Here is a 236,215-nt window from a genome sequence, read left to right as displayed (position 1 = left end):
TTGGTGAGCGAGTGATGTAATGCTAAATTTCTCCAAATCTGTTCTGATGCAGAAACAAACTATGGCCGGAGGGTGCTATTAAAGAGAATTCAAATAAATGCAGTACATGTAAAATAAAGTGACACCTTACCACACATTTTTCTTGTTAAACTTGTTTCACTCAAAAATGCATTGCATTATGCAAATAAAAATGTCAAAATTATAATTCACCACTTTGCTCTGATGTGTGGCAGTACATTTAAAAAAAAAAGAAAAAAAGTAGAGTGTTTTATGCTGCATTTTGTGAAAACCATAGCAGAATTTTCTCAGACTGTGGTGCCTTCATGGACGTGCGAGGCTGTTCTATAACAGCCCGCGTTATGAAACTTGCGACTCATGCGAAGAGAGCGAAAACAGGAGGTGACGGTGGGGGTAAACCGGAGGAGGTGCTATAATTTGAAAAGGCAGTTGTTTATTGTTGAAGAGCATGTATTTATTTCATGGCACCGCAAATTGTGGCTAAGGGCAGAGCCGGGTCTCGGTGGGTAATTACAGAGCTTGAGGCAGCGCCCCACCACAGCAGCGTCTCTTAAGAGCTTGTGCCTTGCCTTCACACACACACATACACAGTCAGTGAAGACTTTCAATCCACATCCATTAGACTTACTCCACACATCTGCTGAGGAACCACCATCTTGCTGAAGACGCCACCTGTGTTCTCAGCTAATGATGCTACTGGACTGTTAGCACTGAATTATCAGTTATAGGTGAATTAAGAATGATACCAGTCACAAGTTTGGATGCCCTTGTTTGAACTTGTTTCTAGTGTTCTAAGAAACATTTTGAAGTTTCCTGCTAAAATGCTCACGGCCAGTTCCTATATTTTACAATGTGGCTAATTCGGACGACCTTTGTTCGATTTCTGTTTAGGGGAAGTCAGTACGAATTTGCCGCCACCTAAAATACGTATGTTTTTTCACAAATCACGCATTATCAATCAGCTGGCGGTACTGAATGTAAACAATGCTACTGAACCAAACGAAACTTGCATATTTGGCTGATTATTACTGCTGAAAATGGTCAATTATTGTCATGTTTTGGGTTGTACTAATCGGTCGCAACGGCAAAAACATTTACTATAAACTATAGAGTACTATAGACTGCCAAAAGTTATAACAAATTAAGGGGAAGAGTGCAAAAAACAAAAAACAAAACTGAGGAACAAAAAGGCGTTTGTGGTTGGCCAAACTGAACCAGGATTTCCAGGGCAAGAATCTTGACAAAATTTGCTTGTTCTATTCATTTCTAGTCAGGTAGGTGAAATGTTAGGCTAATATCTTAATTAATACTGCTCTTTACCACCTATTAACTTTAGTTTGTCAAAATATTGCACATTTTCCTGCTTATTAAGTCTTTTTCTATATGATATATAGCAGCTTCCACATGTTTTCCCATAATTTAGACAGCATAACTTAAATTAGCATATTCAGTAGCACATGCAATTTATGCTGTTGTTTACATCTGAGTATCGCCATTTGCCAGTATGGCTGCGCTTTCCGGTAATGGCCTAATCATGACGTAAGTGCAAACCATCTGTTCGTAGGAATTAAGGTCATTGCACACAGAGCCTGAAATTTTCGTATGCATTTTTTTTTTTTTTTTGTATTTGTCATCCTTTCCTATCAAAATTCTTGCTACGGATGCAAAAATGCAGAAAATCGAACCTGATCTGACCTGATCAAACGTGACTGACAACGTGTGAAAAAGAATTTCGGACTCAAGTGCAAAGATCTTTAGCGACCTTGTCAAAAATGTACAAATTGCCGTGATCGGTTTGAAAATACTTAGCAGACAAATGTACACTACCGTTCAAAAGTTTGGGAATCATACTATTTAATTTAATTTAATTTTTTTTTTAAAGAATGTTCACCAATATTGTTACAGTTCAAAATAACAGCATAATAGTTTTCATAATTTTTTAGATTCTTTGTATAAAGATCAACATTTTTAAATAGAAATCTGTTGTCACTTTTGGTCAATTTAATGCGTACTTGCTGAATACTGACTTGCTGAATACTGACACTAAACTAAATAAATCGTGCTTATATGTTATTTTCTTAATAAAAGTAGGCCTAATTTTGCTGTTTTTATTATTATTATTATTATTATTATTAGCCACCTTGTCAAAAATGTACGAACTGCCGTAGTTTCTCCAGTCTGTCAGTTTGAAAATACTTAGCAGACAAATGTACACTACCGTTCAAAGGTTTGGGACTCATAAGATTTGTTTATTTAATTTATTTTTGAAAGAATGTTCACCAAGGCTGCATTTATTTGATCAAAAATACAGTAAAAATAGTATTGTTGTGAAATATTTTTACAGTTTAAAAAAACTGCATAATAGCATAATATATATGTTTTGTTTTTTTTTAATCATTTTATAGATTCATTGATGTATAAAGATCAACATTTTTAAATAGAAACCTTTTGGCCAATTAAATGCGTACTTGCTGAATGCTGACCCTAAACTTAAAAATTGTGCCTGTATGTTATTTTCTTAATAAAAGTAGGCCTAATTTTGCAATTATTATTATTATTATTATTATTATTATTAGCCACCTTGTCAAAAATGTATGATTTGCCATGGGATCAGTTTGAAAACACTTAACAGACAAATATACACTACCGTTTAAAAGTTTGGGAATCATACAATTTTATTTTATTTATTTATTTAGAATGTTCACCAAGGCTGCATTTATTCAATCAAAAATACACTAAAAACAATAATGTTGTGAAATATAGCATACTATTTTTCATGATTTTTTAGATTCTCTGATGTGTAAAGATCAACGTTTTTAAACAGAAATATTTTGTCACTTTTGCTCAATTCAGCGTGTATACTTGCTAAATACTGACCCTAAACTGATAAATTGTGTCTGTATGTTGTTTTTTTTAAATAAAAGTGGGCCTAATTTTGTTATTATTGTTATTATCATTATTATTAATGGTTAGATCACAACAACTTCATATCTCACAGTTGGTACTTTATTCTCTGTAAAACCATGTCTACACCAGATGCTAAAAGCCAATCGAACCCATTATAGTCAGTGATGCTGTCTACCGTGGATGCGGTGCTACTTGACAAATCCCAGACAGAAATGCCTCCTTCTATTTATGGCATTCTGACACAAACAACTGTCAAATGATTTGCAACGGTCACTTTGTTACATCCAGTGTAGACAGCCATTAGATGATGCAGGGCAACGACTGTCGTTTCTGGTGTAGACATGGTGTAACTGTGACTTTATATCTCCAAATTCTGACTTTGTACTTCCTAACCTGTTTTTATATATCACAACTGCATCTTTTCTCTCCCAACTGCACCTCTCTGTCTCAAAATGTAACTAAAATTACAGCTGCGATTTCATAACTCACATCGTGACTCGTAAATTCAGTTAGTGCTATTTCAGTAATAATAAGGAATGAGTAGGTGTGTCTAAATTTTTTGGCTGGTAGTGTGTGTCACGTATGCCACCCGTGAGTCACATAATGTATATGTATATAGGTAGTAATAGCAGTCTTGTTGATTTGAGGTGCTGTACGTATATTTTTGGCACTTTTTCCCTCTCCCTTTCAGTCATTTTGCAAGATTTCTCTTTGATTAACTGTTCTAACAGGATCCCCCTTCCTGTCTTGGTTTACCCAGTGGGAGGGACCTGCATTCAAGCACACAGTCACACCAACTTTTGGCACAAAAACAACTTAATTGCTAGTTTTCAATTGACAGCGAATACATGAACAGAGGTTAGGTAATTGAGGAAACTGTTAAATATTTTCCCCCTAAAGTTTTATCATTTTTCACTTGTTTGTTTCTAAATCTGTACGTGGATGTTACGGTAATTGTTGGTGAGGTGCAGCCCACCTTGCACACAGTTATGGATGTGATTTTCTAGAAATATGCCTGTGAAACTAAAATGGGCCTTCTGAGGTTTGTTAAAACTGAAATGCAATCAACAGAACGTGCTAATTCGGTCACAAACTCACAGACATGCAAACATTTAAAGTATGTACAAATAAAAACAAGTTTTATCTATGGACAGACTATGGATGGAGGTGAAAATGAGTCTTGAGATATTTAAGACAATCCTTGCTGTGGTTTAAAGAGAAGGATGTCTTGCTTTTTTGGGAGTGAGGTTTGTGGTCACCTTACTGAAGAAACATCTACTATGTGGTTATGGAGCTTCTTTTAGTTACTTGGAATTGTGACATATGGAGTTATTCAGGACTTGAGATCTTCCTGTGGCTTTGTGTTACAAAGCTGGCCATAAGACGTTTACGTGTGTGTGAGCAAATCAAAAATCGAGATCCACTGTCAAATGATAATAGCAACTTTGTGTTACAATATGTTACTTATCTGTTTTATATGTAGGTATAATAGACTGAACTTCAGATGAGTCTCCTTTCTGTCATGACCTCTCTCTGAGAGTTTAGCATGGTAATGTACATGATAATGTTAATGAGTTCGGTCTTGGTGAAATAGATCTGCTATGCTGCTGCTGTTGCAAGGGAGACTTGCTGCTGTTAGCATGTAAGAAATACTGCTGCTGCACATACAATATATATGAAATAATAACCCCAATATACTAGAGTATAACTAGTGGAGGGTTTTTGAAGTGCGCAGCAACTGCTAGAGCAAGCACTAACTGATTATTTGAATATTGAGCAGCAAGCTCACTGGCTGCTGATGAGAAGTGAACTAATCAGCTACGTCATGTGAGTAATGATGTGATTATGTCAGATTTAGATCAGCCTGCACCATGTAGAGTTTCTTGACAGAACTTTGTATACACAAACATTTAAAAAAAATTAAGCATTCAGTAAAAACATTCTAAAATCAAAAGAAATTTACAAAAGTGATTTTATGTCCATAGAAAGCACACTAAATGTAAGTGAAGTGTCCACTTTTAAGTTTTTGGAGAATAAAATGTCAAAATTTGGTTGAAATAATGTCACACTGTCATTCAGCGTAACACAATATTTATGTAAAAATTCAAACAACATGCTTATTTGGACTTGTACATATTAAAATATATAAAAGAATAAGGGAGCATATTAAATTTTGTTTTAAATTAGTAAAAAATTCTTGCTGACAAATGGGCTAAACCTAGGATAATGGCACATTTGAACAATGTAGAATTACAACTAATTAGTATTTGGGGGGAAAGTAATTTGTTTTAATATGTCATAAATTGATTTTTGTTGTAAATACACCTTACAAGATTGTTACACTGAATGACATTTTAGTTGATGTCTGCTTAAACCCTTTTTCATCTTTGACACACACACACACACACACACACACATATACACATATGTATGTATGTATATATATATATATACAAATCAAAACTGTTTATAAAAAACCTTAAAAAAATAAACATTTAGTAAAAAATATACTAGAAAACAAACAAATAGAAAAAAACTCAGTTCTGTTGGAATGGCAATGATGTGAAAGACGCTGAGATAAAGATGGAGACCTCTGTGGGAGGGATGTAGAAGTGATGGAGGGAGAGAGAGGGAGGGGGAGAAGAGGGACTGAGTGCATGTTCAACTCTCTCCTTCATTCATTTTTCTCCAGTCTGTGACTGACGTGACTTACGTGTGGCTGCCAGGTGAGTGAAATTTGACTTTTGAACTTTTTGGTGCATTTGCTTGGGTTCCTAATGATGTTCTTAAAAATATGCTCTCCTCTCTTCCAGTGCATGCTTTATGTCATAGTGGGGTTTATTTATTGATTTATGAATACATACTGGGATGAGGTGAAATATGTTATGTATCTACATTGATATCTGTGTTATGGATCTCCATATAGAGGTGGTGAAATAATAGCCTATTATTCCTGGATACTTATATAATCATGTTGCTATTTGTACACACAAACAGTAGACACTTGTTTTTCTTATTTTTAGGTTTTGTTCTATTATAAGTTTCCTGTTATCATACTTCTACTAAACTTTTCTTTCATCCATCACATGTCTAATGCGCATTATGCAAAAATCTGTTGGGTGAACCTCACAAAAAGTTGTTAAGACCATGTCTGGGTCATATAAATTAAACCAGAAATTACATTTTGGATAATATTTTTTATATTTTTATTTTATTGTATTTTATTATTTTATTTCATTATTATTATTATTATTATTTTATTTTATTTTAGGTGAAGTTATAATGCAAAAAAACCCAATGATCTTCAAATGTGACCCTGGACCATAAAATCTGTCTTAAGTTGCTTGGGTATATTTGTAGCAATAGCCAAAAATACATTGTATGGGTCAAAATTATCGAATTTTTCTTTTATGCCAAAATTCGTTAGGATATCAAGTAAAGATCATGTTCTATTAAGCTATTTTGTAAATTTCCTACCGTAAACATATTAAAACGTAATTTTTGATGAGTAATATGAATTGCTAAGAACTTCATTTGGACAAATTTAAAAGTGATTTTCTCAATATTTAGTTTTTTGTTTTTTTTTGCACCCTCAGATTCCAGATCATCAAACAGTTGTATCTCGACCAAAATAATTTCCTATCCTAACAAACCATGCATCAATGGACATCTTATTTATTTAGCTTGCAGTAATGTATAAATCTCAGTTTAATAAAAATGATCCTTATGACTGGTTTTGTGGTCCAGGGTCACAAATAGACAATTGCCTGTATACAAAATATTATATTATATTGATATTATGAATATTGTGTAATATTTGTTGCATTTTTTTCTTTTGATTTCAAAGTGAAATGTGACCTGGACCCTGTTAGACTTTAAAAAATGTATTTACCACTATCTTTATAACGTATATATTTAATGTTCTGCTCATTTAAATAAAAACAATGTCCTAAATATGTTCAGATAAAGACTCCAATCATATCAGTAGCTTAATAAAAGCTGTTTTATTTCACATGTAGTGGGTCACCTCATGGAGGCTGCCATTTTATGGTCACGTGACCAGCTGAATATCACTTAATTTATCTCTGTAACCCACTCAGTGCTACTTAAAAATGCTGTTAATTTCATTTCGAAGTTCGTTTAGTAACAATGACATGTTTTGTTTTGTATTTCAGAAGCCTCACCACTGTGCAGTCATGATTCGGGCCATCTCTCCCATTTGTGTTCTGCTTTTTGCACTTCTTTTTGCATGCACGGATGCACGTCCCGAATCGCAAGGCCGATCGAGGCGTGCTCCCGCTGCCAAAGTGCGACTGGCAGGTATCGGCCACAGAGAAAACGAGGGACGAGTTGAAGTCCTGCACGACGGGACGTGGGGCACCGTATGCGACGACGAAGTCGACATCAAACTCGCTAATGTGGTTTGCAGGGAACTGGGTTTCCAAAGTGGCATAACATGGGCTCACAGTGCCAAGTATGGAGAAGGAGAGGGTGAGTGAATTTACTCATTTACTCACCTTCATGTTGTTCCAAACCTGTACTGCTTACTTTGTTTGGAAGATGTTTAGCAGAATGTCCATGCTGCTCTTTTCCATATATGAAAGTGAATGGTAACCAAGGGCCATCAAGCTCCAAAAATTAATTGTTGGGTGATCTATCCGTTTAAGTATTTTAAACAGTTGCTGTCTGAATAGCTGAGGTTTATGAGTTTTAATCTCTGTTATTTTCGCATTTTACGGTGGATTACTTAAGCACAATTGTGTATGAAAGCTGTTTTAAATAGCTGTTTCTCACTAGTGCAAGTGCACAGAGCTACTGTTCTTTACATCGGCCAAGTGGCTCCCTGTAATTTCACTTTAAGGCAGCTATAAAGACAGCCACTAACCCAAAGCATGTATAACACTTAGTTGGCAAGACAACACTGTCATTAAAACTAAAACAAACCCTTCAGACAGCTTCACCAGAGCTCTTTTGTAATGCTTTTGATGGTGATGCTTCTGTCCCTTTTAAAAGTGTGTTGTGTACATGAAGTCTGCAGAATTCAGCTTTATACCTATGTATTATGTACCATTTCTTAAAAAATGTGCTATTATAACATTTATGGAACAATTGGTAATGGCTTGTTCCAGATTTGTATGACTTCTATAGAAAACAAAAGACATTTTAATACTAATTTGTTTTGTAAAATTCAGTTACAATGATTTGTGTTGCATTCCAAGTCTTCATAATAAACAGACTAAATGTAGGTTATTGTTAATTGAAAACCTTTTTCTTGAATGTTCAGAATAGTTCACCCAAAAACGAAAGTTTCCTGCATGTTTATTCTCCCTCAGGCCACCCAAGATGTAGATGAGTTTGTTTCTACATCAGTAAAGATTTGGAGAAATTTAGCATTGCATCACTTGCTCTCTAATGGGTCCTCTGTAGTGAATGGGTGCCATCAAAATGAGAGTCCAAACAGCTGATAAAAACATCACCGTGATCCACAAGTAATCCATATGACTCCAGTCCATCAGTTAATGTCTTGTGAAGTGAAAATGTTTGTAATAAACAAATCAGTCATTAAGACATTCCAACTTCAAAACCATTGCTTCCTCTATCCACAACATTGCTTTATCTAGTGAAAAAATGACTTATCTGAATCAGGAGAAAATATGCAAGCACCGTTTACAAGGAAAAACAGTTCTAAACAAATATGTCTGGTATTTTGGCCATAAGTGGCGATTTACAGTTAAAATGACTTAAAGGTAGCTTTGTTTCTTACTAACCCGCAGATTTTTACTTCACACGACTTTAATTGATGGACTGGAGTAATGTGGATTACTTGTGGATTATTGTAATGTTTTTATCAGCTGTTTGGACTCTCATTCTGACAGCACCCATTCACTCCAGAGGATCCATTGGTGTGAAAGTGATGTAATGCTAAATTTCTCCAAATCTGTTTCAATGAGCAAACAAATTCATCTACATCTTGGATGGAATTTTCTTATTTTTTGGTTGAACTATCCTTTTTAAGACACATAGCTGATGTTATTATTGTTCCACCGCTTTTGTAACCTGTAACATCTGTCATAGGCCCCATTTGGATGGATAATGTGAGGTGTGAAGGAACGGAGAAAACTCTGAAAGACTGCAAGTCGAACGGATGGGGTGTTCATGACTGCAAACATTCTGAGGATCTCGGGGTGGTCTGTAGTCCAGAGAGAAGGCTGGATCAAGTGCATCCTGGAGTCACCAGAAGAGGGCACACCATCGCTCTCAGACCAAACCCAATCACCTCAAACCGTTGGCAGGACATTTACTCCAATTCAAGGACACCTGCGCATCTCAGACAAGGCAACAGACATTCCCAGGACCATACCGGATGGGATCAGTTCTCCAGACAGCAGTTTCATAATCCGGTAAATAGAGATTGCAGTAGATCTGGAATGATTTTAATACATACCTAATACATCTGCGTTTTCTTGAAAACTTAATTTCAGTTGAAAATGTGACCCTGGACTACAAAACCAGTCATAAGTCACTTTGTAGTTGTAACCAAAAATACATTGTATGGGTCAAAATGATCGACTTTTCTTTTATGCCAAAAATCATTAGGATATTAAGTAAAGATCAAGTTCCATGATGATATTTTGTAAACTTCCTACCGTAAATATATCAAAACTTAATTTTTGATTAGTAATATGCATTGCTAAGAACTTTAACATCATTAAAGGTGATTTTCTCAATGTTTTGATTTTTTTGCACCCTCAGATTCCAGATTTTTTTAAAATATTGTCATATCCTAACAAACCATACATAAATTAAAAGTTTATTTATTCTGCTTATAAATCTTTACATTTAAAAAAATGGACCCTTATGACTGGTTTTGTGGTCCAGGTTCACAAATGTAAATAAATAATTTACTTATATTGTTCCAAACAGTTTCCAGTTCTGTGGAACACAAAATGATAATTTTAAAGAATGTCCTTTGAAAACACTTTTTTGACATTTTTGCTAGGGTTGGGAATCTTTTTGTACTCATGATTTGATTCAAATCGATTCTTGAGGTCACAATTTGATTAAAAATCATTTCACAATGTTTCAATTTTTAATCACAATTCACAATTTTTCTGAATTTTTTGTGCACACTGGACACTAAACCCACCAGTTTAATACAAAAACACACCAATCTATAGTATGGTTAGTCCTGACTCAAGAAATCAGTGTTTCCTATCAACTATTAACTTCCTAATAAATCTAAAATACTTTACACTTTTCATTAGGGATGTGTCCGAATGTGATCACACCTTGTTCAGGAAAAAAATAGGCTACATGAACTACGAAACCCCTAAATAAGTGATGGGAGGAAAATCATATTTCAATGCTTTCTCTCACAATTATATCATTGGGTAATTATACTGTATATACATTGCGGGCATCAGGGAGCCGTTATTAAAAAAACGCTGAATACACGTTTTACTTTCACTTTCGAGATTCGCAATCACAGGGAGCGAAAGTAGGCCTACTTACCACATATTTTACAAGATTAGATGTTTGTCAGTGGTGCTCAGGATCTGCAAATCATTCACCATCATCCTGTCAGTCATCTCTGCTTACTCTGTTTATGTGGTAAGTGAAATATAATTATGTAGGCTACTCTAATGTGACAGGCTACTGCTAGCTTGGCTAACCATGTCCCTTTAGCGTTGTTCGTTTTCCGTCTCTTTCCAAATACTTCCCATAACAACAAAAGATTGATAATTAATATAAATTTTTTTTTTAAACACTTGCCCTTGCTGAAAATGGGGCAGGATGTATTTGTTATTTCTCCTCCATTGCTGTTGCTGTTCTGTTCTGACCCGACAACATTATTATATTAACTAGAAAATCGATTTTTGAAATTTGTGAATCGATGCGAATTGCTAGAAGACGATTCGATTTTTTTCCCCCACCCCTAATTTTTTGCCATTTTAAACATGATACAGAGAACTGGAACAATGGCAGAATTTTCATTTTTGCTTGAACTATTCCCATTGCAGTCAGGGATGCTCATGAAAATTGTTGTGTTTCCAATCTTCCTCTAGTCTGCCAGTAGAGTGAGAATCGAAGAAGTCCGCCTCAAGCCAATCTTGATGGTTACAAAGAGGAGCGTTCTTGTTACGGAGGGTGTGGTGGAAGTAAAGCATGCTGGAAGATGGAGACAGGTGTGTGATAAAGGCTGGAGTCTGAACAGCAGCAGAGTTGTATGTGGGATGCTTGGCTTTCCTGACGCGGAGCTGCCCAATATGAACACCTACAAGTGAGTCCTGCGCTTCTAATGAAGAATACAACATGAGCACTGGCATGAGCCTCTGAGGTTTTGGAGAGAATTTGTATCATATTAAAACCCAACATTTTGCACTAATTCACTGTTATTGGCATGTTAGTTTTGTTTAATTTCACTGTGTTAGTACAGGGCCTCCCAGAGTTTTAACTAACAACATAAAATGCAGTCCAGACTGCAGCTGATTCTGGCCAAAAACTGCCCACTTGGACAGGAAATGACTGTCTGGCTGACATGTAGCAGAACTGTATCAGCCAGCTGCAGTTTTATTTTTACGTGCTATTTGTGTAAGGGAAAACCCGGGTAAAATTATGTTTAAATGCTACTGTTAATAAATATGTAAAAAATATAAAAATATATATATTTTCGAAAAACATGTTCAAATGTCTTACTAAAGTTCTATTTATTTAATAAAAAGTACAGTAAAAACAGCAGTATTCTAAAATATTATTACAATTTAAAATAGCTATTTTCCATTTTAATATTTTTGAAATGTAATTTATTACTGTGATGGCAAAGTTGAATTTTCAGCAGACATTTACTCTGGTCTGGTTTCATGATCGCTCTGAATCTTTTTTGAACTTTTCTTCTTTTTGTTTGGATTTGCTGTTTGTTGGACCACACAGGGTGTAGTGATAATCATATTCTACAGTATGTAGACAAAGTTCATGTCTAAGCACTGGAAGATGTTTGTCTCTGCATATAGTGGAAAGTGAAAGATTCACCAGCTCTTTTGGCTGGAATAGCACATCTGTTTTCCTTATCGTTGTTCCCCAGGTACCTTTCACAAACCTAAACACTTAACCAATGATTAAAAGATCTTTCAAACCTACTGATGCTATCTGGATCTCAGCGTTACTGAAACGAACAGTCTGTTCAGAGCGCTTCGGTCTAAGTGAGAAGTCTAATATCCCTGCTGATTGTTATTGGAAAGGGACATCAGTTTAAAGCCTTCAAAGTGTCTGTTGTTGGAGAAAGAGTTTCAGGTTGGTTTAATGATTTTATTGACATTGCCACCCTTGACTTTCTCCTGCCTGCTCACAGAATGTTTCTTTGAACAGTGTTCCCAACCGAGCGGTACTGTCACAGTGTTGTCTCACTTGGTCAGCTCTTTTAATTATGTAACGGGCAGTTTATTGTTGGGAGTTGCTGGACTTTGGCCATTATTATGCAGATTGTGTTCTGTGTTTTCAGAGCTCTGTCTTTGTAATGGGTTTATGCATAAAAGTGACAGTACTGTGAAAGCAAGTTTACTGGAGCTCGAAGCCTACAGATTCTTCTTGCAGTGTGGCTTAGACTGGACACAGGATATGTGTATTTAAAAATCTATTCTGGAGCATAAATACAGGATCAGAGATGACATGGTCTGGTCTTGCTCTTTTTTTAGAAATGTTCATTTCTTAGAGCAATTCTGTGCTTATGTTTGTCATCTTTACCTACCTGTCTACAATATCTGCCCATCTACGTACCTACAATTTCTTTTTATCTACCTACTTATTCACCTATCCACCTACCTATTTACTACCCATATGTAATAGTCACCTAGCTCCCTATTAGCTCCCTATCTACCATTATTTTTACCCACATATCTTCCTACCTAAATACTTATTCACCTACTGTACCCACTTACCTACCCAGAATCTGCCTATCTCCCTAGTTATTTTCTTCCCCTTATACCTACCTGCCCATCTAGGTAAATACTTATCTATCTACCTACACTGTAAAAAATAAAAAACACAATTTGTTGAGTCAGCTTAAAATAATTTGTTACTCTGCTGCCTTAAAAGTTCAGTCAACTAAAATAAGGATAGTCAACTTGAAATGTTAAGTTGTACTAAGTAACAACTTAGATATTTGTGTATGCTAAACAGATGGGTAAGTAACCCAGCTGCCTTAAAATTTTAAGTTGTCAACTCAAATATCTAAGTTGTCACTTAGTATAATTTAACATTTCAAGTTGAATAAACTTTTTTTGAGTTGATTAAACTTAAACATTTAAGGCAGCCAGGTTACAAATTATTTTAAGTTGACTCAACAAATTTTTTTTTTTTTTTTATCTTCCCACTTATCTACTTACCTACCCACCTACCTATCTTTTTGTTTCTACTTACTTAGCTACCTATCTTTTTACCATTATGCATTTACTTTACCTACCTAGCAACCTACCTTTTGTACCTTTGTACTTGCCTACCTTTTTTTCCTTCCTACCTACTTACACACTTACCTACTTACCTACCTACCTACCATTTACAATCCTACTTATCTACCTACCCACTTACTTAGTTAACTACCTGTCTACCCATTTTTACCTACTGGCCTACTGTTTTTTGTCTTCCTACCTACTTACTTACCTACCTACCATTTACAATTCTACTTATCTACCTACCCACTTACTTAGTTAACTACCTGTCTACACATTTACCTATGTGCCTACCTATTTAACCTTCTTACCTACTTACATGCCTACCTAAATTTTTGTGTACATATTTATATTTATCTGTCTACCTGCTAGTTAGTTTTACCTTCTACCTTGCTACCAAGCTGCTTATCTATATACAGTACCTACCTGTCTTTTTAATTACATATCTATTTACTTGCTTACCTGTCTATGTTTATTTCTACCTACCTACCTACTGATCTGTCTACTTGCTTATAAACTAATCGATCTATCTACAGTACCTGCCTGTCTGTAGCACATTTTTATTTCATGAACATGCAAAGTAGTGAAATCAACTCTGAGCAGATTCTCTTAGGTTAGTTAAGAATGTGCTTTGAAATTGGTTGCCTGATGGAATAGGTTTACATTGTTGCCTCATTTTTTACTTCTCTTATAGAAGGCCACTGTGGTTCAGCTACATTTTTTGAATAACCACACTCACAGCATAACTATTTAATTCTCATCGTCTGAATGGTCTTTGGCCATGCTGGCATGTTGACCCATGTGCTCATTATAAAAAAGCACCACCTTAATCTTATGGGTCTGCGGTCCCCAGCTTTTTTAGTCATAGGTTTGTGCTGGGGCGTTGTAAGTGTTGCAGAACAATATGTCCATATAAATACGCTTGAGCGAGTTTCACTTTTGTGCACTTAAAAAAAGAAGATAAGACCGTTGACAGGTTAATGTTATCTTTTTTTAGGCTTAGTGCCCTTTTCCTTGAGAATCCTAATCTTGAGGTCACAGGAACACCTAAGCGAGCTTTTGTTTATGCATGACTCAAAGACATGCCACAAAACAGCAGCTCAAAGATGCTGTTTGAACTTAAATTAAAGCTTATAAAGCTAGCTGCGGTTTTTGTGGCTTACATCCTAGGGAATCTCCATTTGGCTCCTTCTCGTCTATGAGCATGCCCAGTACCTGACCTCACCATGTCGTACGTGCATTTTGTTAAGTCTCGACTGAGCAGCAGATTTGGCACTAGCGATCCCTCACGCACCCACTTAGCGTCTCAAAGATCACGAGCCGCCCCGCCCTGACACTGCCTCTTCTGGATCCTCCGCTGAAGATGCTATAATTAAATGTTGGGCCACTCAGAAGATTTCCACGTTTCTGGCGAGCAAGGGAATGGTAGATTACAATTATAGCTGCGCCCTTTGGCTGCTGTGTCAGCAGGACACACTCTGTCTGTGTCACCGAGGAAAATGAAAGACCACAATTAAGACTGAGATGAACATCTAAAGAAAAATGAAATTTTAACAAGTCTGATTCTGTCCTTTCACTCCAAACCACTGTCTAGTCAGTCTGTGTACAGAGAGATAAATCACCTTATCTCTTTTTAGAGTTTGCACTGTGATATTTGGCTCAGTGTCATTTAATGCCAGGCTTTAAAATGTCTATTTTCAGTCTATTGAGTATCATCTTCTGGGGTCAAACACTATAATCAGCAAAATATGATCAAATTTAGGGTGCTGGCATACAGAGATGTGATGTGAGAGATTTTACATCATTTTCGAGATTTGTATAACATCCCATATATTGTACAGGATGGGACATAAAAATGCATGAAACCCTTTCATAAAAAACTTGCATCCTCAGAGTCTGTATTGTGTAATGACTACAAAGCTTTTTCAAAGGTATATTTAAGATTTATGCACACTATATCACAGATCAGAGTGCCCTAATGCTTAATAAATGCTTTAACAGCATGTTTTGTAAGACGTAGTGAGAGAGGAAGATTTGTGTATGTGCATAGACTAATGCTTAAAACAGTGGCATGATTGTTGTCTCCAAACAGACCAGCCCTCTCTATCATTAAGTTTTCTTGGTTCAGCAGTAAACTAAGGGTGGAACTCTTGGACTAATTACATGAGCAGGTGGGTATTTCAGTGCAACTTTAAGAACAAATGAAAAAACAGACTGTTATTGTCTAAAGAATCTCTTCACGTTCAGAGCGGCATGTTTGATATATAAAAAAGTTGCTTGATATATAAAATGAGAATAAAAATAAACTTAAATTATATGCATTTAATATGTTTATTCATTAACTTTATTTACAGCATGACAGCTGTAAATGATCATTTCTAGGCTTTGTAGGTTTTCTAACTTTAGACTTACTATAATGTTACTGTGCTACAAAGTGTCATATGGTAGAAATATCCAGAGTATTTTATGAGGTCATTAAACTGGAGATTCCACACAGCGTTTGAATTTGGTTTCTTTTCTGTTGGCTGATATTCTCATTTGAAATTTGCTCGCTAAGACAGGTCCATCAAGAGAATGAATGTATTAAATTTGCATTTAATTTTCCTATTTGGAAAGTCTATATAAGTAGACATTTGATACACTGTTTGGAAAGTGCAGTCTAAAAAACAAAATCAGTAGACTCCGCAAAATCAGTAGTCTGTTAAATATAAATTCAGTGGGTTACCAGGCTAAATCCTCCATAACTACCACATTCAGCTGGACAGACGGTGATGATGACAGTGATGATATCATGTGTCACTGTGATGACAAGTGCATTATAAGCAGGTATTCTTGGGTGGATCTCTCTCCCTTTTTGTCTTTCTCTCTGTCATTCTGAGTATGTCTCGGTTTGTTTTTTGGGAAGTCTTGCTGTGCCCATTCCGGGATACCAAAATGCCAGCGGAAATATCTGTTTATAGAATGTACATATTTGAAAGCCAGTTTAGTGGTAGATTAAGTTAAAACATATGCGTATGTTCTTTGATGTCTTAGTCTGTGGGCCATACATTTTTATTATAATAAACCAGCTATGTAAATGGATAAAACTTTAGTTTGGAGTGCTGACTGGTGCATTATCTTGAGTAAAGACACAAATGGTAATGAAGATCTGGAACAGTGAGTTTTTATTGTAACTGCCTGCTAATGACAAAACCTCATGTGGCCTATGGCTTGCTGTACATTTATATTGTTTTATTACTTCTTTCCCAGCTTTATTCAACTTTATTTAACTTTTTTTGTGTTAACAGAAAAATATGGGACAGAAAAGTCAAGGATTCAACAACCACGTGAGTTGACTATCTGTGGCAATTATCTACATGCAGAGCATCACAGCATCTTAATTTAACTCAATGTACTACTGGTTTTGTGACTTATGTTGTTTCCTAGATTAAGTCAGATGACCAGAAAGAAGGGATTCTGGGTTGAGAAAGTACATTGTCTGGGCACAGAGCCCAGTCTGGCAGAGTGCCACGCCCAGCTGTCAATCCCTCGAAGCCCCACCCCTTGTAAAAACGGTCGCCATGCAGTAGCCCGCTGTGTCCCAGGACCGCAGTTCGCTCGTATGTCCTCTGGCAGACCCCAGGCACCTCATCCTGCAGTGGTAATCCTGAAAACATTTTGGTTATTCGGTTAACAACTGGCTATTTTATTGACCAGCAAATATTAAATATTTATAGTTTTTAATGAAAAAAAATAAAATTTTTAAATGTTCGTATTTGATCAGAATGACTAATTTGTCCCCAATCATCATAATTACGTTTTAATAGGTTGTACCAAGTAAACCACTTTAAATAAAAAAACTAAAATAAGTTACAAAAAAAAAAAAAAAAAAAAGAATCACTAAATACCCCCTCAAATAATTACTATAATCAAATTTGACCCTCATTATGCTGTTATTGAAATCAAAATATCATACTTTTAAAAAAGCTTTAAAGAAAAATGTGGTCTCACTTTATATTAGGTGGCCTTCACTACTATGTACTTACATTTAAATTAATAATTTGGTACAATGCACTTATTCTGTACATACATGTTTTTACATTGTACTTATGTTTTTAAAAATACCTGTATGTAATTACATCTGTAATTAATTTCTGTAATTACATTTATAATTACACCTTAACCCACCCTTAAACCTACCCGTATCACCAAACCTATCCCTAACCTAACTTGTATCCCACCTCAGTTGCAGCAAAAGTGTTTTATAATACAATATGAAAACAATAAGCACACTGTACTTATTTTGTGATGTAAGTACATAGTAGTTAAGGCTACTTTATATAAAGTGCCACCCAACAGTGTTCTTGACATAAAACATAGGTGTACAAAATGTAAATAATATGGTGAGGTGTAATGATTTGTACCTTTTTTCACTGATCTTCAACTCTGTTAAAACCTGATGTTTTGAATTTAGTAGAACTGGCATATACACCATTGTTCAAAAGTTTGGAGTCAGATGTTTTTTTTGTTCCGAAATAAATTAATACTAATATTCAGTAAAAATGCATTAATTTTACAGTAAAGACTTTTACATTGTTACACGGTTTCCACAAAGTTCAGCATTGATAATGATTAGAAATGTTTAATTAGCACCAGATCAGCATATTAGAATGATTTCTGAATGATTGTGTAACACAAATTATTTTAAATTTTATTAATACTTCATAATATTTAGTTTTTTCCTGTATTTGTGAACAAATAGTTTGCATGGGTTACATTTCAGTCAGACTTTTTTTTAACAGGAGACACTTAAATTGAGTGATGCTACCAGGAAGTTTTTAATTTCATGTATAGGAAACTGTTAGGGGGTTTTAATAACATAGTGCTTTAAAGTTAGGTTTAGTACTTTCCAAAGCTATAATCACATATTTAAGGTTGGTGCTAATATTACGTTAGAATTAGTCTATGAAAAACCCACATTTGTCGACCACTAATCTGAAGATTAGGAAGGTATGTACCCCACTGGTGCTCCCCAAATGTCTGTTGTGGTTAAAATCTTGGTACTTTGAGCCTGAGATGGAAAAATGTGATTTATTTTAAGTAACCATATCAATCTTTTTTCCCTTCTAATAGCTGTCAGTGCGTCTGAAGGCGGGACCACGTCTGGGAGAAGGAAGAGTCGAGGTTCTGCGTGAGGGAAAATGGGGAACTGTGGTTGACCACCGTTGGGACCGGATCTCAGCCAGCGTGGTGTGCAGAGAGCTGGGCTTCGGCACTGCCAAAGAGGCTCTTACCGGAGCTTACATGGGTCAAGGTAAGAATTAGTTAAAAAGGAATAATTCACACAGAAATAAAGTTACCCCATGATTTACTCACTCTCAAGCCATCTTAGATGTAAATGACTTTCTTCTTTCAGATGAATATAATCAGAGTTATATTAATAAATGTCCTGGGTCTTCGAAGATTTATAATGGCAGTGAATGGCTGTTGAGATTTTGAAATGGCAGTGAATGGCTGTTGAGATTTTGAAGATCAAGAAAGTGCATCCATCCACCATAAAAAGTGCTCCACACAGCTCTGGAGAGTTAATAAAGGCCTTCTGAAGTGAACTGATATGTTTGTGTGAGAAAAATATCCATATTTAAAACTATAAACCATAATCTCTAGCTTTTTTCAAACAACAGAGATATTAATCAAATGAAATCAGTATTAACAAAATTAATTTGTACTACAGAGGACACAAAAGTGGCTTGTAGGTGTATTTTCATGTTTAATGAGGCTCAGAGGTGGAATGAGTGCAATCAAATTCACAAATTCATGTTGAGATTAATGTTTTAAATAAAAAAGTTTGAATATAAAAATATTAAGTGATTTAAATAACTGAAAAGATACTTTAAAAATGAAACTAAAACTGCCAGTAGGTGGCGGCAAGTCACTGATTTAATTATTGAATCATTCATTCATTTGATTCGTTCGAACTGCGAATTCATTCAGGAATAAAGTGACTGTCTTTATGAATAGGTAACTGAATCATTGACTCACTAGATTCATTTAAAAACGCACGTTCTTTCATAAACGCAGAGATGCGCAGAGGCTCAGTTGTGACTTGTTTCAAACTATTTTTGATGACAAAATAGAGCAAAGTCAGGCAATAGTGTTTTAGTCAGATAATGTAAGTCACTTAATATTACCTTCTTGTTTATTTAACATTGTTTAACTCATTTACCAACTTAAAAATCATTAAAGCTGTCACTCATCTTAGTTCATTGCAATCTCACAAAGTTCCATTATAATCAATGAAGCTCCCTACACTGCACAATGAATCTTTTATTTACACTCTCTCTACACTTTATGAAAGAATTTGTGAGATATGTCTGTGATACATTTCTCAACGTTGCAAAAAAAAAAATGCATTTTATTGGACTTCAAAATCTCAGCTGCCATTATATAGCTTGGAAGAGCCAGGACATTTTTAAATATAAATACCTATTATATACCTATTTATATTTTTAAATATAAATACCTATTGTATTTGTCTGAAAGAAGAAAGTCATATACATCTAGGATGGCTTGAGGGTGAGTAAATCATGGGGTAATTTTCATTTTTGGGTGAACTATCCTTTTAAGCTTGAAGGATCCCAGTTGGATCAACATGTGGGCGAGTAAAAGATAGAATTTTCATTTTTTGATGACCTGTTTTTATAATCTGCTCTGTGTCAGAATGGTGTTTATGGGTGATTCATAACTACGAATGTGATTATGATCATGCTGAGTTTGCCACATGATTCCACAGTCTGAGTCTGAACTTAATTTGTAAGCTCAGCTTATCTGTGGGATACGCCTGTCTGCTCTTGAGTATGAAAGCTTTTAGAGATAATGTTTTATATTATGCGATATCACATTCTCCAGGTGCAAAACATGAATTCCATGTCAGGGATGATGCTTTAAAGCGAAGAACTTTCCCTGAACTTTCTGTGGGCTCAGATCCACACTGCATGTGAGTTTACTTTGGCTGAGTGAGACACCGCTGTATTCCAAGCGGCATCAGTCCACTCTGACAAGATGATTTTGGATAATTGCTCTGCCAAAGAGAAGCAATGACAGTGGCTATGTATTGAAGACTACCCAATGTCGCTCTGAAGAAAAACACAGCTGCAATACTGTGTAGTTTTGATTTAAAGAAAGGATGTGAAAAGAGTTTTGATTTCATAACTGATGTTTTATCAGGTGCCACCTTTCAAAGAATTTAAAGTGTGAAATGTTGATTTATGGATAATGATGATTTTATGGGTATGTTATTTTGAAATATAAGATGTACTGCACCGGTAGTGACACATATGATAGTCCAGACACTTGAAATGAACCTACGTAAGGTTGAGTCTTTCATCTTCTGAAAATAGTCCAGTCAAGGTCTCAGTTTAACTTGGCAAGTGCCAAATACTGTAAGTACAAACAGTCTTTGATGTGTTACTTGCCTGTTGACTGATAATTTTAGTACCTGTTAGTTTGAACAACTTTTAAGTTTATTTCTTGGAGTAACCAAGCCAATACACACTACTATTCAAAAGATTAAAATGAAAAGTAAAACTTTTATTCAGCAGGGATGCATTAAATTGATCAAAAGTGAAACATACATTTGTACAACAATTGACAGATAATGTACTCACCCCCTTGTCATCCAAGATGTTCATGTCTTTTTCTTCAGTCGTACAGAAATTATGTTTTTTGAAGAAAACACTTCAGGATTTTTCTCCATATAATAGACTGATATGGTGCCCCGAGTTTGAACTTCCAAAATGCAGTTTAAATGCGGCTTCAAACGATCCCAAATGCGGTTGTAAACGATCCCAGCCGAGGAAGAAGGGTCTTATCTAGCAAAATGATCAGTTATTTTCATAAAAATAATACAATTTATATACTTTTTAATGTCAAGCGCTAGTCTTGTCTTGCTCTTCCTGAACTCTGTGTATTCTGGCTCAAGGCAGTTAGGGTTTGTCGAAAAACTCAGATCGTATTTTCTCCCTCAACTTCAAAATCGTTCTATATCGCTGTTTTACCTTTTTTGTTAAGGGTGTTTGATCTTCTTTGCATGTTCACTTTGCAAAGACTGGGTCGGTACTTCTGCAGCGATGTAGGATCATTTTGAAATGATTTTTGAAGTTGAAAGAGAAAATACGATGGGAGTTTCTTTATGACTGAAGAAAGAAATACATGAACATCTTGGATGACAAGGGGGTAAGTACGTTATCTGTAAATTGTTGTTCTGGAAGTGAACTTCTCCTTTAAGCAGCATAACTGCTTTCAATACTGATAATAATAAGAAATGTTTCTTGAGCAGCAAATCAGCATATTAGAATGATTTCTGAAGGATCATGTGACACTGAAGACTGGAGTAATGATGCTGAAAATTCAGCTTTGTCACTGCAGAAATTATGTTTTAAAACAGTTCTTTTAAACTGTAAAAATATTTCACATTTTTACTCTTTTTACTGTTTTTGGTCAAATAAATGCAGCCTTGGTGAGCATATAAGACTACTTTAAGAAACATAAAAAATATTACAGACCCCAATTTTTTGAATATGCAAAAGACTAACAAATTATAATCAAAATCACGAAGGGTCTTTACGCTTTTTCCGACTAGATCATTTTGTATATAAGGTAGATCATTTGAGTGCTGGATAATTGTAACTGAGACAAAAATATACATTTTAAATAAAACAAACAATAGTGATTAAGAAATATTTCTGGTTGGAACAAATTTTCCATTCAACCAACATTGGCAAGTGTGATGGAAAACTGTTTTATGAAGTGACTCCACTTGCTGATTTTTGAATTTGGATGTAGAAGTAACAGGAATAGAGATCAAAGCTTATGATTTCTGCACGTTCATAGCGTTGAGGTCTTTAGACATATTTATTGTCGTGTATAATTTTCCTAGCGCAGCCGAGGCCACAAAAACATATAGTAAGTGAAGAGAGACACAAATTAGTGTTTCAATGACAGAACAGAGCTGGACTGTTTGGGACAGGCGGTAAAAATAGGAAATCTGTTGAGATGGGCTAAACGTACCAGACTGTGGTTACCACATTTAGAAATGATCCTGAATAATGGTGTTGGTACAGTGTTCATTGCAGTGACTGATTTTCCAGACATTTAATATAACATAAAAATATAATTCATTTGAAAGTGTAAAATCTGGTATTTACTCAACCTCATGTCCTTCCAAACCTTTCTTCCTTTCTTCTGTGGAACATAAAGGAAGATATTTTGATAAAAGTTGGGGTCCAAATATCTTATTTTATGTTCCACAAAAAATTCTGAGAAATTCTGTCATTATTTTCTCTTAATTATGGGTGAACTATCCTTGTATTGCACTTAGTAGTGTAAAAAAGCTTAAAGATGCTTGCCATGGTGGCTGTTTTGTGGAGCAGACTGTTCAAAAATGGTTTTATCCAGTTTGATCGTGAAGTTAGCATGAACTCTGTTTAAGGCCAATGCAGCGTAAAGCAAGATATTCAGCCCGACCTCCCAGTAAGATGAAAGTAAACCTATCTTTCCTGAAGTAGATGGCTTCATGTCTTGAGATTTGTTTGATTGCTGCATCAGCCGGTTTTACTTCAGTTAGACACTATAGGAAAGGAATTTCATGTCACATTCAAACCTCAAACGCGCATAAGCTTATATATATTTGCATGCAGCACACACTGAGTTTTTCCTCTGGCTTTGAACTGATGCTGACATTACATTTGGCTGAGAGAAATATTTCTTATATAGCCATTTAATCTGCTCCTAAAATAGGGATTATAGTCATTCCATGAAAGGAAAACACCATTAATGTGGAATATATATGTTGTTTTATTTTAGGGAAAAGAAAATGTCTATTTTCCGTAAACCACACTCTAGTGAAACTGTTCAGTCGCTCACAGAACCACTCCCTTTCCATCAGCCACTTCTGGACTACTATTTTTTTTTCTATTATTTACTTGCCTTTTTTGTGCATACACTGTTTTATGTTTTTACTGAGATTTAGTTTTAGTTTTTTTTTTTTTAATAAATTAATATGAATACTTTTTTCAGGATGCATTTAGGATTATTTAAGTGACAAATAAAAACATTTATAATGCTAAAAACATGTACATTTCTTTCTTTACAGAATCCTGAAACAAAATGTTAGTTTCCACAAAAAATAAGAAGTTATTATTTTCAACATTGATAGTAATAAGAAAGGTTTCTTGAGCAACAAATCAAATGATTTTCTGAAGGATCATGTGACTCTGAAGACGGAAGGGAGAAAAATACATTTTAACATATATTAAAATAGACAACAGTTATTTTATTTACAGTTACAATTGGTATTTTAAATTGCTGTTGTAGTTTTTATCGTATTTTAATCAAAAGTAGCCTTAGTGAGCGTAAATTTATATTTTGTGTAGTACACACAATGAGGAAATGTTATGATTGAGTCATTTAAGTAAATATCATGATGTCCATAATGTCAACTAATTAAGTATGAACAATATTTAGAAATCTCTTTATTTTTATAGTCATTCCATGTTTTTCAAAGACTTTTAGCTTTTATGTTCGGTCCCTAATCTTTGATTACATTCTTGATTATATGTAATATTCTCTGTGGGATCATTGTCATATTAACCCTGAGGGTTTTAGCCAATCTCTAACAATTTGCTTCCCAGAAGTGAGGTCAAATAAGGTGCACTGTTTGCTTTTGAGGCATTTCATTTTTGTTTTCAAAACTAAACAGTTGGTCAGTTGGCAGAAATAGGACTTTTTGAACTTAGCCGAGCGCAGAGCAGTAGCGCATAATCACTGTTTTTTCCACAGCAGTTCATGCAGCTTTCTACTTCATTTACTTAGAATTTCCCCAGCATGTATTTCTGCGATGGAGAAAAACTATATAATTACTCTTTCACTAATGCTGCTGTGGGTATTTGCTGTGCAGACGATTATTTATGCTGTGTAGTCACATCTGTGTGAGATCCATATCTGAAATTTTAACATAATGCTCACGTTAGGATCTGATTTAGCAGTCAGCTTGGGCTGAAACGACCAATGTTTTCACGTCAGAGGAAACATGGGAAATGAACTGCAACATCTGATATGCAGTCAAGAATGTGATGATAATGATTTTACATAATAAACACACACCTCTGAATCTGATCAGACTCATGTGTGGCCTTCTGGTGTATAATGAGGAATTCTGCTTTAGGAATACACTCCCATAAAAAAAGTTACAAAGCATTCACTGGGGCGGTACCTTGGTATACCTTGGTATACAAAAGCTAAAAGGTACATCTTTGTACCATGTTTACCCCAAATAGTATATTTCAGTATTTAAAAGTATTTTAAAAGTACATATTAGCAGTGGTGAGTAGTAGGCGATTACATGTAATCCGGATTACATAATCATATTCCAAAAATTAAATATTATTAATTGGATTATAATACATTTTAATATGCTCCGAATCAGATTGCAGTTACTTTTTTCTAATGTTTAATACACTTCATGATGTTGATAACAAAGAATGGAATATATTTAAGGTCAAAAGTAATCTAAAAGTAATCCAAAAGTAGTCAGAATACATTACTTAATGTGTAATCCAATAGATTACAATTCGAATGCTAATTTCCGTCATGTAATTTGTAATCAGTAATGGACTTCAATTTGTAAGTAATTTAAATCTTTAAATTACATTTTTAAATTTTCATTTCTTAAATTTCACTGCTTTTATGTGTTTGCAAGGTCTTTCAGCACACCCCATCTTAATATAATGTTTAATACACTTCAAGATAACAAAGAATGGAATATATTTAAGGTCAAAAGTAATCTAAAAGTAATCCAAAAGTAGTCTGAATACATTGCCTAATATGTGTAATCCAATAGATTGTTTCAAATTATAATTTCCGTCATGTAATTTGTAATCAATAATGGACTACAATTTGTAATTTCCTATTTAAATGTAATTTTTTTTTTTTTTTTTTTTTAATTTTATGCATTTGTAAAGTCTTACAACTTTTCATCAACTCACAAACCCCCTGAAATTCTTTCATGAACCCCAGTTTGAGAAACCCTGGCCAGGGTTGCCAGGTTTTCACAACAAAACCAGCCCAACTGCATTTTGGAGGGGGTCCCCTGGTAAATAAAATCGCATTCCGAGGGTTAAAATACATGGTGTTTGGCCTGGTAAAATTCGCATTCCAGCGACTGAATATCACATTATTGGTGGTGGCTTGAAAAACAACCCACGGCAACAGTGTTAAAATAGCCCAAATAGCCCAAAAGTAAATTAAAAGTAATCCAAAAGTAGTCTGATTACATTGTCTAATATGTGTAATCCAAGAGATTACATTTGAAATGATAATTTCTGTCATGTAATTTGTAATCAGTACTGGAATACAATTTGTAAGTAATTTAGTTTAATTAAATTTAGTTTTAAAATGTCTAAATTTTACTGCTTTTATGCATTTGTAAAGTATTCCAACTACATTACCTAATATGCACAATTATATGTGTAATCCAATAAATTATGTTTCAAATTATAATTTCCATTTGTAATTAGTAATCAGTAACAGACTACAATTTGTAACTAATCTAGTAGTCCCTGAAGTGTACATATTAGTACTTTTTAGAAGCTGCCGCCACAGCAACAGAGGTATGGAGTGAAAACACACAGATCTTCTATAGATTTACCTCAGTAAAGAACAATATTTAGTCTGCGAAAATGGCAGACAGCATTTTTTTAGGCAATGTTTAGAAAAGGGTCGGTTAGAAAGTATTTAGTGTTCTCTGTGGCTGAAAGTACTCAAACAGGCTGAGTGTTTGTTATTTTGTTTTATATTTGAGACTTTTAACTTGTGAAGCGCCACTGACATTTACTGTTTGTTTGTTTGCTCTACAGGGACGGGGCCCATCCACATGAACTCAGTGCAGTGCACTGGCACAGAGCGCTCCATTTTGGATTGTTACTTCCAGGAAGTTCAACCCTGGACATTCAAACACACCCAGGATGCTTCTGTCAAATGTTATGTTCCTAAGACTGGCCTGGAGAGCACGGTGAGCAAAACTTTTACAGGATACTCTGATGTGATTCTACATGCTATGAAAAATACGTCATGCTACTACACAGCCTCCAAAGATACTTGGATGTTTAAGACTTTGGATTATATAATGCATTATATTCAGTTTATTTAGAATTAATATACACAATTAAAATGTTTTTGTATTATATAGCATTTGTGTTTTGTTAAATATATATTGACTAAATATGTAAAAATGCATTATAGAGTAATTATTTAAAAAATACACAATGGCATTTATTTTAAATACCAATACAGATTATATGATGCCTTTTGACATTTGACACAAAATAAATTTACAGACTTTAAAATGTATTTGCATTGTATAATGCATTATGTAGCCATTATTATATTTTATATATTATATTAAAATTGAAATATACACAATAAAATGCTTTACATTAAATAAGTTTGTTTAATTTATTACAGACTTTAAATATCTTTGCATTATACAGTGATTTATATGGCAATTATTCATTTTTGCATTAAATTACATTCATTTTAAATAAATACCCAAACTTAAATTATTTAAAATAACTTATATTTTATATTTAAAAATTTACACTTAATGTCTTTGTATAATATAATGCATGATATGTCATTTATTTAAAATAAATGTATTGACTTAAAATGCATTTGCATTCTATAATGTATTTTATGTCAGGGGCATTGTACAGTGGTAAGGCATTTTAACATTATTTGCACTGTATAATGTATTATTCATTCCTGTAACTCAAACGGTAGAACATGGCGCTAGCAACGCCAAGGTCATGGGCTCAATTCCCAGAGAATGCATGAACTGATAAAATGTATACCTTGATCCACTAAACCTCCTTTTTAAAGTAGTTTGTTAAACTTAATGACAAAGTTAGTTCTGAGAAAAGCTCTAGCATCATTCGTTTACAGACTATCCAATGCCGTGACATTTCGACATTTTTAAATGTGACTTAAGTGTCCAAAAGTATTCAAATACTTCTTGAGGCCACTGTATGTGTAGTTTTGATGTCTGTGAGCATGTTTGCGCTTCAGGTGCGGTTGGCGGGTGGCAGGGACCCGGCTGAAGGTCGTGTGGAGGTGCTCATGGAGGTGGGGGGCAGAAAGCGCTGGGGGACGATTTGCAGTGAGAACTGGGGCATAAATGAAGCCATGGTGGTATGCAGGCAGCTGGGCTATGGTTTCGCCGCACGTGCCCATCAGGTGAGACTGCTGAAGAATGTTGTGTTTTCCAGTAATATTGCTCTGAATATGTTTTTTGTCTTGTTTGCTTTGGTTGCCTCAGTCTGTGTGCCTTTGAGAGCTTCCTGTGCATGTTTAGGGGGCAGGATATTTCTGGGCAACATTAGTGTTATACAGTAGTTGTTTTGTGGAGGTGAAGAGGTGGGACAGGTTAACGGTAAACTGTGTATTTTCAGACAGAATGGCAGGTACATTTGCTATGCGTCCCGCACGTACATGAAGTGCTTTGAGAAAAATGAGAACAGGAATCAAGACAATTAGACTGATGATACACAGGGCAACTTTTTGAGCAATGTTGCTGGGAAATGTTGCCATCAATAGGCAACGAGGTGTGACACAGGGCCCACAACCAATCTAAAGTAAGTCTAAAGTATCCAGATAAAAAATTTGTTGTTCATTCTCAATGGAAAAAAGTGCCAAAGTAACATTGCTCGGCCACATTTCCAAGCAACACTGCTAAAGTTGCCCTGTGTATCATCAGCCTTACTCTATTAGGGCAAACTGTCTCTCTACCACATGTGCAGTACTGTACTGCTTATGAAGTAAATCTCATAAAGAAATAATAAATTATAGTTTTCATAGACAAAATAAAAACTATTTTGAGAATTTAATTTTATTCCAATTTTCATTAAACTTAATGTGGAAAATGTAATGTTTAATGTTTTGCATAAAAAAAGAATGAAAATTTCTCTTTCTCTCGCTGTGTTTTTTTTTTTTATCTGCATTTAATGTAAATTCTGTATAATTTAAATATTATTGTTTTTCACATTTTGATAATAAAACTAAAAATTTTTCCCCAATATGTGATGAGAATTGAAAAAAAAAAGTAGTACTTTATTGTCATAAAAATAGTGTTACAATGCCCCCCAAAAAATCTGGTTATATTTAGTCTGGCTTATTTATAAGCTCTGGACCTGTGAATTAGATTATTTATAACATATGAAACTAGAGGGATAATTAAGGATTTAATGTTAACTACCCTGTTCATAAAATCTGTACATGCCGTAGCATCTTATATGCATAAAATAAAATAAAATAAAATAAAATAAAATACAATAAATAAATAAATAATGCTTTTCATTAAGAAAAAAAGTCTGTTTATTTTCATTACAACCAAAGAAATTATTTAAAAAAATTACCCTTAGATTTACTTACTTTCAATTCATCCTAGGTGTATATGACTTTCTTTTTTTATTTTTAAAAATGTCCTGGCTCTTCCAGGCTTTATAATGGAAGTGAATGGCTGTTGAGATTTTGAAGCCCAATAAAGTGCATCCATCTATCATAAAAAGTACTCCACATGGCTCCGGGGTGTTAATAATGGCCTTCTGATATTATTTGATGCGATAGGGAAGAAAAATCTCCATATTTAACTTTATAAACCTGAAAATGTTGTATCCGCGTTCACGGGTGAGAGGCGTTTCAGCGGATGGATGGATGCACTTTATTGGGCTTCAAAATCCCCCATTCACTACCATTTGAACAAATACAGCTGAAGTCAAAAGTAGAATCTGCAAAATGTTAATTATTTTACCAAAATAAGAGAGATGATACAAAATTCATGTTATTTTTTATTTAGTACTGACTGAAGATATTTCACATAAAATACGTTTACATATAGTCCACAAGAGAAAATAATAGTTACATTTATAAAAATAACACCATTCCAAAAGTTTACACACACTTGATTCTTAATACTGTGTTGTTACCTGAATGATCCACAGCTGTTTTTTTGTTCATGAGTCCCTTGCTTGTCCTGAACAGTTAAACTACCTGCTGTTCTTCAGAAAAATCCTTCAGGTCCCACAAATTCTTTGGTTTTTCAGCATTTTTGTGTATTTGAACCCTTTCCAATAATTACTGTATGATTTTGAGATCCATCTTTTCACTCAAATGCAACTATTACAGTAGGTTCAAACACTCACTGATGCTCCAGAAGGAAACACAATGCATTAAGAGCCGGGGGTGAAAACTTTTGAACAGAATGAAGATGTGTAAATTTTTCTTATTTTGCCTAAATATCATATTTTTTTCATTTAGTACTGACCTTCAGAAGCTACAGACGATACTTACATGTTTCCCAGAAGCCAAAAAAAGTTAAATTTACCCTGATTTAAATTGAAAAAGTTTTCACCCCCCAGCTCTTAATGCATCGTGTTTCCTTCTGAAGCATCAGAGAGCGTCATACATTCATTGTTGGAAAGGGTTCAAATACACAAAAATGCTGAAAAACCAACAAATTTGTGGGACCTGAAGGATTTTTCAGCAGGCAGTTTAACTGTTCAGGACAAACAAGGGACTCATGAACAACCATCACTAATATAATCAATATGATCCACTAAAAATGTGGATCATTCAGGTAACAACACAGTATTAAGAATTTTTATCAATTCAGCTATTATTTTCTCTTGTGGACTATATGTAAACGTCTTTTATGTGAAATATCTTATACAGGTTAGTACCAAATCAAAAACAACATGCATTTTGTATGATTCCTCTTATTTTGGTAAAATAATTAACATTTTGCAGATTCTGCAAGATGTATGTAAACCTTTGACTTCAACTGTATATATGTATTATATTATTAAATACATATTCAGTTCAAATTCAATACAGATTTTAGCGTTGATGTACCACTAGAAACTAGAGGGCCAGTAAACTCTTCAAAAGTATTTTATGTCAAATGCTCTATTTTTAAGATCTACACATTATAACTCATGCTTAGCTTTTCATATACAGACAAATAAAAGACAAATAACGTGTCTGTGTTTAGGACACATATTATTGGCAAGGAGACCCTGCGGCAGAAGAAGTGCTGTTGAGTGGGACTCACTGTGTGGGAACAGAATTGTCCATCCAGCAGTGCCGTCGTAACAGCCACATCCACTGTCCTCGAGGAGGTGGAGCTAGAGCAGCAGGCGTCACCTGTTCTGAAAGTAAGTGATTGGAGTTAAAGAAGGTGTGTCCAAATTGCACACTTTTATGCACTATTCTATGCCACTTCTTTTGCATAAATAGTGTGACTGGTTCAGTACATATTGCATAGTGTGTAATCTGATGCATATCATAATTCTGTCTGCACTAAATGATCCAAATAAATAAATAAACATCTTGTTTTAGCCGCACCTGATCTGGTTTTGGATGCACAGCTTGTGCAGGAGAGCGCTTACCTGGAAGACAGGCCTCTGCACCTGCTCACCTGTGCACACGAGGAAAACTGTCTCTCCTCCTCTGCCGCCCGTATGCATTGGCCGTACGGGCACCGCCGTCTTCTGCGTTTTTCCTCCCGCATCATGAACTTGGGGAGAGCTGACTTCCGCCCACGTGCCTCAAGAGAGTCCTGGACCTGGCACCAGTGCCACAGGTGAGGGTTGTACTTCATTCTACTGTTTAACAGTAGTCTGAGTGCTGCTAGAAATATATTGTATAGTTAGCATATATTAAATAATGCAGACAGCACATGGCACTGAATAATGCAGGAATACGAAAAGTATTAGTGGTTACATTTCCTTTCAGTTCAGTCATTTCAACTTGCAATGAACAGAACGTACACTCCTGTTTCTAAAACAGGTCATGGGTGGTCAGCAAGCTTGCTGTCATCTTTTAAATTAATTAGCTGTGTTGAGAACCTCCACTCCCTTTACATGTGTTCTGAAAATAATTGGGAACCCATTCTGTGGGAACAAGGCGCTCTGTTGTGGAGGAGTTGTGGGCTTTGCGTGTTTGCAGGCCAAACCTGTTTTATTAATCTTTTAAAACAACACCAGCGAAGTTGGTGTTTCAAAGCAGTCTATTCAGACGAGCTGAATAAACAGCTCAGCAAGCGTACTCCCGTCAGCATAACAACAACTTCCTGTAAAGGGTGTTGCCGTAGCAGCCAACACCTTCATGTAGGAGCAGTGAGGTCATTAGGCAGTGGTCCATAGTGAACCTTTGTACTTCCCATGTTCACTAGCCAACATGAAATATAAGTCAGATTGATTTTAACATATTCTGGAAGAAAGTACTGCTGCCATGACTCTAGGGTATTGCGGGTGGTTTTTAGATTACGTACAAATTGTGATTAATTTCTGATTACAAATTAGGTGATGAAAATTGTAGTCAGTAACGTAATCTAGATTACTCAATTTAGGTAATGTATGCTGACTACTTTTGGCTTAACTTGTTTATAGATTTAAATGGGATAATTGTTGTTAAAAAAAATCTATGAAGAATAGTAGTAATGATTCTTACTTTTGTAATCATCACTAAATAAGGATTGTTTAGACATTCATTGATGTGAATATTTTTGATTCAGGCATTACCACAGCATTGAAGTGTTCACGCATTATGACCTCCTCACACTCAATGGAAGCCGAGTGGCCGAAGGACACAAAGCCAGTTTCTGTCTAGAAGACACCTACTGCCCTGAAGGTAAAATAATAGTCATGTTAAATCTTACATGAGTGTCATTTGGTTTATATGGAAGCCCATTTCTGCTATTTAATAGAAGATAAAGAGGGTAACTGTGACTTTTTATTTCGCAATTCTAACTTTTTTCTTAGACTTGCACTATATAAATTTGAAATTCTACAATTCTTACTTTATATGTCACTAAAACAAGTCAGAATTGCGAGATATAAACCTCGCAGCTGCAAGAACAATGTCTGATTTGTGAGCTCATATTTTGCATTTCTGACTTTATTTCATGCAACTGTGGTTTAATATCTCACTATTCTGAGAAAATAATTTAGAATTGCGAAATATAAACTTGCAGTTGCAAGAAAAAAATCAGATTTGTGATAGTTTTTATCTTGCAATTCTCTCTGTTTCTCTCAATTGTGACTATATATCTTACAATATCTCACAATTCTGAGAAAAGCTGGAACTGCAAGATGTAAACTCACAACTACAAGAAAAAAGTCTGATTTGCGAGTTCATATCTCGCAATTCTGACTTTATTTCTCACAGCTGTGACTATATCCTACAATTCTCAGAAAAGAAGCCAGAATTGCGAGATATAAACTTGCAATTGTGTGAGAAAAGGTCAGATTTACAAGTTTTTATCTTGCAATTCTGACTTTATTTCTCACAGTTGTGACTTTATATCTTACAATTCTGAGAAAAGAAGGTAGAATTGCAAGATATGAACATGGAATTGTGAAAAAAAAGTCAGATTTGTGAGTTTATATCTTGCAATTCTGACTTTATTTTTTGCAATTTTAAATTCGTTTCACATATCTGAGAAAAGAAGTCAGAATTGCAAGATATAAACTCACAATTGGGAGAAAAAGAAAAAGAAGTCAGATTTGCAAGGTTATATCCAGTAGTTTTGACTTTGCAAATCACAATTGCAAGTTTATATCTTGCAATTCTGAGAAAAAAGTCAGAACTTTGAGTTTATATCATGCATTTCTGAGAAAACAAGTCAGAACTGTGAGATATAAATTGCAATAGCAAGAAAAAAAAGTCACAATTGCGAGGTTAGAAAGTTGCAATTTTTTTATTCAGTGGCAGAAACAGGCTTCCATAGTTTTCTGAGTGCAACTACAAATATATATATATATATTTTTCAGGTCTTCACAAACGCTTTTCATGTTACAATTACGGAGATCAAGGCATTTCGGTGGGTTGCTGGGACACGTACCGCCACGATATCGACTGCCAGTGGATAGACATCACTGATGTCAGACCTGGTGACTACATCATGCAGGTGAACTGATTCAGAACATCTGAAATGTGGAAAATGACAGTCACAGCACAAAACTTTTTCACTATTCCTTAAAGAGTAGATTCTCTTTCCAGGATGCATTTCAGCCACTTTCTCTCTGTCATTAACTTTGAAACGTGTTAATCATCCAAATCACTGTGGGCACTGTGAGTACTTCCACAGCTGAGCTTCACATGCAAATCCAGCCAATCAAAGAGCCGCTTTAGGGGCCAATCAAGAAGCCTTTTATGCATCCCAGTCATAAAATATAGGTTGATGTGAAGCTTTGTTTTAATTACAGTGTACCTTCATGACTTGACCATTTTGAAGATTTATTTACTTGAAATGTCGCCATGATAGATTTGCATGTATTTTAAGCACGTTTGGCAGATGCTAATTACAAACCGGCATCGGGCTGCTGCTATGTATGGCACAGCAATCAGCCGTGGTGATACTCAAAGGTCAGCGCTTCCATGTCCATGTAGAGTGATGCCTGCCATCCCGTGCCAACCTGTCCAAGCAAAGACGTTGCATAAATGAAGCATCTATACTTGATGATCTAGGCAAACCTGTTGCTTTTCTTTAAACTGCTTGTCTTTAATTCTACACCCAAAATAACCCAATGCTAAGCATTCCCTGCTGGAGGAGCAAGGCGTGCTATATTCCCCTCTATTAGACATGGTCAATTAGATTCAGAGGAATTTACGCCCGCCTGTTTTACAGGCACTTTCTCGCTCAAACATATGGTCAGACAGACCCAGAGCTCCACAGACTAGATTTAAAGTTGCACACTGTCATTAAAAGCGCAAAGAAAAAAAGATAAGCGAGACTCACATTTGAATGTGCTCACAACGTAATTGCCTTCGGCAAGAAAAATATTTCCAAAATAAAATAAAAGAACTGTTGTTTCAGCATTTAAAAAGTTCTTAAGCCTTGTAGGCATAATCGCATTAAATTTCCATAAAATGACGTAGCTCAGAGATGCTCATTTGACCCTATACCCTGCTTAAACAGCATGTTTTCGTACTAATAAATTATTATATTGTGACTATATAACAGTATTTTGGGAGCCTGATTTGGTGGAACCAATTTGTAAAGTGGTTTGATGAGCAATCAGATTGCATAACATTTCCTTACAAGCTCCACATCCTTGTTGGTTCTGTATGTCTGCAACTTTTACAGTGCTATATGATTAATTGACACCAAATATTATTTGAGGCAGACATAATAAAACCACCTGTATTTAATAATTGTAATACTGTATAATATGTGTGTGTACATATATAGTGCACAGCATAAATGAGTACACCCCCTCTGAATAAATATAAAAGATGTATTTTCTTAATGATCACTAATATAATTCATGGAAAGATGGCAAAATTGAAAAGTATTAAACATATATTTAATGAAAAAACAAAACAAAATATATGCCATTATTTTCTGTAAGATAAGTAAATTAACCAATTTTGTTTAAATGAACGATTGCAGGAAGGATTGCATTGTTTTTGTATTACATCACACAGTGGTGTGTGAATTCATGACAGCATTGATAAAGCACAACTTCCTCACACCTTCAGTACTTATACATCCCTATAGAAGAGCTTTACTACCACTGAACTTCACTGTGGGAACCAGGCACTTCTCACTGTACTCCTCCTCTAGCAACACCAGAACATTTTCGATGCTTTTGGATCCTAAATGATTGACTTGGTCTCTTGAGACCAGAGCATGGATTCCCAGAAGTCTATATTTTGTAAATATGGGCCTAAATGACTAAATGAAAAGTTAAAGTGAAGACCTGATTATTGTCACAAGTGCCACATGTTTTTGAATTTTGCTACTTCTGCTATATTTTCACACTTAAACAAATAATTTGGTATTCCTCTTGTACCATTGTCCTCTTTTTGGCTAAGTAATAAGTCACCTAGCAGTTTTCTCCCAAGTGGTTCCATTGCTGCCAGCATTAAGTCTGAGTATGATTCAGTGGGCTATATAACTTTTAATTGTCAGGAAATTATTAGTCTTTAAAAGTTTTGGTTCAATATACTTACCTATTGACTTGTGACAAGGCTCCTGAAATAACCAGGTCTTCACTTTAAGTTTTCATTTAGTGATGAGTGAATTTTTGCAAGAAAAAGTTCAGGAGAAATTGCAAAGGCTATGAAAAGAGTGACACTTCGTCTCACAGAGTACAACACAGCCTGCAGAAGTGACATGCATGATTGTTGTCAACACTAGAATTACCTACTGTAAACAAAACACAATAAACTCATTTAAGGCCCATATTTACAAAATGTAGACTTCTGGGAATCCATACTCTGGTCTCAAGAGACAAAGTCAATCATTTCCCATCCAAAAGCATCCAAAATGTTCTTGTGTTGCTAGAGGAGGAGTACAGTGAGAAGTTCCTGGAACCCACAGTAACGTTCATGGGTAGTAAAGCTCTTCTATAGGGATTTATGAGTACTGAAGGTGTGAGGGAGTTGTGCTTTATCAGTGCTGTCATGAATTCACACACCACTGGGTGATGTAATACAAAAACCTGAAACAGATGATCTCCTCATTCCCTGCATTTTTGGGCATTTTTTCAATATGACAATGAAGATATTCATTCAAGGTGAAAATCCTTAAATGGACGTATTGCACTCAGTCTTAACACTCTTGAGCAGCTGTGGTGGATTCTGTAGAGACGAGCTGAGCAAAACTCCCTATTAAAGACCAGGGCATTTAAGGAGGTCGTCCTCCAGGAGTTAAACAGGACAAATGTGGCATTTTGTTATGAACCTGTACTCTCAGTGCCAAGAAGAGTCAGAACAGTGTACTTGGAGTTATGGAGGACATGTTAAGTACTAGAATATTATACATTTGCTGAATTAAATCTAGGGTGTACTCATTTCAGCAATCCTTCATTTTAACAAAACTGGCAAATTTACTTATTTTACAGAAAATATTGGCATGTTTTTTTTTTGTTTTTATTAAGTATGTGTTTAATACATTTCAAGTTTGCTATCTTTACATGATTTATAGTTAGTGATCATTAAAAAAATATATCTTTTATATTTATTCAGAGGGGGGGAGTACTCATTTAGGTTGTGCACTGTATATATAGTGGCCTAATTTTATTATTATTAATGCTATAATAATTATTATTATCATTTCTAATATAACATTTAATTTAGATGGTCCTTATGTAGCAAATTGTTTGCAAATCTGTATAAAAATAAAAATAAAGAAGCTGCTTCAGATTTTTTTATTTTTCTTCTTTTTAACCAATTAGTAATTCCTGAGGGAACCCTTGGCAAATTATCCATCTGGGTTGCCATACAAATTGACCTCATTACTGAACAGCTCTCTTTATTCTGGTGGGTTTTTTTTTGTCAGGTTGAGGTAAATCCATCCCTGGACATGGCTGAATCAGACTTTATGAACAACGTCATGCGTTGTCGATGTAGATACGACGGGCACAGAGTGTTTATGTATGGCTGCCATGCAGGTATGCTCCCCATAACAATGAATGAACCACGACATATATTCATGTACGCTCAAGCACGCTCATATCTAAATTCTGATAAACTGTTCTTTCACAGGTGATGCCTACAGCGCTGAAATTGAGGATTTATTCGAACATCAGCGTCAGATCAGCAATAACTTCATTTGAGCCTGGTAAAGAGAGGTGAGAGGAAAATGCGGCTAACAATCCCGGAAATGCGGCTAACAAACTGGATGAAAGAGACGGAGATCTTCTCCGCTGATCTCAGAACAATCTACCAGAAGCCTTCCATATTTGGACGAGATATGATACATTGCTAAACCGTTTTCTCTATGGAATTTAATTAATTCTAACAGATGTTTGGAAATCAACAGAGGGTTACTTCACGTGAAAATTAGATTCTGTCATGATTTTTTTTAGTGTATTAAACATTCGTTTTTGAATACACACATAAAATATCGTAAATCATATGAGTTTCGGAGTGTCTCTTAAGGCCAATTTACACTGCATCGACAAATGCAGATAAACAGCAACAGACACCTTGGAATAGTTGAAAAGTGACGTACTGTTTGGCTGTCAGCGCTGTCTGATGGTGCAGTGTAAATTGGCCTTTAGTGGTCACTGTTTTCTTAGTAGACTTTCTTATCTGATTAGTGCCCAGAGTTTTGGAATGAGGTGGTTTGCTTAGAAATTCTTTTCATGCCCTGCCAAACTTTCACTGGCTCAGTTAGTTTGACATCCAGTGAAGCCCTGGGCAGCAGAGGCCCTTGTTCAAAGCCACTGGAGCCAGTAAATAAAACCAGAATCTGTATTTTTGGATGAACTGTTCCTTTAAATATTTTTTATTGAGTAAATAAGACATTGTTTTCAGAGACTAAGTTAGCTGCAGTTGTTGATCATCTGGTTAAAAATGAAACATCATGAAAAACCTGTAGTTCTTGGGACCATGAGACTAGCATTAGAAAATAACTAATTTTTATTGTCTACATGTACCCATATATTTACTTCCTGACGTTATGGAGTAATTATAGAGTACATGTGTTATAGAATAAATGCATTTGTACAATGGTTTTTTTTTTGTTTTGTTTTTTTCATTTTTAACTAATTTGAACAACATTTAAAAAAAAGGGGAAAAAGTTCCTAGCAAGTAATTTTCTGATCTACTTTATATGATGTCAAAATGCAGTTTGTTCACTTTTTCTGTTTTCTGTTCATTTATTTTATATCTGATTTCAATTCTCCTGTTTGAGTTATGCACTTTATTGATGGATGTCAGTATTCTGGAAGAAATGGGTCATTCACTACCATCTTTCAACACAAGCTTCTGTTTGTTTATTAACATGTTAAAGTGTTTATGCCTTCTTTCCATTTTTTAATATACTTTTTTCATTTTTTTTTTTTTTGGTGACTTTCCTGAATCCTAAAGGGTAACAAAGGCTATTGTATATGCTAAAGATTAATTTATTTAATACATTTTTAAACAAATTTTCTGGATGACAGTTTTATTTAGTAATGATAATGAAAATTATTTGTATTAATAAGCGCTTGCTAAAGGGTTGCTTTAATATTCATTTAACATGTTTGATTTTTGGATGAATGGAGTTTGTTGTCTTAGTTTAGTATGTACTTGAAGCTTTTTTTGTTAAACATCTATGAGTATAAAGGTGTACCATGTTACAATTTTGCCTGAAAAGCATTAATAGTGTAAAGCAGTAATGCTGGGAATGAATATTTATGGGCCAGAGCATTAAATATATTCTTACAGTAGTGAACCCTTTGTCTCTAAATAGTGAAGAAAACACTTTTTAAACTGTACTGTATCAGTTTTTACTTTTGTAATTTTTGCACAGTACAGGACACTGTTTAACAACAGTTATTGTGCATGTGATGAACTGATTTATAATTTATTCCTACTGTTTATCACAAATTTTTGTGTTATTTATCTTAAAGTATAATCCATAACGGTTGATTTCATAAACACATGCGTGAATGATCTGTGCTCATTTTTATTACATAGATATCACTTACATCAACTTATGTACTTTACATTTTCACAGTTTAGTGTTTTTTTTTAACATTTGTAAGATCATAAATATGACTTATTCTGTCCATGTATTGTGTACTTAACTTTTACAATGTTACTCCTGATTTATTTTACCTCTGCTTTTATTTATGATTCGCATGTTACTGTATGCTTTTAGTACTAGTGGTGCATAAATTGATTTCAGTCCATAATTCACAGCAAATTTTAAAAAAATCTTCTGGTGTTAATTCTGCACTTTTCTGGGAGTTTTTCATGGAGTAGTTGAGAGTTTTAGCTCTCAATGTAAATTGCAATACTCTCAGGGATAAAATATGTGTCTTTTCCAGTTTGTTCAAAAATAATTTTAAGATCACAAGAGATATAAATGGAAAAGTAATACCAAAATAATCCCAGAACCTGCAACATGATGTAAACTCTTGTTACTGTTTTGTGATGGGTATTACAGTAGTAAGTCGCCGCAAACAACTGATCTCAAATGTGAATAAATATCACTCATCAGGTCTGTACTCTGTTTTTTTATGATCCATTGCACAGGGGCTCCATTAACAATAAATGTGTGTTTGTGAAAGACTTGTCTCTGGATTCCTGTTTTTGTACCAAATACATTTAAATGGCTGCTTCAGACGTGGAAAATAAAACAACTGAAGCAAAATATATATGTATCCAAGTACTGAGTTAAGGGTATGAATACTTATGCAATGTGCTTATTTCAGTTTTTTTTTTGCATGTAGATTGACATGGGGGAAAAAAGTAATTAAAGCAGTTTTAAATGAAGGAGTATGAATACTTTTGCAAAGCAATATACGTATATATATATGTACACATATACACACACACAACTGATCATCATGTTATAATAAATTACAATTATAGTATATATGTTGTTCAAATTAATTATATAATGCCTTTAAGTATTAAATAATTAATTTTTGAGTACTGAATATAAACCCCTTTTAAATAGTTTCACTCAAAATTTTCCCTGAAAGGTCAACTAATTCCTACTGTGTTGTAAGAGCCCTGGAGAAATCTTTAACTGGCAGTCTGAAGACATTGTGCACATTCAGCAAGTCTGTCTAGCTGAAATCACTTCACATTTCTGAGACAGATCACAGTTCAACCCTCATATCAATGTATTTGTCAATTTTGCATGTGGCACAACTAGGTGACACATTATATTTGATCAAGAGAAATGTGACACTTTTATGAGAGTATATGGCAGTTCTACAGTCATTTTTGTACGGCTTTGTTATGTTCACTGGGAAGGAACTGCTGTATTGCAGAGCAAAGCAATAAAACAAGTGAAGCTTGGGTCAAGAATACATTACAAGCTGTTATATATTCACTTTCAGACTTGTTTATGTAGCCCAAGTTATTTCGTTAAATCTTTACTCAGTCATTATAAAAGTGTGTCAGGAAAAGCTTAAAAACAGGCCTTACACAAACAATTCTAATTATATCATTATACAATTAGAATTATAGCTCTAATTTAGAAAAAATACACATTTAAATACATCTTTATAAAAGAAATGGGACATCTGCCATTATTTTTGAAAATAGCAACTACTCCACTTTAAAATTAATCAGTCATCACTAGAAATGTACCATTTTCCCACTTCATCTTATCAAAATTAATATTATATAATCACACACTGCCCATGAAACCATCTATCTTCCGACCACATCATATTTATGAAAACTTCTTAAAAAATGAGGCAGTATCAATGCAGTTTTAAGAAAATATATGTTTGTAAAAGTCTAGGTTAATTTTAGGTTAAGTTTAGGTTAAGTTTAGGTTAATTTTATATTCTTTATTCATATGCACTTTTTGGCATTTAGAACTGCATAACTGTATATCTTTTTGAATTATATTTACTCACTTCTATTTCATGAAAATAAATGTTGGTTTTTGTGATATTCCTTAGCTAACCCATTCAAATGACATGATTTAGTCATCCTGTATGCGGGTTTTGTGTTTTATGCGTTTGAGTAAATTTCTCTGGCTCCTCACAGTTCTGCTCTGACATTTACTGCGAGCGGCAGAACATATGCATTGCCATGGGAGTATTGCCTGACAATTACAGTTATATATACAGCAGAAAATGAGAGCTGTTAAAAGAGCTGATTATAGGGTGGAATCGGTACAGAGCCGTGTTTCTGCCCATGCCACAGAAACGAGCCATGAGGCTTCCTTTGGGACCTCCAAAAACCGACGGGACAGAGGGATTATGGGATAGTACAAGGACTGAATACTCTCAAAATGTGTTAACATTGTTAGCATAGTGAGGTGAATTTGTGTTCACACTATTTGGGATCCAGCAGGGGGCATGAGAGAGTAGTAAAGCTTTGTTTGAAAGCAGTCTGTTCGCATTCCCTTTCATATCAAAAGGCTGCATCCTGCTATGCAGTTGGCGAAAAAGAGTATGTGAACAGTATTATGTCAAAATTCATAGCGTAGTAGGCAAAAAGTCCTCAGATGACTTACTATTTCCCATGAGATTCTGAGGTGCTCATCTGATGAGGGCTTTATTATCCCATGATGCCACGGGAGAGGATTTGTGAATCAGTGTTGCCAAGTCTGTGGTTTTCCTGCAGAATTGGGCTACTTTAACACCGTTGCCGTGGGTTGTTTTCATGTCCACGGGTTGAAGGACTCCAATAATGTAATATTCAGCCCCTGGAATGCAAATTTTACCAGGGGAACGCCCCACCAAAAACTTGTATTTTACACGCAATTCCCTGCTGAAAATAAACCCCAAAAAGGAACCGAACCATCATCACAGAAATGAATGGTTTCCACTACAAATACATTTACAAACATTACAAACCATTAGGATTTAGTGGGTTTAACAAGCCACCAATAGAAGGTATCCAATTACCAGTAGAAAACCACAGGGTCCATTACAGTTTCCATTAAAACCAATATTGTTAAACAAGTCTCATTATAACCAGTAAAACCACTACAAATTTAGTTTGTAATGGTTTTACTGGTTTTCCAGCAGGGTTTTTACTGAGGGACCCCCTCCGAAATGGACTGTGCTAGTTTTGAGTAGGAATTAGGCAGGTTTGGTTGTGAAAAGCTGAACCCTGTTGTGAACAGCAGTAAAGCAACGCAACTGACATTGGTAGGCAACATGACAATTATGGTGAATGTAGTAGGTTTGCATTATAGTCATACTACTCACATTCATACTATCCATCTTTTTCCTGAACGCTAGGGCTGGGAGTCGATTCCAAAAAGAATCGATTCTTCGATTCCGAGGCGTTGGAATCGATCCTATCAAGGGGAATCGACTCCCCATTCAGAGCCGCTTTCAGTTTAACAAAGCTTATCTATGGGTGCCTCTTAAACGAACGGCTGCATCATACAAAGACGAAAAGGTTCTTTCGGATAGATCGTTTTAATGAACCAGTTTAAAACGATTCAGAAGTTATTTTACGGTGGAACGGCCTTATATTGCTTATTTTGGTTATTTTGTTTCAGTGTACAGTTTGTTAATTTTGCGCAAAGCATACCGTCGAAGTACATATCATTCAGCTGAACTGCGCTGTGGGCTATGACTAATTTCATGTGCAATGCAAACAAAATAACAATTTAAATACAGAAAAGTATCATAGTTTTAAAAAATAAAGCTTCATATTAAAAAAACAAGAATCGAAAACAACAGTGAGGAATCGATTCTTGGAATCGAATCTCATCGATTCCAGAACCATGAATCGGAATCGGACTCGATTCCAAAATTTTCGGAATCGAACAGCCCTACTGAACGCGGAAGTCTCGCCTGACTGAAACGTTTCTTTACATTTCCAGGCTCTGTTATGATAGTCAAATTAACGTGTTTTCCGAGCTGATAATAAAATGTTAAACCTATGAAAATGGTTTTAAACATGGCATCGTAGTTCTATCAGTTTTACAGCGTCGCAATGACCGTCTTTTTCAGTAACTCATCTGTGAGTGGGAAGATGACATGAAGGGACGCGAGGTTAGCTGCACTGAACGCCTACTACATACAGCTCCCTACGAATTTCGAGGGACTTTTTCCACAAAATAATAAAAGCACACATTACTTTATTATTGGACACACTGTACTTTAACTTTGTTGGTACACAAAACAGCTGTTACTATTACTAACAACAACACAGCATAACCCTGCAAACATATTTTTTTAGATTTAGCTATACTGAAAAAGTATAACTAATCACATGTATAAAATCTTTTTTTTTTTTTTTTTTTTTTTTTTTACCCCGTTTTAACATGGATTTCTCTGGAAACTGGAACATGAAAGCACCCAAATGGAAAGATCCATTATGGCGGCGCTCATCAGTTACTCAGGAAAAAGCGTTACTTTAACGTTACTTTGGCTGTGTTTGAAATGCCATACTATCATACTACTCTTACTATTTCTGCAGTACCCAGTATGTATACTGTGCACAGTGTGCAAATTTTCTGTATGCACAGAATACTGGATGACCTACTATCCCTGCTGAAAAACCCCAGCTAAAACCAGCCTAGGCTGGTTGGCTGGTCTTAGCTGGTTTAAGATGGAAGTTTTAACTGGTTTTAGCTGGTTGTTCCAGCTGATCTCCCAGCTAAGACCAGCCTGAAAGTGGCCAAAACCCCTATAAAACCAGCCTGCTGACCAGCTAAGACCAGCCTGGATGACCAGATAAAACCAGCCATCCAGCTTAGGCTGGTTTTCGTGGGTTTTTTTAGCAGGGATATTTGCCAGAATCTTCTAAATATAACTCAAGTACACTGAAATCACTATAGAAGCTGTGTTCGGAATGGCATACTACCATACAACTCCTCCTATATTGCAGTATGCTATGTGTAAACTGTGAATAGTATGTGAATTTTCTGTATGAATGTAATGCCCGGATTACCTGATACATTTGCGGAAATTTGATGTATGCATCTGAAGACAAGTATAAATGTAACACATGTATATGTACATATATACATATATAGGTAAACTACAAACTGTCGCTGTGTATCTAAAAACAATATCGTCAGTAGGACAGAAATTGTACTTTAATCTCTATGGCACATTTCCAATCAAGTAAAATGATGACACCTTTATTTCTAAAGATTTGTACAGTACTGATTGTTTCAAAGATATTAAATAATAATAACACTGCAGAAATATAAAAATATAAATAACATAAATAAAAAGTATTTCAATTATGCAAACAGAATTTATTTTCCCTTTAAAGCAGCTCTAAAAAGAAACAGTGTATTTACTCTAAGGACAAATAGACCAATTTGTTGGCAGAGGCTATTTACAATAACTCCGCCCACCAATGCCATAAACAGCCATGCAAAAGACAAATGTATTTTCACAATATCAGTGGCGCAGTGAGTAAAAGACGTGATGTGTGCTTTTGATGTGATCGACCCATGTGCAAATCCGACTCTTGACAAAGTTGTGCTTCTCCTTTTCCCAGCTCAGAAAGGCATTTATTTTCAATTAAAATAAAGTAAATATTTGAAAAATGATTAGGTATGCTTAGCTGTTGGTTTAGGAAGGTTTTTGTCTGGATAAAGAAAATGCTGCTATTTTAGTGTAAACAGAATTGATTATTGTTTGCACTTAGTATAACTAGAATATATCGCTTTTTCCACTTTGTGTAACTGCCAAAAATATCATTGTTCAGTTAAAGACAGCTCAGTGTTGATTCAGTTCTGTCTAATATGTAAAGTTCATCAATTATGAAATGAGTTCGACTGGCCAATATAGCATTGTTTACTAGTATGAAGCCTTATTAACAAGCCTTTGTAAACAGAACTGTTAGCACATTTGTTTGTAAGGTAACAACCTCGACAGCTGTGCTGAATTAATGTTCAGTGTTTGTCATGTGACAAGCATATTACTCTGAAAAAAATATTGCTTATTGTATACCATTTCACACACTATTTTTCAAAAAATAGTAGGCAGTATGCACTGTGTACTGTGCAGTAAGCAGTAAGCAAGTATGCCATTTCGAACACATCCTTTGTCTGCATCCAAAAAATGGAAAATCCTGCCTTTGGACGACACATTTCAAGGTAAGGAGGCATCAATGCATGTTCAAATCCAATGTTAGCTTCACTTCCTGCCTCCTGAGACATTTTCATCTTAATTTCATGTATCCTTCGCTTTGATATTTTTTTAATTTTTGACAGTCCTGTGTTCTATTCCATCATGGTTGAGTAAAAATGTAAAGATGGTGTCTAAAAGTTGCTCTTGGTAGTCAGTTTGTGTGTAAATGTATGTTTCTGACAAACGTTTGCACTTTTGATGTTATTTCTAGCGAGAGATCTGTTACGCTGCCTCAGAAGTACATCCAAAATCAGTTTCGTGAGGTGCCTTCGTGCACAAATGCTACCTGCGATGTCATTCCTGGATAAGGCAGTGAGGCAACTAGTCAGGTTTTCAGATGCAGCCTTTTTTAAGGATCGCAAAATAATTACTTATTCAGTATAAGTACATACTCAGAGAGTAAGCTATTTCGCATGTGGGCAATGAATGGTTGTTTACAATATTGCAAACTCATACCTGCATTGAATACAGTGAATTCAGATACAAATACTTTTCACATACTCTTTTTAGCCTACTTTGTAGTTGGGTAGTATGCAATTTTGGAATCAACCATTTATTTTATTTATTTATTTATTTTTGTCTACTGTAGAGTAGATAAGTATGTTTTTACCTAATACATAGTAGGCAAATATACATATTCAGATGCAACCATGATATTTTGACATAGGTGTTGTTGAGCCAATCACATGAGCCATAAATGTCATGTGACTAATCACTGGAAGAAAAATGGCGGCCTAACAGTGTTGATTGCCTGATGGCACCAAATGAACGTGCATTGTCTCAAGCCCTTCACTAGAGACTGTCTATTTCAAGCTTTTGTTAAAAGTGATGTGATTTACATGTAGTTTACAAAATGTTTATTTTGTTAGAATGCATTTTGGTTTTATCACACAGGTTTTTGTTTTTGGTTTATTCCATTCACAGGCATATTAATTGATTTCAATATGTTTCACTTTCTTTCTTTAGTGCAACACAAAAGAAGATGTTTTGAAGAATGTTGGTAGCCAAACAGTTTTGGTTCCCATTGACTTCCATTATATTTTTTAACCATACAGTTCAATCGGAACCAAAACTATTTTTGTGTTTCACAGAAGAAAGAAGGCGGAACAGGTTTGGGACGACATGAGCATGTGTAAATAATAACAGATTTTTTTATTTTTCGGTGGAATTTAATTTTAAGTCTTTGTTACTGTACTTGATTTGCATCTTGAGTGTCAATACTTTATAAAGCAATGCCATTAGACAATTTCTGCACTCCAGATGTGGCTGTTGATAACCTGACAGTGAGGGATAAACTCAATTTAAGATTATTATTAATGTGTGTCTCCACCTAGTGGTCATTGATTTTAATATTCAAGCTTTACAGCACCTGAGGGCAAGCAGAGATGTGATGTATTGGATGCACATGCCACGTACATAAACAGCGAGTGATTCTAATAAATTTGACATTTTATGAAGAAATGTGCCACCATAATACTATGGTATTTGCTGGAGCATTGCTTTGCATTTTCTAGGATGTTCTGCTTGGTTGCTTGAGATTTCTAAACAAAAGATTTCCAAACATGTACATATTTTACCACCGTCATTCATTTTGAGATATTTTTGAAAAAAAAAAAGAAAAAAGATAAAATCTCCCCCAAAATACCTAAATACACAAACATAAAGAGAACAGTAGGTGGTCTTTCCTTTAGTCATGGTCTGTCACCTCAGATGTGTCACTACAACAATACGAAATGACATATTCTCTCCTGTAGGCCTCCAAAAGTCCCGTCTCATAACTCTGCTTCATCTCCGAACCTCACTCAGTGAAAGTTAATGGAAACGGCAGCAGTGAAGAGATTTCCCCTTTAACCATCTCTCATGTGTGAAACTGTTCCCTCTAGGGTCCTGTAGGAACACGTTTTGTATAGGCTGGGCTTAAACTTTGGAAACGTCACACTCTGTCTCCCTCCACTGGCCTGCATAATTGAAAGTGCCTATGCATGAAGATATAGCCAAGATGGCATATCAATGGCAAATTATTTCAAGGGCAGATTTCTTAGAAAAGGGCTTTTCGAACTTAACACTTGATGTTAAAGGTGAAGTGTGCATTTCTTGATTTTTGATTAAAACACCTTTCCGTATCACAGTTTAAACGAAGAAACAACTTTAAAGAAGCCATTTATAAACATCCTGATCAGCCCAACAAATTAATTTGCGTGAGTATTACTTTATCTTGCAATTGTAGGTTTAAATCTCACAATTCAATTTTTTTCTTGTAATTTTGAGAACAAAGTGTGAATTGCGAGATATAGAGGAAGTCAGAATAGTTTTTCGTGTTTACACCAGAAAATAAAAAATAAAAAAGCAATATAATATAATATACTATTTTTATATTTTAATTTTTGTGACTGATTATACCTTTTTCATAAAGAACGGCAACAACAGTCCGAGTATTATTTTTTTAATAATATAATATAATATAAACATTTTTTATTGTTTAGGCTTTTGTGACTAATTATACTTTTTTCATGATGAGTGGCAGCAGCAATCCATGCAATTTTTTTTTAATAGAATAGAATAGAATAATTTGTATTTTTTTATTTTTGCGATTAATTATACCTTTTTTATGAAGAATGGCAGCAACAGTCTGAGTATTAATTTTTTTTGTATAATATAATATAATATAATATAATATAATATAATATAATATAAAAACGTAATATAATATAATATAATAATTTGTATTATTTTTATTTTTGTGACTAATTATACTTTTTTCATGATGAGTGGCAGCAGCAGTCCATGCAGTTTATTTTTTGTAATATAATATAATATAATATAATAATTTTTATTATTTTTATTTTTGTGACTAATTATACCTTTTTCATTTTTCATCATTTTTATGTTTTTATACTATAATATAACATAATATAATGTAATGTAATATAATATAATATTTTTATTATAAAATTGAAATTGAAAAAAATTATTTTACTGATGCAACCAACTATTATTTTATTTTCATAAAATTACTTTAAGGTTATGTCTCAGGTTATATATATGTGTGTGTGTGTGTATGTGTATGTGTACTGAAAAGGGTCAAAACTAAGAGATAAATATGACTTTTTCTTTGAAATGTGAGGGAAAAACATTGAATTATGAGATATGAACTTAAAATTGCAAAGAAAAGTCAGAACTAGGAGTTAAAAATATTATTAGAATTATTTAAGTTTGTGGTGGAAATAAACTTCCATATGAAGAAAGTGTTTTGAGAAACATGTTAGAAAAAAAGACTTTTTGCAGTTCTATTTGGTGATGCATATGGAGCAAAACACACTTTTAAGTGTTGCTTTACAAGGGCTTAATACATCCTAAATGTCTCATAGTAAATCAAAGGTAATAATTTATAAGGAAACAACAAACAAGGATGCCAGCTGAGGCCGGGAAATTAATTCAGGAAGTTTCTTAACTACAGTTTACACAGTCGCCAGACATCTGAAGTATATGATTTATCGTTATTGCCTCGTAATTTCCAGCTGTGATTTTATGTTTCAGAGTGATGGCGCTGTCACTTAAACCACGAGAGGGCGGGGTCTTCTTAGCTCCTCCTCTGCTCTTTGCAGGGGTTGTGAGATCCAGTTGTGTTCTGCCCTGCTGCTGTACTGACCTCTCCCACGCAAAAATAAAACCCTCTACCGTACAGCTTTAAAACCCTCCATCCTTATCAAATGACTTATATCAATATTTTATTGGTGGGACCCTGTCACTTCCCCCACCTGCCTTGGTTCACTCCTGCTGTTCCCTCTTTCTTTCAATTAACTTGTGATGGGCCCACCAGCCCAAACATATTACAATAACTACACTTAGTACAAACATTATTGTACAGTAACTCACAATACCAAAGGTCATTCAGGCCTGATAAAATTTAGACTTTCATTATTATAGTCTCAGCCTCACATGGCCTGTCCACGGACCATCCACAATCTGTTCACTGACCGTCTAAAGAATATTGCACACAAAAATAGCAGGAGGTGCTAATCACCACATTTTACCAGGGTTTTTCAATGGCATTACATCTTTAAAAATATTTTGTGTCTGAATAATTTCTCAAGAATACTTAACTTAATATAATCATAAAAAATGGCAATTAATATAATATAATATAATATATGATAATTAGTATAATATTTTTTTCTTTTTATTTTTGTAATTATACTTTTTTCATAAAGAATGTCAACAGCAGTCTGAGCATTTTTTTTTTTTTTGTAATATAATATAATATATATTCTAGCACTTTTAAGAATTGCAAATTTATAAAGGGCATCCTAAAAAAAAGTGTAAAATGGATTTTACTATGGATGCAACCAACTATTATTTTATTTTCATAGAATGACTTTACCTGACTAAAAATAGCCATTGCTCAGGCAGTCATCATCATTGGTTTAAGGACACTAGGAACCTGCTCTTGAAACCTAAATGTTTTAAGATGAGGATGATGTCTTCCAAGGATACCCGTGCCCTCCTGACCAAGATAAAGCACCGTAGCCCTGTGTCTCAATTCATCTTAAGCACTGATAAGCTTAACTGTATGCAAACACTGAGTAAAGTGACACATGGCTTCTTTCAGCCGGTATTTACTGCATACTAACTAAACAGTGAGCAGAAACCCTCTGTGAGCAGAGAGTGGAAAATAGATTGACCAAGCTACTCTTCAGAACGCTGCCCTTCAGTTTAGTAGCGAGTGTTATACAAGTATGAAGCTGCAGATGATCTCTGACATTTTCTACAATGAATTAGTTGTCTCTGCCTATGAATTTGGGATTGGAGAATGTCTGTCTGCAAAGAGAAAGGCTGCAGAAAAAAAATAACCAATCCCTTTTGTTCTGAAGTTTTATATTTAAATATAAAATAGAGAAAGAAATGATCACTTATTTTATCATTAAATCACTAAGGACAAATTTATGAATTTACATCTGTATTTTTGGCACAATAGCTTGCACTGATTTACGCATTTTAACCGTGACTTGATGAATAATTATGTTAATGATATCAACCATAATTAACAAGCAGTCATCTGATTAATTTAAACCGTGGCAAATCTCCACACTCTAATGTGTTCTTAAACAAACAGATATCATGCAGGAAAAAGGCAAATTTATGGCTGATGGAGTGGAATCCATCAAGATCAGGGAAATGTGTAATTAAAGCGAGGTTATGAGAGATGGACTCGAGTTCCCCTCCCTCGCTCCCCCCTTCCTTCCTTCTGCTGTCTTATTAATCTCCTCTGTCGGTCTGTTGTTCTGATTATGGATGTCATACAGCAATAAAGCGAGTCGAGATCAATAATCCTGAAATTAAAAACGAAAGTGAATTTCCCCGGCAGGCCACACTGCTGCCGTTATGGTGCATGAATATTCACATAGAGCGAAGCGAAGCAAAATCCGCATCTAAAGCTGATAATTCCCTGCAGGCAGGTGGAACCTGGAGGCATCCTTAGCAAAGCATTGCATGCTTGTAAACATTTTAGTGGAACAAAATTATCACAGCCATAACAATGTTCTGTCTGGCACTGCTTACAAGTGGTGGTGATGCTTTTGGTTTTTTATGATGTTGCTGATGTTTTGCAACTTTATTCTGTTCTGTTCTATTCTAAGAAATACACATATGTTTACCACAGAGGTTGCGCTAACCGAAAATTCTCTGTCATTGACGGAAATGTTTTATCAGTGACGGAAAAATCTGAAGGCCGTCCGTCATTTTGACAGATTACACTGAGGGTGATCTATTGTACATTTTAGCTGTAATTCCCACCCCTGTCTAGTTGGTGGAGAGTGCGCTCAAGTGTGGCAGCAGAGCATGGGATCCAGAACAAAAACAAAACTGTCACGAATGTTTTCCTATGCATTTGATTACGCACAGGCAAGTACACAGAAGCTACAATGATCTGTCATGCCACATTAAAGAGCGCCAAAACGGTATTTATTGCTTGAATTTCCTAAGGCAATTTTGACAGAATTTGAAATCTGAGACTTTGTTTCATATCAATAGTAACACAAAACCTAGTCTATTGCTATTTATTGGAAGGAATATGCATTATGTACTGTCCATTCATCAACTGAAAACAGCATAGACCAAGAGATCGATTGTGATTTAAGAATCGATATTGGTTTATTAAAATGAGAATCTATTATTATTATTATTATTATTTTTTACCCAGCCCTAGCGTATTTTTTAAACACTGCGCTGTCGTCCTGTAGGTTCATGATTAAAAACCGAAAATGTGAACAAAAATAAAAGCAATTAAATGTGTTATTCTAATTAAAATATGAAAATTAAATTGACTGGTAATAATAGATTATGACAGAATTTTTACGACCCTGTCCGTCAAAATGATGGACAATGTTGAAGTCTAGCGCAAGCTTTGGTTTACTATTTTAAAACTGTTCATTTTTAAAGTTAAGCAGTAAGAATTAAAACTTTCAGCAAGTTTGTTCAATACACTGAACATTGAAAGCAAAGCTTTTACTCCATTTTGACCAGTACATTTTCAGATACATTTAATGTAAGATTTTAATTACATACAAAGTATTGCATGATGTGACTTCAAAATACAGAGCAAAAAAAAAAAACAAGAATAAATTTTCATGAACAGTTGACTGTTTCTCTGAGTTTCTCTAAATCTAAGGGAATACTCTTTTACAGTACTCTTGTTTTGAAATGTGGCAGCCTTGTTAAACAGCTTTAAATTACATTTTTTCCCCACATCAGTTTACACTCCATACACCATAATGACAAAGCAAAAACAGATTTGCATAAGTATTCTCATTGCATAAGTATTTTCAGTACTTAGTTGAAGCACTTTTACAGCCTTTTTGGGTATGATGCGACAAGCTTTGCACATCTGCATTTGGCAATTATCTGCCATTCTTTGCCTCGCCTCTTCACCTCTCCATCTCTGTCAGCTTGGAGACATTTTCAGGTTTCTCCAGAAATGTTTTGATTGGGTTTAAGCCCAGGCTGTGGCTGGGCTTAAGGACATTCACAGAGTTGTCTGTAAACCACTCTTGCTGTGTGCTTAGGGTCATTGTCCTGTTGGAAGGTGAGCCTTCTGCCCAGTCTGAAGTTCTGAATGCTCTGGGCTGGGTTTTCATTAAGGCCATCTCTGTATTTTAGTGCATTGAGATTTTTTTCTACTCTGAGGCTGCTACCTCTACACTTTACTTTTGGGGTGGTACTCTGCAGGTGATGAGCAGTGCTTGGTTTCCTTCAAACATGATGCTTGGAATTGAGGTTCATCAGACCAGAGAATCTTGTTTCTCACAGTCTGAGGGTCCTTTATGTGCTTTTTTGCAAATTGGTTTATAATGTGTCTTCACTAAGGAGAGGATTGAGTTTGGCCAAACTGACATAAAGACCAGATTGTTGGAGCGTTGCAGTGATGTTTGTGCTGCTGTAAGTTTCTTCCATCTGCATATATGGTCATGAAGCTCAACTAGAGTGCCCATCAGCTTCTTGGTCACCACTCTAATCAAGCCCCTTTTTCCATCAGTTGGTCAGTTTGGCCAGGAGGCCAGCTCTAAGAAGAATCCTAGTTGTTCCAAACTTCTTCCATTATGGATAATGGAGGCTACTGCTTCTGTGAACCTTCAATGCAGCAGAATTGTTTTTTCTGAAGTCTTCCTCAGATCTGTGCATTAACACAAGCGTTTCTGAGCTCTGGGCTTGGTTTTTGCTCTGATATGCATTTTCAACTGTTATATGCCTTTCCAATCATACTCATTCAAATGAATTTGCCACAGTTTAACTCCAGTCAAAGTGCAGTAACATCTACAAGTGATCTGAGTGCTTTTGAGCTACATCTTAAGCGTCCCAAAGGGTATGAATACTTACGCAGTGGAATCGTTTTTTTATTTCTAATAAATTTGTAAAGTTGTCACAAACCTGTTTTGTACTTTGGTATTATGTTGTATGGAGTATAGATTGATGTGGAAAAAATGTTATGTAAAGCAGTTTAACATAAAGCTGCAACAAAACGTGAAAAAAATAAAGGGCTATGAATACTTTCACAAGGCACTGTGTTTATTGAATAATCAATGTAACTTTAAATAGTTTCTTCAGTCCAAATTTCATTCCAGTGTATAAAGTGTATTCTCTGTTGTCCTTTCACATCAAAATCCACCGAAGTATTTGTTTAGAACTGTTTTGGAATGTTTTTACTTGTAAACTGTGCTTGATCTGTGCATGTTTCGCTCCTGATTCAGACTTTTCCAATGCAGTGTTATGGATAGAGGAATCATATTTTACCAGGATGCATCAATTTGAATTACAAACTTTTTAACAATGGAGGTGTTTATTACAAACACACAGTTTTCATTTAAAAGATGTTAATTGATGGACTGGAGTTGTGTGGATTACTTGTGGAATATTGTGATGTTTTTTTCAGCTGTTTGGACAACCATTCTGACGGCACCCATTCACTACAGTGGATCCATTGGTGAGCATGTTAAGTAAATTTCTCCATGTCTGTTTTGATTAAGAAACAAACTCATCTACATCTTGGTTGTCCTGAGGGTGAGTAAATTTTCATTTTTGGGTAAACTATTCCTTTAATACTCTGCTTTAATTTTTTTGATTCGTTGTCCATAGACTAAAAGAAAAGCTTCTCATATGTCTTGTGGATGCAATGATTTTATCTCTAATCTCTTATCAATCTGCATGCAAAACTAAAAGTAAAATCAGTGCAGTGTTTAATTTCTTATCAATTTGAATAATTTGCATAATAGAGACAACACTTATCATGTAATATATTCATTTTATGTCCTCCCATAAAAGTGTTCTGTAATGCAAACTTGCGCTGATCTAAAAAGGTCAGCAAAGGCCTTTGTAGATATTCTTGCTTTTCTACTCATCTTCTGTGAAAGACAGAGATTACAATGATTCATCAATGTCATGGATTCCCTCCTCCAGACTTCACATCCCGTGGTATCCGTACAGATATCTAGTCTGCTACTGCACCACACTCCCCTTTCCCCGGAGATGGACTTCATCCCCCCGTTTCCTCACCGAGACCTCTGCGAATCGATGGAAAATTAATTTGCAGGCATCAGTAGAGAGATGACACGCTAGAAAGTTCTTTACCTCACGCTGACAGCCCGCTTTGTCTAAACACAACAAGTTATGTTTGGTTTAGCTGAAGGCGGGTCTATCGGTATGAGTGGCCGTCAGTAATTGCACTGATTTATCTGTTCTCACCCGCCCACTTGCCCTGGTCCAGCACGTGAGTGAGTTTTCCAAAGTGCGCTATATGAAAAGAAAAACGTGTTATTTAGGCTAATTTTTCACTCTTCTAATGCATTACATAAGCCACATACACCTTTTAGTCACCTTTTCCTGTTAACACACAGTTTAGCAATTTACGGGATCAACAACTGCATTCTGCAATCAAATTAACTCCCAAAAAATTCAGGTGGGTTTTGCATTACAAAAACTTTAATACAAAAATTCTAGTGCATAGGACTGAACTGAACTAGTTGCTAATGACGTACTTAAATGCATCAGAGTTGCTATGCAAGACATCACAGAGAACAAAGTACTTCTTAACTCATTAGCGTTGCCAAATCTTGCTATAAAAAACCCCAGCAAATTTTTTTGTCTCAGAATTTTGTATCTTTTGACTTTCTTGACATAAAAAACAGCAAATAAAAACAAGCCCATAATAAATCTAGATCAAAATGCGCTATCTTCGAAATTTGCCACATGCCAAAATATTGTCTACTTTATACTTTAACTCAATAAAATGGATCGCTTTATGAGCTGTGCCCAAACAACAAGACCAAAGACGCTTAATAAGAAGACATAGTGGACATATAAGTGGGCATTGCAACACTTCAAGAGCACGATCTGCAAAGCAACCTTTTAAACAAGTAAAACATGACGTTTTTTGAGTGCACACATCTGAAGTACGTGCACAGAAAGCGGCTGTTGCACGGCATGTAAATACTAAACTCTTTCTCTTTCGTTTAAACTGTCAAATACACACAAGTTCGTGTTAAAAACACACGAGTTACAAAAACAGTCGGTTATCTCTATGAAGGTAAACAGCTGGGAAAGAACTCGCATGTTAATATTAGATCTGTGTGGCAGCAGCGTAAAAAACAGTAAATAAATCAATAAATCCACTGCTCTCTTGTCTCTTCTGAGGCTGGGACTTTAAATAGTGTTCTGTGCTCGTCTGTGCATTTAGCAACATAACAGTTAGCATGCTTTGTTTGAACTTTCTCCACGGCGTTAAAGGGCACCTATTATACAAAATCAACTTTTAGAAGGTGTTTGGACAGAAATGTATGTTGGATTGTGTGTACACAGCCATCTTATAATGACAAAAACAGATCCAGTCTTATTTTCTGAATTTTCATAAAATCAAACCAGGCTCAAAATGCAAGCACTATGGAGCCTTACTGCAAAATTGCGTCTCATTTGGGTAGCCCCGCCCACTAATATTGACTGACAGGCGCGTATTACCATATCAGCCAGTTTGTCTACGTGCGATCGGCTGTGTCGAAAGCAGTGTCACGTCAGAAACACCTTTGTCACCTTTAAACTTTCTTTTGGGCCAATTAATCTATGAATGACTTTATTCATATAACTATGTTATAGTCTTTGCATTAAGCTGGAATATTAAAGGTTTAGTATCTATATTGACAGCTAGTGGTTGAAATGGGTACTGCAGTCCATATCACACAGACCAAAACTAAAACAGGCATTCTGACATGGAATGCACAATTTCAAAGTAGAATAACTAGCTGTCGTGTTTTTTGTTTTTGTTTTTTTCAGAAAAAAAAAAGTATGTGAACTTAGCATGTTTCCGAAATATCTGCTAATATATTACAGTGTTTTTATGCTTTTGAATAGTCAAAAAATTACATACTGCTCCTTTAATATAGGAGAAATAACACATCACCTTTAGGGCATTTGACACGGGTTTATCTGTGATTCTGATGTGCTGCGACATCTGGAACATTTCTATTTGTCACCAGCTTGTCTGTGCCATGACTGTGGGAATCACTCTTTGATTTCTCTTATTGATTTGACAGATCCTCAGGCCATGAAGCTCTGGCATGGAGAGCAGAGGCAGAGTGATGGCCTCGTGTGTTTTATTTGCTCAACAAGCAGGATTTCAGGCAATAAAGTGAATGCAACAAACGCTGAAAAAATAATTAAGAAAGTTTGGAAGCTTGTAGGGCCAATGGCAGAAAACTTTCTCCATCCATTTATCAAACGCATGATGGTATAGCACTACCATGATAGATACAGTGTTCAATGGAGCAGATATCCACCCTGAAATAAAGTATTTGTCATAGGCTATTTTTTCAGATTTAGAGATAACTAACGGAACACACAGAAGAGGTTGCCATTTTTATCTCTAAGAGATCAAATATGCGGCTGTTCTTGTTTTTTAGGAACCTTTAGCCAGAAATGAAAATTCTGTCATTAATTACCCACCATAATGTCTTTTGTTCATCTTTGGAACACAAATTAAGATATTTTTAATGAAATCTGAGAGCTTTCTGATCCTGCATTAACAGCAACACAATTGACACGTTCAAGGCCCAGAAGGGTAGTAAGGACATCATTAAAATAGTCCATGTGACATCAAGGTTCAACCTTAATTTTATGAAAAATACTACTTAAAAGTCACTTCTCTGACTTATTCTTTTGCTCCGCTCTCATATGTTAAAATATGAAATATGGGGGGGAAGTGTGTGTTGTTTCAGTGTAGCTCCATCCCTCTGCTGGATACCATGAGAGAGCTCATTCAAAACTGTATATTCACCTTATTTCCTGAGATCCGCTATAGAGAACAAACACTATTAAGCTCCCGATCAATATAGGGGACATCACCTCTGTTATCACACAGCAAAGTAGATTTATGCTCCATGCCATCGGAAAATAAATTACATATTCATACTTTAAATTAAAACAGTGAATGATGGTGTTTAGACAGAGAGAGTGAAAAAATGGGCATACAAGCAGATTAAATATTAGTGTAATAGACAGGAATGAGAATTTAATACAAGTCTAATCCCATTTTTTTTTCTTTTCCTTTGGCAATTAAAGGGCATTTCTCATATCAGAGGATGGTCCAGTTTAGAGTGCTTTACTTGCTGGAATCTTATAAAATAAGAATCTAATCAGTGCTTTACATTTAGTAGACTAACGGGCAAGCAAGGTGAGCCAAATACTTAAAGGGATAGTTCACCATAAAATGAGAGTACTGTCATCATTTACACATCCTTGTGTCATTGCAAACCCATATGACTTTCAGTCTTCCTTTTAACATTGTGTAAGATAATTTTTTAAAGAATATCCTGGCCACCCTTTACTGACAAAAAGCACCATAAAAGTATTATAAAATGGTCCATGTAACTTGTACTATATATCAAGTCTTCTGGAGATATATAGAAAGTTAGAATCATCATATGGCAACTTAAAAAAAAATGTAAATTGTTTCATGGTTTACAATATACTTGTATTGATTGATAAGTTTAAATGTGACAGATTGTGAAGAACACAATGTACTTAAATCACTAAAATCACCTTAGGAAAATCATCAGCATCTGATCCGAACAAAACAAATGCGTTCATTGCTTTTAGCAGATAATTTAGTTGCAGCTTACAGTGCACTAATTAACTCAAAGTGCTTTGTCACATTTCCTGGTTTCAGCCCAGCGGGACTCATTTTGCCAGTGATTCTTAATAGGATCTGTATAGATTAGGCATGCAGTGTCATGCGTTGCGGGAGCCAGTGATGATGGTGCTTTTGTGGAGAGCAGGAGACACATGATGGCATCCATCAGCTGTTTGGTACACTGAAAGCCCATGAGAATCTGCCAAGGACATTGTATTGTGCTGTCAGAAAAAGGTGATGCATGGATTTGCTAAAAGACTAAACCAAATTCTAGATCCAAGCAGATGCTTTTCTCTTCTCAAATCCCAAATTCATAGAAGTCTAATGAGAGCAAATAGTAGGACTAAGAAGTAGCCCTGCTTGCTTAGCAAAAGCAAGGTCAAATGGGGCACGTGAGGTAGTGATGACGGCATGCTACCTTTAAATTTCACTGGCGATGGGATCACATCAGGTGTCTTCAGAAAGGTATTTGGCTTTGTTCAAGGATGGCTGAGCCATTGTGGATCATTCTCGTGGGGGTTTAGAAGTTCTTCTTGAGGATAGAATGGGTCTCCACATGTATGCAGTGCCTGTAGTGTCAGATGCTGTGCTGGTCAAAATGTATATGCTGAAGTGCAACCTATGAACAATGAAATGCAAAGGAAGACAGGACATATGGAGCCTTAATTGAAGTTTAATGATTTGAAAAGTTTTGCTTTGTTCAGAGAACAAGATACTGAACATAAATGAGAATAATTTGGTGTTAGCAGGCTTCTCTCTGCTTAGTAATGCTATTTTCATACTATCATCATCCACAAAATATGCTGTAATGTTAGCATATTTCAACCCGATTTCACAGCAGTTCATACATATTTTACGAGGTGGCTAATTCGTACAACGTAATTTGTACCAATTCGTACAACTTTTGCAAAATCATGCGTATTTTATGAGTTCCCCAATTTGTATAAATTCGTACAAATGACCTACCCCTAACTCCGGCCTTAAACCTACCCGTCAATGGGGTCTAGACAAATTGTACAAGTGAGGTAGTACAAATTTGTACGAATTGGCCACGTAGTAAAATATAATTTAATTTTAAAGTCATAATTTAGTTTTTCATAATAATGTTCCAAAATCTCTCTGACCCTTAGTGTTAAACACATTTAAGATTTCTATCCCTGTTGAAAAAAAACAGCATATCCTGGTTAGGTAGGTTTTGATGCTGGTTTATGCTGGTCCTTAGCTGGTTACAGGGATGTGCTCTTTTGATAAACTGTGTAGTTTCTTTTGGATCTACTAAAGTTTTAACTAAAAAAAATTAAATGAACAAATAAATAAATAACTACAAAATTTCAAATCAGCTCATTGAATTTTACTATAATTGTACCCTCAGCATGTGTTGAGAATACAGAATTTTTTTGGCATTAACTATAAAGTGGATTTAGTTCCCATGATGCTTTGCGGTGACCTGTATGTGGAAAGTAAATGTTAAAAAATGGTGAAATAAAATGTTATTTTATGCATTTTTGAGCTAGGTGAAAAAGGGCAAGACTTTTTAGTGTTTAATGTTGTGTTATTGGGATTAAAAACTATTTGTGTTACTTTGGAGTTTTGTGGGTTAACATTTTGGTAAAGAGTGGAGCTTGTGCATATGTTAAAGACAGGTATGTGTTGTTTGAGTAATTGCTTGTTTTTTAATGCACTTTACAAACACCAAATGGAATGATATCTTTCTTTTCTTGTCCTTTCTACTAGTTGTTTTTGTAAGCGCTGCATTTATCTAGCATGCTAATATGTGCTTGTTAGCATTAAATGTGCCACACAAACTGTAAAGATTGGAATGATTATGTGCCTTTTAAAAACAACCTGTTTTTCTTAACATTGGGATCTTTCCAAAGGATTTGCGGAGCGGAATGTGCTATACAGCTCAAGGTTTGATAAACTTTTCCATTGTTTACTTTCCACTGGTGTTTAGGTTTAATTTAATACACAGTTCTCTGGAATACTTGATTGTGGTTGGTGAATTGCTGCATTTAGGGGTCAGATATTTCTGTAAAAAAAAAAAAAAAAAAAAAAATGTTGTCCATTGCAACACTGTATAACTCATCTAGGAATCCAGTGTTTCCTATATAGCTGTCCTTGTGTCCTCTTCATGGTTTATTTGTTACTAAGTGGGGCAAAGTACAGAATATCACCAGTTCAATGTGAAACAAGTCCCCTTTGCTTTGCATTGAGATTTATTTTAATGACTGTACTGTACTGTAATGGCAGACTGTATTTAGTTCAACACATAATATTTGTCTTTTTCCTTATAACATCACTGTGATTAGGTAGAAGTTTTTGGTCACCAAATAGGTGTCATTGACATGTACTGTAAATGTAGGCGGTCATATCTTAATATTTCATGTTTCTAACAGAAATCCAGGAAGTTTTTTTTAAGCTTGGTGTTTATGAACTTTTTTTGGACTAAGAAGGGAGTTTTGAGCTCTAGGTTACAGTATGTTTTCATAGTAAAATTCTTTTATCACAAAAGATCAAGCAACATTTAATTCCTTTTGATGTGACCTCATTTAAAGATGTATTTGCTGCTCTGTTTGTGAGAGTGTAAGTTTGAATATGAGCTTTAGTGTTCTGTGATGCTGTAAGAGGTGTTGCTAATTAACACTTGTTAAACCAGTGCGGAAAAAAAAAGGTTGGGAAGATGGACTTGCCAATGTCCAAGACAGTAGATGAGCCATCACTTTACTATAAATGGCATGGATCTATAAAATGTTCTCATAAAATGGTTATATGATCAGATTGGCAATCATTGCTTTAATTAAAAAGAGCTCTTTTAAAGAATAGGGTTGAATGCACAATGTAAGATGGCTTATTTCTCAAAGTAACAAATTAGTTAAGTCATTCTTTTTCTTTATGTGTAAGTTATTAGTTATTCAAGTTGAAGTGATTTTGAATATTAAAATTATTCAAAATCATGAAAATAAGTTCATGTGCGTTAGACCAGTGCTTATGAATTATTAAGTAGAAAGCCTCAGGTAAGCGTCATTCAGCACGCATAGCTCCGCCCTCCAACGCAGACATTGGCTATCTCTTTTAAATATTCACCGCAGGGGCTTGTAATTGGGTGGATTCCTTCACAGCTGATTTCATAAAGCAAATTCTTGGGAAGTTGTGTAAAATCACTAAGAGACATACTCAAGGTCCACAGGGAATCTCTTAATCTATGAGGAGGGAAGTCATTTATGAGCGCCGCTGGACTTTCATTCATGTGAGTACCGGTGCTTTTATATTTGCCGCAGCGTCTTTGAAGTTGAAGCGGCTCCTTTGATATGATCTTTCACTGCGCATCTAATTAAATGTTCTCAGCCGATCAGATGAGACGAGACAACTGTATTGATAAATATTCGGGGGATCCTAAGAGAATGCTCGGCTTCAGATCCATTTGCTCTTTCATGTTTTTCTTTTAATTTCTACTATGTTCACTTGTTCTGCTCATCGGATTTTAAGACTTTCTAAACAAATACGAAACATCACAAGAATGTTTTTTATTTGTTTTCAATATAGTTTCAGTCACGAACATTCTTTTTTTTTTTTTTTTTTTTGCATGCGTGCTTTAATAATAATATAAAATATTATTATTATTATCATCATCACTATTATTATTAATTGTAACAACTGTTATTTAGTTGTAGTAGGAGCACTATTGTTACTATTACTAGTTTAGTTTCAAATGTATTTAAGTGTTTTTTGAACCATATTTTGAAACTTTATTTAATTCATTAGTTAAGGAAACCTCTATCACCTTCATTTAGACCCAGATTTTCTCTTACTTTTTAAGATGAAAAGCTGTATATTTTCTCAGAGTTTACTTTAAACCAGTGTCTTCTTGTAAAATGAGAGATGCTTGAGGGACTGTGTGTGCTGGTGTTTGTCGCAGTCCGATCAGAGACAAGAAATGCATGAATACACACTCAAGATGAGAGTAAATATAATTTACGAGGTGAAGGTCACAGGCAAAGAGAGTTTACGGTTTAGTATTACACATCGTAAATTTATATATATGATATCATTTAACCAATACAGAAACATTACAAACTTTGATTTAATAGTTGCATAAAACATACAGGAAGAAATGTTCAAATGAGATCATAATGCATATCATCTAACATCTCTGTTGTAACTGCGGTAACTGTGTTGTGTGATGATAGCTGCAGTGAGATGAAGCTGATGGCATCATTTCTAGTCAAACTGCCTCCTCGAGATGCAGAGCTGCTGCAAGGACAGATTCACCTCTTCTTGTGGTTCCTCTGCCTGTCCGTGTCTGGATTTATGACCCCGTAGCTGTGAAGACTTTTTAGTTTGGAAAGGGTCCAGCTCTCACCTCATCCGAGAAGCTTTTACATCATCATATTACGATGACAGATGACAGTACATACGGTACTCTCCGAGCTGTGGTGTTCCACTGCCCTTATCCAGCCGTTTGGAGTGTTATAGCCATAAACACTAAATAAATTACAATAAAATGACATGTTTACTCTACTTTTACTGTTTTTGGCCAGGCTGTTTTGCACTGAGTTATTAATATGAAAGGGGTAATGCTAGTAATATAAGACAGGACAGAACAAAGTGACAACCTCTGCTTAGGCCTTTAATCAGACTGGCTATGTACATTTTCATCAACACTCAAATTATCACTGTGCTCAAACCTTTGGTCAAGTAATATGACTAATACAATGCTTATTTGAGTGCTTTGATTACACTTTCATCTCAAACAGAAGAGCATATATTAAGACAACCTTAATCTAAATTAATTACATGCCTTTGATGTTAGAGTTCAATGGGTTGATTAGTGGAGCAGAGTCATGCATATTCCTGAAATCTACGCTCATCTCTCTCCACTTTGTTTTTCACCAGCTTGAGCATGTCATCTGACTTTCTTTGCCATATATTACACACATGCCTTTATCTGAATCCAGATTTTGTCTTTCCTCTATATTCTGAACAATGAAAGACAACTATATAGATAACTATAATGATTATCTGTATTAGTGTCTACACCAAGGCACAGTAGTGTTCTGTTTATTATAAGTGATGCAATTATGTTGTCTGCCACTTTAAATGCTCAAGCTCTTTAAAGGTGGATTCTGATTGGCTGTCTATGTTTTATCGTTCATCTGCTGGAACAAATTGTTTTGAAAGAGATTTTAATGATATTGTTCCTGTATGCTATTATTGTTATAGCTGTGGTTGGACTCTTCTATTATTTTAAATTTAGAATGAAAAAATAAACCTTTATTGTTATTGTTATAGTTATCAACCTTGGTATGAATGGGCCTTTGTAAAAATAGGACCCAGTGTATTGTGTTAATATAAAGGAATTTTCTCTATTGCATTTTTACAGAGTGTAATACCCGTATTTTGATTTATGCATTGCTTTAATTGTGTTTTAGGGTTAAAGGATACAATGTCCTGTCAGATAATTACCAGTACTTTTTCTGTTTTTACTACTGTCATTATTTACTCATTTCAAACATGACTTTCCTGCGTGGAACATCAAAGAAGATCTTTAGCAGAACGTCCAAGCTGTTCTCTTCCATACATTGCCAAGTTCCATATATGACTAAAACCCCGTAAAAGTAGCCCATACAAATATTCAAAGTCCTCTGACACCGTAGGATATCTTTGTGTAAGAAACAGACTGAAGTTTAAGCTGCTTTCCAATGCATGGATAAACCCAGCTAACAAACATATGTTCTAGCCTAGGGCTGCGACAATAAATCAATGCATCGCGATTCGTGAATCGATTCTGAGATTTTCCGAATAAAATGATTCTCTTTGGAATCGATTCTGAGTTTAGCTTTTTAACTCTCATCTAGTTTTTAATGGCACACAATGCTCACGAAGAACAGGGCTTGCACCTCGGCTCAGAATGCTTTTGAGATTGACATGAGATTAATGTAAACAGCCTACTGTGAATACCCTTGTAATTAGCTTCAACCTTTTAGAACTTTATGAATGATTATTTTAGATTGTTTAAGTGTGGGAATTGGAATAAGCAGGCAGAGAACGGCTGTTTCTAAAGCATGCACACTAAGCTCAGAATCGATTCGATGCAGAATCATTTCTCAAATCGCGATGTGTCGCCCTAATATGTACTGGGAATATTTAGCTGATATTCCTATAGAGGGTTTTCACGAAGCGACATCAATCGGCCATATCCGTGGCACTGAACATAAACAATGCCACTGATCCGAACGAAACTCGCATATTTTGCTGATTATTGCTGCTGAAAATGGTCAATTATTGTCATTTTTTGGGCTGTACTAATCGGTCGGACCGGGAAAAACATTTGGAGTAAGTTACTATATAATGTCAAACGTTATAACAAATCAAGGAGAAGAGAGCAAAAAACTGTCTGAGGAACAAAAAGCTGTTGTGGTTGGCCAAACTGAACCAGGATCTCCAGAGCAAGAATCTTTACAACATTCGTGTTTGTTCTTATCATTTCCGGTCAGGTAGGTGAAATATTAGGTTAATATCTTAATGAATACTACATTCGTATGTTTACCACCTATTAACTTTAGTTTGTCAAAATATTGCACCCTTTCCATCTTACTAAGTATGTCTCTATATGATTTAGCAGCTCCCACATGTTTTTTCCGTGGCATGTTTTTTCAACAACAGCATGGTTTTACAAACCATGCTGTTGTTTACATCCGAGTATCACCAATATGGCCACGCATCCGGGTAACAGACCAAATCGTGATGTAAGTGCAAACCCTCTATAAAGTTATAAAAACATTATTTCTGAATGTTCTCTGTTTTTGTACTAACATTTTGAGAATGTTATTAAAGATCCCATACTTTTGAATAAACTTTCCAATAACAACTGGAAGAATGTTCATTAATTTAAGAGAACCTTTCCAGAACATTCTGAGAACGTTCCCTGTAAGCTGGGAAATCAGCTTGGATATTCTGCTGTAAATACTTCTGTGTTCCACCAACAAAGATATGAGGGTTTGTAAATTATGACAGAATTTTCACTTTTGGGTAGACTTGTCCTTTTACATTTAGGACTATAAAGCCTTGTTTTCTAAGGCTGTGTCTCCATTTAATTTAATTTAAATGGTGAATAAATTTGTTAAATAAATATGCGAGTCAGTTCTACATTTTCTTAATGAATTCGATTTAATCATAGATAGATAGATAGATAGATGGATAGATAAGTAGACAGACAGATAGACAGATACTTAAATGAATAGATAGGTCAGTAGAAAGATCATGTCCTCATACTCTTTGTCACATATGGATTTTGCCGTCTTCAATGTCTGTCTCGTGCAGTGAAATGGCTTCTACTCTTAGATCTTAATTTGGTCCATTTTGACCTGTCACGTGTCTGCAGTCTCTGTATTTATGTCTCTGTGCTGTGAGTGTAATGCTGGGAAGGTAATTGCCTCTTACCGCTGTAGAAAGCCATTCAGTCTCCTAAAACTCAATGAAAGTGGAATATCTCCACTGTGTGGCTCAGTTCAGGATGTTTTACAGTTCCTCTCACTTGAGTGAGTAATAACCTCCTTAAAAGAGTTTTTCGCTGATCAGGAGGTGAGTATGACAGTGATCTTGTCATGGTGTCATTCCAACGAGTGTTTTTTCCTAAAAAAAACTTGCTGAATTTCACAGATGACAATGTCAGTGTGGATATTACTGCTCACTGTGGGTGTGTCTGTCCTGGGACTGTCCTGGAGTCAGCGAACTGAACCCATGTTTGCCTCAGTAACTCAGAGTGTTTTCCCGTCGGACTATGAGAATAACCCTACGCAGCTCAACTACGGCGTAGCTGTGACTGATGTGGATGGAGACGGAGATCTGGAGATGTTTGTGTCAGGGTGAGTGTACTATTCTTTAGATCACATGCATTGCTTTCAGCAGGATAATGAAGACGTGAAGCAGTTACGACATTATGTTTCTCCAGAGAAAATACTTTATCAGCGTCTAGAAGTTATATGGTGCTGTTGTGCTGTTTGAGTGAACTTAACATTTTTGAGATGTTGACACAGGACAGATAGACTGGCCAAGAACATTACCTCAGTTTGTGGCTTGAAAGTGATATTTTCTAGGAGAAACACAAATGTCAAAACAATTAATTGGGATTATTTGTAAACCATTTGTGAAACGATTTGGATCTCAGTGAATTTGTGTTGATGAAAATAGATGTAATTGGAGAGTTCAGTGTTTTGTTTGAGCAGTGCTCAAGAATGAAATTAAGTGCAACTGACAGAATCGTATCTCTGGGGAAACTAGAATCTGTTTTTCCTTCTATTAAATGACAGCCAAGGTGGAATTGTGGGATTGCAGGTCAGTGAAATACACCAACAAAGATGTGCCTTGTAGGAAACTGAAGACAAATAAATGGAATATGGTTATACATTAATCCTTCAGGGCATGTTTTTGTTTGAGTTGAGTTTTTGGGGAGTATATCTTGAATTAAATTTATTTCTCCTACCCCACTGGCTTTGTTTTACTTGCTTAAAGCATTTTTTAAGCATAAATCTAACAAAAACCATGCCTAAATGAATGAATGATATTATTACAATCTGTAGTATTAAATATGAAAATATATTTTTAAAATATTTAAATATTTTTTTATATGAACGTTTTTACTACAGAACAATGTATAAAGATTAAGGGTTTTTAGCTGTAGCCTTTTTAATGATTTTTTTTTTTAAATATGTGATCCTGGACCACAAAACCAGTCATAAAGGTACATTTTTTAAAATGAAGATTTATACATGATCTGAAAGCTGAATAGTTTTTATATATTTATGGTAGAAAACGTACAAAATATCTTAATGGAACATGATCTTTACATAATATCCTAAAGATTTTTGGCATAAAAGAAAAATCGATCATTTTGACCCATACAATGAATTTTGGCTATTGCTACAAATATACCCATGATACTTAAGACTGGTTTTGTGGTCCAGGCTCACATATATAACTTGAATGATATGAATGCTCTAATTTTTTTTCCTCTTTAGCTACAATGGCCCAAATCTGGTGTTGAAGTATGACAAGTTTAAGAAGAGGCTTGTTAACATTGCTGTTGACAACCGCAGTTCTCCATATTATGCGCTCAGAGATCGTCAGGGCAATGCCATCGGAGTGACAGCGTGTGACATAGATGGTGATGGCAGGGAGGAAATTTACGTCCTGAACACTAATAACGCCTTCTCAGGTATGAAACGATTTCATGAACGAGGCTCTGAAGGAAATGCCACAGTACATGGATGTTAGTTTAATGTAAATTGTTAATGTTGTTTCTTGCAGGGAGAGCAACATATACCGACAAGCTCTTTAAGTTTCGTAATGGGAGGTTTGAGGATCTCCTGAACGATGACATAAATGAACACAGGGATGTTGCCAATCGCGTGGCTGGCCGGTCAGTCGCATGTGTGGATAGAAAGGTAAGCTTGCGTTAAACAAAATCTTTTGGGAAAGCTCAATAGCAGAAACATTTTTCACAGTAAAACCAACCAGTAAAACCAACCATGTTTTCCCATGCAAGGATTAGGATTCCCATCTTTTTCAAGGCCTATCATTTCCAAGTGATGATTTAAATGGTATGGGAATAAGCTCAATTATTTATTATTATACAGTTTTCAGTTAAGTTTTCTTTAGCATTGACCCTGCCAAAGCAGACCTGTGGTCCGTTTTTGAATGGGGAACCACAGCTGCTGTGAACATTCCCAGCTAACAGGGAACATTCTTAGAACTTTGGCTAATGTTCAGAATTTGGCAAAGTTCTTTTAAAGTTATGAACAAATGTTTTTCCATTAAAGGAGTAGTTCACTTCCAGAACAAAAATTTACAGATAATGTACTCTCCCCGTTGTCATCCAAGATGGAAAACATTTCAGGAATTATCTCCATACAGTGGACTTCAATGGTGCCTGCCAGTTTGAATGTCCAAAATGCAGTTTCAGTGCAACTTCAAAGGGCTCTAAGTGATTCCAGCCGAGGAATAAGGCCCTTATCTAGCGAAACGATCGGTTATTTTCTAAAAAGAATAAAAGTGTGTATATTTTTTAACCTCAAAAGCTCGTCTTGTCTGCAATGCACATGTGTACTCTGTGCAGTCCCGTTCAAGACTGTTAGGGTAGGTTGGAAAACTCCCATCTCATTTTCTCCTCCAACTCGGCGTTTTCACTTTGTAAACACTGGGTTGGTACTTTTGCAGCAATGTAGGATGATTTTATGGTGTGTTCACACTTGTAGTTCGGTTCTTTTGGTTCATTTGGTCTGGATCAAAAAGGAAAATTATACATTTGGTCCTGGTCTGCTTAGCGTTCACACTGGCATTTTTGACAGCGAACCTAAAGATACAGAACCTAAAGGCATAGTGATACGTTCACAACCTGATTGGTCGGGATGAATGACGTATGTTTCATGGTGGAACTCAATGAACACTCCAAACGTTTTACGCCTTCGACTTAAAACGCCGCTGCGGGTGTATGACATCAAAGTACCCATTTACTGATCATGTCTGCTCAGTGCCGCTTTAAGTCAAACACACCTAATGCCATCTGCTGGACTAAGCGTGCTCATTGTTGCAAGTATATATGTATGTATGTATGATTTTATTTTCACTACCTGCAAACTTGCAAAGAGCTCATAAAAGACACTTTACCTCTTCATTGCTCCATGTTTGCCCTCTGCTCATTTTGTTTTGGATACTCCGTTTGTTCCCTGCGTGTTGCGTAGCATCGCATCTTGTCATTACTTCCTGTTTTTGGTTTGTTTAGAAGTCTTTGGTTCATATTTCATTCGAACCGCTCCAGAGTTCATTTGTTTGGTGCGCACCAGGGTTCAGATGGCAGCGTTTACACTTGCTCAGAGCAATTGCACCGGAGTTCGTTTTAATCGAACCAAAGATGACAAGTGTAAACACACCCTTAAAGTTGGGTTAGAAAATGACAGATCATTTCGAGAGATAAGACCCTTATTCCTTGTCTAGGATCGTTTAGAGCCCTTTGAAGCTGCATTTAAACTGCATTGTGGACGTTCAAACTTGCGGGCACCATTGAGGTCCACTATATGGAGATAATGTTTTCCTCAAAAAACATAATTTCTTTACGACTGAAGAAAGAAAGGCATGAACATCTTGGATGACAACGGAGTGAGTACATTATCTGTACATTTTTTGCTGGAACCACTCCTTTAATAGAACATTCATTCAAAGTTATCTGGTCTTTAGTAATGTTCTCAAATTGTTAGCACAGAAACATTTATACACCATTCATGGAATGTTTTCTTTCTAAAATGTTTTAGTTGGACATTTGTCAAATGTTTTTTAAATATTACTGCTTCTTTCAGAAGGTTCAGAGAATATTCAATTGTAACATTCCCATAATGTTTGCAAAATTCTAAAATGAAATGTAAAACATTTAAAACACTGGACATTTTGAAGGCTTAGAGAACATTCATAAACAGGTGTCATAAAAACTTAATGGGAACATTAACATAACGTTCTTCTGGTTTCTGGTTATTCTCAGATCTAAAATATTACACAGACAAGAAATTGCTCTTTTTGAATGCAGCCTGTGTAAAGTGATTTTTAAAAATGCTCATCCAGTAATCATGAATGACTGAAAATCATGGAAATTTCTTGCTCAAAGCATTTGGGAGGAATGTATGTTTGGGAAAATGTGAATAGTAGGTTGCGGCCTGAGGTATGTATTGATCATCAACAGAATTGCAGAACATCAGCATGTTAAATCTGAGGAAAAATGAGTTCTTGAGGGTGTTGAGTGACTGTTTACATCTCGTTACTGTCTGATCGTTTCACCCTCGCAGACTTGAAATCCTCTGCGGCCATCATTTACTGTTTACCATTACCGTCGAGTCCTGCCCCCCTCAGCCAGCCAATATGATTGTTCATTTCCAGCGTTCTGCAATATTTGTCTCTGACATTGAATCATGTGCTGTGATAATTAGAAAACGCAAGGCCTCATTTGTTTCCTTTTGTAAGGAGACATATTAGGTGGGAAGTGCCGCCTTAATTTGTCTCTCTGCAACGTAGGTTATCAGAGCTCCCACCGTCTGACCGCGCTTTACTGGTACCTAATCCCAGACGGCATGATGAATGGCCAAACATGTCAATGATTTGTATTTAGTCCAAAACACAATAAGCTGAGCAGCATATTTCTGCAATTACTTCTGGACTGCATGCTGTTGTGTGGAGCAGTCAGCGGTGAAGGATGCTCAGTAATCCTGGGGAAGAGCAGCGAGGGATTGAAATGGATTTTTTCCACCCGCAGTCATTTGACTGGGCTGATGATAGTGAGACGGTGCTGCTTAAAAGTCCTTCATCAATGATTTTATGATTTAAATGATTTAGGATCTGGCTTATAATAGGTTTGGAGAGAAACACAACAAAATGTGTTTGGTCTTCATAGAGTTCAGTTGGGAACCAAAAAATCGTCCTGACGTTGGAAACTATGTCGGTCCCCAAAGAGTCTTTCATAAATTAACTTCTGGTGGAGACATGATTGTAGTTAGGAATAAATTCAAAGCCTAATTTATTTCTAACTAGAGTCATACAAGGTTACAGAAGTGTCATGTTACAAGCATTAAGGTCCGGAAATCTGGTTTAAGTATTTATTCATTTACCACATTAGTTATATAAGATTTATATGAATTAATCCTCATTCTCGGTTCATTCAAGGCAACACTAATTAATTGTGAATTAAGTAACTAACCAATGGCAGCAATGCTCTTTAATCAGTCTAATTAAAGGAATAGTTCAGCCAAAAATGAAAATTTTCCGAAAATATACGCACCCTCAGGCCATCCAAGATATACATGATTTAATTTTTTTCATTGGAACTGATCTGAATAAATTTTGCATTGCATTACTTGCTCACCAGTGAATCCTCTGCAGTTAAGATGTTTTTAACTTCAAACCATTGTTTCTGACTAAAACGTGAGTCCTCTCTCTATAATATTGCTTTCTATAGTGAAAATGCCATTTTGTCTGAATCAGGAGAGATATATGCACAGATCTAGCACTGTTTAGCATTATTATGGGTTATAGACCTGTATTTCTTACAGAAGTGATAGTTTAACACTAAAATGCTATAATGATGGTTTCGTTTCTTATAAATGTGCAGCTTTCTGCTTCATAAGATGTTGATTGATGGAGTCAGTGTGGATCACTTGTGGCTTATTGTAATGTTTTTATCAGCTGTTTGGACTCTCATTCTTATGGCACCCATTGGGTCTTATTCACTAATAATTCCCAACACATGAATTTGTTCTTATCCTTGTTCTGATGTTAATGAATTTGGAGTATTCTAAACGAGAGGCCACGTGCATGAGGTCAGTCATTTGCTTAAAACACACCCAGACCATCTCCATATAAGGGCTTTTTCCACACACACTATCCTTACAGCCTTTCGTCACTGATGTCAAAAAAACTCCACGCAATGCAACCTCATATGACACTCTTTGAGGAATGCCATATGCGCAGTCCTCAAAATCAGTTCATACACAATAAAACTCCTTTTATAAGATCCAGTTGACAGAGCATAGTTGACATATTATAAAAATATATAATGTATAACTATTATCCTAAGATGAAACAAACATTATATATAACCTATATATAGATTATATAGATTACTCACACTAGACGATTTTTAAATATTAACTGATTTTAAAACCACGGGAGACCACAGACATGTTCTCATGTTCATATTCTATGAACGCTCGCACTAGATGATTCGACCAGACCGTGAGACCACACAGTTCTTGACTGTAGGAACGATTTCACAGTGACACATGATCTAACAGAGACTTGTGAGATCAAACGTGACAAATGCAGGACAATCAACGTTTTCAGCTGTCTCTTTCGGCGCATGTCCTGTTTCACAGTGAAAAGTATAAAAACAGAATATGGGTGATGTATTCTGCTTTCTTGACATTTTTGTGGCTGCCAAGTTTCAGCTATATATCGTTTGTGACACGTGCTGTACACGGTGGACCAATCACAACAGATTGGGCCATCTGACCAATCAGAGCAGAGTAGGCCCACGGAAAGGAGAGGTTTAGAGAGACTGAGTCTTTGAAATGCTTTGAATGAATTGTTTGAGAATCGCTGAAAAATGAGGTGATATTAAATGCATATTTTGAGAAAACTAAAGTGCTGTTTGACCTTGCATATTTGTAAACCTATTCTAGGAGACTCCCAAAACAATATTAGGAACCTTAAAAATAGCATAATGGGGCACTTTAATTTATCTTATGCTAAAACTTTTATATAAGGTTATTATTATTCTTTCAAATTACAGTTTTAAAACACTTTTTTTTTTAAGGGAACTGTGTACATTGCAGCTTGACTTTTTCAATCTAAAAGTGAGTGACAGCATCTGCCACCGCAGTTGTAAAATGACCCCTGTATATGTCTTCAGAGACATTAATATTCAAATGCAATGTGTAGTTTTTCTCTCCTTGAAACCAAAGCACTGTCATTTGTCACTTCAAAGTGGACAGAAAGACACATTGGCCTGTTCCATAAGGAGATGGATTGGTCTTCACATTCACCTGTCTGCATGGGTTAGTGATTAACTGCATTATGTGCTTATTGCAGCTTTCCCTCCCAATAATACATAAAGGACTAAATGTCATTGTTTAGCCTGCAACAAAACATGTTTTCTTAGTATAAAATGGGTTAAAAGGGTTCAGAAGTGTTAAAATAGAAATAGAGATGTCTCATATATATGTGCAGTATAATATTTAAATATTGTAAATAATGTGGTCTGGTAATATTTGCTAAATAGGTTACTATTATTATTATTATTATTATTATTATTTTTAGTTAATTGGGTGGGAAGTCAGTACATTTTTACACCAACCTTTCAACCTATAATAAACCCAAAATGTTTTTGCAGGAAACCTGAGATGGTACACTCTAAAATGCTGGGTTAAAAACAACCCAACTTGGGTTATTTGGTAACCCAGCGCTGGGTAAATTTTGGACAAAACACATGCTGGGTTAAACGTTTTTACCAAATATGCTGGATTATTTTATTTAAGTCAACTATGGTTTAAAAATCATTATATGGCTGGTTTAAAATGGACTGGAACTTATAAAAACACACAGAATTACTAGAGGCAACAGCAATAATCAAAAGATAAACATTTATTAAGCAAAAACACATGGACAAAACACAAGACACATTGAATATATTTGGGTGAACACAGCATAGTTTACAATATTACATACATTTAAACTCACTTAACAAGCATTTTAGACATAAAGCATTTTAGACATTTAATTTTAGTCTATGTTCAACCGTTCTCTGTAATTGCTTTTTACCGAAATAGCGCTAATTGTCATTTCGGTGTGTCACTGAAATCTGAGCCGGTGAAGGGCTGCTGTTTGCCGGGTTAACTGCGAACTTCAGACCGCGGCCTCGCGTTTCACTCGTAGCTGAAAGATGGCGTGACTGACACCAAAAACTGCCTGTAAACAAACAGTATTGACATTAGAGAACATATTTTAACATTAAACTCAGTACAATAACGAATAAAATCCATTGATTTTATGCAAGGCAAAAGGCATTTCCATCCTGCGAAACAACCACTGCTGATGCAGCTGACTGATATCTTGTCCTTATGTTGCGTTGCATAAAATACAATTTACAGCACAGTAAAGACTTTTTATAAATGAAATAAAATTTATACAAACCTTTATTTCGCTGAAGAAGTGCAAATCGGCGGCATTGAGAACCACTCTCTCCAGTAGAGGGCTCAAAACTGACTGTAACTCAGCAGCTGGGTTGTTTCATCAGAGACAGACTCAACCCAGCGGTTGGGTAAAAAAAAAATGACCCAGCAACTTTGTTACAGAAAAACTACCCAGCACCTGGGTAAAAATATAAAAAAAAAAAAAAAAAAAAAAAAAAAAACAATAAAATGACCCAAGTTGAACCCAGCATTTGGGTAAAAAAAAAAATAACCCAGCATTTTTTAGAGTGTACAAAATATAGTATTTTATTGACAAACAGAGCATGAAAAACATGGAAATCATGACATTAAAGTCTAAGCTGCTAATACATTCTGGGGCAGCATCTGTTTTAACTCCATTATGCTTTAATCTGTATTTTCCGACCTGAAGTGGCGGTTATGTAGAAACCAGAGAGCGTTTGACATTTTCATTGTTGTGCCTCATTAGGATTCTGGTCACGAGCTGCTGATATTTATATACTTATGTATATATTTCTTTATTTCACCATTTCCATGCTGTTGGATCGTGGGTGTCTTTATTGAAACTGTGTGCGTAAGTTCATTTGCTTGGCTACTTCACTGACTTCATGTCCACAGGGAATCTTTCTGATAATGGGGTGTGAAATTAATATCCGAGGGGAGGCAGTTGAAATACGCGTGTGGTGTGTGAGAGTATGTGTGTGTGTATGCAACTGTATGTGGATGACTGTTTGACTTATTTCTCTTATGTTACATGAAGATCATGTAAATGTCTTGGAAACTTTTTATGTTTTAAATATTTTTACTGTGAGAAAATGATTTACAGTATATTGGATTTCCACAAATTACACACCACCGCAACTAACGATTTTGCCCCTAATTGAGTTTTATACTTTATGGCCCCTAATAAAGTTAGTGTACTTGTTTACTAAGGAGACAGAAGTCTCAGTGAAAAAGAGTATGTTTGGAAACAACATCATTTTATGTACTGTATAGCAGCGCCAGTCATGCTGTATTTTAGTGTATAAAGCTGCGACTTTATGGAAAAAGTATGAAAATACCATTTAATACTTTGTGTAGTATACGTTAAATTAACCTTGGAAGGACATTTTGGAATTAAATGGCTGATGTTTTATTCTGAAATTGTTAAAGAATGACTTTAAATTATCCAATGTGTGTGTGTGTGTGTGTGTATATATATATATATATATATAATTAAAATAAATAAAATAAAACAAAAAATAATTACAATATTTTATTCCATTTATATTATACATTTTATTTTATGTATTTATGTATTTATTTTATTTTATTAATTTATTTATTTAATTGTCCCTACACTGCATTATTTTTAGTGTTATTTAATTATATTAAATGCATGTTTATTTTTTTATTTCATTTTAAAATTATCCCTATACTGAATTGTTTTCAGTGTTATTTACTTATTTTAAAGGCATGTTTATTTTTTCATTTATTTTATTCACAGTTTTCATGTTATCATGTTAAATAGCACTAAATATAAAATGATATTAACCACAATATTTTATTATAGATGGTATATATGTATAGATGGTTTCCAGTTTAATTTAATTTTTAATTTAATTTAATTTAATTTAATTTAATTTAATTTAATTTAATTTAATTTAATTTAATTTAATTTAATTAATTTAATTTAATTTTAGTCTTTTTACTTCAACATTTCACATTTAATTAAATGTAACTTGTGGGTTATTTCTGCAATTGAGCAATTTCTGAGTGAAAATTGTTCCTATACCAAATTGTTTTCAGTGTTTTTTAAATTTATAATAAATGCACCTTTATTTTTTTTATGTATTTTATTCACAGTATTAATTTTTTTATGTTAAATTAGCTCAAATTATAGAATGATATTAACCACAATATTTTTATTTTATTTTATTTTATTTTATTTTATTTTATTTTATTTTATTTTATTTTATTTTATTTTATTTTATTTTATTTTATTTATAATTTTAAAATTGTTCCTATACCGAATTGTTTTCAATATTATTTAATTATATTAAATGCATGTTAAAATGGTTTTAACCACAGTATTTTATTCCATTTATATTATAAATGTTTTTTATTACAGAATTGAATTGAATTTTAGAATTCTTTTTAGTGTAATTATATTAAATGCAAATTAATTTTTTTCATGTATTTTATTCACAGTTTACGTTATGAGGTTTAAATGGCACAAAACATAGGTTTTAAACTTAGATTATTTTATTTTATTTTATTTTATTTTATTTTATTTTATTCTTAACCTGTCATGCAACAATATGAAACTGTAGAACAACTGAATCCAAAAAATGTCAAAATTAGTGTGTTTTAAGTGTGTCCACAGTGCTACAAGTATAGAAGCATAGAAAAATGTGTACATTGTGTGTGTTTGCATTATGTAGAATTGTGAGAAATTTAAAAAAGGTTTTCAAAATTGTTAATAAGTTGAAACATTATTCGTAATCACTATGCACTTAATTCTTTCTATTTTTAGGGAACAGGCCGTTATTCCATCTACATTGCCAATTATGCCAGTGGAACTGTAGGTCCACACGCTTTGATCGAAATGGATGAAAGTTCAAGTGACCCTTCCAAGGGAATCATTGCGCTGTCAAACGTGGCAGAGCAGGCCGGAGTCAACAAGTTCACAGGTGCGTGTCTGCTTATTTATGAATACGCGAGTGGGAGTGTGTAAGTGTACGATGATGTCAGTGAATATATTACCCAGGACCCTTTAACGGCCATGAGCTGTAGGATCCAGGTTTTTTGCCTTGTGGCTGATTTACAGTAGAGTTCAGTGCTCATATAAGCTTTGAATCACTGAGTTATAGACAGTGTTTATCAGCTAAAGCAGCCAGTAATAGAGAGAACAGGGCCCTGGAAGGCAGCGCTGAATAAAGAGATGGAGGTTTTGGCCCACTCAGCTGTTTACTGCACTCAAAGTCATGTGAAGGCACAAGGACAAGTGAGCCGTATTTCAACTCTGACTTACTCAATGAAGCAGCTATTCCATTAATCACGATGGGGAAAGCAGGGCTTTGGAGCTCCGTTCTCGGTTTTGGGGAGAAGGGCTCGAGCAGGACGGTTTCTAAAGGGAAATATTACTGTATCAACAAAATTAAGCATGTGTGATATTCTCGGCTTACTATGGAGGATTCTGTCAATGCTTAAATAGACTTTGTTTGAATGACGCTTCAACCACAATACGTTTTAATTTATTTTATAAAAACTTAATTCCATTTCATTTCATTATTATTTAATTTAAAATTTAATTTAATTTAATTTAATTTAAAATTTAATTTAATTTAAAATGTAAAATTAAAAATGTAAAATATAAAATAAAAAATATTTATATTTATATTTTTCATATTTCATTCACATACATTATACATACATTATTATCATATTATCACACATTTAAATGATACAAAACAATGGTTTCAACATGTTACATTTTATTTCAATTGTATGTTATTTTATTTCATATTTTATTTTGTTTTTATTTTATTTTATTTTTTTATTGTTTGAATAAAACAAAACATGAAATAGTTTTAAACACAATATATATGTTGCATGTATTTTACCAATGCATATTTTATTTTATTTCATTTTATTTTATTTTATTTTATTTTATTTTATTTTATTATTAACATGGAATGGTTTCAACTATAGTATGTTTTATTTCATTTATATTATAAATGCATATTATAAATTATTTTGCATTTATTATATTCACATTATTCACATATCACGTTTAAATGACACAAAACATAATAGCATTTTATTTTTTATTTTATTTTATTCACATATTTTATATTTCGCATTTCATTCACATTATTCACATATCACATGTTTAAATGACAAAACGTAGTGGTTTCAACAGCATTTTATATTTTATTTTATTTTATTGTAATTTTTTTTATATTCAGATATTTCATATTTCACATTTTATTTACATTATTCACCTATTATTACATGCATAATTGACAAAACATGGAATGGTTTCTATTACAGTATGTTTTATTTCATTTATATTATAAATGTGTATTAATTTTATATAAATTTATTCACTGATTATTTATTTCATTCGCATTATTCACATATTATCACACATTTAAATTACACAAAACAGGGAATGTTTTGTTTTATTTTATTTTTCAATCCTAACCTGTCTGCAACAGTATAAAAAGTTTTAATAGTTTAATCCAACAAATTAAAGTTGTTCCCTCTCCCAAATTTCAGCTCTAATGTCATTTAAAAAGGTTATCAAAAAAATATCATGCTCATATTTAGCATTAAAAAAAGCCTGGCTGTGCAGAGCTTTAGAAATAAAAGCATAATTGTCTTTAAAGCTGCTTCGAAACATTGTGCATTGTGAACAACTATAGAAAATAAAGAATTACTTGCTGCTGTAATTCAACTAGAGGTCAGAGCTGTAGAATAGTGATTGCGGGGTAAGATGTGTGGAAGGAAAGCTGGTTAAATGCACATGTTCACACTCCCTGTAATGTGATTATGGGCAGCCAGAGTCTGTGTCAGCAAAAGCAGCAGAGAGCCGCTGCTTGGGAAATGAGCTGGAAAGCCACTAACGATTTCTGCTGTGCATTTTGTGATGATGGCTATCTCTGCTGTGCGTTATAGGGGGACGGGGGGTCGTGGTCGGTCCCATCCTCAGTCAGACCCTACCTGATATTTTCTGTGACAACGAGTACAGCCCTAACTTCCTGTTTCGCAACAACGGAGATGGTACTTTTACAGATGTGGCGGCACAAGTGGGTAAGCAGGAGCTGTTGCTATTATTTATTTTTTGATGGATTTCATTTGAAAGGTGAGTTTGTTAGCCTGTATGTGAGTTTGATGTTTGTTGTCGCAGGTGTTGATGACCCAATGCAGCATGGCCGTGGAGTGGCGTTAGCAGATTTTAACCGGGATGGAAAGACGGATATTGTCTATGGAAACTGGAACGGGCCTCATCGCCTGTTTCTACAGCTCAGCAACAATCGCAAGCAAAGGTTTAAGGTGCAAATGACTATTTTTAGCTCTAATAGAAGAGAAAACATTTATTGCTATGCTTGCCAGGCCTGAAATGTTAACATTGCTGCTTAGCTGCCTTCAAAGCATGTGTATCCTTTAGGAAATGTAAATCTAGTTGCTATTTTTTTTAATTAGATGTCAATATACTGAATGGTAGGTTTCATCTTTGTTTTTCAGAACAAAACATGATCCTTACATTGTGATCTGTATAATTAAATCCTTCTGAGAGAAGACAGAGGATAAAATAATAACATCTGGTGTCTGATTAGAGTATTCAATTATTCTTTAATCATTGTTCTATTGTTTGCGCAGCGACCTGGCTCTTGTTTCAGCTGGTAAAGCACAGTGATTGTAATTAGTCAGAGTAAGATCGAACAACCTCTTTATTTTCCTGAGACTTACACAGGAAGAATTATGAGTCTGCTGATGGGCTGAATCAAGTTTGAATGTTGTGAGAAATGTTTTTTTATTTATTTTATACTTTTTTGCATAATGTACTTTTTTTAAAAGTCAGTAAGATTATCTTTTAAAGATGTTAATACATTCATTCAGGAAGGATGCGTTAAATTGATCAAAAGTGGTGATCAAGACTATTCTATCTATCTGTCTATCTATCTATCTATCTATCTATCTGTCCGGTTTAATATATACCATTCTTTTATCCATCCATCCATCCATCGTTCTATTGTTCATATCTATCTATCTGTTGTTCTATCCCTCTATCGTTCTGTCTATCATGCTATCGTTCTATCTAATGTTTTATTGTTCTATCTGGTTCTATATATACCATCTATCCATCTATCGTTCTATCTATTGTTCTGTCATTCTATCTATCATTTTATCTATCATTCTGTCTATCGTTCTATCTATTGTTTTATTGTTCATCCGTCCATCCATCCATCCATCCATCCATCATTCTATTGTTCATCCATCCATCTATCCATCATTGTATTGTTATCTGTCTATCTACAGTGCCCTCCACTAATATTGGCACCCTTGGTAAATATGAGCGAAGGTGGCTGTGAAAATAAATCTGCATTGTTTATCCTTTTAATCTTTCATTCAAAAAATTCACAAAATTCCAACCTATCATTGAAGCAAAACAATGGAAAGCAGGGGGAAATCTCATTATGAAATAAATGTTTTTCTCTAGTTCATGTTGACCGCAATTATTGGCACCCAATTATTGTAACGTCCTTTATTCAAGATAACAGCTCTGAGTTTTCTCCTTTATTGCCTGAAGTGTTTGGAGAACACCTGACATAAGATTAGAGACCATTCCTTCATACAGAAACTCTTCAGATCCTTCAGTTTCCAAGCTCCATGCTGGTGCTTCTTCTCTTCAGTTCACCTCACGCATTTTCTATAGGGTTCAGACCAGGCAACTGGGAAGGCAATGGCAGAAGCTTCATTTTACGCTCAGTGACACATTTTTGCGTTGATTTTGATGTTTGATTTGGATCATTGTCCTGATGGAGGATCCAACCACAGCTCATTATAGAACTTCTAACAGATTCAGTCAGATTTAGATTTTTTATCTGTTGGTATTTGCTAGAATCCATGATGCCATGTATCTGAGCAAGATGTCCAGGACCTCTGGCAGGAAATTAAGACCACAACATTAAAGATCCAGCAGTATATTTAACTGTGGGCATGGGGTACTTTCTGTACCAAAACCATCTGGTGGGTTTGCTGCCAGAAAGCTCTTTTTTTAGTTTCATCTGACCATAGAAGCCAGTCCCATTTGAAATTTAAGTCGTGTCTGACAACTAAATACGCTGGAGTTTGTTTTTGGATGAGCAAGGAGGATTTTCTTAAAACCCTCCTAAACACCATGTGGTGATTAAGGGGCTGTTTGATTTTTTTTTTTTTTAGTCTTTTGACCCCAAGACTAGAATTAATCTCTGCAATTCTCCTGCTGTGATACTTGGAGAGTCTTTGGACACTTAAACTCTCCTCCTCACCATGCATTAGGACCATATAGACACACATCTTTTTCCAGTTAGATTTGTAACATCTTTAGTTGATTGAAATTCTTAATTATTGCCCTGATGGTGGAAATGGGACTTTTCAATGTTTTGGCTTATTTCTTACAGCCACTTTCTATTTTGTGAAGCTCAACAATCTTGTTCTGCACATCAGAACTATATTATTTGGTTTTATCCCTTGTGATGGATGATTAAGGGAATTTGGCCTTTGTGCTCCTCATATTTATATTCCTGTGAAACAGGAAGTCATGGCTGGACAGTATCATACTCCTAGCCATTCTAGTGTGCTAAATAAATGCAAATATGAATGGGAATATACTTCAGAGATATTTTACTCATTATAATTTCTAAGGGTGCCAATAATTGTGGCCACCATGCGTTAGAGAAAAATATTTATTTCATAACGTAAGTTTCCCCCCAGTTTTAATTGTTTTGCTTCAATGAAAGGTTAGCATTTTGTGAATTTTTTGAATGTAAGATCAAAAAGATAAACAAAGCAGATTTATTTTCATAGCCGTCTTTGCTCATATTTACCAAGGGTGCCAATATTAGTGGAGGGCACTGTATCTATCTATCTATTGTTCTGTCTACCGTGCTATCATTATATCTAATATTTTATCCATCTATCTGGTTCTATATATACCATTCATCGTTCTATCTATTATTCTATCTATCATTCTATCAATTTATCTATCATTCTGTTGTTTTATCTATCATTCTATCATTCTGTCATTCTATCTATATATCTTTTGTTTATTTGTTCAGTTTATCTATCGTTCTATCTTTCTATCCAGTTCTATGTCATTCTCTTGTCCATCCATCCATCCATCCATCCATCATCATTCTATTGTTATCTGTCTGTCTGTCTATCTATCTATCTATCTATCTATCTATCTATCATTCTATCGTTCTATCTATCTATCGTTCTATCATTCTATCGTTCTATCATTCTATCCAGTTCTATATGTCATTCTCTTGTCCGTCCGTCCGTCCGTCCAGAAAAAATAACACACTCATCTTTTGAGCAGTAGTGTAATATGCTGGCAAGTGGCTGATATTTGTTAACTTTTTTATGGTATAGTAAAATAAAACAATAAAAGGTTGTGCATTAGTGTTCTTACCACAGCTTTTATAAAACAGTGGCAGAATCCATATTATGTCTTAATATTTGCCTGTAGTTTTTGACAGGCATCAGCAACAGTGAATGCATATTTCATTTAAACTTTGAGTCATTTGAACTTTGAGTTCATATTGAACTTGAAATGTCTTTGTCAGGCTGTTGGCAAACCTAAGAATATTGTGATTTCTTCTGAAACTCTAGATGAGACACGTGTAATCACTAGGGTCTTTTTCTCAAGATAAAGCTTGCTTAAAAATGCTTAAAGAATCTCAGTCTGCTCTCTTTAAGCACACTGTTGTCTCTGAGAAAAATTTGTTCTTTGGCAATAGTCTTGGGCAAATCTTGAACTAATGGTTTAATTAAGCAATGTAAGCAAGTCTGTCCTTAAATAAATAGTAATACTTAAAGTAATGAACCCAAAATGTAATCAGTTTATTTTCCAGCTGTAGTTAGTCATGAACCTTTGGAGGTCCAGATCACCAGAGTGTCAGTTGGTTGTGTTTGGTGTGGATGGATTGGCGCTGTGTGTGTAGGTCTTCATCAGCTTTAGTCTGATCCCAGTGTTAGCGGCAGTGATTGGCTTCTTTACCACAGAGATAAATGTCAGCAGGAAGCTGTTTTATGGGGGTCAATTGTTGGGTTAATGTCTCACGGGAGAACTTACAGAAGGATTTGTGCATCAGCGTTGGCCATTGTGACCTTTGCCATGTATAATTGCATTGTGATTAAGATGCTGTGTTATTCAGAGTGTTAATTAAACTTTGGCTGAACAAGCACACCAGCTAGTCTAAACTCATGTGTGAGTCACAGTGAGGGTGAGCAAATTCAGATTGTGGATCTTAGATTGATCTGTCTGTCTAAGATCTATCGTTCTATCTATTGTTCTATCAGTCTCTCATTCATCCATCCATCTATCCATTGTTTTATTGTTCATCTATCTATCTATCTATCTATCTATCTGTCCATCCATCCATCCATCCATCCATCCATCCATCCATCCACAGTCTGTCTGTCTGTCTGTCTATCTATCTATCTATCGTTCTGTCGTTCTGTTGTTCTATCTATCTATCGTTCTGTCGTTCTGTTGTTCTATCTATCTATCTATCTATCTATCTATCTATGTATCGTTCTGTCATTCTATCTATCTGTCTATCGTTCTGTCGTTCTGTTGTTCTATCTATCATTCTGTCGTTCTGTTGTTCTATCTATCTATCTGTCGTTTTGTCGTTCTGTCTATCTATCTATGTATCGTTCTGTCGTTCTGTTGTTCTATCGTTCTATCGTTCTATCTATCTATCTATCTATCTATCTATCTATCTATCTATCATTCTATCGTTCTATCTATCTATCGTTCTATCATTCTATCGTTCTATCATTCTATCCAGTTCTATATGTCATTCTCTTGTCCGTCCGTCCGTCCGTCCAGAAAAATTAACACACTCATCTTTTGAGCAGTAGTGTAATATGCTGGCAAGTGGCTGATATTTGTTAACTTTTTTATGGTATAGTAAAATAAAACAATAAAAGGTTGTGCATTAGTGTTCTTACCACAGCTTTTATAAAACAGTGGCAGAATCCATATTATGTCTTAATATTTGCCTGTAGTTTTTGACAGGCATCAGCAACAGTGAATGCATATTTCATTTAAACTTTGAGTCATTTGAACTTTGAGTTTGAACTATCTATCTATCGTTCTGTCGTTCTATCTATCTATCTATCTATCTATCGCTCTATCTATCATTCTATCTATCGTTCTATCCATTCCATCCATCCATCTAGTTTTTCTATAGTTCCGTTGTTCTATCTATCTATGTATCTATCTATCTATCTATCTATCTATCTATCTATCTATCTATCTATCGTTCTGTCGTTCTATCTATCTATCTATCTATCTATCTATCTATCTATCTATCTATCTATCTATCTATCTTTTTGTCGTTCTATCTATCTATCTATCTATCTATCTATCTATCTATCTATCTATCTATCTATCATTCTAACGTTCTAACGTTCTATCTATCGTTCTGTCATTCTATCTATCTATCTATCTATCTATCTATCTATCTATCTATCTATCTATCTATCTATCTATCTATCTATCTATCATATTATCTATCGTTCTATCCATCCATCCATCCATCCATCCATCCATCCATCTAGTTTGTCTATAGGTCCGTCGTTCTATCTATCTATCTATCTATCTATCTATCTATCTATCTATCTATCGTTCTGTCGTTCTATCGTTTGTCTATAGGTCCGTCGTTCTATCTATCTATCGATCGTTCTGTCGTTCTATCGTTCTATCGTCGTTCTATCTTTCTATCTATCTATCTATCTATCTATCTATCTGTCGTTCTGTCGTTCTGTTGTTCTATCTATCTATCTGTCTATCATTCTGTTGTTCTGTCTATCTATCATTCTATCTATCGTTCTATCCATCCATCCATCCATCTAGTTTGTCTATAGTTCCGTTGTTCTATCTATCTATCTATCTATCTATCTATCTATCTATCTATCTATCTATCTATCTATCTATCGTTCTGTCATTCTGTCGTTCTATCTATCTATCTATTGTTCCATCCATCCATCCATCCAGATAGTCTGTCTATCTATCTATCTATTGTTCCATCCATTCATCCATCCAGATAGTCTATCTATCTATCTATCTATCTATCTATCTATCTATCTATCTATCTATCTATCTGTCTGTTGTTCCATCCATCCATCCATCCATCCAGATAGTCTATCTATCTATCTATCTATCTATCTATCTATCTTTTCTATTTTCTGTCTTCTATCTGTCATTTTATCCATCATTCTGTTCAGTCATCTCAGATAGATAGACAGATGGAAAGATAGGTGATCTTTCCATCTGTCTATCTATCTGAGATGATCAGTATGGTGTCATGCTCAGCTGTTCCTCCTCTGCTGGTTCTTGTCCAGAGATGGCCATCACCTCTCCTTCAACCAGACAGCAGAAGGTCACTTCATGGGCTTTCACCTGCAGGTTTTATGAGCCCTATAATTAAAATTGGGCTTAATACTTGAGAGAGTGCCGGCATGCTCAATAACTCTTCCATGACTCGTTGATGCACCATTGAAGCGCGACGATAGCAGTTACTTTTTTCTGCTCCCACTCCCTGAAGTTTTTAGAATGTGATTTACCTGCAGCTTAGATCTTTCTGTCATAGATATCATACATCTGACTCTCCAAATCTTAAAGCTGATGTTCTCCTGTCAGTGAAAGAAAAAATACTTCCCTGTCCCAGTTTAATATATAGAGACAACCACATTATAAGGAAGCTATTTTACGGTTGATTTTCCCAAGTGTAAAAAGTGTCAACACTGTGATTTTTCAAATTTTGATACGCTGTTATTTTCTCTCATACCAGGACATCGCCACACAGAAGTTTTCCATGCCATCTCCTGTTCGCACTGTCATCGCAGCTGACTTTGATAATGACAATGAACTTGAGGTTTTTTTCAACAACATTGCCTACAGAGGACCATCAGCCAACAGACTGTTCAGGTATGGACAAAAAGACTATACTGACATCATGAATAGACAAAGGGGTGCAGAACATATAAAGAGATGTTTAACAGGATGTTCACAGTGTTTTATCAGTCTCTTTAAAACTGACCAAAACAAACAAAAAACACCACACACAATAGTCTTGTGCTTTATTTATTGCCATTCATTTGTAAGTGGTCTTACTTTTATAAGTGGAAGGACAGACCCAAAGATTGATCATTATCAGAAATAAAATGGTAAAATAAAAAAAAATAAAAAAAATATATTTTCAGTTTCATTTTAGTTATTTATTTTACATTTTTTTGTTATGTATATTTTTTGTAATACTTATAGCTCGATTTTCATTGCAAATTTAGTTTTATTGTTTTTAATTATTTTTGATTAAAATACAATTTTATGAATGAGTTCATTAATAATAATGGTGAAGTTTTTTATTAAAAAATTATTTTAATTTATTTTATTTATTTATTTTTAGTTAACATTAATTTTAATTAATGTTAACGATTACTATTATAGTATCCACTAATATTTTGAATTTGTTTTAATTTTATATTTTCATTTTAGTTTTAGTAATTTTGTTTTGAGTTTTTTAAACATTTTTTATAATACTTATATTTAGCTTGATTTTCATTGCAATTTAGTTTTATTAATTTGAGTTATTTTATGTTTGCTCAAAATAAAACTTGACTTATTTATGAGTTAGTTCACTTATGATAGTTCTTGAAGTTTTTTTAATGTAATATTTTATTTCAGCTTTAATTCTAATGTAGGCCATTTTTATAATTTTAGGTAATACTAAAATTAGTTTTAGTAATTTTGTGTATTTTTATTATTTATTTTTTTGGTAATACTTATATTTAGCTTAATTTGCGATTTTAGTTATTCAGATGTTTAGTTATTATTTGTGGTTGTTTTCTTTTTGATTAAAATTAAAACGTATGACTTATTTTATATGAGTTAGTTCATTGATGATAATAAATTCCTAATATTTTATTGTATTTCAACTTTAATTTTAATTCTTGTAAACAAGTTGTATAATTTTAGTTTACAATACAACCTACTGGTCATCATTTACTTCCACTGAATAGAAAAGAAAGACATCAGCATTTTGATAAAATCGTTTCCCCCCATTGAAGATATCAGCAGGATAGCTTATGTTATTTTACTCTGATAAACAAATTATGTTGTTTCATTAATAATAATAATAATGATAATAATAAGTAAATAATTAATGTAACCTATACAATCGCCTACTTGATGGAAAATGACCTAACAAAACACAGTATTATCATTATGTAACAGAGTTATTTCTTTAACATTTACATTGTAAAATAGGAAATAATTATGGAAACTCTCTCTCTATTTTGGGGATTTGGTGGTAAGCCCAGGCGGCACGACAAGCCAGCACGTCCAACCGCCAGACCACAAACACAACCCGGTCCAACCACAACTCTACCTGATGGGAAATTCCCTCTACATCCGACCTCACCCGTTACACGATGGCTTTCTAATGGGAAGACTGGATGTAGCATTAAACAGAACATTGCTTCAAATTAGTTTCTAATCCCAAACTCAAACAGTCTGGACCTCGGTTCTCAGAAAGCAAAGCCTTAAGCTTTATGTATAAAGAAACCTTTTAGTAGGCATTATTAGTCATCAAAATAGAAAGTATGAACTTGCAGCCCCAGAAATGTTTTAACTGAATCAATATTGCAGGGGTTTCATGAGCCTGTAAATGAATATCTCCTTTGAGACATGTTGTATAACATGCAGCTGACAAGGTACATTTGTCTTTGACTGTTCCTTTGTGTGGAGCTCTCTCAAGCCAAAAGGCAAAGCAAGTAAGTAATTAATCTTTACCATGGCAGAGTTTCTCGGAGAGAACACGGAGATCCACAGATCGAGGAGCTGAACGTCGGGGGAGGCCGCCGAACCAGAGGGACGGGGAACCGGTACGAAGGGCTTGGCTGGTTCATTCCATCAGTGGGACTGTTTATTTTGTAAATCCATTCCATCAGTTTCACAAATGGTAAATTAAGATTTTCCCCTTAAAATAACTTGAAAATGAACCAAAGCTTTTCCTTTCTTTCTTTTTTTTATAATTATAAAGGTTTGAGAAGTGTGTTCTGTCAAAAAGTTACTAAAGGACACTATTAATGTACTCACCTTTATGTTGTTTCAAAACACGTCACCACATCACATTTGTCGTTTAAACACTAATACGACCTGATGCGTTTTGGAGAATATTAAAGTACAACCTACTTGCTTGTCAAACATCCACTGTGCAATATTTTTTTTTTGTTGATAAATTTAAAATTTGCTGTAGTTAATACTCTGAGAATCTCCCGTGTGCATCTTCTCTCTCATTTTTTTTTTTTTTTTTTTGTCATGGACTATAACACCTTTCCTATACAAACAACTTGACTTGGACATGGTGTGTTAATATGTCAAGCAATGTCAGTTTATTGTCAGTTGTGGTAGTTTAACCTTAAATTTATTTAAAATTTAAGGTTAAACTAAAAAGTGTGGCCCTTTGTTCAGAATATGGACATGGCTAGTCAAAAAATTAGTCAGAAGTAGTGAAAACTTTACGCTATTATTCAATTGTTTGGAATCATTAAGATTGTTTTAATGAAATATTTTTATTTAGCAGGGATGCATTATACTGAACTGTCTATTCATCAAAAATCCTGAAAAGGTGTCATGGTTTTTTACAAAAAATTAAGCAGCACAAATGTTTTCAAAATTGATAATAGTAAGAAATGTTTCTTAAGCAGCAAATCAGCAAATTACAATGATTTCTGAAAGATCATAAGACACTAAAGACTGGAGTAATGGCTGCTGGAAATTCAGTTTTGTCATCACAAGAATTAATTTAAATGTCAAATATGTGTCAAATGTTTTAAATTGTGATAATATTTCATTGAATTTTTTATGGATTTTAATAAAAATAAATGCAGCCTTGATAAACATAAGAACAAATTAATTAAAAATGTTACTGACCCAAAACTTTTAGTGTATACTGCAGTATTAAGTAGTAGTGTATGTTAATTAGACACACCTAGTTCAGGTTATAGAGAGATTATGAAGTTTTGGTGTATTAGATAAACAAGACACCTGTGCAGTGGTTGAGTTTATCTCCTAATTTAACCTCACTCAAACCACTAGATGGCATTAGAAATCCAGGCTTGTGTGTAACTGCATCTTAGGTCATTTAGTAGGCCTATCGAGTGCACTCACAACTCAATCTGAATCTTCATCAGCATTATTAGAAAGCCACTGAATTAATGTAGAATTGGTCTAAAGTTAAAGCGTTTTGTTGTTATTAATGATGAGAAATGGAAACAACATTTGTTAAAGCTGTATCTGAGTAGAATGATGTGTATTCCAGGAGCTGCTGTGACTGATTTTGATGGAGATGGACAGCTGGATCTGTTGGTGACACACGGGGAAAGTGCAGCTCAACCCATCTCTGTGTATCGAGTCACTCAGGTGAGAACGTGTTTTAGACCAGCCACTTTTAAATAGGCAAATAATACAGGTTTCATGGAGAAATACATTACGTTTTTGTTTTAGTATCAACTTGTCTCAAATGTTAAAGTGTGGTATTTGTAGCGTAAGATCGGCCGCGGCCATTTCTAACTTGAATACGCGCGGCTTCCGGTGTCATTCGCTTCCGGTTATTTTACCTGTACAAATACAGTCCGGTATGCTGCTGCTTTATCTTCAAACTGGAGTTATATTTTTCTAATCTATTATCATAATCATAAAAAATCTGGTTTGTAGCGCAAATAGTTTTACCTTGTATACTTAACTTTGTTGTTCTTCTAGTTATTACCTATGGCAGCTCGTAATCGTAAGTCTCAATGAAGATATTTACATGTTTGAAAGGTGGATAAACGATTATTAGTAATAAAATATTATAGAAATACAATATAACATAAATGTGGATGGTATAAACCATTTCGCTAGATGTAAACATACTGGTCCCGATACACTTCCTGTTTCTTTTTTTTTTTTTACTTTACACAAACATCACAAAAAATACAACCAACATAACATTTGACTGGATAAAAATGTTACATTAGCACCTTTAAGATGTATTTGTATATGTGAAATGAAATAAAAGATAAAAAACAAAAAAACAGGAAGCGCTTCTGGACCAATGTTGTCATTATAGATCAGATAATATGGTCTAGCCCGTGGTTTTATTATAGTAAAAGTGTTGTATCCATGTTTTTTGGCATATTGTTTACCTTTTGTATCCAACTTAATTTTACCATAAGACCGGGTGCAGCCATTTGTAAAAAAATTTTGTGTCTGGCTTCCGGTCTCATCCACTTCCAGCTATTTTTAGCTGCACGAAAAGCTTGTTTTGCTGCTTGATATTGCAAACTGGTGTGTCTTACCATATTATTTTAATGTATTATCTTAATTATGAACACACTGGTTTGTAGTGCAAACTGTTTTACCGTTTACTGCACTTCAATGTTCTTCTCGTTATTTCCCTATGGCGGATTATGAACCGGACGTCTAACACATTACCAGAAAACAGCTTACGTCCACATTAAAAAGAAAGGTGGATAACCACAATTTTACAGAAAATCAAATGGTTAAACTGTAGTTTGTGCAGCAAAACATCATTTGGTCTCATTTTAATCGCATTGCTGCCTAGAAGAAAGTTAGGATAATTAATAAATCTAATTTGCAATTTTTCTGGTCTGTTTGGTCCAAATAGGCGTGTTATGATAGCTTAGAAACAGTAGGGTGACCATACTACCTCTTTTCCAAGATATGTCCTGGCCAGGATTTCAAAATTGCCTAAAATGTCCAGGTTTTGGCTTCATTTTCTACTGATGTGCTCTCCACAGTCCTCATACATAGTATTCATGCATATTTGCATTGCTTTGACTGTTCTCTGTAGATCTCTGTAGATTATGTACCTTCAGCAAGTGTGAAAACTATAGGAAAATAAAGCTGAGGGCTGGTTATGTTAGGCAGTTTAGAAATCTATAGCAAATAAGAGAATGTATGGTCACCCTACAAACAGTATTTTGCTTCTCTGTCTCTGAAAGTGCTGTTCGGACATGTAGTTGTTGGTTTCTCATTACAGGGGTCATCTAATAAATGGCTGCGTGTGATTCCACGCACACAGTTTGGGGCTTTTGCTCGCGGGGCCAAGGTGATAGTATACACGAAGCGAAACGGCCCTCACACGCGCATTATAGACGGAGGATCAGGGTACCTGTGCGAGATGGAGCCAGTGGCTCACTTTGGCCTCGGTATGTATTTCTTTCCCACTCTCTTTCCCTAAAAATCCTGCCTAAAAAAATCTTTGCGGGAAAATCACATTAAGAAAGGAACGGCTATGAAATTGACCAGACCTGTAAAATATCTATTTCATAAGTGCATCCACTGTCTCGGAAATGTTCGGGGTCGCCGAGCAGCGGGAAAACAAGCGTTCGCTCTGCTGACTCATTACAGAGAAACAATTATGATGTAACTCCAGGTCATGTTCAGCGGGGGGCTTCGGGTCTCAGTAACATAATCCTCCGCGTGGAGGCCGGTTCCTTGAATATCCTCATAGACTGAAGGTCCGGAGAGAAGCCTGCAGGTGCAGCAGCCGGTGGCAGCAGACCGGGACCTTTTCCCCACGGCTCGGCCGTGTTACAGATGCTTGGAGGCGCATGGCTTCATCTGGGAGCTATCGGACAGATTTGTGGCAGGAATAGACTGCCAGCTGGAAGCTCAGATTGTTCTGAATGTGCTGTGAAAAACAAAACGATAGCCATCAGTGGTCACTGGATCACCCTGAGGGCTCGTAAATATGTGCGTACGTGTTCAGGCCTCTCATCGATGTATCTTTCACTAAGAGTGTTAGTAAATTGATGTAAAATATCTGCTCTACACAATAATGCCAAAATCCACAATATTGAATTATGGTATCAGATATATATGTGTGTGTATATATATATATATATATATATATATAATTCTGACTTTTAATCTTACAATTGCAGCTTTAATTCCTTTAAGATATGACATAATATCTAACAGTGGTACCTTATATCTCACAGGTGCATCTTTATTTCTTGTAGTTGCAACTGTATATTTCACATTTGTGAATTTATATCTAACAGTGTGACTTTAGTTCCCAGTTATGTATCAGATTAAACGTACAGAAGGGTGTAATGAATTTGCTTCTTTAATTAGTGAACTTAGTTAAAACAGAGCAGAATCTTAATTATTCAAAATTCAGACTTTTTTTATTTTGATATTTTAATTTAAGTTAATCTAAATTAAATGAATCAAAATTAATTATTAATTATTTATTTAGATTTTTAGATGTTTACATTTTTAGATTTGTCTTGGAAAAAATCTATGGTACTAAAAAAAAAATAAAAAGAATTAAAAAATATATATTAATTGTTTTGTTTCTTTCGTTTAGATTTTCAGAAAAAAAATATCATGACACAATTTAAAAGAAAAATTAATATAATTTTTATTTAATTAATAAATTATTTTTATTTGCATTTTTAGATTTTTTATTTATTTTATTTTTTTAGAGAATTTTCCATTTCTCAGACAAAAAAATATGATGGTAAATACAAAACTTAAAATAGAGCAGAATCCTAATTCTTCAGATTCAGACTTTTTTATTTAGTTTTTAAAAATTATTAATATTATTTTATTTTATTTTATTTAGTGCCAAACACACACATGCATGCACACTTCAAACTCACTAAATTCTAGCCTCAGCCCAATCAGAAGTACCAGTACTTGCATAGAAACCTTAGTGTTTTTTTATATAAATATATATATATATATATATATATATATATAATAAAATCAGGAGAAAATCCACAATACTTAAAAAAAAAAAAAAAAAAAAAAAAAAAGATTTTTTTTTCCATTTCTCAGACAAAAAATATGATGGTAAATATGAAAGTTAATTCAGTAATTAAATACCACAGTGCTTTGTGTTCGTGTACCATGGAGCTTTTTGTTAGTGAATAATATCAGTATTGAGTGCGGTTACCCAATCTCTGCAATCATCAGTCATTTTCCACATGCAGAATTTGCAATTGCCTTTATTAAATAAAAACCCGACAGATGCTCAGTATGTCTTTCCCAACTAAACTGCATCTTTCAGTAACCGCTGGTGAAATGTCATGCTTTTTGTCACGAGAGGCACCTGAGCCAGCCCCGGTCCTGCCAGGAGCCCTGTGGATCTGTTTACCTAAGAAATGTCTTTTAATTAAGAACTGGGAAGGCTGTCAGCTTCTCTCCTGCTTGACTAAAGACTATAATGGAAAGAAAGTCTAGCGCCCACCCTGTCCCTTCTCATTTCAGCTCCTTTGAAGTTTTGCTTTCCTCCTCCACCACATCCTTTTCCAATGGATGATCTCTCCATTCCCGACCACTATGACAGTCTCCTCTAACGGCCATGTTAATTACTGTACCTGCCGTCTGTGAGAAAGTGTCTCTGACAATCAGAATGAAGGTGGTAAATGGATGCTTCTGTAAACCTTCTTAAAATAAGTGCTTTCCAACCACCGTGCCATTTATACGGCTCCTTATTTCAGCCACCAAACAACAGACAGATTTCATCGGTCTGGCATATGAGAACCTCATTGCTTTAATGCCTCAGCGGCTGCTATGCCAGAAACTCTCTGGCCTGTGAACCCCACACATCGGCAGTCATGAGAAACCGGTCCTGCCGACATCAAATGAGACGTGTTCAGGCCTCACTGCTCACGATGCTGCCCACAGCTGAGACTGAACGCATTCTTGTGCATTTGTTTAAGAGTCTACGCGATCTGTGCCAAACCAGAGCCTATTCCAACCTGGCTTTTGCCGAGAAACTTCTTGGGAGGGCCCTCTCTCCAGAATGGTATTTTTCCATGGAGAGCTGTACATTAAGAAAAGAAATCATTCATTATGTCTCTTAAGCCTGAGGGGAAGTTATTAAGACGGACTGTTCGTGAAGTACTGAAAGGATTGCTGCTTTGCCGCCCTGACAGGGAAAGATGTGGCCACCAGTGTGGAAGTCTTCTGGCCCGATGGACGTTCTGTGGCGAGACCTCTGGAGCCCAGTGATATGAATAAAGTGATGGAGATCTATTACCCTGAGAATGAGGAAGAGCCAACCCAAGTAGTGGAGATTGAGGTACGTACCTCGACTGTCATACTCGCGTGTACTTTCTCTATTTGAGAGGTTCAGTTGTTGTACCTAACAAATGCTCTTTCTTTTCACAGTGTGGACCAGGATTTGAGGTCAATGAAAACGGCCGATGCACTGGTAAGTTTTTTTTTTTTTTTTTTTTTTTTGAGCGATGTGACCTTTAACCTCCCACAGGCCTAAATCCCATAATCCACTGCGACAAAGTGAACAAAAAAAAGAAAGCTGGAGGACAAAGCAAGAGCGATGCTGATTGCAAAAAAAAAAAAAAATTAATAAAAATTAATATAGTTTTTCATTTAGTTTTTTTGTTTGTTTTTGTTTTATTGTACTATATTAGCTTGTTTGTTTTTATATATGCATACGTGTATATGTATGTGTGTGTATATATATATATATATATATATATATGTATATGTATATATATATACATGGGCGACATTTAGGGGGGGCAAGGGGGGGCAGTTGCCCCCCCAGATGGTTAGTCATCCCCGTTGTCAGCCACGCTGCAGTTGAAGCGGTTTGCCATGGCCAGGCCCGGTTGTACGGAGGTACTATAGACGGTGCTAAATACCCTCAAACGAAAACGAAAGCAAAAGCAACTGAAGATCTGGCAAAATATCCAGACTCACTGTGTAGTTTAGAGAGCTTCATTGATAATAACAGAACTTGTGAGATCGCGATGAACTGAGATGAGCCCTTGTCCGACAGCTCATCAGAATTCTCGGCCCGAGTCCGACCCGAGCCTGTCTGTTTTCCCTCTTCTCCCAAAACAGCTTATACCACTGTTTCAGCTATTAAAATAGTCCAGTTTTTTGTTCGTTAAATATAAGTTTTTGTTTTTAAAGTAACGACAAAGCGGCCATCGTAAGACTGATCATAGTCTGTTTGATAAATTTTACCTTCTCAAATCATCACGACTTGCCTACAATAAAATATCTATAGATATAAAACAGTACAAGTATAAATCAATGTTAGTTTAAACGTTAAACCTAAATAAATGTGTGCTATTGGCGCATATCCAATCATTTGTGTGGAGAGTGGAAGCTAAAGCCGCTTTGCAGGACATGGAGGCGCCAGCGTGATCACTTGCGTTTTTGTTTTTCCAGTGGAAACCATTATAAATATTAAGTCATTTTTGCAGATAAAAGTAAAAATAATACATCATTCGGAACTGTAAAGGGTATACTTTTATTTGTGTGCACTCACAATATCAACAAAACGTTGCAAATGGTGCTTCTAACATAAAGAAAACAAACATGATGCGCTGTCTGTCGTCTCAACAGGAGCGCTTCACAAAAATGAACCGAAACTCAGAGTATACATAACTCACAGACATGATACATGTATCTATAGAAAGCTTTAAATTATAACTTAACGAAATGAAGCAAACAAAAAAAAAAAAAAAAAAAAAAATTCATTATGTAATCTTTAAGGATGCATTTTTTTCTAAAGGTGCATCCAAAGAGGAGATGGCGAGTCAGAATCGGCAACTTCATCCTTGCGACACGGACTCACAAAACACTAGGTTATGAATGAATAATTCAAAAATCTCATTACTATTTCCCCCCGACACATTCATGTAACAACTTTTGCCGGTGCTTTGCAGCAAGCTTTACGGTGTGTTCACACAGGGCGTCAGCGTCAACGCTTCCCATTGACTTTGAATGGGTGACGTCAAGTGCATTCACACGGGGCATCAGCGTTAACGCTTGACGGAGGGCGTGTCTGAAGCTTCGCGCTGATTGGCCAGCGTCTGCACCGAACGGGATTGGCTAGCGTCTGCACTAGTATATTTGCATAAGGCGATCTGATTGGCTGACGGTTCCGTCGGCGGCGCTTCACTGGCGTTGCTCGCGGCAGAAGTTGAGAATTTTTCAACTTCTGCCGCGAGCAACGCCAGTAAAGCGCCGCCGACGGATCCACAATTCTTTTCGGCAACGCTTGACGTCACCCATTCAAAGTCAATGGGAAGCGTTGACGCTGACGCCCTGTGTGGTGTGTTCACACGGGGCGTCAGCGTCAACGCTTGATGGAAGGCGTGGCTGAAGTTTGGCACTGACGCTATGGTCATAGCAGCGTCAGCCAATGAAATTAGATAGGAACTCAACAACAAAAACTCGGATACAGCTTCATTGTCATTTAACCATTGTCATTTAGTTTAACCTAAATTTCTGATAGCTGATGGCGCGCTATTCTTGGCGGTACATTCTATGTATGGTAGTTGTCATTCACGGGTCCAATACACACCAGATTCACCAACGGCCTCTGCCACCTCCTTCCACGCCTGGTCTCTCCGGTATGAATCCCGGTACATAAAAAGTGATTGGTCATAAAGGACCGGGTGATTGCCCACCGCAATAATTAGTTTCTCCTCCATTTTAAAATTTATCCTCAGTTTGCTGCTCTTGAACAGGATGAACGTGATTGGCTGCCGCCTGGCTACTGCACTTCTGCCGCGAGCAACGCCAGTGAAGCGCCGCCGACGGATCCACAATTCTTTTCGGCAACGCTTGACGTCACCCATTCAAAGTCAATGGGAAGCGTTGACGCTGACGCCCCGTATGAACACACCGTAGCCTATTGCGCGCGCTTGAACGCGGAACTGTTCCAGCTAGGCTGAAGGCGCGCTCGCTGCTGCTGCTGACAGAGACACTAAATGCCTTCCGAGCTGGTCTCAAAAGTGAAAGCAAAAGTGAAGTTTCGTGTTTTTTCCACCAGCGCGGATTTTTTTCATCGCCATATTTGGTGGATGTCTAAAATATAAACATAAGAAGAAGCCTAAAACAGGCCCGAAGTCCGTCCTGCGTCTAAACTATGACGTGAAAAATGGTCCGAAGCCCGGCCCTAGGTACGTAAAAAAGTCGGGGCCCGTCGGGCTCGGGCTGCAATGCAGGGCTGTACCGGGACATATCAACCAGTAGCCTAATTTCATTGGCAGTAACGGACGGTAAAGTTCAGGAATGAATAGTATGCGATTTATGACAAAGTAGTCCCACAACTGATAGTTCATTTTTTCTTAACGTGGTTCACCTTTAGTAACAACGAATCAAAACGGATACATGTCACGTGACACGGGAAAAAGACACGGAAAATCAGAAAAGCAGCGTGCACATTTGGTTAAAAATGAAAGGCTGTCAACTGACACTTAAAACGGGAAGCTTTGCCGGTTCAAGAGTCAAAAGCTCGTCCACAGTTTAGTAAACGTTGGCAATCTGTTTAAGTTATTCTTGACTTCGCTGTATTGACTGCTTTGGTGCCTTGCAATACGGTAGGGGGTTGTTTTGATGCTTATCCGAATTTTGTTTTCTTGCCCCCCCCACTTGCCACAAAGCACCGGCAAAAGTAATAACAATGTCGGGGGAAATAGTAAGAAGATATTTGAATTATTTATTAATAAACTAATGTTTTCTGAGTTTTAGTTGTTTTATTTCGTTAAGTAATAATTTTAAGCTTTCTATAGATATACAGTGGGTACGGAAAGTATTCAGACCCCCTTAAATGTTTCACTCTTTGTTATATTGCAGCCATTTGCTAAACTCATTTAAGTTCATTTTTTTTTCCTCATTAATGTACACACAGCACCCCATATTGACAGAAAAATACAGAATTGTTGACATTTTTGCAGATTTATTAAAAAATAAAAACTGAAATATCACATGGTCCTAAGTATTCAGACCCTTTGCTCAGTATTTAGTAGAAGCACCCTTTTGATCTAATACAGCCATGAGTCTTTTTGGGAAAGATGCAACAAGTTTTTCACACCTGGATTTGGGGATCCTCTGCCATTCCTCCTTGCAGATCCTCTCCAGTTCTGTCAGGCTGGATGGTAAACGTTGGTGGACAGCCATTTTTAGGTCTCTCCAGAGATGCTCAATTGGGTTTAAGTCAGGGCTCTGGCTGGGCCATTCAAGAACAGTCACAGTTGTTGTGAAGCCACTCCTTCGTTATTTTAGCTGTGTGCTTAGGTTCATTGTCTTGTTGGAAGGTAAACCGTCGGCCCAGTCTGAGGTCCTGAGCACTCTGGAGAAGGTTTTAGTCCAGGATATCCCTGTACTTGGCCGCATTCATCTTTCCCTCGATTGCAACCAGTTGTTCTGTCCCTGCAGCTGAAAAACACCCCCACAGCATGATGCTGCCACCACCATGCTTCACTGTTGGGACTGTATTGGACAGGTGATGAGCAGTGCCTGGTTTTCTCCACACATACCGCTTAGAATTAAGGCCAAAAAGCTCTATCTTGGTTTCATCAAACCAGAGAATCTTATTTCTCACCATCTTGGAGTCCTTCGGGTGTTTTTTAGCAAACTCCATGTGGAGAGGCTTCCGTCGGGCCACTCTGCCATAAAGCCCCGACTGGTGGAGGGCTGTAGTGATGGTTGACTTTCTACAACTTTCTCCCATCTCCCGACTGCATCTCTGGAGCTCAGCCACAGTGATCTTTGGGTTCTTCTTTACCTCTCTCACCAAGGCTTTTCCCCCCCGATAGCTCAGTTTGGCCGGACGGCCAGCTCTAGGAAGGGTTCTGGTCGTCCCGAACGTCTTCCATTTAAGGATTTTGGAGGCCACTGTGCTCTTAGGAACCTTAAGTGCAGCAGAATTTTTTTGTAACCTTGGCCAGATCTGTGCCTTGCCACAATTCTGTCTCTGAGCTCTTCAGGCAGTTCCTTTGACCTCATGATTCTCGTTTGCTCTGACATGCACTGTGAGCTGTAAGGTCTTGTATAGACAGGTGTGTGGCTTTCCTAATCAAGTCCAGTCAGTATAATCAAACACAGTTGGACTCAAATGAAGGTGTAGAACCATCTCAAGGATGATCAGAAGAAATGGACAGTGCCTGAGTTAAATATATGAGTGTCACAGCAAAGGGTCTGAATACTTAGGACCATGCGATGTTTCAGTTTTTCTTTTTTAATAAATCTGCAAAAATGTCAACAATTTTGTGTTTTTCTGTCAATATGGGGTGCTGTGTGTACATTCATGAGGAAAAAAAATGAACTTAAATGATTTTAGCAAATGGCTGGAATATAACAAAGAGTGAAAAATTTAAGGGGGTCTGAATACTTTCCGTACCCACTGTATGTATCATGTCTGTGAGGTATGTATTCGCTGAGTTTCGTTTCATTTTTGTGAAGCGCTCCTGAGGCATTAGAAAGTGCTTCATGTTTGCTTTCTTTATTTAATAAAAGCACCGTTGCAACGTTTTGTGGATATTGTGAGTGCACACAAATAAAACTAGACCCTTAACAGTTCTGAATGATGTATTACTTATACCTTTATGAGCAAAAATGACGGAATATTTTAAATTGTTGTTACTGAAAAAAATGCAGGTTATGGCGCTGGCGCCTCCATGTCCTGCAAAGCGGTTTTAGCTTCCCCTCTCCGAGTAAACGATTGGATATGCGCCTAAAAGCATACATTTATCTAAGTTTAACGTGGAAACATTGTTTTATACTTGAACTCTTTTAGGCCTTTATCTATAGATTTTATTTTAGACAAGTCGTGATGATTTGAGAAGGCAAATTTTATCAAACAGACTGGGTCTGGTTGATCAATGTGTCAGATCAGTCTTCCGCTGACCGCTTGGTCGTTACTTGAAAAAACAAAAACTTAGCCTCCAAACGTTTTTCTACATTAACTTAACAAAAGAATGAAACGAAATAAAATCACTTTGCCATTACATACAAAACTGAATTTTTGGAGAAGGGGGAAAAAAGTCGGACTCGGGCGGATAATTCTGATAAGCTGTCGAGCCGGGCTAGGGCATATATATGAGGCCCGTGCAGGGCTTTAATAAACATTTATCCCAATACTTTAGTTATTATTTAATGTTTGCAACACAGACATGTAGCCTATACCGTGTATTCTGCTCGTGAAGCTTGTTCAAACATAAAGCTTAACTTACATGACCAGAGCTCTCTCTGGATCAGCGGTTGCGCGAAAGCAGGTTTAAATATTCCGATGTGATTGCGATTTCAAAGGTTTTATAGACATGGCGAAATCATCATCATATAGCAATAAGATTGCGTGTGTTTGAATCGAGATCGCGATCTTTTAATGATTAATCCATATGAATCTATAGCCTATGTATTTTTCTATGTCCCTCAAAAGTTACCCGGGCCCAGGCCCGGGCGGCCCCCCCGGTTCCGCGGTCCATGTATATATGTATGTGTGTGTGGTTTGTTAGGATAGGACAATATTTGGCCAGGAGACAACTATTTGAAAATCTGGAATCTGAAGGTGCAAAAAAATCTAAATATTAAGAAAATCACCTTTAAAGTTGTCCAAATGAAGTTTTAACAATGCATATTACTAATCAAAAATTACGTTTTGATATATTCATGATAGGAAAATTACGAAATCTCCCCATTGATAGAAAAATAGATAATTTTGACCCATACAATGTATTTTTGGCTATTGTTACAAATATACCCGTGCTGCTTAAGACTGGTTTTGTGGTCCAGGGTCACATATAAAAGTAATATATAAAGATATAAAAAATAAATAAATAATACTATGATCTGTTTTACCCAGTAATACTGTAGACTCTTAAGGTTTGCGTTAAGTTGTTGGCTCACATGGACGTAAGTTTGAGATCGGCCTGAATTATGTCTCATCTACAATGTAGTTTCTTAAAAAATGAAAGCAAAAAATAAGTCATGAAATAAAATAAAGGTACTGAGTTAATTTGGCAGCATGCTACTGGAAAACTGTGAGTCAAGTATTTTATGTGATTCACATGTGAAGCCCTGTTTGACAACGTGGTGCAAAGCAATCCAGTCAGTCATTTATGGGGTTCTGTTTCAGATAGGATGTTGTTTTAATAGTAATCTTACTTTGTAGGGAGTACAGCAACTCGGCAGGTTTAGAAACAGAAGCTGTGTTAGTCGTCCTGTGTGAGTTCGATACACACATGTAATGATATCTAAAAGTATTCACTCCCACAAATAAATGTGCCTGTCACTCTTTAAACTTCGTACAACGGTAATGTTTATTCCACTCATCTTCATTGTCTAGACCGAGATGAGTGCACACAGTTCCCATCTGTCTGTCCCTCTGAGCGACCCGTCTGCACCAACACCTACGGGAGCTTCAAGTGTCGTGCAAACAAGCGGTGTAACCAGGGATACGAGCCTAATGACGAAGGGACAGCGTGTGTAGGTGAGTTGAGACGAAAGCCAAATGATTAGTAGATTGATGCAATAAGGAGCCCCTGAGAAAAGCTGTTTGCCCTCATTTCACATGGGTAAAGTTTCACATTTGAGCTTTGGGGCAGTAATGTCTCAAACTGTGCTCAGACTTGCAAAGATATTAAAGTTTTCAAGTCCGAAATTTTATTTTGAACTCAAACATTTCTTACTTCCAAGATCAAATGATGCAAATTAACTCTATATTCTTATTTTACATCAACTATTGTTTCTCATGCTTGAGAACTACAATAGTTTTCATTTGAGTCTTGTTTGTTTCTTTAGCAGGTTGTTTATTTGTTTGTTTGTTTGCTAAGATCATGACCATGAAATTTTTAAAAATGTGTCAAACTGTGCTTTGATTTGCAAAGATACTAAAGTCAGAAATTTCAATATGAGCTGAAACGTTTCTCACTTCCAATACCAGGTGTAAAATAATTTTACAACTCTATATTCTTACGTTACAACTAATGTCTAATATTTTTCTATTTTTATTTCTCCAAATTATTGCACTGGAAAAAGATTTATTTGAGATGGTTTTCATTCTAAAATTACTGGTAAATTTAAAAATCCCAAGAAAAGTCAACATTCCTCATTCAGTTTTTATGTAGATTTTTTTTTTTTTTTTGTAAAACGTACTGTAATAATCTATATTTACAGCATCAGACATTTTTTTTTAAACTTCCCAGTTCATTTTTAAAATTTGTGAATACAAACAACAAACAAACATAAAAACTGAAAAAAACTTTCACTGTTGGATTTTTCAGAAATAATTACTAATAAATTTAACAGGTAATTACAAAGAAACAGTAACACATCAAATTAAATGTGACGTTGAAATTATTTTCAATTTAATCATACTGTTACAGACTTTCTCATGCTTGAGTAATTCAGTGGTTTTCATTTGAGTCTTGGTTATTGATTAAGCAAGTCATGTTATTTATTTATTTTTGTTTATTTGCTATGATCATGACCATGAGATCTCAAAAAATGTCAAAACTGTGCTGAGATTTGCAAATATACCAAAGTCTGCAAGTCAGAAATTTCAACATGCACTCAAACATTTCTTATCTCCAAAACCAAATTACGCAAATTAAGTAACTCAGTTTTATTATCTTTTGTCTTTTAATTATTTTCTTATTTTTTAATTTTTCCAAATAATTGTACTGTAAAAAAGTAAGATTAAGACTTATTTGAAACTTTCATTAAGAAATGACTTGAAATGTAAACATTCTAAAGAAAAGTCAAGCAACTCTTTGAATTAAACATTAAATTAAGTAGATTTTTATTTTTGTAAAATGTAATTCAATAATCTTTATTTACAACATAAAACATTTCTCACTTCCGAGACCAAATGATACAAATAAATTAATTCTATATTCTTATTTTATATCAACTATTGTCTATTTAATTTCTCCCAATTCATTTTTGAAATTTGTGAATTTGTGAATGTACTGTAAAAAAAAAAAAAAAATTAATTATGTGAAATGTTAAAGTTATTTTTAATTTAATCATGCTGTTATAGACTTTCTATGTTATAGACTTTGTTTTTCTGACTTTTTCTGCTATAGACTTTTTTTCTTTCTTTAGCAGGTCATTTATTTATTTGTTTGTTTGCTATAATCATGACCATGAGATGTGTCAAAACTGTGCTCAGATTTGCAAAGATACCAAAGTCAGAAATTTCTAAATGAACTCAAACATTTCTTACTTCCAAGATCAAGTGCAAAATGATTTTACAACTTTTTTTCTTACTTTACATCAGCTATTGTCTAATATCCTTCTGTTTTCACTTCTCCCAACGGTTGCACTGAAAAAAAGTAGGATTAAGATTTGAAACATTTTTCATTCTGAATGTAATATTCAAAATTCCAAAGAAAAGGCAAGCAACTTATTGAATTAAACATTGTATTTTTAAGTAGAATTTTTTTTTTGTTTGTAAAACATCCTTTACTCATCTTTATTTACAATGTTGAAAAATCATTCTTTACAATGTAATTTGCTTCTCTTTCCTTTATCTCTGCAGCCCAGGTGGCTTATTTTGGAGGAAACAGATCCTCAGCCTCCAAGCTCTTGGCTTCCCTTCTTTGGCCTCTCATACTAACTCTCCTCGCTGTCTTTTCTGCTTGCTTGGGGGCATGAAGGGCAGTGCCTCCCCTCTCCTAACATCTCTGCCACCCCGCTTGGTCTCCGATTCTCTGCTTTTCTTTCATTTTCACACTAAGGTGTTTGGGAGTCAGCTGTAAAATGAACTCTCCATGGACCCGTCGCTCCTGCAATGTCGTCACTAACAGACCTGTATAAATAATGCTTCGCTTTCCAGTTGGGAACCACAAAAGATCCCTGTTTTTAAGATAAAACAAGCATTCCCACTCCATCTAGAGATGGAGGCAAAATCAAAGATCTACATGTTCATCAGCTGTGATGTGGGATAAGATTGTGATTGTAATGATCTTTGTAAAAGGCCGTGTCCCAGCGTGTTACAGGCGATTATGAGTTCTAGCGCATATCGGCAGCAGCGTGTTAGCAGGTTTTCCAGGAGAGCATATGCCCGGCCATCTGTTTCACGCAAGGTTACATTCCTTGTGCTCTGAATAATACATTCACGAGAGATTCATACCGTACACTTTTGACCCTCACCAGTACTCACGACTGCCCTCGGGATCGGTGCATGTTTTTGGCATGGTTGAGTATTGCAAAACAGTTTCATTTAGCAAAATGTTGTTCAGATTTATACATGCGGGATTTCAGTGATATAGCTGCAAAAACATAGACCCAGACCACATTGTGAAGCAAAACTTTTTTAGTAGAATTTCTCAGCTTTAAGTACTACGATAGAAATGTCATGGTTTCATTTGATATAATATGTTTTTGTTTTTTTTTATTTTGCGATGACCACAACCAAAAATGGCTTTAAAATGTTTTAACTCTAAAATATTGAGTTCAGAACAGTCATTTTCCACACAGGTAAAAATGTTTTCCAAAAATGAACAAAAAGCACCTTAAAAGTAGTCCATACAACTTCTGTGCAGTGTTTCAAGACAAATAATAGTTTTGTGTGGGAAATAAGTAGAAATGTAAAGGAATGTTTCTTGCATATTGTATAATATAAGCTGAAAATATGTACAATGTAAAGAATTTGGTGTAGGATTTATTTGAAACAAATTTCACTCAGAAATGTTAAAAAATGAAAAAGAAATGGAAGCAACTCACTAAATTAAAAATTAAAATTTTGAAGTAGAATTATTACAACTATTTTTTCTCATGTGAACTATTCATTGTAAAATGAATGTTTGAATGAATGTTTCATGCAAATATGAAAATTGTCATTATTTACTCCTAATTTTATTTTTAGACTTGTATGCTGTTATTTATTTCTGTAGAACATGGAAAAGAATCTTCACACAACTACTTCTCCCTCATACATAGACGTAGTGACCATGTATGGAAGCCCCTTTCCGCCATTGAATAATAAAAAAGAAAAATGTAATTGCGACTTTTTATCTCACAATTCTGATTTTGCAAATGCATTATGGTCCTAGTTACAACAAATACACAAATATGAACTACCAGTTACAAAACTAGTCATATGTCAGTGCTCTGAAACAGGAAAAACATTAATTTCCATTTAGTAAGTTATTCTTCTGTCAAGTTTCAGGATAGGGTAATTTTTTTGTTGTTGATTTTTTTTTTTTTTCCATACTTAAGATGTCAGTGAATTTACAGTACAATTTAAATTTCATGACTCATGATTCTAATTGCAAATTTCCTTTATGCAGTTCTTTTCTTGGAATTGCTTGATACCAGTTTGCAATTCTTTTTTTTCAGAATTCAAATATAAACTCGCAATTCCGAGTTATAAAGTGAGAATTTCGAGATATAAACACGCAGTTTTGACTTTTTTCTGAGAATTACATGATATATCTCGCAATTGTGACTTTTCTCAGAATTGCAAGTTTATATCTCACAATTCTGAAAACATATGTCTTTTTAGACTTTTGGACAGTTGTAAGTTTATATCTCTGAGATGAAAAAAAAATCTGAATTGTGAGATGAAAACCAATTGCAGAAAAAAGCTCAGGATTGCAAGATATAGATCCCAACCCCCCCCGCAGAATTCTGACATTATTTCTTGCCATTGCGAGTTTATAACAAACTGTTCTGAGAAAAACAAGTCAAAATTCACAGTTTTGACTCCCAAAACAATTCTGATTTTGCAAATACATTATGGTCCTAGTTAGAACAAAAACCACAAATATGAACTACCAGTTACAAAATTGGTAATGCATCTGTTTCCACTCAGTAAGTTATTTTCTCTCAAGTTTCAGGATAGGGTCTTTTTTTTTTTGACCAGACTGAAGCTGTCAGTGAACTTACAGTACAGTTCAAATTTCATGACATGTATAATTAGAATTGCGAATTTACTTCTTGATTTTTTTTTTTTTCTCAGAATTGCTTGATATAAACTCTCAATTCTGACTTTTTTTTTTACTATTTAGAATTTGAAAGTTTATATCTCGATATTGTGACTTTTCTCAGAATTGCAGGTTTATATCTTACAATTCTGACTTTGTAACATGCAATTGCACGTTAAATCAGAATTGTGAGATAGAAACTCACAATTCTGAAAACATATCAGGCTTTTTCCCCTGATATATCCTCACAATTCAGATTTTTTTTCTCAGAATTCTGACGTTATTTTTCGCTATTGTGTATTTATAACAAGCAATTATCACAGGTCTAAGAAGAAAAGTCAGAATTGTGAGGTTGTATTACACAATTGTGAGAGAAATTTGCAATATCCTTTTTTTTCAGTGGTTGAAATGGGCTTCCATAGATCATGTCCCCCAAAAGCTAAAAATAAATAAATAAAATAAATTGCTATTCTATAATCCCTTTAACCGTTTAACTGTCACCCCCATTTTTAAACACAGACGTGAAAGTGCACAATCCAAACTTAAATTCTTATAATTTATGAACAAATACATTTTGTAATATGATTTTGAAGTACCATTTTCATGCTAATGCAATGTCCAATTTAAAATGGCTTTCACAGGATGAATTTTTAAGCCTTCAGTTGAAATATAATTTATGATTATTTCTAAAATGTGATTGGGGAAAAAGGCAGCGAAAACAGACTTTTTGTACAAAGGTCAGAACTCCTGTTATGATGTCGATTTTTGAGGTGCACTTTTGTCATAAATGAATCTATTACTGTTCCTGCATAATTTGTAATGTTTAACAGAGGTATAAAAAAAAAATAGTTAGGAGTCTTAGACCTTTCCAATGACATATAGTTTAACATTATTAGATTTTGTAATATAGTGAAGTAAACGTGACAGTTAAACGGTTAAGGATTATTTATATAGTTTATATTCTATGTATCTTTTAAGCTGTAAGATTTTAGGTCATTTGTCAATGAAAATTATGGTTTGCAGGTGGCTTCAGAAGTTTGTAAAGAAAGCACACAAATCATACGGACCACTTTTATAGTGTTTTGTTAGTTCTTTAGTTCTTTTTAGAGGATGACTAAATACATAATGACAGAATTTTATTTATAAGTGAACTAACTCTTTTAAGTCATTATTCACTGGTAATGGCTTTGGATTTTCCCCTTAATCTAAAGTGGTCGGCTTAGTAAATGCATCACTATGTATTGTTGATGTTTACTTTTTTATTCTTTTTATAAATTAAGTTAATTTTGCCTTTTCAACCCTACTTATTGGGAATATTACAGATTGCTATGCAGAATATTCACCAAAGGTTAATGAACCGAGTTTGGTTCAATGAAAAAGGCATTTCAGAATGCATTACGAGCTCCATTTGGACGGTCGTTGGATGTAAATGTTGTTGTTTCCTACAGAATGTCCTTGACTGAAATAAGACCGCTTATACAGGAGCACCGATTTCAGTGCATCTGTGTTTCTACAGAGCTCAGAATCCACATTCGCTAAATTTTTTAAACATTGTGTATTGTCATAACTGGACTTAGTGCTTTTGAACAGTCGCACCAGTAACATTTGATATGAATCCACTGTGGTCTTTGATGGAGGTGTTAAATAACTTCTGAACTGACTCATGATGTGTGCGTTGGCTAAAGGCCTCTCAGTCTCCAGAGGCAAATAGATTCACTTTATTTCATTACACTGTTCTAATTTTCCATGTTGTGACTCATGTGCCGACTGCTTCGGGAAAAATGTCAGATCTCACAAGAGCTGACAGATGCCATCTATAATTATTTTTTAAATGATACGTGTAGTTCGAGAGCAGATTAAATCAAGCTTACCTCAGTGTCATGGTTACAAGGAAAGGCACAGCGTGCAATCTTGATAAATGCATGTCACGATAAAAGGATATGCAAAAATATGATCTGTCTTTGTAATTTCTGCCATAGCAATTCTGTTGAAAATGCCAGCATGAGTTTCTGTGCTGGTCTAGAGTGGTTAGAGCTGCTTAAGCAGCATGGCTTTCCAGCAAAAAGACTGGTCAAGCTAGTTAAGATGCCTGGTGGGCAGACTAACATGCATAACATAACGTACAGTGGGAATAGATGCTGAAGTATTGAACGATCAATCAGATTATATGATGAGCTGCTCCTGATGTAATCTCCACTTTTATGTAGAAATGGTTTATATGGAAATAACACACAAGTCTAATACTTTCAGTAAAATGATGGCAATGTTGACTTAAAAACAGGTTTGATCCTGTCTTTCAGTTTTTGAATGAATAGTTGCTCATTTTTGGCGGAATTCACTATAATTTGGGATCCATGTGTAAAATAAAGTCAAGACCTTTTTCTGTTTTGTTTATTGTCTTGTTTTTTGTCACAGCAGTGCTCAACGTCTATCTATCTATCTATCTATCTATCTATATATGTATGTGTGTACATACACATACATATGCATACAAATGCATATATATGTATGTGTGTGTATATATATATATATATATATATATATATATATATATATATATATATATATAGTAGTAATGTCACATTCTGAAATATGACTTCAAACTGTGACATATTATGTAGCATTATATGAGTAAAAAATAAGGTAACTGCAACTTCATACCTAACACTTTATGAACTTCATTATGATTATTAACTTACATTACTATATTAAATACTTGACAGCCCATTTGCTAGAAAGTTCAAAATGAGTTACTAGTTACTAGTAACTAGTTAGAATCATGCACACTACTGTTTAAAAACTTGGTGTCAGTAAGATTTTTTTTCTTCTAAATAATACTTTTATTCAGTAAGTTCACATTAGATTTATCAAAAGCAACAGTGAAAACGTTTCCATTTTTGATATCAACAATCAAACAAATGCTTTTCTTTTGAACTTCAAAAATGTATCATGCACAAAAAACAATGCACAAAAAAATATGCATTTTCAACATTGAAAATAATAAGAATGTAGTGTTTCTGATTATAAAAATGCAGTTCTTGTCCAAATCAGCATATTAAAAAGAAGGATAATGTGACATTGAAGACTGGAGTTATGACTGCTGAAAATTCAGCTTTGCATCACAGGAATTATAAATATATATTCAAACATAAGATATTTTAAATTGTAATAATATTTCATAATATCACTCTTTTCACAGTATTTTTGATCAAATAAAAACTGTATAACTACAGACCATATAAAATACCTTAATGGACATCTGCCTGAAAACCAACATAGGCTCATTAGAAAACTAAAAAAAACATACCTGTATGTACGAATCACTGCAGATTACAGTTAAAAATGAACACTAGAGGCAGTAAAACCCCAACAGCTTTTATCCTGTTTCACACAAACTATGATTTACACACAGAGTTTGGATTAATAAAGCCTACTATTACTTGCAGAATATTATGTTGTGACTTAAAAACAATTTTAACATCCTACAAGATTTGAAAACTGATCATTTTGAATGTTGTCATCACATATACAGCTTCATATGCGTAAGTTTTTAAATTCAATAGGTTTGCTTGGTAGCTCAAATGATATGGTATTGCACTTGAGCGATGAAGAGCTCCGGTACGAACCCTGTGAAACTACAGTTTAACAAAACAGCTCAAATTCGCTGTTTTGTTAAAATAGCACAGCTGCATCAACAAAGGGTTTTTATTTTTATTTTTTTTTTCCCACTTTTACATTGGTAACACTATCGGTTAGGTTTAGAGTTGGGTTTGGTGTAGGGGATATTTCCAACACGTTAGAGCATTAACCTTTAGCAATACTCCCTGGATATTTGAATTCTGAACAGCCGCAATACGTACCTCAAGCAGCGTAATAAAAACGCCTGTATCAACATAATAAAAACGTGCCATGGTCATGTATTGAACGGTGTTTTAGTGTCACTCTCTGGACATTTCACTTTGAAATTGCCGCGAAACGTGACAGAAAGTAGGTGCTGCAGAAATGTATGTGGAGGCACATATTTCCAGTGAGCCTGGGTTGTTTTATGGGAAAAGCTTTTATGTGATGATTCTCACAATATCATAAATAGTAAACAAAACAAATATATGCATTCATGAACCAAGTGGTTTGAATGTTTATTCAATGTCTCAACATCTCCAAAGCAAACACAAAATTCTGCAGGTGTATGAAGGGGTCACTTCAAGAAGAGCAGGTCTGTGTTTCGGACAGCACTGGGCACACGAGTTTACCCGAGGCTGTTGCAGCTTGCTTTCTTGTAAAGGCTCACTCAAGTATTCAAGACATATTTCATGCAGTACAGTATTTCACCCTCCAATTTAGTCAGAGAGACAAACAGATAAAGAAAGAGAATGAAAGGGGAAAAAATGAGCAAGATCAAATCTAGGAGAGGAAAGCAAACAGTCTGTTGAGAACAGTGTGTATTTGTTGTGTTTGAATGCAACATTAGATTCCAAAGGCCGGGTCTGGGTTTAAAAGGGTGAAGGGTATGGCGGGCAGCACGGGGCCATGGGTCTCATGGTTCAGTACAAGCGGAACATAGCGCTCACATCACTGACATACCTGTTTACCCAGGTGCAGTCCTCTGGCCATTACTGGGCAACCAGCCAGCAAGGTAGACAAGAGACGTGGTACCAGACACTATGCTGAAAGACATCTCACTTAGGTCAGCTTCTCATCACAATGACTTTTATGTCTTTTCCATTTATTAAAGGTACACGTGGTTTCTTGAGAAGTGCGAATGACCTAACATTACACAGAAAGAAGAATATATCTTTCTGTGCTTTTTTTCTCTACATTGTAAAGTATGGTTCTGTGAGACTAGCGAAAGTGAGTTTTGACCTGTAGTTGACATTACTACAAAATGATGTTGATTTTTGCACATTTCACAGCACTTTCAAAGACCATTGTCCGGTGAGAGATGCCAGACAGAGGAACGTGAATGTAGTGACATTTCATTATGTTGGTTGGTGTACATATTGACCCTGCATAGACAGCAAAGCATTCAAGGCACAGAAAGGCAGTAAGGACATCATTAAAATAGTCCATGTAAAATCAGTGGTTCAGCCATGATTTTATGAAGCTTCGAGAATACTTTTTGTGCACAAAAAAAACCCATGACACATTCAAGTTTATATCCCACAATTCAAGTCAGAATTGCTAGTTTATATATTGCAACTCTGAGGAAAAAAAGGCAAAATTGCAAGATATAAACGTGCAATTGTGAGGAAAAAAGTTAGAATTGCGAGTTTAAATCCTGCAATTCTGCAATCCTTGCACTTTCCCACAATTGAAAGTTTATATAAAAAAATTTGACTTTATTTATCGCTATTGCAAGTTTATATCCTGCAATTTTTGTTTTCTTGCAATTGTGATTTATATCCTGCAATTCTGACTTTATTTTCCGCAATTGCGAGTTTACATCCAACAATTTTGACTTTATTTCTTGCAATTGCGAGTTTATATACAACAATTTTGACTTTATTTCTCACTATTGCAAGTTTATATTCCGCAATTCTGACTTTATTTCTTGCAATTGTGAGTTATATCCCGCAATTCTGACTTTATTTTTCGCAGTTGCGAGTTTATATCCGACAATTTTGACTTTATTTCTTGTAATTGCATATTTATATCCAGCTTTTATTTTATTTCTTGCTATTGAAAGTTTATATCCCGCAATTCTGACTTTATTTTTCGCAGTTGCGAGTTTATATCCGACAGTTTTGACTTTATTTCTCGCAGTTGCATTATTTATCGCAGTCTTTTATTTTTTGTTTCTTATTGAAAGTTTATATCCTGCAATTCTGAATTTATAACTCATATTTGCGAGTTTATATCTCACAATTCTGACTTTATTTCTTGCACTTGCATGTTTATATCCAGCTTTTACTTTTTTATTTCTTGTTATTGAAAGTTTATATCCCACAATTCTGACTTTATTTCTCACAATTGAAAGTTTATATCTGACAATTTTACTTTTTTCTCGCTATTGCAAGTTTTTATCCCTCAATTCTGACTTTATTTCTCACAATTGCGTGTTTATATCATGCAATTCTGACTTTTAACTTGCAGTTGCAAGTTTGTGTCTCTCAATTCTGAGAAAGTCAGTCACAATTGCAAGTTTGTATCATGCAGTTTAGAATATCATGAAAGTCAGAATTGGGAGACAGTGTGGTTTGCACATATGGCCATATACTGTATTTTGTGCAGGCAAGAATAGTCATAGTCGAATTCAAATCTATTATTCATCTTCTGGCCAGTTCTTCGGTTCTCTCTCGCTGTTCTTTTCTGTTTCAGTACTGTGCTGCGCTGATAAACTATTGATGGGGTTTAAAAAGAGCGAGCACTCAGATGTCGAAGAGAATAGGATTAAAATTGGTGCTGATAGCTTGTATTCTAGATGGAGGAATACTGTAATTCAGTTTGGGAGGTCTGGACATCACTGACTGCCATTGTTTGCTGCCATTGGCGTTCCGCACATAGTAAATAGGCCAAACCAAAATGGCTCCCTCTCATAAATGAAGCACTTGAGGACACTTGGCTATGATGGATTAAAGAATTAAATCTTCTGGACTTTTTCGTCTGATCTCTGTTGATTTGTTTGGGCATTTATGAAACACATTGAGCTGATTAAAATATTTCGAGCAGCTTTCATGTAATACTCTTGCTTGTTGATTTTGGAAATTATTCATTCCTTTTTTTTGACCAATATTCATATTATCCCGTTTGACACAGGTTAATATGAACATAGTGAATTAGGAGGGGTTGGGAATGTTTTAAGCAGTTTGTGCAATGTTTTTCAGTCTCGGTGTGTGGCCGAAAGATTGTTTTTGAATGGCAATGAGTCAAAGGCATCAAACAGGTCAACATCTTCCTCAGAAAAAAACAACATGCTGTAGCCTTGAATTAGACCCTCCCTTTCATAACATTGCTAAATGCATCTGACAACAGAGCTTATTGCAAAAGCACATATTTAGATTCGGTGTTCGCTAGATGTTGCATCCTGCAACAGACACAACACGTTCAGTGCTAGTCTTTGAGGTCGAACACCACTAGCCAAAGCCAACATGGACGGCTTTTGAAAGGACTTATCCAAATTCAGCCAAACCATAATATTTGCAGACACTAAATCCAGCCAGAAATGAAAGAAACGTCATGGAAGACTGTATTGTGTTCATTCTGTCTTATGAAAGCTCTGCAGGCTGAGTGTTTAAATAATAAATGAAATGTGCCATGAAGATTGAAAGGATCATGTTCACAATTAAACTGCCATGTAACAATCAGAAGCGTAAAGAATTGGACTTTTCCCTCTGTTAAGATCTCATTCACACTCTGTACTGAATGTTCTGCACATGTAAATGTGATCAAATCACAATCGGCCACATAAAAGGGGAAAACTCAACTGAGACTTATTGTGCTTGGAACACTGGATTTAACGATGGTGTAAATGCATTAGCGGGTGGTGTTGAGCAGCTAATAATAATTATTAGTGGTGTCAAAATTAGCACGTTAATGCAGATACATTTTTTCATTTTAACGCGTTAAAAATATTTAACACAATTACCGCAGGGGGCGGGGCTAGGTTTGGCTACCACACCCACAACCGCTAAAGAATTGCATTTAACGAGCACATCAAATGGGAGACTTTTCAGACGCGCGCTCCAACGTCACCTAAGCACCAGGCGTGAGTCAAACGAGCACAGAAACGGTACCAAAGAACTAAATTTTAAAAAGAGGAAACCAATAACTTCTGTAAGTTCAAAATCGGGGCACCCCGATTATATGGAGAAAAATGCTGAAATGTTTTTCTCAAAAAATGTTCTCAAATTTCTTTACGACTGAAGAAAGAAAAACATGAACATCGTGGATGAGAAGGGGGTGAGTAAATTATTTGTAAATTGTTGTTCTGCAAGTGGAATTCTCCTTTAATGTGTGTTGGCAGTGTATGTACAAATCTACCCTATAATGATACAAATCCATGCAGTGGTTTTTAATTAATCTGTAAAAATAATATCCCCTTTTTCAAATCGAGCCATTCTCAGATGCCTGTCAGTGTGGCGTCACACCGACAGAGGCCGCTCCCACAATAGTTGATTGGCATAAGCGTCTTACCTCAGATCAGCTGTAACAGTCCGACCTCCATTGTTTTGATGCCGGAGCAGGGCTGTAAGTTAGGCAAGAATATCTCAGATTGAGCGATTGAGGTGTTGTGTTGCTGGATGTAATAATGAAGCGAGAAGAGAGGGGCGGGGCGAGCAGAGCTCATTTGCATTTAAAGGACAATCCCTCAGAATGGGATTATTTTTGTAGAGCTCATTTTTGACAAGGTAAAAATGGTGTTGTTTTACACTAGCTTTGAGAATTTTTTTGCCAAAGTATATTAAAGACTTTTCATTAAGACCCTAAAGAATCATATCAACTTGTGGAAAGTGGGCATCCGATGACCCCTTTAAGTTCACTTAAATTACAAGTCTAATAAATGTTAAACTGAAAGCTCTCAGTTATACTGTAATGTTGAATGGCTATAGTCAGTGGTTAAATATTAGAAAAAAATTCAGAGAGACGTCAGTTGGTATCAGTGATACTTGCCTTCAGTAATAAAAAAAGATGGCATTAAACAAATATCAAAAATGTACTTCCTTTATGTTGTTTCTACATTCATTTAAAGATTGAATGTGAAATTATTGCAATATAACAGTATGATTAAAAATTGTAATGTTAAAAAACATGTGTGACTAATTGTTTTTAATCGATTGACACCACTAATAATTATAATATTTTTTTTTATATTACTTGTATAGAAATATGTATACTTTTTTTTTTTTTTTTTTTTTTTTTTTTTTTTTTAGAAAATATTAAAATATAATTATAATTTATAATATTTAAAGAACCAAAATCACAGATGACTCAAATGTTCAGTAAAATATTGTAAGACGTATTTTCAGTGTGACATTGATTTCACTGGATGATTTCTTCATCGTAATGAATTTAGTCAGGGAGGTTTTTATTCATTCAGAAACCAAAATTCGATTTTAAATAATTCATATTGGAAAACAACAGTAACAACAAAAACGCTCATCCAGCTTTGATCCTGTCAGAAAATGAAAGCTTTTTAAAGGAACACTTCCTGGAAGTTTCAAAAGGATTGTCATTTTATTTAAAGCGACCTTACAAGAATGTATAACAAAATCTGATCTATTTAGCATATATGATGACGTCTGCTTCTCAGACAACAATAAGTCTTTCAGCCTCGGCCTGTTTTAGTTCTTCTGTTTCATTCGTCTTTGTTTTTAAAAGTCCAGAACGCAGAGCTGGCCTGTGTTCTAACGCTGGATTGATTTTAATTTTCTCCTTGGTTGACAAAGAGGATGACGTTTGCTTTTTTAAATGGGAAATCAACGGCATTTCAATAAGTCTCTCATCTGCTGACCCTGACCTGCGTGTTTACCGCTGTGGGGAATATAAGTAAATACACTCATGGAAAAACTCTTGCTCACATTGCACTTAGGTCTTGAATTCATTATAGTTGCTTATTGTGTTTTCTTTTATCATTGTCCAAAGCAATATGACTCCAGGGTTTTAAGTAACCTTTCTTTAAATGACCGTGCTATCTGTTTTTCCCTGGAGACATAACAAAAATGTTTGTAACATGAAAATGTGTATGTGTTTTAAAACCGTAAGATTTAATGTTTTTGAAGAAACCTCTTCTGCTCACCAAGGCTGCATGGCAATATCGTGAAATATTTTTACAATTTAAAGTAACTGTTTTCTATTTGAATATATTTTAAATGCAATTATTCTTTTGTTGACAAAGCTGAATTTTCAGCATCATTACTCTAGTCTTTATTGTCACATGATCCTTTAGAAATATAATAATGTTAAAAACAATTGTGTACATTTTTTTTTTTTTCAGAATTCTTTGATGAACAAAGTTCAAAAGAACAGAAATAGAAAGCTTCTGTAACATTATAAAGTCATATTGTTGCTTTTGATCAGTTAATGCGTTCCTGCTGAATTAAAGTATTAATTTCTTAATTCCTTTCCAAAAAAGAAAGAAAGAAAAGAAAATTCTAACTGAACCCAAACTTTTGTACAGTAATGTTACAAAAGTTTTCTATTTTTACTAAATACAAAAATAAAAATTCTTTCATCAAAGAATACTGAAAAAAAGTTGTACACTACTGTTCTAAAACTTCTGACTTGTGTGTGTGTGTGTGTGTATATATATATATATATATATGTGTGTGTGTGTGTATAGAGAGAGAGAGAGAGAGAGAGAGAGATCAAAAATACAAAAAAAAAAAAAAAAAAAAAAAAACTAATATTATGAAATATTATTACAATGTAAAATAATGTTTTTTTATTTTAATATATTTTAAAATATAATTTATTCCTGTGATACAAAGCTGAATTTTCATCAGCCCTTACTCCAGTCTTCAGTGTCACATGATCCTTTAGAAATCATACTAATATGCCGATTTATAAGACTGATCTGACCGAGTATGCTATATCTTTTCTAACTGATCGGACTTACAATTTTCCTAAAAAAAAAAAAAAGGTGAGGAAAAATCCCATAGACTTACATCGATGTTCAAATGAGCCAAGACTATTCAAACTCCAACTGTCAAAACTCCCAGAATCTGAGACTCAGTCAAACTTCCCTTCTATATACTATTATTTCTAATCCATTTAAACTCTTTCAAACTGATTGTTAATCATGCTAGCAACATGCTAATCATGCTAGAATCATGCTAAACCCAATGCTAGTAACTTGCTTATCATGCTAGTATGATAAGCAAGTATGATTATCAAGTTAATAGCATGATTATGCTAGTAACATGTTAATCATGCTAGAAACATTCTAGTAACTTGTTAATCATGTTAGAATCATGTTAACAGCATGCTAATAACTTGCTAATCATGCTAACAATGTGCTAATAACTTGTTAATCATGTTAACAACATGCAAGTTAAATGCTAATCATGCTAGAAACATGTTAGTAACCTGTCAATCATGGCTAGAATCATGCTAACAACATGCTAGTCATGTTAGAAACATGTTAGTAACCTGCCAATCATGGCTAGAATCATGGTAGCAGTGTGCTAGTAACTTGCTAATCATGCTAACAACATGCTAGTAACATGCTAATCATGCTAGAAACATGCTAGTAACTTGCTAATCATGCTAACAATATGCTAGTAACATGTTAATAATGCTAGAAACATGGTAGCAATGTGTTAGCAACTTGTTAATCATGTTAGGAATATGCTAGTAATGGGCTAGTCATGTTAGAAACATGCTAGCAACATGTATGTCTATCTATCTAATCTTTACAACTACTTCAGACTGAAAACCTTCAAACTTTTTAAACGTCCCACTTCAACGTTTTTCTTGATGAACTTTATCTAGTTACTTTTGTTATCATCAATGTTGGAAACAGTTGTGCTGCCTAATATTTATTTGGAATCTGTGATTCTTTTTTTAGGATTCTTTGATGGATAAAAAGTTAAAAAGGACAGCATTAACAATACAAGTCTCTGATATCATGTTTTATCAATTTAACACATCCTTGGTAAATAAAAGTATTAATTTCTTTCAAAAAATAAAAAATAAATAAGTAAATACTGACCATAAAATTTTAAATAGTACTTTATATTTTTACAAAAGATTTCTTTTTTTTTTTTTTAATTGCTGCTCTTTTTTTTTTACTTTTTTATTCATTAAGGAATCCTGAAAAAAAGTATTAAGCGACAGAATATTAAGCAGCACAACTGTTTCCAGCACTGATAATAAATCAGCATATTAGAATATTAGAATGATTTCTAAAGGATCATGTAACACTGAAGACTGGGTAATGATGCTGATAATTCAGCTTTGCATCACAGGAATAAATTACATTTTAAAGCATATTTACACAGAAACCAGTTATTTTACACTGAAATATTATTTCACAATATTACTGTTTTTTTTTTTTTTTTTTTTTTTCTGGGTTATCTGTTTTGATCAAACAAATGCAGCCTTGATGAGCATAAGAAACATCTTAAAAAAACATTAAAAATCGTACTAATCCCAAACTTTTGAACGGCAGCGTGTATATATAACATAATACATTTTTTTTTTTCAATAATTGTTAATAAATTATTCAAAAATATTCTTTATTCCCCAAATAATATTCCATAAATGCATGTAAATGCAACATGTTTAAAACTGTACTGGATTTCACCATGAAAACTCTGGCAAACAATCATTCTCAGAGAAACGAAGCATTTACAGAGTGATTTCAATTGTAGCATTTTTCTAAACAATCCTCATGGAGCAAATAATTTTTACTTATTGTTGCAATTTGAGAATCACAAGGCTTTGGTTTATCAGCAGGTGAATCTGTTCTTCTGCACTAATATCCTGGAGGAAGAACAGAGTCACTGCAAATGCCCCATAAAACTGCAGAACCAAATGCAGCCTGGGGTTGCCAAAGTCATAACTCTAATCCTCCATCTCTGGCGCAGAATACTCGTCTGTCACATCAAGGGCAATACCATTTCCTCTCGAATAAGAATATATGACTTCTTCACTAGCCAGTAATGCTGCTTAATGTCTTATGGGAGAAAATGACTTTTTGGAGAGTGTACGAACTGGACCTTGAATTAGCCTGTTGAAATTGAACAAAATGATGAACCTGCCGTGTTTGTGAACCCAAACTCACACATGCCCAGAAATCAGTCTGTTTTCATTTTAGCGCTGTCTGTGTATGTGAAAGGGAAAAAAACTCGGCTGATCTCCGTTTCCAGAGAAACAACAAAACATTTTATTTCTGTTGGCATTCTGAATAAAAGACAATAGCTCTTTTCAAAAACCTGCTTACATCCAGACTTCTTGATGATAAATATATTTTTGTATAAATAGTATAAAACTCTTTTTTGATACATTATTTGAGTGCAACAGTAATAAACAAATATCTGCTGCATCAATATTCTCCATTTCAAGATATATTAGTACAGATAATAAAACACATTTGTCTCTGTAGCAGCAACGATCCAGAGATTTTATAATAATCCTAACATAAGTAATAAACAGTTAATGGAAAGTTATAATTCTACATTAGGAAGACATGAGCATTAAATCATACTTCTTTTCTCTATACAATTGGTTCAAAACAATATAATCTATAATACAAAACTATTATTTACATTTTGCCATATCAAAGTACTTTTGTAATTTTTTCCTATAGGAGACATGTAGGATTTTCCATCTTACCTATGCAGTCATACACTCCCATTATTTGTTGATGTAAATGAAACGTAAGCATTGTGGAAAACTCATGAAATGACGCTAGACACTTTATATGAATTATATACGACCTGTCTAAAATAGCAGGCTTGTCCATATAAACAAATGGTAATATATGTCTTTTTAATGTAACTTAGATTTTTGTGTCATGTTTTACTGATTTGTATGGATCCGCTCGGGGCCTTTTCAGACTAAATATTATAAATGTTGAAGGGCCCCTCATATTCCATCATTAGAGCTTAAATCAGTCAGTCAAACCAAGCCAAGAAATATTTTTAGATTTTAAGTCAGTTTTGTCAAACCGTACAGACTGTGGGTGAGAGAGGTTTGGCAGATTTACTTTTCTTTTTAGAAAATCTTTCCTGAACAGCTTGTCACTTTCCAGTCCAACAAACAAACAACATGAACATGAAAATCAAAATATACATATTTCTGATGTTATTGTGTGCTATTCATTGCTGCTTGCAATTCCAAATAACAAACAAATATGCTGGAAAAACAACTGAAACTAATCTAGAACTACCAATTTTTCATAATCAAATTCTCAATCAATTCTCAAAGGACAAAGTTAGGTCCCACTGTAAATTGTTCCCAAAAAGATATCATATGACAAAACAAAAGGGTTATAAACAGATTCTTAATGACTTAAACGCATTTCTTCGTAATCACCTTTTCAACTCAAGAACAGTTTCATCATATTAGGACAACTAATGACTGAAGTCACAAGTAGACAGACAGACGCTCATGCATTAATAGTGCAAATCATGTACAATTTACAGAAGTCCACAATCCTGATGGATCAGCGCCAGGGTGGGTATCGCCACAGCGGTGAAACATGAAGGCAGCAGCACAGGAGATCTATGAACGCTACCATACTACAGATCAGATGAGTGCCTGTCAGAACCGAGCTGAAAAGCTCATAGGTGGGTTACAGTAAGTGTGGACAAGTGGGGAACTGTAAATTAAATGGGGAAATGAATGAACAGTGAACAGACAGTTAAAGGGGTGTACCATGAAGAATCAAATTTAGCTTCCTATTCTGAGATAACAGAACTCAGAATGCCCTGCGGTCCAAAAAGTGGCTTCACTGGAACTGAGGTGCAGAACAGCTCAGTATCAAACATCCTTAAACATTTTACTTTGAAATGGCATTGATGCTCATTTGACATTCACAAAGTTGCATGTCCAGTCAGAGTTAGGAGTTAAGAGTAGTTCACTTCTAGAACAAAAATGTACAGGGTACTCGTTGTCATTCAAGACGTTAGTGTCTGTCTTTCTTTAGTCATGAAGAAAAACATTTCAGAAATGATCTCTATATAGTGGACTTCTATGGTGCCCATATGTTTGAACTTCCAAAATGCAGTTTGAATGCAGCTTCAAAGGGTGCTAAACGATCCCAGCGGAGGAGGAAGGGTCTTATCTAGCAAAACAATGTCATTTTGTAGAAAAAAATAATTTATATACTTTTTAAATCTCAAATGCTCGTCTTGTCTAGCACTGCAATGCACATGCGTACTCTGTATAATCCAGGTCAATAGAGTTAGGCTATGTAATTTTCTCCTCCAACTTCAAAATTGCCCTACATCGTTGCAGAAGTACCGACCCAGTGTTTACAAAGTGAGCGTGCACAAAAACCAAAAAAAAGGTAAAACAGTGATGGATAATTTTGAAGTTGGATGAGAAAATTACATACCCTAACTCTATTAACCTGGATTAGACAGAGCTGGTAGAACTAGACAAGCATTTGAGGTTAAGAAGTGTATACATTTTTATTTTTTATTTATTTTAAACTTTTTTAGAAAATGACCGATCATTTTGCTAGATAAGACCCTTGTTCCTTGGCTGGGATCATTTAGAGCCCTTTGAAGCTGCATTTAAACTGCATTTTGGAAGTTTAAACTCGTGGGCCATATAGAAGTCCACTATATGGAGAAATATCCTGAAATGTTTCCCTCAAAAAAACTATTGTTTTACAGTTGAAGAAAGAAGGACGAGAACATCTTCAATGACAAGGGGGTGAGTACATTATCTGTAAATTTTTGGACTTGAAGAAGTGAACTACTCCTTTAAGCAGAATAGCACAGTTTCTGACAATGGCAGTTAATCGGCTTGTTTTTAAGTTCCCCATAATTTCAGTCCAGTGTTGCTCTGATTGTTTATGTAATGCATTTTATGGAAAGGCTGTTACTTAAGGATGGGGCAGTGAAAAAATGATTTTACAACAAATCCACAAGCTTGCAGCAAATTGTTATTGCTTGTTTTACATGCAAAAGTGTTTTTTGGATGTCTTAAGCCATTAACACGTGCCCAGCAGCAAAAAAAAAAAAAAAAAAAAAAAAAAGATGAGAAACGATTTTTAATTTCAGCTAAACAGCTTGACATAGAAAGCTAAGTAAAAAAAAAACTAATTAGGCATGGAAGACATGTAAAGCTGGGTGTCGTCAGCATAGCAATGGAAAAGAATCACAAACTTTCTAAAGATTTATCCAAGAGACAGTAAATAAATAATTAATAAAAGAGGCTGCAAGACTGAGCCTTGGGGAACACCAGAAGTGATATGCGATAGCTCAGATCTAAAGTTTTTAAGTTGTACAAACTGAGTGTGACCATAAAGTTATGATCTAAATCAAGACTGACAGGTGCCCGTAAATCCCAGTGAGACCAGCCTGTCTAAAAGGATGTTTTGTGAGATTGTATCAAAAGGCAGCACTCAGATCGAGCAAAATAAGTATAGTCAGCTGTCCAGAATCCGCTGGCATAAGCAGATCATTTGTGATTTTAACAAGTGCAGCCTCCATGGTATGAAGTGGACAGAAGCCGGATTGAAATTTTTTAAACAAATTGTTGTCTGAAAGGTAATATGAAACCTGAGCTCATTTCTAGTATTTTAGAAATAAATGGTAAATTTGAAATGTGAAAGTTGCAAATTAGTTGGATCTGCTCCCAGTTTTTAAGTATAGGATTTTTTATAGTAGGTTTTAAGTGATAAAGGAACAAAACCAGATTAATTGTAATAATATTTCACAATATTGCTGTTTTACTGTCTTTTTTTATCAAATAAACAAATAAACGCTGCTTTCGAAAAAAAAAAAAAACTATAAATAATAAATAAAAAACTGTTTCAAGCAATATTAATAAAAAAATAATAATAATGCATGAATAAAATGATAGAAAAACAAACAGGACATGCTTTCACAATACAAGCATTTCCTGCTTTCCTTTAAGATGTGCATGTTCAGCTTATTCTAGAACCACAATCACCACAGATACTGACCACTAATCTCAATATTAGAGGGATCAAAGACCAGGTCTCTGTTACCTTTAGTCCCATACAATGCTAAATATTTAGTTACATTCTTGCTTTAACTTAGTTAATGAATGCTACAAAATTACAACGATGGGCCTTAACAACTTGTACATTTTTTGTGCAAATAAGCAGTTGTGCCTCTTTGCATGTGCAAAAACCTTCATTTGATTCCCTAACAATGATAATTTATATATGATACCTCATTGATATATATATATATATATTAGTCTTAATATATTCAAGTATTGCTTTAAATAGAAAGCTCATCGCTTCTTTCCTGGCACAATGAATACTGCACTATTACTGTCCACTTCAATAAACTCCTAAACTGAATGGAATCCAGTCATAGCCGACTATGAAAAGGGTCGTTATTTCTTTTAAGAGAATAATGAGTATGCATACTTGCATGAGTTATGTCTAAGAGTCTAGCAAATATGCTTAACATGTAACCAACAAGAGCAATGAAAAATCTCTCAGCTCATTCCGAACAGCTGGTGAGTCAATCTTCTCTGAAGTAGATCAGTCAAAATAAACTTTATCTAAGGTGCATTTATACTGCATGTTGGACCTGCTACTTTCTACACTGGCTCCCTCAGCTCCCTGCACAAGCACAAACCAGAGGTAGAGTTTATCGTTCAAAAAAAAAAAGTTATGTAAAAAATAAATTAATAAATACAATAAAGAAACATTTGCTATTATTCTCCACAAGCAGAGGAGATCTTTGCCCGGTTTGGGCATATTGTCCATGACACCAAACACTGAACCTCTGAGGTGCAGGTATGTGGTGGAACTAACAGAAGGAACATGAGTCTGGAGTGCTGCAAAGGGTCAAGACTGCCAGTGAACTGAAGCACGGCTAAAATTGGCACTGCGGTACATCATGGGGATGAATAAAGAGAGCACAGTCACTGTCCAAACTAAATAAGCACCAAAGCCCTGCTGGAAAATCCAGCTTAAGCTGGTTGTTGTGTTTTGGAACCATCTTAGACCAGCAAGAAACCAGCTACACTGTAGAAAAAAAAACAAAAAACAATTTGTTGAGTCAACTTAAAATAATTTGTTACCTGGCTGCCTTAAAATTTTAAGTTCAGTCAACTCAAAAAAGTTTAGTAAACTTGAAATGTTAAGTTGTACTAAGTGACAACTTAAAAGTTTAAGTTGAATCAACTCAAATATCTAAGGCAGCTGGGTAACAGGCCCAGCCTTTAAGTTTAATAAACCTAATTTTTGTTTAGACAATTCAAATATCTAAGTTGTCACTTAGTACAACTTAACATTTCAAGTTAACTAAACTTATTTGAGCAGCAGGGTAACAAATTATTATAAGTTGACTCAAATTTTTTCTTTTTTTAACAGTGTATCAGCTGGTCATATTAGTTTAAGATGTTTTTCGGAACACATTAGCTGGTAAATCAGCTAATTTAACTGAATCAGATGTTTCAAAATTGACAAATTCTGGATCATCAACATTATTTTTGTTATTATCATTATCTGCTTATAGCTTAAATTAATTTGTTTCATAATTGATGCAGGTTGCAGTTATTGAGTAAAACAGAATCAACACTGAATGGACTGGAGGTGAATAATCACAATATTGACTTTTTAGAAGCAGAATTTGGATTTGTCTAATATTTAAAGCTTGCATCACTGATTCTGTTACTTTCCTGTTTATTACCATGAAGCTGCTTTGAAACAATCTATTGTAGAAAGCACTTCATAAATAACAGTGACTTGACCAGACCAAGGTCATTATAATTAACTAAAACTTACTTGAAATAAATGTTAACTGAAATAAAATATAAAAAAACTTCTAAGGCAACATTTCTCATTTTCATTTAGTTTAATTTGATCTACTAAAATACAAAAAAAATTGATAATTTAGCAAAAAATAAATAAATAGAGATATTTTAAAATAACAAAAACTAATAAAAATGACAAAACAAAAAACAAATTAAAACTTCAACTATAATTAATAGGAAAGTAGGAAATAAAAAATCTGATTCAAAATATTAAAGGTGCTGTATGTAATTTTTTGACTGCACTAAAGCATATAAATACTGTAATATGCTTGCAGATATTTAGGAAATATGTTAAGGTCACATACTTGTTTCTCTGAAAAGCAATGTTACAGCCAGTTATTCTACCATAAAATGTGCATTCTGTGTCAGAATGTCTTTTTTTTTTTGTGATTCCACCCACTGCCAATAGCATTTCGACACCCCGAGTTGCCAGTTGGTTGAAAACACAGCGTATTGCAAACGACCTGCATCAGAGAAGCATTCACATCGATTCTACTTAGAGGTATATTAAAATGACTCATCAACTTACAGTGTAAGGCCTTTTCCATCGTTAATTGCCCTCAGTCCTCAATCTGGCAACCCTTGTGAGCATAGAATCTGAGGAATGGGCAGGAGAAACAACTCTCTCCGATATTTTGAATTTGGACCCATTTCAACTGCTAGCTGTTAATATTATTACATACTGCACCTTAAATAAAAATTATATAATAATAGCTCAATGATACGAATATAACACTAGACTTTACTTAGGCTAGCTAGAAACTAGCACTCATTTCAGAATCATCTCAATATGGATTTTCCAGAGCTAACACATGGTGAGAAACCTGTTGGAAGCACTCCATCCATTGTACCCGTCTGCTAGCCCTCTTTATTTCTGTATTGAGGGCGTCTGATCAACATTTGTCTGTCACTAATGGAAATGCAGAGGTGGTTGAATTAAATAAAGTGGGGATAGGGAGGTGTGTTTGTGAGTTAAAGCTCCTGGCTTTGCGCTTGTTGTTTGGAAGAAGCGAGTGAGTAAGCAGTACCTGTACTTTCGCTCTCTCTCTTTAAAATCTGGTGCTCTCATGTTTCAACATGCGGATTTTAGGGAGCGTACTGGCGCTCCTGTACCCGTACCCCTGGTGCTGCTCCTCCAGTCATTGAGCCGTGCTACTGGACGGAGAACTTCCACTGGAGCTAGAGCTGGTGGAGCCACTGTCTTCAAAGATGGAGATTTCGATCTGGACAGCCACAGTCAAGGGTTACATGCTGCGATATTGAAATATAACAGTGCTATGATGAAAAATGTAAATACTGTATGAAAGACCCCAATCAAGTGTTTAATGACTTTCTTGTGACATTTGGAAGATGATTTAATCCAAAGTGACTTCGAGTTATACATATTGTTAGTTCATGCAATCAACACTCAGTCAAAACATTTTCAAGGTTGTTTTTTTTGTTTGTTTTTTTTTTCTCTTCTGTACAGCAAAGTACAGTACAGCAAAATGAGTACAATGTTAAAATAGTTTTAATCCTTAACTTAATGTTTTTAATTTGAATATATTTTAAAGTGTAATTTATTCCTGATTTCAAAGCTACATTTTTAGCACCATTACTCCAGTCACATGATCCTTTAGAAATCATAATATTCTGATTTACTGCTCAAAAAGCATTTGTTGACAGCTGAGTAGCTGTAACAGTCCGACCTCCACTGTTTCGATGCCGGAGTAGGGATGTAAGTTAGACAAGAATATCTCCGATTGAGTGATTGAGGTGTTGTGTTGCTGGATGTAATAATGAACATAGTGGTCGTCGCTAAAGATGCAGTGGATTACATTTGTTTGTGAAGGGAATGCGCCACCTGATCTACATAAATGCGTCTATGTTCGTGCAAATCATTTGTGATCCAGCTTCACCTACAGCAGAAGTGAGTATAAGGTTTTTTTTTTAATGAATCTCTGCAATCACCTTTCCTAATAATGTGCTAGTTTGCAGCTAAACGCCCTAAATGTGGCTAAAGTAAACAATCTCGTCACTCCACAGAGAGAAGAGAGGGGCGGGGCGAGCAGAGCTCATTTGCATTTAAAGGAACAATCCCTCAGAATCGGTTGATTTTTGCAGAGCTCATTTTCACAAGGTAAAAAGTGTGTTGTTTTACATTACCATTGAGAATTGTTAACCAAACTATATTATAGACTTTTCATTAAGACCCTAAAGAATCATATCAATTTGTGAAAAATGAGCATCTGATGACCCCTTTAAGTTGACAGACATGCTCTAAAAGCTAGAAAACCCAAATTTGGACCCTAAAGAAGGTTCCAGATGAGAGTTGGACAGCTGTTAGAAACTTAGACCCAATCAGATGTTGAGAATATGCAATATTTTGCAAACGTGGTAGCATAGCAATAAAAGAATTTAACCCATAAACTGATTGATTTAATTTAACTTGAAAATGTCTTTCCTATGAGCTAAACCAAAGCTCTGTGATCAGTTACTGGTGGTCAGTGTGGTAGGATCTGAATGGCAGCTATTGTTTGCCCATTGCTCCTAAGGTGACAGCTGGTTGGATTGCGCAGGACTGTGAGCTGACGGCGGGTTGCCAAATCCAACCGGGCCTGCAGTCAGCGGGAAGAGGGAGGAACGGGATTGCCAAGCTAGCTTGATGGTTCACTGGATAGATTTCCCAAAAGGAATCACCCAAATTATGGGATCCAAAGAATAATATGTTCCTGGAGGATCTTTTGGAAGTGCATTCCCTGTCATACCTGAAGATTATTGAGAGAAAAGGAGCACACACTAGTTTCTATACTGAAATTTCATTACGTACGACAAATATATATATTCTGAATAAAAGGAAACCAAAATAAATATTCAAAAAGGAAACGGGTTGCCAAGGCAACTAGTAGGTTATTGGAGTGCATGCCATGCGCAGAGCCTGATCTTTGCAAAGTGACAAGTATTCAGCCAGGCATCAAAAGACTTGACAGGAGCAATGCAGCAACCTCTCATTAGGTAAGTTGCTTAGAAACAATTAGTCTAGTTCACACTGACCCAACAAACGGCAACATTTTAAACCTTCCACAGATGCCTGTTGGATTTATAATATGAGAAACAAATGCAACAAATATAGGTTTTACACGCTGACCCAACAAAAGCCAACAAACTGTTGTAATTTGGTTGTAAATTGCTGGAAAACAGTGTGAACTAGCCCCAAAGCTGGATTTATTTGATCAAATACAGCAGGGTCAGAAATGAACGATGGCTTGTGGCAAAAATGCCACCAAAAAGAACAAAAATGCGCCATAAATTCAAGACAAAGGGGCAAAAAAATGCCCCTGCACAATTAAACAACATATTCCGGCTGTTGTGATTAAAATTAAATGTGAAACTTAATGCAAAGTGTAAATTCTTTGAATTACATTTAGATCCACTCACATTGCATCAGATTGCTTTTACGGACTGTTCTGTGCAACGTTGAGTTTTATAACCAATCAAATGCATTTCTGTTGAACTTAGAAATGCATTGGCCAATCAGAGGCGCTTAGATTAGTCAGCGCTGAAAACGCCGGAGCCGTTTTGATTGTGAACGCTTGTAAATTCCCTCATCATAAACAACTCAGTACAGATACAATGTAAATAAAACATTAATTTAGTAGCTTCAGTCATTATAATGGGAGTTTTTGCAAAACTTGTGCTAGACTTGGCTTTTTGTTTGTGTATATTTGTGCGATGTGCCCAAAACAAAAACAAAACAGTTCAGAATTGTTTTCTATATTGATATTAATAGTCATTATTACAATATAAACAGCAATAATCGACAATTATGTTTTCTGTCATATTATTGCAGTCCTGTGAGCTTCTGTTTTTTTACATGTATAATTTAAACCATCTATTGTTATTGACAACAGTTTAAAATATTGATTAAGGTAACTGGGTAAATTTAAGTATTTGATATTAAAGACAACATATGGTTTTTATAATAATAAGGTGATTATAAAAATTGCCCACACAAATGTAAAAAATGCTCTGGAAATCAAATATTGCCCCTTAATGGAAAAGTTAATTTCTTACCCTAAAATACAATAACAACAATATTGAGAAATAACATTACAATTTAAAATAATGGTAATGTATTTTTAATGGTTTAAAATGTAATTTTAAAACATAATGGTAAAGCTGAATTTTCAGCAGTCATTACATTTGTGCAAAAACAATTTTCAGTCATAAATTACTTGTAAATAATTGCAAAGTAGGGTCAAGTAATTACTTGACCCTACTTTGCAATTAAATATAAAATAAATATAATTAAACATGATTTTTGTTTATTTTATATTTATTTTATTTTACATTGATCTTTTTTTCAGTGCAGTGCCACATGATCCTTCGGAAATCATTATGCTGATTTAGTGCTCAAGAAACTTTTTTTTTATAAGAATATCAAAAACAGCTTATCTTTGTGGAAATGCTGACATTTTTTTCAGGATTCTTTGATTACTTCTGGTCAATTCAATCCATTCTTGCAGAATAAAATCTTTAATAAAATTATTAATAAAAAAACTGAATTTCGGTGGCCCAAACTTTAGAAACACTAGTGTAACTACTTTATTTTAGCACAGATTTTGGGAATGCCCTCAATGTTGTATACTGTCACTGGGGCACTGCACCTTTTAAAATGTATAATTTTCTACCTTTTAGGTACTAATATATACCTTTAAAGGTACCAGTTGAAGGACCAATGCATCCTTTAGGTACAAAGGTATATATTTTGAAAAGGTTCCATCCTAGTGACAGATTTTGTACCTTTATTTCTGAGATTGTACTTAATTATTTAGAGTTTTCTTGTCTTCTATATAAAATCCCATTGATGGAGGTTCAGTCTGGCTTTGAATATTAATGGCTTCAAACTCCAGCTATCAAACAGTTCAAGTGTCTTCAAAGGCCGGGACACACCAAGCCGTTGGGCAGCGTCTGTCGGGCTAGTCTGTTTGGTGTGTTCCACACATCAGCAGGACTTTGCTGAATCTGCGTCGGGGCCGACAGGGAAACTGAGAACTCTGATTGGATGCTTAGTTTAGCGTACGAGTCAGTACCAGAGAATTAAAGCGAAAGTGATGAAAACGAGCAAGTAAATTAAGGTGGCACAATCAGAAGGCCGTACCCATCTTACCCAAGCATTCCAATATGAGAATATCATCATAACAAAATGAGCCACTTAAATTGAAAAATTTATTAAAGGAGAACTCCACTTCCAGAACAACAATTTACAGATAATGTACTCACCCCCTTGTCATCCAAGATGTCCATGTCTTTCTTTCTTCAGTCGTTAAGAAATTTTTTTTTTTTTTTTTTTTGAGGAAAACATTTCAGGATTTTTCTCCATATAATAGACTGATGTGGTGCCCCGATTTTGAAAATTTCTTTCAAAATGCAGTTTAAATGCAGCTTCAAACGATCCCAAATGCGGTTGTAAATAATCCCAGCCGAGGAAGAAGAGTCTTATTTAGCGAAACGATTGTTTTTTTTTTCATTTAAAAAAATACAATTTAAATACTTTATAATCTCAAACGTTCTTGTCTTGCTGTCCCTGAACTCTGTGTATTTTGGCTCAAGACAGTTAGGGTATGTCAAAAAACTCCAATCGTATTTTCTCCCTCAACTTCAAAAATCATTTCAAAATCATCCTACATCACTGCAGAAGTACCGACCCAGTCTTTGCAAAGTGAACATGCAAAGAAGATCAAACACCCTTAACAAAAAAGGTAAAATAGTGATACAGGATGATTTTGAAGCTGAGGGACAAAATACGCTAGAAGTTTTTCGACATACCCTAACTGTCTTGAGCCAGAATACACAGAGAGTTTGACATTAAAAAGTATATATATTGTATTATTTCTATGAAAATAACCGATCGTTTCACTAGATAAGACCCTTCTTCCTCAGCTGGGATCGTTTACAACCGCATTTGGCATCATTTGAAGCAGCATTTAAACTGCAAAAAAAAAAAACAGCATTTTGAAAGTTCAAACTCGAGGCACCATAGCAGTCCATTATATGGAGAAAAATCCTAAAATGTTTTCCTCAAAAAACATAATTTCTTTACGACTGAAAAAAGACAGTGTAGTCTGTGTGGTGTGTTCAAGCACAGCTTTTTGTCTAAACGCTGCCAAGGCGAGGCGATAATATCGTCGGCTTTCGTCGCCGCTAGTTCTTTGAAGTTGGCTTGGTGTGTCCCCGCCTTAACGTGCTTTAAGTTGTGCAAACGTTTCTTTTCTAGTTATTTTTTAATCACACAGACAGAGTGTTTCCAGGTCTGGCCTGAGATGATTTTTGGTCTCACGCAGTTTCCTAGCTACAACCACAGCACTGGAAAATGGAAAGAAACGCCTACAAATAAGGCTGATTTTCCATTCTGCTTTATATCAAAATGTCACCTCGGCTGAACGGCTGAAGGTGAAGTGATATTCTTTGTATAGACTGATTCTTTTGAAAGTGTGACCTCCCATTTTGAAAAGAACAGTAGACACAATCAAAACAGTATTTACTTACTTTGCCAAACCAGTTATAAACCATTTTTTTTTTTGTGGCTTATCAGAAGTGAAAGGAAACCATGGCCATGGAAAGTATGTTACGCTGAAATGACAGCTAAAAGAACAAAGCCTTTCCAGTAACCAAATAGGATAAGTCATCAAAGTTCACAGATCAGCTTAGCTCTTTCAAGGTAGTGCCAACGCTTTAAAAAAACCATCCTGAATTGCTTGCAAAGGATACCACTCTCATGCCTCTCTCGATGGGGTCTGTGAGGAGCAAACCTCTGGGTGCATAGATCTTCTCATTCTGCTCCTGAATATACATGCTGATCTTTTTAAGGATCTGTGGAGGTCGGAGAAGAGGACAGAGTAAGAGAAAGGTTATTATAATTCTGTTAGTGAAATTAAATTTTTTCATTAAAACCACATGATAAATCAAAGTGAGGTAAATACTAATAAACAGATGCTGTCATGCAAACATACACAAAACACCATCATGGCAACATAAATGAAACTAAAATAATGCAATAAGATGTAACATAAAACAGCATTACAGTTTTTAACTGTATAGAGTATACAGAGTACAGCAACTGCAATATAGCTCATCTAAAAACAATAGAAAGCTAAATATATGCTCATATTGTATATTGTCAGAGCCATTTGTGAAAACATCAAAGCGGTGTAAAAAAAAGTTTATTTAGATTACTCAAGTTTATTTGTTTGACTTTTTAAGTGAGCATTGCAAAGGCTGTCTGTGTTTCTTTACCCCAGTGGGGTGAAACTGTGCATCACTTTGCTACGCTTTGCTTTCCACTCTACAGAACCGGCCGTGAAAAGGGTTGAGATGTTTGTAATAAGGGAAGAAAATGGATCTGTTCTGAGTTCAGTGGCCATGAACAAACTTCAGGATGAGCAATGACTCACAGGAGTAAATCCAACACATGCTGCTAGTATGCTACTTGGCGCAACCCAAGGTGAAATATGTTTTTCCAGAACAAAGTGTACAAGCACACTTTTATCCAAAAAAATTACATTCATTTATCATGATAAAAATTCCATGTAAATATGAAGTGAGCTCCAAAAGCCTGAGACCACCAGTGGAAATGCGTTTTCATTACAACTTATATATCAGCATAATATATTGAGTGGAAAGTTGAACTGAAAAATTAACATGAATATCTTTTTTTGTATTTCGACCTTTAGCTTTAATGACAGTAGCACTTAAGCTGCATGAACTTACATTTACATTGACGTTTTTATGCAAAGTGACTTGCGTTGCATTTAAAGGGATAGTTCACCCAAAACTCCATCATTAATTACTCACTCTCATGTCGTTCCAAACCCATAAGACTATTTGTCTTCAGAAGACAAATTAAGATATTTTTTATGAAATCTGAGAGCTTTCTGACCCTGCATAGACAGCAACATAACTACCACATTCAAGGCCCAGAAAGGTAGTAAGGATATCATTTAAATAGTCCGTGCGACATCAGTGGTTCAACTGTAATGTTACGTAGCTACTAGAATACTTTCTGTGTGCAAAGAAAAAAAAATATTGACCTTATTCCACAGTTTCTTCTCTTCTGTGTCAATTTTCGTTGTACATTCATGCATGTGTTCTGATGTAGAACACGGATGCACTGTGACCACTGTCGTCACATGGACTATTTTATTGATGTCCTTACTACCTTTCTGGGCCTTGAACGTGTTAGTTGCGTTGCTGTCTATGCAGGGTCAGAAAGCTCTCGGATTTCATAAAAAATATCCTAATTTGTGTTCCGAAGATGAACGAAGGTCTTACGAATTTGGAACAACATGAGGGTGAGCGAGTAGTGACAGAATTTTCATTTTTGAGTGAACACACTATTGGTTCATGCATTTGCTTGAATTTAAACAAGTGACATTGACATGCTAACTTCTTTAACATCAGAACTTGAAAAATAATATAGTAATAAAGATACAAAGAAAATTTAAATCCTACAACTTCCTGTTTGTTTACAGATTTAAACTAGATTTTGAAATTCAGATTTTCAGTACAGTCTTAGATTTCTAAACCCCAATGTATAAATATATAAATATACAGAGCTGGTGCCAGCTGTCTCAATCTGGGTCTCACAGAGTTTTACGTTTGATTATTTTTTATTAAATGGCACGGTAGCACTAGTAAAGTAAAACAGTCAACAGAGCACTACAGCCAGATTACAGAAAAATACAAATCTCCTCTCATTTTCTCCAGAGAGAAACTAATCTTAAGTGATAACCATTCAAAAAGAGACAAACAACGAGATCTGAAGTTGTTAAGCAATGATCTATGCTTTTGGAGATGCCAAAAGAACTCAGTGGTAACTGTCTATTCCCATAAAGCACTGCAGATGGCATTAAGTCATTATGTCTTCTGATTTTTTTAAAATGCCTAAGGAAGAAATGAATGTCAAATATATCACTGGAGGCAATGCAACTTAAAAACTGGCTTGTGTTTATTGTACATATATTTGAAATAATGATTGCGCTCTTTTTAGTAATAATAATAATGTGTAATTTTTTTTAAAGAAGTCTCTTTTGCTCACTAAGCCTGCATTTATTTTATCCAAAGTACAGCAAAAACTAACATTTTGAAATATTTTTACTCTTTAAAATAACTGTTTTCTATTTTAATATATTTAAAATGTATTCCTGTGATTTCAAAGCTGAATTTTTAGCATGAACAGTGTACCTTGTAGTTTACATTTAGAAAAGCGAGCACAGCGCAGCTGTTTGCACACTGTGCATATAACAGACTGCCATCGGACGACTTCTTTAGTAACTTCATCATCCAATCCTTCCTCTCTAGATGTGAAATCATCCATTATAACATCATTTAGGCTACTGACATCACCAAGATTGAGCAGATTGAGACGAGTAAAATTATTTAAGTGAGCAGCTACAGTACTTCAGACTGTGTTGTTGCACTCCTCCATTGCACAATATTAAAAAAAACTTTGCGTACCATTGTGATCCCAGCCGAGGAAGAAGGGTCTTAGCTAGCGAAAAGATCTGTCATTTTCAGACCCAAAACCCAAAAACTATACTTTTTAAACACAAAAGCTTGTGTAGCACAGGCTCTGGGATGCGTGTCCACAATGCTACGAATTAGTGATGGGTCGTTCTTAAACAATTTCTTCATTTTAAATGAATCTTTAATGTTACTCGGGAAGAACGAGTCATCTCGAGGAGTGATTTGTTCAGTCGCGCATGTGCAACATCCTATTTGATTGAATAGTATGTAACGTCGTGAACCTGTGCTACACAAGCTTTTGTGGTTAAAAAGTATTACAAAAAATTATTTTCCGAAAAAAATGGCCGATCATTTCACTAGATAAGACCCTTCTTCCTTGGCTGGGATTGTTTAGAGCCCTTTGAAGCTGCATTTAAACTGCATTTTGGAAGTTCAAAATCAGGGCACCAATGAAGTCCATTATATGGAGAAAAATCCTGAAATGCTTTCCTCAAAAACCATAATTTCTTCACGACTGAAGACAGAAAGACATGAACATTATGGATGACAGGGGGGAAAGTAAATTATTTGTGAATTATTGTTCTGGAAGTGGACTTCTCCTTTAACATAGGAGAAAGACACAGTCATTTCGACTTGCTGCAATAAATCGCTATTTTTCTGCACTAAACAAGTGAATTTTGCCAAGATATTTTCAGAGATGATATAGAATAATAATTTAATGAAAACCTAATTTTGTCCAAAAAAAAAAAAATCTACCTATTTTTTTAATTTTTAATGAAAATGTCCCAGCTCCACATCCGAGGGGTTTTCCCAGATCATGTCACATATACAGTGCTGCTTGAAAGTTTGTGAACCCTTTAGAATTTTCTATATTTCTGCATAAATATGACCAAAAAGTTCATCAGAACAAGTTTTGAAAATTGACAAAGAGAACCCAATTAAACAAATGAGATGAAAATATATACTTTGTCATTTATCATGAAAAATTATTCAGCGTTAAATATTTGTGAGTCGCAAAAGTATGTGAATCTCTAAGATTAGCAGTTAATTTGAAGGTGAAATTAGAGTCTATCTGTTCAGAAGTGTTTTCAGTCAACAGGATGACAGTTAGGTGTCAGTTTATGCCCCGTTTTATTTAAAGAACAGGGATCTATTAAAGTCTGATCATGCTTGTGAAAGTGAATCATGGCACAAACAAAGGAGATCTCTGAAGGACCTCAGAAAAAGAGCAGTTGTTGCTCATCAGGCTGGAAAAGGTTATAAAACCATCTCTATAGCATTTGGACTTCACAGTCACATGAAGGAAAATGTCAGGACATCTGTCCATGAACTAAAATCTAAAAAGAAAGTGGGTCATGCAGCAAGACCAAGACCCCAAGCGCACAAGTCATCCTACCAAAAAAAAACAAGAACAAAGGCCTTCAATACACGGCCGAGTCAAAGTCTGGACCTTAATCCAATTAAAATGTTGTGGAAGGACCTGAAGCGAGCAGTTCTTAGGAGGAAACCCACCAACATCACAGGGTTCAAGTGTTTCTGTACTAAAGAATGGGCTAAAATTCCTACAAGTTGTTGTGCAGGACTGATCAGCAGTTACTAAAAGTCATTGCTTCCAAAAGGAGTCACAACAGATACTGAAAGCAAAGATTCACATACTTTTGCACCTCACAAATATTTAACACTGAATCATTTTTCTTAATAACTAAATTACAAAGTGTATATTTTTGTCTTGTTTGACTGGATTCTCTTTGTCAGCTTTAAGGACTGTGAAAATCTGATAATGTTTTGCATTACATTTATGCAGAAATATAGAAATTCTAAGGGTTCATAAACTTTCAAGCAGCACTGTATATGTGTGTGTGTGTACCACAGGTTGAGAACTGCTGCTGCTCGACAGAACGAAAGGTCATTTTGTGATTCACGGTCTTGACGTGTGACACAGTGCAGCACGCTCTAAATCTTAGTCTCCGCTGCCCTGACTTGTGTGTGCAATCACTCGTCTTTGATGAGGAAGATGCTTATCATGCTAGCCTAGGGCATGAGAGAACTCATCCATGTCCACTCATGTGTGGCCTCCTGTCAGCTGGAGCGGCAAACAAAAGTGCTCATGGGTGGGTGCAGTTTATCAGAGTTCGTCAATAAGGTGAACGTTTTTACAGTCTGGAGTTTACAAGTAACCCGATGTGACCTCAGAGTCGCACAATGTTGTCAGGCACAAATGACGTCACTTTTTAAACATGTTAAAGCATGAAGATGAATACACTACAAGAGAGACTTTCAACTTTATGTCCGCTCTTTCTCAGTGCAGGTGAAACACACCTGTGTGCTGTAATTTGCTGGCCTTTGGAAGTACATCGCAGCACTGAATGACATTTATGATTGGGTCAGATATGCCCACCGTTGGACAGGTGCTCACCACAAGGGAACTATTGTCTAAGTAGGGCGTATCTACGCATGTCAAACCTTATCTCAACTTCGTTTGCATGCTATTCAAAGAAAGTGATTTCCATCTGCCGCTGTGAACGTGTGTGGTCAGATTCAAATGGGCCGGCACATCAAAATGTTCAAACTTTCTAATGTTTTGGTTCCGTGTGAATCCTTGGGTGACCAGGCCTGAATGCTCGTCTTTGATCTTCAAAGGCGTCCATGGGTTGGAGCTGTTCTCAATCTTACATCTCAGGACTGGCTTCTTGATAAATGTTGAGTGTACTGTAAATGAAACAGAAGAAGACTTTATCTCGATACCTTTTCATAGCGTGTCTCCATGCACAGGAAGATGATGTAGGCCGTAGCACAAGCCAGGCAGCCTTCCAGGTAGGACTGACCGCCAATCTTTTCAGCCTCTGCATAATAGCAGTTGAGGGTCTTCACCGTTTCTTCAAAGAGGCTCCTCTCGATCTGCGCACAACAGTCAGTTTGAAATTAGTCAGATTGCCAGCAGATCTTCTGCAGTGAATGGGGGTCATCAGAATGAGAGAAAACATCACAAAAATCCACATATACAGTTGAAGTTAAAAGTTTACATAGACCTTGCAGAATCTGCAAAATTTTAATTATTTTACCAAAATAAGAGGGATCATACAAAATGCATGTTATTTTTTATTTAGTACTGACCTGAATAAGATATTTCACATAAAAGACGTTTACATATAGAGTCCACAAGAAAAAATAATAGTTGAATTTATGAAAATGACCCCATTCAAAAGTTTACAAACTTGATTCTTACTGTGTTGTTTGCCTGGATGATCCACAGCTTTTTTTGTTTGCTTGTTTATTTAGTGATAGTTGTTTGTCCTAAACAGTTAAACTGCCTGCTGTTCTTCAGAAAAATCCAGTTTTTTCAGCATTTTTGTGTATTTAAACCCTTTCCAACAGCTGTATGATTTTGAGATCCATCTTTTCACACTGAGGACAACTGAGGGACTCATATGCAACTATTACAGAAGGTTCAAACACTGATGCTCCAGAAAGAAACACAATGCATTAAGAGCTGGGGGTGAAAACTTTTTGAAATTTGAAGATCAAGGTAAATGTAACTTATTTTTTCTTCTGGGAAACTTGCAAGTATCTTCTGTAGCTTTTGAAGGTCAGTACTAAATGAAAAAATATGATATTTAGGCAAAACAAGAAAAATGTACACATATTCATTCTGTTCAAAAGTTTTCACCCCCAGCTCTTAATGCATCCTTTTTACTTCTGAAGCATCAGTGAGTGTTTGAACCTTCTGAAATAGTTGTGTATGAGTCCCTCAGTTGCCCTCAGTGTGAAAAGATGGATCTCAAAATCATACAGTCACTGCTGTATAAATAAACGTGACTATATGTAAGCATCTTTTATGTTACATATCTCATTCAAGTTAGTACTAAATAAAAAATAACTTTGCAGCAAGGTGTATGTAAACTTTTGACTTCAACTGTAACTCAGTTAATCGATTAATGTCTTGTGAAGCAAAAAGCTGCATGTTTGTAAGAAACGAATCCATCAAGATGTTCTTAACTTCCTGCTAAAAATGAGTTCTCTATCCATAATACTGCTTTCTCCAGTGAAAAAGTTGTCTTATCTGAATCAGATGAGAAATGTGCACAGACCAAACAAGTGGTTTTAAGTTAAAACGGCTCATTGATGGATTTATTACTTACAAACACAGCTTTTGATTTTAAAACTGACTGGATAACTGATAGACTGATATAGGACTATTGTGATGTTTCTATCAGCTGTTTAGACTCTGATTCTGATGGCACCCATTCACTGCAGAGGATCTGTTGGTGAGCAAGTGATGCAATGCTAAATTTCTTCAAATCTGTTCTGAAAAAGAAACTCATCTACATCTTGCATGGCCTGAGGTTGAGTACATTTGAGCAAATTTTCATTTTTGGGTGGACTATTATAAGATTGAGGCAATCAAAAAATTTTAAGATTAAAGCAATCACTCATGGTATGTCCAACCACATAAATGGCTGTAATACATTGGATGTGTCCCCTAACCCTCATTTAAAACTCACCCTGCTGTCCAGCTCTGTGGGGAACTTGGTCTGGAATTTGCAGATGGTGCCGTCACTGTAGTCTCTCTGAATGAAGACCTTGGTGGCCAGAGACGCACTGTGACGCAGCTCCTGAAGGTTGTGAAACTACAAAAAGACACAAAACACATCAGGAACGTCTAAAAGGGGGCACACATGAGCACCTTTCTGAACTTAAAAATGACAAATGGTACAGTCACCTAGGCCACTGATATGACTAACACCTTGTGTGTACATCATTTGAAACATTTTTCATGTAAAATCACTACTTTCACAGTTAAATCATTGTACATGTGGATAAAAATTTGCGATTTGACACTTAAAATTGAGAGGGTCCTGACAGTATGACATTGTGTCAATTGATTTAATGATTTACGGTTTCTATCTAATCCAAGACACACAGAAAACCTACAATATAAAATGAGAGAGACTGGCCCTGCATCAAGAGTCTATCAAAATGAAAAACGGACAGGGGCCCCTGAAGCAATAACATTTTAAAATATGAAGGAATATGCATGCATGTTTATAAAATCTGGGCCAGAAGAAGACAGAGCATCAATCAAAAGAAGGAAAAGAAACACTCAATGAGTTGCTTTAGGACTTTATGCGTAAAAACCATCTTCACCGGCTCTGGAATCATCATGAAGTAGATTTTGAGAGCCAAGAGAGGGAATGAAACCTGATAGATCCAAGATGCAAATGACCATTTTGCTGTGTCCCATTTCTCCTGATCCTCTAATTGACAGTACAATCAGACAGACATATTACAGCACTAAGTCTGTCTACAGTGGCTGCCGGCAAAAAAATATATTTCATAAATTTCATTTTCAAATAATAATAACTGGATGAATTAAGAACAGACTGCAGCTTTCTGTCTCAGCATATCACTTAACACACTGTAAGCAATGCATTAGTTTCTTTCTTTCGAGACCTTGTTTCCCCCTTGTAAACAAATCCATATTTCAACAGATCAAGATACTAGACCAGGCTCACAGCTTTATTTTCAGCAAAAATGAATTGGCCTCACAGCTGCGGTCTCGTTAGTGTAATTGCTGAAAGCTTTGACTCCAAAAATAAGTCTATTGTTAATCCTCTCTATTGCGAACATAGTAAAGTTACTCTGCAAGGCCAGTGCTAAAACATACAGAAAGAATGATAAAGGTTTAAAGGTGTGAAATGTGACTTTAAAATCGTTTGCCATTGTTTCTCCTAGAAAGTAATGAAATTCGATTTGAAAACAAATGGATAGCATTGTTTAATAATCACAATGTTTAACAATGTGTCTCCTCAATTTCTAAAAGATTTAATAATCATTTAAAATAAGCTTTAAAATAAGATAAAACTACTAAAAAGCAGTGTCTTGGAAAACCTGGATATATGAGGGAATTTTAAAAGTGTTTTCTAGAATTGGCAAAGTCATGGACATTAATAAAATCTTTTTTTAAAAAAAAAAAAAAAGCTTGCAACTTAAATAAATATACATTTAGGTATGTCTACATCTAGTTATGTCAAGCTCAAAAATTATTTATCAGGGAGAAATTGTTATTTACACAACCAGTCAAAAGTTTTTGAACAGTAAGATTTTTAAATGTTTTTTAAAGAAGTCTCCTCTGCCCACCAAGCCTGCATTTATTTGATCCAAAGTACAGCAAAAACTGTAAAAGTTTGAAATATTTTAACTATTTAAAATAACTGTTTTCTATTTTAATATATTTTAAAATTTAATTTATTATTTCGAAAGTTCAGAAGAACAGCATTTATCTGAAATATAAATCTTTTGTAACATTCAATCTGTAAATGTCTTTATCATCACTTTTGATCAATTTAAAGCATTCTTGCTAAATAAAAGTATTAAATTCTAAAATGTCTATAAAAAATTATACTGACTCCAAGCTTTTGAATGGTATAATGTATAATGTTACAAAAGCTTTTTATTTCAGATAAATTCTGATCTTTGGATCTTTGGATAAAAGAATTCTGAAAAAAAAAAAAGTGCTCAGCTGTTTCAAATATGGATAACAACAACAACAATAATAATCATAATAATAATGCCTTGAGCAGCAATTCAGCATATTAAAGTGATTTCTGAAGGATCATGTGACACTGAAAACTAGAGTAATGATGCTGAAAATTCAGCTTTGATCGCAGGAATAAATTACATTATAAAAAATATTTTAAAAATGCAGTTATTTTAAATAATAAAAATATTTCACAATATTACTGCTTTTGCTGTATTTTGGCTCAAATAAATGCAGGCTTGGTGAGCAGAAGAGACTTATTTAAAAAACATTAAACATCTTACTGTTCAAAAAATTTTGACTGGTAGTGTTTATGTATAAAAAATGTATATAGAATTATTTTAATTATTTTAATATATATCCACTTCTAGCTTCTATTTTATGAGTTTCTTCAAGTTTTTAATTGTAATATTTTTCATTTAAATATTACCTAAAGTTTTAGTAATTTTGTTGTTTTTGTCATTTTATTTTTTTCAGGTTTAATTTTAGTTATTTCAGTACATCAAGTTAAACTAAATGAAAATGCTAAATATATACAGCATATAAATAAAAATACATATTTTATTTTAGTTTAATTTAATTTAATTTATTTATTTTTTAATGGTTTAATTTTAATGAACTATAATAACCCTGGGGCACTGGGGTGAAAAAGTCTGAGAACCAATGCTTTAGCGATCTCAACAATATTTTAAACTATGCTAAGTCTCCAATCAAAAAGTCTGGCACTACAAGAAACATCTCAGACAAAAGTTGATAATTAAATGAGGCACAACTAAAAGAGCCACCCCTGAGCTGATTTTATGAATGCAGCAATAAATTCAACTACATGTTGTCATTATGACTTCACACCATTTAGCACTGGAACAAATACAAAGAAAGTCAGAATTAGCAACCAAAGCTTCATAAGGATGGACGTGAATGATAATTAGTCTTCACTGTTGCCACGACACACAAAGCCTTTTAGTTGACGCCAAATGAGACAAGCCTAATTATCCCTGCACTCCTCTGTGGAGGCATCGCTCACAGAGACTCCAGCTCAGGTTGAGGACACTCATAATAGCTGTTCTGCTGTCTGAAATCCCACAGCAGCTGTTAGCATAACCACAAGCAAGTGGCTTATCTGGCCACACGACTGGCCACAGTTGGATTTCTCCCAGAAGATATGATAAATTATTCACACTTGGGAGGTCATCTAAACTGTTATCCGCATGTTAAAAGAACTGTTTTTGATTGCTATCAAAGTTTTGTACAGTTTGTACATTAGTACAAAGAATTACTACACAAAAGCTCTGTCTGACCAACATGAAAAGCGACCAAAGTTTGGTTTGACTTTGTGCCATTTAAGGTCATCCAGAAATGAAAAATCTGTTATAATTTACTCACGCTCATGTTGTTCCAAACCTGTATGACTTTCTTCAGTCTGTAGACAATTTAAAAGAATAGTTAAACCAAAAATGACAATTTGCTGAAAAGTGACTCACCCTCAGACCATCCAAGATGTAGTTTGTTTCTTCATGGGAACAGATTTTAGAAAATTTAGCAAATCATCTCCTCATCTATGGATCTTGTGTAGTGAATGGGTGCCAGAGGAGGCAATATTATGGATTATGGACTCACAATTGGTCTAGAAGCGCTAGTTTAAAATTAAAAGTCTTAGCGAACTGGCATCGCATGGATTAGTTGAGGATGATGTTGGATCAGTTGTTTAAACTTTCCTTTTTAAGAAATTTCATTTTTTTTGTGTTCCAACATTGACCCAATGATTTTTAGACATCTTTTGAAATACCTTGTTCTGTGACCCATGGAATCTGATCTTTTCAATTCCAATTTGTGCCACTTCCTTATGTGGTACTAAATCCGAAACAGGTCAGATGTTTTGTAATGTGACCGCAGTCTGAACAGTCATTTTAATGCGGAATTAATCCAACTTTTTTATGTCCCAACGTTTGTCACGATTCTGTGCTCATGGGAGTCACTTCAAAGATTTCACATAAACAAAGTTATCAAGACAGTTGCGAAAAATAGTGTCAGAACTCGTAAGTATTACAGTGACAACACTATAAAACGTTACCTGATCTCATGATGAAAACAGCGGTGGGACTTTTTCGCAAGATGCAAAATACGTACCAATAAGTACATATCACTGCAATTTTCAACAGAAATTAACACTAGAGACAGTAAAATAGCAAGCACTTGTAATTGTTTTTATAAACAGTTATGATTACAGCTCCGTATGTTTCGCTTTCCAGACGTAACAAGCTTGCTCAGCACATAACTGGACTTAGGATGCAAACTCCTTGGGTACGAATCCTGTGGAAAAACATGACTCACGGTGAAAGAGCTGAAAGATGAGAGATCGAAAAACAAGCTAAAACGGCATGCTTGCGATTGCTTTTTTACATCACATTTGCGTTTGTTCATACTATCGGGTAGGTTTAAGTGTGGTCAAAACATCACAGAGCATTAGCGTTATAACGCCACTCAATGGACATTTTAAGTCAGTGAAATTGTGGTGACATACAAAACATCACATATAACGTACCATATGTACTGTTATGATCTGGTCGGTGAGCTGCGGACTGCTCACCACCAGACGTCGCTCTCGCCTTTTTGTCACGCACGGACTGTCACACTACACCCCGGACTACACTCCCCATCAGCCATTGCACTTCACCCCCGTCCAATCAGAGACAGTATAAATACCCCGGTCTTCCTGTCACTCCTCGCCGAGTATTGAATTGTTACTATCGTTCATACAAAGCGTTTCCCCTTGCCATTCTGTGTTTTGTTTTCTTGTTGTTTAAACTCTCGCCTGTCTTCACGGATTACTCTCTGCCTAGCCCTTCTCTGATTTCGTTCGCCGCTGTATTGACCCTTGCCTGGATTTAGGATTACTCTTGTCTCGTCGTCCATACACCTGCCTGCCGTTGTCTGACCCTGCCTGCCTGACCATGTCTATGTCCAATCCCGTTAATAAAAGTATGCAAATGGATCCGCTCGTCTCTCGTCTCCACGTTACAGAATACTCGGCCACAAAAGGATCCAGCAACTTTTCATCCGGACATTCATCAGGTATGGACTTAGATAGCATCCTCTTCAGAATCAGACAAGGACCACAGACACTTGAACAATACATATGTGAATTTCTGGCTGTATCAAATCACTCCTCCCTCCCGGACTGTGTCTTATGTGAGATCTTTTGTGATGGCGTAAATGAGCCTTTAAAGGCTAGGCTGAGACGCAAGGGACCGCGCTCATCTCTAGCTGCATTTATGGACTTTGCATTGTTGTGTGTGGGCTCGTCGTTTACTGTGGGGGTCGCGGAGGAGGAACACGACAACACGGTAACGGCGGCCGCTCACCCCGCTCACAGAATGGCGGCCGCGCCGAAGCGCGACGCCACAGACACACTGGCCGCCTGGCTCGTTCGTGAAATGGCGGCCACACTAGAGCACGCTCGTGCTATGACGGCGACTACGGATAGCGCTCCGGAGCGCGTCTATGCTATGACGCCGACAGCAGAACCCGTGCGCAAGATGGCGGCCGCGCGCGTGCGCGCTCACAAAATGGCGGCGAAAACAGAGCTTCGTCACATCACAGCTGCCGTACCAGAGCAATATGAGGTTACAGCTGCATTTCCTGCGTCAAGTCAAGTCAGAGCTGCTCTTCCTAAGGCAAGTCAAGTTAAAACGGTGTTTTCTGTGTCAAGTCAAGTCAGAACTGTGGTTCCTGTGTTAGATCAAATTACATCTGTCGCTTCTGTCTCAAGTCAAGGTACAGACATCACTCCTGAGCCAAGCACTGTCAAAATGGCTGCCGCGCCAGAGCCAGCACTGCACAAGATGGCTGCCACGCCAGAGCCAGCACTGCACAAGATGGCTGCCACGCCAGAGCCAGCACTGCACAAGATGGCTGCCACACCAGAGCCACTGCACAAGATGGCTGCCACGTCAGAGCCACAGCACAAGATGGCTGCCACGTCAGAGCCTGCTAACGCATCGCCAGCCAAGCCAGTGCCAGCTAACGCCACGTCAGCCAAGCCACAGCCTGCTCAGGCCATCTCAGTCAAGCCACAGCCTCTTCACGTCGTGTTTCCTGCCCCGGAGTCTGCACCTATCATGGCCGCCCTTCCTGAAGTGGTTCCTGAGTTAAGCAAGGTCACAGCCGTGGTTCTTGAGTCAAGTCACGTCCCGCCTGACATCCCAAGATCACTGCCTATCATGATGGCCCACGTGCTGGACTCACCCCTAATGGCTGTATGGGCAGCAAAAGTGGCAGCTACTCCTGATTCCAGTCAAGTCGCAGCTGCGTTTCCTAAGTCAAGTAAAGTCACAGCTGCCACCCCCGAGCCAAGCAAGGCTACAGTTATTCCCAAGCCAAGTCAATCCTTAGCTGACCTCCATAAGCCAAGTCGAGTCACAGTCGCTCCTTCAGGTCCAAGTCACGTCTGGCCAGAGCCTCCTCACGTCTCCTCTGAACTCCCAGAGCTCACGCTCCCAAGTCACAAATCCAGTAATGTCACAGCCGTCGTCCCTGCGCCTAGCAAGGTCACAGGTGGTCTCCAAAAGTCCAGCCAAATCACAGTTGGTCACCACCAACCAAGTCAACCCACTACTGAACTTCACGAGCCCAGTCACGACTCGTCTGTCCATCCAGGACCAAGTCACGTCTCGTCTGACCACCCAGAGTCCCGCCATGCATCACCTGACGGTCCAGAGCTAAGTCACGCCCCGTTCGACATCCCTGGGTCGCGGCCTTTCATGATGGCCAGCGTACTGGGTCCACCCCCAGTGCTAGTAAGGGCAGCCAACATCTCGGCGGCTTCAGCGTCTCCTAGACCAACTGTTAGTGAGGTTCTGCCCCCAGCTGCTGCTCTTCCTGTCATGGCGGTCGCCATTTGGTGTGTGTGGGCTGCACACTGCGCTCCTGAGGTCACGCCTGTTCCCAAGCCTGCGCCAGAGCTCCCTTCTGATCACAAGCCTGCGCCAGAGCTCCCGTCTGATCACAAGCCTGCGCCAGACCACAAGCCTGCTCCAGAGGTCCCGTCTAGTTTCAAGTCTGTTCCCGATGCCTCGTCTGACCACGAGACCGACCCAGAGGCCTCACCAGTTGGAGAAGCCGCGCCAATGCCTCCTGAGGTGTCAGCTTCGGCTGTAGGTCCTCCTAGGGAGGCGGCGTTCTGCCTCAAACTCTCTGCTTCTCCTCTCATTCTGTCTGCCTCCTCTGTCACTGTTCTCCCCAGGTCCCAGTCCATGACGCAGCCTCCTGCTCCGCCCGGAGGACTGCGGTGCCTCCTGCTCCGCCCTGGAGGGCGCTGGCGCCGCCTGCTCTGCCTTCGGCTCCGCCCTGGAGGGGTCTAGCGCCGCCTGCTCTGCCTCCGGCTCCGCCCTGGAGGGCTCTAGCCCCGCCTGCTCAGCCTCCGGCTCCGCCCTGGAGGGCTCCACCGGCTCTGTCCTGGAGGGCTCTTGCATTGCCTGCTCTGCCTCCGGCTCCGCCCTGGAGGGCTCCACCGGCTCTGTCCTGGAGGGCTCTTGCATTGCCTGCTCTGCCTCCGGCTCCGCCCTGGAGGGCTCTAGCGTCGCCTGCTCTGCCTCCGGCTCCGCCCTGGAGGGCTCTAGCGTCGCCTGCTCTGCCTCCGGCTCCGCCCTGGAGGGCTCTAGCGTCGCCTGCTCCGCCTCCGGCTCTGTCCTGGAGGGCTCTTGCATTGCCTGCTCCGCCTCCGGCTCCGCCCTGGAGGGCTCCTGCCCTGCCGGTCCTGCCTCAATCACCGGGTCCCCCGCAGGGACCTGGCCTTCCGGCCCTTGCTCTGTCTAACCCCTGCCCCACCGCTCCCCTGGACTATGGTTTGTTTGGAGCGTCTGGAAGCCGCTCTTTGGGGGGCTATGTTATGATCTGGTCGGTGAGCTGCGGACTGCTCACCACCAGACGTCGCTCTCGCCTTTTTGTCACGCACGGACTGTCACACTACACCCCGGACTACACTCCCCATCAGCCATTGCACTTCACCCCCGTCCAATCAGAGACAGTATAAATACCCCGGTCTTCCTGTCACTCCTCGCCGAGTATTGAATTGTTACTATCGTTCATACAAAGCGTTTCCCCTTGCCATTCTGTGTTTTGTTTTCTTGTTGTTTAAACTCTCGCCTGTCTTCACGGATTACTCTCTGCCTAGCCCTTCTCTGATTTCGTTCGCCGCTGTATTGACCCTTGCCTGGATTTAGGATTACTCTTGTCTCGTCGTCCATACACCTGCCTGCCGTTGTCTGACCCTGCCTGCCTGACCATGTCTATGTCCAATCCCGTTAATAAAAGTATGCAAATGGATCCGCTCGTCTCTCGTCTCCACGTTACATGTACATTAATCTGTTCCAGGGGAAAAAAACAAACTCTCTTTTAGCCCCACTTAGCAACATTTCACATCAAATATGTCACAAAACCTACATGGTGGTAAGTATTTTACATCTTGCGAAAAAGTTCCCACAGGTACGTTTTCATCATAAGATCAGGTTGCTCTGCAAGTGTTGCCAAATCCACAGATTTCAAGCGGAATTGGGCTACTTTTTCACGGTTGCCACGGGTTGTTTTTCAACTCTGTGGGTTGAAGCGACCCCGCTAACACAATATTTACCCCCTGGAACCCGATAGGGTTCGTTTTGGACTAGTTTTAAGTAGCAATTGGATGGATTTGTTGTGAAAACGTGGCAACCCTGTTTGTATTGTCTTTTTGCGCATATGAGTCAATTCAGAAACATGATCTGTTCGCACTGGAAATTTGATGTTTGCCATTTAAAACAACATGAACAACTATAAAAAAAAAAATAAAAATTGGAATTGAGCACTAAGGCTCGCAATGTGAATGTAGCTTAAGTAATACAGGAGGTTCAGCAAATGCTGACTTTATTTGGTATTTAAATTATGTGTTTATTTATTTATTTATTTATTTTGGTGAACTATCCCAAGTTTATACCACAATACAGTTTTGTCCACAACAGGCAATACTGATAATACAGAGGAAATTAACAATTAATTATTTCACAGATAAATTCAAAACATTGCATTTGCGAATATACAGTTGAAGTCAAAAGTTTACATACACCTTGCAGAATCTGCAAAATGTCAAGTATTTTACCCAAATAAGAGGGATCATACAAAATTCATGTTATTTTTTATTTAGCACTGACCCTGAATAAGATATTACACATAAAAGACATTTACATATAGTTCACAAAATAAAATAATAGCTGAACTTGATAGTTGTTCATGAGTTTCTTGTTTGTCCTAAACAGTTAAACTGCCTGTTGTTTTTCAGAAAAATCCTTCAGGTCCCACAAATTCTTTGGTTTTTCAGTGTTTCTGTGTATTTGAACCTTTCCAACAATGACTCTATGGTTTTGAGATCCTTCTTTTCACACTGAGGACAACTGAGGGACTCATATGCAACTATTACAGAAGGTTCAAGCGCTCATTGATGCGCCAGAAGGAAAAATGATGCATTAAGAGCCAGGGGGTGAAAACTTTTGAACAGAATGAAGATGTGTATATTTTTCTTATTTTGCTCAAATATCATACTTTTTTTTAAATTTAGCACTGCCCTTCAGAAGCTACAGAAGATCCATGTTTCCCAGAAGACAAAATAAGTTAAATTGACCCTAATCTTCAAATTCAAATTAAGGCTCTTAATGCATTGTGTTTCTTTCTGGAGCATCAGTGAGCGTTTAAACCTTCTGTAATAGTTGCATATGAGTCCATCAGTTGTCCTCCGTGTGAAAAGGTGGATCTCAAAATCATACATTGTTGGAAAGGGTTCAAATACATAAAAATGCTGAAAAACCAAAGAATTTGTAGGACCTAAAGGATTTTTTTCTAAAGAACAGCATGCAATTTAACTGTTCAGGACAAACAAGGGACTAATGAACAGCTATCACTAAATAAAAAACACAGCTGTGGATCATTCAGGTAACAACAAAATATTAAGAATCAAGAGTATGTAAACCACTGAACGTGGTCAAATTCAACTATTATTCTCTATGTCTTATTTAGATCAGTACTAATTAAAAATAACATGCATTTTGTATGATCCCACTTTTTTTGGTAAAATAATTAACATTTAGCAGATTCTACAAGGTTTATGTAAAATTGTGCATGTGCATATCTAGTTCATAAAATTAAAACAACTTCATGTACATCTATACTGCATGCGCCTATCAAAATGATATAGCTTTGTATACACTAAAAAAAAAGAAAGATGCAAAGATTTCAGGATCAATTCAGTGTTGCTTGTTATTTCTTTTGTTTCCTTGCAGTTAATTGTAAAAGTTACTAGCAATTTCAAAGTAAAAACTGTTTTTACACCTTTTTAATGTACAACAATAACATTTATCAACATTATTGTAAGTGGCAATTTCTGCCAGCTCTTGCCATTTTTGTGTCCAATTTGCATCAGACGGTCAGTAAACGGATCGTAGGTGGTTAGTGGGCTTAGGCTATAAGTAAATCCTGAACTGTCAAAGCCAGCATGGCTGTAATTGGTGAATAAGTCTGAAAGGTGAATGAGGGTACAGCGACATTCCTGAAGTGAGACTATTAGCATCATCGGCCATCACAACTCTCAGCAGGGAGATGGTCATGGCCAATTAAAATTCATCAGTTGAGGAAAAGGTTATGAATTTTAATGAAACTTTCTGTCCAGCAAGAACATCTGAGGGGTCAGAGGTTGTTTCTGGATGCTGCCAATATTGAGCCATATTTCATAAGTAGCTGAGCAGATCTGCAGAGGCATATTAGGAAGAAAGATGTGTACATTCAAAACTTCATTGGCTCTCGGGGCATTTCCTCTTCCTTCCCTTGTGAATGGGGAAGATGATTTTAAACAGATGTGACAGAGGCAGAACATTTACAGCTCTCGGGTTTCTTACCACAGAAAAAGAGAAATGCTGATGTGCTCTCAAACCCTTTGAGAGACACCGTAGAAGCAGCAAAAGATAGACTTGCTTCAGTTTAATGGGGGTTTATAGACCGACTTGTTATAAGTGAAGGGCTCCAATCGACTGAGAGAACAAAAACCTCTTTCCTGCCCTGGAGGCCTGGGTGTTTAGCAATATTTTGGACTCATTACACAGGGGATAAGTAAGTCAGCTAGCTTATGGGCTCAGTTTTTAAGCAGCATATAAGAGACACTAAAACCAGTCAAATTAAATAATATGTGTCAATCATATCATGTTAGTACTCACTGATGCACAGGCCAGCTGCCCTATGCCATTAGACTCCCCGCAACTAGCTACTGTAATACGTAGGGTTGGGTTTTGACCCAACCGTATGTTTAGCAAAATGCTCCTCTCTAGGTTTCATTTTTCTGGCTGACTAATGAGTTTATGGTCACCAAATGCTTTTTCTGAGGTAAATCAATGTGATTTTATATAACATTGTTTACAAGCTGTTGACAACTTTGCACAATTGAAACACTGATTGAGTGATTACATGAGACAGGATATGGATTTCGGTAAGTTTCGGTAAGTACTTTTTCTTCTAACATACCTTCGGATGTTAATGTTTATTTTGTACTGAAACTGAAACTTAAAGCAGAGGGGATGATCAGTTCACATGGGCCTCATGCAGGCGCTACAGCGATCTGTCACTCCACATTAACCAGCACCAAAAAGCAGTTATTGTTCGAATATTGTAATAAAATGGACAGAATTTGAAATTTGACTTTGTTTCATATCAAAAGTAATAAAGAACAAAGTTTATTGCGATTTTTTGGATGGGAGGTGCGCTACAATGTTCTGTTCATTAACTTAAAACAGGCTAGAGACTAATCAGTTCTTGGGATTTAATCAGTATCATTTCGTAAAAATAACAATTAATTAAAATCGAGAAACCCACAATTTTTACCCAGCCCTAGTAATACAGTATGGAGCTTTTTAGGTCCATTATCTAGACCCACATACACAAGACACCTGTCAAAATGTGATTGTGGACATGAAACAAAAATAAAGGAGTGCAAAGAAATTCATTATTCTTATGATCTTTACATATTAAACATATTTTAAATAAATTGTGCTCTTCTGAAATGTTAAATTCACTGAAGAATCCTTAAAAAAAAACTATCACTGGTTTTCAACATCGATAATAATCAGAAATGTTTCTTAAATAGAATGATTTCTGAAAGATAATGAGATACTGAAAATTCAGAGGAATAAATTATACTTTAAAATAAATTAAAAAAAGAACACAGATATTTATATAAACTGTAATATTATTACAAAATCGTACTGTTTTATATATTTTTGAATCAAATAAATGCAGCAAAAGCAGTAAAAATGTGAAATATTTAACTGCTATATAACTGCTTTCGATTTTAATGTATTTTAAAATGTAATTTATTCCTGTGATCAAATCAAAATTTTAGCATCATTACTCCAGTCTTTAGTGTCACATGATCCTTCAGAAGTCATTCTAATATGCTGATTTGCTGTTCAAGAAACATTTTTTATCATCATCAATATTTAAAACAGTTGAGTACTTTTTTTTCAGAATTCTTTGATGAATAGAAAGATCCAAAGATCAGCATTTATCTTAAATAAAAAAGCTTTTGTAACATTATACAATATAATAGACTATTACTATTATACATTATATAGTATAATTGTCATTTATTTATTTATTTTTAGGAAAGAAATTATAGAAATTAATACTTTTATTTAGCAAGGATGCTTTAAAGTGATGATGAAAACATAATTTTATAAAAGATTTCTATTTCAGATAAATGCTGTTCTTCTGAACTTTCGATTCATCAAAGAAACCTGAAAAAAAAAAACATTTTTAACATACTACTACTACTACTACTAATAAATAATGGATCATGTAAGGAAAATTCAGCTTTAAAATCACAGGAATAAATTAGATTTTAAAATATATTCAGTAAAGATATTAGAAAATTGTACTGTTTTTGCTGTACTTTAGATCAAATAAATTCATGAATTGGTGAGCAGAGGAGAATTTAATTTTTTTTTTTAAATATTTCGACTAGTAGTGTATATGTATAGTATGTATAATCATAATATATAAATAATTATAGAATTATAATTATTATATAATTAACAAAAACTGTAAATGTTTCAAAACAACTGTAAATTCTAAATACAAAACTTTGCATAAACTGTTAAACTCAAACTGTCGTTCTTCTTTACTCACAAACAGATCAATAAGCATTTGATACCAGTCTTGCACACAGATGCCTTTATAATCAAACACTGCTGATCTTGAGTACATTGTGTTATCCATGTTAATTAAATACCAGGAGATTATGAACTGACTTTCTGTTCCCCCAAGAGACTCATTTGCGTTTAAATGGAATGCGGCTGCCTTTTGAAGCTTGTTTATAAGTGAATGATTGTCATACCAAATAGATTTGCACAGAAAATCTGATGAACAGTTCAGCTCAGGCAAAAATAGACTCACAGGAATTGCTTTAAATTTGTATTTAGCATTAAATGCAGAAAAGTATTTGGTCGCTTAACCACATTTAAAAATATATGAATCTCATTTGATAGCGAATATTAAACCAAGTAGTGTAAACCTTTAAGGAAAGACAGCATATGTACACACGTTACAAACAACCTTTCATTATTATTATTATTTTTTTTTTAAAAGTAATAAAATATACAGTTAAAAATTAAGCATCTGGATCTGAAACGACTCGATTTGTGTCATGTATTCTTGATTTTAAGCACCATTATGAAAAGCTACCATTGCGTAACTGGGTAGATTACATTTCGATTGTTAACTTGTAGCTGACCTCACATGTGCTAAACATCTGTCATCAACTATAAACTGAACAGAAGGAGAACTTCAGAATGATTCTGCAGATATGTAAGATTCATTGAGTGTAAACAGTGCATGGATGCCATGCCTTTAGAAAATGAAGCAGCTCTTGAAAGGGCAGCGTGTCGTTCTCTAAGCGCTAGCAGTGATGCTGAGTGCACATGGCCTCGGGGTCACATGAAACAAATTACAGGTTGCCTTAGCTGTGACACTTTAAGAGGGCTGTTACACAGTAGAACTGCTTTCTGTCGTGCTAGTTCATTGCTTGGCTTGTCCACCCTCTCTCACTCCCTTCTTTCTAGATCTAAATATCTTTTTACCGCACATTCAGCTCGTCTCATAATTGTAAATGTGTTTCACATCAGCATATATTTTCTGGTTAGGTCAATTTGGTTTAATACAAGCAATATACATCTGCATTACTGAAATGTTGTTTTACAATCTTGTTTTGTCGTTTCTATTTGCTTCTAATGAACTCAAGATATTCTGGAGATCACAGTTAACAAGTAACGCAAATCAAAAACAGTTCATTGTGTGTGTATATATATATATATATATACATATATATATATATATATATATATCATTAGATTTGGCACTGGGTGAAAGCATGTAACTGGAGATGTCTGTGTTGGATTTACTTATAGGAAATAAAACAGTTCAAGGATGTGTGCAAAATATTTATAAAACCATCCTTTTGCCATTCTAAATATATCATTTATATATATCATTATCATCTCGCCATTTCAACCTCATTATATAATTTTAATTAAAAAAAAAAAAGTGTCTTGTGTCACTTTTGGTGAATTATATAAATGCAAAAATGCTATTATATTATGTATAAATATTATATTTTAAAAGTGCAAAAAGTGTATTCTTGTTAAGAACAAGGTTGGTCTAGCAAATGAGCCAAATTATTATTATTATCCTTCCAATGGATTAAAACAACTCATAAATACATTTTAATTTTCTCTAAAAATGCTATTATTGTTATTTTTATTATTATCATTATTATTATTATTATTATTATTATTATTATTGTTATGTTGTGTTTCACTTTTTCTGAATTATATAAAATTCTGATAATGATAATAATTGTAGTATTATTATTATGATTATTGTTGTTGTTGTTGTTATTATTATTTGTTGTTTTACTTTTTCTGAATTATGTGAAAGCAAAAGTGTAGAAAATATGCAAAATTATTATTATCCTTCCATTGGACAACATTTTATTTTTGTTCTAAAAAGGCAATCAATCAGTCAATTAATTACTACTACTAATAATATAAAATTATTATTATTATCATTATTATTATTATTGTTTTGTTTCACTTTCTTTGAATTATGTAAAATAATAGTAAAGGATATGGTTAGTGTAGCAAATAAGCAAAATTATTATTATTTTATTTTTGTTCTAAAAACGCAAAATAAATATATAAATATTATTATTATGTTTCACTTTTCTGAATTATATAAAAGCAAAAAAAAAATCTTCATAAAGAACTGTTAGTTTAGTAAATAAACTATTATTAAATTATTATTATTATTACATGGCTTTTTATGTATTTTTTATTGTTTATAATAATAATTATGCTAATAATAATAATATTGTTTACTTAAATTGAATTATATAAATGCAAAAAGTTTTCTTGTAAAATAGGGCTAAGGATAGTCTGTAGTAAATAGGGTAAATATTATATAATAATAATAATGATAATAAACACAGCTATGGACAAAACAAGTTTCTTTTTTTGACGTGTTTTTGTATGTGTACCTGGTATTCCCTATGTTGTGGGGACCAAATGTTCCCACAAGCAGAGTAATACCAGTAATTTTTGATCTTGTGGGAACATTTTTAGTCCTGATGAGGAAAACCCAGCATGTATGTGTTTGAGTGCAGCTACTAACCCCTTAAAACACAACAAATCAATGTGGGAGTGTTTAATAGCCATGCTATGTGCCCCAGCACAAGGGTAAAAACACTGTTGACTTTGGAGTCTCATCTAGACAAATAAATAGCAAGCAAACCTCCAAAGACTGTCTAATGCAGCAGCTCTGCATAAAAACAGAAACACATCACACATCAGTTGTCACACTAGCCCCAGAACATAAAACAACCTGATTTATTTCCAGCAGTAGTTATTTTAAGGATTAACTGCACTTGATTTGAGGTGCTTGTCATAGAAGAAGCTAGAGAACCGTCTAAAGAGGCCTCAGAGTTTTTGGCACCGAATGCTAAACTGACCAGTGAAGCGAAGGAAAGACTCTCGGAGCGTTCCTGGAACACTGCGATGACTCATTACAATATTTTTTAATGAAAACTAACCAGATGTAGGACAACAAGACCACAAGATGCCTAGAGCAAGTGCATGACAACTATTCTTGTGACAGCGAAAACCTTTTTTTCCAGCTAATGTTGGCTAGGTGAGAGTCAACAATCAGTTTCAATATCCTAGTAAAAGTAAAATCTAGGTTGCTGAGGGATACAATTGTTTCCCTGAATATATTACAAACCATGGAATCTCATTGTGTATTCTCACTGGAGGGATTTGTCTTGCTTACCTTTTGAATAAATCTGTAAACAAGATGGCTGAGTAAACAGAAAGTGCATGCAATCTCTACAGATGCCTAAATATAAACCATTTATTATGCTGTTTGGATAGGAGTTGACGATGCATTAAGAATAAAGGGCAGCCATACAGACATTATTCTTAAATAGAAAAAATTAAATGGTATTTGAAAGATACGCCGTGAGAGAAAAGAGATGTGGGTGCTTGTGCATATTAAAAATGACCATGATCAATAATGATGCATATAATGTCAACTACATATAAAAAAATATACATCATAATAATAAAATAAGAACACTGTGGTATTCTCGTGAACATGCATCTAAGACTTACACGGTAGAGAAGAAACTGTTCAATAAAGTTGAAAAAGTTCAAAAAGTCACAGTTGAACCACCGATGCCACATGAACTATTTAAACAATGTCCTTACTACCTTTCTGGGCTTTGAACATGTCAGTTGTATTGCTGTCTATGAAGGGTCAGAAGCATCTTCGATTGAATCACTTTACTTTGTGTTCTGAAGAAGAACAAAAGTCTTACAGGTTTGGAACGACATGAGGGTGAGTAATTAGTAATTACTGACAGAATTTTCATTTTTGGGTGAACTATCCCTTTAACCAAAACCCCAGATGTCGTATCCATTATGTTCATAGTCTGAAATCGCATACTGTCTGAGTAGGTACTACATTTGAATCTGATCTTACTTCGCAACCATTAAGATCATAAGTTTTCATACACCTTGCAGAATCTGCAAAATGTTAATTTTACCAAAATTAGAGGGATCATATAAAATCAGTTATTTTTTATTTAGTACTGACCTGAATAAGATATTTCACATAAAGGATGTTTACATATTGTCCACAAAAGAAAATAATGGTTGAATTTATAAAAATGACCTTGTTCAAAAGTTTACATACACTTGATTCTTAATACTGTGTTGCTACCTGAATGATCCACAGCTGTGTTTTTTGTTTGATGATAGTTGCTTGTGAGTTTGTCCTAAACAGTTAAACTGCCTGCTGTTCTTCAGAAAAATCCTTCAGGTCCCACAAATTCTTTGGATTTTCAGCATTTCACACTGAGGCCAACTGAGGGACTCATATGCAACTATTACAGAAGGTTCAAACACACTGATGCTCCAGAAGGAAAAACGATGCATTAATAGCCGAGGGGTGAAAACTTTTGAACAGAGTGAAGATGTGTACATTTTTCTTATTTTGCCTAAGTAAATATCATATTTTTTCATTTAGTACTGCCCTTCAGAAACTACAGAAGATACTTGTATGTTTCCCAGAAGACAAAATAAGTTAAATTTACCCTGATCTTCACATTCAAAAAGTCTGTTTGAGCGTTTGAACCTTCTGTAATAGTTGCATGTGAGTCCCTCAGTTGTCCTCAAGATGGATCTTAAAATCATACAGTCGTTGTTAGAAAGGGTTCACATACACAAAAATGCTGAAAAACCAAAGAATTTGAGGGACCTGAAGGATTTTTCTGAAGAACAGCAGGTAGTTTAACTGTTCAGGACAAACAAGGGACTAATGAACAACTATCACTAAACCAAAAAACAAACAAACAAACAAAAACAGCAGTGGATTTCATTCAGGTAACAACACAGTATTAAGAATCAAGCATACGTAAACTTTTAAACGGTCATTTTGCAAATTCAACTATCATTTTCTCTTGCGGACTATATGTAAACGTCTTTTATGTGAAATATCTTATTCAGGTCAGTACTAAATAAAAAAATTACATGCATTTTGTATGATCCCTCTTATTTTGGTAAAATAATTTTGATAATTCTGCAAGGTCTATGTAAACTTTTGACCTCAACTGTAGTATGAATGGCAGTATGAATAAAATTTGGATATACTACGTCTGCAGTGTCGTTGCTGTTTACTGTTACATAACCAACCAGTGTTAGTTTCTTCGCTTCACTGCCATTCATAAATCCTCTCCCGTGGCCTTATGACAGGGTAAAGTGTCCATTGCACTTCAGAATCCTACCAGTAGTAGTAAGTAATCTGGGTAATTTTTGCTCTCTTTCCCGCTATAACGAATTCAGACATACTACTCTTTTGACAGGCTGTTTTTCCACATACTACAGTATATAGCAAGGAAGTTTTTGATTTTCTTGCAAATGTCTTGATAGCAAAAGTAGCTTTTAGAGAGATCAGGAAAAGACAAAGGTCAGGGTTGCCAGGTTTTTACAACAAAACCTGCCCAATTGGTACTCAAAACTAAAACTTTTAAGGTAAAATACACATTTTTTAACAGGGTTTCCCTGGTAAAATTCGCATTTCAGGGGCTAAATATCACATTATTGGGGTCGCTTTAACACGCGGCAACAGTGTTGAAATTTCGTTCCCATTTCGTGGGAAAACCGCAGACTTGGCAACACTAGCAGGGGTTGTTGTATTGTGATTTATATGGAAGGCGTAATACACTTAGCACTTATTATTGCAAAATAAACTGATCAAAATATCATTGTTTGTTTTGATGTCCCACTTTTACACAGCTACCAAATAAATAAATACATTTACACAAAATATGTATTTTTTGTATTTAAAATATTTATTATTTTTATTGGCTTACTTGGAGAGACAGGTGCACAGGAAACATGGGTTTCCCCGACCAACTGTTAGTTATACTGTTACCACGGTCATTAATCGGAAATATATGAATGGCGCGACTGACCAATCAGAATCAAGTATTCAAAAGCACCGCGTGATAAATTCTTTTAGTTCAGCATCTGTTGGTTCTTTATTCAGTCTGTTCATTTTTGTCTCTGTCCAGGGTGCTGAATAATACATCAGTCTGTCTGTATCATTCACACTTTCTTCGACAGATCCTCTTTTTTGTCCACGAAATACTGAAGCTTCACTTTTGGCTGATTTCAGTGGAAAACTCCGTGTTCGTCGAAATCAGCCTTTAAAGAAAACACCGTGTCCATTTCTTAATTGAACGCGTCTCATCTAAAGCGCTTTCAGGAAACATCGTGATCCAGCCCCACAGCAGGTGTCAAAATAACTTCATCCAAACCGCGCGAATGAAACGGACCCGCTCTCCGCACGAAGCTCAAATGAATGTATTAATGATTCTTACCTCTGTCGCCATGATGCCTGAGACGGTGGTTGATGTGTGGTGGATCTGTCCCGGTGCTGAAATCCTTTCCACTCGTGGGACAGTAACGGACGGAGAGATGAACGCGCTGGAGAGGGTGGAGCAGCGTCCTACTGATGGAGGAGGAGTGACTAGTACAGAAAGTACAGATGTGCTTCACTTCATGTCTGTAGATACACTGGATCTCCGTAGAGAGTCTGAGAGAGAGGGGGAGCAGGACCACCAGAGGAGTATATTACTACATAAACACTGGGGTAAAAAGTGCTTCATTCTTTAGATGTTGAGACGTTTGCAGTGAACACACTGTAATAATAACAATACATTAAAAACAAACTAATGTATTCCATAATGTGTTAAGGTGATTTAACTTGTTTATATTTTTCAAGTGAAAAAAAATTTTTTTTTTTATGAGTCAAGAGCTCCTGAAGATTTACATTTTTACAGAACAGATGCAAGTTTTGTACATTACTGATTAAGTTTACAGAACCCAGTTAACAAAAATATATATTCTAAGAATGTTTTGCTAGATTAAAATTTTGTTTTACCTAACTATATGTTTTTTTCATTTAGTACTGCCCTTCAGAAGGTACTTACATGTTTCCCAGAAGAAAACATAATTCAATCTTCCCTGATCTTCAAATTCAAAAATGTTTTCACCCCCAGGCTCTTAATGCATTGTGTTTCCTTCTGGAGCATCTGTGAGTGTTTGAACCTTCTGTAATAGTTTGCATACAGGCCCTCAGTTGTCCTTTGTGTGAAAAGATGGATCTCAAAATCATAGTCATTGTTGAAAAGGATTCAAATACACAAAAAATGCTGAAAAAAAGAATTTTTGGAACCTGAAGAATTTTTCTGAAGAAAAATTAAGAATCAAGCGTGAACACACTGTAATAATGATAACACATTACAAACAAATGTACCCCATAACGTGTTAACGGGATTTAACTTGTTTGGATTTTTCAAGGGGAAAAAATTAAATCCTTATTTATGAGACAATTTGGGTAGAAAGAGCTCCTGAAGGCTTACATTTTTACAGTACAGATGCAAGTTTTGTACTGTATTTTTACTGTACAGATTACGGTACAGTACAGAACCCAGTTAACAAAAATTTATATTCTAAGAATTTTGCTGGATTATGTTACTTCTTAAAGAAGTCCACTTTCAGAACAAAAATTGACAGATAATGTACTCACCTGCTTGTCATCCAAGATGTTCATGTCTTTCTTTCTTTAGCCGTAAAGAAATTGTGTATTTTGAAGAAAACATTTCTGCATTTTTCTCCATATAATGGACGGCTATGGTACCCCGATTTTGAACTACCAAAATGCAGTTTAAATGCAGCTTCAAACGATCCCAAATGCGGTTGTAAACAAACCCAGCTGAGGAAGAAGGGTCTTATCTAGCGAAACAATCAGTTTAAATACTTTTTAATCTCAAACACTTGTCTTGTCTTGCTCTGCCTAAACTCTGTGTATTCTGGCTCTAGACAGTCAGGGTATATCGAAAAACTCCAATCGTATTTTCTCCCCCAACTTCAAAAATCATTTCAAAATCATCCTACATCACTGCAGAAGTACCGACCCAGTCTTTGCAAAGTGAACGTGCAAAGAAGATCAAACACCCTTAAAAAAAAAAAAAAAGGTAAAACGGCAATATAGGATCATTCTTAACATGAGATGGGAATTTTGACATACCCTAACTGTCATGAACCCAGAAAAAACAAAAAAAATACAGTTTAGGCAGAGCAATAAAAGACAAGCTTTTAACATTAGAAATTATGTAAATTGTATTATTTTTAGGAAAATAACCGATCATTTCGCGTTACATAATTTCTTTACAGCTGAAGAAAGAAAGACATGAACATCTTGGATGACAAGGGGATGAGTACATTATCTGTCAATTTTTGTTCTGCAAGTGGACTTCTTTAATGTTGTCTTCATGTTCAAAATTCCATTTGTTTTAAATGTTTAAAAACATTTTTTCTTGGTTATGCAAATGTTAGAGAAAACATTAAGGGAACATTCCATTTAATAATTTTGCAAACATTATGGGAATGCTCATTTTGAACGTTCTCTAAACATTCTGAAACATTATGCAAACATTTGAGGGAACATTAAGGAAACATTCCATTTATTCATTTGCAAACATTATGAGAATGTTTTTTTTTTAATGTTCACTGAACGTTCTGAAACATAGCAAAAGTAAATAATTGAAATGACAAATTCAGATAAATAAAATTAAAGAAATAATTAAAATGAATAAAATTTAAAAATTTATAAAAATGTTAGATGAACATAAGTAAAATGTTTTTTTTTTTTGTTTTTTTTTAATGAAATGATTAGCATTTTTAAGCTTACATTTTGAAAACGTTATTTAAGACCAGATAATATTGAACAGATGTAATACTGAACATCGATCATAGCCATATAGTTCTGACATATTTAAAAAAAAGTTTTAAGTTCATTAATACAGTGACATTGCTTGACACTGAAGATTCAACATCCATCTTTTTAATGCTGAGTTTCATCTACTACTGTACCTTTAGGAAAAACATTCCAACTTCTCAAGTATTGAAGTTCAATCATTCATTCCTGTTTTGAAGATTTCAAAAACTAAGATAGACATTAAATAAAGGTCCAAGAGGTTGACCAATAAGTGAATTCACAATACAGTTCATGTGGATGTACAGTATGTATCTTAAGATGCAGGTGATGGTGTGCATTTCAAATTGGATGGAGTGATGTCTGATGTAAAGTAACCTATTAAACATTTAATATTCCATCTGAAATTAAATGATGACAGGTTTATGGTGAGCTGGCATTTCCCTGGGTCTGTTTGTTGCAAAAATATCTTTCTCTGGCGATCGTTGCGGTGGCTCAGCCTGAGTCATACATGCATGAAACAGACTGCATAATTCACAGGAAAGGCAAAGACATTTAAAAATTTATTGATTGCGCTGCTGATGTTTGGACGCTGATGGGCTTTGACCAATACGTGGACTGGAGAGTCATGTATTAACAATGAGCATGCCTAATAAAAAAAACACACAAGATGCATGCAGCATATGCATGGTAAAGCTCTACATGAACACTTCAAAGCACTAATCTGGTGTAATGCACTGTGTAAAGCACACCTTACCTAATGGGCTTGACTTGACTTGACCTGAAAATAAGATATTCTTAAAACACACTCGCTCTCTCTCTATAAACAGGAACATTTGCACTTTCAATAGCTGGAACTCAGCTAATCTGAATCACATTGGAAACAGGACAATACCATCTGCTCCGGTCTCTGACTGAAGATTGTAACTGCATGCTACATAATCATAGCAAAGAACTTCGCCTTGCATCCAAACAGAAAACAATTTGCATTATAGGCCCACGTGGGCTGACATAATCAAAAAAAAGCTTATTGCCCAAGGCGTGCACACAGTCACGCACACGTTCAGATTCAACGATGATACATCCGGAGGAAAAAAAAAGGTTATACACTAATCACATCTTATTTGATTAGACAGCATAACGCCTTCGGGAATGTCAGATAATATAAGGTCAAATTTGAACAAAAATGCAAAACATGGGAAGCAAAGCTGCTTCATTTAATTTTTTTTTTCCTCTTTTATTAAATGAGATTATAAATCAGTCCAGTTTTTGATAATGAGCACTTCTGATTTTAGAAACAGGAGAAATCTTTCCTGAATGAAAACAGAAAGCATGCCAAACTAAGAGCATTAACTTGATACTCACTGTAGATGGTGTGAATGAAAATCCCAGGCATGCCGACGAATGGGAATCTCCTCTTTTGTTTTTCATCTAGGCCAAAAATGTCTTGTGCAGATGCCACCATCCCTTGGCACAGAAACGTCTGTCTCACAGGAGGGAATTGGAAAGAAGAAAGAGGGTTTGATGCGTGATATAAATAAAACATTAAAACGTCTTGGTTTATTGTGTCTTTTTATAGAGGTGTTAAAAATACAGTGCATAATCTCACTGCGCCTCGTTACTAACATTGCAGAAAGGGAGCTAAAAATAGAAATCCCTAAATAGATGCACACAGCCACCTTTCATAAGAGATTTCTATAGCAGCCAAACCATTTCTAAAATGCAGAACGTTTTTATACCTAACGTTTTCAAATCAAAAATGTTTAAGGGTGAATTTGATATATTTTGTATATTTCGCCTCACGTGACCTTACAGAACAGATCGTCATAGCAGCTTTATGCACTTACCCGGTATGTTCAAAACTGAGACAAATCACTCCAGCTTTCCTTACTCCATGCGGTTGTGGTATGTTTTCAACATATTATACAGTCAGTGTTACTACAAAAACATGAGAAGAAGTTTCCTCCATCTTCACTATCCAACATACCATACAGCAGCTGTTTTGTGGTTGCACATTTGCTGTGGTGAAGTACTGACGTAATCATAGCCATGATCATCCCGATTTAAAATCCTGAATATCAAACATGTTTGATATGATTGGGGCGGCCCCGATTTGTGTGAGAGCAGATCGGGAGGTGCAAGATTCGATCTGTGAATGTCTCACATTACCAGATAATCCGTGTCTGAACATCGGGACCGATGGAGGTGCTCGACAAGATTTTTGCTCCGATTCTCGGGAGGGGAAAAATCAGGCTAAGAACCCTGTAGTGTGAGCCCGACTTAAGGAGAATCTTTGCAGATTATCTTCCCTGAAATCTTAAACATGCACACACTACAAGATTTGAAAATCGTGATGCATCACACACTACAAGATATTATTAAGATGATCATGCTGCAACAGATTGCCATTTCAGCAACTAATGTTTACATATGTTAGCTAGCAGCTTTATGCACACACCCCATATGTTCAAAACTGAGACGATTCAATCCAGAGCTTTCCATACTCCATGCGGTTGTGGTATGTTTTCAACATATTATATAGAAAATGTTAACACAAAAACATAAAAAGACGTTTCCTCCATCTTCACTAAACAACGGACTGTACAGCAGCTGTTTTGCAGTCGCGCATTGGCTGACGTAATCATAGCCGTGATCATCCCGATTTAAAATCCTGAATATCTAATGTTTTGTGTGAGAGCAAATTGGGAGGTGCAAGATTTTCCCTTCCCGAGAATCAGAACAAAAATCTTGTCGAGCACCTCGATTGGTCCCGATGTTCGGGCACAGATTATCTGGTAATGTGAGACGTTCACAGATCGAATTTTGCACCTCCCGATCTGCTCTCACATAAATCGGGGCCACCCCAATCATATCAAACATGTTTGATATTCAGGATTTTAAATCGGGATGATCACGGCTATGCTTACGTACTTTTACAACAGCCAATGCGTGACCGCAAAACAGCTGCTGTACAGTCCATTGGATAGTGGAGATGGAGGAAACTGCTTCTTATATTTTTGTAGTAAAACTGTCTGTATATATGTTGAAAACATACCACGTCTGCATAAGGAAAGCTCTGGAGTGAAGTTGTCTCAGTTTTCAACCAGGTGAGTGCATAAAGCTGCTAGCACGCTAACTAAAATTTGTAAACATTAGTTGCTGAAATGACGATCTATTGTGTAAGATCACGCGAGGCGCTCCCTCCGTCATGATAATCTTAATATCTTGTAGTGTGTGATGCGCCACAATTTTCAAATCTTGTAGTGTGTGTGTTTAAGATTTCAGGGAAGATAATCTGCAAAAATTCTCCTTATGTGTGCACTGCAACCAGATTTCATAATCGGTTAGGATTTTAAAAATCCGGTAGTGTGAGCCCGGCTTTACCAGACAATCCGTGCTGAACATCGTGACCGATCAAGGTGCTCGACAAGATTCTAGCTCCGATTCTCGGGAGGGGAAAATCGGGATTAAAATCCTGTAGTGTGAGCCTGGCTTAATCAGCATGTTTTTTTTGGGGGGGGGATATTGTTTTAATAAGAAATAATGGAATGAAATCTGATGCGTGCTTATTTCTGAGAAAGCCTGGCAGCACACACAAAGGAGCTCACAAATTTCATACTCCGCAGCACATCAAATCTCTCCTGTTCGTTTAACAGAATAACATTTCTCAAATTATTTTTTTTTCAAAATACTCAAACCATCTGTGTATTTCCAGGTTTAAATCTGAATATCAATCCCAGATTTTCATTGTGAACTCAGACTTTTGGACCTCACTGTATATACTTGCTAGAAAAAGATGTGTCTAAGGACAACAAGAACGTCACTGTTGCTAAGGAAACCGGACAAAAACAGATTCCTTCTTTTTTTTGTTTTTAATCTGACCACCTGGAATGATCTTTGGATCGCACTGAAATCTCAGTAGGATCCTCAGGAACATTCAGATGGAGAAACGTGTGAGAAAAACATATTGCAACACTTCACAGACCATGGAACTATTGACTTTGGTGTGAGAAGTGCATTCCTTAGGTTGTTTCCATTCTCTTGGCATATTGTTTATGAAATCTGGCATTTCTTTTTGTAATATTAGACTGGTGTTGACATGTACGTCTAGTGTTACTGTCTTTTAGTCGGAAGACATTATCATGACAAAGCACCATTATTGCTTTGAAGCAGAATGTTCACCAAATGTCTTTGACTTCCTACTGAGAAGTTGTACTTCAATATAAATCAAATTCTAAAATTATGTTTATAATGCAAATCTAATGAATTTGAAAATGTAATGAAACTTGCATTCATTGTTCATGCGACTAAAGCATTTCTAGTAAATTGCAAGGTTTAAGTAAGTGTAGGAGTGTTCTTAGTTTTTATTGAGTCTCTTCTGCTCACCAAGCCTGCATTTATTTGATCCAAAGCACAGCAAAAACTGTAAAACTCTGAAATATTTTTACTATTTTAAATAACTGTTTTCTATTTGAATATATTTTAAAGTGTAATGTATTCCTGTGATTTCAAAGCTGAAATTTTAGCATCATTACTCCAGTCACGTGATCCTTCAGAAATCATTCTAATATTCTGATTTGCTGCTCAAAAAATATTTATTATTATTAGGGTAAAAACAGCTGAATAGAATTTTTTCAGGTTTCTAAGATGAATAGAAAGTTCAGAAAAACAGCATTTATCTAAAATAGAAATCTTTTGTAACATTATAAATGTCTTTATCATCTGTTTTGATCAATTTAAAGCATCCTTGCTAAACAAAAGTATTAATTTCTATTAATCGCATACAAAATAGAAGTTTGAGCCTAATATATGTGTGTACTGTGTAATTATTATGTATAAATATATACATTAATTTGTGTAATATTTTTATTTATATATAATATAAATTCTAAAAAAAATTAAATACATATACTTGTAAGTATTTCTTAAATATATACATGAATGTGCTTGTATTTATATATACATAATAATTACACAGTACACACGTATGCGATTAATCGTTTGCCAGCCCTTCTTTCTATAATTATACTTAAATAAAAGCTTTTTATTTTAGATAAATGCTGATCTTTGGCCTTGATCACAGGAATAAATTGCACTTGAAAATATATTCAAAGCAGTCATTTTAAATAGTAAAAATATTTCACAATATTACCGCTTTTGCTGTATTTTGGATCAAATAAAAGCAGGCTTGGTGCTTTAAAAACATTAAAAATCTTACTGTCCAAAAACTTCTGCCTGGTAGTATATATTTGACATTATTTTAATGAAATGAAGTCCACTACTAAACCAGAAGGTGGTGCCTGTTAATACTGTAAATGTATTTTATGTCCATATGAAGTGAACTTTGTGCATCTGTTATTTGGTAGCAACAGCAGCTTTGGCATTTTCCAGACTGGAAAAACAGAATATTTTAGACAGCACAAAAGTGTGTGGCCAATAAAATTATGCTGTCCAGCACATTCACTGTTTGCCCTTAGAAGGTTCAGGAAAACCTCAAAATTACCTCTTTACCACTTTGAAAACATACGCCTTGTCGGATTTCTTAAGACTCATATGTTTCAATGTAAGACATTTTCAGATTTCAATTTATTTAGGGATTTTTGCAAGTCCGTGCAATTGTTATTTATGTGTGTGTGTGTCTGTGCTGCAAGACTGGTCAGGCTCTTTGCCACCAAAAATATCCTTCGCCTAACTGTTGACTTAACAACAGGAGGAGACGGCTGGAATGTGATCAAAATCATGTTCTGTTCCAAGAACGCAGGAAATGAGAATTCTGAAAATGCAAAAATAAAATATTATTAACATGGAATTGTTAGAAAAGCAAATAATCATTTATCACCGTTTTAGAACACAGAGGTCAAGTCAACTTTTGTCACTTTTTCAGGCCAGACGTACATATTGGCAAGGGATGTGGTATTGCTTCATGAAAGCATTTAACGACGCAATAGACTCATGATGAAATCTTATTTCTCTGGTTGTTAACATGTTTTAGAGAAATATGATGATTAAATATTTATCTTAAAATCCAATGACAACACTGCCTGGGAGCAAAGTAAAACAACATCCACTCTCAAAAGGAACATGCAATCAACACAAGGAGAGAATGTGATTAAATTCCTAATTTGATAAATGTGATTTGATTCAAGTCTGGCAGTATATACTGTTGCTAAAGTATCAGTGTAAGATGAAGAGAAGACAACATTTGGCAGGAATAAAATACTAGAGATAAATGGAGCAGTAGAAAGATATTAGATGAGATATTAGATTTTTTTAATAGCCTACCTGTCATTACAGCAGCAATAATTACAAACATGACCTCTTACCATAAGGAGGAGAGCTGGGCTTGAGGATTTTACACACTCTTTTTTAATCTCTGCGTGGACAAGGTCACTCCACCTCCTCAATATTTAATATTTAAATTAAATATTTTTTAAGAATAAAAAACAATCCCAAAGTACAATTTTGAACTTTTAGTCTTAATGTATAGCATATTGAACGCACACACACACAACAGAAATAACTGAGAGCACATTAAACGATCTAAAACTATACAATTAAAGAAATTCGTTTTTCTTGACTGCTACACACTATAACTGATTCAGTCGGCCCAATTTTCCAAACCATTCATTCAGTTCTCAAAACAAAGACACATTTCTCAAAACTTTTAACACGTTTCACCTGTTTTCACACATATGGCAATTTGCAAAGCTCTACACAAAAATGGCCTAATTTTGCACAGGTTTAACCATGTTCTCATTCTGGAAACACAAGTACACAATATAATTAACTCAAGCATCACACAGCACACATATACAAGCATCACACAATAGCACACATTTATCTGTGTAAACAACAAGTACCAAAACTGATGACACTCCAGTAAGAATCTGAGGATAATATAAATTGGGTCACAGGCTTTGGAAAATGAATCCTAGTGGTGGGAGACAAAGAGAAAGAGGAGAGGAAGAGGAAGGGAAAACAAAAATGAAGAAGACTGGGTCAAAGGACATTTGTTCATGAAATACAAATCACTATACATAGTTCATGTTCTTGTTCATGGAATGAGCATGAGGGAAGCTGGTCAACAGGCTTTTACACAGGGTTTCTATACTACTTACACACAATGTAATTACAGTACTAGGGCTCTATGATTTTCGCAAAGTGGAACGAGATTGGCGAATTCAGTAATAAAAATGAAATTTACTGTATAACACAGAGTGTCACTGAATTGCCAAATTTTGGAAATCAAAAGTAGGTCAGTTCTCAAAACAAAACTTAAATCAAAATGAGATATGGACTAGTAAATATTTAGCTGCAAAAATCCTATTTAAATATGAATACTGCATGTTCTGCGTCCCTCCGTGTGAATGAATGACACAGACGCGCGGTTTCATTTACTTCACACATACTGAAGCATGTGTGACGCTAGCAGTGAAATCTATTATCGTATCATAAACAGAAACTTGAAGGTCTTCACAGCAACCCATCAAAATAAAAGTTCAGTTTAACTTGAAGAAACTGTGACAGAAATATATTACTTAATGTAATGATAGTACTACTACTACTACTAATAAAAGTATTATAATTTAAGGAATATTGACCAGACAGATTGAAATTAGTTTATTAAGTAGAAATTATTCAATTTTTTTTTTTAATTTTTTGTTAAACCTTTAATAAATTGCTATTAAACTGAGTAAGTTTCATGATTTCAATTAATTATACATGCATTATACAATTATGTAATTATAAATGTACAATTTTATTTAACCATTAAAACAGAGTCTATAAAAATTACAATGGGGAAAAAAACACAGGGCCCTACAGAACACATTAGCAGTACTTTAGATGAGAGAACTGTCACTGTTCAATGTACAGTAAATACTGTAGCAAATGTTGCACGCCCTTAAACTCTTAACTGTTGGATTCAGGGGCGGCATTTTCCCTGAATGTTCTGTATAGAAACTACAATTTGGACCTTCAATCCGTTGAAGTCTAGTATATAGAGAAAAATTGAATGTTTTCCTCAAAAACCTTAATTTCTTTGTGAATAAAGAAAGAAACAAACATCTTGGATGACAAGGGGGTGCGTAAATTATCAGGAAGTTCAGGAACTTCTCCTTTAATCTACTTTCAGCATTATGATTGGTCAGATCGCTTGTCAATCAAACTCCCAGTGAAAGGTCAATTGTGTGTAAGCAATCGAAAAAAACTGTAATACTTGTGTTTAGCAAAGATACATTAAATTGACAGTAAAATGCTGTTCTTTTAAACTCTATTTTGATCAAAGAAACTTTTCAAAGAGAAAATATGTATCATGGTTTCCACAAACATATTAAGCACAACTGTTTACCGTGTGTGTGTGTGTGTGTGTGTGTGTTTTGTTTTTTGTTTTTTTAAGCAGCAAATCAGCATATTAGATTTCTGAAGGATCATGTGAAACTGAAGACTGGAATAATTGCTGAAAATTCAGCTCTGCTGTCATGCCAATAAATTACATTAAATGCATTCAAACAGAAAACATTTTAAAGGGGTCATCGGATGCCTATTTTCCACAAGCTGATATGATTCTTTAGGGTCTCAATGAAAAGTCTATAATATACTTTGGTTAAAAATTCTCAATGGTTGTGTAAAACAACACCCTTTTTACCTTGTCAAAATGAGCTCAGCAAAAATCATCCCATTCTGAGGGATTGTTCCTTTAAATGCAAATGAGCTCGGCTCGCCCCGCCCCTCTCTTCTCTCTGTGGAGTGACGTGCTGCACTGAGAGATTGTTTACTTTAGCCACATTTAGCACATTTAGCCGCGAAACTTGCTAACTAGCACGTTATTAGGAAAGGTGATTGCAGAGATTTATAAAAAAAAAAAAAAAAAAAAAAAAAAAACCTTATAAATGCTTCTTCTCTAAGTGAAGCTGGATCATGAATGATTTGCGCGAACATAGACGCATTTATGTAGATCGGGAGGCGCATTCCCTTAACAAACAAACGTAATCCACTACATCTTCAGCGGCTCAGATGTCGGGAGTAAATGACAACCACTATGTTCATTATTACATCCAGCAACACAACACCTCAATCGCTCAATTGGAGATATTGTCTAACTTACATCCCTGCTCCGCCATCGAAACAATGGAGGTCGGACTGTTACAGCTGATCTGAGGTAAGACGCTCATGTCAATCAATTATCGTGGGAGCGGCCTCTGTCGGTGTGACGCCACACTGACAGGCATCTGAGAATGGCTCGATTTGAAAAAGGGGATATTATTTTTACAGATGAATTAAAAACCACTGCATGGATTTTTATCATTATAGGGTAGATGTGTACATACACTCCCAACACACATTATGTAAAACATGTAAAAGTGAAGTAAAAGTGTAATATTTTTATGGTATTTTTGGCCTAGGTGAATGTAAGGGGTGAATGAGGTGTCTTTCAAAAACAAAAAAGTTAATTGACCTGTACACATACACACACAAACACACACAGCTACTCAGCAACAAATTCAATATAATCATATATGTTTTTGTATTGCAACATCTACTAAATTTCAACTTCAATTGAATTATACCACTAAAAAGAAACACGCACAGAGCGAAAGTGTTTATATGATGTCATGGTGTGCTTTATCCAGTCTATAGAGGAGAAATAAGATATATTTAATCATTTGCTTTGACAGCATCCTTTGTACAATCCTGCTGCACCTTGTAAAATGCAAAAAGTAAATTAGACATGTAAAGGTCTAGAAGGAACTTTGGCAGACAGGCTGCAGCAGTAAACCTATCAAAATCAGCATTGAACAGACAGTGACAAGCATCTTTACCAGGAAAAATAATTCATCATTACATCTGCTGTAACTGAAAAAAAAATCTCAATGAACTGCGAATTCCAGAGTTGTAGATGGTGAGACAAAGCTGAGGCATAAAACTAAAAGCCTTTCACAGGCCCCAACGGCCCATTTAAAAGAAAACTCAAAGGCTAACTCACATGCAAGTTTCTGTATCTATTAGGCCAGAGGAAACGGTTTAGATCAGAACGTCTCCATACTTGTGCAGACAGACACCACATCTTAAATATCTTTTTGCTGAGGTATGCTCATGTATATGCTGTTGCTATGGTCTCAGCGATAAAAATAATTGCTACTGATTTAAAAATCATATAAAAATGCTTCCATAAGTAGCAAATAATTTCTGTAATTGACATTACAAAAGCCAACACATGTGGACGCACACACTGTTCAGTGATTAGAAGCATGCTAATAGTTGGAAAGACAAGAAAAGTGTGGTTAAAGAAAAGACTTATGCTGTTTTGATGAGTTTAGCCATGGTTTAGCTGTGCTGGGACGCTATTGTGTTTGCTGCGGATTTTGGCGTGCCGAATGGCTTCTTGTCTGTTTCTGATTAATCCAAATCGATGACTTCAGAACTCTATGTCCATTTGAATCCTCAGACCGCAATCTATTTAGAAGGGAAGCTGATGAAATGGCTCCGTTTTTGTCAAGATGAATTTTTATTCCTCATTATATAACACATTTTTTATGCATTACATAAGAAAGAACACCAAGATTTATTAGGATAAAAGGTTGCTACCTTCTCATCAGATTTCGACAAATTCCTTCTGGATTTTCAAGAAATACTGAGGCTCAAATTTTCAGCAAAGCCTCAAGCTTCTCAGTCTATCGAGCTCAACATCCAAGCAAGACATGGTAGTTCAAAACTTGTTCGTCCAACACTGAGAAACATTCATTAAAAAAGCCTTTGGTCACTAGCTTTCATTAAAAGTCAAAAAGCAGGGTGAACATCTTTTGCGGTACACAGTAGAAAGTAAGTCAATCAGGTTACAGATGAAACAAGAAAAAGAAAACGATAACAGAATTTCATTTTCAGATGATATAGTCTTTTAAAACTAAATCTATATTCAATGCTTTAGATGAGGCATTTGCTATATCTGTTAGAACGATTTCACAGCATGTGTCTCTATCACCAGTGGTCTCACCTCTGGAGGGCAGACACCTCTGTTACAGATATCTAGCCAAACTTTCTGTATTATGATCTGTAAATTGGCTCACTGTGATCTTCTAAAGGCCAGGGCACCCCAGGCTCCGTTTAGATTAAGAAATCATTATTTCATCAGGAGGTCATGTGCCAGATGCAGTTCACATGTAACACCACGGAACAATACCCTTGGCAGAACATATTATAAATCAGTCAAAAGCTAGAGTATGTGCACTGAGCCATCACTGCCAACATGGTAAAGAGCACACAAGTGTGCACAAAAGTGTGTGTTTTGGCTGACGAGAGCTTTTCAATGCAACAGATGGTAAAATGCACGCAAAAATGAAAATTCTGTAATTATTTACTGATTGTTGTTCCGTTTTATTCTGTGGAGCACAAAATGAGATGTTAGACAGAATGTTCACGCTGCACTTTTATATACACTTCCCATATAAAGGATAAAGGCAAGATGCTGCAGAAAAAAAAAATTATATACATATATAAAGAAATGATTACATAGTTAAAGGAGAAATCCACTTCCAGACTTAAATTTCCTGATAAATTTACTCACCCCCTTGTTATCCAAGATTTTAGGTTTTTGAGGAAAACATTCCAGGATTTTTCTCCATATATAGTGGATTTCAATAAGGATCAACTGGTTGAAGGTCCAAATTGCAGTTTCAATGCAGATTCAAAGGGCTCTACATGATTCCAGCGGAGGAATAAGGGTCTTATCTAGCAAAATTGATCTGTCATTTTCTTAAAAAAAAAAATGTATATACTTTTTAACCACAAATGCTCGTCTTGCGCTAGCTTGACCTCACACGTTATGTAATGATGCACGTGGCGTAGGCAGAAGTAGCAACCCAATGTTTACAAAAGAAACACGCAAAGAAAGTCAAACACGCTTTACACAAAAAGGTAAAACATTGGACGATTTTAAAGTTGGAGGAGAAAATGAGATGAAATGTTTCACCCTACCCTACCTTTTTGAACTGAAATACACAGAAGAAGTAATGAAGAAGTCTTTCCAACATGATTACATAATGTGTGAAGATGTGCATCACAAAGCTAATGCTAGACGAGCATTTGTGGTTAAAAAGTATATACATTTTTAGTTTTTTTAAAAGGGAACCCTGGGTAATAAGACTTGTATGGCTTAATATAACGTTAATGATGTCTCTTACTAAAATATGCAGTAGAAAACCCGTCATTTAAAAAGTCCACATCATTATATACAGATTTTGGACTATGGGGGCACCAATATTTTGATTACGCAGAATGATTGTGCTCAGCTATTACTACTACAACACAACTCTCAAAATAAAATACTGATATGAAGACCACAGCTACTGAAAGGACTTACAGGTGGCGATGGATATAAGCGTAGGCTTAAACCAAATGCACCAATCGATTTCCTCCAAAAGAGGAAATCCGCGCTGAGAAGCTCCTTCAGTGGCCGTGCCGTCATGATAAGAGTCGGCATGTTTACATCATTTGTACGTTTTTCAGTAGCTGTGCCTCAAAGGCATCAGGGCTAAAGTGGAGAGAACACAGACGCGGGTCTTTAGGACGTTTTATTTGTCTACAGGCATCCTCCCATTCTTTACTCCTCTTCTTTTCGCTAGGAATGCAAAGACTTGCATCTCTTCTCTTGTTGATGCTATCTGTTGCTAATTTTACCACAACACAACTTGGAATACGCAACTTGGAAAATAAAATACAGATACGATGGTTGTAATTTTCAGTCAAAGGGCAACAAGAGAAGCAACGCAAATCTTCACTGCTTTCCTTTTATCTACTGAAGGAGCTTACAAACGATGTAAACATGTCGACGCTTGTCATGACGCCACGGCCACTGAAGGAGTTTCTCAGCGCGGATTTCACTCGACATCCAGTTGCGTTCAGGCTCTTTGTGTGGAAAATGATGGTACAGCATTTGGTTTAGGCCTACGCTTATATCCATTGCCACCTGTAAGCTCTTTCAGTAGCTGTGGTCATCATATCAGTATTTTTTTCCAAGTTGTGTTGCGGTAAAAATGCCGTAGCTCAGTGCCAGTAGCTCACTGAGCGCAACCGTTCTACGTAATCAAAATAATGGCCCCCCCATAGTCCAAAATATGTATAAAACGATGTGGATTTTTTAATAATGTAAATCTTGCATGGGTTTTCTACTACATACTTCAGCGGGAGACTTCAGTTACGATATATTAAGCCACACAAGTCTTAATAACCCTTTAAGAAAATGATCATTTCGCTAGATAAGACCCTTATTCCTCGGCTGGGATTGTGTAGAACCCCTTGAAACTGCACTGAAACTGCAATTTGGACCTTCAACCCATAAATAAAGATAACGTCTATTTAAATTTTTGCATCAGTGTTTTCGAAAATGTGAGCTTTAGGGCATCAACGGCTGTTCAGTGCTCACAAACCCGCCGAGAGCAGCCTTACCTTGGCCAGATCCTCTGGATTTGCCACTGGATCTGATGTTTCTATAGTGGTTAAACATGAGATATAATAATTTTAGTAAATCTAACAGGGTTTGATCTCATTAATCTAGTATTTGTTCCAGAGCAAATATTTTAGGCTAAGGGGAAAATCTCATCACATTTATGCAAATTTAATACATCAAATACCTTATAAGAGTCTTAAATTGCTAGTTTCATAGGAATATCTCATTTTATAGCACCATTGTAAATATTTTTGTCCTTTACTTGTTGCGTCTCTCAGGTACAAATTACACACTACAAGTCACAGGCGGCCATAATAGTACGGACATCTCAATCGCACTTGCACAATTCTGAAAAATCCTGCCCAAAATTTCAACATGAACACAGTGTGTCAACAATAGCATCATTAATTTCCTGTCATCATATGGCAGGGCAGATGGACATGCCCTTCAGGCAGAAACTGCGGACTGTGCTTCTCCTGACATGACAATGGCGGGTTTCCACCATCCCGCGTGGATGCTCTGGCATGGGTGATATTTCCTGTTCGTCGAGTCAGTGTGTCAGAGCCACAGTTTGTCCATTCAACGTATTTACGCCAGGAGTGACATAAGGACAACATGACAGAATCCAGGGAGTAACTAAATATAGGACAGATCAAAGGATGGGCAGAAAAGAGGGCTGGACATCGGTCTGTGAGAACAGCGCCCTCAAGTGGACTACAACATTTTAGCAAAGTTAACAGTCAGTAAATTACTAAATGCAAGCTTAAAGGTGTTATGAGCGAGTTTTGAACTTTGACTGTGAAAAGCTTTCCTGAAAAGCTTTCCTGATTTGCTAGAATAGCATGGGCCTCAACCCCAACCGGTCACAGATAGATGTGTAAGCTGACATGAAATCAATTATAGTTATATATGTGATCTTTTAGCAAGGAGGGATTTTTAATGTAAAATAATATGAATTAAAATAACATACTTCTCGTCTGAATTTTATGCATCCTAAAAATAAAATAAAATAAAATAAAATAAAATAAAATAAAAATAATAAAATAAAATAAAATAAAATAAAATAAAATAAAATAAAATAAAATAAAATAAAATAAAAATATCTAAAAAATAAAATAAAATGCTTCTTGTTTGCATTTTATGCATGGTCCTAAAAATCAAATAAAATCAAATAAAATCAAATAAAATCAAATGCTTTGTGTCTTATTTTTGAAAATAAGATAAAATGCTTTTTGTCTGTATTTTATGCATGGTCTAAAAAACTAAAATACTATGAAATAATATGAAAAAACACTGGAAAAGCTTGGAATTTCTTAACATTAAACAGCATTATGTCTACTTTCTAATCACAGCCACTAAAGCTACGGTTTCAATTTAAGAGAAAATAATATAATATGTGGTTGATAACAGTACATTTTAAACTATTAGAAGGAAATCCAATCCATCCTTCTGAGAGAAAATCAGAGGCAAGGCTGTTTAAGATAAGCTGCAAAGTTATAAATGCTAGAATGCAACGTGTGTTTATTAAAATCTTTATCACTGTAAATCACCAGAGCGGACAGACTATGAATAGAGGTCTTCATGCATGCAACATGGAGGTTGTAACCTCAACATTCAGCCCTGGAACACAGCCAAACTGCCCACATCGAGCTGCTTACCCTGGGGCGACCAACAGACAGGGCCTTATTAATCTCATTCAGGCTGGGAGAGTTCACCAAAGAAAAAAAAACACTCATTATTCAAGTATAATGTAGAAGTGTAACACTAATATTCCCACACCAGGGGAGCGAAACTTTAAAATCCATAGAAACTGCATATACAGCTGGAAGGAACTAAATGTAAGTTTTTGATCTATACTAATTAGTGCCGCCTTTTTAACCAGTTAATTTAGTGCAATTAATTATAAAATAAATCATGTGATAAGGACATTAAACATAATTAATCATTTCTTTCTGACTCCAGTGTAAATTCCGCAATTCAAGCATAAAGTACAAATGATCACAGGAACTTGAAATAGCTTCTTAATAATATGGCAAAAAAATAGCAGGCAATGGGACAGAGATGTCATTCTGCATATGAAAATAAAACAAAAATGCAAAAAATTAAATAAATAAATAATAATAATAATAATAAATAAACTACTGTGCCAAAGGATGATAAAAAAATATGGAAGTAAAACAAATAAAAAGCTTCTTGTCTGCATTTCATGTGTGGTCCTACAAATAAAAAAAAAAATAAATAAATAAAATCACTTATTGTGCAAAGGGATTTAAAAAAAAAAAAAAAACTGGAAATAAAACTAAAACACACACACACACACACACACACACACACACACAATGTGTCTGAATTGTATACGTCATCCTACAAATTAAAATAAAATAAAATGAAATAAAATAAAAACACCTACTATGCCAAGGGATTTAAAATAAGGAAGTAAAAAGATAAAAATAAAAAGCTTATTGTCTGCATTTTATGTGTGGTCCTACATATAAAAATAAAATAAAATAAAATAAAATAAAAAGTAAAAACACCTACTGTGCCAAGGGATTTTAAAAAAATCTGGAAATAAAACAAATAATAATAATAAAAAAAATCTTGTCTGCATTTTATATGTGGTCCTAGAAATAAAAATAAATAAATAAATAAATTAAATAAAGTAAAATAAAGAAAAAGGCAACTTATTAACAGTGAGAATTGGTCCTTATACTAAAGTGTTACCTTTGTCTGCATTTTATGTGTGGTCCTACAAATAAAATAAAATAAAAACACCTACTGTGCCAAGGGATGATAAAAAATATGAAAACAAAACACAGTATACTGACTTGTAAAGCCCCTTTTGTAATGGTTTAGAGTAAATGCATCTGCCACAATAAAAGTATGCATTGTCTATGTATTCATTTAATTTTGGTGTTTTTCATATACTGCATGATATAGGTTGTGATTAATGTGACTCATTATTTACATATCATGTAATTAATTCATTGCTGACAAAGCTTGGAGGTTGCATGCATTTCATAATGATTTTTGGTAATTATGCAAATTAAACTAGAATATTACAAAACTACAACAATATGAGCACAACTTTAGGATCATGTGCATCACAACAGTGGAATGCTTTGTGTAGATATATAGACTTGAAATACCAAAATGACATTTGTTCAACAGACTGATGGATCTAAACAAAGGATCCATCCAGATTATATCATTGAAAATGTATGGAAAATACTGTGCTGGAGCATGGATGCATTTACATCAAACAAAAATGACAGTTTCAACGCCAACCCAGATGAGACAATTGTGAGTTGAAATTTTCAGTAATGAGGTACCAAGAGAACTTCATGCTTCGCTCTCGAATCAGATGTCATATCCATTCCTGACAAAAGGTGTAAGTCATGGTTCATTAACTCAGAGCTGGACTTCGCATCATGGATTCTAAACACAGAATCCTTGCGAGAGTTACACAAGAGCCAAATCTCCTCCCTGTTCTCGGAAGCAGCAGTTTTTTCTTCATCTTCTTATTTTTTTACTTAATCAAGAGCTGAATATGTTTTGCACACTCCTCCTTAACTAGTCTTTTTGCACATGAAGCCGCGTTCTTTCTCCTTAATGCTTTTAAAAATCAAAAAGGAGCTCCAACACCATATGAACGATGGGGGGAGGAAGGAATGGAGCAGGAACAGCCAAAATAATAATAACTCCCCCCTGCTCTGGATTAACTTGTCAGACATTCCCTTTCCTTCTCCCTCTCTCCATCTTATGAAATATCTGCCAACGTCTTGATGCTTTGAAGTCATGTCTGTTTTCCAAACTGTTATAGCACATCCCACCCTGCTTTGGCCCTTTTCTGCACACAATGGGCCAGAATCTGTGGGGCCTCATTATGGTGAAATGGTTGATAATCACAGCAGTGTGAGCACAGGAAAATAACACTAAGAAACCCTCATTCAGCTCTGCGAGCTCACACGACGGTGTCCCGTGTTCCTGACTCGCTAGAGACACCCAGAAAGGAAGATGTTGAAGGTATGCTGTCACCAAGCTTATTTACTGACTAAACTTTCCTCTTTGCCACTGTCTTTCCATCTGGAGGCCACACAGTAATCAATATCAGGAGTGCTATCACTCACCGATGTCAATGGACTAAGACTCTCCATACTGTAATATGAAGGGAAGATCCAACGGTTTGCCAATTTTTATATCTGTTAAACATCTGCTACAGAACAGCAAATTAGCCTTCTGCAGGAAATAGCTCAAGTTCTGGATGGGAAAGCATAATAAAACATGAAAAAATGTTATCAGGCTGTTTCATTTTCAAATGCCACTGCCAAGATTCCGTAACTGCAGGACTACCTGAACACCTTAGCAAAGGGTTCATCCTGCTTGCTGGAAAGTTAATGTTCTCAGCAGTGGTGAATGATTTTGTGATTTAACAGAGGCAAACTCAGGCCAGTTACGCAGGCTGGAGCAAAAGGCTTCTGTGTGGCGCGAGGGCGAGAATCACTGGAAATACTGAAATACTGGAATGGTGCAAAACCAAGGATGGGGTCACTGAATCTTTGGAGCACTGAAAAACTGGGAACAATGACATCTTTATGAATGGAAATGGGAAAATGCATAAAATCACTGAATGACGGAAATGGTGACACACTGGAAACACGGAATTATGTAAAATTACTGAAACACTGGAAGCACTGGAAATATACAAATACTGAAACACTGAACCAAGTCACTTAAACACTGGAAAACTGTGAGCTTGGGAAACATGACAACACTGGGTTACTGACACGTTAGCTGTGCTCCCATCCACCTATTTTTATGTGTTTTTTGGGATATTGCATAGAAAAAAAAAAACAATGGAAATGCCAACATGTGCATAAATTCTAAATATGTGCATCAACTAAGTGGATATTTTTTTTTTATCTGATAAGAAAACATGCATAAACTATGACGGGTTGTTGACTGGGTTATTGACACATTAGCTATGCTCCCATCCGCCTATTTTTGTTGGGATATCACATAAATAAAAAAAAAAAAAAAACACTGAATGAAAATGCCAACATGTGCATGAAAAACAAAGTTTCAACTGAGTGGATAACTGTTTTATTTGATAAGAAAAATGAATAAACTATGACTGGGTTATTGTCACATTAACTATGCCCCAATCCACCTTTTTATGGGGGGATATTGTATAAAAATACAAACAAAACAAAACAAAACAAAACTGAGTTTCAACTGAGTGGATTTTTTTTTTTTTTTTATCTGATAAGAAAACGTGCATAAACTATGACGGGTTATTGACACATTAGCTCTGCTTTCATCCACCTATTTTTATGTACTTTTTGGGATATTGCATAAAAAAAACAAAAAAAAAAACATGCTGAATGGAAATGCTAACATGTTCTAAATGTGCATAAAAACAGTTTCAACTGAGTGGATAATTTTTCATATCTGATAAGAAAACGTGCATAAACTATGATGGAAACACTTTTACAGAATAAATGCCAAGCTCTGTCATGAAACTTGATGGCGTAGGTTGATGGGTCATTAACGCAAACTGATGATATTTTCAGCATTTAATCATCATGTTCCATACACAGCCAATTAGCTTGCTGCTTTACAGTTCAGAATTCCTGTGAAACCCTCCACCTTCCCCAGCTCCACCTGTATAGATCTGATACAGGTTGTTATATATGCTATTTGCAACCCAGGCTCATGAAAATGCATGCCTTTATATACATTTCTGCAACACCGTAATTATGTACCTTACTGCACGTTTCACGGCAGTATAAAAGTTAAATGTCCAGAGAGTGGTACTAAAACGCATTCAAAATGTGACCATTGAATGTTTTTTATTACATTGGTACATACACATATTGCCGTGTATTTAACACGCTTGAGGTTGTTCAGAATTCAAATACCCAGGTAGTGTCGCTAAAGGTTAATGCTCTATTGTGTTGGAAATATCCCCCACACCAAACCCAACTCCTTAATGTACCTGATAGTGTTAACAAATGCAAAAGTGATATAAAAATGCATTTGTTGATGCAGCCATGCTATTTTAACTTACTTATGTGGATATGAGCTGTTTTGTTGAACCGTACTTTCACGGCGTTCGTACCGGAGCTCATTATCACTCAAGTGCAACGCCATACAGCATGAGCTACCAAGCAAACCTACTGAATTAAAAAAAAAATCATGCATATGAAGCTGTATATGTGACAACAACATTCAAAAGTATCAGTTTTCAAATCGCACATGATGTTAAAATTCATAAAATTTATGTTAAAAAGTCATAACATAATATTCTGCAAGTAATTACGTGAAAATTAGGTTTTATTAATTAAAACTCTGTACCTGTAAATGCATGAGCCAAAGTCTGTTGTTAAAGTGGTTCAGTATAATAATCTCACAGAACTGTTACAAGACTGTTACAAGAATCTGCCTCCAAAAGATAAAACATGACCACGTTTATTGCAATACTTCTGTGCATTCTGAGGCACAAGTCATTTAAGACAAAAAAGACCCACAGTGGCTTCTCCTACTGCAGGAAATAAACTTTTTTAGTGATATTTGGTACCACTTTCATGTATATTAAAATCGCAACTTTGGATGGAAACTAAAACACATAAAATACTGAAAGTGACACTGGAAACACATGAAACACAACAGTGGACTACTGGAAAGATAAAAAGCATTGGATCACTGAAACACTGGGGATACTAGAAACAAACATTCTGAAACACAAAGAATAAATAAACTGTGTCACGAAATCACTTAAACACTGCCAGCACTGGATGGGGAGGATAAAATAAATTAATGACACTTGAAACATGAAAAACTGGAACAATGGAAACATTGAGAACAACACTTAAATCATTGGATCACTGAAACACTGGAAGCAATGCAGGACAACTAGTGATACATTAACATTTTACTCACAACTACCTAAAATGGAAAAATTATTAACTAACCAGCAAAATAAGTAAACTGATGACTGTAATGGTTTACTATCATCTAATCAATAATTACTCAATCTTATTTTGATGAACTCTTGATGAACTGTGGCTCAATGAAAATCAGTAATTACTGTAATCAGCAACAATAACTTCGCAATAACTTGTCTAAAATGTAAACAATTACACTCTTGTTACTTAACACAAAGGCGTATCTTCCGAGAAGCAGGACCACATCCCTCGTGTGTTCTACCAGAAATCAGTTTAAAGAAGGAATGTCTTAAGTATCAGTAGTCAGCGTACCTCACAGAAATATGCACAAGTGTCTGTTTTCACAGGAGTATCTCTTCCACTCATCCATTTTTTCTGTAAGTTAGGCACTGACTGAAGTGTTGGAATTGCTTGTAACAACAAAATGAACCCATTAGTGAAGGCTCCAGTGTTAGCACACAAAGTCTGTCTTGTTTAAATGTAAATGTACGATTTACTGTTGCTCAGCCCCCTTCACGGCACTGTCATCGCTTTCTCCTGACTCCAAAATGGCACACTGACACCAATTAAAAATCTATATAATAATAATGATTCGAACACTCTTCATTTTCACAACGCATACTGTACATTGGAATGCATAACCATGTGTCTAGAAGAAATTTTGCCATGGAAACAAAACATGTCATTAAGTTTCATTGTATCTGACAACTTTTCAATGACATACTTTAATCCCCTGTTTTTGAACAATTATTAAATGGAATTGCAAATGAAGTGCTGAGAAAGAGAGCAAAAGTCTAAATGAAAGTGAAACATGAATATGAGGCTATAGACTGGATGAACATTATAGAAGTTCAGATCCCCTTCTAATGAGGGAGTCTTTGTTTTAAACAGAATGCTTATATAATAATCCTTGGGGCATTTTAGAAAAAGACTGACAGAATGCAGCACCTTCAGATTTAATAAACTCTCTCCTTCTTGAGGGAAAAGTTTTGTTTTTCTCCCCAAAAACCCCTAAGGCCTAAAGTATTCCATTTGGCCTTTTTAGCAAGTATTAGACCTGATTACTTCTAGACATTTTGTATGCAAACAAGAGATTATTCGTTTAAGAAATCAATCCTTAAAATGTACTTTGGACACTTGAGCAAAACAAAGCATTGATTGTCAAATTCCTGGTCCATTATAGTCATCTGTCCATGTAGTTTATTTAATTTAGTGCTTTACAAAACTGAAATATACTTTGTTGCCAATACCCAATACAGCCAAATTAAAAAAAAAAGATTAAAATGTGTAGAAATAAATATATAAATACAATTACACATACAAATATTCATGCTCATCGACACACAAGATCTAAGTGAACAAAAGACAAACAAAAAGCAGAAAATTCTTCTTCTGAGCGTCACCCAGGACATTGGATGATCTTTGTTGTCTCTGGGTTAATTCTTTATCTTAGGATATCTCATGGCCTTCACTGGATTAAAGGAGGACATTTTATGGTCCACGTGTCCATTCCCACAGGTCAGAAAGCGATCTTTGATAAGATAAGCGTACTTCCCAAACATGAACTTCTAGATGATTACAATGTTGGGCATAGATCCAGCTCTGATAGGGGGAAGTGTGTTTGGGTTATATTGCAGTGCTCAAGTCATTTTTTCATGAAGAGCTCCAAATTAGGACTCCGTCTCAGTCATGGTCCTGCTGAGATACGAGACACTGACTGATGCTCTCACTCCACAATAAGAGATTACATTACAGTTTCTGATCCCAGAAACGCTTCATTCTGCTGGGAATATTTTTGAAATTTCATCAGATAAGAAGTACCTCAGACCGAGCAGTATGGGATAGCCATGTTATTGCGACAACAGTGCAAGGCCTCAGTGCAGAAAACAGTTCAGGCTAGAATTCCAACTGAGACACAAAATTTGATCTCTCAACAAAATACTTTTTAACATGTTTAAGGTCTATAACAAAACAGTGATGGGCAGTAGCATTGTTTTTCAATTATTTCAAGTTATTAGTTTAACTGCATTACTCAGAATCAACGTTATGAGTCAGTTCTCAGTGGTCAAACAGGTCAGCAAAACATGAATCAGTAACAGGAGATTACAATCAGTGAATCCAAACCTGCATTCTGGTTGCCAGCAATGAAAACACTTGCATGTGAAGCTTTGCAGTTCTAAACTGTAAATATAAAATACAGATAACTAAAACACTAAGAGTACATAAAAGCACAAAAGCAAAAAGTTTCTTTGTAATGACTATAGACCTTCAAACTTTCAAACAAGCTGACATTCAAAGTTTATCTATTTATTAGGGCTGGCAAATGATTAATCACGATTAATCGGATACAAAATAAAAGTTTGAGTTTACCTAATATATGTGTGTGTAAGTATTATGTATATACAAATACAAGTACATTCATGTATATATTTAAGAGAAATGTTATTTATATACAAAATATTTTTATTTATAGATAATATAAATTCTATAAAAATTATAATATATATACTTGTAAATATTTCTTAAATCATTCATCGTTTGCCAGCCCTACTATTTATTTAAAAAAAAAAAAAAAGACAGTTCAAAAAACAGTTCAGTTCAGATTTAGGATTTAAATTTAAATAGAATTTAAAATTTCAAATTAATTCTGAACGGCACACAACCTAACCTTGTAGCTTGTTGTGTAACTAGACTGTGACTAGACTAACTAATACTCAGAAATTCTGTTAGTGAAATCCAGTCATTTCCATAGGAATCCATGCAAACGGAAATTTCATGTGGGTGTGAAAAAGCTTCACATGCATATTTCACTCATATTTAATGCAGTCATGTGAATTCAACATACTGACCAATAGAAACCTATTGGTTAGAAACTGACTTCTGTGTGAATAGTGCTTTAGGCAGTGTTGCAAAGTCCACTTTTTTCTCGTGGAATTGGGCTACTTTAACACTGTTGCCGCAGTGTTGTTTTTCATGTCTGCGAGTTGAAGAGACCCTCAGTAATGTAATATATAGCCCCTGGAATGTGCTAATTTTACCAGGGGAACCCTGCCAAAAACAAACCAAAAAAACAACGGCATGTATTTTACTACTTTTGGGCTATTTTTGTTTTTTGTTTTTTTTAAGATTTATTTTTGGCGTTTTTGCCTTTTATTGATAGGACAGTAATGAGACAGGAAATGAAGTGGAAGTGGGGGGGGTTGGGGGGGCTTGGGGTTCGGGAAAGGTCCACGAGCTGGGACGCCCGAAGCGCAACAATGCTGCATGTCGACGCCCTCCCCACTATCGGGCAGGCGGGCAGGCTATCGGCTCCGACTTTGGGCTGGTTTTGAGTAGCAATTGGGCGGGTTTTGTTGTGAAAACCTGGCAACCCTGGCTTTAGGATACATTTACAGGTATACGTACAATGATGTCAGAACAAATTACACGTAGCATCCCATTGGTTGACAGCCATATAAACATTCGGCGCGCTAGAAAGCTTGCTAACGACTCCGGAATTTCAGTCAAACACATGCTTATTCCACCATTTATAAAACATACAATTCGTTTTAAATTATTGTTATATACATATTACCTATAAATATGCACTACTTTAGTGACAAGACAAGTTGATGTAGTTGTCGTGGAAAAAAATGAATAAAGAATAGCACTGACAGCACTCAAAAAGCCACAGGGCTGGACGAAATCACCCCTGAAATGGTCAAGTACGGAGGCCAAGACGTGGAAATGGTACTCACACGCTTACTGAACGCTTGTTGGGCGCAAGTCAATGTTCCAGACGTGTGGAGAAAAGAAGTCATCATCCGCCTCCCAAAGAAGGGTAACCTTTCAGACTGCAACAACTGGCGAGGAATCACCCTGCTGCTATGCCCAGAAAAACGCACAGCTGCGTGAAGAACAAGCCGGATTCTGTGCTGGATGGTCCTGCGGCGAGCAATTATTCGTCCTATGAACCACTATCGAACAGAGATTGGAATATCATCTCTAAATAATTTTATTGACTTTACCAAAGTTTCTGACAGCATCCACCATAAGACCCTTTGGAAGATCCCGCACCAGTTTACCGACTTGTTCCACGACCTCTACTGTGCCTCAAACTGCTGTGTTAAAACGGCCAAAATTACGGTATATTGATGCGCACATGCCCAGTAACTGCATCTGTATACCCTCTAGCCATATGACACGTTCCAGACAAGGTCAGAAGAGGGAGCATCTGAGTTGAAATGTCCCACTTCCAACTTCAGTGAGTTCCAGTCAATCACACTTCACATTTACATATTTCTGCCAATTATGCCAGAAGTTATGACATTATTTCGGAGGTAGGAGGTGTTAAAATTCCTAATTTCGAGTTGTGGAGGTGACATATTTCCGCTCTTGAGTGGAGCTCCATTCACCCCTTAAGTCTACATCCAGTCCCTGTTGACAATCTTTGTCCCCTCAAGCATGATTAAAGTTTATGGCCCGCCAAACTGAGAAACCCAGGTGTCAAAATTATCTTATAGTTATATAGTAGTCAACATTTGAAGAGGATCAAAAGAGTTTAAAGTTGTCCCAAGATGAGAACGGGTATTCTTTTTGGTTTTAGGACGAATTTGATGAAAGGTTTTGTTCCACTTCAAATGTTGACTACTGTAGTTTCCCAGCAGAAAACACAAATTGAGAGGCCATGCACATCCAGTTTCCGATTTCTATAAATGCGAAGGCAGCATAAAAACAGGTGTTCTGATGTCAACATTGTCACAACGATCCCCGTTTACACCAATCCATGAAAATGACTAAAAACACTTATGCATGCCAGGCAAGTAGTTGGCAAAGTAACTTTGTAAAGACATGCCTGTGCACATACCTATAGACTGAACATATAATATGGATGTGCATGATGTTTTCACAAATTTATGTTTTTTGTAATTTACATCAAGATTATTACGGAATTGTTTTCAAAGTTCACATTTTTAAGGCCCCCAAAACATAGCTGTTTTGTAAACGAACAGTCAAAATGCATAAAAGTTTTCCGGTTTTAGTTTAAAATGGTGTCATCTAAACACCCACTTAAACATCGCTTTGCCACTGACAGTGGACAATGCGTTTATTGCCCACAAATTTCTTTCATGTAGAGAAGTTAGTGGCACAGCTAGCTACATATTTCGAGTAGCTCGTCTAAAACTGACTAGCAATAGCTTAAAAGCATCATTCTCTGGATAAGGTCCAGTGAAAGTATTTGATTTTACATTTTTACAGATCATAAAACATGACTCTGCAATTGCTTCAAATATTGCTCAGAGTATTCTCCTCTAAAAGTCCATACATCAACCTCTGCAGTTGCTTCTCTTGGAAGGTGCTGCATTTTGAAACGGAAAAGGATCATTGAAACACAAGGCCACACATCCTGAAGACAAAAAAATCATCCTAAAGGTGGCCAGTTTAGCAAAGCAAAGAGGAAAAATAAAAGAGCATTCACATTTTCATCAATAAGGTCCTGTGTCTTCTGAATATAAGCTGTCAGAGGGAACTTAGAACAGCCATCAGAACAGTCTGGTTTGGTTTGGGTCCAGTTTCCTGCTGGTGTGGAAGAAAAACTACACCGAACGCTGGCTCTCGGCACTCATGATTACACAGCAGCTGTGACTGATCAAATGCTGTATGAAAGCATATTCTGTAATTATACGTCAGAGTTCCTATGCTGATGTTCAAGGGGACAGATCCTGTTGCACACCACTGGATTATGTCAAACAGGCTTTAGCCAGTCTTGGGACATAATAAATTCAATATAAGATTTATGACTTCATATGCAGTAACCTGCGCTGGAGTATGACCAAATTTAAACTCAATTTATGCAAAGTTCTGTCCAGCACATGAACCTTGCCTTGAAGGAGCAGCCGTCCCTTGGTTATGTCAAGAAAGGCCTGCCATATCTGTCCTGTTTCCCTTCATGCTGTCAACCCCCTCTTGTGGTCGGGACGTGTATTCGGTAATCTCAAATAGCTAGACTTGTGACTAATGGCACAACGTTTGGTCCAAATGACATGTCACTCTGTCCAAGAAAAGCTTACTTGCAAAATGACCAATGTGTAAAGCAACCAATCACAGCTCACTTACTTTTTATGCACCATTTATATAATATGGCAGATGGCATAATAATAGATTAGCATTGGAAAAACCCTTCAAATAACTCTCTATAGCAAATTAAAATACCAAAACGCCAAACAAATGAGCAAAACTGAGTGCAAACATTATGATCAGAGTTTATGTCTGCTCATGAACATCTAGTTAACTGGCAACTAAGTGCCTCAAACAAAACTAAACATCGGCCAATAATTTTACGCCGTAAAACTGGCAAACTTATCAAAAAGCACTTGTATAAACCAAGTACCTTGTAAACACAGCTTTTCAGTTAGACTGGTCCCCAATTGCCAGAAACTGCATAAACACTAGCCAATCAAATTGTATCTGCCTATTTTCTGATAGTGCATGCCAGTTTTCTGTAAAATGTGATCATATGGTTAGTGAACACAATGTGGGCTGTGCCATCTGGGGCTAAATCTATTTGTTCTGGTGTTGAGTGCATAACCCTTGTGACTTAAAATCATCCTCACTGCCGCTTTCTGGCTCCTCGCACCGCAGGGAACCGCGTGATCTTGTTTCACCTGGCAGCTACACCGAAACACCTCAAGAAAAAAAAAGAGAGTGAAAAGGAAAAGAATGACATTAGTAATACAATGAGGGGGATTCTGTGTGGTGAAGGAAAACAGATGAGATCTGGCAGACCTCTGTGCATCTGTAATTGTTCAGCAAACAGGGAGGTTTAATTGCATTAGAGCTTATAACAGAATATGACAGCCATGTATAGAACGAGGATGTCTCCCTCAACGCCTTTTGAGGAAGGACATATTAATTCTGCTATTGCAAAAAAAAATATAGCATGAAATTAACTCTTTATAAAAGACAGTAGTAAAGACAGAGTAAAAATTCCCATGGTTTGCACTCTTGTGTGCTGGAAGACTTTTAGGAAAACTATGCGTCATATGAGAAGAATCTTGAGGAGATTCATGAAGATGAGTCGCCAAGTTCCTTAACACCTCGTGGAGTCGTTTCTCCATATGGGTAACACCACATACTGAGCAAATGCAAACAGAGCAGAAGCTAGCTGCCGATCATAAGAAACAGAATCCTGTTTAGGGTCAGATGAAGACTGTATGCGGAAAGAGAAGAAAAACTGAGCAGCCAAATACCATCCAAAATATGCTACTTACTGTTTTTTCAACATTTGCTTTCTATTTGATTGATAGATAGATAGATAGATAGATAGATAGATAGATAGATAGATAGATAGATAGATAGATAGATAGATCTATGCATTCACTTTGAATAAAAATGATTCTATAAACATTTTATATAACAGCACAGAGAAATAGCAGAGAAATAGCAGAGAAAAATTCCATATTTCCTGACATATTGAAGTAAGTGTGCTCAAATATCACACCTGTCTCTGTAAAAGCGATTTGACAGATTATTTGTTTAGGCAGAAGAATTTGAGGAGCGTTCTGTCAATCATTTTGTGCTTAACAGACCACACCGGAAGCTGAGACTGCGCTTTAGTCTGCCCCAGGACACCTCAAACAACAAACTATTTTGTTTTGGCTAGTTTTGTTAACTTACGTCATGGTGCCTGTACAGGGTCAAAGCAGAGTTTAGTGTAAAAGTTTGTTGGTGCTGACATCAAAATTTTGTCTTGTTTTGTCTTCTCTTACCTGTGAGACTGAAGAAACGTGCTTTTTATTACTGGGGGTGGGGCTGAGAAGAGTGGGCGTGTTTAATTTATTAGCTAAAAGTTTTTTTGGCGATATCACGAAGGTACATACGAACATTAGAACTATAACAAGTGGGGTAACAATAACATCAAAATCATATTATGAACTTTCTTTTACCCAATTATATATTATTTTAATGTTTTTAAAATGTACAATTTACTTGGCGGAGTAGAAAATAAAAAAAAAGCTAATCGTGACTTTTTTTATTTCACAATTCTGACTTTTTTTCCTCGCAATTGCGAGTTTACATTGCAAGGCATAAAGTCGCAATTTTGAGAAACAAAGTCAGTATTGCAAGATTTAAACTCGCAACTCTGACTTTATAACACACAACTGAGATATAAGATATGTGAGATATAAACTCAATTCTAAACACAATTCTGAGAATATATCAGTCTTTTTCCCTTTAATATTGGACTTTATAACTTGCAATTTATATCTCACAGTTCTGAGAGAAAAGTCAGAATTGCGAGACATAAACTCGCAATTGTGAGAAAAAAAGTCTGAATTGTGAGATTTAAAAAAAAATCACAGTTGAGAAAAAAGTTAGAATTGTGAGTTTTATCTTGCAATTCTGACTTTATTTCTCGCAATTGTGAGTTTATATCATGCAACTCTGAGAAAAAAAGTCAAAATTGCGACTTTATTTCTCAGAGCTGCAAGTTTATTTCTCAGAATTGCTCATAGTTTATATGTCACAATTCTGACTTTTAACACAATTATCTCACAATTTAGAGAAAAAAAAGTCATTGAGTGATATTTTTTTATTTTTTATTCAGTGGCAGAAACAAGCTTCCATAGTAGGCCTATATAGAGCATCTGCAGGATTTTTTTTCCCAGTTATATTTGAATAATTGCAGAAAGTAAGATCTGTTACCAACAAAAGTTTAGGATTTCTGAATGTATTATTTATCATGATAATCTGTACAAATGATCACAGCTTTTATGAAAAGCCTAAATGCAGTTGCTAAAATAAAAAAAAAAAAAAAGCTAAAGTAGGGATATAAACATACAGCAAGGTCTCATGATTTTGACAAATCTTTCAGTCTTTAATCGTTATTAAACCTATGAGTGGAAAAGTTTAAGTAGAAAGTAAAGCAAGTAAAAAACTGAGTTTATAAACACTGATGCTGTAAATTCATACTAGTGAGTAAATGATTTTACATGCCTGATGTGATAATGTTTAATGTCCCCAACAGTTTTTGTAGTACCATTTAGCAACGTGGTAGCAACCACCTTTTTCAAGATATATTACAGAAGTTCAAAAATTCGAATTGTTTGTGTTTTTTAGGACTCATGACTGTGGCAGGGTATTGAGCAGTCCATGACATTTACATTCACTTTTGGTCACGTCTTTTCGACGTACAAATTTGCAAATCAGAGTTCACCAAACTTTGGTATGCAGCAAAAGTCAAAACTTTTCTGCACATGCTTGCATTTCTTCTCTCCCACATTCACATGCCTATGAATGGAAGCGAAGGGAGTGCTAAGACTTCTGTTAAAGTCTCTTTTGGTGGAGTTCCTGAATAGCTAACATCGCTTACACCACCTTTAAAGCCCTCTCCGTTCTTCTGCTGTAGACTGTTATGGCAGCTGAGCCACGGGCATCCTTGCAGGGAATATAAGATGATTAAGAAAATCCTCTGGAGGGAATTTGAGTCTGCCTGTTCAAAAGCCACATTCTGCAGAAACATTTTGCCAGCGAGACAAGGAAAGTCTGGAATTGTCTGAATACTCGTTTTGTTTCAACACTGCTGACACTTGCCATGTGAAAGAAGGCTGAGAACTTTGTAATTACTCTAGGTTTGGCATTAATCAATAAACACATGCTAGACTATTAGATATCAGAGATTTTGCCCAACACAAACTGTCATTTGTTTGCTAAGTTAGTTTGCTATTATAAACAGGAGCAACATGCAAAATAGCATTAAGGAGTGATGGATTGATCTGTAGGGACTGTGTGTATTTCCTAAATATGTTCAGCTTCCAACAGCATGTCATTTGGAAACCTCATTTTATTATGATAACGTTACATAAATGTTAAATGTGAACACAAAATGGCAGTAGGGTGATTGAGTACAGTACTCCAATTCTTCCACCTTGTGCTGACAAAGTAACTCAGATGCCAAGCTAATGGAAGCTTGTTTCCGCCACAGGGTTACAGGACGTTTTTTTTTTCTCAAGATAAACTTGCAATTGTGAAGAAGAAAAGGTCATCATTTCCATTAAAACTTCAATTAACAAACAGAATTTAGAGAATTCAGAGTAAAAAAGTTAAAATTGTGAGATGTAAACTTGGAATTCTGAGAAAAAAGGTCAGAATTGCTAGATGTAAACTCAGAATTCTGAGGGGGAAAAAAAACTCAAAATCTGAGGAAGAGTCTGAATTCCAAGATGTAAACTTTTGAGGGGAATTTAAAACAAAAACAAAAACAAAAACAAAAACAAAAACAAAAAAACTCAAAATTGCGAGATGTAAACTGATTTATGAGGGAAAATTAACTGTAGGTTGTAAACTTCAAAAAGAGTTGCATTTACCTGTATTACTTTTTTATTCTGTGGTGTAAAACAAACAAACAAACAAACATAAATAAATAAATAAATAAGTAAAGATTTAAATTTAAAAAAGATTTAAACCAGAATTCAGGGAAAGAAAGTCAAAACTGTGAGATGTAAACTTGGAATTTTTATTCCGCGGTGTAAAACATAAATTATTAAATAAATAAATAACACAATTTAATGAAATAAAATAGCATTCAGAGAAAAAAAACTCTGTAATCTCATAATTCTAAGGAGAAAAGTGAGAACCGTGAGATATAAACTTAGAATTTGAAGAAAAACTCAAACAACTCAAAAAATCTGGAGGAAACAGTCTGAATTGAGATGTAAACTTAGAATTCCAAAAAAAAAAAAAAAAAAAAAAAAAATGCAAGTTGTAAACTCAGAATTCTGAGAGGAAAGGAGAAAATTGTGAGATGTAAACTTAGAATTTGAAGAAAAACTCAAATTTGCAACATGTCAATTTGAAAAGAAAAAAGAGAAAAGAAAAAAAATGGTGAAATATAAACTCATAATCTGAGAAAGAAGTGGATATTGTGAGATATATAAATAAATATATATATATATATATATATATATATATATATAAAATAAGAAGATATATTGTGAGATTTTGATATAAAAAGTCGTAATTCCCTTTTTATATTTGTTCATGGCAAAACAAACTTCCATACAAGCTGAATTGTGGCATTTTTATTCTATTCGGGACGTTCTCTATAAAACCTCCTTGTGCGAATCCACCAAAGCTGTTCATAAATGTTTTATTATTATTATTATTAATTCCTTTGACATATAAATTCTGAATAGACCTCAGCTACACTTCATTTTCATCTCTTCCAGTGTTTTGTTTCTCGCGTGGCAGCTCGGGCATGTCAGTGGAAGTTTCACATCATCGCCTGCATGTGCAGACCCCCAAGACTCCCGGACCCCTCCATCCTCTGCAGAACCTGGCTTTGAGGGCCCTTTATTCTCTGATCTGTCCCTTTGAATTCTGCTCCATGACCACAATCTTTTCAAGGGTCTCTTAAAGACCCGCCTGTGATTGGGGGAAGCGCAATCCAAACTGAAGTGCGTTTCCCGCAAGCATGCCTGACTCCATGGCTGCCTCGCAAGTGTGGCGTCCCTTCAGCCGTGCCAGGCAGTGAGCCTAATACAGTGAAAATGTGATCTTGCATTTCCAGGGATAATAAATAAATTGTTTCACAAGCCAGTGTGTCCAAGTGGTTTCTGTGGAACTCATTTGCCAGCGAAAGTACTTATTTTGGGTCTATCTCAAGTTAAATCTGCGGTAAGAAAATGTACCCCTGTATTTCATCACATTTCAACGACTATGTGATTTTATAACAAACTTCACTTAAGATACACTGTGGGTGGAAATGCAGTTTGTGATTCAATCCAAACTTGAATTGTAAAATTTACAAGCTCTGTATAGGAAGTCAAAGGCCTCGTTGGACAAGAAAACCAAGCATCTTTTAAATCTTGATAACTAAACTTCTGACCTATAACTAAAGAAAACTTAAGGAACAAATTGAAGGGAACACAATATGTCTAGAAGTTCTAAACGTAAAAGTCTAGACAGCACACACACAAGTTTGAAAATACAACTTCCAACCAATCTCCATAACTTTGTAAATTCAAAATCATTTTAATAATAAAAAAAAGCTTAAGGCTTAAATAGCTCTGCTTCCAACATGGAAACAATTCTTACTGTAACTTAAGATCACACTGGAAAAAAAATGTTTGTTTTGTTTTCCAGTGCAAATGTCTAAAGATTCTTCAATCTAGATATGTACTTGAGAAACAAAATGATGTGAGATAAGATGTCTTGTCAGAGAAAATCAACCTAATTCAAAGAGCATACGTTTTCATTCTTCATTGACAGATATTTGGTCTTGTTTTAAGAATAAACTCACATAATTTTCTTTATTTTCTCAGTAAACTAGACTCGTTTTGCATCTCAAGTTAGAGACTAGGCAGTTTAGATGTTTGTATTGGATAACAAGACTAAAACACTGTGAAAGATTGAATTTCTTAACAATGCATGCAACATTTGCCATGCCATGACTATATGAATATAACACGTTTTACTCTTTACAGTCTTAAAGGAGAAGTCCACTTCCAGAACAAAAAATTACAAATAATGTACTCACCCCCTTGTCATCCAAGATATACATGTCTTTCTTTCTTAAGTCATAAAGAAATTATGCTTTTTTGAGGAAAACATTTCAGGATTTTTCTCCTATGGTGCCCTGAGTTTGAACTTTCAAAATGCAGTTTAAATGCAGCTTCAAACGATCCCAACCAAAGAAGAAGGGTCTTATCTAGTGAAACAATCAGTTATTTTCATTTCATTCATGCTTGTCTTGTCTTGCTCTGCCTGAACTGTGTGTATTCTGGTTCAAGACAGGTAAGTTATGTCGAAAAACTCCAAACGTATTTTCTCCCTCAACTTCAAAAATCATTTCAAAATCATCCTACATCGCTGCACAAGTACTGACCCAGTGTTTGCAAAGTGAACATGCAAAGAAGATCAAACGCCCTTAACAAAAAAGGTAAAACAGCGATACAGAATGATTTTGAAGTTGAGGGAGAACATGAGATGGGAGTTTTTCGACGAACCCTAACTGTCATGAACAGGAAAAAAACAGAGTTCAGGCAGAGTAAGACAAGAGTTTGAGATTAAAAAGTATATAAATTGTATTATTTTTATGAAAATAACCGATCGTTTCACTAGATAAAACCCCTCTTCCTCGGCTGGGATCGTTTACAACCACATTTGGGATCATTTGAAGCTGCATTTTGGAAGTTCAATCTCGGGGCACCATACTTCACTATATGAAGAAAAAATGCTGAAATGTTTTCCTCAAAAAACAATTTCTTTACGACTGAAGAAAGAAAGACATGAACATCTTGAACAAGGGGGTGAGTACATTATCTGTAGATTTTTGTTCTGAAAGTGGAATTTGAGGATCCTTCCATTTTAGCACAAGACCTGCAGAAACTCTGTATACAAACAAGCGTTGGATTTACCTGCTCATGTGGTAGATAATCAAGAACAATCATTAGGCAGAACATCTGAAAATCTGAGCTTTTGCACAAAGGAGTTCGCAAGGATACGAATTTGCTTATTAGATTAGTGACCTAGAAATAGTGATTTTTCTAATTCATTTTATGACACAATGCTCCTTTGTTTTAAATTTGTTAAAAGCACGAAACAAAAATGTTTATTTCCATGCTTTAAATTAGATTCTGAATCCCAGATTTTCAACGTGGACCCCAAATTCCATCCAATCCAGAAACTCCAATAGTTTTCAGATGTGTAAACATTTTATGGTTATTATCTACGTTTGAAAATATTCAAAATCCTTTGAAATACACAAACACGTTGGATCATTTGTGACATTTCACTCTTGAAAAAATATATATTACATCAGTTTGTAGGGAATGTAAAAGCAAACTATGAATTCTCTTGTTAGAGCAGCAATGCATGTGGCATATGAAGTGCTCCATAACTAACATTCTTATATCACAGTCATTCTGCCAGGATTTCGTGCCCATCACAGCCAAATGACATTAACTCTACCCCAAAGCAGAGAACTTCAATCTGAAACACAGAAAAACATCTCCATGGATATTACTGTTCCCAACCTAAACCAATTTGGACCTGTTTGTTCACATATTTCTATTGTGCACTGTGTTAACATCGACATTTTCTTTTAAAACAACATTTACTATGAAGAAATAAACATCCCGTGCCCTCATTTGACCAGAGCGTTCTCTCCATTCTTCAGGGTTTCCTTGCCCAGCTTATCAAGAATTTACTGAGCATATCTGGGCATTGGGCCACCTCTCCAGCACCCTGAAACCAAGCCTTTTAATAGTCACCTCAAATCCTTTCTTTAAGAGTTTGGCTGAAAGTGCACTTCCAGCGGTGCTTGAACCTAATCTCTAAATGCCGAGCCAATCGCGAAGCTGGAGAAAGTTGAAGTGTAGAGTTGAATAGCCAATTAACACAGCCTTGCATGCTGATGAAGCCTGCTGAAGGAGTTTGTCTTTTACTGACCTACAATGAAAAGCATGTCCATCTAATGAGAACCTGCTCACACAGCAGTTTCCACTACCTACATCTGATAGGAAGGAGCTATATTCGAATAAGGATTAGTTATTATTATACTGGAATTAAATCAAAGCCATAAAACTTTTATTGACCGTTATTGATTAAATCCAAATCGCATATGTAATTAATCAATGAATGCGTGCATGCCAAAAATGAAAAACAAAAACGCCTGTGACCTCATCTTGGTGAGGAGTGAATGATATATTGGATTTGATGTGTTATTATGTCTCTATGTATCAAATACCACAAAATATCATTCCTATCAAAACATAAACCGCACAAGTTTACTTTTTTGGGATCTCTTTGGTATCAACTTCATGCGCTGATTCTCTAAAAATGCCTCATGGTCGAAAAACATAATCAGAATATCTGCCCCAATAACATTCCTCATCATCACTATAATCTCATTTATATCCGCTGCGGTGATTATTGATTTCTAAAGAGCGTAAAATTGTGCCTCTTTCAGTCTTTGACACAATCCGGGCAACGCACAACAGGACTGAACGAGTTTCCATTTCTAGAGAGGGAGAGTGATTATAGTTCAGTCCCACAGAGATCAGTCCTGGCTGAAAATTTTTACGAACTTCGTAAATAACCAGCTATGGAGGCCTATTAGACAAAATTTCAACTGACTTTCTATAAAAATAAGTATTACTGTATTTTTTGCAGCATTTGCTGTCACATATAAAGCACTTATGCAATGCTCTGACATCCTCTGCCAGCTTGTAAAACTCCAAGAAGTAAACATTCAAAAGAGCCCGCTAACCGCATTCTGTTAGCTTTCTAGATTTACTGTAACCACCGTTTGCTGTGTCATTTGTATGCCACCCATCTGATGCACCATTCCTGGCCTGTTTCCTTTTTCTCTCCACTGCACTAATGTCTAAAGATAAATCATTAAAACCAGCCTTTTTCTACAAGTCTGGGATCAGGAAGATTTTAATTATTTTTAAAGAAGTTTCTTATGCTCATCAAGGCTGCATTTATTTGATCAAAAATCCAAACAAAACAATGTCAAATCAATGTAAAATAACAGTTTTCTGTGTGAATATATTTTAAAATGTAATTTATTCATGTGATGCAAAGCTGAATTTTCACCATCATTACTCCAGTCTTTAGTGTCACATGATCCTTCAGAAATTATTCTAATATGCTGATTTAGTATCAATGTGAAAAACTTGTGCTGCTATATATTTTGTTGGAACCTGTGATACTTTTTCCAGGATTCTTTAATAAATAAAAAGTTAACAAGAACAGCATTTATTTAAAATATAAATCTTTTGTAACAATATAAACTACCATTTAAAAGTTTGTTGTCAGTAAATTGTTATTCAGCAAGGATGTGTTAAGGCAACAGCAAAGACTTAAATTGTTAGAAAAGATTTACAATGATCCATCTTTTCACACTGAGGACAACTAAGGGGCTCATATTCAACTATTACAGAAGGTTCAATCGCTCACTGATGCTCCAGAAGGAAACATGATGCATTAAAAACTGGGGGGGTGAAAACTTTTTGAATTTGAAAATCAGAGTAAATTTAACTTATTTTGTCTTCTGGGAAACACGCAAGTATCCTCTGTAGCTTCTGAAGGGCAGTACTAAAAAAAAAAATATGATATTTAGGCAAAATAAGAAAAATGTACACATCTTCATTCTGTTCAAAAGTTTTCACCCCCCAGCTCTTAATGCTTTGTTTTTCCATCTGAAGCATCAGTGAGAGCTTAAACCTTCTGTAATAGTTGCGTATGAGTCCCTCAGTTGTCCTCAGTGTGAAAAGATGGATCTCAAAATCATACAGTCATCGCTGGAAACTGCTCAGGACAAACAAGGAACTCATGAACAGCTATCACAAAACAACCCAGCTGTGGATCATTCAGGTAACAACACAGTATTAAGAATCAAGTGTACAGGGTCATTTTTATAAATTCACCTATTTTCTCCTGTCGACTATATGTAAACGTCTTTTATGTGAAATATCTTATTCAGGCCAGTACTAAATAAAAAATTAGATGCATTTTGTATGATCTCTCTTATTTTGGTAAGATTCTGCACGGTGTATGTAAACTTTTGACTTCAACTGTATATTCTTTAAAAAAGGATAAAGTAAAGCAAAATGCGCATTCAGTAAAATGTATAAAACCTGAGCTAACAGATAAAGATCTGTCAGTAAGTTTTCTCAATTTGGTTGGCTGTAATATGGCAGTACAGCCCCCTGCTGCTGGGTGGCTGTGGGCTGAATTTTGGGCCCCACGGTGTGACAGCGAATGATAGAAGGAGACAGAGAGAAAGCCGGTTTCTATTCACACCCAGCGGCAGCATTAGCATATTTCAAACAGCACAGCCCAAAAGCCCTGACCACCTGTAGATGAATCTTTTTTCCGCCTTCTGATTATTTCCTAATAAAGTGGAATGTGAAAGGCAGGGGCAGAAGATGCGTGTGGAAAATGTGTGTGTGTTCTCAGAGCTAAAGAGAAACTGAATGAGCCCAGCGCACTCCACGCACGCATTGTGCTGCAGGACAGCGCGTGGTCTGCCTGTAGAAGTGTCTGCGAGGGGGGTGGGCTGCAGGGGTGCCGCCCACTGCGCAGCAGTTGGCTGTGGCCGGGAAGGGGGCGGGGCTTACAGTGGACAGGGGAAACCAGTGGGAGGTGGGTGGGTGAGATTTACTCAGGGGTTGTCAGCTCATAGGGCCCTGAGTCCACTAGCTTTTATATACTAGGTGCACTTGAGTCAAGCTAGAGAAGAGCTCTAGATCTGCCACTACTGCCTGCTACAAGGAGTTTGCATTAAACTGCAGGACAACTTCAGACTTGAGTAGGAGGGAAAACCGTGCACTTTTATGCCTTTTTACTTTTTAAACAACAACGGATTAAAATTCATCTTTTTGATCTGTTTCCCCCAATTCCTCTTCTGAATTACACCAGGACTTTAAAAGCATGGCAGAGCAGAAGAGGCAGGTGTCTCTGACCCAGGCTGTGACCCTGGCGCTGGTTCTGCTCACTTCGGCCGCTTCGGCAGAGGAGTACGACTACTACAGCTGGCAATCGGACAATTTCCACAACGGCCGCTTCTATGCCAAGCAGCCACAGTGTGTGGATATTCCAGCCGACCTGCGGCTCTGCTACAACGTGGGCTACAAAAAGATGCGCCTGCCAAACCTACTGGACCATGAGACCATGCCTGAGGTCAAGCAGCAGGCAGGCAGCTGGGTGCCCCTTCTGGCAAAGCGATGCCACGCTGACACGCAGGTGTTCCTCTGCTCCCTTTTTGCGCCGGTGTGCCTAGACCGGCCCATCTACCCCTGCCGGTCTCTGTGCGAGGCGGTGCGGGACAGCTGCGCCCCGGTCATGGAGACCTACGGCTTTCCCTGGCCGGAGATGCTACAGTGCGAGAAGTTTCCCATCGACAACGATCTGTGCATTCCAATGCAGTTCTCCGCGGGTCACGCCACTCAGACTCCAGGTATGACCTAGAACAAACATTGTGTTATTGATTCAAATGAAAAGCAGAAATTTATTTACACAAGGGATGTTTCATGAAATTTCACAAGAATAAGCAGGAAAAAATGTACCAGCCGTTTCAATAAAACACAGAAATATGCATAATATTTGAGCATCGTTTCTTAATGCAATTTTTTATGCGCTATAAAAAAAACCTCAGTTGCTTCATTCTGGCTGATTTCAAAATTTAAAATTTAAATTTAAAAAGTGAAAAAAAAACATTCAAATCATTAAGTCTCCATAGATCCAATAAGGCCCTTTGGTGGATTTCCTCTTGCTTTGTTTAGCCTGAGGCTCTTGAGAAAGTAAAATTAAGGAAAGCTCTTGGAAGGACAAAAAACTTTCACTATCTAAAGCAAACATCTCATGTGGAATGTGGAGAGGAGCGTTCCTGCTGCGCCCTGCCTCTCTCTCTTTGTTTAATCGTGCATTTAGGTTTCCAATTAGCCAGGCAGCCAAACTCTTTGGATCACTAATTAGTCTGAAAAGTTGTACATTACTTTGTCTCACTGAGATGAGAAGGACTATTGTAACAGACAGAGTACAGACAAGAGAGGAGAAATAGAAGAGTGTAGTTAGTCCTCAAGGAAAGTTTGAGGATGGCGTTGAACCATATTAACATGACAATACACAATGAATATTTTTTAAGAAATTGAGCCAAAGAAATACAAAAATATTGTACTGTTAAAAAATTAAAACTGAAAATAAAACGTGTTTATTTTCTAAACCAATGCAAAAAAAAAAAAAAAAAAAAAAATGCAACAAGTGCATAAAAATCACATTTACTGCACTTTTGCTAAACTGCATCTAATAAATCTTTACTCAAAAACACACCTGAACCAAAAAAAAACACGTTTACTTAAAAAATATTAAATAAAAAAAAATATATATTATTATTATTTTTTTAAATAATGCAAAATAATTAGAGTTAAAATGACGGCTTTGAGTTAGTCTGTAGTCATAATTAGCTTTATATAAAAGCAACAGAAGTCTATGGTATGTGGTGAGTAAGCGTGTGTGTAAACATGCACACAGCTTCTCTGTTCACTACTAAGATTTGATGGATTACAATGTTCTCAAAAAAGCGTCTTTTGAAAAAATGTGACTCCACGACACTGTTTTCATACTTCCAAGTTAAGTAGCTTGGCTTCTGTTGAAAAAATAAGCTCCTTAAAATTGCAGCAAACTCAAGAGCGAGTACAGAAAGAGTGGGACCTTTGAGACAATATCAATTACAAACCATAGCCGTTCTGAAATGACATGATACTGAAAGCTTGAAAACTAGCAGAACTAAGTCAAATGTGCTTTCCACATCGCAGCTGGATGGGAAAGTAGCTCGCGGCCAAGCGTTTCCACCGATGTGTGTTTTGGTGAGTGTGCACATAGACGTGAAACAGGACTCTAGAGATAACATGACAGCACAAACCCTCGTTTGACACGGCCAGTCGCTCCGGCCTGCAGCCGTCAGCTCCTGCACACACGAGCGGCGGACCAGGGACGTGAAGAGCTGTTTTTTCCCCTGTGGTTTGAGGTGAAATCCTGGGATGGGGCCCGTTCACAGCCAGAGCCACAGACGTGCATCACAAGCTGTTTCTGGAGATTGACAGCAAATGATACGTTGCAGTAAATCACACTGGACAGTTAAACAATATTGTTCATTCTACAAATAAAAGACTTTTTTTAACAGACAAATAGTGAACGAAAACAATCCCACTGGCTCTTTGGAAAATATGGAAATATTTTAACCATAAAAAGTGACATATTTCATGCTCAAACTCTGTGATAATTAAATCTGACTGTGTTTAAGCCTGAAGCATGTCAGTTTTTGTGGAAAATGTTAACATTATTTTTCTATTGCTGTTTAATATTCAGAGACAACTACTAGTAGTGATATTAATTCAACCAATGGTGTGAGTTTGGGGCGGGGCTATTTGTAAGCTGACCAATAACAGATTAAACGAGTGGAAACCAGTGTCTGAAAATCATTATTTTTGCAGCTCTGAAGGATTCCTCAGAATGGATTACAAAAATTAATTCAGCCAGACGTAATAAGTACAAGATAAAACAAACTTACCGGCTCAGATTAGAGTGAATGTGTACTCCATTGTTTGCAGAGGCACTGCTGCCTGAGGCGCGACTCAAAGAGACATGTAAACCTGTCTCTGTCTCCGCTCAGCGCACATTTAAACAGACATAAATCACAGCAGTTTTTCATCCTGATTAATGTTTTATTTTCAAAGTGTTGCTGCTCATAACTTCAAGGGTCCAAATGAGCCATAAAATTATGACCTGTGCATAGTTTAAACAGAACATTTCCCTCATAAACTGTGATACAGAAAGTCAGCGATGCAGAAATCGTCCGGACACGGAAACACATGTAGAAAGTTTCTCTGAGGAAACTGTGTGGGCTTGCAAAGGACTCAGTGAAGGTATATCAGTGAAGACAAACTGTGAGAAGTAGTAAGTGACGGATTTCATCGCTTAAGGTTTTAAAGTTCTTTTCAGCTATAAGGAAGACCACGGCTAGTTGTCACAATCTTGACTCTTGGAAATTTCTCAATGTGGGTATATAGTTAATTAACTTAATTATAGCAACATACTTTAAGTCATGGCTACAAAAAACTATGACTAACATTTCCAGCATTATTACCCATGAAAAAAGACACAGCGTTCAGTTGATCTTTTGTGACAACATAGTGGGGCATGTTGTCACACATGTGGAGAACATAGTCACAATAAAACCAGCCATTAAATCACTTATTATAGGCTTTTTCAGGCCAAATTTAACCAGCAAACCATTTCATAACAGCAAAATATCAATCCATTATTTTGACCAATAATTTCTGAAAAAAATACCCTTGTAGCAAAAGCAGCCTTTCTGTTAAAATATATTTTAACTAAATTACTGACTCTTGCTTGACTGTGTGGTTTATATGGAAGCCCATTTCCACCACTGAAAAAAATAAAAAAAAGTTTATTGAAACCTTTTTCCTCAGAATTCTGCCTTTTTTTCGCAATTCTGAGAAATGCGAGACTTTTTTCTCAGAACTGTGAGATATAAACCCATAATTGCAAGTCAGAACTGTGTGACACAAACTCGCAATTCTGATTTTTTTTTCTTAGAATTGTAAGATATAACCCCCCAATTGTGAGTTATAAAGTCAAAATTGTGAGATATCCCTAGTAAAAAAAGTAATAGATTTAAAACGCATTTATTTTATATTAAGTATAGTTCAACTCAATTAACATATTTACTGACATATCACTCATGACTTACTGATATAAAAATTGTAATTAAACTTTATTAGGAGTACTACTTGTGCACAATGCACATTTCTTCATTTTAAGCCTAAAATATGTTTTAATGTCACTATTGATGAGGACTGTATGATCTTTAAATATATTGCATTTAAAGACCAATAATATTTAAAGTGCACCTAAAATATACTTGCAAAAGTTCCACTTTAGAACAATCAAATATACTAAAGTATATCTTTAGATGGACTTCAGCACTAATTCCGCACAATTAGAATGCATTAAGTACAAAATTAGTTGTTCCAATTTAGCACACTTTAAATATACCAGTTTAGTATGCTAAAAGTACAATAGCAGGGTATTTTTAATAAGCACATAATATGTAAATGTATTTGTAGTACACTTAGCATGAAACAAATGTATTTTAAAAACATTTTAGTATATTTATTTTTCACTGGGGATAAACTCGCAATTCTGAAAAATTAATTCAGAATTGTGAGATATAAACTCAATTTTGACTTTTTTCTCAGAATTGCATGATATAAACTCACAATTGCAAGAAATAAAGTCTGAATTGCAAGACTTTTTCTTGCAAATGCAAGTTTGTATCCTGCAATTATGACTTTCTTATATCTTACAATTCTGACTTTTATATATATATAACTCGCAATTGCTAGTTATAAAGTCCAATTTCAAGGGGGGGGGGACTGATATGTACTCAGAATTAAAAAAGAGATAAACTCGCAATTCTGAGGGGAAAAAAAGTCAAAATTGTGAGTTTGTATTTCGCAATTCTGACTTTATTTCTCAGAATTGCAAGTCTATGTCTTCCACAGGTTTGTAGCCACAAAAGTATGTCACTAATCACTAATTAAAAATAAATAAATAAATAAATAAATAACTCTAAATAAATAAATGCCCTAAAAACTCTGCCCCCAAATAATATTTAATATGCTTGAATCAACTAAATCAGTAGAGTGTGATATATAACATTTAGTTTAAACTTTTTCGGTCAGTAAACTTGAATAAAAACACTTTAGTAACACTTTAGTATAGGGACCAATTCACACTGTTAACTAGCATGCATATTACTAGCATATTACCTATTTACTAGTACTTATAAAGCACATGTTCTGCATGATCATATTCTACATCGTACCCAATACCTAAACTTAGCAACTACCTCACAATTAACAAACAGCAAATTAGTTTATTAACGCAAAAGTCGTAGTTGATTGTTTGTTAATACACAGAATTGGACCTTAAAATAAAATGTGACTGAAATGGATGTTACCACATTTTTAGGCACATCGTAGAAACCAGTTCAGAACTGAGCTGTTAAGCATATCACTAAAGCGCGCTCTTGCTGATTGAAAAGTTTTCTTTCAGAAGCAGTTCTGTTGAGTCCTTACACATGTTTCAATGAACATGAGAAGAAATTCAACAGGAAATTTAGGGAATAGATTACCAAAAAAGCCAGTATAGCTCTGATATCACTCAATCTCTGAATTGGCACTTCTTGTAGAAACTCGGTTTGCAGAATTACCCTCACTCAGTCTCCTGACACATGCTTTGGCTCCGTTTCCACCGGGCATCCTGCCAGCGAGCCACCCTGCAAAACAGAATAAATCGCTTTGCAGTGCAAATAAGACATTTCAGCTACAAGTATGCAGTTCGCTAGGGCCTGCGAGTTTGAAACAATGTCTCCTCCATAACACGCTCAGTGTGCACAAGTCACCGCACACGTCACCGACTCGCTGTATATTGAATGTATGGGAATTTCTGCTCAGGGACCAATTGACGGTTAAAACTTACAGAGGGGTTCAACTCCCCATGACCTGTGTACTGAAGCCTGGCGAACTCTGACCCCTCTCCTCATTATCTACCGCTATGGCTGTGCTCGAGGCTGGGGTGATAAACTCTGACCCTTGGTTTTTAACCTGGAAGGGGGAGTCTGGAGACGAGCCATGTAAGTTCTTGTTACCAGATGCTTTTGTTTTGTGAGCTGGAGGGAGGACCTGTGCTGAGTAAATGACAAAATCATATTCGCCACCTCAGAGATCAGATCTAACACACGTCATTGTGCGGTTGATGTCAGTGGGGAATTTCAAGCTTCAGCCAATCTGGTCACGCTTTGTTCTGTTAGAACCACCACACAAGGATCGAATAGAGCTTTCTGTATTTTTAGCTGAACAAATGAATGACTTTTCCAAATCTTTGCAAGCCACATCCTGCACTCTTCCTAATTACTCAGTTAAGCGGATCGATGATGTGATAGAAGCCTGGAAGCTTTCAAAACTGGAAAATACACCCGATACTTTGCTTGCAAAAATGACAAAAATAATTAGGTCCTGCAGAAAATAAAAAACGCTATCAAAAGAACCACTACCAGACGTCAAAGAAGAGACAGAGGTAAATATTTGTCAAAAATCGAATTTAAAAATTCATTTGTGACCACAAAACCAGTCATAAGGGTATTTTTTTAAATTGAGATTTATACATCTGAAAGATGAATAAATAAGCTTTTCATTGATGTATGGTTTAAGACAATATTTGATACATCTGAAAATAAAATAATTTAAAAAAAAAAAAAAAAAAAAAAAAAAAAAACCTCCAAACTCCAGTCTTCAGTGTCACATGGTCCTTTAGAAATCTTACTAATATGCTGTTTTTTTTTTTTGTTGTTTTTCTATTTTTTATTTTTTATTTTTTTAAAATTAAAAAATTTGAAATAATTTAATACATTCTTGCTGAATAAAAGCATTTGGCTGTTAATAAAATAAAATAAAATAAAATAAAATAAAATAAAATATTAAATTTTTTACTGAACCCAAAATTTCCCTAGTTTCCCAGTAAAAATATCTAAACATCTATTGAAATAACAATTCTAAATATAAATTTTACTTGCAAAGCAAAACGATGTATAAATAAAATGTAAGTTTTTTTAAAGAATACAAAATTAAAAAGAACAGTATTTGCTTGAAAATTTGAAACAATTTAATACATTCTTGCTGAATCAAAGCATTTAACTGTTAAAAAAATAATTAAAAAATAAAAAATAGATAAATAAAATTAAATTAAATCTTACTGACCACCAATTTTGGCTGGTTTTCCAAGGAAAAATATCAAAACATCCATTAAAAAAAATCTAAATATAAATTTTACTTGCAAAGCAAAATCATGTATAAATAAAATTTAAGTTTAATTTTCTAATATAAGAAAAATATTGGTCATTATGTGATTGTTATACCAATTTACTGAGGGTTGTGCTTAAAACACTCATTATTATGTTTCTTTTTTTTTTTTTTTTTTTGGTACTGATAATGTAAAATGTGGCCATATCTGATAATGTTTACAGTACACGTGTGATACAGTAATATACAAGTCCGCTAAACAGAAAGCTGATATCTTAGTAGGTGGCACAATAAACATCTGCAGCTTCGCTGTGTGTGACGTCTCCATAGTTAAAAATAAGATCAGCAAACAACTATCAGCTCCAGGAAGGTCATGTACAGCTGTTTGCATGTTCCAGTGAACATTTTCACTGTCAGACTGCTGAGAAGTATGTTTTCACAGTGACCTATTAAAAGTTTACCCCTGCATCTACGTCTTCGTACGTCTACAATGAGTGTGAAATACTCAGGTTTCTATAACACCCTCAGACATGGAGAGGCCAAAAATATTTTCTCAAGTCTAGTGATATGCAGTCAAACCTACACATACAGTGCACTAGTGACACTACAGATCCGTAGGGATGCGAGTTCACAGAGATGAACCACTGAATGTCTTAATCTTGTTTTATAACTTCCCTTCCTCTGTGAGGAAATAAAACTCACAGCTGCCAAACCTCTCCCTCTCATTGCTTCAAACACTGTGGATTAAGCTCTATTAGCACTGGCCTACTGCCCCCGCATGAGTCCAGCACTGCAGTGAAACTGACTGCATGAAACCAAACCCTCATTAGAGCTGTTAGAATTAACATAATCACATCATTTCAGTAAATACGAAACATTTCACCCTTTGTGTGTTTGTTTGTGTCTCCTGTGGTTAACCGAAGATAGGCCTCACTGAGTACATCATTCACTGAGCTCATATATCATTGCAACTGACAGCACAAAACAGTTCGGTGCACCAATAAAGAAACAAAATAATAATGTATGTATTCAGAACCTTTTTATGAATATACCTGTAAACAAGAGCAAACAAAACTCGCTTTACTGTATGTGTTTGATCATCTGACACAGCAACACTGGCTCAACCAATGGCACGAGTTTGGGGTGGGACTACCTGTTTGATAGACAAAAATGCATGTAGTAAGGTTCAATTAGACATGTTACAGGTACATGATATTTTTGATGTTACAGTATTCTTTGCATACCAAAATGTTTTGGCTAAATGCCGTAGACACTAACTTTCCCTCTCTTTACCCTGCAGCTTCAAAAGCATGTCCACCCTGTGACAACGAGTTGAAAGCCGACACCATAATGGAACACTACTGCGCCAGTGATTTTGGTAAGATATTAACTTTTATTGAGACATTAAATTTGACAACTTCAATAACTTTGTCTCTAGAGGAATGATCTCTTTATAATGACATAAAAATATGTGATGAAAAAATTGATGAGAAAGGCTGCGGTTTGCTTGCATGGGAAAGTGGCCACATTAATATTTAGGGTGAACATAAAAAATGATCTCATGAGAAAAAACAGATGCAATGTGAGGTGGGTCTGCTATGCATTGCATTAACATTACAGCGCAATAATATTAAATTATTTTTATTTTAAAAAAGTGGTGTGCGGTGGTATTCTGAAATCAGGAGGCTCAAAGTCCTCAAAGTGTTTTTTTTTTAATCAAATGTAAATTCATGTCCCAGTCATATTTTCTTACACTACTTACACATCAGAAAAAGAAAAAAAAAAAAACAATTCAGTTTAATATTTTTACATTAACAATGTAGTCAAAATGGTATGTATTAAAGCTAAGTATGAATCTCATATTTTTACATTTATTTCAAAATAATAACTTAAGGCAGAAACAATTTAAACATTAAAAGGGCCCTCGAACCCGGGCTCACCACTACCCAGTGGCTTTAGGAAAACAACGACATCAGCATTTAAAGTGGAAAATATGAAAGGAATATGTAATTTACATGTGCCAAACGCCCTGCTGCCAGGTGGTGGCGCTATGACTATAACTGGATAACTGGCTATTGGCATGTAGAAATCTTCAGGCCAGCACTTTTATCAAACATATGAAGTTTGGTGCAGATTGAACATGGTATGTTTGGGTTAGTGCAAAGCATGACGTGTCCTGTTGCCAACAGGTGGCGCTATGGTTATACCTGAATATTGGCCTTTAGATGTCAGGCTTGGACTCTTATTGAATGTGTGAATTTTGGGGCAGATCGGACTTTGTATGGCTGAGTTACAATACCTTCTATTCCCATGGCAAAAAATCGAAACATTCATTGTAAGGCCACCATGGACACGCCCTTTATCGAAAAAAGATTTTTAGAATTTAACATCGCAAAAGGATCTTTAGAGTAGACTGATCAAATGTAATGTTGATGTCATTAAATCTCAATGAAGAGTTTGTTAGAGTGTAAAGCATATCACTTTCTGTTGCCAGCAGGTGGCGTTATGACTATAAGTGAACATGGTCATCTTATCAAACGTGAATTTTGCTGCAAGTTGGACATTTTATGACTGAATTACAACAACTTCCTTTTTCATGGTGAAACATCGAAGTTACGGCCAATTTGTTTGTATTTTACGAGCTGGCTAATTCGTAAGAATTTGTACGGCCTCACTCGTACGATTTTGTATGATTTGTCTAAACCCCAGTGACGGGTAGGGTAGGTTTAGGGGCAGGTTAGGTGTAGGTCATTCATACAAACTCAAACGAATTGTGCAACTTGTAAAATACGTGCCATTTAGCAAAAATCATATGAATTTGAACAAGTGAGCTCGTACGAATTTGTACCAATTAGCCACCTCGTAAAATATGTACCAAATTAGGCTGGCAATCCACCACGGACATGAAAACTCAAGATCTTCGCAATTTAAAGGTGAACTCCACTTCCAGAAAAACAATTCACAAATAATTTACTCACCCCCTTGTCATCCAAGATGTTCATGTCTTTCTGTCTTCAGTCATGAAGAAATGATGGTTTTTGAGAAAAGCATTTCAGGATTTTTCTCCATATAATGGACTTCATTGGTGGCCCGATTTTGAATTTCCAAAATGTAGTTTAAATGCAGTTTCAAGAGGCTCTAAACAATCCCAGCCAGGGAAGAAGGGTCTTTTCTAGTGAAAGGATCGGTCATTTTTTTGGAGAATAATTTTTTTTTTTTTTTACACTTTTTAAGCACAAAAGCTTTCAAAAAGCTGTAGCACAGGCTCTTTGCAAACACGCAATGACTAAGGAAGTGCAAGTAAGAAAAAAGTAGAAAAAAAAAAAAAAATACAACAATGTCCTGAAGCTGCATTTAAACTACATTTTGGAAATTCAAAATCGCGGCACCAATTAAGTCCATTTTATGGAGAAAAATTCTGAAATGCTTTCCTCAAAAACCATAATTTCTTTACGACTGAAGATAGAAAGACATAAACATCTTGGATGACAAGGGGGTGAGTAAATTATTTGTAAATCGTTGTTCTGAAAGTGGACTTCTTCTTTAACATCACAAAGGGCTTCAGATTACACTGACCAAATTTGGTGTTGATCTATGTAAATCTCTAGGATGAGTTTGTTTGAATGAAAATGACCAAAAAAAAAATGGCACAAAATTTGCAGAGAAAATTCAAAATAACAGACGTCCTGTTGGGTTTCAGACTTCATACAGGGGGACTTTTTGTAGGTATTGGTGTGTTACATGTGTCTACTGAATTTCATACATGTAAGTGAAACACAGATTTTTATAGGTGGCGCTATTGAATCATTTTGCCACACCCACTTCTGAAACCTATATCAGATGTAAATAGGGGCACCACTGGTGCCCGGGCCCTAAATATATTTTATTTGTGAACTTATGTTAAGCTGTTCTTTTTAATAGTTAACTTTTAACAGTTTTTGAATTTGTCAGATCATCAGTCTAAAGCTTGATAAATATTGGTCACAGACGAGATTTACATTAAATTTCATCAAGCTGATTGCTTACTAAAAACTCCCACAATACTCCAGTCTTATTTTGATATATCAAAGTGGTTATATCTCAGTATGCAAGATGTTAACTTACTTTTTTAAAAATTAGTCTTCCCATTAACACCATTATATTGTTCATTCAGAATGATTCTCGATTGTGCATTGGCTCATGCACAAACACAAGAGGCGGGATTTATCGCATGAACCAATCACAGCCGAACATAACCAGTCATATCCAATCATATTGCGAAGGTGGCATTGCCTCCTCTCACCTAACTTTCTCCCATTCATTCTCAATTACCCCCCACCAAACTCACCCCACGCTTTAGGAGGTCTGTTAAAACTCAGTGGGCTAAGGAGAGGCGAGAGATACGTGTATTCCCACTGTAACTTTACCTCTTGGTGTGGCTGTTGGACAATGTTTCTTTGGAAAGCAAGCGATTTATACACTTTTTAATGTCATATTCGCATTGTTTTATTTTTATACTAGAATTTTTTAAAAATTCCACATAAATAAACAAAACATTGTATTAATAGTTTTCAAAGCTTTGGACACATGAGTTTGGAATGGACGTCCAGTTTCAAACACCGTCGGAGGATTCCTGTTGTAACAGTTTTGGATTCTTTATGGTTCGTTTAAAGTGATGTATTCTGACAAGAGTTCCATTGATCTGTCAAAGGTGAATCTCTAGAATGAGTCTCTGGCATTGAATAAAAGAGTTTTCAGGTTAAAAGTCATTTGAAAGCCTTCCCTATAGAGAGCAGACGATTACAGCACAGTAGAGCCACACATACGCCTGACTTATCTTTGGCTGTGAGGCCTGTTGCTCTTGGATTTGCATGTATTTTCCTTAATAACTATGACAGATGACACTAGAAAATATTGTTAGTAGTAGCCTGAGTGTTGTATGGTGTAGATTTTAGACATTAAAGTCAAAAAGCAAAGTCCAGACATCACCAGAAGGGTTATAATGTTTAAAAAATTCCACTATTTCTGGCTCTTGAGATCTAATACTCTACATATTGGAATCATAATGCATGGCAGGATATTACCGCTTGATTCATTTCTTCCCCGATCGCCATCTCACGTCATTTTACTGGTACATGCTCACGTGACTTGTTGTTTGTTGACTAGTGCTGTACAGTTTATTATGATTTTAAGTTTAATAGTGCACTCGATTAGTCTTACTCAATGTTATGGCCAGTTTCAATAATGTAGCAGTAATCAGTGTATCAGCACACACTGGACAGCAGCACACTTATCAAATGATTTAAAGTTTGTGCATGTGCCGAGAAAACTCTCCATTAGAGTGTATTTACTGGCTCTGAAAACAGCTGATTACAATATTTGATATAGCGCTTAGGAAATTCATTGTTTTTAAGTTTGTTTTTGAGATTTTAAAATGGCTCAGTTTTGTTTATATGTGATTTGTCATTCTAATTTTTTAGTGAGAGCCATTTAAGTCACAGAAAAGTTCTTAAGTCCTCAAATAACAAATTAAAATGAGAAAATATTTAACATTTATTTAGTATTTTCAGTACAATGACTAACTAATGACTGAATTGAAAAAGTTGGTAATCTACTTTTACAACAAAACAGAGTATCTGATTGTATAGTATAGTATAGTATAGTAACTACAGTATAGTTAAAAAAATAAATTCATAAATATAAAAAAATTACTCATCCTCATGTTAATCCAAACCTCTATAGCTTATTTAATTTTCTGGAATGCAAAAGAAGATATTATTTTCTTTTTTTCCCCTCTTCCATACAATAAAATACAATGTGGTCCAATGTAAATCATTATTTTGGGGAATGAATAAATAAATAAATAAATAAATAAATAAATACAGTTTTTACATAAATAATAACTAAATAGATATAACTCTAATCTAAAAAAAGCAAATACACATTACACAACTGCATTCTATTTTTATTAATTAATTTATTTATTTATTGTAAAAAGCTTCTTTCGCATTTGCAGCATTAGTGTTGACACCATTTTGCATGCACCATTTTACAGAAGTACTTAAAGAAAAAAGTATGTGACCTCATGTGTTTTAACTCACTTTATTTTCCTCTCTAATGGTGATTTTGACCTTAAAGATTAATGATTTTTAATCACGTTATACAAAGAATCTCTAATTAGGGTAAAGCACAGCCATAGAGGCTCTTTTCTTTAAAGATTCATCACAGCACTGCACTGACAGGCCTTTGAGTTGAACAAAAGCCAGCATTAATTAGAGCATTACTGTGAATCAGCTAATTGTATATACAGTATATATATAATTGCTAACATAATAAATGCTATTAAATTGTCCAGAGTGACTTCAGTGTTTACGTCTGTCTACCGTTTTAATAGTTTTCACAGACTGAGTTCAAATTTAATCCAGTTCAGTCTGAAAATATAGTAATTATTATATTTAGAATGCAAAACAATATTGTGCATTGTCTGTTTTACATGTTACCTGTCAATACAGAATATTTTCAACACTAAATGAACCCCTCACCCCTAAAAGTCTTACTCAAGTTGCTTCAGCTCTAATCTGCATAGGCAAGGTTTCCGAATTATCGAAAGAAGGCTGCAAATTCTCAAGGTGACACTTTTCCTCCTTGCCTTCCTTCATTTGCTGTCAGACCTACTGCCAGCAATTTAAAGCAGCTTTTGTGGTTTCGACTTGTCACCGCGATATTGCCCAGGCGTGCTCGCTCCCCACAAGCATTATGGGTCATGAGCGATCACCTGAATCAGAGAGAAAAACCCCATGTCCAGCTGAACTACAGTTAGCAGATACAGTTGTTTTGTGGTTTTGCAAGTTACATATTCTACTTAGCTGTGACTTAAAGTTAATGTGTGCCTTTTTATAGTGAAATCTTTTAAAAGTACATTAAATCCATCTGCTATATAAAGACAGACAGCTATAAACATGTCATTTGAATCCAGATTTCCCCAAAAAATGTAAATAAACACTGTGGCTCTGGGAGACTTCAAACCTTTTAGTTTGTTTGAGTGTCCTGACACAGCAACAGTACTACTTTCAAAGCAACAAGACTTGAAGGAGGGATCTTTCCTTAGGCATAAGAAATTAATAGAGACTTGGCAGCCTTAAGCAACCACCCTGAACATGTTAGCAACCACAATGCATTAAAAAGGTCCTAGAATTGTGGCATCATGTACTTACATTTTCTTTCAAAGAAATCTTATAAGATTTAAAAATAACATTTATGCCAATACCAAACATCCCCATGCAGATGAAGTAAAACTGTTATCAGTAAGACCATTAAAACATACATTCAGGCACTTCCAGAGATGCGTGAATGTTTATAATAGTAGACAAAAGAGCAAAGCTTACCCTGATAAAGCTTTTGAATTCTCTAGATGTTTCAGGACAAATGCTGTTGTCATTGATTAATGTGCTCTCAGCATGAGTTCTGTTCCACAGCATCAATTACAGGTTTTACTTCCCTCTTTCATGTCAAATGCAACATAGAAACAAGAGAACCTTAGAATGTAGATCACTGTTTTCTTGTTTTGTTTTGAATTTAATTTTGAATTTGAAGCAGAGCTGCTTCTTTAGACATTAAGATGGTTTCTAAGTGATTAAGTGTTGCAAATCACCTTTGTAAAATAGTTTGATTACATTTTTATTAAATAACAGGCAGGTAAGTTCAGTTGCAATATTGAAAAATGACAAAAATTTTAATACAATTTACTAATTTGTATAAATTCATTTGAAATGGGGTCTAAAGATAAACAAGACTTGTTGAAATTTTTGACAAGAAAATGAATATGCTTTCAAAATGATGTTTTGGTGATGTTTCCTAATCATAAAAACAAATAATTAGGAAAATTAAGAAAAAAATGTTCAAAGTAGGACATTTTGGTGGCTTATGTGCTCAGCTACTGAAAGGGTGTTCGCTTTTCACATCTGTCTTTGAAACTTTCCGTTCTACTCTCCGTCCTCTCCCGGGTGAGCGCAATTAGTGCTGTCCATGTTTAAATGATGCTCCTCCGGGGAGGTGTAAACTATTCCAGCATTCTGGATAGCCTTGGTTCTTCCTGTGTGCTCGTCGTGAAAGGTCTTGTTGCTTGAGACAGCAGAAATATATGGGAGAACCAGAGTGTGACCAAGGGTCCCATGAGAAGATTTCCAATTCTTTCCAAAGTTAAATAGCGACAAACAGAAACCAGACTTTTTTCCCAAAAGGTCTTCCCTTGGTGTTTTAACAAGAACAGTTCACTCATAAATGAAAATTCTGTCATCATTTACTCACCTTCATGTTGTTCCAAACCCGTAAGCGGTTAGTTTTTCTGTGGAACACAAAAACAGAGATTTTTGAAGAATCTGACACAGGTGAATAATGGAAAACATTTTATTTTATGTTTTCCAAAGTGGGGTTAATGAATTATGAGAAGTTAGATAAAAATGTAAAATCAGTATGTAATATATATACTGCTTAAATCAGCAGTATCACACAAATAGCAGTGAGATATCAAAACGTGCTGATACACAGTCATATACAACAGTTTGACGGCACAAGTGTGTAAATACATAAGAAACAACAACAGAGTGTCTTTAAAAACTCTCTTTTGTGCAAATTACTTCCTTCCACCATGGATTCAAATCTGAAGTTGACAGTTTAACAGCTGAGCCCAAGCCTCCGTTACTAATTCGAAAACGTCACTTTAGAACTAGTAACGAAGGAACGTCAAGCTGCTTCATTGAAAGCTTATTTTATTACTGTATTAAAAGCTCACTGTATGTTGGTGCCGATAGCTTAGTGGGCAGTATGTCGACAGGCGTCCCGAGTTCGAATCCTCACTCAATGACCTTTCCCGATCCCACCTTCTATCTCTCTTCATCTCTTCCCTTTCATCTACTCTCCACTGTTGTTTTATAATTGAGGCAAAACACCAAAAATAAATATAAAAAAAGCTCACTGCATTTTGCAGAGTATTATGAGAGAGATATTAACTGAGCGAGTGTGATTAACTGCATCTGATACAGCATTCATTCTTCAGCTTAATCTTATATTCACAATAAAACATTAGTTTGAATGTCTGCCGAGGAAAGCCATATCTTTGTCGTACTATTCTTTCATATGTCAAGGGTGATTTCCGATGTCAGTGCTGCTCAGTGCATTTGTTAGCTGCGTCTTACAAGGTGCTGTTGAAAGTAAAAATAATAAAAGTTGCTAGGCGATTCAGACAAAAGTACAAAGGCAGCGCTCTAATAAACAGCACTAAATTTACATAAAATATAACGTGATGAGATTTTGCCCTCAGCCAAAACTATTTGCTCTGGAACAAATAATTAATTAATAAGACCAAAGACTGCCCATTAAATTTACCTAAAATGAATTATATCTCATGTCTAACCACTATGGACATTATCTTTATTAACAAACCACATATTTGAAGTCTAAACAACTACATTTCTCACTTAAAACTTCTTAAAACTACATTCTGTGACACAAAATCTGTCAGTTCTAAAATTCCGTCATGACACTCTGTGAGAAATAACGCAAATGGAGTGATACAAACGGTGAAACTGTTGGAGTTCTGTTATCAATAGAATATCACACTCCTCTCAGCTAATCAGATTCAAGGACCGGAAAGAATTGTTGTAAAGACATATATACATGCATGTCATGTGACCATTAACTGACAGCAGAGAACTGTGAACATGCAAATATATATTTTATTATGACATACTTACATTTCAGTGGTACTTTCAGTACCTATTTTAGGTCAAAGAAATTTGGCTAACATAAACAATGAGGAATCCCTGCTCTAAGTTTCTTTATCTCTGTATTTTATCTACAGCACTCAAGATGAAGATTAAAGAGGTGAAAAAAGAAAAAAGCGACCGCAAGCTCATCGCAGCACAAAAGAAAAAGAAGGTCCTGAAGATGGGAATATTAAGGAAGAAAGACCTAAAGAAGCTCACGCTATACATCAAGAACGGCGCAAACTGTCCCTGCTCACAACTGGACAATCTCGGGAGCAACTTTCTCATCATGGGCCGCAAAGTGGACCAACAGTTACTGCTCATGTCCATCCACAAGTGGGACAAAAAGAGCAAGGAGCTCAAGTTTGCCATTAAATACATGAAGTCTCAACAGTGTCCCACCTATCACACGGTCTTCCAGTGACCAATGACTCTTCTGTCTATAGCGGGCGCTGCGTCTTCCAATAACTCTTTCAGAGACCGCATCCATGCCTAATTCCGACAGTTAGTACAGATGTATCTCATTACTCAAGAAATGGCTTTTGGAAACTGCTTAGGACTTAATTCATCATCAAGTACAGCTACATTTTGTTGGCAACTGTATCTCTACATAAAATTTATTGTTTATGCAGCAATCAGCACAGTTATGATGCTCATACATATTTTAGTGAAACTTTCCTGGTTCCCTCATTCAGAGCACAATCTATGAGACTTTTTGGAAAGACACTGACAACCCTTTCAATCAATGTGACAGAAAGAAAATTGTGAACAAGAGCTTTAAAGAGTAAGCACATATTTGATTTCAATGGCCAGATCCCACTTAAACAAACATAGTGCCAACTGTTTTTTTTATTTGTATCTTTTATATTGTAGATAAGGAATAAAAAGGTTTTATTATATACTGCGAAGATACAGTCGTGATCATTAGCGCCAGGATGAGACACGACTACAGTTGTGGCTTGAATCATAGGAGGTAAGGAAGCTGAAGGATTGTGAAGTGTTGGTCAGGACGGCGGCCCAAATACTTTAACCGCAACCCTGTGAGCAAGTCCGGACCATTTCTCTCATCAACATATCAGCCAAGCTTATGACAGACTCTGGACTCATTCAAGCAGTTTGGTTGGTGAGGTGTTTGGTCCTTCTCATGTTTTCTATACAGTATGCAAGATTATTTTTTACTAAAATTATTATATATTGCTACAAATATACATACATGGTGTGGAAAAAGCCTTCCAACATGACATCTGAGTTCACTGTAATAAAAATTAAAATCTAACTCTGCAAGTTCTGTTTAATCAGAGATCAGGAACCTTTTTAACAATATTATCTTATGTTGTCAGTTACACTTGCACTTCTCAAACCTCTGAATTTCTTTGTGGAACACAAATAGCAAAATTTACAGCCCTATGTTTTGGCCTTTAGGAGACTTTAAAAATAGGATAACATTTGTATGACTTTTAGAATCATTTTTTGGAGTTCAAAAACATATACCACATTCACTTTCATTGCATGGAACAGAGCATCTACAAAACATTCTCTAACGATGACAAAATTTTTCTTTTTGGCTGACCTAACCCTATAAGGCAAAACACTATTCATTTAAAATAATGACACCGCACAACATAAATACATACCAAAACCACAAATGGAGATGCAATGACCTAAGCAGGGTCTAAAACAGGGAATGTTTATCAGATAGCTGAATCACCAAAATCAGATCAAGACTGGCACTACAGAACACACGATTCCTCTTGCCAGCAGCTGCTCTTAAAGCCAACAAATCTAAGTGCCAACCTGTTTAAACAAGACAGAGCAAATGACCAATTCAATGCCAATTTCTGCAAAAGTGAACAAGGGGAAAAAAGCAATGAAAAAAGCAGTAGAATTTATCTGAGATCAACGAGCAAATGCCTTCTCCAGCCTCCAGCGGATACTGGCATTGTGCATCACGGATAAGCAACCCCTCATTACTGGCCTATTGTCTGTGGGGATCTGCCAGCTCATGCCACCCCCACCGCTCACATTCAAACACTCTCCACACAGCTTACATCACACCAAAAACAACACCACGGGCTGATCTGGGCTTCCTCACATGCTCTACAGAGTCCCAGTTCTGTCTCAAACATCAGCTGATCACTAGAGGTGTTACAGACACAGTCATGCTGTCCAAATACAGGATGTGCTCCACCATGCAACTCAAAAACTGCTCTTTGCACTGCTCTTACTATCTTTAATCAGGGTTCCCACCTTTTTTTTTTGGCCAATAAATTTGACATATTTAGGCAACTGGCATCTAGTCTTATATATATGGTATACCTTTAGTTTGGCTACATATGATAACAGCACCACCTGTTTTAAAACATTTAAAAATACTTAGTTGGCATGAAATATTTTTAAATGCATGGTATAGATGTTATTGTGAACAAATCGGCCATGCATATATATTTTTTTAAATGTTATGACCTTGTAATGTTTAATCAGAATGTCATAACTGAACAGATTTCTCTCTGGTGAAGTATGCAGGACTTTTCCAATCATTTGTGACCCACAAAACCAAGGAGAATGCATATATTTGTAGCAATAGCCAAAACACATTGTATGGGTCAAAATTATTGATTTTTTTTTTATGCCAAAAAATCATTAGGTTATTAAGTAAAGCTCATGTTCCATAAAGATATTTTGTAAATTTCCTACCGAAAATATATCAAAACTTGATTTTTGAGTAGTAATATGCATTCCTTAGAACTTCATTTGGACAACTTTGGACAACGATTTTCTCAATATTTTGATTTTTGTGTACCCTCAGATTCCAGATTTTCAAATAATTGTATCTTGGCCAAATATTGTCATATCCTAACAAACCAAAAATCAGTGGAAAGCTTATTTATTTATGTATAAATCTCAATTTCAAAATATTGACTGTTATGACTGGTTTTGTGGTCCAGGGTACATGTATTCCACTTGAATTCTGCTCCTGCAAGCTCATGTTCACCTGACTTTGAGTGCAATGCTGATAGTTCACCCAAAAAATGAAAATTCTGTCATTAATTACTTACCCTCATGTCATTCCAAACCCTTAGAATCTTCATTTGAAACATTAACCAAGATATTTTTTATGAAATCCGAGAGCTTTCTGACCCTGCATAGACAGCAATGTAACTACCATGTTCAAGGTCCAGAAAGGTAGTAATGACATCGTTAAAACAGTCCATGTGACATCAGTCGTTCAACCATAATTTTAGTAAGCTACAAAAATACTTTTTGTGCGCAAAGAAAACAAAAATAACGACTTTATTCAACAATTTCTTCTCTTCTGTGTCAGTCTTCAATGTGCCTTCAGAAGATCATGAGACCATGCATCGAGGTACTCTTAATTTTAAGATAGAATTAAATTTTTAGAATGTTTTAAAACAAGTTTTTGCCAAATAAATTCTGAAAACCGGCTGCACACACCACTGAATCAGATTCTACAACCTACGTACAAATTTGAAAGTAATGGAGACGTGCTCAATTAGACTGCAAAGAAAGAGAGGAAAGATCCAGTGAGACGTGAACATGAGATAACAGTGTAGGAGAGAGAGACAGGACACCAGAAGAGAAAGAGTCTTCTCATAGAAGCTTATCAGACGGACAGTCCTGGCCCCTCACTCTCATCCTTCTGTCAGCATCACCGCAAAGGTCACTTACCGTAATTAAAAAAGGCCTGACGGCAGCAGACAGGAGGAACAGGGCTCCGCTTTGTGTCAGATGACCGATGATATAAACAGCCCACCACACCAGCAATCAAAAGATAATTTAGACCCTCTGTCAGCTTCTGTGTCATACTGATTTCCCTGAAAGGTTAATATCACCGGGAATGCAGGGCCCAGCCAAGAGCGGCCCCCAAACCCTCACTCTCTCTGGTTTTATCTCACCCCAGTAATCTCGGATCCATCAGCAGGGATGGAGAATGGCGCCTTTGTGTTGTTCAATTGCTGCTACTGTGCTTGCAGGCACGTTGTTGATTAAAAACTGGCTGAGAGATCAGCAGACCCTCCAGTGTCTTTGCGGACATGGCGGGGTGTTTTTATCGAACCTGTTGCGACACTTTTTTTGGGTACTTCAGAGCAAAAGCTAGTGTTTTAATCACTAACCATCTGCAGTCTTTCTGAAACCAGGCACTGGCATTAAAAGTACATCTGAATCTGACAATTGTTTATTATGTTGGTTATTGTACACATTTTGACTGTTTGAAAATGAAAGGTCCGGTAAGTCATACTAAATGGTTAATGCAATCATATTTGAAAGTATCGTACCACCTTCACTAAAATCTACTGTAAACATAACCGATAATGCAAAAAAGCATATGTGAGACTAAAAACACAGTTTCTGGAGCAATCGAGCCTTTGAGCTCTTTAATAATGACTTGAGTTTCACAGGACTTAACCAAGTGCTTTCCATCGCAAGTGCAATGCTGTACCAGGTGCGCTACCGAGCAAGTTTACTCTGACAGAAAAGCCATACAAAATAAAAATCACACGAAAAATGTCTTTATTCTTTAAGAATCTGCCCTGAAATCATAATGTATGTATATGTTTGATGTTTTGCAAAAATGTAGATGCATGCCCAATTTTCTATGTTGATGAAATACGCTAAAATTATCATTAGCTTTACCTTGTGCACCTCATTAAAAATGACGAATAACAGACTAGAATGACAAAATACAGACTTGCTTAATAAAGATGATTCATCTGACTTGCTGACTTGCTGAGAAAACAACAATCATACAAACAAAAACAGGTCACCATCAGATTCGACAGCACAGTAAAATGGTTTAAATCGTTTAAATATGTACAGATACCACACACACACATTGGGCCTCATTCATGAAACATGAGCAGAACTAATTTCTGTGCAATTCATTCATAAATCCATTCTTCCGTAAACTGCTGCATTGAATTGAAGGCGACAATTTATGCAAGAATGTTTTTATGGATGATTTACACAGAAATTCTGCCTGCTCGTGTTTCATGAATGAGGCCTGATGAGTACATGTAACACAGGGAATTATATACAGGATGCTTTTGGGTTCTGGCAGCAGATTTTAGCTGAAGGAAAGTTCAACAAACACTGAGATCAGACCTATCTTTTCCAACACGGAATGTTAGCTCTAAAAAAAAAGTCACCATTTACCATCTGGTCAAACTAAAATGTCTTCACAAGAGTTTCAAAACAGGCTCATTTTTTAAAGAAATTATAGTCAGTGTTGGGGAGGAACAAACTTAAAAAAAAAGTAACACTATTAATTAAACTAACTTCTGTAGCATTAAAAGTAATGTACTTGATTCACACTGTTCAAAATACTGTATCCTACAATGCAATCCACTTGACTCAACCTTCTATATAAAATGTGACGAATGAACCAGAAGCCAATATTTTTATTCTTGTTCTAAGATTTTTTTGGTATACTATTAACTATTCTTACACTAAATTATTTATTTTTTCTTTTTTTCTGTAGATACTTATAAAAATGTATAATAGTCTACTTTTTTGCGTCGAAAAAATAAATAAACAGGAAACATTCTAATGTACGGGAAAAAATAATACATTTTATTGTTCTGATGTTTGACAACGCCCTTTCATCTTTCACCCATGTGTATATGTGTACTTGACATATAGGCAGTAAAAATGCTTATTTTGTAAAAGACTGTTTTTGAAGAAGAAATGCATATATTTATGTAGTGTGAAGTCTGATCTTTGAGAAAATATAAAGCTTCACTAACTTTTTTTTTTTTTACTGAACTGTACCATAAATTTGTCCTATGGTGTCACATAGCAAAAATTAATTAATAATAATATACAAATAGCATGAGAGAAATTTATCTTCATTGTCAGACACTTGTTTTCATATAGTGTTATTTATTTAATATTAAATTATAATTAACCTAATTTTTCCACATGACTTGGACAATTTTAAGACAAACTTTGACAAGAAGACAAACGTTGCTGTCATCAGTTCAAAACTGCTGAAAATTATACAATTTTAAGATAAGTGATATTTCTGTCTCCCCTATTATAAATCTCAACTGTTTCTTTAAGACTTTTTGAGATAAAAACAAATCTGTGTCAAATCTTATGTGTGTCACACCATAGCACACTATGTCACACTAAAGGACAGAAATGGTGGTTATTAAAGCATTTCTATTTGATTTTGAAAATGTCGATGGAGGAAGAAAGTTTAATATTGATACAAACAATGTCAAAATGTTTTTAAAACAAAAAACAAAATGTTTTAAAAAATAAAAATAATAAAAAAATAATTTTCATTAACAAAATCGTGGTCAATCAGTATGTTACTGAAACTCTTCTAGCCCCCCCCTGCTGCATGTGCGGCACAGCTAAATATGATTGATATTCAAACTATATTCATTAAGATGTGAATTCATTTTTTAAAACTATATGGCTACTCTTTTTAAGGCATCATTTTGAGTCTATTTATTTTCTGCATCATTCCCTTAAGAACACTGAAAATGATAATAAAAAAAGAAGAAAAATGAGTTTAAAAAATCCTATTTAATTATTTAAAATGCTTTTTAAAGAGACCTTGTCCTCTGGTGTGACATCTTTGTCCTGTGATGTGACAGTACAGGCTTCACACCAGAGGACACTATCTGTCACACCAAAGGACGTTTCAGCCATTTGTGTCAATGAATGACCTTGCTATTCTGAGCTAACCTGTCAATAGCAGTAAGCACGACACATTTGCATAATTTTCCATAATTATGTAGTTTAACACATAGTTTTATAATATAATATAATTTAGGGGTGTCACACCAAAGGACAACAAAAACGTTACACTTTTGTAGTGGTTTAAAAAGCGAAAGCGATTCAGATTATTCTAATAGATCAATGCGCTAAACTGTTTGGAGATTTTTCTAACTCTGTTAGAAAAACAGTAAGAAGATTTAGAACACAGAAAACAATAGACTGGATATCTACCAACAATAAACTAAAACCAGACCTGGATCTTATTGTTAGCCAACAACAACGACGATCAAACTAACCAAATCTCAATTAGTACAAAGGTGAAATATTTAGGAAATTGAATGTTCAAATAAAAATCAGATTAAACACCATTGCTTAATTTTAAATATTATTTATGAATATTTGATACATACGCTTGAGAAGGCAAGACCTTGCATTCAATCCTGATGTAAACTACACTATAGAGACATGAACGTGTCTGCATTCCTGGACAAACGGGATGTGCGGTGAGACAGCTCTGCTTTGAGAGATGAGTGTTAATGGGAGCTCTGTTCCACAGGATACAGCACAGAGACCCTCCGCAGTGGAAGAGCTCATGGCTTCTGACTTGAAAAATCATTTGAGATGCATCGGTCGACTCTCATCAGCAGCGCAGAATTAATCGTGAGCACAGGAGCTCATAATTTAAGAGCAGAACATCTGTAAAGTCCATCATGCCGCTGCAGTCCCGCCGACCGCCTAGCAGAACAAACACGTCCACCTGGGAGATTTACGCCTTTACGGAAAAACAACAGAATCTGATAAATAAATCCATTTCCCTTGCGAATCGTCGACAGCGAGGCTTCTCTGTCACTGCTTTGTGAGAGGAACCAACACGGAGGCCCCTGAAGGGTCAAGGTTGCTGGAAAGGTCACATAGAGCGACAAGCCTCTGTGTTTTGGCAGCAGGGTCGCAAACTTTGACCTCCAGGCCCTGAGAGCCCTAGCCTGGGAGGGCTGCACAGGCAAGAGTTAAACGAGGACCACCGTCTCTTGCTAATTGACATAATCTGTAAACTCCAGTATCTGCCCCCGTTTCTCAGCCGAGCGGGTGGGTTAATCAATAGAGCTGAGACAGTGGAGGGTGAGAGTGGGCCAGCGGTCTGAAGCCATTCATCCTTTCCAAAAGCTCCTCTATATACAGCTTGAAGAAACCTTGACAAATAAAGCTATTCTCTGGCATTGTTCATTGGGAATGGCCGACTGCCATGTCTGGCTCTTGCGACCCACTCCATACAGCACACACTCAAAGTAAGTTCCCATGAGGCAAGTGGAGGGAAAGCACAAAGCCCCTTTAGCAGGAGAAATACAGCTTTTTATCAGGGTGGTAGAATTGGGGTCATTAGGGTTGTGCCACCCCCTCACTAACCTTTACCTCCCTCATTGCTGTAGTCAAGCCCACCCTTCATCCTCCAGAGGTCCCTCATTCATATGCATAAGTGGCTTGAGAAAAGCTGCTGGGGAGCTCAGCCACTGATGACCTGTCAATCAATGTGTCGCTCACAACTGTCAAACAGCATGTATATGATGGGCTATAAGACTGAATAAGACTGAACAATGCCGGAAACCAGTGTTGGGCAGAAGTGTCCACAAATTGTAAATAGCCATTTTCTTAATAGCGAAGTGGAAGCATCACTAATACTTCTGTAAACCTCTGTACACTGGCAAAAGCATAGTTTAGTATATGTCTGCTTAATTTTTCTTTTGAGAGAGGTATTATTTTTTCGAGTTATTACGCAAAATAGAATGAGTTTCATTCATACTGGCATCCTCGTGCAGAAAATCCACATATGCATCAAAGAAGCGTCACTAAAGACATTCCGTTCCAGCTTCTCTAACATGGATAAAGGCATCGCTATTGCTGTAACTAAATAAAAATAGGATATAACGTTAAACGCTCTGAATGATGAAATGTAAGGACTGTAACTAAATAAAAATAGGATAAATAAGCTTTCCACTGATGTATGATTTGTTAGGATATGACAATATTTGGCCAAGAAGCAACTATTTAAAAATCTAAGGGTGTAAAAAAAGTAAAAATACTGAAAATAATCTTGCACGTCTTTAAAATTGTCCAAATGAAGTTAGCAATCCATATTACTAATCAAAAATTAATTTTGATATAATTACAGTATTAAATTCACAAAATATCTTCATTGAACATGATCTTATCGTATAATTTTTTATCCATGTTAATTTCACACTTGCCTAGTACAAATACCTCGCTTTCTTTCATAATTACAGTGTATATGTTTTTCGTTATTTACCTCAAAAGAAAGGAAGTGAAATGCCCCATAGGTGGGGTACATTGTAACATGTGAGGGGCACGTTGTAACATGACCATATGACATCTTAAAATCTGATCGAATTTAAAAAAATATACACGACAAGCTAAAATATTTTGTCAATAAAATAAAATGAGTAACTTTTTAAATATAAAATAATGGCGTTTTTTAAAAATTAAAAACTCAAATTTTTTGAGTTTCACAATGAACACATCGCAACCACACGTGGGACGGCCCTGATTGCAAAACACAGCTATACAGTATAGTTCAAAACAGTGTGCGTAAATAGATGAAACACATTCAGACATTCCAAAAAACACTTCCCTCCCTCCAAACACAGCTCTCATAGAACACGAGACACGTAAACGAGCCAAAATGCTTTACATTTCTGCAAATAATAATTTTTGAACATTAAACGATTGTCAGTTTTTATTCACCTGCTTCTTGTGATTTCTTATTAAAATCCATAAAAATAAATAGTGAAAATTACATCACTAATGTCATAGAATAGCATAGTTTAATATAGCGGGGCAGACTGTAACGCAGTGTTACAACGTTCCCCATCAGTGGGACTGGAATTTAAAACCAGTTAGTGTCTTCTGCTGGTTTGCAAAGCATTAATAAACTATCTAAACTGATAAATAACAGATTGTAGATTAAAATAATAGCAGATTTGTCTCATTTTAAATGAATACTAAAAACTGAGATGAAATTTACTTGAGATTTACTTCAGCCAGAAATGTACTTTTACTATGCTAAAATATATATTTAGCGATGTCTTCAAAAGGCTTTTGAATTTTGGCGCACTTTTTTCTCTGTATAGTGTTGGTATGGCAACTAGTAAATACCGTAAATTTGGTTATGCTAGCATGTGTGGAAATATTTAAACCATGTGTGTTACAACTAACCCCGCGTTAGAAAACAATAGAGTGGATATGCACCAGCTAAAACCAAACCTGGATCTTATTGTTAGTCAGCACAAAAGAAAGTTAAACTCAGCACCTGTACAACTTATGATTAAGTGCTTCAGGTGACACTTTTAAGCACAATGAACTACCAAAATGCCATTACATGACAAAATATATAAAGAATCTTGCCAGTATCACATTGTGTAACTGATATACTTTCTCTACAGGGTTGTTTTCATCTTATGTTACCTCATTGTTTTTCTGTAGAGTATTTGTCAGCACAGCTAGCTACACTTTTTGAGTAGCTTGCCCAACACTGGCTGGCACTCTAATCTATGCCTGCTGTCTGAACTATGAATCCAATGTCAGAGAAAATCACCAGGAACACTGACGATGGCTATGATTCAAACAGATGGTCTATTCTACACTAGTTTCAGCCAGACACAAAGCTGTAACACATTTAATCTGTGGTAAAAACCATAATGGGCATGTAACACCACATAACTGGAAATGGAAGATAAAGTCAAGTCTGAAAATCCACTGAAAAATAAGACATTGGTGTGTCACAGTAAAGAGAAACACTTATTTGCTAACAGCGAATTTGGCATCTGTAGTCGTCCAGAGGAAAGACAACTCACAAATGAGGCCTGTTAAACATCTCAGCTGTTTCTCCTTGACAATAATTAGATTAATTCAATTGCTGAAATTGCTTAAAAGGATTTGTCTCCTGAGAAAAAGATAATGACTCTGTAATCTCTCATGTATCCCAAATTTTCCGAAATACCAAAGACTGCAATCAAAAGTCACCAATCTCGTTGTTTTTTTTTTTAAAGAACTGGCCAAAATGCATCTTGGTCAACCACTCACTAATGGATATCTTTTTCTATTTATTATAGACGTAATTGCATAAATGCCTCTTTCTTTCTCAACCGTTTCCCTCAAAACCACCCACTTCCATTCCAGCATATAATGCGCATGTTTCACAGTCCGATCAATTCCCAATGAATCAAAGTCCCACCCTACCTTTTTTTCCACTTGAATATCCTGTTTCACTCAAAAATACATCAGATTACGTAAGTAAAATGCGAACAGCATGACTTTAATTTTATAGCTCTATACTCTTACTCTATGCCAACAATTGTCTCGCTTATTAAAGGATTAAAGGATTTCCATGAGATTCTCTGTGAGCACCTGGTTTTGTGGGACCAGCATGGATCTGTCCGCTGACCCTAGAGAGAGGAAAGCACATCCACCTGGCTCTCGACCAGAAACACTCCTCAATGCCTGCATTCAAGTGCAGAGCTGAACATAACTAACAGAACAGCCATAATGCTGTCATCCCACACTTCACATACTGTAGGTGTTTCCCTGGACTCCATCTGTAGCACTGAGCTCAGGTTGCTCATGCCCACAGGAAACAGGCTGACAAACAGGAAGAGAGCTTTAAAAGAAAAACTTTGCAAAAGAAAAAAAATGCATATGCACAAATTTCTAAAACAGTATACTGTTAAAGGGATAGTTAACCCAAAAATAAAAATTCTGTCATTAATTACTCACCATCATGTCATTCCAAACCTGTAAGACCTGCGTTCATCTTTGGAACACAAATTAAGAAATTTCTGGTGAAATCTGAGAGCTTTCTTACCTTGCATAGACAGTAACCTGACTGACACGTTCAAGGCCCAAAAAGTTCATTTTAAGCATCCTTAAAATAGTCCATGTGACATCAGTGTTTCAGCCATAATGTTATGAAGTTACAAGAATACTTTTTGTATTCGCAAAAACAGCGACAGAATAATGACAGAATTTTAATTTTTGGGTCAACTATCCCTTTAAATATTTTAGACTGTAGTATGCCATTTTAACACTAACCCATGAACTATATTACAATATATAAAAGCACACTCTAAAAAATGCTGGGTTATTTTTTTAACCCAAATGCTGGGTTCAGCTTGTTGGGTCATTTTATTGGGTTGTTTTTAATATTTTTACCCAGGCGCTGGGATGTTTTTCTGTAACTAAGTTGCTGGGTCATTTTTAATGCTGGGTTATTTTTTTCTACCCAACTGCTGGGTTAAGCCTGTCTCTGACGAAACACCCCAGCTGTTGAGTTACAGTCAGACCACAGGCTTTAATTTAATTTAATTTAATTTAATTTAATTTAATTTAATTTAATGTTCTCTGATGTCAGTACTGTTTGTTTATGGGCGGGTTTTAGTGTCAGTCACGGCATCTTTCAGCTACAAGTGAAACGCAAGGCCGCAGTCTGAAGTTCGCAGTCACCCTGGTGAGCAGCAGCCCTTCACCGGTTTAGATTTCGGCAACACACTGACACGAGAATTAGCACTATTTTGGTAAAAAGCAATTAGAGAGAACTGTTGGATACACTAAAATTAACCCTTGTGCAACCTTTTGGACATTTTTGTCCTCTTTAGTTTTGTTTTTTTGATCATTTTGCCTGTGTTATTGCCAGCTGCATACATTTTGGCACAGGTGTGTATTTTTATTGGAATTTTATTATTTCACCCCCATTTCCTTAAATAAATCTATTTTGCACTAGGTAATGAAAATAGTTCCTCCCAGGACCTTAAGGACAAAAATGTCACCATTGAAACCCATTAAAACGGCTATTTTTAATCACAGTGCCATTTAACTGTAAAATCATGCAATTTTTGTTAATAGACTTTCATTCTGTTGGTAAGACTTCAAAATAAAAAAAAAATACCATTTTTCACCAGATGGTGCCATTTTTCAGATTTGGCCAATAAAGCTTTATTCCTGTTTTCAGCTTCTGCATATTATAGAGCCAATTGGATAAATAATACAGCTATAATTGTGTGGGTGTGTTGGTATGGATGTCAGAGTGTGGTTTGTATGTGTGTCATAAAAAAAATCTTGTGTTCTTGTAATATTTGCGAGAGAAAAAGTCTACTGCAAATCACAAATCCAACCACTGTGTGCACCAGTGGAATTTTGCTGGCATCTAATGGGGAAAATTTGGTACTGTGCCCAAACAAAATCTTTATTTTGGCTTTATTATGGCTTTTATTTTCTAGCAACTTCTTCTACTTCATGGGTCTTCTTTAAAATGAGACCAAACTTAAGTTGGGTTGTTTTTAACCCCGCATTTTTTAGAGTGTAAAAATAAACTGTCACTGGTTAGGCGTCATATTGAATTTAACATGGATGAAAATGAGGCTGTGAGGAAAAAACTCCATGAAACAGTTTTAAAAGTTGAGTTGTGAAAATGACATGATCTAGAATCTTTATATGTGTGTGGCAAAACTGTAAGTCTATCCCTCACATCCGCGTTAAATTTAATATGGCGTCTAACCTGACGAAGGTGTATAAAAGCATGCATATAACATAACTCATATTAAACCCAAGCTAAAGCAAACATGCAGACCAGATATATTACAAATATGTAGGCAAAGATATGTGCTGAATCAGGGGCTCCACCTGGAGGAATCTCACAGCCTAAATTTGCTGGCAAACCAGTCTGCTAAAATGGGAAGAGTAGGTTTGTATGATTCACAACCTTTCATTACGCGCTCAATCACTGTCACAATATCTTCCTCTCACTTTTTAATTTACATCACTGCCTTGCCCAAACACATCCATCCATTCTGTGGTGTCACTTCAAGGTTATCAGCTGCCAAGCCATAGCAAGTCATGATTGCTTCCCATGTATATTCAGAGGTGGGAACTTCTAAGGAGAGCGTGTTAGATTCTTGGACCAACCAATCTGGGAAAATGTTAAAAAATGTTGTTATACCGCAGCAGTTCTTGCTTTTGAAACTATATGCAAGAAAAAAGATGTAACATTTTACCTGAATTTTAGTAAGTATAATCAGTTTGGCATGTGATGCAGTAAAAAGATACATTACCACCAATTAAAATGCCTATCTGTTCGTATTTGTGTAGTACAAATCACAAAATGACAAACCACATACTTATCAGATGTCGACGGTTCTTTTAAGTGAATCACAAACATACAGCATGATCGATCAGTGAAGTCTAAGTCAAGAACTAATGACTCTTACGAGTCAGTTTATTTCAGTGAATTAAAAGCAGTGCAGCAACACAAACAAATTAATCTTATGAGATGGTTCTTTTCAGTGACTCAAAACATACAGCACAATCAGTGCAGCCTGATTCCCGAACGAATGACTCATATGAGCCGGTTCTTTTATTCTTGTTCAACAAGATGAGTTAGCTATTAATGCTTTTGGGAAACATACCGCAGAATGGTGACTGAATCAACATCTGGTTTGCTCAGGGAACTGTAAGTTAACATTATTATGATTAAAGAAAGGTCTGTAAAGTTTTGTGTCAATATCATTAGCATCACCTAAAGTCAAGTATGACTGACTATCCATGAAATACTTTTTAAAGGAATACTGTCCTGTTCGCCAAACTTAGTTTTGCTGGATAATGCTAGTCTACCATATTTGTCACAGTCCAAATAGTTAGTGAATTGGTTTGTCTAAAAATCTCTAAAAATATCTTTATTTGATCCAAAGAACAGCAAAAACAGTAAAACTTTGAAATATTTTTACTACTATTTTTTTTTTTTAATATATTTTAAAATGTAATTTATTCCTGTGATCAAAGCTACATTTTTAGCATCATCACTTCAGTCTTCAGTGTCACATGATCCTTCAGAAATCATTCAAATATGCTGATTTGCTGTTCAAGAAACATTTTATTATTATTATGACCTGTATTTTTTCAGGATTCTTTGATGAATAGAAAGATTAAAAAAATCAGCATTTATCTAAAATAAAAAGCTGTTAACATTATACACTATACCATTCAAAAGCTTGGAGTCAGTATATATATATATATTTTTGGATAAGAAATTATAGAAATTAATACTTTTATCTAGCAAGGATGCTTTAAATTGATCAAAAGTGATAAAGACATTTATAATGTTACAAATTATTTCTATTTTAGATAAATGCCATTCTTCTGAACTTTCTATTCATCAAAGAAACTGGAAAAAAATCTACTCAGCTGTTTTCAACATAATAATAATAAATGTATTTTGAGCAGCAAATCAGAATATTACAATGATTTCTGAAGGATCATGTGACTGGAGTAATGCTGCTAAAAATTCGGCTTTGAAATCACAGTAATAAATTACATTTTAAATTACATTTTTTTACAAAATATATTCAAATTGAAAATAGTTATTTTAAACAGTAAAAATATTTCAAAATTGTAATTTTTTTTTTGCTGTACTTTGGATCAAACAAATGCAGGCTTGGTGAGCAATCTTATGGTTTAAAAACATTTGACTGGTAGTGTATGTACAAATCTTTTATTCCTTTTCACACAAAGTATGATTTACAGGTACAAAGTTTTGATTAGGCCTCATAAAACCTAATTTTCACCCAGTCAGATGTTATGACTTCAAACATCCGGCACGATTTAAAAACTAATACTTTTGAACGTTGTCATCACATATACAGCCTCATATGCATGAGTTTTCTAATACAGTAGGTTTGCTTGGTAGCTCACATGATACAGAGATGCACTTGATAAAAATCTCTGGTACAAACCCAGTGAAACTACGGAAGGTTATTTTAAGGACGTTAAAACAGCACGGCTGTATCAACAAATGCGTTTTTATATCTATCGGGTAGGTTTAGGGTTGGGTTTGGTGTAGGGGATATTTACAACATAACAGAGCATTAACCTTTAGCGACACTCCCCGGATATTTGAATTCTGAACAGCTGCGATACGTATCTCAAGCAGCGTAATAAAAAAATGTCACGGTCATGTATTGAACGCGTGTTTTAGCACGACTCTTATGGGATTATTTTTGTGCCAATAAGAATGAACGTAACTTTATAAAACTGAACGTAACTTTCCAAGAAACGATCAAAAATATGCCACTACAAAAGAAGAAAAACACAATGAAAATGAAAAAATGAACGAATGAACGAATTTAACATGCTCTTCAAATATGCTTAATTCTTTGTTAATGATTTTCAAAGAATCGTTTTCGCGAATCATGGATTCTGAATGCGTTGCCACAGCTTTCGCTTACGCTTCGCAAAGTTTCGTTTGCTATTTTGGCACAAACCTCTCGTGGGGGCGGGCTTAACAGCGATCTACTCTGATTGGCTAATGAGCTTTTGATGGACAGTTGCTCTCTGACCTGGAAGCACGGACGGTGACATCAGTGGCGCAATACGTCGTGCTTTGTTTATAGAAACTATCAGAACTGTTGCACACTGTACATGAATAAAACTTTTATCGATGTTATTGATTAATGTTACTTTAGCAACACGAACTTACTTCAAGCTGCCCTGAGGGACAAGCTGAGGTGGAAGATGATGCTGCTCCGTGTCTCTCCTGGGAGCTCATCTTTAGAAACTAAGAGACGACCGTAGGTGAAATACTAATAACATTAATACTTAATATAAACAAAGCACGACGTATTGCACACCGCAACAACTTTCCAATATGTGCGCCACTGATGTCACCGTCTGTGCTTCCAGGTCAGAGAGCAACTGTCCATCAAAAGCTCATTAGCCAATCAGAGTAGATCGCTGTTAAGCCCGCCCCCACGAGAGGTTTGTGCCAAAACAGCAAACGAAAATTTGCGAAGCGTAAGCGAAAGCTGTGGCAACGCATTCAGAATCCATGATTCGCGAAAACGATTCTTTGAAAATCATTAACAAAGAATGAAGCATATTTGAAGAGCATGTTAAATTCGTTCATTCGTTCATTTTTTCATTTTCATTGTGTTTTTCTTCTTTTGCAGTGGCATATTTTTGATCGTTTCTTGGAAAGTTACGTTCAGTTTTATAAAGTTACGTTCATTCTTATTGGCACAAAAATAATTCCATAGACTCTCTGGACATTTCACTTTGAAACTGCCTTGAAATGTGCAGTAAGGTACGTAATTAATGTGTTGCAGAAATGCATATAGAGGCATGTTTTTTTCATGACCCTGGATTGCTTTATGCAGCATTGGAAAGTCTGAATCATTCTAATGAATTGACTCGTCTTATGTGATTTTTTCTCATATGTAGAACTGGAAAGTCTGATTCGTTCTAGTGAAAGTGTCTCTGCATGACATTTAAAAAATTTAAAATTAAAAAAAAAAAAACTGACATTTAAAAAATTGTTAATTATTGGCTCTGATTAAATGACGAACTAGATAACTGAATGTTTATTCCCTTATTTAGCTTCATTGTAACAGCTTTTTGTGAACCACAGGACAGAAAGATGGATTTGGGAACCACTTGGCTAGCACTGTTGTGGTCATATCTAATTCAGTGGCATTACAGCAATAGAATAGCACATATTTTGGAAAGGAAAGAAAAAAATGAGGCACAAATATTGAGCTCTTGTGTTTGTACAGCAGAGCCAAGTCACAGATTGAAATGATTTATGAGTGACTATGTTGTTCAGTTTTTTTCCTGCTCAGCTTTCAGAGGTTTGGAAGTCCAATACCCCAATCACTCTCTCTGACAACATACACTCAACTCTCTCAATTGTGAATCTGAGATTTCTGTTCATACATGCCATGATCTCTTTCCAAGATGAGCAGTCATGCACTTCAAAGGAATCAGAAGGGCTTATCACAGTTCCACTGTGCCCCTCTGTTTATGAGGCAGGCAAGAAATCATGCGACACATTTTAAGTGCCAAGAGAGCTGCTCACAGCAGCAACCCAAACCAGATCTGAGGTTTAGCTGATATCCTTGGCAAAAGAGCACTGCGATACATCTCACGCCTCACGTTCTTGGGCCTCAATCTAATGAGCAGTTGGTACAAATTAAACCAGAGAACCTTTCTTTCTCAACACAGCAAAGATTTTTGACTGTCATACATGGGAGTGCAGAAAATGTGGTGGTGGTGAGGTGGATATCGGGCACGTGTAGCTCTGAAAATGAATATGAATTCGTATTTTTATTTCTGTTTTGTTCATTTATGCTCTCGTGCAACGTGACACAAAAGGAATCCACGCACAAAAAACTACTTGCTTACCACATAGAAAAGTCATAGTTTCCAAATGCTGATGAGTGAATCCTGTAGTCAACATGAAACTCTATCCCACCCTACAGTATATACAGATATAAAATCAGTTTTAGATTATGTTCTTTGGCATATATCCCAAAGTATGAAGGGGCCAAATTTATGAACTTTCTTTAACTTTGTACACAACATTTCATTGCAAAAAAAAATAAATAAATTACACACTATTTCATTAAATCTCTTTAAATGCTTCTCAATACTTTAACTGATGATTCCTGGTTTTCTTGCTCCTCTAGCAGCCCATGATCCGAAAATCAATAAAAAAAAGTCTGCCATGATGAAAGACATATCAATTCTCTAAATGCACTGGCCTAAATGAATTCTCATTCATTGCGTCTTCGCAGTGCATTTACAAAATTAGTTTCTGTGGTAATCAACAATTTGTCACACATGCTGCTGACTCAGATAAACTTGTTTTGAACTTGGAACATTTCTTTAAGATATATACAGCTCATAATAGAGCTGTTAAATGTAAACACATACATATTTTCTATAGTTAAAGGAGCAGTTCACCAAAATTGTTGAATATTCGCTCTCCCTCAAGCCATCTAAGATGTTTCTTCATCTAAAAAGATTTGGAACAATTTTGTATTGCATTACTTGCTCATCAGTGGATCCGCTGCAGTGAATGGGTGCCATCAGAATGAGAGTCAAAACAGCTAATAAACACATCACAATAATCCACAAGTAAAAACTCCAGTCCACCAATTAATGTTGTGTGAAGAAGAAGGGAAAAAAGCTGCAAGCAGCGATTACCGGAGTTCAAGCACTTTAAGGCATTTAAGCACATATGAAAAAAACATTATGTAGCTAGCCTTTTTATGCAAATACAGGTAATTTACCAGAGAAATATTATATTTTGTGACATTTATGACTGTTCTAGCTGTGGTCCCCTTAAAACTTTGCTTGTTTAGAACCACCTGTTGCTCTATGCTCAGCAGGTTTTGTGAGTTTTCATTTAGGCTTTATAGGATTTGTGGAAAATTTGGACAGGCCCCTTTTCTAAACGACCCAGTTATAGCTTCCCAAAGGTTAAATTTCAACATTTTTCTTGATAATTATTGGCCTAGAGAATCCAGAGAATTGTACTGCAGTGTTTTTTTTTTTCCAGATTGAGCGAAAAACCTAGGACTAGTTCGCAAAAGTAGGTTTTTTACATCTTCTCAATCATTTAACAAACGATTTGATTGATAGCAGTGGTTCTAGAGGCAAAGCTGTCCAGAATGAGGAGTTCTATCGTATGATACAAATATTGTACGTATGTGCGAAAATCGTGTGACGTACAATCATTTATGCCCTTGAAAAATGTGATATTGCCCCCCCCACTGGCCAATTTATTTCAAATTTCTCTCAGACTTTTGGGGCTGTGAGTTGAACAGGCCCATCGAGTTTCGTTCTGATCAGCCTTCGTTAACCTTGTCTAACAGGTGCTCAAACTTCGTCGGCCAATGGCAGCCATGTTTTTTGAGATTCGCAAACACTTGCAGCACTTCGAACCAAGACCATGCACACAAATTTTCATGCTGATAGGATGAATGGTTGTGCAGTTATAGCCATTATTATGTTTTTTCCCACTTACAGTGCCACCAAGTGGCCAAGCTCCACGATTTTTTCCCTGTAGCCTCAGATTGAGCTCTTACATAAGTGTTCCAAGTTTGGGTGGAGATATCTCATTCCGTTCAGGAGTTATAGGCATTTTACTAAAACTGGCCCTGCCCCTTTCAAAAGTTTTGGCACCAAATTTTTTTTTTTGAGAATTATTGATATTGAAAATTTCTGCACTGGTTTGGTTCTGATCGTGTGAAAAACCTAGGACTAATTTGTCAAAAATGCAAAATACCCTCAAATTTTGCAGGCTCATGATCGAATCTGAGGCCTGCATTTTGTCCAGAGTGAGCCAAGGATTCCAATGACATAAGACACTTGAGTCTGCAACTGACGGTTTAGGATGTATGAGCAATTTCGTACTCTTCATCGCTGTAGCGCCCCCATCAGGCCAACTGGGGTGAGCTCAGGTCACGTTGTCAGTGGTGTGAATACTACCATCCCTCCAAGTTTCAAGTCTCTATGACTTACGGTTTGGTCTGCACAATCGGTTTTACGTGGAGATCACTGATCCGTGAACATTCTAACAACTACAATAGGGTTACAATACACTCTTAAAAAAAAAAAATAGCGTAACTGATGTTTTATCAGCGATTTGGACTCTCATTCTGATGGCAGCCATTCACTGCAAAAGATCCACTGGTGAGTAGGTGATGTAATGCTAAATTGCCTCATATCTGTTCTGTTGAAGAAACAAACTCATCTTGGATGGCCTGAGAGTGAGTAAATTGTCATCTAGTTTTCATTTTTGGGTGAAAAAAAGTCACATGTTCTTCATGTTCACATAAATGTTGTGACATTTAGAGTTTTCACAACTAATTAGCTCTCTTAGCTATAACAGCATTCAGGAACTTTAAGGTCACGAGTAATTATGAGCTTCTGCTAATGATGAGCAAATGAATTCTGAACCTTATGCTTTCAAAGTTTTCTGAAGTCGGTAGAAGACTAATGAACTCTTGTGTTTAATTAACTCGGGAGTTCAACGTTCACTTGAAATGTTTAATTAGCCTGCTGTCTCAGCTCTGGATGTTGTCTAATAGATCAAGTCAAAATGCAAAGACACAGCACATCCGATCCATGTACTTTGATTAACAAATAGTGCTGGAAAAACAAGCAGTTTCAGAGCTGCATACAAGAGCAGGTCTATACACGATGAGCTATTTGTTTAAATCAATATCCACCTCATATAATCATTCTGTACATACATGATATATGTGTGTGTCTTCATTCCTAAGACATTAACCTTAAAACAGCAAACAGCACAGATACTGGATTCACATGTAGTCTACTGTGTGGTCTGAAAGCTTCTCTGTGTAGCCGCATTACATCATGTGACTCTGATGTCATACTACAAATATATAGCATAAGAGAAAACAAATGTTCTGAACACACCTCACACTGGCCCCTTCATTTAGACTGACAGTAATGGGCCTTTACTTCCATGTGTAGTCTGCATAGCTCCTCGTATAAACATCTGGCCTGTCAACTGATAATTTTTTTCAATCAAATGAATTACATGCTATCCTAACTAATCAAATTCATCACAATTAATCAATAGGGCTGCCCCCTAACAGTCGACTAACAGTCAACGAGAATGGCTTGGTCAACCAACAACACGCAGAAAACACTTCCACAGGAAGTGGCGAAGTCACACAGTCCGTAGTGGACAGATTGTTAATATAGTACATCAGGCAGAATATATAAAAGCTCACCTATCATTCATCGACCTCTAATATGGCTTTTCATCTAAAAGATGCATGTAGTAGCAACTTTACATGGCAGCTTAATCTAAAGTTAACCTAGAAAAATGTGCGCTTTTCAAGTGTCTGTGCAGAGTGTGGAAGCTGAACAGCAGCGCGCATATTGCATGACAGATGGAGGCGCTGGTGCGGTCACTTGTTCTTAAAATACTCTGTCATTTTTGCTTATACAGATAAAAGTAATACATCTTTTGAATCTGTAAAGACTCTATGGTTATATGTGTGCACTCAGAATAACAACGAAACGTTGCACTTTTGTAAAATAATGTAAGCAAACAGGATGCGCTCTCTGCTGCCTCGGACTTTGTGAACTTGAGCGTGAAACTTTGAAACTCTGTTTATACAGACATGAAAATATATCTGGAGAGTGAAATGTCTACTTTCAAATGAGCTAATTCAAATAGAAAACAAATATTCTCAGATTATGTAATCTGTATGAAACGTGTATATATGCGCATTACTACTGTAGAGAAGTGACAAATCAGTGTCACCAACTTCATCTCTTAAGCTAAAAACAAATAAAAAACGGTAGTTGATCAATAAATTACTAAAACGTTAATGCAGTCTCCTTGTTGTTTTTCCCTGACATAGTTCATAGTTATTATATCTGCTGGTGTGCTTGAGCGTTTATTAGGCTATGTAGACAATTAAAGCCTCATTATTATGATTTATTAAAAAAACGTGACTAAAAGTCGACTAATGCTTTAAATGAACGACTACTAGTTGACCAGAAAAATCTTCAGTCGAGGGCAGCCCTATTAATTACATATATCACTATTCACTGAGAAAATTCCTCAAATTAAAATAATTTAAAGGGGTCACTGGATGCCCATTTTCCACAAGTTGATATGATTCTTTAGGGTCTTAATGAAAAGTCTCTAATATACTTTGATTAAAAATTCTCAATGGTTTTGTAAAACAACACTCTTTCTACCTTGTCAAAATGAGCTCTGCAAAAATCATCTTATTCTAAGGGGTTGTTCCTTTAAATGCAAATAAGCTCTGTTCGCCCCGCCCCTCTCTTCTCTCTGTGGAATGACGAACTTGTTTACTTTAGCCGCATTTAGCCGCGAAACTTCCTATCTACCATGTTATAA

General features: G+C 35.6%; 4 protein-coding genes across 4 annotated transcripts; 3 read left to right on the top strand and 1 right to left on the bottom strand.

The window, feature by feature from the left end:
• The first annotated feature begins 5,584 nt into the window (after positions 1-5,584).
• loxl4 (lysyl oxidase-like 4) lies at positions 5,585-39,441 on the top strand. Its single transcript, XM_051125827.1, has 15 exons — positions 5,585-5,651; positions 7,101-7,416; positions 9,001-9,326; positions 10,992-11,206; positions 16,658-16,696; positions 16,797-17,010; positions 18,483-18,663; positions 26,264-26,418; positions 27,471-27,638; positions 30,451-30,613; positions 30,798-31,041; positions 31,975-32,090; positions 33,233-33,369; positions 36,748-36,859; positions 36,954-39,441. Exons 2-15 carry the CDS (start codon positions 7,122-7,124, stop codon positions 37,022-37,024), a joined length of 2,436 nt encoding a protein of 811 aa, XP_050981784.1. The 5' UTR covers positions 5,585-5,651; positions 7,101-7,121; the 3' UTR covers positions 37,025-39,441.
• Positions 39,442-60,803: 21,362 nt separating this feature from the next.
• crtac1b (cartilage acidic protein 1b) lies at positions 60,804-104,339 on the top strand. The gene is given in 16 exon segments (XM_051125828.1): positions 60,804-60,894; positions 65,307-65,512; positions 66,665-66,861; positions 66,954-67,090; positions 75,906-76,062; positions 78,053-78,187; positions 78,285-78,430; positions 84,946-85,082; positions 86,954-86,999; positions 87,001-87,037; positions 88,477-88,577; positions 90,199-90,367; positions 93,110-93,255; positions 93,345-93,387; positions 100,285-100,428; positions 102,481-104,339. Coding segments are annotated over 16 exon segments (1,962 nt in total). The 5' UTR covers positions 60,804-60,849; the 3' UTR covers positions 102,597-104,339.
• Positions 104,340-121,408: 17,069 nt separating this feature from the next.
• Positions 121,409-156,980, bottom strand: golga7bb (golgin A7 family, member Bb). Its single transcript, XM_051125839.1, has 5 exons — positions 156,820-156,980; positions 137,287-137,412; positions 135,530-135,682; positions 130,031-130,132; positions 121,409-124,503 (listed from the first exon to the last, which is right to left on the bottom strand). Exons 1-5 carry the CDS (start codon positions 156,829-156,831, stop codon positions 124,420-124,422), a joined length of 477 nt encoding a protein of 158 aa, XP_050981796.1. The 5' UTR covers positions 156,832-156,980; the 3' UTR covers positions 121,409-124,419.
• Positions 156,981-196,772: 39,792 nt separating this feature from the next.
• On the top strand, positions 196,773-218,168 carry sfrp5 (secreted frizzled-related protein 5). Its single transcript, XM_051125835.1, has 3 exons — positions 196,773-197,553; positions 205,281-205,358; positions 213,819-218,168. The coding sequence occupies exons 1-3, from the start codon at positions 197,028-197,030 to the stop codon at positions 214,145-214,147; spliced, it is 933 nt and encodes a 310-aa protein (XP_050981792.1). The 5' UTR covers positions 196,773-197,027; the 3' UTR covers positions 214,148-218,168.
• Positions 218,169-236,215: the final 18,047 nt, after the last annotated feature.

This window comes from Labeo rohita, chromosome 13 (assembly GCF_022985175.1).
Source record: "Labeo rohita strain BAU-BD-2019 chromosome 13, IGBB_LRoh.1.0, whole genome shotgun sequence".
Taxonomy (NCBI): domain Eukaryota; kingdom Metazoa; phylum Chordata; class Actinopteri; order Cypriniformes; family Cyprinidae; genus Labeo; species Labeo rohita.
The sequence above is the reverse complement of the archived record's forward strand: the minus strand, read 5'-3'. Positions and strand labels throughout refer to the sequence as shown.

Bases quoted from the DNA above. Each gene is read 5' to 3' on its own strand.
- loxl4 (XM_051125827.1), top strand. From the start codon at position 7,122: ATGATTCGGGCCATCTCTCCCATTTGTGTTCTGCTTTTTGCACTTCTT. The intron at 9,327-10,991 runs GTAAATAGAGAT...ATCTTCCTCTAG, and splicing joins GACAGCAGTTTCATAATCCG to TCTGCCAGTAGAGTGAGAAT. The intron at 17,011-18,482 runs GTAATCCTGAAA...CCCTTCTAATAG, and splicing joins AGGCACCTCATCCTGCAGTG to CTGTCAGTGCGTCTGAAGGC.
- golga7bb (XM_051125839.1), bottom strand. The intron at 135,683-137,286 runs GTGAGTTTTAAA...TGTTGTGCGCAG, and splicing joins CCACAGAGCTGGACAGCAGG to ATCGAGAGGAGCCTCTTTGA. The intron at 124,504-130,030 runs GTATCCTTTGCA...GTGGCTGTCCAG, and splicing joins TCGAGAGAGGCATGAGAGTG to ATCGAAATCTCCATCTTTGA.
- sfrp5 (XM_051125835.1), top strand. From the start codon at position 197,028: ATGGCAGAGCAGAAGAGGCAGGTGTCTCTGACCCAGGCTGTGACCCTG. The intron at 197,554-205,280 runs GTATGACCTAGA...TTTACCCTGCAG, and splicing joins TCACGCCACTCAGACTCCAG to CTTCAAAAGCATGTCCACCC. The intron at 205,359-213,818 runs GTAAGATATTAA...TTTTATCTACAG, and splicing joins CTACTGCGCCAGTGATTTTG to CACTCAAGATGAAGATTAAA.